We start from the raw sequence: 266,107 nt of genomic DNA, 5'->3' as shown, positions 1-266,107 counted from the left end.
ACTGTGACCTCAGCACGGTTCCGCATCACTCCTGCGCTTTCATTCCAAGCAAAGGAAGCGGACACCTCCTAGATCCAAATTCTAAGAGACCGACACAGGGGTCACCCAGTGGGGTTATTGGAAGTAAGATAACAGAGAAATTAAGGTGATTCTTGTGCAGCCATCTCGGGTCACCCTCTTGCTCAGGCGCCACACGATTGCACCCAGGAGATGTTGCCTCCACCTTGAAGGCTGGAAGGATTTGAGCCTCAGAATTTGATCTTCCAAACAATTAGCAAGCATTTGGATGAGCCAGCCCTCTGGTTTTACGAGGACAGACACCTCCTGCTTGGGAAGCAGCGAAGGCAGAATAGCTCTGGCCGTGGGCCGCAGCACTCCACTGCCAGGCGCCGCTCAAACTCCTGGGCTGCATTTCCTCCTGGGCTCCCACGCACGCTCTGGCTCTCCTGCAGCTTTCTGCAGGTTTTGTGGCTTCCTGCTGGAGAGCTCCTCACGTTCTTCTGCAGCTGTGCCCCGACATCATTACTGCCACCTCTGGTACCGCACCAAGAGATGCCTCAGAGTGCATCAGCCTGGACTTCCTGCTCCCATCAGCAGCTGCTCCCACGCCGACCTTCATTCACAGTGCGATCCTGGCCACTTGCAGCACGAGCTGCCCTGCAAGGCAGAGAAAGGAAACGTGGGATTAGCACAAACACGGAAGCCCAAGGCTGTGTCACCACCTCCTATTGCAGTCTTGCAGTCAGTCTTACAGTCTTGCAGTCAGTCTTGCAGTCAGCTGCAACTGCAGCCTTTGTCTGAATAAAAACAGGCACCTCAAATTAAGTGGGACCTCTGAACTGAATAATTGCCACAATCAGAAATAGGCACTGAAATCGCTTGCTGGAGTTCAAATTTGAATTCTTGTGCCTTTTGGAAAATATGGACTTGGAATTGAGGGATACAAGAAAAATGGCATCTTCTTCACTGTAGGCGGTAAGGGTTGGAAGTCGGACTCTAACAAGAGGAAGTTTTCCTTTTCCTTGTAAGGCACAAAGCGATGGGATGATTTCCCATGCCTGCAGAAAGCCTGATCTGCTGTGCCACAGGCGGCTGAGTGAACCAAAAGCTGTGCTGCCCATTCAGAAGCACGTGGGGCACAGGCAAGGGGGGGGTTACACAGCGGCACATGGGATGTGAACGTTCCTTGGGCACCTTTTCCCCATCAGGAGGGAAATCCCTTTTCTCTGCCATGCCGTATCCCTACCTGCTCCGCAAGGCTGTGTGACAGTCAGCACAGAAACGACGCAAACGTTCCTTTGTCATCACGGCGGTTTTCAACAGATCCACATGATGAGACTTCAGTTTGCTGTGCGGGCTCCTGGCTGACACCGCCATTTCCAAGCCATTGCTTCCTGGGGGCAAATAAAGGAAAACACTTGAATGAAATTTCATGCAGAGATTGCACATCTCACCAATCTTTTACACAAACCAGAGTGACAAAACAGGAGATGTGTGCAGCGGCATCAACGTCCCAGCTGATGAAGGAACGTAGAGACAAATATCAAACTTCAGAACATTGTTCTAACACAACGAGGGAAGCTTTTTTTACAAAATATTAAAAGCAAACAAACAAACAAGCCCTCAGTCCCTTCTTGGGTGCCAGGGTCCCACGCAGAATGCTGTGTCCCCCTTGGAATGTTGGGTTCTCTCCCTGTGTTCCTGAGTTCTTGGGGCACTCCATGAGCTCCATGTTCCACCTACCACCCTTCTGAAGACCATTTGATATCTTTACTCAGCGCTGCCCCTCTTCCCTTACTCATCCCAAGGGCTACTCACCCACCTCCAGACCCCAGAACTGTGCACCCAATCCCATTCCCATCCTCCACTCGCAGTGCTTTGTCCCCCTGTTCTCAAGATGGACACAGATCCCACAGAGCTGTTCCTGCAGCTCTGTCGCCGCAGTCGCTGTCACAGCACTGTCACCACTGAAGGCCACGTGCACCCCCAATAGCAGCACCATCCTTTGCTGTCCCCCCTTTGCTCCGTGCACACTCGGCCCCCTGACATCAGCAGGAGCAGGGGGACAGAGCACCCAGCCTCCTGGAGGGGTGGCATCAGCAGGTCAGTGCAGTGGGGACACTTCCGTGGTGTTGGAAATGAGGCACTTGGAGTGCACATGGGACAGGGAAATCTCAGGATCCCTGAGTTCACAACTCCAATATGGGGTCGTGGGGTTGTAGATGGGATGGGGAGATCCCGGACACCCCTGTTATGGGAACCGAGGACTAGAAATACGACGGGGATCTCCCAGACTGCTGGTTCCACCACTGCTATGGGGACCGGGGATGGAAATGGGATGGGATGATCCCAGACACCTGGTCTAAGTTTTTCTAAGTTTTTAGATAGTCTTCACCATTAGAAGTCATCACCAGAATAAGAAAAACCATTCAGCGTGTTAGACATTTTTTATTGTCTTGGCCAGTACAGTAAAGGCTGGAGTTAAAAGAAATACCAAATCTCAAGGAGGAAGGATCTTGCACTTGCTTACTTCTTGGCTCCCCGACTCAGTGATCTTTGCCTTCCTCTGCTATGCTGGAGAAAGGTGAGATCTAAGCAGCAGCAGACGTTATGATACAAGGTGCACTCAGAATGGGACTGTTGTATGGCCGGGCTTCTGGCCATTCTTACCTCCTGCTGTTTTCCTGTGATGCTGGGCTACGTGCAGGTCTTATGATCCCAGCGTTTTCTAGTCCCTGCAGCATTCTAGAGATTTCCTCTTGCCCCCTGGGAGTCTATCCTATATGTTTAGTATTAGTAATGTGGCACAGATTTGGCAAGGAATAGGCTCCAGTTTTGCACGGCCTCTTAATATCACCTGCGCCACCCAGTACTAATACATCTTCCTCTCAGTCTGAACTCTCCTACGGTCATCGGGAGAGTCAGACCCAACCTATGCCCCGTATGTACTCTGGGACTGTACAGCAGACACCTTATTATACGCCCAGGGAGGGAGATGCCCAGCCCCCAACTTCAACCATGTCTGGGTTACAGGGACGGTCTTTCCCCAACCCCACCAATCGTCATTCTATCTCCTTGGAATTTGGTTGGATCACCATAAGCAATTGATGTTTCTGCACCCACAGGTTGGTTTTCCCCTCTCCTGGCAGGTCAAGACACACTGCAACCTTTTGCAGATTATACCTTTATCTTTCCGACCCTCAGTCAAACCTCCAGCATCAGTTAATGCTCTCCTCCCTCTGCCCACTTACACCAGTTATCACAAACCAAATCCTCAGGGAATGTAGGCTTTGGGTGGATCTCACATCTTGGTAATGGTGTGGTGGCTCTCTTTGTCATCCTGCTGACTCCACCAATTTGGCATCACAGGAAATGACAACTGCATTTCACTTGGTTCTACTGAGAAGCCACGCAAGAGTTACTGATAATTTAATGATACTGATAATTTTTAGCTCAGTCTAACATTATAACAGCACTTAATCATTAAACGGTGAGTTCAGTCATGTGATTTAATGAAATAAATGATAATTAAACAGAGGCCTGAGTACAGATTCAGAGATGGCGAGATCCAACTCACTAACGGGATACCCTACGTCTATGTACAGATATGGACAGAAAAGGACAGACAGAAATATGTGGATCAAGTAAAGTAACAAAAGCCCTTGTGCAACAAATGCGTATAATTACAGGGCATAAACAAGTAGGGAGGTGGAGTAAGAAGAGTGAGCTGGCCTCTGCTCACGGTTTCCCTCGCCTTGAATGTAGAGCAGGCATTCACCAAGCACTGCCATTCCTCAGCAGATGACAACTGAGGCTGACTCGAGTGGCAGGACTTTGCCCCGGCTTCCATTGATCGACAGCCCCGAGGACTCGGTCGTCCCTGAGAGGCGTCCCGACCCAGGTTGGGCCAGGTGCTTGTACAGAGCAGCTCCATGCATGGTGCCACCTTCTGCTGCTTAGCACCAGCGGCACAAACGCCAGCACGTGCTGGCCTCACCAATTCCGTGCTGCCCCCTTGGCCAGGATCCAGTGGAACGGGTGCACGGCCCCTGAACTCTGAGCAGCAGGGAAATCAGGAGAACAGAATGCAGGCGCTGCTGATTTTGACCAGTTTGCTTTCAGACTCACTGCACAGTTTCAGGAAAAGTGTCCCCACAGTACAAGAAAAAAAAGGAACAAGGTTGGTTGAAAAGGAATAGGGTTGGTTTTAATTGTTTTTTGTTGTTGTTTGTTTTAAAATATACAATCAGACTATGGTGTTACACTGTCAATGATGTCAGACAGTTCCTGAAGGAGCTCGTCCGTATCCTTCTCAGTATCCATGTCAATTTCTCCTTCTAACTCATCTCCAATGATTTCCATCATTAATGTCTCGATGTCCTCATCCTCGGAGATGAGCGCTTTCTCTGCCTCTGTGCAGCTCAGCTGCTGCATCTGATGTGCTGCTTGTGAGGCACAAGGCACAGAGTCTGCCACGGAGTCTGCCTGGCTTCCCAGAAGCAGTTCCAGACTGGGGAGAACAAGGAAGAGAACAATCAGCACCTGACATTTCTAACTGCAGGTACGCTTTCAGCTACCAGCTCTGAGATCTGTGGTTAACCCCTCCCACACCTCACGCTCGCATAGGGATGGCAATTCAGTTAACCTGAGGCTGCCTTGAGAGTGCAAGATACCAGCAGGCACATGTGTCACAGTGGGAATTGATGTGTACAGACAGAGCAGTTTGAGTCCAGCCAACAGGGGCCAGGTTTTGTAGCAGAAGCACACTGCCAGCCTCATTATTTGACTGTAAATGCGTGAAGAAGTCATCCTCTGCATAAAGCTGTTTACTGACTGAGTTCCTTGTCCCCATGGCATACTCAGCAGAGATTCTGAGCGAGCAATTTAAGTTATTGCAGATGACCTCTTTGTTTGTTGGATTATGCCACGGTACATCTCAAACACCCCATTTGTCCCCTGATGTGAAAGAACTTATGTCCAATGTAAAAATGGCACTGACAAAGAACAAGTTGTGGTCATCACCTGCTAGGAGGTGTTTCAACTGCAGGAATGGTCACCAGGCTGTCCCCAGGCAGGGCTGGAACGATGGCCTAGGAAGAAACAAGACAGTGTGTATGAAGCATGGCTCAAAGCTTCCTAAGTAGCTTCTTTTCCCAGAGAAGCTGTGGATGCCCCATCCCTGGAGGCATTCAAGGCCAGGCTGGATGGGTTTCAGGCTGTCAGATCTCGTGGCTGGCAGCCCTGGCCACAGCAGGACAGCTGGAATACCGGATGATCTTTGAGGACTGCTCCTCCCTCCCCTGGGCACTGCTGAGCCTGAACCCAAACACAGAAGCTCGGGGCTCCTGAAGAAAGCGTCCTCTTGAAGGTTACAGTGACCTTGGGTGCTTTTAACAGCGCAGCATTCGTGGACAAAATCCTTCACACCCCAGAGCAATCTGAGAATTGTAGAATCACAGAGTCTTACATAATCCTTGCTCTACATCTACCCAAAATAGAGGTCTTCCACAAGTACCCTGTGAGACATCTGCTGCCTTCAAAGGAAACAGCAGACCTGTAGAACATTTGCAATGTCCACCTTGACTTCAAGTGCAGTGTAAACCTTCTGTATGCACTGCTGCTGTTGCTGCTGCTCTTACCATAGGCAGTTTTCTGGCTGGGGGCTCATCGGTGTCCTCAGCAGCAGACGGTTCCATGTCCGCTGCTTTCCGCTTCAGTGTCTGCTTCCTGGGGAAGGTGGATTTCCAATCAACAGACCTGAGGTACACCTTGCGTCCAGCTGCAGTAAAAGGAAGAGGTTGCTGATAAGGTCTTGCTGTGCCTCAAGACAAACCCCCGTTCTCTTATCATTCCCACAACCCAACCCACAACAAAGCTAAATACATTTGGCCAGCGGAATTACATTGCCATGTCCAGGATTCTCAGCAATGTTTTGCACACAGCCATCTCTACCAACAGCGCATCGAAAGGAAGAAAGAAACCCACGAGCTGCACTCAGCAATAGTCCAGGGCAAGGAAAACTCTGACACACAACAATGCTGAGTGGCAGCATCACTGTGCTGAGGCACAGCAACAAGCTCCTGGTGCTCACCCTTGACTCTCTTCTTGAGAGGCAACTCGCTTGCTTTGCCCTTCTCCTCACATCGCTTGCGCTTTTGCGCAGCCGGGCCATGGGAGGAAGATGGGATGTCACCTGCAGAGAACAGTCCAGGAGAGAACAATCAGAACATGGGAGTAGAAAGGCAGCACCTCAAACCCAGATGCCTGTTCAGTATCTGTACCTCTCTCTGCTGCCTTCTCAACCTCTGTCTGGCTCTCCAGACTTTGTGCAGGGCCGCTGGTCAGAGGAAGGCTCGTGTCAGCTTCTGGCAGAAAGGAGACAAGAAATAATTGAAGAGCATCTCTTTGGAGGAAGGTTTCAGCACACCAAGCCACAAGCTTCCAATTTTCAAGCATAGTTTCTTGCATTGGCCTTTCCCCTGCTCAAATGTTGTGCCGTTTCTGCAGTCGGCACAGACCTGCAATGCATTGACCTCTCTCCAGAAAACACCCACCCCTATTCTGACAGCCAAAACACAAACCAATATTTCACTTATCACCACTCTTCCCTGCGCTCCCCAATGAATGGTTACCTGACATCCTGCACCTGCTCAGAACTAATATTCATCATTAAGTCTGTCATGCTTCGTGCCATCAGGAACTCACCGTCACTTGGTGGTACAGTCGTTGCCTTCCCACTGCGTTCCTTCAAGTGAAGGAAAGGGCAGTGGGCTTTCTGACAGCCTCCCGGCTGATTCTCCCAGTAGCAGGGAATCTCACTGCGCTTCTTCTGAAGAGAGAGAGAAAGGAAGGGTCATGGAAACAGGCAGAGGAGGTTTGCAGAGAGATGCAGCGCTGCAGGTCGTGCCTGAGGGAAGTGGAGAGCTCATCTTTAGGCAAGCACTCACATCAATTTTTGTGTGTCTGAGCCTGCAGTCGCTGCTGGAACAGCGACCCTGCATCCACAGCTTGCAGACCTCTTCACTCCCCAGAGCCGCTTCGCAGTGGCGGAAGGGACAGCTGTCTCCCTGCAAGCAAAAGGAACATAAGAGCACAGCCTGAAAGACGTCCGTGCTGTCGGCCCAGGTTGGTAGCAGGGAGCGCACAATCCCACTGCTGATGAAGGCAACGCATCGCCAGCAGGTCTCCCCCTGCTCCAGCCCTTCCTCTTCAAAGTGAGGAAAGGAAGAAAATCCAGGCAAAAGACTCCCAACCATACCTTAAAGCAGACAGAGTTGAAATAGAAGTGGCAGTCGACTCCTTTCTGAGGCATGGGGAACTTCTTGGAGCAAGGTTGGGCTGTCTCCAAAGGAATTCCCCGCTCTTGGAAAGAGGCGGCTGCACTCTGGGACTGCTTGGACCCAAGATCACCTTTCAGAGTGGAACCCTAAGGAAAGAGTCAACAAGGGAAGAACCATGAGGAATAAGCATTTTCCCAGCTTTCTTCGTTTATGTGACTCTCAAGGAGTCTCAGAAGCAGCAGGTTGCAAGAACTGTGCCAAGTCTAGATCCAACTTGTGTCTAACTGCCACGACTTCTCCCAGCAAGCACTGTCCTCCATCTCACCACCAGTTATACACCTAGCAGCACGCGTTTTGCGTTCCTGACATGAAAATGACTCCCTTCATCTTCTCCTCTTGCTGCAGCTGCAATGGATGCACTGCTACGACTCCCACGTTTGACAAACCTACAGTTCTGGCTTACCAGGCACAGCTGCAGTCCCTCTCCCTTCCAGCTCACACTCCAGCCCAATGGCTGAGCAGCACCGTCAGCGACAGCGGGCAGCACCCGTCAGCCACCACCACTCTCACTGCCAGCCGGGACGAGAGCTTACGCAGCGTGTCCACACTGCTGTGCAGCGCTCACGGCTGTGGCACTCACTGGTGGCAGCCACGGCCCCAGCACAGTGCTTGTGATGTCACCGTGCTTGTGATGTCACCGGACAGTGCATGTCCCCAGCTGAGCACCCGGCTCTCCACCGTGACTTCAGTGGGGTTTTGTTAAAAATGTGCTGGATACGGCACAGCCAGCGCTCCGTGGGTCATTAAAGCACAAGTTGCACTGCGTCAAGTCTGTGCTCTTCTTCCTTTGCCCTGTCTGAGGTGAAGGCTGGGGCCCAGCAGCAATTTTGTAGTGGCAAAGCTGTGTGGCAATGGTCACAGCTTGACTTGAGACAGTGATTGAGCACCTGGTGGGAAGGCAGGGCAGCTCAGGTGCACACAAACCCTTCCCAGACATCACTGAAGGGTTGGCAGTGGAGGCAAGGGTGTCTGAGTGGAGATCCCTGCTACCTGAGGCCTTCCAAGGCTCAGCAGCTTTTTTCCTTTCTTTCTGTGTCCACAGCTGCTGCACTTGGGCAAATCCTCCCTTGCTGCAGCCTAGGACTTTGCCACCCTGTTGTTACTGCTGCACTTTGCATTGCACTGTAGCGTTACACAGGGGAGTGACGGCAATTCGTCATCCTCACCCAAACGTGTGCCACAATCTCTCAGAGAATCCATTTCCCCTGGAAACAGCCATTGGGAAGGGCCTCGTTTGAGCTGGGAACTCCTCCCCAGCCCAGCTTTTCTGCTGAGACTCCTTCCAGCCACCACGCAGCACCAAGCCCAGCTCACCTCTTGGTCCAGGTCAGTCCAGGCTGTGCCCAGGTCACACACACGCCGCAGCGGTGCTTCTGACGGGCTCTCAAGGATGATCCTTGCCACAAAACGCTCAGAGCTCAGTCTCTGTGTGCCACTCGCTCACTAGAGCACCAGCTCTGCTCGCCACGGAGGGCCAAGCCCTGCCACCCCAGCAACGACTGTGACCTCAGCACGGTTCCGCATCACTCCTGCGCTTTCATTCCAAGCAAAGGAAGCGGACACCTCCTAGATCCAAATTCTAAGAGACCGACACAGGGGTCACCCAGTGGGGTTATTGGAAGTAAGGTAACAGAGAAATTAAGGTGATTCTTGTGCAGCCATCTCGGGTCACCCTCTTGCTCAGGCGCCACACGATTGCACCCAGGAGATGTTGCCTCCACCTTGAAGGCTGGAAGGATTTGAGCCTCAGAATTTGATCTTCCAAACAATTAGCAAGCATTTGGATGAGCCAGCCCTCTGGTTTTACGAGGACAGACACCTCCTGCTTGGGAAGCAGCGAAGGCAGAATAGCTCTGGCCGTGGGCCGCAGCACTCCACTGCCAGGCGCCGCTCAAACTCCTGGGCTGCATTTCCTCCTGGGCTCCCACGCACGCTCTGGCTCTCCTGCAGCTTTCTGCAGGTTTTGTGGCTTCCTGCTGGAGAGCTCCTCACGTTCTTCTGCAGCTGTGCCCCGACATCATTACTGCCACCTCTGGTACCGCACCAAGAGATGCCTCAGAGTGCATCAGCCTGGACTTCCTGCTCCCATCAGCAGCTGCTCCCACGCCGACCTTCATTCACAGTGCGATCCTGGCCACTTGCAGCACGAGCTGCCCTGCAAGGCAGAGAAAGGAAACGTGGGATTAGCACAAACACGGAAGCCCAAGGCTGTGTCACCACCTCCTATTGCAGTCTTGCAGTCAGTCTTGCAGTCTTGCAGTCAGTCTTGCAGTCAGCTGCAACTGCAGCCTTTGTCTGAATAAAAACAGGCACCTCAAATTAAGTGGGACCTCTGAACTGAATAATTGCCACAATCAGAAATAGGCACTGAAATCGCTTGCTGGAGTTCAAATTTGAATTCTTGTGCCTTTTGGAAAATATGGACTTGGAATTGAGGGATACAAGAAAAATGGCATCTTCTTCACTGTAGGCGGTAAGGGTTGGAAGTCGGACTCTAACAAGAGGAAGTTTTCCTTTTCCTTGTAAGGCACAAAGCGATGGGATGATTTCCCATGCCTGCAGAAAGCCTGATCTGCTGTGCCACAGGCGGCTGAGTGAACCAAAAGCTGTGCTGCCCATTCAGAAGCACGTGGGGCACAGGCAAGGGGGGGGTTACACAGCGGCACATGGGATGTGAACGTTCCTTGGGCACCTTTTCCCCATCAGGAGGGAAATCCCTTTTCTCTGCCATGCCGTATCCCTACCTGCTCCGCAAGGCTGTGTGACAGTCAGCACAGAAACGACGCAAACGTTCCTTTGTCATCACGGCGGTTTTCAACAGATCCACATGATGAGACTTCAGTTTGCTGTGCGGGCTCCTGGCTGACACCGCCATTTCCAAGCCATTGCTTCCTGGGGGCAAATAAAGGAAAACACTTGAATGAAATTTCATGCAGAGATTGCACATCTCACCAATCTTTTACACAAACCAGAGTGACAAAACAGGAGATGTGTGCAGCGGCATCAACGTCCCAGCTGATGAAGGAACGTAGAGACAAATATCAAACTTCAGAACATTGTTCTAACACAACGAGGGAAGCTTTTTTTACAAAATATTAAAAGCAAACAAACAAACAAGCCCTCAGTCCCTTCTTGGGTGCCAGGGTCCCACGCAGAATGCTGTGTCCCCCTTGGAATGTTGGGTTCTCTCCCTGTGTTCCTGAGTTCTTGGGGCACTCCATGAGCTCCATGTTCCACCTACCACCCTTCTGAAGACCATTTGATATCTTTACTCAGCGCTGCCCCTCTTCCCTTACTCATCCCAAGGGCTACTCACCCACCTCCAGACCCCAGAACTGTGCACCCAATCCCATTCCCATCCTCCACTCGCAGTGCTTTGTCCCCCTGTTCTCAAGATGGACACAGATCCCACAGAGCTGTTCCTGCAGCTCTGTCGCCGCAGTCGCTGTCACAGCACTGTCACCACTGAAGGCCACGTGCACCCCCAATAGCAGCACCATCCTTTGCTGTCCCCCCTTTGCTCCGTGCACACTCGGCCCCCTGACATCAGCAGGAGCAGGGGGACAGAGCACCCAGCCTCCTGGAGGGGTGGCATCAGCAGGTCAGTGCAGTGGGGACACTTCCGTGGTGTTGGAAATGAGGCACTTGGAGTGCACATGGGACAGGGAAATCTCAGGATCCCTGAGTTCACAACTCCAATATGGGGTCGTGGGGTTGTAGATGGGATGGGGAGATCCCGGACACCCCTGTTATGGGAACCGAGGACTAGAAATACGACGGGGATCTCCCAGACTGCTGGTTCCACCACTGCTATGGGGACCGGGGATGGAAATGGGATGGGATGATCCCAGACACCTGGTCTAAGTTTTTCTAAGTTTTTAGATAGTCTTCACCATTAGAAGTCATCACCAGAATAAGAAAAACCATTCAGCGTGTTAGACATTTTTTATTGTCTTGGCCAGTACAGTAAAGGCTGGAGTTAAAAGAAATACCAAATCTCAAGGAGGAAGGATCTTGCACTTGCTTACTTCTTGGCTCCCCGACTCAGTGATCTTTGCCTTCCTCTGCTATGCTGGAGAAAGGTGAGATCTAAGCAGCAGCAGACGTTATGATACAAGGTGCACTCAGAATGGGACTGTTGTATGGCCGGGCTTCTGGCCATTCTTACCTCCTGCTGTTTTCCTGTGATGCTGGGCTACGTGCAGGTCTTATGATCCCAGCGTTTTCTAGTCCCTGCAGCATTCTAGAGATTTCCTCTTGCCCCCTGGGAGTCTATCCTATATGTTTAGTATTAGTAATGTGGCACAGATTTGGCAAGGAATAGGCTCCAGTTTTGCACGGCCTCTTAATATCACCTGCGCCACCCAGTACTAATACATCTTCCTCTCAGTCTGAACTCTCCTACGGTCATCGGGAGAGTCAGACCCAACCTGTGCCCCGTATGTACTCTGGGACTGTACAGCAGACACCTTATTATACGCCCAGGGAGGGAGATGCCCAGCCCCCAACTTCAACCATGTCTGGGTTACAGGGACGGTCTTTCCCCAACCCCACCAATCGTCATTCTATCTCCTTGGAATTTGGTTGGATCACCATAAGCAATTGATGTTTCTGCACCCACAGGTTGGTTTTCCCCTCTCCTGGCAGGTCAAGACACACTGCAACCTTTTGCAGATTATACCTTTATCTTTCCGACCCTCAGTCAAACCTCCAGCATCAGTTAATGCTCTCCTCCCTCTGCCCACTTACACCAGTTATCACAAACCAAATCCTCAGGGAATGTAGGCTTTGGGTGGATCTCACATCTTGGTAATGGTGTGGTGGCTCTCTTTGTCATCCTGCTGACTCCACCAATTTGGCATCACAGGAAATGACAACTGCATTTCACTTGGTTCTACTGAGAAGCCACGCAAGAGTTACTGATAATTTAATGATACTGATAATTTTTAGCTCAGTCTAACATTATAACAGCACTTAATCATTAAACGGTGAGTTCGGTCATGTGATTTAATGAAATAAATGATAATTAAACAGAGGCCTGAGTACAGATTCAGAGATGGCGAGATCCAACTCACTAACGGGATACCCTACGTCTATGTACAGATATGGACAGAAAAGGACAGACAGAAATATGTGGATCAAGTAAAGTAACAAAAGCCCTTGTGCAACAAATGCGTATAATTACAGGGCATAAACAAGTAGGGAGGTGGAGTAAGAAGAGTGAGCTGGCCTCTGCTCACGGTTTCCCTCGCCTTGAATGTAGAGCAGGCATTCACCAAGCACTGCCATTCCTCAGCAGATGACAACTGAGGCTGACTCGAGTGGCAGGACTTTGCCCCGGCTTCCATTGATCGACAGCCCCGAGGATTCGGTCGTCCCTGAAAGGCGTCCCGACCCAGGTTGGGCCAGGTGCTTGTACAGAGCAGCTCCATGCATGGTGCCACCTTCTGCTGCTTAGCACCAGCGGCACAAACGCCAGCACTTGCTGGCCTCACCAATTCCGTGCTGCCCCCTTGGCCAGGATCCAGTGGAACGGGTGCACGGCCCCTGAACTCTGAGCAGCAGGGAAATCAGGAGAACAGAATGCAGGCGCTGCTGATTTTGACCAGTTTGCTTTCAGACTCACTGCACAGTTTCAGGAAAAGTGTCCCCACAGTACAAGAAAAAAAAGGAACAAGGTTGGTTGAAAAGGAATAGGGTTGGTTTTAATTGTTTTTTGTTGTTGTTTGTTTTAAAATATACAATCAGACTATGGTGTTACACTGTCAATGATGTCAGACAGTTCCTGAAGGAGCTCGTCCGTATCCTTCTCAGTATCCATGTCAATTTCTCCTTCTAACTCATCTCCAATGATTTCCATCATTAATGTCTCGATGTCCTCATCCTCGGAGATGAGCGCTTTCTCTGCCTCTGTGCAGCTCAGCTGCTGCATCTGATGTGCTGCTTGTGAGGCACAAGGCACAGAGTCTGCCACGGAGTCTGCCTGGCTTCCCAGAAGCAGTTCCAGACTGGGGAGAACAAGGAAGAGAACAATCAGCACCTGACATTTCTAACTGCAGGTACGCTTTCAGCTACCAGCTGTGATCTGTGGTTAACCCCTCCCGCACCTCACGCTCGCATAGGGATGGCGATTCAGTTAACCTGAGGCTGCCTTGAGAGTGCAAGATACCAGCAGGCACATGTGTCACAGTGGGAATTGATGTGTACAGACAGAGCAGTTTGAGTCCAGCCAACAGGGGCCAGGTTTTGTAGCAGAAGCACACTGCCAGCCTCATTATTTGACTGTAAATGCGTGAAGAAGTCATCCTCTGCATAAAGCTGTTTACTGACTGAGTTCCTTGTCCCCATGGCATACTCAGCAGAGATTCTGAGCGAGCAATTTAAGTTATTGCAGATGACCTCTTTGTTTGTTGGATTATGCCACGGTACATCTCAAACACCCCATTTGTCCCCTGATGTGAAAGAACTTATGTCCAATGTAAAAATGGCACTGACAAAGAACAAGTTGTGGTCATCACCTGCTAGGAGGTGTTTCAACTGCAGGAATGGTCACCAGGCTGTCCCCAGGCAGGGCTGGAACGATGGCCTAGGAAGAAACAAGACAGTGTGTATGAAGCATGGCTCAAAGCTTCCTAAGTAGCTTCTTTTCCCAGAGAAGCTGTGGATGCCCCATCCCTGGAGGCATTCAAGGCCAGGCTGGATGGGTTTCAGGCTGTCAGATCTCGTGGCTGGCAGCCCTGGCCACAGCAGGACAGCTGGAACACCGGATGATCTTTGAGGACTGCTCCTCCCTCCCCTGGGCACTGCTGAGCCTGAACCCAAACACAGAAGCTCGGGGCTCCTGAAGAAAGCGTTCTCTTGAAGGTTACAGTGACCTTGGGTGCTTTTAACAGCGCAGCATTCGTGGACAAAATCCTTCACACCCCAGAGCAATCTGAGAATTGTAGAATCACAGAGTCTTACATAATCCTTGCTCTACATCTACCCAAAATAGAGGTCTTCCACAAGTACCCTGTGAGACATCTGCTGCCTTCAAAGGAAACAGCAGACCTGTAGAACATTTGCAATGTCCACCTTGACTTCAAGTGCAGTGTAAACCTTCTGTATGCACTGCTGCTGTTGCTGCTGCTCTTACCATAGGCAGTTTTCTGGCTGGGGGCTCATCGGTGTCCTCAGCAGCAGACGGTTCCATGTCCGCTGCTTTCCGCTTCAGTGTCTGCTTCCTGGGGAAGGTGGATTTCCAATCAACAGACCTGAGGTACACCTTGCGTCCAGCTGCAGTAAAAGGAAGAGGTTGCTGATAAGGTCTTGCTGTGCCTCAAGACAAACCCCCGTTCTCTTATCATTCCCACAACCCAACCCACAACAAAGCTAAATACATTTGGCCAGCGGAATTACATTGCCATGTCCAGGATTCTCAGCAATGTTTTGCACACAGCCATCTCTACCAACAGCGCATCGAAAGGAAGAAAGAAACCCACGAGCTGCACTCAGCAATAGTCCAGGGCAAGGAAAACTCTGACACACAACAATGCTGAGTGGCAGCATCACTGTGCTGAGGCACAGCAACAAGCTCCTGGTGCTCACCCTTGACTCTCTTCTTGAGAGGCAACTCGCTTGCTTTGCCCTTCTCCTCACATCGCTTGCGCTTTTGCGCAGCCGGGCCATGGGAGGAAGATGGGATGTCACCTGCAGAGAACAGTCCAGGAGAGAACAATCAGAACATGGGAGTAGAAAGGCAGCACCTCAAACCCAGATGCCTGTTCAGTATCTGTACCTCTCTCTGCTGCCTTCTCAACCTCTGTCTGGCTCTCCAGACTTTGTGCAGGGCCGCTGGTCAGAGGAAGGCTCGTGTCAGCTTCTGGCAGAAAGGAGACAAGAAATAATTGAAGAGCATCTCTTTGGAGGAAGGTTTCAGCACACCAAGCCACAAGCTTCCAATTTTCAAGCATAGTTTCTTGCATTGGCCTTTCCCCTGCTCAAATCTTGTGCCGTTTCTGCAGTCGGCACAGACCTGCAATGCATTGACCTCTCTCCAGAAAACACCCACCCCTATTCTGACAGCCAAAACACAAACCAATATTTCACTTATCACCACTCTTCCCTGCGCTCCCCAATGAATGGTTACCTGACATCCTGCACCTGCTCAGAACTAATATTCATCATTAAGTCTGTCATGCTTCGTGCCATCAGGAACTCACCGTCACTTGGTGGTACAGTCGTTGCCTTCCCACTGCGTTCCTTCAAGTGAAGGAAAGGGCAGTGGGCTTTCTGACAGCCTCCCGGCTGATTCTCCCAGTAGCAGGGAATCTCACTGCGCTTCTTCTGAAGAGAGAGAGAAAGGAAGGGTCATGGAAACAGGCAGAGGAGGTTTGCAGAGAGATGCAGCGCTGCAGGTCGTGCCTGAGGGAAGTGGAGAGCTCATCTTTAGGCAAGCACTCACATCAATTTTTGTGTGTCTGAGCCTGCAGTCGCTGCTGGAACAGCGACCCTGCATCCACAGCTTGCAGACCTCTTCACTCCCCAGAGCCGCTTCGCAGTGGCGGAAGGGACAGCTGTCTCCCTGCAAGCAAAAGGAACATAAGAGCACAGCCTGAAAGACGTCCGTGCTGTCGGCCCAGGTTGGTAGCAGGGAGCGCACAATCCCACTGCTGATGAAGGCAACGCATCGCCAGCAGGTCTCCCCCTGCTCCAGCCCTTCCTCTTCAAAGTGAGGAAAGGAAGAAAATCCAGGCAAAAGACTCCCAACCATACCTTAAAGCAGACAGAGTTGAAATAGAAGTGGCAGTCGACTCCTTTCTGAGGCATGGGGAACTTCTTGGAGCAAGGTTGGGCTGTCTCCAAAGGAATTCCCCGCTCTTGGAAAGAGGCGGCTGCACTCTGGGACTGCTTGGACCCAAGATCACCTTTCAGAGTGGAACCCTAAGGAAAGAGTCAACAAGGGAAGAACCATGAGGAATAAGCATTTTCCCAGCTTTCTTCGTTTATGTGACTCTCAAGGAGTCTCAGAAGCAGCAGGTTGCAAGAACTGTGCCAAGTCTAGATCCAACTTGTGTCTAACTGCCACGACTTCTCCCAGCAAGCACTGTCCTCCATCTCACCACCAGTTATACACCTAGCAGCACGCGTTTTGCGTTCCTGACATGAAAATGACTCCCTTCATCTTCTCCTCTTGCTGCAGCTGCAATGGATGCACTGCTACGACTCCCACGTTTGACAAACCTACAGTTCTGGCTTACCAGGCACAGCTGCAGTCCCTCTCCCTTCCAGCTCACACTCCAGCCCAATGGCTGAGCAGCACCGTCAGCGACAGCGGGCAGCACCCGTCAGCCACCACCACTCTCACTGCCAGCCGGGACGAGAGCTTACGCAGCGTGTCCACACTGCTGCGCAACGCTCACGGCTGTGGCACTCACTGGTGGCAGCCACGGCCCCAGCACAGTGCTTGTGATGTCACCGTGCTTGTGATGTCACCGGACAGTGCATGTCCCCAGCTGAGCACCCGGCTCTCCACCGTGACTTCAGTGGGGTTTTGTTAAAAATGTACTGGATACGGCACAGCCAGCGCTCCGTGGGTCATTAAAGCACAAGTTGCACTGCGTCAAGTCTGTGCTCTTCTTCCTTTGCCCTGTCTGAGGTGAAGGCTGGGGCCCAGCAGCAATTTTGTAGTGGCAAAGCTGTGTGGCAATGGTCACAGCTTGACTTGAGACAGTGATTGAGCACCTGGTGGGAAGGCAGGGCAGCTCAGGTGCACACAAACTCTTCCCAGTCATCACTGAAGGGTTGGCAGTGGAGGCAAGAGTGTCTGAGTGGAGATCCCTGCTACCTGAGGCCTTCCAAGGCTCAGCAGCTTTTTTCCTTTCTTTCTGTGTCCACAGCTGCTGCACTTGGGCAAATCCTCCCTTGCTGCAGCCTAGGACTTTGCCACCCTGTTGTTACTGCTGCACTTTGCATTGCACTGTAGCGTTACACAGGGGAGTGACGGCAGTTCGTCATCCTCACCCAAACGTGTGCCACAATCTCTCAGAGAATCCATTTCCCCTGGAAACAGCCATTGGGAAGGGCCTCGTTTGAGCTGGGAACTCCTCCGCAGCCCAGCTTTTCTGCTGAGACTCCTTCCAGCCACCACGCAGCACCAAGCCCAGCTCACCTCTTGGTCCAGGTCAGTCCAGGCTGTGCCCAGGTCACACACACACCGCAGCGGTGCTTCTGACGGGCTCTCAAGGATGATCCTTGCCACAGAACGCTCAGAGCTCAGTCTCTGTGTGCCACTCGCTCACTAGAGCACCAGCTCTGCTCGCCACGGAGGGCCAAGCCCTGCCACCCCAGCAACGACTGTGACCTCAGCACGGTTCCGCATCACTCCTGCGCTTTCATTCCAAGCAAAGGAAGCGGACACCTCCTAGATCCAAATTCTAAGAGACCGACACAGGGATCACCCAGTGGGGTTATTGGAAGTAAGGTAACAGAGAAATTAAGGTGATTCTTGTGCAGCCATCTCGGGTCACCCTCTTGCTCAGGCGCCACACGATTGCACCCAGGAGATGTTGCCTCCACCTTGAAGGCTGGAAGGATTTGAGCCTCAGAATTTGATCTTCCAAACAATTAGCAAGCATTTGGATGAGCCAGCCCTCTGGTTTTACGAGGACAGACACCTCCTGCTTGGGAAGCAGCGAAGGCAGAATAGCTCTGGCCGTGGGCCGCAGCACTCCACTGCCAGGCGCCGCTCAAACTCCTGGGCTGCATTTCCTCCTGGGCTCCCACGCACGCTCTGGCTCTCCTGCAGCTTTCTGCAGGTTTTGTGGCTTCCTGCTGGAGAGCTCCTCACGTTCTTCTGCAGCTGTGCCCCGACATCATTACTGCCACCTCTGGTACCGCACCAAGAGATGCCTCAGAGTGCATCAGCCTGGACTTCCTGCTCCCATCAGCAGCTGCTCCCACGCCGACCTTCATTCACAGTGCGATCCTGGCCACTTGCAGCACGAGCTGCCCTGCAAGGCAGAGAAAGGAAACGTGGGATTAGCACAAACACGGAAGCCCAAGGCTGTGTCACCACCTCCTATTGCAGTCTTGCAGAGTCAGCTGCAACTGCAGCCTTTGTCTGAATAAACAGGCACCTCAAATTAAGTGGGACCTCTGAACTGAATAATTGCCACAATCAGAAATAGGCACTGAAATCGCTTGCTGGAGTTCAAATTTGAATTCTTGTGCCTTTTGGAAAATATGGACTTGGAATTGAGGGATACAAGAAAAATGGCATCTTCTTCACTGTAGGCGGTAAGGGTTGGAAGTCGGACTCTAACAAGAGGAAGTTTTCCTTTTCCTTGTAAGGCACAAAGCGATGGGATGATTTCCCATGCCTGCAGAAAGCCTGATCTGCTGTGCCACAGGCGGCTGAGTGAACCAAAAGCTGTGCTGCCCATTCAGAAGCACGTGGGGCACGGGCAAGGGGGGAGTTACACAGCGGCACATGGGATGTGAACGTTCCTTGGGCACCTTTTCCCCATCAGGAGGGAAATCCCTTTTCTCTGCCATGCCGTATCCCTACCTGCTCCGCAAGGCTGTGTGACAGTCAGCACAGAAACAACGCAAACGTTCCTTTGTCATTACGGCGGTTTTCAACAGATCCACATGATGAGACTTCAGTTTGCTGTGCGGGCTCCTGGCTGACACCGCCATTTCCAAGCCATTGCTTCCTGGGGGCAAATAAAGGAAAACACTTGAATGAAATTTCATGCAGAGATTGCACATCTCACCAATCTTTTACACAAACCAGAGTGACAAAACAGGAGATGTGTGCAGCGGCATCAACGTCCCAGCTGATGAAGGAACGTAGAGACAAATATCAAACTTCAGAACATTGTTCTAACACAACGAGGGAAGCTTTTTTTACAAAATATTAAAAGCAAACAAACAAACAAGCCCTCAGTCCCTTCTTGGGTCCCACGCAGAATGCTGTGTCCCCCTTGGAATGTTGGGTTCTCTCCCTGTGTTCCTGAGTTCTTGGGGCACTCCATGAGCTCCATGTTCCACCTACCACCCTTCTGAAGACCATTTGATATCTTTACTCAGCGCTGCCCCTCTTCCCTTACTCATCCCAAGGGCTACTCACCCACCTCCAGACCCCAGAACTGTGCACCCAATCCCATTCCCATCCTCCACTCGCAGTGCTTTGTCCCCCTGTTCTCAAGATGGACACAGATCCCACAGAGCTGTTCCTGCAGCTCTGTCGCCGCAGTCGCTGTCACAGCACTGTCACCACTGAAGGCCACGTGCACCCCCAATAGCAGCACCATCCTTTGCTGTCCCCCCTTTGCTCCGTGCACACTCGGCCCCCTGACATCAGCAGGAGCAGGGGGACAGAGCACCCAGCCTCCTGGAGGGGTGGCATCAGCAGGTCAGTGCAGTGGGGACACTTCCGTGGTGTTGGAAATGAGGCACTTGGAGTGCACATGGGACAGGGAAATCTCAGGATCCCTGAGTTCACAACTCCAATATGGGGTCGTGGGGTTGTAGATGGGATGGGGAGATCCCGGACACCCCTGTTATGGGAACCGAGGACTAGAAATATGACGGGGATCTCCCAGACTGCTGGTTCCACCACTGCTATGGGGACCGGGGATGGAAATGGGATGGGATGATCCCAGACACCTGGTCTAAGTTTTTCTAAGTTTTTAGATAGTCTTCACCATTAGAAGTCATCACCAGAATAAGAAAAACCATTCAGCGTGTTAGACATTTTTTATTGTCTTGGCCAGTATAGTAAAGGCTGGAGTTAAAAGAAATACCAAATCTCAAGGAGGAAGGATCTTGCACTTGCTTACTTCTTGGCTCCCCGACTCAGTGATCTTTGCCTTCCTCTGCTATGCTGGAGAAAGGTGAGATCTAAGCAGCAGCAGACGTTATGATACAAGGTGCACTCAGAATGGGACTGTTGTATGGCCGGGCTTCTGGCCATTCTTACCTCCTGCTGTTTTCCTGTGATGCTGGGCTACGTGCAGGTCTTATGATCCCAGCGTTTTCTAGTCCCTGCAGCATTCTAGAGATTTCCTCTTGCCCCCTGGGAGTCTATCCTATATGTTTAGTATTAGTAATGTGGCACAGATTTGGCAAGGAATAGGCTCCAGTTTTGCACGGCCTCTTAATATCACCTGCGCCACCCAGTACTAATACATCTTCCTCTCAGTCTGAACTCTCCTACGGTCATCGGGAGAGTCAGACCCAACCTATGCCCCGTATGTACTCTGGGACTGTACAGCAGACACCTTATTATATGCCCAGGGAGGGAGATGCCCAGCCCCCAACTTCAACCATGTCTGGGTTACAGGGACGGTCTTTCCCCAACCCCACCAATCGTCATTCTATCTCCTTGGAATTTGGTTGGATCACCATAAGCAATTGATGTTTCTGCACCCACAGGTTGGTTTTCCCCTCTCCTGGCAGGTCAAGACACACTGCAACCTTTTGCAGATTATACCTTTATCTTTCCGACCCTCAGTCAAACCTCCAGCATCAGTTAATGCTCTCCTCCCTCTGCCCACTTACACCAGTTATCACAAACCAAATCCTCAGGGAATGTAGGCTTTGGGTGGATCTCACATCTTGGTAATGGTGTGGTGGCTCTCTTTGTCATCCTGCTGACTCCACCAATTTGGCATCACAGGAAATGACAACCGCATTTCACTTGGTTCTACTGAGAAGCCACGCAAGAGTTACTGATAATTTAATGATACTGATAATTTTTAGCTCAGTCTAACATTATAACAGCACTTAATCATTAAACGGTGAGTTCAGTCATGTGATTTAATGAAATAAATGATAATTAAACAGAGGCCTGAGTACAGATTCAGAGATGGCGAGATCCAACTCACTAACGGGATACCCTACGTCTATGTACAGATATGGACAGAAAAGGACAGACAGAAATATGTGGATCAAGTAAAGTAACAAAAGCCCTTGTGCAACAAATGCGTATAATTACAGGGCATAAACAAGTAGGGAGGTGGAGTAAGAAGAGTGAGCTGGCCTCTGCTCACGGTTTCCCTCGCCTTGAATGTAGAGCAGGCATTCACCAAGCACTGCCATTCCTCAGCAGATGACAACTGAGGTTGACTCGAGTGGCAGGACTTTGCCCCGGCTTCCATTGATCGACAGCCCCGAGGACTCGGTCGTCCCTGAGAGGCGTCCCGACCCAGGTTGGGCCAGGGGCTTGTACAGAGCAGCTCCATGCATGGTGCCACCTTCTGCTGCTTAGCACCAGCGGCACAAACGCCAGCACGTGCTGGCCTCACCAATTCCGTGCTGCCCCCTTGGCCAGGATCCAGTGGAACGGGTGCACGGCCCCTGAACTCTGAGCAGCAGGGAAATCAGGAGAACAGAATGCAGGCGCTGCTGATTTTGACCAGTTTGCTTTCAGACTCACTGCACAGTTTCAGGAAAAGTGTCCCCACAGTACAAGAAAAAAAAGGAACAAGGTTGGTTGAAAAGGAATAGGGTTGGTTTTAATTGTTTTTTGTTGTTGTTTGTTTTAAAATATACAATCAGACTATGGTGTTACACTGTCAATGATGTCAGACAGTTCCTGAAGGAGCTCGTCCGTATCCTTCTCAGTATCCATGTCAATTTCTCCTTCTAACTCATCTCCAATGATTTCCATCATTAATGTCTCGATGTCCTCATCCTCGGAGATGAGCGCTTTCTCTGCCTCTGTGCAGCTCAGCTGCTGCATCTGATGTGCTGCTTGTGAGGCACAAGGCACAGAGTCTGCCACGGAGTCTGCCTGGCTTCCCAGAAGCAGTTCCAGACTGGGGAGAACAAGGAAGAGAACAATCAGCACCTGACATTTCTAACTGCAGGTACGCTTTCAGCTACCAGCTGTGATCTGTGGTTAACCCCTCCCGCACCTCACGCTCGCATAGGGATGGCGATTCAGTTAACCTGAGGCTGCCTTGAGAGTGCAAGATACCAGCAGGCACATGTGTCACAGTGGGAATTGATGTGTACAGATAGAGCAGTTTGAGTCCAGCCAACAGGGGCCAGGTTTTGTAGCAGAAGCACACTGCCAGCCTCATTATTTGACTGTAAATGCGTGAAGAAGTCATCCTCTGCATAAAGCTGTTTACTGACTGAGTTCCTTGTCCCCATGGCATACTCAGCAGAGATTCTGAGCGAGCAATTTAAGTTATTGCAGATGACCTCTTTGTTTGTTGGATTATGCCACGGTACATCTCAAACACCCCATTTGTCCCCTGATGTGAAAGAACTTATGTCCTATGTAAAAATGGCACTGACAAAGAACAAGTTGTGGTCATCACCTGCTAGGAGGTGTTTCAACTGCAGGAATGGTCACCAGGCTGTCCCCAGGCAGGGCTGGAACGATGGCCTAGGAAGAAACAAGACAGTGTGTATGAAGCATGGCTCAAAGCTTCCTAAGTAGCTTCTTTTCCCAGAGAAGCTGTGGATGCCCCATCCCTGGAGGCATTCAAGGCCAGGCTGGATGGGTTTCAGGCTGTCAGATCTCGTGGCTGGCAGCCCTGGCCACAGCAGGACAGCTGGAATACCGGATGATCTTTGAGGACTGCTCCTCCCTCCCCTGGGCACTGCTGAGCCTGAACCCAAACACAGAAGCTCGGGGCTCCTGAAGAAAGCGTTCTCTTGAAGGTTACAGTGACCTTGGGTGCTTTTAACAGCGCAGCATTCGTGGACAAAATCCTTCACACCACAGAGCAATCTGAGAATTGTAGAATCACAGAGTCTTACATAATCCTTGCTCTACATCTACCCAAAATAGAGGTCTTCCACAAGTACCCTGTGAGACATCTGCTGCCTTCAAAGGAAACAGCAGACCTGTAGAACATTTGAAATGTCCACCTTGACTTCAAGTGCAGTGTAAACCTTCCGTATGCACTGCTGCTGTTGCTGCTGCTCTTACCATAGGCAGTTTTCTGGCTGTGGGCTCATCGGTGTCCTCAGCAGCAGACGGTTCCATGTCCGCTGCTTTCCGCTTCAGTGTCTGCTTCCTGGGGAAGGTGGATTTCCAATCAACAGACCTGAGGTACACCTTGTGTCCAGCTGCAGTAAAAGGAAGAGGTTGCTGATAAGGTCTTGCTGTGCCTCAAGACAAACCCCCGTTCTCTTATCATTCCCACAACCCAACCCACAACAAAGCTAAATACATTTGGCCAGCAGAATTACATTGCCATGTCCAGGATTCTCAGCAGTGTTTTCCACACAGCCATCTCTACCAACAGCGCATCGAAAGGAACAAAGAAACCCACAAGCTGCACTCAGCAATAGTCCAGGGCAAGGAAAACTCTGACACACAACAATGCTGAGTGGCAGCATCACTGTGCTGAGGCACAGCAACAAGCTCCTGGTGCTCACCCTTGACTCTCTTCTTGAGAGGCAACTCGCTTGCTTTGCCCTTCTCCTCACATCGCTTGCGCTTTTGCGCAGCCGGGCCATGGGAGGAAGATGGGATGTCACCTGCAGAGAACAGTCCAGGAGAGAACAATCAGAACACGGGAGTAGAAAGGCAGCACCTCAAACCCAGATGCCTGTTCAGTATCTGTACCTCTCTCTGCTGCCTTCTCAACCTCTGTCTGGCTCTCCAGACTTTCTGCAGGGCCGCTGGTCAGAGGAAGGCTCGTGTCAGCTTCTGGCAGAAAGGAGACAAGAAATAATTGAAGAGCATCTCTTTGGAGGAAGGTTTCAGCACACCAAGCCACAAGCTTCCAATTTTCAAGCATAGTTTCTTGCATTGGCCTTTCCCCTGCTCAAATGTTGTGCCATTTCTGCAGTCGGCACAGACCTGCAATGCATTGACCTCTCTCCAGAAAACACCCACCCCTATTCTGACAGCCAAAACACAAACCAATATTTCACTTATCACCACTCTTCCCTGCGCTCCCCAATGAATGGTTACCTGACATCCTGCACCTGCTCAGAACTAATATTCATCATTAAGTCTGTCATGCTTCGTGCCATCAGGAACTCACCGTCACTTGGTGGTACAGTCGGTGCCTTCCCACTGCGTTCCTTCAAGTGAAGGAAAGGGCAGTGGGCTTTCTGACAGCCTCCCGGCTGATTCTCCCAGTAGCAGGGAATCTCACTGCGCTTCTTCTGAAGAGAGAGAGAAAGGAAGGGTCATGGAAACAGGCAGAGGAGGTTTGCAGAGAGATGCAGCGCTGCAGGTCGTGCCTGAGGGAAGTGGAGAGCTCATCTTTAGGCAAGCACTCACATCAATTTTTGTGTGTCTGAGCCTGCAGTCGCTGCTGGAACAGCGACCCTGCATCCACAGCTTGCAGACCTCTTCACTCCCCAGAGCCGCTTCGCAGTGGCGGAAGGGACAGCTGTCTCCCTGCAAGCAAAAGGAACATAAGAGCACAGCCTGAAAGGCGTCCGTGCTGTCGGCCCAGGTTGGTAGCAGGGAGCGCACAATCCCACTGCTGATGAAGGCAACGCATCGCCAGCAGGTCTCCCCCTGCTCCAGCCCTTCCTCTTCAAAGTGAGGAAAGGAAGAAAATCCAGGCAAAAGACTCCCAACCATACCTTAAAGCAGACAGAGTTGAAATAGAAGTGGCAGTCGACTCCTTTCTGAGGCATGGGGAACTTCTTAGAGCAAGGTTGGGCTGTCTCCAAAGGAATTCCCCGCTCTTGGAAAGAGGCGGCTGCACTCTGGGACTGCTTGGACCCAAGATCACCTTTCAGAGTGGAACCCTAAGGAAAGAGTCAACAAGGGAAGAACCATGAGGAATAAGCATTTTCCCAGCTTTCTTCGTTTATGTGACTCTCAAGGAGTCTCAGAAGCAGCAGGTTGCAAGAACTGTGCCAAGTCTAGATCCAACTTGTGTCTAACTGCCACGACTTCTCCCAGCAAGCACTGTCCTCCATCTCACCACCAGTTATACACCTAGCAGCACGCGTTTTGCGTTCCTGACATGAAAATGACTCCCTTCATCTTCTCCTCTTGCTGCAGCTGCAATGGATGCACTGCTACGACTCCCACGTTTGACAAACCTACAGTTCTGGCTTACCAGGCACAGCTGCAGTCCCTCTCCCTTCCAGCTCACACTCCAGCCCAATGGCTGAGCAGCACCGTCAGCGACAGCGGGCAGCACCCGTCAGCCACCACCACTCTCACTGCCAGCCGGGACGAGAGCTTACGCAGCGTGTCCACACTGCTGCGCAGCGCTCACGGCTGTGGCACTCACTGGTGGCAGCCACGGCCCCAGCACAGTGCTTGTGATGTCACCGTGCTTGTGATGTCACCGGACAGTGCATGTCCCCAGCTGAGCACCCGGCTCTCCACCGTGACTTCAGTGGGGTTTTGTTAAAAATGTACTGGATACGGCACAGCCAGCGCTCCGTGGGTCATTAAAGCACAAGTTGCACTGCGTCAAGTCTGTGCTCTTCTTCCTTTGCCCTGTCTGAGGTGAAGGCTGGGGCCCAGCAGCAATTTTGTAGTGGCAAAGCTGTGTGGCAATGGTCACAGCTTGACTTGAGACAGTGATTGAGCACCTGGTGGGAAGGCAGGGCAGCTCAGGTGCACACAAACTCTTCCCAGTCATCACTGAAGGGTTGGCAGTGGAGGCAAGAGTGTCTGAGTGGAGATCCCTGCTACCTGAGGCCTTCCAAGGCTCAGCAGCTTTTTTCCTTTCTTTCTGTGTCCACAGCTGCTGCACTTGGGCAAATCCTCCCTTGCTGCAGCCTCGGACTTTGCCACCCTGTTGTTACTGCTGCACTTTGCATTGCACTGTAGCGTTACACAGGGGAGTGACGGCAGTTCGTCATCCTCACCCAAACGTGTGCCACAATCTCTCAGAGAATCCATTTCCCCTGGAAACAGCCATTGGGAAGGGCCTCGTTTGAGCTGGGAACTCCTCCGCAGCCCAGCTTTTCTGCTGAGACTCCTTCCAGCCACCACGCAGCACCAAGCCCAGCTCACCTCTTGGTCCAGGTCAGTCCAGGCTGTGCCCAGGTCACACACACACCGCAGCGGTGCTTCTGACGGGCTCTCAAGGATGATCCTTGCCACAGAACGCTCAGAGCTCAGTCTCTGTGTGCCACTCGCTCACTAGAGCACCAGCTCTGCTCGCCACGGAGGGCCAAGCCCTGCCACCCCAGCAACGACTGTGACCTCAGCACGGTTCCGCATCACTCCTGCGCTTTCATTCCAAGCAAAGGAAGCGGACACCTCCTAGATCCAAATTCTAAGAGACCGACACAGGGGTCACCCAGTGGGGTTATTGGAAGTAAGGTAACAGAGAAATTAAGGTGATTCTTGTGCAGCCATCTCGGGTCACCCTCTTGCTCAGGCGCCACACGATTGCACCCAGGAGATGTTGCCTCCACCTTGAAGGCTGGAAGGATTTGAGCCTCAGAATTTGATCTTCCAAACAATTAGCAAGCATTTGGATGAGCCAGCCCTCTGGTTTTACGAGGACAGACACCTCCTGCTTGGGAAGCAGCGAAGGCAGAATAGCTCTGGCCGTGGGCCGCAGCACTCCACTGCCAGGCGCCGCTCAAACTCCTGGGCTGCATTTCCTCCTGGGCTCCCACGCACGCTCTGGCTCTCCTGCAGCTTTCTGCAGGTTTTGTGGCTTCCTGCTGGAGAGCTCCTCACGTTCTTCTGCAGCTGTGCCCCGACATCATTACTGCCACCTCTGGTACCGCACCAAGAGATGCCTCAGAGTGCATCAGCCTGGACTTCCTGCTCCCATCAGCAGCTGCTCCCACGCCGACCTTCATTCACAGTGCGATCCTGGCCACTTGCAGCACGAGCTGCCCTGCAAGGCAGAGAAAGGAAACGTGGGATTAGCACAAACACGGAAGCCCAAGGCTGTGTCACCACCTCCTATTGCAGTCTTGCAGAGTCAGCTGCAACTGCAGCCTTTGTCTGAATAAACAGGCACCTCAAATTAAGTGGGACCTCTGAACTGAATAATTGCCACAATCAGAAATAGGCACTGAAATCGCTTGCTGGAGTTCAAATTTGAATTCTTGTGCCTTTTGGAAAATATGGACTTGGAATTGAGGGATACAAGAAAAATGGCATCTTCTTCACTGTAGGCGGTAAGGGTTGGAAGTCGGACTCTAACAAGAGGAAGTTTTCCTTTTCCTTGTAAGGCACAAAGCGATGGGATGATTTCCCATGCCTGCAGAAAGCCTGATCTGCTGTGCCACAGGCGGCTGAGTGAACCAAAAGCTGTGCTGCCCATTCAGAAGCACGTGGGGCACGGGCAAGGGGGGAGTTACACAGCGGCACATGGGATGTGAACGTTCCTTGGGCACCTTTTCCCCATCAGGAGGGAAATCCCTTTTCTCTGCCATGCCGTATCCCTACCTGCTCCGCAAGGCTGTGTGACAGTCAGCACAGAAACGACGCAAACGTTCCTTTGTCATTACGGCGGTTTTCAACAGATCCACATGATGAGACTTCAGTTTGCAGTGCGGGCTCCTGGCTGACACCGCCATTTCCAAGCCATTGCTTCCTGGGGGCAAATAAAGGAAAACACTTGAATGAAATTTCATGCAGAGATTGCACATCTCACCAATCTTTTACACAAACCAGAGTGACAAAACAGGAGATGTGTGCAGCGGCATCAACGTCCCAGCTGATGAAGGAACGTAGAGACAAATATCAAACTTCAGAACATTGTTCTAACACAACGAGGGAAGCTTTTTTTACAAAATATTAAAAGCAAACAAACAAACAAGCCCTCAGTCCCTTCTTGGGTGCCAGGGTCCCACGCAGAATGCTGTGTCCCCCTTGGAATGTTGGGTTCTCTCCCTGTGTTCCTGAGTTCTTGGGGCACTCCATGAGCTCCATGTTCCACCTACCACCCTTCTGAAGACCATTTGATATCTTTACTCAGCGCTGCCCCTCTTCCCTTACTCATCCCAAGGGCTACTCACCCACCTCCAGACCCCAGAACTGTGCACCCAATCCCATTCCCATCCTCCACTCGCAGTGCTTTGTCCCCCTGTTCTCAAGATGGACACAGATCCCACAGAGCTGTTCCTGCAGCTCTGTCGCCGCAGTCGCTGTCACAGCACTGTCACCACTGAAGGCCACGTGCACCCCCAATAGCAGCACCATCCTTTGCTGTCCCCCCTTTGCTCCGTGCACACTCGGCCCCCTGACATCAGCAGGAGCAGGGGGACAGAGCACCCAGCCTCCTGGAGGGGTGGCATCAGCAGGTCAGTGCAGTGGGGACACTTCCGTGGTGTTGGAAATGAGGCACTTGGAGTGCACATGGGACAGGGAAATCTCAGGATCCCTGAGTTCACAACTCCAATATGGGGTCGTGGGGTTGTAGATGGGATGGGGAGATCCCGGACACCCCTGTTATGGGAACCGAGGACTAGAAATATGACGGGGATCTCCCAGACTGCTGGTTCCACCACTGCTATGGGGACCGGGGATGGAAATGGGATGGGATGATCCCAGACACCTGGTCTAAGTTTTTCTAAGTTTTTAGATAGTCTTCACCATTAGAAGTCATCACCAGAATAAGAAAAACCATTCAGCGTGTTAGACATTTTTTATTGTCTTGGCCAGTATAGTAAAGGCTGGAGTTAAAAGAAATACCAAATCTCAAGGAGGAAGGATCTTGCACTTGCTTACTTCTTGGCTCCCCGACTCAGTGATCTTTGCCTTCCTCTGCTATGCTGGAGAAAGGTGAGATCTAAGCAGCAGCAGACGTTATGATACAAGGTGCACTCAGAATGGGACTGTTGTATGGCCGGGCTTCTGGCCATTCTTACCTCCTGCTGTTTTCCTGTGATGCTGGGCTACGTGCAGGTCTTATGATCCCAGCGTTTTCTAGTCCCTGCAGCATTCTAGAGATTTCCTCTTGCCCCCTGGGAGTCTATCCTATATGTTTAGTATTAGTAATGTGGCACAGATTTGGCAAGGAATAGGCTCCAGTTTTGCACGGCCTCTTAATATCACCTGCGCCACCCAGTACTAATACATCTTCCTCTCAGTCTGAACTCTCCTACGGTCATCGGGAGAGTCAGACCCAACCTATGCCCCGTATGTACTCTGGGACTGTACAGCAGACACCTTATTATACGCCCAGGGAGGGAGATGCCCAGCCCCCAACTTCAACCATGTCTGGGTTACAGGGACGGTCTTTCCCCAACCCCACCAATCGTCATTCTATCTCCTTGGAATTTGGTTGGATCACCATAAGCAATTGATGTTTCTGCACCCACAGGTTGGTTTTCCCCTCTCCTGGCAGGTCAAGACACACTGCAACCTTTTGCAGATTATACCTTTATCTTTCCGACCCTCAGTCAAACCTCCAGCATCAGTTAATGCTCTCCTCCCTCTGCCCACTTACACCAGTTATCACAAACCAAATCCTCAGGGAATGTAGGCTTTGGGTGGATCTCACATCTTGGTAATGGTGTGGTGGCTCTCTTTGTCATCCTGCTGACTCCACCAATTTGGCATCACAGGAAATGACAACCGCATTTCACTTGGTTCTACTGAGAAGCCACGCAAGAGTTACTGATAATTTAATGATACTGATAATTTTTAGCTCAGTCTAACATTATAACAGCACTTAATCATTAAACGGTGAGTTCAGTCATGTGATTTAATGAAATAAATGATAATTAAACAGAGGCCTGAGTACAGATTCAGAGATGGCGAGATCCAACTCACTAACGGGATACCCTACGTCTATGTACAGATATGGACAGAAAAGGACAGACAGAAATATGTGGATCAAGTAAAGTAACAAAAGCCCTTGTGCAACAAATGCGTATAATTACAGGGCATAAACAAGTAGGGAGGTGGAGTAAGAAGAGTGAGCTGGCCTCTGCTCACGGTTTCCCTCGCCTTGAATGTAGAGCAGGCATTCACCAAGCACTGCCATTCCTCAGCAGATGACAACTGAGGCTGACTCGAGTGGCAGGACTTTGCCCCGGCTTCCATTGATCGACAGCCCCGAGGACTCGGTCGTCCCTGAGAGGCGTCCCGACCCAGGTTGGGCCAGGGGCTTGTACAGAGCAGCTCCATGCATGGTGCCACCTTCTGCTGCTTAGCACCAGCGGCACAAACGCCAGCACGTGCTGGCCTCACCAATTCCGTGCTGCCCCCTTGGCCAGGATCCAGTGGAACGGGTGCACGGCCCCTGAACTCTGAGCAGCAGGGAAATCAGGAGAACAGAATGCAGGCGCTGCTGATTTTGACCAGTTTGCTTTCAGACTCACTGCACAGTTTCAGGAAAAGTGTCCCCACAGTACAAGAAAAAAAAGGAACAAGGTTGGTTGAAAAGGAATAGGGTTGGTTTTAATTGTTTTTTGTTGTTGTTTGTTTTAAAATATACAATCAGACTATGGTGTTACACTGTCAATGATGTCAGACAGTTCCTGAAGGAGCTCGTCCGTATCCTTCTCAGTATCCATGTCAATTTCTCCTTCTAACCACATGAGAGTGGGATTGAGCGCACCCTCAGCAGTTTTACAGCTGGTACCAAGCTGAGTGGTGCAATGAGCCGCTAGAGGGAAGGGATGCCATCCAGAGGGACCTGGACAGGCTTGAGAGGTGGGCCCATGCCAACCTGGTGGAGTTCAACGAGGCCAAGTGCAAGGTCCTCCTGAGAGCCTGGATCAGGTCCTCCACTGATGTACCTGGATGCAGCAGAGTCATGATTGTTCCCCTCTACTCTGCCCTTCTATGGCACCATCTGGAATATGCCAGCCAGGGGGGCCGGAGCACAACAAAAGCAGGAGTTTTGTGAGAACTCACTGTACACTAATAAAAAGACAGTGGAACATAAGAGAGAAATGCAGATTGTGCTTGAGCCTGCTTCTGCTGCTGTTCCCTGTGAGTGACAAGACCCAGAGCGTGGCACAGGTATGGATTTCAGCCCTGACCATTTGTGTGGGCAGGGGCGTGCTGACCCCACACAGCTCTGGGCATCAAGGGCCAGGGATGCAGGCAATTGGCCCCCGGGGATGTCTGTCCCCTTGGGGTGCCACTGCCTGAGTCCCTGAAGCCGGGGCACGGCTCCCCTTCCTTCCTCATGCCACGTCCATCACGGCTGGCCTCCTCCCTCAGTGCAGATGAAGGAACCCTGGCCCTGCAGCCTGGGTTCAGAGCTCTGCCACCTGGAGCCTGAGCATGGAGGAGCTGTGAGACACCCAGCTGAGTGTCGTCCTGGGGAAGCCCACAGAAGGGTTACTGCTTCTATGTCCCCGCTTTGCCCTTCCAACCCAGTTCACACTCTGTCCCCCTGAGCAACTTCCTGTAATGCACCCTGACTAAGAGGCAGCGGACATCAGGCCTCCTTCCACATGCTGTGGTGCCTTCTGCCAGCTTCTGCTGCTCCACAGGCCTTGGTAGAAACCTTCACAGTCATCTCAAAGATCCTGAAGCAGAAAGACATCAAGCACAAGGCTGAGACACACCAGAACTGGAAGATCAGGGTGTGTTGCTAGGGAAAAGACCACATCCCCAGGCCCTGGCTGGATGAGTCTGCCACACATGGCCAGGCTGTGGGCTGTGCAGCTGTGCCTGGCTGTGCAGTCCCAGCTCAGAGCCCGCTGCCTGCAGCAGCATCCTTGCTACCTTTCCTCCTGCACAGCCTTGGGAGCTCTCCTGCAGTCCCTTCTGCCATTCCCGGCCCCAATAGGCTGAAGGAGACCCTGGCCCTAAGGGGGCCTGAGCACCCTGGGATCCCTCTGCCTGCAGCTCTCTCTGAATGTCGGAAGCAGGAGCCAAAGGCTCAGGAGGCCGTTGAAGAACAGCACCATGAACCTGCATGACACTGAGCAGACACAGCTGCCTTGCTTCTGTCCTGCCTCCCCCCTCACCTCCACCCTTTCCTTCAGTCACTGCCTATCAGGCCATGCACATTTGATGTCTTACAATTAATTCACATTTTGAGGTTTACTCTTTCTTCCCTCCCTTTTCAGCACCAACTCGCAAACTATCAGGGATGCAGACTGGAAGCATATTTCACTGCCAAGCCCTCAGGAAAAGGCACTGTGCAGGACCAGCACTGGTGAGGGCAGTGGGAGGGCAGTGACAAAGGCATGCCCATTGCCTCCTCAGCTTACCCTGTGTTTGGAGGGCTCTGGGGTCTCACAGAGCACAGTCCCAGCTGTGCTGCCAGGGGTAAGCTTTACCAGCTGAGTTAGAAGATAAAGTGGCAAAGCTGTCACTGCACAAAGAAGTTGGAAATGCTGTTGATATACTTCACCAGCTGAGAAATTGCTTGAGTTCAAGGTGGCTGCCCAGCACTAACATGAAATATGATGTTGCAAGGTGATGACGGTAAGGAAAAATGGACAGGCATAAAAATACTTCAGGTGTCTTGTTGGCTAAAGGCAACCCACGGCGTGTGACCCAGTGAGATACTGCTGAGAGTGCAAGTACGGAGCTAAGTGAACCGGAGATCTGTGATTATGTCTGTCTTCTATCCAATAAGATACTTCATGTGGTAGAATGGGTATGGACTTCATCACAGTCAGAAGAGGAAAAGAGATGTAGAACTGAAGAACTGCCTCAAATCCCAACTAGTTGTAATGCTCACAGGACAGGAAGCAGAACGGTTCAGACAGAAGGAGATGGAAGAGAGCTCTTTTTCCATCATTGCCTCAAGAAAGAAAAATTAATGCTTGATAAGAAATATAAATTACATAGAAATTGACAAATAAGATGGAGATTCTGAACCATCCTTGGATACCATCGTTGAAGAAAATATTGAATCTAGAGGGCCTGTGCTGGGTTTTTCTGTTTTGAAGCACAGCTCATAAATATCTGAAGTGCAGGAGGCAAGTGGATGGGGCCAGGCTCTGTTCAGTGGTGCCCAGACAGGACAAGGGCAACAGGCACAAACTGGAACATAGGAAGTTCCATACAAACTTGAGGAAACATTTCTTTCCTCTGAGAGAGACAGCCCCAGAGCAATCTGCACAGAGAGGTGCTGGGCTCTCCTCCTCTGGAGATATTCAAAACCCACCTGGATCTTTCTTTCTGTAGGGAACTGCTTTAGCAGGGAGTTGGGTTGACAACCCCCAGAGTTTGTCCAGCCCCTTCAGGTCTGTGACTCTGTGGACTGCTAATTAATTCATAAGGTCTGTCCCAAGTTCTGACTTATAACATATCTGTGGTTTTAATATTGTTTCCTACCTCTTAGGCCTGTTACTTTCTGCCAAATTCCACTCATCCTGATTTGAGCTGGTAGGAGTTCAGTTGTTCTCCCTTGCTTCTTCCCTGTCTTTTCCCTTTTTCCTTTCTTCCTTTTCACTTCTTCCTTTTCCTTTCCACTTTCTTTTTCTCCCTTTTCCTTTTCCCTGCCTGGTTCCTGTATCTGTACATCCATAACTGTACCATCCTTACACTTTGCTTTTACTGTATGTTTATTCCAAAGCTGCGCAGCTTTTGTTATTTCATGGAGCTCTCGGAAGTCCTGGCTACAGTCCTGCCATAAAAACCTACATAGATCATTCTAAATCAGTTTTACAGAAAACTTGTTGAAAGTATTATCAATTTCTTCCCCATGCCCTTGAAGCCCTTGTGCCAGTTTTCCCAATCTCAACACTTCAGTGTTCTCCCTTAAAACAGGTCTGTGCTGGTCTGCCTTGCCCCCTGTTTATCTGGACTTCTTATCACCAAGGCTTCAGTCTCAGGGGGTCTTCAAGTCTCACAGACAGACTTTAAGTGTAATGCACGACGAATTAAAGCATGTGTTATTGTTTGCATTTTGTTTCCACTTTGATTCATTTACATGCAACATTTTCAGACTGTTGAATGATTCTGATGGTCTCAGGGTAATGTCTGTTATACTTCATTATGCAGTGGGCTGTATTTATTCTGAAAACAAAGGGAACAGGAGCGTTAATGGGTAATCCTTTAGTGTATTTTGCTGCATGCTTGCCATGCTTTGCTTGCTGACTAGCAGGCCTTCTCTGAGGCCCACTGGGTCTGGGTTATGTTCTGCTGCTGAGCTCCAAAACATCTCTTCTGCTACCCATGGCTCTGCCACCCACCACTGTGCACTGATCATCTCAGAGCATGAGGAGGCTGAAGGGAGGGGATCCCCAGTGCATGCAATAAGCAGGCAGAGGAGAGGGCTCTGCAGTGCAGGAAAACCCACACTCCTGTGTATTTGCTGTCTGTTGTGACTGAGGGATGAGCTCTTCTTCTGTTTTTTGCTGTCCTGCTATCCACGAGAGAGCTCCTTTGCATAATTAATGATGTGGCCTCTTCTAACATTACTGTTCCATTTGCTAATGCTCTTTTCAGCTTGCTCAGAAATGCTCTCCCACAGGTTCACGACAGACCTTAAAAATCCGCACTGGATTTCACGTGATGCTAAACTAAGGAGAGCTGTTAGCAAATTGTCACGGAGGCAGAATTTCCCCTTTTTACAGAACCACTAATAATGGCAACCTCCTTCAATACTGTTCTGCAGTCGTTATTGCTGAGCATTTGTCTGTCACCCTGTGTTTGTAAGATTGGTGAATCTGTGACAGGTGCGGATGGGGCTGGGTGTAGGATCTGGGTCTATAAATAAAAGAATGATCATCTAACTGAAGGCAATTAGCTGTCTTTTTCAGCAGGATCGTAGCACTTGAGCAAGCTGTCTTCTGTAGGGAGGAGGATGGAATCGATCACTTCAGGGATGCCTGCTGGACATTTTGAGATTACAGTCAAGAAGTGTGGGTAATACCATGAACTCATTAGATCATGCGGTTTAGTGGGGTTTAATTGGTGCTACTCTCATTATTAGTTTTTTTCTATGTAGATAGGCAGAACACAAGAAAACTTTACAGTCGCCTTTTGTGTCCTCTCTTGACTACATGAAAACAGAATACTTGATGTAAGGAGGAGCGAGCCAGAACACACTGCAGCATGAACCTTCTCTCCATTGTTCCACTCTTTTTGCATGATCTTGTGTTTGTATTGTTAATACTTTTAATGCCATCAGGAAGGCAATTAAGCATGCTTTGCTAGTGTGCTACTTTTTGTTTATATTGTTTCCCACACAACACAATGGGAATGGAGGCCAATCCCTTGGGCCAAATTTCTTCCATTTTATATGTCTCAGAGGGACTTTTGCATTCACATACACACCTGTGACATCATCTGCACAATGCTCTGAGTGGAGCTGCCTCATGATTAACAGTGATCCATTACATAATTAAGTACAATCTCAGATTAAATAATTATTTGACTGTCAATTCTCCCTTTCCATGAGATGAGCCTTAAATGTGTCTCTTTAAAGTTGTTGTGCACTGAATCTACGATATGCTAGCAATGTAGTTAGGTATAATGACATCACATAGAATGGAATATTTACAAGACTTAAGACCATTAATCAAGGGTGAGATGTGATTGCGATTAAGCTTCTAGGATAGGTTTAAACTCTTCTAGCTTTGTGTAACACGGAGTCTTTAGGATAACAATAACGACCTTGGAATTACACTCATCTTTGAGCTCTAAATCAATTTAATGTCAGGAGCCTTTCCACAGATCAGCCCCTGGTGTTCCTATCCTGCCAGGTTAAACTCCGTGCAGGAATTGGATGTGGACAGGAGGTGGCTTTCTGCTGCTGCCGCTGTGCTCAAATTCCGCACCTTAAGATCGCCTGAGTCTGAGATCTCGCAGAGCCCCCCGACGTTTCTCTGCAGCGGTTTTCTGCTGCTATTACACTGCACGGAATAGCTGGGACCTATCCAAGCACGGCGTGCTGCCACTTCCCTCGCACCGGTAACTCTATTATACTCAGGAAGTGCCGATGTGCTGAAGGCAGCCTGTCTGCCTCGCCAGGGCTTACACAGATCAGATGCAGACTGCGGATCTGCTTTCAGCCCTCAAGAGCTCCTCTGCCCCCATCCTGCTCTAGCACTCCTCCATGTTGCTCTCTGTGGGTTCACTCAGTACCTGTGCCTCCGTTAGAGAGACAATGTCCAAAAGAATGCATAAGACCTAAATAGTATCTGTGAAGTGGACATCACTGAATTACTGCTGTTAATCTTTGGTCTCACACATTCTGAATATAGCTATTTCGTGCCTCGTCACTGACATGCGCATCGCTATAATCCCACTCCGTTCTGTATTAATTCCACTCGCAGGATATATTATTACCACAGATCTCTGCCTTAGCATGTAGCTTCCTTTGTCATACGGAAGAATTCCCAACCGCCTCTGTGTTGGCACTGTTTTTTCTAGTTTTTTCTTTTTCCTAGACCATAGGTTATTCTGGATGGGGCCATTTGTTATTGCTCTGCCTTTGTCTGCACAGAGCTTATGTGCTGCTCTCGTGACTCAGACTTGGAGTTTTTGATGTTACTTTAGCATGAAAACACATTTGCAACTAACGCTAAAAACTCTGTTTAAGTTATGAGAATTTCATCCACCCTGTGTATTGCATGGGCCATAGCAACCTTTTCTGTTAGTTCTGGGGACAATTCTCTCGTTACACCTAACAGGGATGACTGTTTCTCATTTGTGAAAATAAGCAAATCCATTTTTTTTTTAATTTTTCCCAAATGGGACCTCTTCAGATTGCCAAAACTATTCAGAGGATTAAATATTGGAAAGGCAGCTGGACATGTACAAATAAAAATTAATGACTGCAGACAGATGCTGAAAAGTATTGCTTGCCTGTGAAAACAAATTTGTTAAATTACTTTATTAGATGTATTGCAAAATGGATTTCAGTGGTGTCAAAAATAGGCATGTCTTTTTTTTCTCCATTCTTTTTTCCCCATTTTTTTTTCCCAGCACTTATGGCCTTCAGTAATAATGCAAAGCCTGACAATCTATTCCTGATTTTAAGCTGTTAGTTTATGTAGTTGTTTGTCTGATCTCTTCTTTTCACCACCCAAATTGAAAATGCTTCTTTGTAGTGAATGGGCTATGAAGTTCTCTTAACCTCTCTTTGGACAATTTCCTTTTTATTTTTTTAGAGCATTAGGGACACTGAGAACCTGGAGTGTGTCCAGAGAGGGGCAGTGAAGCTCTAAAGGGTCTGGAACACAGTGGGGTCTTATGGGGAGTGACTGAGGAAATGAGATGGTTCAGTCTGCAGAAGAGGAGGCTTAGGAGGGACCTCACTGCTCCCTACAGCTCCTGAAAGGAAGCTGCAATAAGGTGGGAGTTGGCCTCTTCTCCCAGGTAGCAACAATAGGATGAAAGGGAATGGCCGTAAGTTAGCTCTTCTGAAAGAGAGGTGATGCAGTTGCACAGGGAGGTGGTGGAGTCACTGTCCCTGAAGGTGCTCAGGAAGCGTGGAGATGTGGCACTGAGGGATGTGGTTGGTGGGCATGGTGGGGTGGGTTGTGGTTGGACTGGATGATATTAGTGCTCTTTTCAAACCCTAACAATCCTATGATTGTAAGACATGGTTTGTGGGCACAGTGAGGGTGGGTTTGTGGTTGGACTCAAGGATCCTTGGGTCCTTTCTGACCTCAGTGATTTTACAATTCTAACAAATGCTAATTAATTCTTGAGGAAAAACTCTACAAATATATATGTTTCAAGAATCTCAAAACTTCAACTGTCCATGCATTGCAGTTTTAAGTGTCTAAGCGTAAATTCCAAGAAAAAAAAAAAAAGTAAGAAATCAGGATTTGGATGAATGCCATCTAATGCTCCTCTGGAGCTTCCTGACTGTTAATACTCTGCAATTAACACAAATGAGCGTGACCACTATGAAGTCCTGCATCGCCTCACTAGATTCAGTCTGAAGTAGGGCCCCAATAATGAAAAAAAAAAAGCATCTCCTATTATCCAAAATCTTACTACAAGAACAGTTTGGCCATTCTCCCACACCAACAAGTTCTAAGGGTCCGTTCTGCACATCAGAAATAAACACAGGTGAAAGTTGATTGAGTACCAGAGGGCCAGAAGAATTCCTATGACTCTGTTCTTGCTTTTGTGGGCGTAAGTCAAATATCCTACTTGGGACAGGCTGGCTGTGGTAATTACACGTGTCAAGGATTTAATGTGCTTATTTGCCTTTTCTTTGTCAAGAACCATGACAGTATGTCCCTCTTACTTCAGACTCTCTCTACTTCCTCAGCTAAGCACATGAAAAGCAATATCTCTCACACGTAGGTTATTCACAAGGATAGTTTGCGAAAGGGCATCAAGATGAATAAGGATGTAATGTCATCGCAGCAGAGAGAACAGGTGAATGCTGATACCATGTGCGTTTTGGAGCATTATTTCCCATTTCAATCCCCTTGTTAGATTCTGTTAAGATGTATTACGTAACTGGGTACCACATACTTTAATGATATGAGCTGTGGATGCTGGAGTCCGGTGTATTTCTCTGAGTGTGCTCCTGCTTATGGAAATCTGTTGATGAAGCTGTATGGCTGCAGTGCTGCTTTCAAGGGCTCAGGTGCCAGATTTTTTAGCACTTAGGACAGCCAGTCTTCCCTCTGTTTTTCTCTTGATTCATCCCTGTCTGAATAGGGCCCTTGACCCTTTCACTGTAGAAACCACAGCCACTTCACCTTGAAGGAATAATTACCTTAATTGAAAAAACCATTACATATGGATGCACAGGAGTGCCCTGATTTTCCTAGACCCTGGGCAGAAACATGCAGGTCTGAAAGTGTTTGGTGGTTGGCACTAGTAACTGGGTTGCAAAATTAGGTTCTAACTCCTGACTCCACCCTCTTCCAGAAATACACCTCCGAGATCAGGCCTCAGACTGAGCAATAGCTGTTTTGGATGATGCTCCTTGCCTTTTTGTGAGATGATGGAGTATTTAAAGGTGTACATGGGGAAGAAATGACTTGTTTGCGACCTTCATAGCGTGCACTTTGAAAGCCTTCCCAGTCTGTGGCTTGTTAGGGTGTGCAGGCCTGGTACGGCTCTGTGCCGTGGAGCGCTCAGCTGTGGGTTGGGTTCAGGATGCTGAGAACAGAGTTTGGATTTGTGAAGAGCTGAAGGGACCAAAATGTTGAGCCAAATTTGCCGTGGCCACGTCCTGGTGCCAGGAAAGGTGTTCCCGCAGCGGCAGCGCGGATTTCTGATACGGGCAGCAGCGCCTCGTGCGCCCGGGGGCTGTGGGGCTCCGTGCGGTGAGGGGCTGAGGGCACAGCACGGCACGGAGGAGCGGGGCGGCCCCGAGCTGCGCTGGGGACAGGCGGACAGGAGGCTTCGTGGCGGCTGCGGCTCCTCACAGAGAGCGGAGGGGCAGCGGCACAGCCCGCCGGAGCAGCGCGGATCCGCGGCTGGGGAGGGCGGGGGGGTGCGGGAAATGCTCCGCCGGGTTTGGGCAGTGCCGTGAGGGGCCGCGGTCGGCTTTGAGGGTCCTCGTGGGCCCCTCCAGCTCGGCACGCTTCGGGCTTCCATGAGCCTGGGACTCCCGCCCACAACCTCAGCGCGGCTCGGGACGCACGGAAGGCGCCAGAACGGGGAGCGCAAACCCCGCCCCGCACGGTCGCAGCTCCGCGGCCCTCAGCGCCGGGCTCGGTGACGGGGCGGGGCCGCGAGCCTCATTGGCTCCCGGCGACGGCGGCGGGGCGGAGCCCGGCGGGGGTCTCGGAGGCGAAGCGGAGCGGAGCGGATCGTTGCGGGGCGCAGCGCAGCGCTGTGAGGCCGGCAGGATGCTGGAGATCCAGCTGGACGATGGCGGCGTGGGGGGGTACCCGGGCGACGACTATTGCTCGGGTTCGGTGATGTCGGAGCGGGTGTCGGGCCTGGCCAACAGCATCTACCGCGAGTTCGAGCGGCTCATCCACTGCTATGACGAGGAGGTGGTGAAGGAGCTGATGCCGCTGGTGGTGACGGTGCTGGAGAACCTGGACTCGGTGCTGACCGATAACCAGGAGCACGAGGTGGAGCTGGAGCTGCTGCGGGAGGACAACGAGCAGCTCCTCACGCAGTACGAGCGGGAGAAGGCGCTGCGCAAGCAGGCCGAGGAGGTGAGCCGGCCCGAGGGCCGCCGGCCCCGGCCTCCATCTTGTGCGCGGCGCCGAGCCGGGCGATGCGATGCGCTGCGCTGCGATGCGCTGCGCTGCGATACAGGCGGGGGGGGGGCCGCGCGTCCCCGGGGCGGCGAGAGCCGGCGGCCGCCCCGAAGGTGCCGCGCATCGCAGGCCGCGCTCCCCGCCCCGCTCCCGTCCGCTGCTCCCCGGCCCGGGGCGGCCGATGGGGGACGGCCGCGGGGGTCGGCGCGCTCCGGTTCTCCCGCATCGGCGGGCGCGGCGCGCCTGAAAGGGAATGGGAATAACCCCGCGTGGCTGCGGTGCCACGGGTTCGAATAGCAGCAGCAAGCGATGACTTGAAAAGTCCTGCTGGTTTCTGGTTTGAAACGCGACCCTTAAATTGTTAATTTCTTCCCTGTGCTTCTCCCCCGTAGAAATGGTGGCCCGTCTCATTTCAGTAGGCTGCACGCAGGCAGACGCCGCTGTTCGGAGCCCCCTGCCAGGTCAGCGGGTCCCGGGGCTCGCGGCGCTGCGCCGGGCTCCGTGCGGGCTGTGGGAGCGCGGCCCGGGGGGGCGGCCGGCCTCAGGTCAGCGCCTCGGGCGGGGACAAAGGAGAGGAGGTGACGTGCGCCGCTCTCTCCCTGTACGCCCGATTCTGCTGAAAGCACGAGCATCTTGGCTGTAGGCGAGGCCTGCCAGCCCTGGCCTCCAGAAGCTGCGGTCTGTGCACTGAGCTAAAAGCATTGATGGTGCTGGAAGTCCACCGCCCACCACGTCATCCTCATTTCTTTACAAAACTACTGAAAAAGGAATATATATTTGCTGTGTTTTAAGTTAGGAAAGAGGATTTCGGTTTCAGGAGTCTTGCTAAGAGTCAGGTTTTGATTTGCTTAAATGTAGTAAATGAAATATCTTCGAAACTCCAGGGCAGCGTAAAGCAATGTGCAGTATTTTAATGGAGGTGTTCTGGTTGCTGAATAATGATGTGCAGGAATCTTGCTAGCTGGATGCTGAGGAGGACTTGAGCCCAGGATGCTTATTGTCCATTACTAATACTGAGAGCCATAACCAGGCCTTAAGTTTTAAGTATGTGTTAATAAATCTTACAGCTGATCTTTTCAAATTCTCATGAAGGCATGTGGGGATTGAAAAATGATCCCCAGTGTGCAGGATTTCATTCTATAGAGCCAGTATTCTGTAGCTTCTGAGAATTAAATACGTGGAAATGTGCTATTCATGGGGTGGAATGGGACTTGAGGTGTGGAGTGGAACAGCCCGATGGAATGAGCTTGCATCTTTGGACTTGCATCTTTCTGCTCTCGGCTTAGCAGGTACAGGGTGTGCTTCTTTCGAGTGTGCCTGTTCCTGGAAGCAGATGTGGTGACAGTACTTACATCCCCTGCAGGGACACTCGGGGTCCACAGCAGAGTGCTGTTGGCAGAGATGTAAAAAGCACTCTGTCATCCTCAGGCGCATCTGAGCTGAATGGGCAAAAAAAGTATCTGCAGAGAGCCTTGTTAGCAGAAAGGAATAGATAATGTGCTTCTTATGAGAACAAATGAGTTTTGTCCCTCTACATAGCCTCTGTTATCAGCTCATGTATGTAAAATGCAGCTATTACTTCCCTTCGCACTTGCCTGCACCTGTAAGCCTCTTACTGTGCAGTAGATTAACTTTTATGGAAGTGAAAATCTCTGCATGTTACAGAGAATTCTGCTGTTCATCAGCTAATAGTAAGCAGAGAAATGCTTTCCCCGTCAGAGTGTGCCTTGCAGTTCTGTAGCAGGGAAAAACCCATCTCCGTCCCTGTGCAGCATTCAGTGCTGTGTGCTTTGCCTGTGCAGCTCCTGGGTCTGCAGCTTCCAGTGCCACCTTCACTGGAGGATCCTCCTCTGGGAGCGAGGTTTAATCCCTCACTCTTGATTTCTCTGCATGTATCATTCAGCAACATTTCAACAACTAAAGTAACACTGGGATGCTGGGAGTTGATCAAAAAGTAATTTGTTCTTCTATTGCAATATCATGTCGAAAGAGCTGGGCTTCTAATTACACTGTTAGTTCATTGATTTTAAGTGAAATAAAACCAGAAGTGGATGTTGTTCTGTGGCATAAAAATTGAGTGTCGTATCCTCTTGTTACCGCTACTGCAGAACCACCCAATCTTGCTTTTACATAAGTGTGTAGGGACTGTGCATATAGCTGTGTCCTGTTAAATTTGGGCTGTTTGCACAGCCTTCGTTTCCCTTCCACTGAGCTCTGAAGGAATGATTTCTGTCTCGGCTTTCTTCTTCTTCCATGTGTTTCCCCAAGATGGTTGTATACGATATCTTTTAAAACAAACTGCCAAAAGCAAAGCTTTTCTAGACATTTTGACTGCAGAGTGACTCAATATTTTCCACTTGCCCTAAAATAGGGCAGCAGAAGCATCTGGACAAGAGCATTGAAATCAGAAGTTCCTTGAAATGAAGCAGTGCTGTCAGTCTGTGATTGCAGGGCTTAGAACATAACATTTCTTTTCCTTGACCTCCAAACTACTGAAGGATGTGGAACGGCATCGGATTTTTGGTATTTTTGTGTTCTTCCATCTGCTTTGTATTGTGTGAGTGTAGGATAATGGCTGATCATATGGCACATTTGCAGAACTGCAGCACAAGCTGTCCAGAGAACTGGGGGTGCCCAAGGGCAGGCTGGATAGGGCCCTGCTCTATGGGTGGGACTGGGTGCTCCTAATGTTCTCTTCCAGCCCAAACCAGTCGATGATTATGTATTTGTTTATCTTGAGATTAAGTTCCTGTGGATGCTTTCAGGCTCATGCCCCCAGTAACTTAGGAAGGCAATAACCACTCTCAGGATGCGAGAAACACTCAGAATCAATGATTTTTTGTCAGGCAAAGATCTTTGTGAAGGAGGAAATGTATTCATTATTGCATTAATGGGGCACAGCCCTTTATGGCAAGGGAGGAATTGTGCAACTTATCACAGAAATTCACTCCGTTAAATACTCTCACTCCATCACCTCTCCTGTCGCTCACTGGTTGACCGTATCAAGCTCACAGTCTTTCTGATGTGATTGCTAAAATATTTTTCCATATCAATTTATCATCCACCTGTTCTTTCATCTTTCAGTGGGGAACAAGCAAACAATGCATTCTAGACCCCCTCCATTTTTCAAAGGTGACTGGAGGGCAGTGCATATTGGGCCCACCTGCACTTCTTCATTTATCAAGGGGACAGGAGGACAATGCATGCTAGATTCGCCCTCTCTGTTACCTTGTCCTGGTCTAGGTATTCTGGCAACCAAGCTACTTGGAAGGCTTACTCTACCCTGCACTAAGCTATGTCCCAATGATTCGTTGTGAACAACAATCCCTGCAGCCATTTTGTAAGAAAGTTTAGCAAAAGTCTGTATCTTAGTTAGCATTGTTCTACTGCAAAACACAGTTTACTTCTCACAAGGAGATGTTTTGCCGTTGGACGGGACCAGCACTAAGGTCACAGGCACCAACTTAAAGAAGCATGTTTACTTAAGTTTAAAGCAGCGAAATAATCAACTCTTTACAAGGGTAGATAATGGCAGAACAAGGGGAAATGGTTTTAAGTTGAAGGAGGGAAGGTTTAGGTTGGATGTCAGGGGAAATTCTTTACAGAGGGAGTGGTGAGGTGCTGAAGCAGCTGCTCAGAGAGGCTGTGGATGCCCTGTCCATGGAGGTGTTTGAAAACAGGCTGGATGTGGCCCTGGGCAGCCTGGTCTGGTATTAAATGTGGAGGTTGGTGGCCCTACATACGGTGGGGGGGTTGGAATTCAGAGCTTTATGATCCTTGAGGTCCCTTCCAACTCAAGCTGTCTGTGATAAGTGAGATGATACAGCAAGAATAATACAGAGGGAGGCAATGCATGTAGCCATTACTGCGTGAGGATAGCAATAGTGATAAAGAAAGATGCGTCACCAATTGCCTGAATATTTCACCATCATCCAGATCTCCAGTTGCTGGGAGCCCCAGTTGCAGTGACGGCTTGGAGAGCCCTTCCCTGTAGCTGGGGGGCCCTATGCAGTACATCTGCTCATAGATGAAGTCTCCAGTTTTGCTAACGGAGAATCCAGCTGTTATATTGTTGAATAAAGAAATTTATATGACAGGCAGAAACATAGAATCACAGAATGGCTTGAGATGGAAGGGACACCAAGGGTTATCAAGTTCCAACTGCCCCTGCCACGGGCAGGGCCACCAACCTCCACATCTGGTACTGGACCAGGTTGCCCAGGGCTCCATCCAGCCTGGTCTCGAACACCTCCAGCAAAGGGGCATCCACAGCCTCTCTTGGAACATTTGGTTTCATTCTCTCTTGGATTCTACCTCAAACCCAGCTAGAGCTCAAGGAGGAGCCAAGGAAGTTTGTGTACTAGTAGGCCTTGACACAACAATTCTAAACGAGGAAAGGTTAATATATCTTCATAACGCTTTTCTAAGCTACATCTCTTGCTAATGAGAGGTTTTGTCCAAGATATTTTACTAATTACCCTAAGTATTTGTCCAAGTTATTTTGCTAATTAGCATATATATTTGGCTCATGGTCAGATACTGATGATGCTGAGTTGTGAGATTAATCTAGAAGTCAATTTTGGTTCAAGGCCTGCTGTTCAGGCCTTAGTACTTCAGGAGAGCGGAAAGGAATGGTATCACTTTTTGGTGGCAATCAGAAGGCCTGGTGGAGAAAGGTCTGGTGAGGGCCCTGCCTGTGGAGCAGGCTGCAGGGCACCTGCATGACCCTGGGCTCATGGCATGGCACCAGCCTGTGCCTGCTGCCTGCTCGGTGTGCTCAGAGCTCTGACAGGTGAGCAGGGACCATGGGTGTGCTAGCAGAAATCCCCACGGAAAACCGAATTTATTTTGTCCAATGTTAACAATTTTTGATTTATGTAAACCTGGATTCTTCTTTGCTTGCCAGGAAAGTGTGGTGTGCTCAAAGTACTGGCTTCCACAGGGGTTGTTGGGACCCCAGCTGTTAGGTGAGCACGAGTGTATGTGCAGGTGGAAGCTCCCACAGGCCGTGTGGCCTTGGGGCTGCTGGTTTGTGGGGCACAGAGGGCCGGCGAGGGGCTCTGCCAGGTTGGGCTGGCTCCAGCTGTCGTGTGGCATGCACAGTGCTCTGCTGCCTCTTCACCTCCAGCACATGGTGGCTGACCGGATCCAGTGGGCTGACAGCAAAGCGGTGTTTTGTCCAGTGGGTGGTTTGCAGCATCAGTTGATACTCAGTAGAGTTTTTTAAAACAAATGTTAACTTAATATGCACATTGATACAGTACAAAAAGAAGTACCTGGTGCTGTTTAGTAGATCTGGCTCCCTAATAAAAGGCTTTTACAGTTAATGCTCTGTACGGGGCACCTGGTGCCACCTCCTTTGGAAAACAGTAGAAGAAATAGAAATCGAGGGCTCTGTAAATGTGGGGGCAGGCTGTACGTGACCCTTCTGCTCACAGCAGGGGTCTGATTCCAGGCCACAGCTGTGGGCACTGCCTGTGTTCAGCTGCAGGAGCATGGAGCCAGGCACTGGTGCAGTGCTGCAGTTGGCAGCGGCTGCTGTGGGAGTCAAAGCCCTGTCTGGTCTACCTGGCATCTGCAGGTGCTTGGATGGAGTGGTATGTGGGTGTCATCCTTTCCCCTTCAAAAGTGCTGTCATGTTGCTGTGGCCGTTGGTTCATCTTTATGGCTTGCTATCTGCGTTGTTGTTGTGCAGTAAAAGCACTTTTGCTTGCTAGCTGGAGATGCTTCCAGTGTTTTGTTTGAAAATCAGTGGTCAGCACTTTGGCAAAAAGTGGTCCTTGGCGAGATGCAGGCTGTAGTTGCCACAGGTTTCTGTGTGGCTTGAGGTCATTGAAGAACTGTTCAGCTGGGTGGCAAGTTCACTAGCTTGTGTCTGCATCTTTATGTCTGCTACATAAAGGCTTATGAGAGAACTGCCCTCAGCCCAGCATAAAGGGTGCTTTAAGCACAGTCCCTCCCTCCTAGGTTGATTCCCTTACCAAGGTGATGGAAGAGAGCTCTGTACACAGCCATCTGCTGTTCTCTGCTGTGAATGCTTTCCCTGCTCTGCCTTGTATGCTGGAACAGTGGCAGTCTGGGAGGGCACTGTCTGTTGCCCCACCCTGAAATCCAAACTCCAAATGAGCTGATGGATGGGAGCTGATGGATGGGAGCCTCAGGAGCTTCATGGCGACCTCATAGCGTCGGAGGAGGGGAAGCATTCAGGAATAGCAGATGCAGATGAGGGCTTTGCTTATCATGTGGGTCCTTTCCACTGTGTTGGCAAATGTGGAGTGCAGGCTGACTTCACAACTGTCCATGTATGAGACCTGTCTTTGTGTTCTTTAGATGCTGCTCTTCCATTCCTGATGCCTGAGGGTAGTGTCAGGTTTTGCTAAAATAATGAGCAGCAGAATTTGTAATTATTGGAGGATTCTTCCAATTTAATGAGAAAATGCTTTCGCTGTTGTCTTAATTTACAAAAGCTGTCGATCCTGAAGAAACTGGATTCTCTTTTTTTCTTGAAGAATACTGTAATATTGCAATGATATTTTTCTAATAAGCCTGCAGTTATTAGGTGTTGTATTTCTGATGCCTGCCTCCTTACTCACGGTATGGTGAGATATCCATTTAATTGTTCAGACTTGAGAGGCAGTGCAAGTGAGCAGAGGGATCACCTGCATGGTGGTGGGACAGCATTTCGGTCACAGGGCACTGATTGTCATGTCTCATATTTCTGTTGTATCTTTTGTCAGGGATAGAACTTGAATGTGATTCATGGTATTGCGAATGATGATTAAAACAGAATGTTAAGGGTACTAAAAACTGACTCCATTTATTAAAAAGGTTGAAACAGCAATGTTTCTGGAGAACCCTGTTTCAAATTCATAGCTACGTAGGCAAGCACTGGTTCTAACAGTTTGAATTTTCTCCTTTCTTAGCTAGCAAGTTCACTTTGCCATTTATCTTCATCAGCAGTCAGACCATCGCCACTGATTTGGCCTTCACTCCACTTGTCCACTCTGGGAAAGTCAGAAATCTTTTTTTCAGAGCATTCAGAGCATGTCTTTACTTACAGAAAATGCAGCAATGAAACCAAATAGGGTTACAAGCTGGAGATTTGACTTTCCATTACCCGTGTTCTGCTACAGCCCTGGGATCAAAGGTAAAGCAAATAATAATGATAGAAATATTTCATTCCTTCCCCTGAAGATGAACAAGGAGCATTCACTGGGAAATAAGTAAATGGCATTTTGTATGTTTTATTGTGAGGCCAGAAGACTGCCTCTTCAAGCTTAAGGACTATTCACTGCTGTTTTCTGCTGCTTTTTTCCCCCAAATGTCTTCCCTCAATGCTATGAGGGAAGCTCCCACCTGCAGAAGCTGAGGAGTGGGCCACTTCTCCTTCTCCCACAGGATGGTTTTAGTGAAAGCAGTCAGCTTTTTTATTTGCTTTCTTAGTATTTATTTTTTCTTAGTTTTTATTTGCTTTCTTAGTAGTGCACCACTTGCTCTGAAGAAGTGGTTGCATGGAAGGCTGTGTGTCTGGGCTGAGGAGTGACCCAAATGCCAGCTGATGGCAGAGCAGCCCCTTAGCAAATACAGAACATGTTGGTCCCTCCTGTGACCCCATTTCCCATGGGATCCTTCTTTTCCCCCAGAGGGTGGTGAGGCACTGGAACAGGTTGCCCAAGGAGGCTGTGGATGCCCCAGCCCTGCAGGCATTCAAGGCCAGGCTGGATGTGGCTCTGGGCAGCCTGGGCTGCTGGTTGGCGACCTGCACACAGCAGGGGGTTGGAACTGGATGAGCTTTGTGCTCCTTTGCAACCCAGGGCATTCTGTGATTCTGCAATTCTGTGATTGGTGGCAGACCTCTTGGCTCTGGCTTTGCAATGCATGACAGTGCAGGAGGGAGATGTGCCATTCTGTTGGGGACAAGCCAGGCTGGTCTGACACAGGGGTACAGAGGGCTTAACTGTAGCAATTTCCCAACAGAGATATTCAAGTAAATACAGTCAGAACTTAACTACAAATTAGATAATTTATTCTGCAGTCTTTTGGGAGAGAGCAGTGCGTGCTTGGAGGTGCGCACATAGAAGGATTGTTCTGAAGTCTGTGGGTGGTTGTTTCAATATTACATTTGATGAGCTCTGTAAATATCAAGTGGATCAAATGCTGATTTAAGAAGTAAAAAGCAAGACATAACGCTTTGGGGTTAGGTGGAGGAAAAACACTCTTGGAAACACTGAAGCAGCATGTCCTTCCCTCATCACTCTTGATTTTTTCCCCTCTAAAATGTTTCTGTGCAGAATGTGTCTGCTGAGCAGAAATTACAGATTTGTTTAATGTATTAGAGATGTTCAGATCTGGCAGACAGTTGTTGGAAAAGTATTTGCTCAATTACAATTAGTTATTGTAAAGGTTTCTGATGGATTATATGAATTCTACACTGATTTGATGAAGTACATTTGAAGTCTCTTCATTTCACAAGTTTTATCCATCTTATGAAAATTAGCAGACTGGTTTGTGGTGGCCTCATGTACCATATATATATATCTAAGTTCATTATGAGGCATCAGGCTCTTAAAATGTAATGCCTGTCTGGGCCCTATGGTAAGTTCATTCATTCCCAGTAATGTTAGGGGAAAAAGTCTGTATCCAAACATGGATTCTTCATGCTTAGGTTCTTCATCTTCTTTATGTCACTTAAGCTTATGACGCTTATTAATATTCATAAGCAGCGCATGTTATTAAAAAATACCTTTAAAGTAAAGCTGTTTTGAGCAAGCAATATGATTTTTTTTTTTATTTAAAGATCAATTTGAGGTAATGTGGATGACTGCTGATGATGATCTGGGCTGATGGTCAGGTCTCCTCGTAGCACATTTACCAGCAGCAGTCAGTCTGTAATCCCTGTGCATGCCACGGTGAAATTGAGCAGTCTGCTTTGCAGTCGTTGGCTTGGGTGACTCTGCTGGAGGATTTCTCAAGGATGTTTTTGGGACATGCAAAATACCCTGCTAGATATATGGACTTGTTTTTTGGGTTTCAAGAGGTGCAGTTGTAAGGGGAAAGCTGAGAAGATGTGGTGTATGGGAAATGTTGAGTCATTGGCCTGAACCACTGATGGAGCACCTGGGAAAAGGACCTGGCCAGCCCTGGCAGCACAGGTGAATGCAATTCAGCTGTGTGAGCAGAAGGGGTGGAGCCTGGCTGCACCTCTCTTAGACCTCATTTATGGGGTTAATTGCCACTAGGAAAGGATTTCTTTTCTGGAGATCCGTTCTTGGTGGAGCTTTCTTTTGTGAACCTGGAGTCTTTTGGTGTGGGTAAACAATCTTCTTCCTTTATGACTCCTTTCTATTGTGCTGGTTTTTCTGTCATCGCACCATTGTTGTAATGCTCTTCCTATTGTCTTGATCTGTCCAATTGCTACAATCTGGGAATATTCAATTGCTGCTATTGCAAATAAAATAACCACAACGTCTTTAATTTCAAGAAAAATCCCGCTATCTGTCTTCACAGAGCTGCAGTCGCACAGGTGGCAGCTTTCTGAGGGATGTGGGTTTGTACCCCACAGAGGCACGTGTGGTCCTCCTGCCCCTGTCCTGAAGGGAGGGTGAGGATGGAGAGGAGTTGCCTTGCATCCCCTTTGCAGCTCATACCTCAGCACTGAGGCCATTGCTGTGGGTGCAGCCTGTGGAAGGCTGGTGGCTGTCTCCCTCCTCACCCACTTCCCCTGATTCTGAGGGCTCTGCTCAAAGCAAGATGTCATCTTCATCTGGGCCTGGCGAAGTCAGCATTATGCTTCTTTTTTGCTCCTGTTCTAATTGGGGTTTGGCCGTCCCCACCTCAGCGTGCTGCTCTGTGAGACAAATGCTGGATGCTTGGTGCTGGAGCAAAGTGCACATCTGCAGGATGACAGGAGCTCAGTGTCAGAGCTGCACTGCTGCCCCCCCTCTGCCTGCATTGCTTGTCAGACGTGAGCCAAGTTCCTTCCTGGAGGTAATGATACATCAGACTTCTGTCTTCAATTAGGATTTACAATAAACTAATCTGTAAGTGATTGGATTTTTTTCCCACTGTATGCCACTCAGGGGCACGTTTCCTTTTTGCTTCCTCTTTCAGAGAGCTAACACTTAATGATTTTTGGAATTTGGTAGTTAAGTGGGCTGAAAAGATTCACATGCAATGCATTTCTGAAGAGCACGCTCAAAAGAAACGTACAGTATTGCATGACACATTTGGAACTCTGTTGTGGAAAGGTACCTTCCCTTTCCCACTGCAGGGAGAGGTGTCATTTTGAGATATTTCATGGTTCTTCTTCACCCATCAGTTAGAGCTTAGGGGAAAAAAAAAAAAAATAATGATTTGGTGGAACTAAAACTGAATCATTTTTGTCTACTTGGTTGTTTCTTGATGTAAATTAGATTATGTCTTGCAAAAGCAGGACATAAGGAGCATCCAAGCTCAGCATGTCACAGCAAACCTGTGAGAATGATGGGAAGCACGCGTACATGCAGACGTGCAGATGTGTGTGCAGATGTGGCCGTGTGCAAGACATGGAGGCAGCGAGGTGCTGGTGCTGACAGGGCACTGCTCCTGCACCTGGCCCTGGCCCTTCCCTCTTTAGTTTGGCGCTGCAATTTGGGAAATAGGGCTCTGTTTTCAGGAGGAATTGTAATGGTTTGAGGAATGAATATGCAGAGTTTGTGGTATTTGTTGTAGAGCTGCCTCTGGTGATAAAACTAAGGATTCTGTTTCTCTCAGCATCTTATTTGGTGCATATCATCTCCTCTGATGTTACTTAGGGAAACCATATAGGCTGTTTCAGAGCTAACTTAAAGCAAGAAGGTTCAGAACTAAGATATTATCAAGGAACAGATACATTTAAGTAGCTTTTTTCTTGGCAAATATGAAGGAGTTTTGTGTTTTGTGGTGATGCAGTGATGCTCAGTGTTGGTGTGTGCCTGGCGCCATGCTCACGATCAACTTGTACCAGAGCCCCCAGGTCTCCTTTCTGGGGCATTCCCCAGCATTCAGCTCCCACTCTGCACAGAGCTGGCGCTGCCCTGTCCCAATGCAGAATATAGCACTTCTCTTGCTAAACCTCATGTGGCTGCTGATGCACATCCCTCTAATTTGTCAAGATCTCGCTGCAAGGCCTCTCTACCCTCAAGGGAATCAACAGCTCCCACTAATTTAGTAACATCTGCAGCTTATGTATAAGACCTTGCATAGTAATTTTTCCTCTGTAACTGTTTTGTCTCTGGTGTTAGGAAGACACCCACTTGTACAGGAGCATAGCACTGGAAGGGACTTGCTGACTCAACATGTCCAGTCTCAGTATTGCAGGCAATTGCATTACATAAGCTGTTTCATAAATTTATCAAGCTTTGTCTTAAAACCTTTAGTTAAATCTCTTGCTTCTACTCTTCTAAAAGCAACTGCCTTCTGAATTCCACTTGTTTGTTTTTTTTTTTTTTTTTTAACTTGCCACCTCTTTTTACTGGTTTGTTCTTGTGCCAGCATTGTCTTTTGCTCTAAGTAACTTCTGCCCCCATCAAATATTTATGCCTTTGATGTATTAATAGAAACCAATCCAGCCTTTGGTCTCCATTGGCTTGGCAGTGCAAGCCAAGCTCTGCTTGCTGCCCGCTGGAGAAGGGGCAGTTTGGAGTGCCACAGGGAGGTATTTGTGCAGCTGCCTGCTGACACAGTCAGCCTCAGCTTCCCTCATCCCTGTGTGATTTGGTGACACTTTACCATGCTTGGCTTGATCCTCCCTGAGCATTGCAGCCGCCTGCTGCAGTAGCAGGTGGCTTTCCTGGAAGGCTTTAGCAGTGTGGTAGCATGAATGGATGTACTGGAGTGTTGCATTGTTCAAAATCACAATGGTAGGATTTATCACGGGTGATCACTGCCTGTTCACCTGTGTAACATCCTGCTGGCTGGAGGTGGCAGCACATCTGTCTCCCTCGTCACTGTGTTGCAGTGGCCTGGGGCACATAATTGCTCTGTGCTCAGCTCTTTTCTCTCAAGACTTCTCACTGCAGTCAAAATGTTTGCCATTATGTGCATGCCCTTGCTTAGTCCCAGTACCTCTCTGGCCATCAGCATCACTTAGTTCCTCCTGTGTGATGTTTTGATTCTCTTCATGAGTGGCATCTCCCAGTCTTGTGTCATCTGCTGCACTTGACTAGCACCTCCTGTCTTGTCAGCCCCACTTACAAGGCTGTCTGTGCTGCCTCTGTGTTCCTCTACAGCACTGAGAGCAGAGCTGTGTCAGGGCTGGGGGTTGGGAAGAGCCCCTCTGTCTGCCTGGCTCTGTTGTAGCACCAGGCCTGCTTTGTGGAGAGCATCTGAAAAGCAGAACTATCTCATTCTTGAAAAGAAGGCTCAGATCCCTTGGAATAGGAGTTTGGGGGATAGTTCTGTTGATATATGCCAAAATAACAGAATTTCATTTTACAGAAGCATTCAAATATCAATATACAACTATAAAGTAGCTAACGTGTAAAAGATGTATCTGTGAATCCTTGAAATTAGCAACAGAAGCAAAAGCCTTTAAGTGCAGCAGTTGTGAAGAAAAGCTTATTTAACTATGATTGTGTGCTTTTGTGCAGATGGAAATGTTTCTTCAGAAGAGTGTTCCTCTTTGAGGATAGCAAAGATCTGAGCATCGGTGCAGCTCAGAGCATAGTACTGTGTCCTGCTGGGCAAGTAAATTCTGCAGTTAGCTTAAAATATGATTAAAATGGCTTTACAGTGTATCAGAAAAAAATGGGGAGGGGTTGTTCTCAATGCTCTTATGGTGATTTAGCTGTTTTACTAATGGCCTTTTTCACTGTCAGCTTCACTCGAAGTCAGAGACCTCAGCCGAGTCTGTGTTCAATGTTTTAGTGTTTTAAATTTGTGTAAGGATCTTCACGTGAATTGGTGTTCTGTGTCATGAATATTCAATACAGAAACATTCATACAGTCGTGGAATCATGAGTACAAAACAGTTGCTGGTCCCAAGGCTGGTGTGTGCCATAAGGTGTATTGTGGAACTGCTTTGAAGTTCAGGCAAAGCTCAGCAATGAAAATTTGTGAGAGTTCTGTACTGTGGCTGTTCCAACTGGAGCTTCTTACCTGTGGGATACAGCAAAACATGGGGAACCCAAGCAGAGCATAAGGAGAGGTTTGAGAATGCCTTTGTTCTTTGCCAAGTCCTGGTGTGTAAGTACAGGATAGATTTCTTAGCAACCGTGAAATTTGTGATGATGAAGTGATTACCTGAGAATTTCAAGAAGCGTAGGGTAGGCGAGTTCGGAATTGCTGATTGCTTCATTTCAGAGTTGCAGCTGAACTTTTTTCTCCAACAGATTATTTGCTACCAGAAGTTGTCTGTCTGCGGTTTCCATTGGTAACCTTACAGGAGTGTAATAGTTTGGGGGCTGATGGTTGGGTGTTTCTGTTTGTGTGAAAGTAAGTATATAAAAACTGTCCATGTTCTGATAGAAACTAGGAATGTTTTTACACAGCGGAGTCGAATTAACACTCCAGAAATGATATATACAAGATTCAGTTTCTTAATCACACCCTTTTGTTTTGCTATATAAGTAACTTAATTTTATACACATTCTATGTAAAATAGAGATCTGAACATCTATTTGTAGTGTGGAGTTGTTAACTATTTGTTGATTTTTTTTTTTTTTACAGAGCTCTGTAAGAGAAGTAACTGAACCAATGGAGTTGAATTCAGAAAGTGAGAAGTAGGATTCTTTTTATCTTGATGATGGAAACTGGAAGTTTTTTCCTGACCAAGCCTGTTGTTTATGGCCACATCTATGAGAAGTGGCTTACTTTGAACCATCCTCTTTCTAAATGTTAAAGTGGAAAGGTGTAGCTTTACTTTATTGAAGCTTTGACTTTGCTGTTTGACTTGAAATTGCCTGTAGAGTTGCTGCAGTAGGAAGCTGTGCCTTGCTGTTTGAATGTCAAATGCCATGCTGTAGGCAGCTGCCTCACAAGAAAGTAATCCTCCCTTTTTGAGCCTCGCATTGAGTGAACTGGGTTCTGTTAGGAGAGCAGAGCAATGACTTCACCTTGGGTAGCACCTTACTAGTCCTCCCCCCCCCGTGAGTATAACGGCACTAGAAACTTAGTGTGGAACAGGTGAGAAGTCAGATAGCTGAGAATTGGCCTGTTTCTGTGTCTGGCTTCTGTATGGGAACTGCTAAGTCATGGCCTGAACCTCTGATTAATCACCTGAGGTGAGCCATGAGTCAGCCAGAGGAGCACAGGTGAAGGCAATTCACCTGTGCTGCTGGAAGGGGTGGAGCCAGGCTCCAGCCCTCCTGGACCTATTTAAGAGCTGGCTACCAGAGGGGAAGGATCTCTTCTGGAGATCCCCTCTTTTGGTATCTTCTAGTGAGCTCAACCCAAGGGTAAGCTCTTCCACTTATTCTCTTTTGTGATCCTTGTTTGCTTTGCCTTACTCTTTTGATTATATTGCGATTATAACATCTTAGATATCTATTGATTATACACAATTATATTGTGATTATAACATCTTGGTTATACAGGCTTCCTAAGACAGAATACTGTCAACATGACTTCCCAAATTGCCAGTTAATCACTGCCCCAAATTGTGAGTTGAAGGCTACATTGCCTCCCTAGCCCATAGGCTTCCTGCAGGTGTGGAGCGCGGTGTGAGTCCTCACTGCCCTGCAGACAGCCCCCCCTCACAGGCAGCTGTGTCAGTCTCCAGCTGTGTCCAGCTCTGTGTCCGTCTCCAGCTGTTCTGCAGGGCACTGCAGCACTGCTCTCTGCCCAGCATGAGGGTGACGCTGGCTGAGCTGCTGCTGTTCCTGTTGGCGTCTGCTGCATGCTGCCAGCCAGCCCAGATTAAGGCCTTGTAATAAGATTTCCGCATATATGCATATCTAGCTCACTCTGCTTGGTTTATTGTTAATATGATATGATGATTTCTGACTGCGTGCTACTATTTTTAGTCATTTTCTTCCTCTGAAAGCCAGAAATGCAGGAAGCTAAGCAATCTCCAGTGTAACACTGCTTTTCAGAGGAATACTCATTCTTTCACTTAAGATGATTTTATGCTGGATGTTTGTTGTTTAATGATGAGCGTGTGAGTTATGTTGGTTGTTGTATCCTGAGTTGTTAGAGACCAGTTATCCTGCTTGAAATACAGGGAGAGACTCTAGCAAGATTAATGTTTCAGCTTTCTTAATAACTGTTTAAAAGTATCTGGTTCTTGTAACTGTTGAAAAATTATCCTTTGAAAGCTAGTGTAAGGGTTCTGGAAAAAATAGTAATGCTGTGGTCAGCTTTGCTACACAGAACAGCTGAGAGTGGGCTGTTCTTCCAGTTCACCCATCTATTTTATTGTAATGGGATTAAAAAAAGCAATATTTTCCCTTAAACATTGGAATTATCTGTTACATTTAATTTGTTTTCTAAAAATCTTTGCTACATCTCCATAAAAATAAAGACAGGAGCTGTGAAATAATTGAGGTGTTGGTCTGAACTGAGCTTCTTGCAGTGAGGTAACTGAAGAAAATGAACCAGAGCATCTGCCTCCGCACATGAGATACCTCTTGATCTGCAGGGCATCTCAGAGCATGAAGTTAAGCCCATATTTCCTAACCAGCACTGTGGTTTTTTCTCTTGGCAGTGGTGAAGTGAAAGAAGGCAGTCAGCAAATGCAGCACTCACTGCTCTCTGTGAGTTCTCCTGGTCTTACCAGGGGTTGCCCCAACCCAAATGCAACACCGCACATTTGGCTTTGTTGAACCTCATTATGTTCATCTGGCCCCACTTCTCAGGCCTGTCCAGGTCCCTCTGTTTTATCAACAGCCTTTATCCAATATAATGGTATCAGCAAACTTGCTGAGGGTGCACTTGAAACCCTTGTCTGTCATTGATAAAGATTGGAACAGCACTGAGTTCAAGAGAGACTCCTGAGGGATGCCACTTGTAATGTCTTCCACCTGGACATAGAGTCATTGGCCACAACCCTCTGGCTGTGACCATCCAGGCAATCCTTTATCTGTTGAATAGTCTACCTTTCAGATCTGTATTCCTCCACCTTAGAGGTAAGGATGTGATGTGATACCATGCCAGAGGCCTTGCAGAAGTCCAGGTAGATCATTTGCTCTTCCATCTGGTGATGCCATCAGTCCATTGTGGAAGTCCACCAGATTGGCCAGGCACGATCTGCCCTTGGTGAAGCCTTACAAAGCCTTACTGATTTTTAGTTCAGCATCAAGAGAGGTGTTCAGCTTCATCTTTCTGCATCCGATTGCAGCATCTAGATAGGATTGACAGTGCACAGTGTTAAAGGAAAAAGAGTAAAATAAACCAGAGTAAAACAGAGGGATCGTTTTCCTGTGATGCCTGCTTTATTTGTGAATGTACACATGGAAAAAAGATGACTTTTGAATCCGTGTCTCCTCTGCCTGTTCATTTTCAGAGGGCTTAGAAAGGGTGAAATCTTTATCTTTTTTGAGTTAGTGAGAACTTTCCCACAGCTCCAGTACAAGCAGGGTTGTACGCTACATGTTCATGTAGTCCAGCATTAAATGGGGAGATTGGTGGCCCTGCATGTGGCAGGAGGGTTGGAGATTCATGATTCTTGAGGTCCCTTACATCCCTGGCCATTCTGTGTAATGAAAGAAATGGAAAACGTGAAATGAATGTGAATTCCCTGAGCTGCATTCACTCAACAGTATGTTTTAAAGCTAAGTACGACTGCCTCAGTGCCAGGTGATAAAAAATAACCAAAATTCACTATTCCTGAGTTGGAGGAGACCCACAGGGATCATCAACTTGCTGTCATCAAACCCCCAGCTCCTCTTCTGTGGGGCTGCTTGTCTCCCAGTCTGTGCACAGAGCCAGGGCTGCCCTGTCCCAGTGCAGATTCTGGTGCTTGGCTCTTGTTAGACTTCATGGTGTTGGTGATTGTTCATCCCTCTAGTTTTTCACCATCTCCCTGAGAGACCACTCCTCCCAAATTTAGGAATCTCCTGGACTGTTTGTATCAGCTGTGTGGTATTGTCAGTTAACATCTGGTGAGTTGAAATCACCCGTAAGGACCGGGGTGGCTGATCTACAGGGCTCTCTTTGTTCCTTGAAGAACAATTCCTCTGTGTCCCTGTGCTTTCTGGGTGGCCGCTCCACAGCTCCCACTTTATTCTTGTCTTGACTTTCTGATGCATGGGGAGATGCTGGCTGAGAGATTCTGATGCAGGAACAGCTAAAAAGTGTTTTGGAGCCAGACAGAGTAAGGAGCCTTTGGTCCTTGTGCCCAAGAGCTGGTGTTCGATCTCTGTAGGAGACAGAGCAGGATATGCTGCAGTATGCTTACCTGAGATGTTCTTCTTCCCTGAGAGCACTTAGAGTGGCATTAATTTTTAATATTGCTGTCTCTGTTTCTTCTCCAAGTGGTTAGCTGATTTCTAGTTTTCTGTTTCTTTGATTACTTTGAGATTGCAAGACAGACAGGAACTGAGTAAGAAGAGTCTTACTGTGGGACATTTAATCTTTCAGTCATTTTCTCTAAACTAAACCCAAGCAGCGGTAGCAAATCCAGGAATCCTATTAAAGTTGACCTACATAGTGGGAATAAAATTGGTCTCATGCCTTCTTTTGCTTCGAATGTTTTCCTTAATGCCAGTTAATGTTTCTGGCTACTATAAGCATAATTCCTGCCTGGCTGGGTGGCACATTCCTGGGTGAGGAACTGAGGAAAGCTGGGCCCCTCGAACCAAGAAAGCTGTGTGGGAGTGAAAGCCAGGCAAGTGAGATGCGACAGGGATTTAGCAGTTGGCTGTAATTAGAAGTTTGTCAACAGAGCATTAGTGTGGAGCACTTCCAGCAAATCCCTGAGAGGAGGCAGAGGAAAACACTTCTTTTCTTAGTATGGCTTCAACCAGTCCAAACCAAATTAAATGGCCTCTTTAAGTCTGTTGTTCAGTGTGGCTATCTTGGTTAGAACTTTTTTTTTCTTCCTTTTTTTAGTCAGAGTTGAATGATACAGTTATTCTGGAAACCATATCACAGAATGGCCCTGGTTGGAAGGAACCTCCAGGATCATAAAGCTGATAAATCTGAATTCCACGCTCCCCCCAACGCCCTCTGCATGCAGGGCCACCAACGTCCACATTTCACAGCAGCCCAGGCTGCCCAGGGCCCCATCCAACCTGGCCTTGAACACCTCCAGGGATGGACGGGGCATCACAGCCTCTCTGGGCAGCTGTTCCAGCACCTCACCACTCTCTCTGTAAAGAACTTCCCCTGACATCCAACCTAAATCTTCACTCCCTCAACTTCAAACCATTTCCCCTTGTCCTGCTGTTATCCACCCTTTCAAAGAGTTGCCTCCCCTCCTGTCTGTAGGCTCCCTTTAGGTACTGCAGGCTGCAATGAGGTTACCCCGCAGCCTTCTTTGCTCCATGCTGAACAAGCCCAGGTCCCTCAGCCTGTCATCATAGGTGCACCAGTCCTGCAATATCTTTGTGGCTCTCCTCTGGACCCTGTCCAGCAGCTCTCTGTCTTTCTTGTACTGGGGGCCCAGACGTGGATACATTATTGGGGAATAGGAATTTCAAGAATAAGTCTGCCTTTCTCAGAGTCCATAAAATGGTTTGCTGGTTGTCGGTTAGTGACTGCGTGGTTTTTAAGTTGAATTGACATTTCAGAGAAAAAAAAATCTAAAATTTTTTACAGACTCAAAATTTAATGAAAAAAGGGGTATCGTGATACATCAGGGCAGAATGGAAAAGAAAGTTGAAGTCTCTGTAAGGATTAAAAGCACAGAGTGCAGGAGAATGAGGCATAGCCAAAATGCGTGTATGCTTTTCTGTAGATGCAGGTTTGTAGGAATAAGAAGTGTTTCATTGTTGAGGTGAATTTACTGATGTCCAGAGAAGGCTGGCTGGGATTTCCTTCCTGCGAGGTCTCATCAGCCACTGCTTCCTTTCTGCACTGATTGAGGCGTAACTCAGCTTACAGAACTGAGAGAGTAAGACTCAAGTTTTTTTCAGCAACTCAGGAGTTTAGAAGTGCAGTCCTTACAGAATCATCTCTTTCAAAGTTACTCTGTTTTTTGTCGTGTAACTCTCTATCCCTTATTTGATGTATGCCTTTTCCCTAACCTCTGGTTGAAGATCTGGGAAGTGGAATGCAAAGGTGACTGTTAGGTCTGATGGTTGTGGATAGGTTTTCCGCAAGGCTTGTCTGTTTCCTGCAAAACTTAGGTGCAACATCATTTATAGTGGAGGTTTTCTGATGTCCGAAGGAGATTTCTGACATAGGCACTTCTAAATGCATGACTGTAGGCACAACATTTGTCTTTTCTGACATAAAACTAACAGGAGTCCAAATTCAGCTGAGCATGACCAATAAAGATGTTGCTGAAGATGATAGAATCATATTGGTTTACATAATTTGCTTTGGACAATAACTTATATCTTAATGATACACAGAATACACCTTTTACTTTGTTTTATAAGATACTATTTCTAGCTTGATTAAAGGCCGTTATACTACTTAAGGCACATGGAGATTCTCATCTCTTGCTTCTTGTGTGCGTATGTATCCACACAACATGGGAGGAGAGGAGAGGAAAAGTCATATAGCACGAACACTTTATGTTTGTTCCTCATCCTTGCTTCCTTCTCTGGCTTTTTCCTGTCCAGAAGTTTATAGAGTTTGAAGATGCACTGGAACAGGAGAAGAAGGAGCTACAAATCCAAGTGGAACACCTTGAATTTCAGACTCGACAGTTGGAGCTGAAGACCAAAAACTATGCAGATCAGAGTAAGCAAAGTTGTGCACCAGTTATGATTATATAGTTTGCTTTCCGTGAGTATATACTTGCAGATATTTTTCATGTGCTCTTTTTTTTGTCATTTGTTTTAATGTAATTTATGCAAAGCCTTAAATCTTTGGCTGTCCCTTTCTTTGGTACAAAATTCTGAGCCATCTACAGGGTGAATGTGTCCACACAGTTTAGTACAGGTTTCGTTGTTTCTCTTGCATGGAGCATGCCTAATCTTCCCAGCTGTAAGGTCTGTACCATTGCTGAAGGTTTTGATATCTGATTTTTAGTTTCTCCTTGTACCTGAAAAGAACCTCCTATGTTTTTCATCATATAAATGAATGCATTTTGTTGGTTAAGGTTCCCATCACGTTCTAACACTCCTTCTACTAAAACAGCCAGAGTCACCAGCCCCAAAGGATAATTTAAATTGTTGTCAAACCACCACACTTAAGAGGCACCAGGCTCAGGAGTTCTGTTTTTACACTTGTCTTGCACCACCATGAAGTGACTTTGTAATGAAAACCACATTATAGTGCATGATTGTGTTCCTTTTTGTTCAGTAGGTAGGAATTCATTTTCAGCACAGCATACCTATTTTGTGGTACAAGTTTTGAGATTTCTCTAGATTCTTTGAGGGTCTTAATCTGTATGTTAGCTAATGGTTGGAATCTTTTTTTTGGCAGTTTCACGGCTGGAAGAGCGTGAATCAGAAATGAAGAAAGAGTACAATGCTTTACATCAGCGTCACACAGAGGTAAGCTTTTATCTGATACCTTCCAAATAAACAAACCCTTAGTTTACTCATAAAATCATGTCTGAGGATTCAGTTTTGTCATCCTGGCAGTGACTAGAGCTTCTGAACTTTGAGAACATCAAAATTATCTGAAGGGAGGGTGCAAGGAGGATGAAGCCATGCTCTTTTCAATGGTGCCCATTGCCAGTCAGAGGGCACAGAAGGTTCTGTCTCAATGTCAAATAGCACTTCTCTGTGTTCAGGTGGCTGGGTGCTGGCACAGGTTGTGTAAGGAGATTGTGGAATCTCCTTAACTGGGGATGTTCACAAACCATCTGGGCATGGTCCTTTGTGACCTGCCTTGGGTGGCCCTGCGTAAATAGGAGCATTGGACAAGATGACCTCCACAGGTCCCTTCTAACCTCACTGGTCAGTAATTCTGTGAACAGAGCTCTCCTCCCTCACCTTCCACAACTAACCAGCCTCATGGAGACCTATATAAATGTTGGATATGCTTTTTCATGGCTTAAGGTTAAGCTTAAGCCATTTCTGACACGGCTTTGTGACAGATTTTCTGTCAGACTTGTCCATTCACTTACGTCATCAGTTAAAAAAAAAAAAAAAAGCAGCAAAGATGAGTGTTTTTTTATATGTATATATATTTTTAAGAAAAAGGAAAATTGGAAATGAATCTGGAAAACAATATTCAAAAAGCAGGAATCACAGAATATCTCAAGTTGGAAGGGACACATAACCCATAGAGTCTTTTCAGTTTGGCTCATGTATGTTTTCTTCTTCACAGATGATTCAGACCTATGTGGAACACATCGAACGATCCAAAATGCAGCAGGTTGGGGGAAATAATCAAACTGAGGGCAGTGTACCTGGGAGAAGGTAGGACCATAACCTCTCCATATAATGTTTGCCATCCAGGAACTTATAAAATGAGTGCATATTTGTGAGAGAAAGAAACCAGACAAAGGATCTTTCCTTGTGGGCATGGATTATACCTGAAGCTCTTTGTAATGTGTTGATGATGATTTATAGGTAAGTTCTCTAAGGTTTGACAGAGAGGAGTTTTGTGTGTTCTGTTACAAAGCTTAGACTTTATGGTGCTGCTGCAGGTGGGGTCTTCTGGAAAGCGATGTTTGTGTTCTCAGGTGGCATGTAAAAGACTTATCTATAAAATGGATGGAGATGGAAGAAGGTGTTCACTTGTGTGTGTGTGTCTCTGTGTATGTGTGATGGCCAGCAAAACTGGAGTAGTTAAATGCATTAGCCTTTATATAACTCCTTCCCCAGTTTCTTCAAGAGAAGATTTCTCTGAGTCAGTCACTCAGTAGACCTACTTATGCCCAAGAAAGTGATTTTTTTTCCCTCTGTTTTCATAGCACCAAACTGGTAAGAACCAGCCTCTGTTTAAAAGAATGGCAGTAGTACGAAATGAAATTCAGTGTATAAAAACACTATTTTTTGGAGCCTTACACTAAATTTAAAGCACAAAAATTCCAATTGCAATCATTTCATTACAGATACATTATATGGACCAATAATATTGCCCGTAGGCTGTGAAAGAAAAAAAAAAGTGGTGTTCCATAAATACTGGTCAGAGAAGTAATAAATCAAATAAAGCATCGTATAAATCTATTTGTACTGAGTACAATCTATTAAGCCACTGAGACGTATAAAAAGATTATTTCAAATGAAGAAACAAAAAAAGAAATATGTTTAGAAAAAAGGAAGAATAAGGATATTTTAGTACCCTATGTTTAGATCTGTAACATTTAAATACTAAGGAGTCCACTGGGTTTGGGATAAAGAAAGCAGAAGGAAGTGTCAGGTCTTGAAATAAGAAATTTAAGTTCTCTGGAAGCTGTGGCTTCCTTTTTCTGGATTGGAGTGCCTGGGAAGAAGTTCAGATTGTGAAAGTTTTGACCGTGTATTGTAAAACAGAAAAGGAGAGAGCAAGAGAGACACAAACTCCTACCCCCAGGAGGGAGGCTTGAAGGATGTGGAGAGGGAGAAGTAGAAAACACGAGTTTTCAGAAGAGCGTGGGACTTCTGCCTGATTCCATACAGACATGGTATTCCTTCCCCAGCCAGTGCTTTGCATTCTGCCAGAGCTTCGTGATGTGAGAGGAGGGTGGGAGGGTCAGCCTCTGGTTCTGTACTGGTGGCATACTGGTGTGCACACAGGGCTGGTGTACAGGGGAACAGGAGCTTTGTTCACAGCTGTTGGTAATGTAACATCGTAGTGTTAGAAGGAAGGGAGGATGCTGAAGGAAAATGGGCTCGGTAACTGCAGAGCATCCATGTTTGTGACTTCTGCTGAGCTGTGTGCTTCTGCTGTCAGATGACTTTGTACACCCATGGTAGAGGGGAAACAAGATAGACTGGGTCTTGGTCATCCAACTCACTTCTCCAACCTACCTGAAAGGTGTGGATGTTTGTAGGAAGAATAGCTGTGCTGATGTGTGCATTTATCTCTTGTTGCCGTCTCCATGTCTCAGCTGGGAATGGGGGGAACTGTGAGCTGCCTGCTGAGCAGGCAGGGTGCAGCATAGCTGGAAACGAAGTGTCAGTGTGTGCTCCTGTTTCTTTCATTCTGCAGGGAGCAGCTGAGCTCTCCTGCCACGGGAAATATTCAGCAACATTTTAGGGGCAGCAATGTAGCAGTTTTAAGCAGTTGCATCCTAATCTCAAGAGTCAGAAAGGCTTATCTAGGTTTTCTCCCACATACACTCCCTGATGGACAGTACGAATCTGTATCAGATCTAAAAGGAACTGGAACAAGAGCATTGTGATCTGAGCTGAGCTCTTTGTGTGGCCATAGAAATCCCAAGCCATATAAATTCCAAATTTCAGAGCTGGTGATCCTCTGTGGATCTACCTTTCCAACATGAACAGTTGCACTTAAGTCAGAAGCAGCTGCTGTGTGACACATGCTCCTTCAGAGTTTAACAAATAAAAAATAAAATCAAAGAGCAAAGTTGTGTTCATTTACTATTTTATTGCATCCCATAATAGTAAAAGATACTTGTAACCTTAGGTACAATACCAGCATACGGCTGGAAGATAGTAGTGTAAGAAGGATCCTTGTACACTGAATTGATTGACAAGACATTTATCATCTCATAGGGAGGAGAAGCCACAGTTAATTTATACTTCTTCTGTTGGCTGAGTAGTCCTTTCAGAAAAGAGCATCTTAATGTATTTGTTTTAGAGAGGAATAACTGAAGGTTGTGGTACTTGTAAAGTGGGCTGAATAGTAAGTTCTCAGTGCTGTTTTCTGCAAAACAGTTAATTAATGTCGGGTCAGAGTGGCTAGAAGAATAAAACTGATTACACACTACAGTGTATTGAAACCTATCCAGGGAAGAAAGAGCAGAAGCTAGATGGTGGCCTCTCTAGGCAAACAGGGGCAACACGATGGGTATGGAAAGAGAAGATATGGTGTGAAAAGAACCAGTAGGTTATAGGTTGTTCTTAGGATTGCGAGAGCACATGTTCCTGACAGCTCCATCAACAGGCTGTTTCTGTTTTCCTTCTCCTCTGTCCCAAATTGATCCTACTCACAGCTGTAATGGGTGGAGTGTGTTCAGCTTGTTTCCCTCCCCAGTTATCCTTCTGTAAATAAGGACGTATCTGTGCAATTACTTGGATGGTAAACTATGAAAGTGCTACAGGCAAAAGCAGGCTTGGCCTCCTTCTCTGCTTGACATATGCACCTGCCAAATTTGGAAAGGACTGCTTGAAATTGGTTCTGATGAGTTTTCCCTAATTGTGAAAAAAGCTAAAATTAATGGTGGCTTTTTGTTACCGTTCAGTGAAAGAAATACACAGTGAGAAATGTTTACTGGTTGTATCTGTAAGACCACCATTCTCTGATGTGAAGGACAAAACTTTCACTGAGGATTGTCTCTGTGATGGAAGAGCGCTTTTACATGTGACATATTGCTAGTTCCTGGAAGAATGCAAAAATAGAGGAGCTCTCTATGTCTGTCACAGCCCCTGCCAGGCCTCCATCTGAGTCTGTAGGAACAACAACTGGAAAGTGGGTCATCTTCCTTCATTTCAAGCTTTGTGCTGTTCGTGTGTGCTGTGTTTGTGTATGCTTGTGCCTTTGAGGGATGTGTGTTCTTGTGTCTCTGCACAGCTGTGTGAGTTGGTATGCTGATGTGTTTTGGGGAGGGATATGGCTGTAATCTCTCACTGTCTTCCTAGGTGTTTGTGAGTGCATTTGGTTGCTTTCACCTGTGGATGTGCTTGGGTGTGTTTTGTGTGGTAGTCTATGTAGGTACATGTTTGCATAAGGACATAAATACACCAAGGATGCTTGCTTATCACTTGAGAAAAGATAGTGCAAGAAATGCTGGGTATGTGTGTGTCTACTGCCATCTGAGCAGGGGGATGAGTATAGTGCACACCTTCATGTGGTAAGAATAAAAATGCATGCACATGCTTTCTCTGATAGGGCTGCACGTTTGCATGACCTTCATTCTCTAATTGTTGTTGTTGTTTTGTTTTTTTTTGTCCTGCTTTTTGTGCAATTGCTGCTCTGTTTTGGCTGTTACGTTTGTCGCTGCAGTCATCGCCAGTCATGGAGGAAAAGGTAAATCCTACTGCTGCATCTTAACTTTGTTAATCGTAGTTTCGGAGTTTGCTGTTGGGTGGCCATGGTGTGATGCTGAAAGGCCTGTTTGCCCTCTTTGTGTACTGACATCTGCATTAGACTCACACACAGCACGCTTCCCTTGGCTGGTGCAGAGGGAGCCAGCAAGCTGCTAAATCAGGAAGGATGTGTGCACTCAAAGGCAGAAAGTGCAGGTCCCAAACCAGGATCATCCCTGTGTAATTGGACTTTTGCACTTCACTTCCCAGAATATTTTAAAAAGTTGTCTTTTCTCCCTTTAATTAGAATCGTGGAATCACCAAGGTTGGAAAAAACCTCCAATCATCCAATCCAGCTATCCACCTATCACCAATATTTCCCTTCTAAACCACAACCCTGCTTACTGCATCTACACGTTTCTTGAACACTTCCTATAGGAATACAAAATAGGCATATTTTCTAGGCAGGGAAGGGAATGCATGTCACCAGTAACTGTCAGGAAGCACATCTGACTTTGGGTGAGGCAGAGTTCTGCACACCCAGCCTACAAAGAGGGCAGTCACCATCTTGCAATGATGGCAAACACAGTAGTTCTGTTACATTTTCTAAGCTTTAGGCTGTTACGGGAGGAGCGTTCTGATCCAGGTTTTGGCTGCTGCAAGCCACTACAGAGGCTTTTGCTGTTTTCTTCGCAACACACAGTAGAAATAACCAAGTGCTCAGGGTCCCTCTGGACCAGAAGGACGTGGGTGTACGAAAGTCACTCCAAAGGGCTGTAGTCAGCACTGAAAATTTCTGCCAACCCTGAGGATATTCTGAACTGCTTTGAGGACTGGTAACACCAACATCAAGACTGCAAAACTGAAGTTAGTTTTCCTGCAGTTTTTGCTCTTCCCTGGGAGATGCAGAAGAGGCTGGAAAGTATTTTCAGAGAAACACAGTGTGGAAATTTTCAATGCAGCTTTCCTTGCAGTCTACATCAAAATACTTCCCTGAAGATCCTACAGTTTCTGATGTTACTTCATACTCCTCTTCTTTGTTAGCACAGATGATAAAGTTCATGTAGTCTGTGTACATTCAGTGGGGATCTGACAAATTACCTGAAGAGGAAGTATGATTTAACATCAGAGTCAGCATGTGTTTGGGATGGCCCCATTTCTCCTGAGTTTCTGCATGTTAGGCCATACTAATTAGGCCATAATCTCAGAAGTGTTTATAGTATACTGTCAGATAATTCGACACCTGTTCTGCAGAAATAAATTATTTTTAAGAATATTTTAGAGCTATAGGAACTTTTCTCAAGCTGTAATGCAGCTGTGAAGTGTGATGTCCCTAGGGCCATCATTTTCGTAGCTATGTGCTGCTTTTGTAAGAGGATTATTTACGAAATTTCTCTGTGTGAATCTTTAGGATTTTCAGGAGAAGATTTTAATGGGGATTCTTAAGAAAAGTTTCCCAAGTCTCCCTGCTGGACCACAGTGAAAATTCCTTTTTGCCTCTCCTGCTTTTCCCAGATGGGCCACAGCAAGCAGTCACTCCAAGCAGGAGCCACACTGGCATAGCAGTGCAGCGTGCCGTGTCAGCTGGGCAGTGCTCAGAACAGAAAGGCTGAACATTTGTCTATTCTGTTAGACATTTTGCTTTTGCTTTGTAAATGAACTGTTTTCTGCCCCTGTGTCAGTGTGTTTGAGTTGGTCTTGGGGTGGCCTTAGGTGCAGCTGCAGTTGTTTTCACCCATGGTCACAGACCACAGAATCACAGAACATTTGGATTGAAGGGACCTCTGGAGGCCACCTGGTCCCACTCTGTGATGGTGGTAGCTAAGGTGAATTTTAGCAAAATGATTGCTATGTCCCTTAGCAGCACTGAACTGGGCTGGCATGGAGCCTGGTGGAGAGGGAAGCAGATCAGTGTTGTGCATGGAGATGCCCACTGCTACCCTGTTTCTGGAGTGTTCATGCTGACAAGCCACTTCCTTTCTTTGAATTTCCACCTCCACTGCTTGCTCTATATTTTCTCCCACTGGAACTTGGTCCCAAAATCTGTGCCAGCTTACATATTCAGTATCAAACCCACAGCTCGCTGGTCACCTGCACTTGCCAGAAAAAGAGTGGTGAAGAAAATGTATTTATTTATGAGTTTGTTTAAATTCTGAATTTTGATTGACTGTAGTTAGATATGGAGAGTCGATCATGGAATGCAAGTATTACTTCTTTTGCTTAGTATTGGAAATGATCCCAAACCCACTGATTGCTGCTGTTGGTGCAAACCAGGTTTGGGGTGGAATGTACAAAAGTGGCATGTAGGTGACTCAGTTCAGCCTCTTTCTTCATTCAGTGATGACCATTTTGTTGTGGGATTGTCTGCTGTGGCTTGTTTTCCCACAGTACATCCGTTTCTCAAAGGACACATTGGTTTAAATTGGCTCAGTTCATTGCACTTCTGCATTTCCTTGAAACATTGCATGGAGGTGGTGATGTCAGTTGTGCCTGTTTTGGTCTCTTCACCCCTTCTGACTTTCTAGGAATATGCTTGGCTCTACCCGTAGACACCCTGGATCTGAACAAGCAGCACCGTGGAGCTGTGGGTTTGGGAGTCCACCCAGCTGCTAATTTGGGAGAAGAAGTGCAATTCAATTTCTAATAACTAATATTTCGCATGAGCTAGTGTGCTGTTTCTTTTGTGTATGAACCTTGTAAACAGCTAACAGATTGGCTTTTCCTCTCTCTCTGTTTCTCTGTTTAGCAGGAAGGAACGTCCTAACTCTCTGAATGTCTTCCCCCTCGCGGATGGCATGGTACGTGGGCAGATAGGGGCCAAGATCGTCCCAACACTGGACCACTGGCACCTGAGTGACCTCGGCCAGCTGCAGTCCAACTCCAGCTACAAGGTTTTATAGACCATCTCGGAGCAAGGGTTTCCCACTCTGCAACTGTCAATAGCATCCCATGTTTTCATTAAGGTGGAGATTAACCTGTATCCATAACCCTTTGCAGCCTCTTCCTGCTGTGCGTTTTCTCCTGTGATGGCTGTGCTGAGGAGGGAGGATGTCCATCACAGATCTGGCATATGGTGCAGGAGGGATTTATACAGATCCTCATGTTTGCTACCTCCTTGTCTCAGTGTTAATCTCCTTTATTTGGCTGGCCCCAGGTTGAAAGGAGTGTGTGGAGGCAGCTAGAAATATAGGGAAGATAAAATCTTCAACTTTTTTAGCTTATTTGTGAGAGGAAATGATGGAGCCTGCCTCCTCTCTTCCCCTCAGTAATAACAAGGCTTTTGCTCCTCACCTGGGGCCAGGCATTAGGGTTATACTTGCTCTTCAGCAGTTGTTCTTTTTGTCTTACCACTCTTCTGGCCTTCCTATTTTCAGTTATAAGGAGTACTAAACCTCTCTGACTGCCCAAGTCCTGCACTGTGCTTAAAGCTCTTCACTTCCTCACACGTCTGGTCTGCAGCTCTATTCTTGCATTGTCTACATCCAATTCAGTGCACTGCCTTCTGCACTGGGGCTTGCCAGAATTTGGTGTGGTCATGGTAGCCACACCAAAGCAACTGGATAGTTGTGCCTCTTGCTTCAGGTGCTCTGCTCTGCCATTTGGAGACTGCTTTGAGCCCAAAGACCCAGAGGTTGTGCTCTTAGTTGACAGATTTGTGCATTTATTAACATTTTATGCCATACATGGTGAGCCATATTTCCCACATGCTGTACCTGTAGACTTCTCAAAGTCTTTGCTCAGAATCCTACTGAATTCCTCTTCAAGCAGAGTTTCCCAGGTGCCTGGTGGCAGGCCTGACAGCCAGTGATGCATCCACCCAGCATGGCTTGCAGTATGTCCTCCCTGCAAAGCTTCTGGTCTGCTTTAAAAATACCTTATAAAGGGCTAGTCAGATCCTACACCAATTTCTGGAAAGCTTTACTGCAATTAGGGAAGAGCAAAGCCACAGACAGTAGGATGAGGATGTGAAGGTGTGGTTTCAGGTAGACTAGGGTGTGCCAGCACGTTGCTGTAGGTATGCACACAGCAACCAAGATGTACAGAGACTTACTTCTGCAAATAACTTATTGCTCTGGATCTCCCAACTGAGCTGTACACTATCGTATGGATGTGCTCTCAAGCTCTCTACTGGTCAGGCACATGTGGCAGGTGTAAGCCTCAGGGGAGCTGTAAGGAAGTTGAGGTCAAATCCACCTCCCAGACTTCTGAAGGTGTAATTCTTTCAGATGTATCACTGCAGAGCTTCTGGAAGGTTTTCAGTGAGAGTTGAGTGGAGCTCATCAGTAACTCAGGATCTGCATTACAGGAGAATACAACAGGAATCCAGATAAATTCTAAGCTTCGGTTTCCAAGCTGGGATAATGGAGAGTTACTGACTTGATAACTTTGTAATTTATTATTGGTGGTGTCAGGCAAAAAGCCCATTTCTGGTAAAAAGAGAACATTGTGCAGAGGTAGTTCTGTGCTCCTCTACATGTATTTGATGGGTAGTTCTGGGGTTGGTGTTGATGCTTGTTAGGAAAATGCAGAAGGGGGAAACACACTGTGGAGGTCAGCTGATAGTGTGCAGATAGAGCTTGGGCTATGGAAGATTTGGATAGCTAGCGTGTTATGGTGGATTTCCTAAGAGTATGGAACAAACCTATGAATAATTAAAAGGACTGATTAGCTGACTTGCTGGATTTGCAATTTGGAATGGAAAATTTTCCTCTTGCAAGCTACTTATGTACTCTCTCTGACTAAATAGCATTTCTCAGCTCTTATGCATGACTGAAATCTCAGCAGTGGTGGTGCTCGTGCACTCCTTGCTTTTTCTTTATCTGCTCTGATGTTTCATTGGCAATGACTGCAAACACATAACTTACTTTCCCAATATTTTTATCTTGACCTTTCTCTCTAGTTTTCCTCCTTCATGGGGCCATATGTTAGTTATGTTTTAATTGTCCTTGTATACTTATTATGACTATTTTCTATTTAAGTTGCTGTCTTTGTTATTTTATTTTTACATTCAGTTGCACATTTATTTTACATAATAATTTGGAGATGAAAGTCCTTAACGTTTTTGTTTTTATGTACTATGCTTTCAGTGTTATAACCATACAATTGTGACTACTCATGGTGACATATGACTGCTATGAATGTTGAGCCTTTGCAATGCATTTTGGAGGTCACTGCTACACATTTGATGTTTAGGAGGTTGACAGGTATGGCTGTAGGTAAGTGGTGGTTGTGGAGAGTATTCTTTGGGTGAGCTGTGGGCTATGCAGTGTGCCTCCCAGACTGCAGAGGAAAGCTGTACAAAAGGACAGTAGAAGGAAGTTTAATAGAGATTCTGGACTGTGAAGAAGAGTGCTTTGGTAGTGTTTACATTTGAGAGGAATTTCTCCAGGGCAGGCTGGTAGACTTAATAAAGGATGCTTTCTAGATGACTGTAAACTACAGATATATATAGTGAGTGTAATTACATGTGTAATTACTCCCTGATGTGCTCTGGGTGAAAGAAAGATAATGTCAATTAACAAGAAGCTGTGGGATGTCTTCTCAATACAAGTATGTATCACTCTGTAGACACTGATAATGTAGAACTTGTAAATGACATCTAGATCCCAAGTGCAAGAAACTTCGTGTGTACACATGTAGTGTACCCATCTGCATGTCTCTTCTGCAGTGCTAAAATCCTCATGGACTTGTTATGCTTACATGTTGTGGGTACAAGAAGAAGCTTTGAATCTGTTCATCCAACAGAAGTTCCTTTTGGTTGGGGGAAGAGGTTTTATGATTGCACTTTACACTTGGTGTTCTTTGTCCCTTTGTATGACAGAAAGCACAGCAGATAAATTGCAGCTGAAGTGTTAGAAGGTTTACTGGATCACATTCACAAAAACTGAATAAAGCTATTAAAAAAGTAACTCATGAAACAATCTGAAGTGGAGGTGAGAAGTGTGGTTTCCACATGTATTCACAGTAAAGTGTTTCTATCCCAGTTTTGCTTGTAAAATCAGCAAACGTGCAGGGAAGCAATTGGAACTTCCAAGTAGGAATATGGGGGCTATTTGGACTGGCAGTGCAGAAACCAAACAAATCATTGACTTTTTTTGAATGGTCAAATATTAAAAATAAATCTTAACTTTTTATGTAAATGCACAGATGCAATATAAAGCCTTTGACTTCTGCAGTACAATGTACTGCAGGGTATTTTAAGATAGGCATAGAGGCCAGTCTAATTAAAGGAATGTGTTAATTAGATTCCAGATTTAAAAAAAAAAAAAAAAAAAGGCTGCAAAGGGTTAATATATTTCAGTCTTTTCTATCATCCCATTTTGAATTGCTTTGTTATGTTGTGCAGTTAATATTACAACAGTAGAGCAAGCCTTAGAAATCGGTGAAGTGAACCAGCATCACAGCTCCGAGGATGGGAGGCCCTGAAGCAGCTGCTGAGCAGTCTGAGTCTTTGCAGCAGTTGCACAGGAGGGGAGAGGCAAGCAATAACAGTTATAGCTGAGTCTGGGTGTGCAGCTGCTGAATGTCACTGCACCCAATTGCAACTCATTAGCACGTATAACTCTCCAAATTCATTTTGCCATCTCCCTGCCGGCAGCAATTAGAGTGGGCTGCCATGAAGAAAGGAGAGATCTCATTTGGTCCTGGGAATGATTACTGCATCGGTCAAGGCGTTAATTGGCTGACTTTGAAGTGGTGCCACTTTAATGGACAAAGAAGGGCTGCAGTATAAAATCCTCACAGAGCCTTACAAGGCTCCTATGCTTTTCAAGAGGTGTTATGACAAGAAATGGGGCTGTAATGTCTGTAAAGCTGGACCTCATTTGTGCACATTTCACAATGGAAGTCTGTCGCCTATGTTAATTTGTCAGCTTCTTATTTTTGAGTTTCTGGGTCTTGCCTAATCAATCTGGGGAGACCATGCCTCTTTCTGCTGTGTTGTCAAGCCAGATCCATGCCTGGCTAGCTTCTGCATAACATCATGTGGGGACATAGGTCTTCCCCCACTAGCAAAATCAGACCATTCGTTTGCTAGCCACTTTGCTTCTGCAGTTTGGTGTCAAAAATACGCTGCTGTTCTCTCACCACAAGGGATTCTCATCCTGGTTATGTCAGTGGCTTACTGTAATGACAGCTTCTGGATCCTCTAAGAGCTCATGTCTTTCCCAAGCAATGCCCATCTTACCTTCCAGTCTTGGGAAGTGCTGTCCTGGCTTACTGCAAGTGCCAAAGCCTTTCAGCTTCTGCTGTAGTCAGTGGCAATTGGAGGTGCTTTTCACTTATGAAAAGGCCTTCTTCCTTGAGGTGCATGATGAAGAGGTCACATAGTGATGTGACTTATGAAGATAAGTCTTCATAGTACAAGAAGAAGGATGTCGATCCTTTCACAGGTAGGATTTGCTTGCTGAGTTCAGCATGAGAACTCACTGCTACGTTCTGGTTGCAGTGCCATGTGTCGCCAGTGAATGCTGGGCATTTAGTCGGTACAGTGAGCAAGGCTCATTTTGCTTAATGCTTTAAGGCAGCCATATACCAACAAATCAGAGATCAACTGAAATAAATAGCTCTGCTTTTCCCTTTTTGTTCTTTTCCTACCCTGGAATCGCCGTAGTGTCCCCAGGATGAAATGTCTGAATCTGGGCAGTCCTCAGCAGCTGCCACGCCGAGCACCACCGGAACCAAGTCCAACACTCCCACATCATCTGTGCCCTCTGCTGCTGTCACGCCCCTGAACGAGAGCATCCAACCCATCAGTGAATACAATGGCACAACCAAGAGCAACAAGAGGACACGAGAAAAGCGCAACAGCCGGAACATGGAAGTGCAGGTCACACAGGAGATGAGGAATGTCAGCATAGGTATGGGAGCTGGAGCATGCGTTCTTGATCAGGGAATTAATTTCCTTCGCAGTGCTTGTGTCCTTCTGTAACAGGAGAAGGCTGGGAGACTGATACGTAATCAGCTTCTATCCCAAATAGAATTAAGTGTGAGCTTTTTTCTGAGTAGCAAACTTTGTTAAAAAGTCAGTAATGTGAATGGTTTCCCAGGTATGCAGGATGGCAGTAGATATTGAGTCCATTTCCCTGCAGGTGCGTTCATCCATGTCATAGAACCCCTGTCATGAACGAGAAAGCCCCATACTGGAGCTTTTGGGAAGCAGTTTCTGGGCCTCATTAATATGCTAGTTAAAAACTTTGTTAACTTTTTTTCTCTGGATTTATTCTGAAGTATTTTATACCCAGATCATAATTGTCAGTTTGGTTAAATAATTATTTTCCCTCCCGTGTGTTACTCCACACCCAGATGTATGTTAAAAGAATAGTTATATCCTCATCCAGCTGTTTTTCTAAGCTAAATAAGCTGTTTTCTCTTTAGTCTGTTTCTCATTTGAGAAATCTTTGGAAAGTTACAGTTGTTTTTTTTCCACTCCCCAGAGTCTTGTAGCAGATTGAATTAATGATGTCTGGTGAGGAAAGCCATCACCTAAGGCTTTAGTTTGCTGAAAGAAAGAAAAGAATGCAAGAACACGAGAAAAGCCACTTTCAGTGCAGTTTAATATAGCAGTACCAATGTAGTGTGTGTCAGCAGCTCTCAGGCTGTATTGTATTTAGACTTGTGGCAGCCTTCAGAAATGAGAAGTGGTGTGTTTCTTACATGTCATTAACTTAAATTCAAAAAGGACTGTAAAACTCAACGAAGACCATAAGGAAAAAAGTCTGTTTAGGAGCATGTGAATGAGCACAGGTTTCCAAGGACCATCAGAACCAGAACCTTTTCCTCTGTAATACAGAAGAAATGCCTGTGTTAACATTCAGCAGCTGATTCCTAACAAATTAAGACTACAAAACAAGATGTAACATCTTCTGTTGTAGCATTTGAATAAAGAGTCACAACTGAGTCCCATTCTGTATTTTTATTAGCAGCTGGGGGCTCCCAACTTCGTGGATTTCAGTCTGCCAGAAACCAGTACAGTTCTCTGTAAGGGCATGTGGCTTCTGCATAGATCACTGAAATTGTTATTTCGTGTGTATCCTGGCCAAGGCAAGTCAATGGGCATTAGTGAGAGAAATTGAACGTGGATGTCTGTGGTGGCTGAGACCAGAAGTTAGAGCTGACAAGAATAAGCTATACTGTGCATGCAAGAAAAGGGGAATTGCTTTAGTAGGTCCAGTGATGATTCTGGATTTGCTTCAGTCATAAGTTTGTCCTACAGTATTTCTCAGAGTTCAGTAATTCAGATGTACTATAAATAAGTATCCTCATTTTACATTTGCTTCTGAGGAGACTGTTTACCATCAGTAGCTCTCTTTCAATTCTGAAGGAAATGCCCATGTGAAAATTTAAGTTTTCCTGGTGAAATGATCATAGTGTGCAATCTGCTCCAGGCAGATAGTTGTGTCTTATGTGCTCTGCTGTTCAGCTGTCTCTCGTGTAATGCAGAACACATCTCTGCTGTGGAGAAACTCAGGTACTTGAATTGTAATTGCACAATTCTATGCATCTGTTATTAAAATGTCTGTTACTGATACAAATGTCTTAAAGAGGAACCTACAGAAATTATATTCCAAGGTATTTGCTGCAAAGTTTTTCAGGTTGAAAAGAGGAGTTTGTATGAGCTAGAGAACTGCTGTGTATGGATGCCTCCTTTGGCAACAGATACACATCAAGCTTTGTCTTCAGCATGGTATTGCTTGCCAGCTAGCCCGCAGTGCCAGCCTAAATGGGGGAATGAACGCTCTTGTTGTTGTGAGCTTTGTGTATTTGGGTTCCAAGGCAGTTTGGAAAGGACAAAAATGCCACCTCTAACACATTCAGCAGACTAACATAGTATACAGATGACGTCCTTAATCCTTCAAGCATTTTGTGTGTGAACAGACAGTGTGTTTATGTTGCTTGCCTCAGCTTTTGAGCACTTTGGTTTCTAATACACATAAATTGACATGAGGGGGAAGTCCCTTATTTTCTTCCTCAAATATTGCCCTCAGGCTATAAATTATACAGAAACCAGACTGGATTGAATGCATTGTACAATGCAGTTTCTAAGTGAAATTTCACCATAGTGGATATGTAAGCTCCTTGTAGAGTTGAGAAATTGTGTTGACTAATTGCTTGTATTTAAATGAGCCAGTGCCGGTTCACAGCTAGAATAATCTCTGTGAAGTGATGTGATTTTGGCTAAATATGCACCGCGACTGAAGAATTTTTACTGACAAGTTAAAAGATTATATGGAAGTTATTCTAATGGATGAAGTATTTCTGGTTGTTATGTTCTAATGAAGATCTAGGCCAGCTGTGTTGGTGGCACTGTGGTATTGCAGGGAGCATGCTTATGGTCTGTCTGCCCTAAAGATATGAAGGTATCTTTCCAGCACAGGTGCATTTGTGACTCTAGGTGATCTGCTGCTGTTTCTATTTTAACAACTGTACACAGCACCGTGACGTTCTCAAGCCATGGTATTTGAAGCTGCAGAAGTGGCTTTAAGGAGCAGTGTTACCATAGATCATGTGTTGTCTCACCTAGGTATGGGAAGCAGTGATGAGTGGTCCGATGTTCAGGACATCATAGACTCCACTCCTGAGCTGGATATGTGTCAAGATCCCCGCCTGGAACGCCCTGGGAACAGGTATTGTTGTGACTTTCTGCTCTTGGCCCTCTGTCTTGTTTCTGTGAGGAGTGGAGTGGATACCGTGGTTCAGAGTTCAAGATGCAGCTGTTTCAAAAAATGCATGTATCCTGGCTAATGCAAAAATGAGGGCGTGTTGGCCTTCTTTGAGTTCTCCAGGGAAGGCACGTATCAGCTGGTAATCTGGAAGGATCTGTGCAGCTGGCCCAGGTCCAGGCTGCTTTGAGACAGGTTGTCTTACTGGATCAGGGAGTGCAAAGAAACGTAGCGTTTCTAAACAAAAGGTTTAAGTTAAGCATAGGGAATACGGGCTTAAGTTTTCAAGGAGAGGAAAAAGATGTGTTTGTCTAATGAGATCAGTTCTGAATGCAGTTTAAAGCCTCAAGACTTCTAATTTTGTGTGGTATTCTTTAAGTGTTGGAAGAGCAGACAGAAGCAGAGCTGCTATGCATGGGAGGACAAACAAACAACCCCAATGGGCAGTGCTCATCGTAAGCAGGGTGCAGGAGTGTAGTAGGGTGCTGGTAAGAGGCTCCATCAGCACTCCCAGATAAGGAGAGGATGCATTAGGTGCAGAGAATACTCAGAAGCAGCAGACAGAGCTGAGGACAAGTACTCTATAGCGTAGCTCAGATAAGGACTGAAGACACAGGCCTGAGGTTTAAGGGACGCCTTGGACCAGCAGGATGAGAGTGTTCAGGTGTGAAGTGGTCAGTCAAAGCAGTCAAGACCTCTGAGTTAGTGAACCAATATGTTGACGTGGTTCCTGCCTAGCACCTGGCACTCCGCTCCCTAAAGGCTATTTAATTTTGGCTCCATGTGTATCTGTGAAACATATATTAGGCTAGAATTATTAGTCTAGATTCCTTGATCCATTTTTACCAAGGTCTAGCAATGTTGTAGGTTTTTTTTACTCTTTTTTTTACTGTCTGGTGGGTAACTTGACAATATGTCAGCAAAAAGGTATGCAGAAAATAATACTCTGACAAAGCTACAGCAAGATTTCCTCACAGACCAAATGTGAACTGGATTGCATTTATTGGGCACTCTCCTCTAGTCTCTAAGAGCGTATGTGAGCAGCAGTAACAGATGCCTTTCTCAGTTAAACTTCCTTCAGAGTATGTAGGATGTGTGGGCAATTGTTAGCAGTACGACGAATCAAGGTAGCCAGAACAGTGCTGTGTGAGGAAGGCAAAAGTGACTGCTATGGTTAGACTAATAATTGGTTTCAAACTGAAGAAAATATAGGAGTGGAGAGTATTGCTGCATGGGGAGCTCTACAGGCAGTGATCTCTGATCCAGCTGGAGACACTGAAAGCTACAGATGACATGAGATAACTCTGGAGCTGCATCTTTAATAGCAGAATGCTTTTGGGAAAATGTAGTGCTTCAGAAAGTGGAGTGCTGAGGCTGAATGATGCCTTCAGGTCAGACCTTGAATGCTGGTTGCTTGTCGTCAGTTGTGCTGCCTGTTAGCCTGCGTCAGCTGATTAATTCTGATGCAGTTGTGGCACCCAGCTGTATTCCTTAGTGTTCTTAGATACCTGGGTAGCTTTGTAGTTAAGAAAGCTGTTTCTTTCTTTTCTCTGCAATGTGCTGTATTACTCATGTATCAGTGACATCTGTAATCTCCAGGCTCGGTCGCAGTGACTTGATTTACCTAAGGACAAAGCCACAGAGCTTGGGATGTTATCCAGTGGTGCTGGCCTTTCTGCTAGGCTGCTGGAAAGGTTGCACAAGCTGGTTCCTCTTGTACAAGGCATGGCACACAGAAGTGTTTTTGTACCTGCTTCAGTGCTGATTGTTGGAGTAGGCACTGGCAGTCCCACAGGACACCGCTCTCTCTCATGCTATGCCTTCCTGCAGTGGCTGTCTTCTCTTTGAGCCACAAGTCTGTCAAGGCATGCAAGGTGATTCTCCATAGAGAAGATGTGGAAATATGCTTCCACATGATGTAATTAGATAACATTAACTTTGATTTACCTTTAATGAAGTACATTTTGCTGAGGTATGGAAAAGCATTTGTGTGCACAGATTCACTCAAAGAAGAAACTAAATCTTCAGGCTGACTTACTAGCTGGCAGAGAAAAAGGAAAACCACTGCTGTTTGCAGCATTTGAGTCCTTATCTGATCTTACTGCTATGAGGATTGCTGTTTAAGTTGGTGGGAATGTAGGCATCATTGCACAGTCTTAGGTCTGTGAGTTGAAAGTTTCTATGAAATACTGAGAAGTCATGAGCTGTTAGAAAAGGAGTCAGGTAGGCGAGCTTTGAGGTTATACACGGTAGGTACTGGTACTTGGTGTGGGGATTAAAACATGCTTTTTCCTTTACTTACTAAATTCCCTCAGTCAGTCCATGGCAAGAGGGTGGAATCCACTCCACCTGTTTTGATTGTAATGGTCTGTGATGCTCAGTATTTCAGAGAAATTATGTTCTAGCTTAAATATTGCCAAATAACAAGAATCCTTGCCTTTCCTTCTTCCAACCACAGCCCAACCCAGGGGATTGTGAACAAAGCGTTTGGCATCAACACAGACTCTCTCTATCATGAACTTTCCACAGCAGGATCTGAGGTGATCGGGGATGTTGATGAAGGAGCAGATCTGCTAGGTAAAAACTTGTTGGAACTGTTCTGTTTTCTCTGATGCAATGACAACTCTGTTAAGCTTCTAGAAGCATTTAAATTTGCTCTTTTTTCAGAATTTGGTTGTTTGGCCTTTAAAAAATGGCATGGAATTTGGGATGCACTGTGACTGAAATATATACCTACGGCACAGTAATTCTTACCCAACAATTTAAGTTAATGGCTATGTATTTGGGCTGTCTTTATGTGTCTTTAAGTTATTTTCCTATAGAATTCTCCTACACGAGCAGTTTGAAGATTGCTTCTTCCACTCCTTCCACAAATATTCACTCCAGTAATTCTGCACTCTAGCAGCTTCACTTGGAATAAAGGTTTTATTGGAAGTTTGCAAGAAAACAGCTCCTTTTGTTAAGTATTTTAAAGGAACAATTTTTCTTTGTTCTCGTATGGAAACATCGTAGTCTTCACTGCAGTTTTTACCTTTTTATAGTTGATCCAAGAGAGATTTGCATTTTCCTTTTAGGCTGATTTTGAAGGAGCTTTTTGTATCTGAATTCTGATTATATTCTGTGTTCCTGATGACTTTGAAGCAGTCAGAGAAGCGGCTTTGTGTCAGGTAGCAGTCTGAGCCCTTGCCATGCTTTCTGGTGTTGCACTCTGAGTATGCAAACCTTAATTCGTGGCAGAATTTAAGCTTGTTCTGAAGGCCTGCTTAATATTTTCAGGGAAATATGAATGGTATTTGAATATCCTGATAACACAAGCTACTGACAAAGTTTATAACTGTGTAGCTCACTGTCAGTTTTACTGCTTGATTTAAAAACTGTAGAAAATACGAGGACTCCTACAAGTATTCCTGTTAAGACATTGAGCAGCAAGAGATCTGATGTGAAAGTGAAAATTTCTGGTGGTTACTGGCATAAGAGCTGCATTTGGATAATCTTACAAGTTTGGTTCTGGAAACAAAGTTTTTACTGTATATCCAAAAAACTTTTGGATATACATAGGTTGCTCCAGAAATGATGTCTCCTATTTATTTCCACAACAGATACAAAGAACGCAATAGCACTGTTTGATAGGGCAAATTCTCAGCTACAGAACATTATTTTTCTACTCAGTCACTACCATTAGTTATTCATTTTCACCAGCAGTGAACAAGAGCTGCATGGTGTGCTTGTACATATCTGCACCAGTGGAAGTACCTGCTGTCACCACTGCTGAAATGCACCACCCACTCCTCCCTGTGCCAACACCCACTGTTTGGTCTCCATCAACGTTCACAAGTGTTGATGAATGTCATTGGGTCCTTTTTTTTTTTTTTTTTTGCATGGAGAAGTTCAATGACACCTTTGCTTCATCTGTACTTTCTATCAGTTTCAGTTACCATTCTATCAGACTGCTTCTCTGCTGCCATCTGTCACATAGCAAAAAAATTTAATGCAATACAGGTGGGAAGGTTCAACCTCTGATGCATTACCACCAACATTCGCCTCTGACATCATGGGTCAACGTAATAAAATAGGAGACATTACTTTTGGAGCAGCCCTCATATATCTAGAACGTGATCAGCTGAGTCATGTCGCAGAATTGCAGCAGCTTCTCTTTATGAGAATTAAATTAGGGGAATACTTGTATTACCTTTGAATGAGTCTGGTATCAGGAACCTCTGAAGGAGTATGTTTCTGCAGAGGGGACAGATTTTAGCCTATTCACTGAAGATTTAACCATGAAGAAGTGGACTGAAGGCTGTAGAGTAGGTCAGTACATAATTTCTTGCTCTATCTAAGACATAATCTCTGAAATTGATACTGTTGTGGGCAACTGTGTGACTGGAATGTGAAAGAGATCTAGACAGTGATCACAACTCTTGCAATAGCTGTTTGATATAGATGTTTTTTTAGGAACATGATGCTAGCTCTGCAGCATGCAGTGTAACTCTTGTGCATGGAGTGATGACCATTGTCAGAAGTCTTTAAGACATTTATTGTTTGACACCTCTTCCACCATGGTGGAAGAAAAAGTCTACAGAAGAGTAGAGATGAACTTTTGCAGCCTGTGATTGGAGCCAATATGTGCAGATACTGAAAATATCAGAATTAAAAAGAAAAAGCAGGAATTCTAGGTTTGAGAGTAACCTGTATGTTAGCAGTCATTGCAAAAGGGCTTGATCTCCTGCTCCTAGAGAAGGTGGCAGGAGCAACAACACGTGGCTATTAAAGATGTGGGATGAATTTTGTTCAGTCAGCCCCCATGCATTATTGGGAGCTCTCTTTGTGACAGGCTCAAAGAATTAAAAGCAATCAGAATCTTCCCATCTAGCATGTGTTTTATCTTGATCCTCAGGTGCTTCCTTGTCTAGAAGAGCATATGATGTAATACATGGCTTTCTTCCTCTAAATCACATATATCTTCTGTGCCACTTGTTGCTTTTTATCTCTCTTGAAATGGCTGTGGCATCAGGAAGTGAGAGCATCAGAATCGTTCAGGAAATGAAAGACTTGCTGTATGAACTGCTTGGGAAGACCCATTTCCCACTTCAGAGAAGCCTGTCTTCTCTGAATCCACTCCCCAGAACCCAATAGTCTCACCCAGTGACCAGTGAGAAATATGGACTTGTTTTCAAAGCGTACAAGTGTTTAGTTGCCCAGTTTAGATCTTGCAAGTTACATCACCACAGTTCCAGTTAGTCAAAGGTGTTCACCTTTTCCAGTAATCACACAGCCCAGACATCTGTAGACATCTTGAGTTATCTGTTATTTGGCAGTTACCTCTTCTAAGAAAATTATACAGAGACTTTGAACGTAAGTACGGCTCGTGAAGATCGATTTCCTTTCCACCTAAAGCCAAAACTATCAATACGTACATATCAAGTTTTTAAATTTAAGCATAAGGTTATTTCCTTGGGAGGAAATTCTTTACTCAAGGGGTGGTGAGGGTCTGGCACTGCCCATGGCCCTGCATGGGGCTGTGAGAACCTGGTCTGGTGGGACGTGTCCCTGCCTGTGGCAGGAAGGTTGGAACTAGATGGTCTTCAAGATTCCTTTTAACCCAAACCATTCTATGATTCTATGATACATAGAGATAGCTTGTCCTTATACACAGGGATGCCCAAATACACAGGGAAAAAAGGGAGATTGCTTAATCCTTCAATTTGTTTTTGCTTAGGAAATAAAAATCTCTACTCCCCTCTTTGTTAAGCACAGAAAACATCTCCAGCTTACACTGCTGTTGTTAGGTTTCTGGTATTTTGTATCTGTTAGTTTTCCTTTGAACGGTGCACACATTTCAAGCCTTACTGAAGTTGACATTCTTTTTTCTGTTCTTCATTTTTGAAGTATTCTGGACAAAATATGAAAGTGTGAAACACCTAAAATACATTTTAATCAGAGCATTTGAGAGGTTTGTCTGAGTAGCTTAACTATCCATGCGTGAATTAAATGCTTAATGGAAAAGATGTGCACATTTTCTTCCCCCGTCCTAGAGATGTGTATACAGTGTACTATGTGTATACAATACCCTCTACAGTGTCAAAGGGAGTAGTATTAAAGTTATGTCAGTCTGTATGTTTTTAGTCCTGAACGGCTCCTCTTTTTACCAGTTCTTTAGGAATGAAGTAGAAGGATGAATCTGCTAATGGTGAAGAATTCTAAAACTCTTCAGAAAGAATTTCTCTTTGTAGTTTGTGTTCTCAGCTCACTTACAGAAGAGAAGTACATTAAACCTTGGTTATCATCTTCTCAGCAGAGATGCTGTGACATGTAATTTGCCAGTTTTTCTGCACTCTTCTCTGGGATAATTTTCTGATTTGAGAAGAGCAAGAAAAACTTGCAGATGACGGCATGGTGGGCTAGCAGAATAGGAAAGCTTCTTCCAGTTCCTTTTGAGATCTGGATTGTGATTAAATTGGCTAGCTCAGTGAGTTTCGTGACAGAATTGTCAATCAAATTGATTCTTCTGTTGAGTTCTGGCTGCCAGCTCTGTCTTCTTGAAAGTGTTCTTTAACGTGAACATGTGTTGCCAGGATTGTTTAAAGGAAGGAAGGCAAAGAGAGATCTGAGAGCTCATGCTTCTCTGACTGAGAAATGAGATTCAAACTTCTTTTTCTTTGCTTTGAACTATAGAAAGCACTAAGAATGTCTGAAGAATAGATCTCTGAAGAGATCTAAAGAATAGTACTGCCAACATTGGCACAAGAAAATTGGCACTCTTCATTGCATTTTTGAAATATAAAATCTACTTTTCCCCCTTGTTCTAATACTGCTCTACACAAATCATCATAGAATCATAGAATGGCTTGGGATAGAAGGGACTTTAAAGATTATCAGGCTCCAACCCCCATGCCATGGGTAGGGTTGCCACCCATCAGATCAGGCTGCCCTGGACCCATCCAACCTGGCCTTGAATACCTCCAGGGATGGGGCATCCACAGCCTCTCTGGGCAGCTGTGCCATTGCCTCACCACTCTATAAATAATTTTTTCCTAAAATCTAACCTAAAATCTCCCCTCTTTTGGTTCAAAATTATTCCCCCCCTCCCTGTTTTGACACTATCAGAGTTTGTAAAAAGCCATTCCCCTCCTGTTTATAAGCTCCGTTCACATTCAGGGAGGTTACAATGAGGTGTCCTCAAAGCTTTCTCTTCTCCAAGCTAAACAAGCCCAACTCCCTCAGTCTTTTTTCACAGCAGAGCTTCTCCAATCTCCAAGCATTTTTTCTGGCCTGCCCTGGCCCCGCTGCAACAGCTCCCCCCCTTGCTGTGCCAGGCCCCAGGCCTGGATGCAGCACTGCAGCTGGGGGCTCCGAGGGCAGAGCAGAGGGGGACAATCCCCTCGCTGCCCGCTGCCCCCCTCTGCTGCTGCAGCCCAGGATGCAGTCGGCCTTCGGGGCTGTGAGCGCACGCTGCTGCCTCACGTCCAGCTCTTCGTCCACCAGAACCCCCGCGTCCCTCTGCGCAGGGCTGCTCTCCGTGGGTTCTTTTCTCTGCTCTTATCTGGAATTGCCCCAACCCAAGTGCAACACTCCTAGATTCTCATGGCCCCACTTTTCAAGCCTGTCCAGATTCCTCTGGATGACTTCCCTTCCTTCTGTTGTGTCAGCTGTGCTGCTCTGCTTGCTGAGGATGCACTTGATCCCATTATCTATGTCACTGATAACACTGTGAAGGAGTACCCACAATAGGCCTCTGAGGGACACATTTGTCATCTGCCTGCACCTGGACGTAGAGCTGTTGACAGCAACCGTCTGGCTGCGACCATCCAACCAATTCTTTATCCACTGGATGGTCCAGCTTTCAAATTCATAGCTCTCCAAGTTGGAGATACGATTTGGTATATTGGGGCCATGTAAAAATCCTTACACAGGTCCAGGTAGATGACATTAGTTTGTGTAGGATTCTGGAGAAATATGTGGAATGAGAACATTTTCTAGTGTAACTGTTGTAATTCCCTTCTTTCTCACTACAGCCTTTGGAATATTCTCACCATCTAGTTGGCTGCTTTCCTGCCTGTTTTCTTATTAATTGCATTTCTTACCAGCTGCTCATGGGTAGTTCCCCCTTTTTCTCATATCCCCTTTCCTGATATTCATTATCCCAGTACTCTGGACATGGGGGAGGACTAACAGTTGGGTTATGGGCACTAGGAAGTCCTTTCTTTTAGAGTTAGGATGCCCACCTGTGTTTGCTATGGAGGTTAAAATCTCACTTCATGTAACCGGTGTTTTATGGTGCAGACAGCAGGTTTTACATTAGTGGTAAGTTCATGCATACAAATACTGTTTTTCTATACAGAAGTTGAAATGAAATTATCAAACTGAGTCCTGGCACTGCTGTAGGGAAAAAGATGTTGTAAAATGCAACTGTCTTTTGCATTCTGGGGGTAGCTGAAGCATGTGGTTGCAGTTATAACACGGGTTACCTCCCCTTGATTTCTTTTGTCCTGTATGTGGAGTCGTGCCTCCTACAGTCATGGCAGTTCCCGTCCTTACTATTTCATGCCTTTTGACATTGAAATGGCTGAATCATTGTTAATTTATTTTTTTTAAAACAAAATTTTAATTTGGTTGGTTTCAGTCACTGATCGATCCTTTTTTCACTTCCTTTTTTCCCTTGTCTCTCTGTGCTTCGCTGGACATGGCCCATAGGGGAGTTCTCAGGTGTGTATCTCTCCTCTGCTCAGTTTCCTTTCTTGTTTGTTTTTACCTCGTTGAGACTGAATGACATGGTATACACGTGTGATACTCCCCTGCTCTTGTCCAATCACGGTTGGCTTTGCTGACTTTCTCCCACCTTTGCCTTGCTTGGTTCCTTGCACTGGCGGGTCCCTGGGCAGTAGGACATCCCTGCTTTGTGTTCATGTGTCTGCTGCTTTTTGATCCACTTTTTGTGTAGCTTTCTGCAGGTTTGCTCCCTTATATTGCACTGGTCCGTCTCTCAAGGTCTCAAGAAAACCACACTGCACCTTTCCTTTGCTTTGGGATGCAAAGTGCCTTTTTTTAGGGCAAGTGCTGTGCTCTGATCAGAGCTCAGCTGAGCACAGAATTAAGTTAGTTTATCACTTTCCTTCAAGTGAACAAGGCTTTGAGGAGTCCCTCTGCTCACATGATGCCCACTATGAGTTTCTTAATGCATACAGACCCTCTTCTGCCACAGCTGCAGTGGAAATAAAGACTTTCTTCTGGGGAAGAGAGTGGCAGAGCCACAGACTTTTTTAAAGTTTTGTCTTTTTGATAGGAGTTTGAAGTGCTACCTCTGTTGCCTTTCATGCCATACAAAGGTCAGCAGGCCCTAAATTGCAGAATTTCCACCTTTCTATTAAATACACTTGGGTGCTGATAAAAAATCAGATGAGATCAAGGCAATCTCTCTTGATTTCAGTGCAAACTGAATGAAGTTCAACCTGTAATAAGGGTAGGTGACTTGGGTTGATACGGTACAAAATCTGTAGCGTAATACTGTGCAGTGATGAGCTCTGTCACATTCCTCTACACAGCACCTCCTGATGCTGGGTCTGTAAGGTTACAAAAGGAGCAATGGCATCATCCTTTCTCTTAGTTCAGATTGTTTGTACTGTTACTGTAAGCCACTTTTTCATGTTTTTTTTTTTTTTTTCTCAGAAACTCTCCCACTGAAGTGGCACTGGAATTTATCTCAGTAGTAAAGTGGATTTGGGTCTGTGCAAAAAGGCCAGATAACAGCTTTGATATCCCACTCCTTTTGTTTTTTCTCCTGCCCCTGTCCTTTTTTCACCCTATTCATTACGTCTGTTCAATTGCCGTTGTGGCGGGGTTGGAAAGCACAAAGATACTCAGTCCAGGGTAAATGATGAAGATGGAAGAAAAAAATGAGTTCATCTTGAACTTGTCCTGAACTTTCAGGCATAAATCTCCATCAGGCCAGGCTGCAGCTAAACCAGATGTATGTTAGTTTATGCTGAGCATCACATATACTGGCACCACACACGTTTGCACATGCTGATGAGCTGCTCTGTTTGCTATTTACAGATTGGTACTTAATGGCTGCTTTTTTCTCTTCCTTTTTTCCCCTTTGCCCCCCTATCTTTCTGTTCCCTTTCTCGTATGGGATGGTCCTCATAGTACGGGATGATTTCTTTGGTAAGGCGAAGGCCTTTTTTCTTTTTTTTCTTTTTTTTCCCTCTTTTAACCATGCATTTTTTATTTTAGAATTTCTTTCATCCACTCAACATCTCCCCCATATGTCTTGCATTACCTTGGTTTGTGGGGTTCTTTTTTGTTGGTTTTCTTTTTTGTGTGTGATGGTCACCTCTCTCTCCAAGAAGCAGGATGCAGCTGGTCCATAGTTGTGATCTGGGAATTCTCTTCTTTCCCTTGATATAGTTGATTATCCACTTTGATGCTTCACACTATTTGCCTGGCTATAGGAGGCGCACAGTGATGAATGGCTCCCTCCTTTGTTCCACACCACAAAGAGTAAAGAATTCTCCTTTTAGTCACTCCACAGTGCCTTTTTTTCTTTCTCATGAGTGGGGCTTTGTCATTACAGCTTGCCCGAGATTATCTCATAGTGTCTCACTCTATGGCTGTAGGATGGCTTCATCCATTTCTTCATTGAAAGATCAGTCCCTCAGAGCTCCCACTGGTTAAAGCATCGGGCTGGGACTGGGCCACACACTAATTAGGCAGTTCTGGGGTAACAGCTGACCCTCTGCACCACAGTTCCTTTCTCTCCCAGAGGCAGACTTACTAGTGTTATCTTGCTTGTAGATGAGAAGGCAAACTGTTATTGACCATCCCACCAACAACAGAAAAACCAAGCCATGAGGATGACGATGTCCCTCAGCACTCACAGAATCCTTGTGCCATTTTAATGTCTTACTAGTTAAATATGTATTTGATCTTTTGTAGAATCATTCAAAAGGAACAAGAGAAGTATTTAATAAACTGATGTCTGTATTGTATTGTATGACCTCTGGATTTTAGCAACAACGTATATGCCATGGAAGAAAAGGGCATTAGCTCATCCACCTTACTAAGCCAAAAGTACACTTCAGTTTTCACATTTTTGTTTGCAGTATTCCTTGACACACAAAGAATACATTGCCTGAAACATCAAAGTGATTAATTATCTTTCTACTGATTTAAAAAACAAACAAAAACCGAAACAAACAAAGAAAAACTTGAAAATGCTGCTTCTTATTCCTTCCTGCTGGGAATCTGCTTTTGCCATCATAACTTCATGCCATCTAACTGTGGGAAGAGGATTTATTTTGTTGGAGTGTTGTGATGTGTGCTCACTTCTTGTATGCCGTCATGTTTCTCTAACTTCCATTAACTTAAAGTTTATTTTGTTTTTATTTTATTGTGAATATTAATCAGCAAATAACAATTGTGGAAAATGTTGATGCCTTTGCTGTAAAGGGATAGGTAGTTCGAGGGCAGGACGAGGAGCACTTCAGCACAAACACTGACGGTTGTGATGCCTTTTTGTTCCCTGGGGTCTGTGTTGAGAAACTAGCTGCAACACTCAGCACTGTCCCTTGAAAAAACAGTACCCTCTGTATCTATTTGTAAAATAGAAGCAGATCCTGGGATCCAGCAAGTTCCTGGCAGCAGGGAGCACTTCTCCTGTGCGTTTGGTCCCTAAATTCCTTTCAGTTCATTTTTACTAAATTCAATCTGTACACTTTGCATGCACTCTGAAAGATTTGGAGCTACCTGACCTGTGTGCTGCAGCCCTCGTGTGTTTTACCCAAAGTGCAGTATGTCTGATCTAGGTGCTTTTTTGGGAGTGATCCTTAAGTCATGGGCCTGAGACTTCAAACTGTAAACCCCTGTGAAAGAAAATTGTTCAAGGTAAATAGTAGAGCATTGGACAGTCTGAAGTCCTTTTAATACTGCCACGGTGGAAGGTTGGTAATAGGAAGCCTTTCAAGTGGATGAATCTGGCTGTAGGGAAGCCTAACAAAATGATTTCTCTTCCTCAAGCATGAGTCAGTCAGTGCCACGCAAGCTCCGTACCCTAAGGAGAACAGATGAAAACTGCTTGACTCTTTTTGTTTTTTCAGGAATGGGCAAAGAAGTGGGCAATCTGCTGTTGGAGAACTCACAGCTACTGGAGACCAAGTAAGAAACTGTTGTGTGCTCTGAACCGCCTGCCTGGTTATATCATTGAGATGCCATCACAAATAAGGTTGTGGCTAGAACTCCAGCCTCACTGTGGCTTGTTGGTGTATCTGGCAGGCTCTCTTGAATACTTGTTATGCTTTGAAATGTAGAAGAGAAACTCCCCTCCTGAGCAGTTTTCCTGATGGGCTCTGATCCCACCTGAAATCAGTGGTAGGCTTTTCTTTCATTAACTTCAGCAGGAGTCTGAGTGGGTCTGTGTCACTTTGAAGTTTTTATTTGCAAGATTTACTAATTGAAAATAAACTTGTATTACTGTTGAGAAGAATTTTCAAAGATTTCATAGCTGATAAAGAAAAGCGAGGCAATGTAATTTGCTTATCCTTTGGGAAAGACTGGCAAGCTAGGAATGGCTAAGCAGCCATAAAGAGGAAGGAGAAGTAATCCTAAGGGTGGTAACTGTAGAAGTTAGGATGGGAAGCTGCTCATTTTAAAGATTTTAAGATACTTCAGAAGTGGTTGGGAATGCTGAAGTATGTCACCATCATCTCCAGCTATCAACAACTACAAATAACGTAGGTTCTGAAAGGTATGTTTCAGCACTTAATTCTCTTTAAATAGATTTCAATTTCGTGCAGCTGTTAAGTTGCCCTGTATGTGCTTTCTGCATCCTTTATGAAGCACCTGAGGTTGTTCTGTCAGTCAGAAAGCAGAACTGGACGGACCTCATCCTGACCTGTTACATTCTTCTGCAAGATGTGCTTTTTCATGACTTATAGTCTGAACTTATTTCAGTATGCTCATTTCAGATTTCCTTGTGATGCCTGTGAGTTTAGTTTCAGGTTTCTCTTATGGACAGCTTATGGCATTTTTGCTTATTGTCCCTTTCGCACCTTTAAGAAATGCTTTGAACGTTGTGAAGAATGATTTGATTGCCAAGGTGGACCAATTGTCTGGAGAACAAGAAGTACTGAAGGGAGAGCTTGAGGCAACAAAGCAAGCCAAAACCAAAATGGAAACCAGAGTGAAGGAGCTGGAGGAAGAGCTGAAAAGGTGAGTGGTTCCCATGCTGTGTCAGGGATCTGGGAGAACCTGAGTGATGAACTCACAGCCTCTGTGAGAGGACCTGAGAGTGAAACTTGTGCCAGTCAGCTTTTCTGCATTTCATTCATGGGCATTAGTGTTAGAATTCAGAGGTAGCTTACAGAGCATTTCAAGGCTGATAGTATGTGGCTGAGATATTCCTGGTGTTCTTAGATTGCTTTTCTTAGTTTGAAATGAATTTTTTGAACCTTAGAAAATCTACAGAATTTTCCCCTCCAATATTAGGGGTCCATCACAGTGGTTGCAAATCTAGGCTTCCCAGAGTGAAGTTGTCAGCATTTCAGTTTGCAATTTAAAACAAACAAACAGCAAAGGAATTTCTGAACCAGTAGTTTTGAAGAAAACTGTCAGGAACTTGATCCTGTTGGAGGCCAAGATTGTGCTGAGAGGCATGAATGCCCATTCATTTAATGAAAGAATGAGTGCAGATTCTCACAAACAGTGTTTAAATGTCAGTATTGTTAATTGTCTCATTGTTCACATTAAGAATGAGAAGAGGGAAAGGAGATTCAGAGGTGGCATTTGGACAGATTCCATTTCTTATTTTTCCACTCAAACTAGAGAAACCTAAACCTGAATGCCTACAAAGCCTGGGAAGTTTTCACTTCCATAAAGCTACAGATGCCCCATTGATCTCCAGGCTACATAACTGCATTTTAACTAGCTGTACCAGCTGCACTGTGACACTCAGATTCAGAGGACAGTGTTTATTTTGCATCTTGAATCTGGAAAGTTGCCTCTGTTCTTTTTAAATTCTTGAGCACAGAGTCTCTGACAGCAGCACAGTCTGGTTTCTTCAGTGTTCAGAATGTCTGAAGTGAAGGTGATCTCACCAGCAGTGGAAATAGATCTGATTTTTTGAAAATGCCTTTTTGAGTCTCCTGATGTGTTATATAATACATAAAATACGGTGTGCAGCATGGATGCGGACTTTTAACTGTCCACTGTGCTTTACTAGGAAATAAGGATGGCTTTTTTTTTTTCCTTGCTAATAGAAGTGCATGTGATTCAAATGGGACTGACCCTCATTATGAGGCTTAAGTAAATTAAAAGTATTCAGATAAATACTTTAAATTTGTATTTATTTACATTTGGGATTCATTTCTTTGCTGTGATGGCAAACTGCCCTTCATATTGGAGGCTTTTTTACTACACTGGAAAGAGAAGCAGCCCAGAAGAACTTAAACCAACATTAATTGCTGGTAACAGCTCACTTTTTACGTTGTTAAGATCTCAACAAACATTTGAGTATAAAATATGGCTTTGAAACAGGTCTGTCCCAGTGGTCCATATTTTGGAGCCCGATGCTTAAATCATGTTTTCCAAAGAGAGGGGATGATGTCAGTGAAGCTGTTCTCAGAAAGGTTGCAAGAGTGAGGAAGAATAGCTCAGAAGCACCTTGTAATTTGTTAGTGTTACTCACAGTTGGAGAACAGTTTCTTTCTGATGCAGTCAGCCCACCAGGTGCAGTCACAGTATCACTTGCTGGTTCGATGCATTTCTTCCTGTTTCCTAGAGTGAAATCTGAAGCGATTGTTGCCCGACGAGAGCCCAAAGAAGAGGTGGAGGATGTAAGCAGCTATCTCTGTACAGAATTGGTATATTACATTACTAAAATGCCTGCGGGGAAAGGGGGTTTATATGCTCATACTGTAATAATTGATGTAAGGTTCTTGAGATGCACACTGATCTGTCTTTCGTAGAGTCACCAAGGTTGGAAAAGACCTCCAAGATCATCCAGTCCAACCGCCCACCTACCACTAATATTTCTCCCTAAACCATGTCCCTTACTGCGATATCTAAACGTTTCTAGAATGTTTCTTTGTTTAGGACGAGAGCAGATCTGCTGAATTGCAAGTTGTTGTCATGTAATTACCTTTGCATATAACTTGCAAACTATAGTTTGGCAAAGAGCAGCAGCTGACAGAGTGACAACGCAGTGCACAGTGTGGTTTAAAACGCCGGTGTTAGAGCTGTGCTCAACTCAGCACCTTTCCATTTTACCTGCTTTTCCTCAGTTTTGAATGCCAGACAGCATAGTGTGTGGTGAGCTTTCTCACAGGATCTAGTGATGGTCAGGCTTCCCCAGAAGAGTTAATCTCGTGTTGGCAGTGAAGCTGTAAACCATGAGGACTTTGTGCAGTGAAACTCAGGTTTTACAGCCAGCTTTTCAGCAGAAACTACCTTCTTTTCATAGTTCTGTAAGCTCCAATCTTGCAGTGTTATTTTTTGTCCTGTTTACTTTTACATAAGCCTGTACTTGTTACAGAGTACAGGCAGAGAAGGCTCGGTGCTCTCTTCCTGTTTTGGCTGAGTTTGAGGCTTTGCAGCAGAGTGCACCATAGTCAAAAATAAAGCAAACCAGAGAGTAAGAGAATTTCCTCTGTAAATGTCTCCTCTGCTAGGGTAGGAGATCAGAACCATGGAACTGTGTAATGGCTTTGGTTGGAAGGCATGTTAAAGATCATCTAGTTCCAACCTCCCTGTGCTTGCCAACCACTAAATCAGGCTGTAGGTCAGGTTGCCCAGGGCCCTGTGCAACTTCACCTTAAAGATAAATTGGATACATTTCTTTTTAATATAACTCTGTTCTTCCTTTGTAAAAAGTATAGAACTAAGTTCAGTTCTAGCCTAATTCTCCTGATTCAACTGAGGTGAAATTACTCTGGTTAGAATGTAGGTAGATAGGAAAATTTTCAGGTTGTGCTTGTGAAGTGCTGCAGCCATGTTTGCTTTCTTTGGGAAGCCAGATTTTGTCACCAGGAAGGAGAAAGTCGTTCTTTAGTTTCATGTGCCCTCTGCCTTTATCAGTGCATGCTAACAGAATGCCTTCTGCCTAGCCCTCCAGAGGGGAGAGATAACATTATCTTCTGCTCTCTGCTGCTTGTCGCTGAATTTGCTACTGAATGTTTTTCACTAAAACTTTGGTTTCCAAACTTTATGGGCCAATGGACTGCTGTCAGTTCTCAAAAGCTCTTGCAGATTACCAAAGCGCCTCCATGGCAATGTTCCCTGGGTAAGGTCTTCAATTTGGTGGTGATTCTAGTTCTGTTTTCCCTGGGTTTTCAGAACCCAGATGTCCATGGGCCATAGTTTGGAAATCATTTGTCTGGAGTTAGTGCCTCATTCGGGAAAGGTGTGGGATGGGGAGGGGTGTAATCAAGCAGAAAAGGAAGAGCACTAACCGGTATGTCTTTCTGTCTCCTGACTTGCCCTGTACTAACATCAATCCCCTTCCATCTTTTGTTGGCTGAAGCAGTGCTCCTCCCCTCTGCAGGACAACATTCCCATAGCTCAGCGCCGGCGCTTCACCCGTGTAGAAATGGCCCGGGTTCTGATGGAGCGCAATCAATACAAAGAGAGGTTGATGGAGCTCCAGGAGGCTGTCAGGTGGACTGAAATGATCAGGTGAGGATGGATGTTGGTGCAGCATCCCTTCAGGACAGAGCCTGCTCACGCTGCACCTTTTGCTTTTAGCCTTAATGCCCTTCATAAGATACGGAAGATGTGCTGAATGTTTTCCAAACTAGATTCTTCTCATACCTAATACTTTCTCTCTTATTGCTGATCCTGGGCTGCAAATCAAGAGTTACCGTTATTATTTGGAGACACTGGGCAGCTGTTTCTCTTGATAGTTTCTTGTGCTACTTAAGCTCAGAAAAGCTGTCAGGAAAAGGTTTGCTTCTAATTAGTTCCTTTGGCGGTGGCTTTCAAGGACTGTAATGCTGGAGTTTGGGTTAGGATTAGAGTTTATAATTACCAGACTGATACTGTGGCAGTGATACTGTGAAAGGGAGTTGATAAAGCACCGATCTGAGAACATTTATTTGCACTTCATGTTAACACTGAAATATAAAGCAATTGGATATCCCTTCATTAAAATGACTGTGTGTCATTTGCTCTGTGTTAAAATGAATTCTGAGTTGTGACATGGCTTCCTTGGTGCAAATTGCCTGCTGATTGGTTGAATTTTAGGCTGTTTGGCAGAAATTTTGATAAAAGATTCTGAAATTAAAATGACTCTTTTGTATTTGTTCTTAGAGCTTCCCGTGAGCACCCGTCCGTCCAGGAGAAGAAGAAGTCCACCATTTGGCAGTTGTAAGTTCTTTGGTGAACTATGTGAGATGAAGAAAAGGGGAAATGTTGCCATTTCTACTTCTACAGCAGCTTAGTAGACTCCTGCTCTCATATTAATGAGAAGTCAGTTGAAACTCTTGTTAGCTGAACCCTTTTGCCTGCAAGGGCTTTCTTTGTCCTTAGCGAAATTAAGATCAAATCTGAACATCCCTCTCAATTATGCTTCACAAGCTGAAAAGGGTTCTGCTTGACCTGGGATGGAAACATACGTACACTCAGAATCTTTTTTAATAAAGGAGGTTTTTCAGAAGGCACCTGTTTTTTAAAGCTAAAAACACCTTATGTCGATCAAACAAAAGTAGGGCAGTTTTCATGAAGAGCTTAAAGCAGCTGTTGGCACCTCTGTTGTGTGTCTGTGGTATGTTGTGTCCCTGGGCTCCTTTTCTCACATTGGCCTTTTCCTGTCCTTAGCTTCAGCCGTCTGTTCAGTTCCTCCTCAAGTCCCCCACCAGCAAAGAGGACCTACCCATCTGTGAACATCCACTACAAGTCTCCAACCACAGCAGGGTTCAGCCAGCGACGCAGTCACACCATGTGCCAGATCTCCTCTGGCAGCCGCACCCTGGAGTTCTTCCCTGAGGAGTGAGTTAACGTGCTGTGTCCCAAGCCAGGTCCCCCAACTTTTTCTTCAAACAAGCTGTTTTCCACTGGAAAAAAAACCACGCACATTTGTGTGTGGCGTTAACTCATTGATTACTGCGTGGATAGGCTCAGCAAAGTGGCAGCAGTTTTGTTCTCTGAAAGTACGACTGCTGTGATTTTCTGGGCTCTGATGGTTCATATCAGCAGAGACCACTTTTGGCCTCAGGGTTTGCCTCAGCCCTGGTTGTGCCCTGCTGTTTGCACATCATGTGAGAAAATGAAGCAGGGCTTCTGTGGTAGTGTGTGGCAGCACTGGGCAATGGGCTGGGGACAGTCTTGCCCAACCCCATCAGCCAACACGTCAAGTGAAGACAAGTTCTCTCAACAGCACATTTCTTTTTCAATATTTGGTTTTCATTTTCCTTTAAAAGAGCCTCTAAATGCTGCTACTGCAGCACTTTCTCTCTGTCCTTTATTTCTCTGACATGAGGGGAAAAAAATCTTCACTTCTGTACATAATTTCAGGATGGATATGTTCTACAACTACAAGGTGGTACAGTTTTGTATGTGCTGTGTTTGTGTGGAAGGGCTTTGGAGAATGTGATGATAAACTACAACATGTAGTGTCTGCAGTATGAAGTTTTGACTGGAAAGCCAGTAAACCAGCTGTACACAGATTTTCTGTAGGTAAAAAATATCTTTAGGAGGGTGAATTTGTATTTTATAAATGCCCACTGCTTTTCTTCCATTCTAGCTACCATACTGCAGCCGTTGTGTGGTTTCTGAGGGCATTTTAATACTACATGAAGTGCTGTGGCTAACAGCTGCTAGAAGCTGTTTTCTCCTCCTCTCTCCAAGGGAAGAAGCATGTGCTGGGAAATGTTTTGTCTTAGGAGTTTAAGTATATTTTTAAAGCTTGAAATTACATTTTAAGTATAATAATTGAAGTATAGTTGAGCTATGATTTTTGAAGTATAATAAGTTTGATGGGATTTATTTTAAGAATGTGTGTCATTCCGTGTGTGGAGTTTGGCCTGGATCTTTTTGCTGCTGTTGTTCATACCTTGGAATGATTATTTAAAAACCTATTGAAAGCTGGAACTGATACTCCAACAAATCTTGTTTATATGAAAACACATCCTAAGAGCTGACTGATGTTTTGTCTTACCTTTGCCAAAACTGAATTCATTGTGTTGAAACCAGCAGTTTCAAAAGCAATTAGTGCATATATTTTCCCTGTCAGCAAAGTTTAAAATGGACGTAAAAATAAATAGTTGAATATAATGGAGGAGGGAAGAGATCAAAACACATTCCTCATGGAGACATTAGGTTAGGAAACTGAAACAGCTATGCAGAAATGCTTAGAATCTCATAGCTAGTCATATGGAAGGTGGATGCTGCGTCCAAAGGGCTCATGGAACATTGGAGATGATCACAGTTTGGTCTGGTGCATCTTTCAGGTTACAAGGCATTGGAGATTAGGGCTGCTGAGGGCTGTCTGCTTCAAAACAGTTTTTCTCTCATTTCCTGTATCTCCTTCTCTCCCTGTGCAAAGACGGACCGAAGCTGCTTTGCACTCTTAGACTTTTTGCCTGAATTTGTACTGCCCTGTTAAGGGACAGCTGCCTGTGTTCTTAACCCTAGGCTGAGAAGTAACGCTGTTGCTTCTCTCCTCAGTGACTGCACGTCCTCGGCACGCCGCGAGCAGAAGCGGGAGCAGTACCGCCAGGTCCGGGAGCACGTGCGGAACGATGATGGGCGGCTGCAGGCCTGCGGCTGGAGCCTCCCTGCCAAGTACAAGCAGGTAGGTACCATGTCCAGAGAGACAGGGGGTGCAGACTTCATCCCTCGCACTGAAACTCTGAAGACCTGGCTCTCACTCTGGTAACCTTAGCCATAATTGTTAAATATTCCAGTTGAGGTATTGTGTATGTGGTAATTTTCTGTGTGATAATTGCAAGCACAGAGTAAATGAATTTTTTTCTGTATCTCCACCAAAGTCAACAGGAGATAATTTTACTTTTTGAAGGTACTGAAAGAACCTAGGCTAGAACTACAGCAGCTGCTCTTTGTCCAAAGTCCAATCCTTGTTTTCATTTCCTTCGTTACTGAGTTTCAACATCAGCTATTTTATTTATGAGAACTCTACTGATTGTTCAGTTTAAAAGCCAAATGCAGTACAGTTTGTTCCCCATTCTCTTCTTTAGTAAAACAAACAAAAAACAGTCATCAGCCTCATTTGTTGGCCTGTGGCTCGTATAACTCTGATCAGAAATCACCTGAGAAGAGTGCGGTGGAATTGAATGCATTTCAGGCTACGATGGAAAAGAATGCCAGTGTTCTGCCTCTGCACAGGGAGTGAACTCCAACAAAACCTTTGTCTTTCATCAGCACAGTGTACAGCTTTGGCTGGCCGTACCTGGGACACTGTACCATGGGGAGAGAGATGGTCTCTCAAGTTCCCATCCCTGTGGGGAGGGACGTTTTCATACATGATGTCAGATGAAGCAACGGCTGCTATTGGCAAGCACCTCTGAAGCAGAAGCTTGGTCTGCCCTGTTGGTCAGAGCTCTGACAGTGCCACGGCCTGGTGTTTATGCCCTGGTACTGTCTTTTCTGTTTTCTCTTTCCCACAGCTGAGCCCCAATGGTGGTCAGGAAGATACTCGCATGAAAAATGTCCCTGTGCCTGTATATTGTCGCCCACTTGTAGAGAAGGACCCAACCATGAAGGTATGTTGCATGACATTTCAGTACAGAAAGGGGCATGGAATAAGCAGAATTTATTTGCAAACTATGCAATTTTTATGACAGTCTGCATTTTTTTTCGTTTCAAATGTTATCTTCTGCTTCTTTTTTGGAAATAGTAGTTTCTAGCATATGTGGGGAAAAGTACCTGTCGTACATAATTATCAGTTGATTCTCAGTGCCAGGTCCCACATCTGTCTTACTTTTTGGGGTTTTTTTTTTGAGGCATCTCTTCCATAATATCAACAATTTAATACTTAGGAATAAGGCTTTTGGTAAGTCTCATACACGTATAATACAAAGCAATGTAAAAATTCATGAAAAGGGGCAGGTGAAAACAAAAACACATTTCATCACCCTTCCTTTGAGTTCCACCACTGATCAGGAATCACTGATTACAGGCCAAAATTAGCTAAGGGAGTCTTCTGGGAAGCTGTATCTATCAATACTGCAACATTTTTAGTAGAATGGCAATTAAGAATAAATGATCCTCTTTCTGTATGTAGCACATCTGTCTGCTGTAACTAGTTGTTTCCAAATAAGCAGTCTGTCATTAACTTCACCAAGATTTTGAGCTGATTTTTAGACATCAAGCTTTGGTTGAGTTCAGTGCTTCTTACTGTACCCCAAACTAGTTAGAAACAGCTGCCATGTCCTGCTTGCTTTGCTGCGCTACCTTAGGAACACCAGGGTCAGATGGGGGATGTTTCAGAAGCCTGTTTCAGTTATGTGCCTGATTTTTATATTTATTTTCTTTAAACATTAGTCACGTCTGTTAAAAATCATAATGGTTTTCACAAGGTTGCAGAGATCCTTTTTCTTATCTCCATTTAGTCTGACTGGGTCTCCTAGCAGAAATCAGCAATCACCTGTTGTTTTTTCCACCTCGGTGTTTCAGGTGTTGGGTATGTGTGCTAAGCAGCATGGGCTTACAATTCCATTTCTGTTGTTTAGCTCTGGTGTGCAGCTGGAGTCAATCTCACTGGATGGAGACCATTGGAGCAGGAGGCTGGGAATGGGCAGAAACTGGATCCTGGAAGAGATCCTCTCACCTGCGATCGGGAAGTGGAGGGTGAGAACAACAAAAGTAACCATACATCTCCTGAAAAGAAAAAGGTCAGATTTTTTTTTTTTTCTTCAGTGTTATTTCTCATTCCATCTGCTACATTCCTTGTCTCTCTGACTGTCTTTGCATTATGTAATGCTCTGGGTGAAGTCTTGTACTGTCGCTACTGCTGTAGTCATTCAGAGGCATTGGCTATTTGGGGAAGTTTGGGGTTCTCTTACAAACTCTTGTGAAATTTATTTATATATAATAATAATAATAAAATCATAAATCATTTGGGGTGGAATTTTCGACTGTCAGTTTTTGGAACGTTTGGAATTTTGAAAAAAATTCTAATAGTGATAGATAAGGACTGATGAAGTTGCTAGGAAGACTAGAGAGTCCTCATCTCTATAAATGAAAAAAGAAAACCATGCAAAACCAAACAGCAAAGAATGCTTCAAGAAGAACTTAGACATAGCAAAGTTCGTGAGTTCATTTGGTTCATAAATTGAAGTTCTTGAGATTTTATTACAGCTCTGTTTTTTCAAATGTTGTTTTAAGTGTTTTTTAAGACCTACTTACAGAGTACAGATATTTATACAGATACAACAGATACAACATTTTCTCCTTTCTGGTTTGTGGACTTTGTCACAGCTGTCTCTCACTGTGTGTGATCAGATTGCTTATGCTGACAGCTTGAGCACATCCCAGCTTCATGGTATTCTGTCTAAAGTGAATGTTCAGTGATATTAGTCAGATAGCTCAGAAATTAATGGCTGAGTTCCCCTAGCCCTAGGAGCCATACAGGCTTTTGGCTGCTCTTCCAGATATAAGTGCAGCAATGTGAAGAAAAGTTGCATTGCTTCTGTTGCACCAGCTAGGAGGAGAGTGGGATCTTTGGAACTGGTGTTGTGATCTTTGCCAAGCAGGAATATGCTCGGTCTGATCTGAGGGGAGCACTGATTCTGCCTGTGTTTGCTCTCCTGAAGGCAAAGGAGTTCCATGAAATGGATGCCACGTCCAGTCGTGTCTGGATCCTCACCAGTACCCTGTCAACAAGTAAAGTTGTAATCATTGATGCCAATCAGCCTGGCACAGTGGTGGACCAGTTCACTGTCTGCAATGCTCATGTGCTCTGCATCTCCAGCATCCCTGGTAAGTAATGTTCCACTACTGGCTATGGTCTGCACAAGGTCACAACTTGCTCAGCTAAGGAGTGACAAGTGTAGCATCTTCACTTCAGAGTTGGCCTTTGGAAGCTGCTGCATTCTGTAATTGTCCCTCAAAAGCATAACTCCAGAGCTTGCCTTCTTCTAAGTGGAATCTTGTGGAGATTCTTCACTTCTGAGCATTTAGTAAGTGATTCCTTTGGCATGCAAAGGATGACTCTTGGGGAGAAGAGTGAGCCTTGCTCAGGTTTGGAGAGCTCTGTAGCTGGTGTGATAGTTGACATTGGAATGAGGGGATTCACTACAGTGTTGGCTGGTGCTGTGGTCCCTCCCTGGGGCTTGTGAACCCTGAGTACCAGCATCCAACCATACGGTGACCTCAGGACTACTGGGATGCGTAGGTTGGCAGTGACTGCTAGATTTATGGGAGAATCTGTTCTTTGCCCTTCAGCGGCCAGTGAGAGTGATTATCCTCCAGGAGAGATCTTTCTGGAGGGCGATGTAAATCCTGAAGAGTCGTCTGGAACAGATGGTGTCTTGGCAGGAATCACTCTGGTGGGCTGTGCAACTCGCTGCAATGTGCCACGAAGCAACTGTTCCTCGCGTGGTGACACACCTGTGCTGGACAAAGGACAGAGTGAGTTTTGGATATAAAGCCTAATGGCAGCCTTTAATAGCTAGTTCCATGTGACCTTATGGTCTTACAGCTGCATCCTTCTCCCCTGGCTTAACTGTTCCAGAGATTTCAAGACGTTTCTTAATGCAGTACATGATATCCAAAGCCATTTGGTACTTTTTCCTTTAGAGCCATCCTTTTCTGAGTGATCCACAGCCTAGCTGTGGGGTTAGGTTAACAGAATATTTTGAGCAAGTGACATTAACTCTCCTAAATCCTGTTCTAGTTGCTTTTTCCTCTCAACCATGTCTTCTAGTCATGTAAGCTTATATGATAGTGTAATAAAGCTCTTGCTGATTATGTACTGCTGATTACATACTACTGATTACCCACTACTGTGGGTAGCCTTGGAGAACTCTTGATATTCTATTAAACTCGGGTGGTGCCTCGCTGGAAAACTGCCTCTATTTTCCTCCCAGAGCAGCAGACGCTCTGGAGGAGCTTCTGTCTGCGATGCAGTCTTTGGGTTTGATTATAATTTACAAATAAGGATGAAGTGAAAGAAATGAAAACAGGATTTCTTTCTGGCTAGCTTTCAGCCTGGTCCCTCTGCTCTTTGTGCACCTCACACTGTTCTTTGTCACCTAGGTGAAGTGGCTGCTGTCTGCAATGGGAAGATCAACCAATCTCAGTCTACAGAGGAAGCAACAGAAGCTACAGAGGTGCCAGAGAATGGTACAAGTGATACAGAGCCCATTCAAGCCCGTTCTGGACCCCTCACAGAGCATGTATTTACGGACCCAGTCCCTGCACAGGCACCTCTTCGTCAGAACGGGTAGGCTGTCTGGGGCCAACGTGTCCCTTCAGTTACTACCAGGTCTGTTTTCATAAGCTGCTTATGAGAACAAGCCTGATCTTCTCATAAAGTGTCAAACTTTTTTCAGTTTTGTGTCCAGGTAGTATTTCAGATGGAATGATGAGGGGAGGAAGAAATAAAATAAATGCAGTTCAGGCAGCAGCAGATTGTGTCAGCTGTTGAAGAGCAATTATTTGATCTCTTGATGATAATTTAGACAGATCTTCCAGGCACTTAATGTTCTTACCAAAGGGGCTTTTGATCCATGTGTGATAATTTGTTTATTCCAGCAGTAACTCTGGATGTCTGTAAAGATAATGAAGAAAGCATAGTCAGTGCCCCAGAATTCTTAATGTGCCTAATACGATGGTTTGAGGGTTCTGAGTGGTTTCTGTTGGAGCTGGAAATGAACACAAATTGTTGGAGAAAATTACTTCCAAACACTAAGTTAATTTTGTTGGCCATAAAGTAACGGCTGTTTGTTTTGGCAGGGGATGGGAAAGGAAATTTTGAATATTAGGGAGTCAAGGAACTGAAAAACACTGAGGGGAGGGATGTGTTGTGTGTGTACAAGTGCCTTTATCTGCTTGTGCAGTGCCAGCCTGTGAGTGCAGGTGAGCATTCTGTGCATTACAGTTAAAGGCCTCTAACCACCTTCCTTTGCCCTTTAAGAGAGAATGGGCAGCTGAAAACAGAGTCAAGCACAGCACTGCCAGATCAGGAGCTGAATGGAGATGCTGCTGGGACATGCACCAGTGCTGCACCCACCATGTGGCTGGGAGCACAGAATGGCTGGTAGGTTCCCCTTAGGCAGATTCTCTGCCTCGGTTGTCCTCTGGCCTCCACTTTTCATGTCCTTACACACCTAGTTTGCTTTTTGTTTCTAAAGTAGGTATTCATTACTGTTTCTGAGTCCTCAGCTCATAATGGGCGCTGTAACTTCACCTAACTGTGCACACTCCTGTCCTACCAGAAGAAATAATTCAGGCCTGGTTAGTGTGAAGATGAGTGGCCTTGCTGCTAACCCTCCCTGATTTGTCCTTTATCCCAGGCTTTACGTGCACTCTGCTGTATCTAACTGGAAGAAGTGTCTGCACTCGATAAAGCTAAAGGACTCCGTGCTGAGTCTAGTGTAAGTACACACACCAAGGGACACTGAAGGAGGATGCTCAGTGCCTAAGCAGTGTCTTCATTGGGGGTGGTAGTTCTTTGTCAGTCATCTTTTTTCTTACTCTTAAGTGCATTGATTTATCAGGAAAGTTTTCCTGGGCTTCCTGCTGAGTCACTTTCCTGTACAGTTGCACACGTGAGCCAATACAATGAATAAGGAAGGTACTACAATGTATTTATAGTATCAGGTGGAAACAAGTGGGAAGGAGAAGAGGAAGACTTGAGAAGGGTAGTAAATAGGGTGGAATTTGTTGAAATTGATGGAGTTGATAGTGTGAAGAGAAGTTAAACTCAGCAGGAAATTGTTTGATGATTTGACTACACACAAGGTAGGAGATTGGACTCTGAGCCCTTATAGGCCGTGCCAGCAAGTCTAAAACTGAATGGAAATTCTAGGGAAAACATAAGAATGGTTTGCCTGGATATTGGAAAGGATCTGTTAAGTCCTTTGTTTCCACAGAGTTTTTTTTAATGGTTTTTATTGTCCTGTGATTTCAGGCATGTGAAGGGAAGGGTCCTTGTTGCTCTGGCAGATGGAACACTGGCCATATTCCACCGAGGAGAAGGTAAGGATTAGTGTAATAAAATTAAAACAAGCTGGTCAAGACTGTGGCAGTTATTTAAATAGTATTCCAAGTCAAGAAAGAAAAAGTGCTAGATTGCCAGAGTACAAACGCTTGGTTAAAATGCATAGCTTTTATATACCTTTAATACACCCCTGATCCAGAAACATCTCCAGACATCTCCATGTAAGTTGGAGCATATTCCAACATTGTTTGCTGAGGTTTTCTGAAGAGAAGAAAGAAAGTGTAAATATGATATGTAGTATAGGGGGAAGGAATGCAGCGTGCCTAGGAGCACATACACTGTGCAGTTGCTTGAAGCATGTTTGATGAGATGAATGCATTTGGGCCATAACCAGTATTACTGGGCATTCACAAATCAGCTGTACAGTTTGTGTGAAGGGAGCTCCCAGCAGCTCCTGGAGGCAGTGCCTGAGCAGATCATCTGTGCAGTGCAGGGCAGTTAGAGCCTGTGTCAGTAGTGGAATTGGTCTCTGTGGATGCAGAAGGATGGAGCTAGGATTTTCTGGAAGCCTGAAAGTCCCAAATAGATGGAGCTTTCACACTGCACCTGGCCAGTTCTTCTTGTGATAAAGAAAAGATGTCTGAGTAAAAATATCTTGAAATGAGAGGACTAGGGCACGTACTAAGGCATGTCAGTTTGTGCCTTATTTTTTTGAATTCTGTGTTTCTTGTCCTCTTCGCTGTTGTAGATTTTGTTTCCCTATAATTTCAGCAGTTCCTGAGCTGTGCTCATACAACTCAGAGGAATTTGCAAATTGTGAATAATATTTGCTTATAAAGAATTTATTTATCAGGTGTTCATTGGGTAACAGTTTATCAACCAGATATTCTGGTTTTGTGCAATGTAATTTTCGATTCAGGCTTTTTCATGAACGTGAGCCTGACCATTGACACACTCTGAATGTTCCCATCAGAAATATGGTAATGCTCCATCACCTAGAGGCAAAACACACAACCTACCTGATGAGTTAGAAAGTAAGAACAAGAGAACAGGTATCTGATTCCTTATCCTGGATTTGACACTCCACAGAAATCGTGTTACCTGTGTGTGCAGTGGGACAGCCTCACCATGAAGAACTGTGTGCTCCATTTCCTTTAAGTTTCCACAGAGTCTTGTTAGTTTGTCTGTCTTCTTCCCCTTCTGATTTTGTTGTACTTGTTAAGGAAGACTGTTCATTTCATTACCATAAAAGGATCTGTAAATTAGCCTGAGCTGGAGAGCTTTTAGCCTACCAAAGTAAGCTTTGTCATGTGCCTGCTAACTGTAAGGCTGTGTCTGAAGCAGTAACATGTGCTGATGGGAGTTCACAGACATAAGCAAGATCAGCTTTTAAGGATCAGCTAGGCTTGTATACCTAGATATAAATGGAATGATAGAAATGTATCTTTCTGCACTTGTTTTTCACCCCAGATCGTCAGTGGGATCTCAGTAATTACCACCTAATGGACCTTGGTCACACTCACCATTCTATCCGCTGCATGGCTGTTGTGTATGACAGAGTCTGGTGTGGCTACAAGAACAAAATCCATGTTATTCAACCTAAGACAATGCAGATTGAGGTAAGAGAGGAAATGTGTGCACGTATGCATACAGATACTTGTATCTATTCTTCTCTGTTTTCTGCTGCAGAGCGGGGAAGCACAGAACTTTCTTGTCGGTATTGACTGCAACGAAAACTATCAGACTGCCAGTTGGGGTTATCTTCAGACCCAGTCTGCCAGGGAGGTGTTTATTCCTTCCTCCTTCGGCAGAGATTAAGTCTTGCAAAAAGCCTGAAATGAGCATTGTCTTTGCCTTTGTTAGTGAGACCCTGGGCTCACATGCTGTACAAACATGCCTGTGCATTACAGCTGCAGTCTAAGACTTCTCCATCTGTAGGCATTGTGGCATGAAGGAAGAACAAGTCAGCAAGCCCAAGTGGTTCCACTTGCCTAATTAAAAAAAATAAATACTCAGACCCTTTTGGTTGAAAGATTTGTTTCGTACAGTGGAGTTCATGCAACCGTGCTTAACAGTGTGCGCAATAATTTACCTGTAGAGAGAAGTGTTGAAGCTACAGTTCACATCAGTGAGTGAAGGCAGCTTGCTGATATTCAGGATTTCTCTTGGAGCTGCTGGTGTCTAAATGATTTTGCTCCCAAAGTGGCATGCAAAGACTGTCATATTCTCTGTGGAGCCACAGCTCTGCCCACGAAACTCGTTTGATAGAGCATCATCTGTACCCTATATTGAACTTCTGAGGTCATGTGGCATTTTGTCCGAGGCCTTTGAAACCCAAACAAGCAATCCCTGTTAAGGAAAATATATAGAATATATGAATAGGTATAAGAACATACGTATAGATAATTGGAAAAGCTTTTGTGAACTTGCGTTGCTCTACTTATGTGTCAATTCAGAAGTCCTTTGATGCCCACCCTCGGCGTGAGAGCCAGGTGCGACAGCTGGCGTGGATTGGAGATGGAGTGTGGGTTTCCATCCGCCTGGATTCCACCCTGAGGCTTTACCATGCCCACAGCCATCAACATCTGCAGGACGTTGACATTGAGCCTTATGTCAGCAAGATGCTAGGTGAGGCAGTAGGGATCGCCTCTCAATGGTCTGTTGCTTACTGAGATCAGCGAGAAATGAAAAATCGTTAGCAGACATTGCCCAAAAGTCATACAGATTGCTGATGCTCCCATTCCCATGCGTGCTTACAGGTACTGGAAAATTGGGCTTCTCATTTGTACGGATTACAGCCCTGCTCATTGCTGGCAATCGTCTCTGGGTAGGAACAGGGAACGGCGTTGTCATCTCCATCCCACTGACTGAGAGTAAGTGACATTTATCAGAGACTTTTCTGTGCCCCCCTGAAAAGAGCAGTGCTTTGGTGAATTGGTGATTTCTGGCAGATGGCTTTGGTGGGCCAATACTTTCTGGATATTTTTACTCTGAACTTGACAAAGTGTTCTGAGAGAAGAGTGCTGAGTGTGAATGACCCAGGCCTCGATTTAACTCTTCCTTAGTTATGTAATTAAGTGTTCAGCTGAATGGATTTAACCTGTTTAAAGCCAAATAGTGATTTATTATTGTTCATTTTCAATTCAGTTGAAGGCATGTTTCTCTTGGGCACCATTGTCGTCTCTCCTCTCTGTACAGCCTTCTCTTTTGAGGGTGACCTTGACAGAGCAGACTGATGTGAACTGATTCTGTACCTACTGGGAAGCCGGAGAAACAGAGTTGGGAATTGTAGCAAGTCTCCAAAAGGGGGAGGCTGTGGGATGAGAAGTCACCAGGAAGATCTCCCTGGAAATTTTTATCTGGTGTGGAGATGCTCAGATGTCTATGAGAATATTTTGCAGAAATTGACCTTAGAAAAAGCTTCATTTTCTCAAATTAGAGTTCAGTTTTTATTAGTCAAGTAGAAATCAGCATCCTAAGACAAGTCCAGTAGCAGCAGTTGTTGAAAGGCACACCTCCAGCACTGGAAATTTAATTGAAGCTCTCAGTAAGCCTGTTCTGTACCTGCCAGTCATCATCAGATTTTTCGTGGTGGAAGGTCTGTTTCAAAATATAACAAGGAGTAGGACTTGAGGCTGACTGCAGCTCCTTTCAGTGGAAAGCAGCGATACGTATGTGTTCTCATCAGTGCTGACAGGAAAGCTGAGAAACAAATGGCTCTTGGGTAAAAGGGGCAAACCTGTTGCAGCCCTTCTGGAAGTCAGAGTTGAAGTTGTTTCCTCTAAGGCTACTGGAGCTGAACCCCCCTTGGGACTGATGCTGTTGTCATAATTCCAGTTTCAGCTTGTTCCCTGCTATAAACCAGTTGCATTATCTTTTGGTGTTTCTTTAAAAATGTGATAAGCTGTAAACCTTCACTAGAAACTTTAGCAATAGATCTTTGTGACCAAGCACCTTCATCTGTCTCAGATACTTCGTTTGTCTTTGTGAGATAATAGTAAAATGAGCAAGAACAGTGTTGGTATAAACGAATTGAGCCCGTAGCTCATGTGGTTTCTCCAAATATATACATTTCTGTTGCTACCTGAATTTTCTCCCAGTAATCACCTTTTTCTTCTCTCCCATCCTTCCTGTCTCTTCCCGTGCCCCTTTGTGTTCCCACTCCTTGCCTCTACCTAGCTGTAGTCCTCCACCGAGGCCAACTCCTTGGGCTCCGGGGTAAGTCCATTGCCTCCTTCCTTCAGCTTTCACTTCTGCAGCTGCTCACCTTTGCAGTCACTTTCCTACCCTTCCATCCTGCCATTCAGCTCTCCCCATCCATTTTTCCTCATCTCTTTCATTTTAAGTCAGTCAAGTGAGAAAAGTGTCTGGAGACAATAATGTGAAAATGATCATTTCCTACGGTCTGAAACATTTTCATCCATCTCATCAGCCACCCCTCTGCTTTTTGTGTCAAGTACCTTACTGTATAGTACTATACAGTACTGCCTTTCTGGTAGGCCAGGTCTGAGTTGGAGACTGTGAGGATTTATTCATTCAGCTCCAAAAGCAGGAGCACACTGTTCTTCTGAGGTCATCCTTGGTCATCTTTGGTTTTCCGAGGCTGCGTCTCAAATCAGTTTCCAGGCCAGTGGTAGGAAGGGCTGTGACACCTGCCAGCTGCAGGAAGTCAGCCAACACTTAAAAGAAGAACTTGGATGAATACTGAGAATTGTTTGTTTGTGTCACTTAAAGCAAGGTCTGAGCTCGCTGTTCAGATTTATACTTGCCTCAGCCTTTTTGGAGACAGAAAGTGTTTTTTCTCATTGTAAGATGTTCCTGTCCAGAAACATTACTGGTGCATCTCTCTTCCTTTTAAAGCCTCTGGTAGTGGGCACTGTGAGAAGCCAGATGCTGAGCTGGAAGAGCCTTGTCTACTGGGCCTCAGCCAGTTCTGTCTGCCCTCAGTAAACCAAAGCACAGAGGTGCAGAAAGCAAAGCTTTCATCTCAGGGATCTTCCCCCAGCACACACTGATTCTCATTCCTCCATCCAAATATTTGTACTTACCCCAGCGTCCCATTGCAAATGTGCTAGGTAAGAACCTCCTTTGTTCCTGAGCCTCTTAATAACTTAATAACTGGAAACCAGCCTAAGCCAACATACAGAGCTACAGATAGTAAGTAAGCAGTTCATTTTGCTCTGTAAGTAAACAGGAAGTGAATACTTTCTGATTTTAGTACGGTTTGTTTTACTGATGCAGAAGGAAAGCATTTCCTGTCCTCATCTCTGAGAACTGCTTTCATCCCTGGTGAATGGAAGCTTTCCCACTTCAAAAGCACAGGCCTGAAAGATGCATGCCTCTGAGCTCACCTTGAGGTCCTTGAGCGCTGTGGATGTTGGACATCTTTTGATGTTCATTGTTTGAGTAGCTGATCTTCTAAATCAAGGACTAAGGAAGGCGCTGGCTCCACTGCTCTGACACTTGCTGGGCTGAGAGGCCTTTGCCAGACACAGAGGCTGCAGAAAGCAGCTTGGCGTGAGCAAAGGACTTGATTTGGAAGCAACTTCAGTTCCCAAAATAGCAGTAGTTCTCCAGGTCTGGTATGGGAGACTAGAGCCTTGATTGTGTCTCAGTTATAGTGGATACATTTGCCTACATTGCCAAGTCCCAAAGGCTGATCACTAGGACAGTAAGTGACTTCTGAAGGCTGGACAGGGTTGTTCCTGGAGAAGAGACCTTTAGTGGTGCGCCCCAGAGGCCTTGTCTTGTGTGCCCTAGAGTCGCTCTTGTCCACCACCACCAGGGAAGTGTGCATCATTAACAGCCAAATGAAAAAAAGTAGTTTGTTACTGTGAGTGGATTTAATCAGCCTAACAGAGAGGGACCGTATAACCTGCTATAGTCCTACATTACAGGGATGGGATGCCATCTAGGGGACCCAGACAGGCTGAGCAGTGCACTCAGGAGAACCTCATGAGGTTCAACAAGTCTGAGTGCAAAAGGTCTGCACCTGGGTCCAGGCAACATCCACTACCAATACAAGCTGGGGGATGAAAGGATGGAGCACAGCTGTGCTGAAAAGGACCTGGGGGTACTGGTGGGTGGCAGCAGGACATGAACCAGCACTATGCTCTCACAGTCCAGAAAGCCAACCGTATCCTGGGCTGCATCCAAAGCTGTGTGGCCAGCAAGTCAAGGGAGCTCAGCGCTGTGAGAACTCATGCGGAGCTCTGCATCCCGATGGGGAGTCCTCAGTACAGAGAGACATGGACCTGTTAGAGCACATCAGAAATGATCCAAGAGATGGAACACCTCTCCTGTAAAGACAGGCTGAGAGCTGGGGCTGTGCAGCATGGACAAGAGAAGGCTGTGAGGTGACCTGAGAGTGGCCTTCACTACTGAGAGTATCTGAAGGGGAGCTACAGGAAGGAAGGGGACAGACTCTTTAGCAGGGTCTGTGGTGATAGAGCAAGGGGAAATGGTTTCAAGCTCAAAGAGGGTAGATTTAAGTTGGGTAAAAGGAAAAAGTATTTTTAGTGATGATGGTGAGGCACTGAACGGATTGCCCAGAGATGTGGTGGATTCCCCATCTCTGGAGATTTGCAAGACCAGGCTGGATCATGCCCTGGACAACCTGATCTAACTGTGTTGTCCTTGTGCATTGCAGGGGAGTTGGATGAGATGACCTTTTAAATTTCCCTTTCAACTCTAAGGATCCTATGAATATAACCCTTACATAATTCTGGGCTCAGTTCTAGGGCCTGTTCTATTCAATATTTTATCAGTGGTCTGGTTATAGGACTGAAGTGCATCCTCAGCACGTGATGGCACTCGGCTAGGAGGTGCTTTTGACTCCTCAGAGGGTTGAGAAACCTTGCTTAGGCTCCAGATAGATAGAGCATTGGGCAAGGAGCAACAGCATGAAGTTCAGCAAAAGAAAATGCTGTGTTCTGTACCCAGGATGGAGCAATGCTGGACACAAGCAGAGCATGGGAGATAAGTAGCTGAAGAGCAGCTCAGCAAAAAGGGATCTAAGTGGTGACAGCAGGCTCAGTGGGAGCCAACAGGGTGCCTTGGCACTAAGAGAGCAAACTGCATTTTGGAGTCTGTTGGGTCACAGCATGGCTGGCAGGTCAAAAGAGGTGATTCTCCTGCTGTACTTAGTATTGGTGTGGCCTCACCTTGAATATTTGGTGTAGTTCTGGGCTTCACAATATAAAAAGGATGGTGCTTGAAAGCATTCAGATGAGGGCAACAAAGCTGGTAATGGAACTGGGAGCCATGTCTTTGAGGAGAGGCTGAGGGCAACCTGGAGAACAGGAGGCTGGGGGTGACCTCTCTGCTCTGCACTCCCTGAGCAGGGGAAGCAAGGGAGGTGCTGTGCTCTGTGCTTGGAAGCCAAGGACAGCATGTGTGGGAGCAGCCCAGAGCTGTGCCAGGGAAGTTCAGACTGGGAATCAGGAAGAATCTCTTTACCATGAGGGTAGGGCAGCACTGGAACTTCCTAGAGAGGCAAGTGCTGCCGCATGCCTGTCTGTTCATGAGATGTTGGACTGTGTATTGAGATGCCCTCAATGAAATGCTTTAAGTTTTGATTAGCCCCGAAGCAGACAGTTGGAGTAGGTGATCTTTGAAGGTCCACCCAACTGAACCATTTTATTCTATAAGATCTTTTAAGAGATTTGAATCCATAAAGGTTTTCCTTCACGGCTCAAGAGTTTTTTTTTTTGATTGTGCCCCTCCTGTAAATGGGGCCAAAACTATGACTAACAATGTTCCTTCTCCTGTCCATAGCCAACAAGACCTCACCCACCTCCGGAGAGGGCAGCCGCTCTGGCGGGGTCATCCACGTGTATGGTGATGACAACAGTGACAAATCTGCCAGCAGTTTTATTCCCTACTGCTCCATGGCTCAGGCACAGCTCTGTTTCCATGGTCACCGTGATGCTGTCAAGTTCTTTGTCTCTGTGCCTGGTAAGGATGAGCACAGCCCTTCCTTATGAGGGTCTGTTAGCACTGTCCATTCTGAGGCAGGAGCTTAGGTTGACCTGCAGCAGAAGTCTGCCAGTTTCTGGCACTTGGAGATCCTGTGACTCAGACACTGGTAGCTCAAACTGCAGTGTCTTTGAGATTTCACCAGCAGAAGGAACTGGCCTGCTCAGTCGTGTTTGTCTCTCAGAGTGCCTGAGGGCTGAGCAGTGGCACTGATGGCACCTCTGTCCTGTCCCAGGCAACGTCCTAGCAACTTTGAATGGGAGCGTGTTGGACAGCCCCTCGGAGAACCCCAGCACAGCAGCCACAGAGACCGAGGGGCAGAAGCTGAAGAATGTCCTGGTGCTGAGTGGAGGAGAAGGGTACATTGATTTCCGGATCGGTGAGTGCCTGCAGTGGGGGGTGTGGAATTAGAAGGGGTGCAAGGGAACGATTTGTGATGGAGAGGGATCACTGCTGTGGGAAAAGAAATCTGAAAAGCAAGGCTGTTTTTCTCCTACCTCCCGCTGTGGTGGCAGATAGCAAGTATTTTCCTTCCACAGCACGAAGCTGCCAAACCTTCCCCCTGCCTGTGCCTGCAGTGCTGTGCAGTCAGCATTAATGGCCTTGGAAAAATAAAAACATCTGTGCCATTGGCTGCAAACGCTGCTGTCCCACTGGAGTCACCTGTGCTGTTCTGAGGCACTCTGTAACATTGGCTTCCCCAAATGGGAGATGGTTTTCCCTTTAGCTGGAGACAGTTTGTTCCATTCATAGAAGCCTAGTTCAGAAAAGCACCATGCTGTTATTTCTCCAGGCATGCAGGGAGGTCTCGGCTCCTGCTGCCTGTCGTCAGACTGCGAAGACTGTAGCACAAATATTCACCTCCTCTGAACGATTTCAGGGCAGTGTAGCTTGGGATTTTCTTTCCAGCCTTTTTTACTCTGCTTTCTGTCTTCAGGGGATGGAGAAGATGATGAGACAGAGGAGAATGCAGGAGATGCCACCCAGGTGAAGCCAGTACTTTCTAAGGCAGAAAGGAGCCACATTATTGTGTGGCAGGTATCCTATATCCCAGAGTGAGAATTTCTCCTTTCCTACCAATGTAAGTGTCCCTGTTCCCACCTGAATGCCACGATGTACATACAGAACGCCTGCATTATACCTACTGCTGGAAACCGACCCCAGACAACTGCAGCGGCTCCTGCCTCAGACTGTGACCCCTTTGTAACCTCTGAACTTGCAGCTTTCATCTTGGGCCCATGAGCTTTCTGCGTGGTTGGATTATTGTTCTGCTCTGGAGCTGGCGTCTACAAGGAGAGAAATGGCAGCGCGTTGATAAAAGTGAAGCTTGGAGCCAGAGCTGTGCAAAAGCTTTGCCTGGGGCTGGGGAGCTGGACAGGTGGTGGGTCTGGTTCTCCAGCAGGATGCCTTGCTCCCACCTGCATGAGAAGTAGTGCAGCACCCTGGCATCCCCGCCAAAGCAGCGATGGAGGATCACAACTCCTACAGCACCCCAGAAGAAATCCTTCCTTGTTCACCAGTGGACTTTCCACCTTATCCACTATGTGCACCTGAGCATAGAATAATATCCCACAGACTGACAGCAGCCAGGTCCAAGGAGCCTTCAATAGAAAGGAATGTCGAGGTTGGGAAGCGCTTTTGCTGTTTGGCTGGAGAAGGTGGCAGGGCTGTTAGTGGGGGGAACACATCCTCCACACTTGCAGATGGAAAGTCTCCCTCCTCTTCTGCTGCTTTTATCATAGCAGTAGTGTGCTGGGTGACCGCATGTGTCCAGAGGGGATTGTTTGGTAGCCTCAGGTGGGTGACAGATGGTTGATTGTGGAGGCCGTGGGGCCTTTCAAAACTATTAACAAAGAAGTACTGGAACCCTGTTATTTTAAAGGGGGAAAAGGCAGTGATATTTTAACTCCCTTCTCTGAAAAAAAAAAAAAAAAGTCAAGCAGGAAAGAATTGAGTTCATTCGTTTTGTGAGCCTGAAAGCTTTAGGAGAAAGTTATCTCTACATAGGATTTACTGGCTTTTAAAATAGAGGCAGTGGCAGATAATGTTCGTCTGCTGTGAATTCTGTGAATTGAGGCCAGATCTCCCAGCTCCTTTTACTCAGCATCACAAGCACTGATTGAATTGGTTAGTGAGTGGTTTGAAAAGCTGGATCTCTGTTACTCCTCTAAAGAATGACAGCCTCTGAGAGAAATTCTGACTGTGCTCCTTGTGCAAGCTGTGTGTCCTGCTTGTAGGAGAAGCAGCTGAAAATGCAGCCAGGGAGAACAGTTTTAAGCTCCATATTGAAAGTGTGGCAGCTTCAGATGTAGAGGCAGTGGTTTGTTTTCCCCTTCTGACAGTTGCAGCAGTTTCTTTCTCTACAAAGAAGAGCTGTTAGCAATGAATTTAGAAGATCCTGGTGGCTGTCTTGTTGGTTTCCTGAGCTGTGCAGCACTGTGGATCTCCCAAGGATGTCCACCTCCATCTCTGGGGAACAAGACCTGTGCTGCTTGTCATGGTCCAGGCTGCTCCCACGCCTTGTGGTCTGCAGCTGTTTGTGTGCTGCAGGAACACAGCATTCACTGGGGAAGTTTTAACACCTGTCCTCATTCAGCAACCCTGAAATGGTCTTTGGATGCTCAGTTCAGAAAAGGCTGGGGCACACAGTTCCCATCCAGGGAGGCAAGAAGACATAAGCAGGGTGCAGAGGCCTCAGCCATCAAAGTATGGGGCCATGGTGCTGCCCACACTGCCTGAGCAGCTGGTGACGTGAGGACCCACACTGCTCCTTGCAGAGGTAGGAAGCTAGCTGGGCTGTATCTTCAAGCCAGGATCTGTGGCTTGCATTTGGCTGACTCTGCAAGCAGCCGTTCATGTAGAGGAGAATATTTGAGAGGAGACATCTCACCTGGGGCAGTGCTCACTCATCCCCAGAATGCTTTCTGCTAGAACAGGCTCTCTGGGTCACGGCACAGGGTGCAGTAACAGATGTTGAGACAGCAGATTCCACAGATATCTAACAGTTAGAGCCAGGAAAATGGCATACTTTGGTGTCATTTAAAGGCAAATGCAATTCTTTAGGCATGTCAAACCTTCAGCGTAAAAATACAGGATTGCAACGTTCTTACCTCTTACAATTTGTTCTCTATCTGGTTTTAGCAGTAAAAGTGACAATATTCAGTCTTCTGTCACCCACTGGTCCATGGCAACATGAGGAAACCACTCTTGGGCCTCTGCCAGCAGGTTCCTTCCCAGTTTGGTGCTTGGTTTCCTCCAGAAGAAGCACACGTGTCGGAGGGGTGGCTCCAGCTCAGCCTCTGCTATCAGCTCCTGTTGGGATGTGGTGGCTGCTGGGCAGCAAGGTGAGAACTGACTGGCTTCAACACACTTCCCTGTCATATCTCCACTGTGATGTATGTAAAGTATCTTGTATGTTACAAAAGGATTTTAAAAAGTGTCTTAAGGCCTGTAAACTCCGCTGTTTGGTCTGAAGATGGCATTCTGTAAAGAGACCGCTGTATGAATACGTTCCCATGCTTTTTTCCCTACGCTATCAAACAACAAACCATATCTGTTCTGTATGTAATAAATGTGTTAACATCAGCAAGTGCCAGTAGGTCTTGTTGCTGGAAAGGTCACTGGGATTTCCGCTCAGCCTTTAGGAACATCACGAGTTAAAATGGTGGGAATGGCTCCCGTTCAGCAGCTAGCAAGAAATGAGATGCGTGTTCCTCACTGTCTGAGGAGATGCTGGTCCTGCAAGACACGTGCCTTCGAAGCCAGTGCACATTGTGGCTTCTCTCAGTGTCAGAAATAAAAGACAGAGCCTCCAGCTGCAGTCTGTCCACATGTGTCCTTATGGACCCCCTTCAGACAAGCTGTGGGGAATCTTCCATCAGTTCTGTGCTGATACCATGTGGTCGTTGACAGTGCAATAGGAATGGTGACATTCAACACTTGATAAGGCAAGTTCAGCTGTTCCTCCCAGTCCCAGCAGTATTTAGATAAGCTCATATTTATTTTGTAGAATTGAATTCATTCAAGGGGTTCGTACAGCAGTAATAGATAAGAGACAGAAAAGGAGTGAAAATTACTAAGATTATGATACTGACTCAGTCAATTACCAGCTGTCAGTCTTTATGTTGAACTGCATTGAGCAGCTACTGCTGTCTTCCTAGACAACTTTAATTGCATGATGAGCTGCTTCCTCATTAGCTGCATTGCCTGCATCCTAAGAGCATGCATGTAAAATTGCAAATAGCAGCAGTGACACAAGTAGTTTGGTACAGCACTCTGAGAACAGAGCACTTGGCTCATGCACTTGGTGCTAACTGCTGTGCTCACTGTAGCTTAAATAGGCCATCCCCATCTGCTGCCCTTACAGACCTGGGGGAGAGCCCACAGCATTATGGAAAAAAGTGGCCAAACCTTGCAGGTCTGAAGTGACTTCTGTAGTGTGCTGGGAGCTGTAAACCAGCTCTGGGAGAGGAACCTGGAGCAGGAGATCTGGCTGCCCAGGAGCTGTGTGCTCTAAGCAGAAAGGTGATGAAGCAGAAGGGTTCCTCAAGGACACCCTGCCAGGGGTCAGCCGGCAGCCCTGTAGACCTGCCCTGCAGCTCCTGCAGGAGCCATACAGGAGGCCTGAGCCCCTCATCTCAGGAGCTGTGTCCACAACGTGGCAGGGCATGGGGCCACCAAGCAGTGATCCTGGGCTGCCGGCAGAACCTCAAAAGCCAGGTTTGGAAGCAGGTCCCATCCCATCTGTTTCTGCTCCTGCCCAGGCTCCCCGTCCATGCCCTGGGCCTGACCCATTTCTTGCTTTGTCTCTGGCTGTTGGTGGATGCTCTGCTGCTGCAGGCTGCCTGGAGGAGGGCACCACAAGTGCTGGCTGCACAGCCAGGTCACACAGGGCTGAGGATAGGATTGCTCCTTCTGAACCCAGAGCTACTTTCTTTCCCCATCCCACTCCTCCCTTCTCCTCCTTCCTCGGTGCTGTGCTGTTTCTGTAGCACCTCCATCATGACTAAGGATGAGCTGCAGCTGGACGTCTCAGCCCATGGCAGCATTAATGCATTATCAGCACTCTGGACTTGCCTCCTATGGATGCTCCCACTGCTTCAAAGCCCTTCTGAACCCTACAGCCTTCCACTGCACAGGAGCAAGAGCCCAGTGCTTCCCAACTATTATAGCTTATAGGACCAGCCGTTAACCCACATGAAAGCCCTCATCCATGTTAAGCCTTCATGAGCCTTTGGTGAGGAAACCTGTGAAGGACAGGTAGCTGTTGACCTGTTTGCTCTGTCTGCTGACAGCCTTTCTGGCAGCTGCAGCCAAACTACCTTGTGTCATCGAGGTCTGCCATGCAGTCAGAGGGCACAGAGTCACATTTTTGCTTTCCTTCAGTAAATCCCTTTGGGCAACTTGTGATTTTAGGATGCCGCTGCAAATGCAACAGCAATTCTCAGACAGAAGTGCCAAATGCTGAACTGCAAGGAGCTGAACAGCTCTTGTGACTCCTCCACGCACAACCAAACTGGAACCCCTCACCACAATGGTTCCTGACACTGCACCGAAGCCACAACCATTGGGAGAAGAAATGAAAACGTAAGCTCTGCACTAAGAAGATGCATTTTTGTAACTTTCACCACAGTGTGCTGCACCAGAACAAGTGATATTTCACAACTGGCTTCAAATAGTAACAGCTAATCCTGTATACCTTCCGTGATCAGAATTAAAATGATTCCTCTCATCTCCTGACAGCCATTGCTGGGAATCATGCTCAGAATCCAGAGTTCAGCTGTGTTCCTGCCATGCTGTTCATTGCAGCTTTATGTCAGTAAACGAGATGAGACTGCACTGGTAAGAGGAATGTGATGCTCTACCTGTATTGCAAAGGCTAAGTTTGGACCCCCAGCAAACCATCATGCTGAGCTCCAGGCACTGAATAAATAAACCACCCCCCAAAGAACAGATTTTCTTAGAAATATGCTGTGGAAATAAGAAATCATTTATTTTGGCTCTGTGAAATAATGTCATACTTAACTTAGTAATTTTTCCATGATGTAGAACTTACTTAAACTGCTTCAGAAATGTTCTTTAAAAACTCCTAGATTCTCAGGCTGTAAATGAAACTGTGCTCCCAAGCACTGTAGCTGGATGACAGAAGCTCTAAGTTCAGAGAATATACAGTGAATCTGAGACCAAAGTTATGAGGGGGAAAAAAATAAAATCCAAATGCATCTTCATCTCTAATTTCAGATGAGATTACCATACAGTCCAGGGGAGAAAACAAGGTCAACTGGATATCAACTGGACACTCTGTACCACAGTAGGCAAGGGGGGGCTTCAGTAAGGTGATGTTCTGCCAATACGTAGCAAGAGCGTGTGGGAAGCTCAGGACACAGAGCAGGACGTTACAAGGATGTCCCTGTAGCATTTTTCTTTGCAGCCTTAAGGTGAAAGGTCCTCTGCAGGTCAATCATTGGCTCCTCTGTGATCTCTTTCCCCTCTTTCTGCCACTGAGCGAGGATCATGGCTCGGAGCAAAGGCGGGTATGGGAGGTACCGACAGCTCTCCTCTGGCACGGGGGTAAATTTCTTGAAGGCCTCCTCCTCGTGCTTGGGCACCATTCGCCAGTCATGATACATGACTTTGTCAATCTCTCTGTCTTCTTCTTCAGTTTTACCTGATAAAAGATGAACGTTAGCAGACAATGCTCTCAGCAACAGATTCTCTCCAGACACTGTAGCAAGTGTCAGCTCTCCTGTGCCACAGATACTGAAAGAAGCAACAGTAAAGGAAATTTTCAAAAGATCATATGATATCCTCACTGCTATACTATGGGATCCCACTTCAGTCCTTGGAAATCTGACCAGGAACAGACTGAAAAGACACGTGCTAGCTGCTCCATACTGTGCAGAGGTCATGACTTGTCATGCAAGGAGTCACCTCTCCCTCTGCCTTAGTTTCCATGGCAAAGAACGAGAGCAATGCATCTCCACACCGTGAAGTTCAATGACAAAAATATCCAATAACTTTAAAAACTTTGAATGAGAAGTGTTTCAAAAACTCTAATAGACCAGATTTATAAACCTAGTGTGAAGCAGCTTAAAAATTGGAAAATTCAAACATGCAACTCTAAGAGTTACTTTACAGTCCCATCCAGAAGCCACCCCACCACCACTGCTGCTCCACCGATGACTCTACCTGGCACATCCCTCGTGCTCAGCACACGCTTTGCATTCCAGGTCTACAAGCAGCCCATCACCTCAGCCCTGAGCGCAGGGCCCGAGCTCCGCGTTACGGCTTCCCCATAACGTCCCTTACGGAGGCGTTCCGGGAGCGCCGGACCGCGGCATTTGGTACCAATGGCCGGGAGCCGCTTTGCTCAGCCCCCGCCCCTCCCGGGAGGCCTTACCTCGGAACGTCAGCCGGCCCCAGGCCCTGCCGTGGTCCATGCCCTGCAGTGAAGATCACGGAGGCTCAGGGCCGCAACGGCGCGGCTCCCCGCAGCCCCGCAGCCCCCCGCCCCGCGCCGTCGTTACCTCGGCCGTGTAGTCTGCGCGGACCTTGGTGATGACCCAGTAGCAGGGCTCATCGTGCGCCCACAGCCAGGACTTGCGGGTGACCACGCGGCCCACACCGAACAGCGGCAGGCGGCACAGCAGCGAGAACAGCCGCTGCTCACGCCGCACGTCCTCCCAGGCCAGCACCGGCAGCCGCTTCTGCGTCAGCGGCCGTCTCATGGTCTCGTAGTCCAGAGCGAAGCGCTGTGAATCCCGCGGCCGCTCCTTCAGCGCTCGATACTCGCGCACCTTTTTGGCCATGGCGGCGATCGGGCGGTACAGCTTCTTGCGGGCCATGGCGCCGACTGGAAGCCGCCTCAGGCCCCGCCCCCGGAAGTAGGACTGCCCCCGCTCCAGTCCACTACCTCCCCCCGCAGCTTCCGGCGCTCCCCGGAAGTCGCCCCGGCTCCAGGCCCCGTCCCCGGAAGCAGGCCCCGCCCCGCCCGCAGGAAATCACCCACCGCGATGTTCCGCGGCGCCCTTTAGTCAGGCGTACAGACGCCAGCTTTTGTCAGCCAGCAGGCGGGAGCGATATGTGTAGGACAGGGAGCAGAGGAGGGGGGCACAGAATAGATGCAGTAAAACTCAGTTTTAAGTGTCGTTAATGCCTTTAGAACATCCAATGCTGTCCTCACGTGCTGCATCTCCTGCAAGGAGCGCGGAGCTGGAACGGGGCAGACATGTCCGCTTAAATCCACAAATGCCACTTTGGAATGAGATACTCAGCCTCAGTCCACCCAGCAATGGAAGCGGCTTTAAGCCAAAACAGGGGCAGTCAGGTCCCATGACGGATTTTCTCTGAAGGGCGGTGAGGCGCCGGCGCTCACAGAGCAGCAGCCGCCCCAACCCAGGCGGTACCCGAAGGCGACGGGCGCCGCAGCGGCAGCCACACCCCGGGGGAGCGGCGCTGACAGCCCTCCCGCCCACGTGACCGCGCCTGGCCAATCAGCGCCGCCGCGGCCCTCGGCCCCGCGGGGGGTGCCGTCCTGTCCCGGCAGGCCTTGCGCGGCGGCGGCGGTGTCGGTAAGATGGCGGCCGTGAGTCTGAGGCTCGGAGATCTGGTGTGGTGAGTGCGGTGCGGGCCGGCGGCGGGGCGGCGGGGCACGGCTCGGCTCTGGCGTGCGGGCGGAGAAAGCGCCTTCTGTGGTGCCCGGGGGGAGCGGCGCCGAGGCTCCGCCCGGAGCGGCGCAGAGGCAGGCGGGCGGGGCGGCGGCGGGGCTGCGCCCGGTTCGGCCGAGCGCGGCGGCGGGGCCGGGCCGGGCGGTGCCGCCCCGGGGCCATGGAGAGACCGAGGCCCTGCGGCGGGGAGGGAGCGGTTGGGGACGGGTTCGGGAGGGTGGGTGCTGAGTTTCGCCGTTCCTCTTCACGCCGCCCCGGGGGATGGCGGCGGTGACGGCTGCCGGGCTCGGCGTCGAGGGGAGAGGGGCTCGGGGCGGAGCGGGGGAGCGGGACCGAGGGGCGGTCATTGGCTGGCTCGGCTGGAAATGCGGTCTCCTCTCGAGAGGAGCAAGAAGGAAAATAAGTAAGCGAGTGAGGCGCTGAACGAGTGCGTCAGCCAAGCAGCACAATAACATGGGAAAGCACCTTTTTGTTTTTTTTGCAGGTTAGGATGTTCTCCTTGAAGCTCACAGAAGCTCCTTCCCTTTGTCACTCCAGTTTTACCTTCCAGTAGTCGGAGAGCTGTGGTTTTGTATTTCCCGATCGGGAGAACTGAAGGGATTCCTTCGAGGCCTGTAAGCACTGATCTCCAAGTGCTTGGAGAGGCTCTCTTGAGGCTCTGCTTCACCGGACAGGTTAGGGCTTCCTGTAGGGCTCACAAGAAATAGCTAAGCACCACCACACAGGTCTGTGCGTTTGTCTGAGGTAAAAAGAAAGGCGTGCTCCTGGCTGTGTGACAGCTGCAACTTCTCATCTGAGAAATGGACAGTGCTGTGAAGCTGTTTAAAAGTAAATAAAGCTTTCTTTCAGCATCATTTGCTTCAAACAGGCATTTGGGCAGTGCGGTGCGCTTGGTGTTGGAATGCAGATCATCCTGCTTTAGTTTTGTACGTGACAGACTAGACAGCTACCATCCCTGGCACCATTGCGGAAGATCTATAGCAGTGAGACAGTAACACACAGAAAGCTTGAAGCATCTTGTTCAGCACAGGGATGGAAGCGTGAGTTATGAGTTGTGAGCTTGGTTAAAGCTCTTGGCAGTAGCTCTGCCTGATCATCGCTACAGAATCTTCTGGGTAACATTCCCAACTCAGGAGGGGCTGGAATGCCTCTTGTTTGGAGTTTTTTGCTTAGGAGTTGGCAGGCTCTACAGATTCTCTCTTGCTTTCTTGCAAGGCACCAACCAAATGACTTCTGTGAGAGTACTGCAGTTTCTGTAGGTGGGAAGGGTAAGGTAGCAATAAAGCTGGCATGTTGTGATCTAAGGCCAATGTCTCTTCTATTCCTCTGTGGAAAAAATAGTTTTATTCAATTCCTGTAATTGAAACATGCACAAGTGTAGGAAGTAAACTTTTCTGCCTTTCTTCTGGCTCGTTTCTGTGTTTAGCACACCACCACGTGTGGTGGCAAGCATCTGAAGAATGTGACAGTGGAACACCTAGTGCAGGGGTCCTGCCAGTTAGTGCTTCCCTGTGAGAACTTCTAAGAATCTCAGCTGTCTGAGCTGCAAATCCATCCCTTCTGTGCTTACCAGCCTGCTCTGTCCTGATGGGTGTAACTTACCAACCTAATCTTTGGTTTGGTTGCCTGCATCGCTGCTTATCCCAGTTCCTTGTGAGAGAATATCCAATCTTACAAGAGCAATAAAAGCTGTAGCATCCAGTCTTCCAGGCAGTAGCTGTGCTGCTGCCGGTGTTCTTCTGACTTAAATTCTGATCGTGCAGCCAGTTCATGCAGGCTTTGAGGAGGCTCAGTTCAGGTGCAGGTATCGACCAGTAGCAGTGTGCCGAGTGCTCACGCCTTGCCTCTTACGGTAGGTTTTGACTATCAGTTGTATTTCTCTCAGTATGAAAAACATGGCGTAATAGAAAGAGGGAGAATTGGGATGCTGTGGGTTTGTGTTTTTTTTTTTCCCCCCCCCCATCTCTGTTCCTGCTGCCTAATTCTTCCATTTCTCCCTAGGGGGAAGCTGGGTCGGTACCCACCATGGCCAGGAAAGGTGAGTTGGGTTTTTTGTTGTTGTTTTCTTGGTGGTTTTGTTTTTCCCTCTGCACAGACAAACCTTTACCTGAAAGCTTTTCAGTTAAAGATTAGGATTAGTTTTTGCTTTACTTTTTTTTATATACCATCCACATGGATCTGAACTGTGAACCAATGGGGTTTTAATTGATGCAGAAGATCACCCTGTCACTGAGCTGTTAGCTCAGGTGTGATGAAAAGCTGCATCCAGCACTGGAACTGATTGTTTTCCCCAGACCAACCCCTGTCAGCTTCTAGGAAGCATTCCTCTTCCATAGTTACTTGGTTAAAATAATAGAAATAAAGAATCTGCCTTCAAGATACTGTTTTAGAGCAGTGCTATTTAAGTAATAATTACAGACGTTGAGTGTGGTTGTTTTTATTTTCTGTTTTTTTTTGCTGATGAAAGTCCAAAAAGATTTTAAAATGGCACTTTTTTATAATTATCATTTCCAATGAAGGACTTTGTTTTTATTTTTGGTGTATATACGAGGTGTGAGGGTGCTCACACAAAAGCACGCCGCAGAGGAAAATGCAGTTAATGCAGCTGATGGCCATAAGCGTTCGGTTTCACTCCTGTCTTTGGATCAGGTTAAGTCCAGGCTCCCCTGTGGTGTCACCTATGTAACAGTGGCTGCTTTTCTCTTCAGCAGCACTTCACGCTTTACTCGCAGAGTAGTTTGCTTATTAAGAGCATAAAATATGAATCCTGAAGGTAGCAAAGAGGAACAAGTTCCCTTAAGTGCCATTTGGACTGATGAAGTTAGAGAGCTTCCTGACTTACCTGCTGGGAACAGCCTTGCTGGGAATTGGTGCCAATGTGTAACTGGCATTTGGGGTTTTGTTCACTCTGCTGCTCATATCTAAGGGTATGTGTGAGAATACACAGTTAACTGTAACAGATTGAAGTTGTGTTCGTAGTTAGGATTAAAAATAACTGAAAGTCTGCAAAAATTCTAATGGCAGGTAATGAAATCAAAGTATGATCTTTCATTATGTACTTTAACTGTCACTTTTAATTGCCTTCAGATTGTTAATCCACCTAAAGATCTGAAGAAACCTCGTGGAAAAAAGTGCTTCTTTGTGAAGTTTTTTGGAACAGAAGATCAGTATGTACTGCTTGTTCTCATCCCATGAAAATCCTGCTCCACGTAACACGGTTTCTTTTTCTTTTAATGGAAGAAAGGTTTCCCAGCGCAGCAAAGCGTGGCTTTGTGAGAGTTTCATTGATCTACATGCAAAGAAATCCATCTATCAGTGCATGCTGCAGCCACTTGTGGGTGTGTGAAGGCTGCGAAGACTTCTGTACTCGATACGTTGGGGTTTTAGTTGATGATGGGAGGTTGGGAAGTTCTTGGTAATCTGCCATTTTTAGGGGAGCAGGTGTGATGTGACTGGGTGAGGTTTTGGCATGACGCTGTTTGAGCAAGGTGCAGCTAAGGGCATTCATGTACTGCCATGAAGAATAGCGTGGCTTTGTGCTTGCCACTCCTGATCAGAATGTATTTTCATGCCTGATGACTGGAAACGTTGTTGCTGTGCCTTAGGAAGACTCTGCAGCATTGGACTTTTGTAGGCTCCCTTTTTGCACAGCTGAATTTGTTGATTCCAAACATACCTGCACAATGAAATTTACAATTCAGAGTAAAAAAAACCTGAAAACCTGCCTTTTGTGAAGCTGGAAATTATTTTGCTGGTTTTCACTTTTCCTCTTTGTTGCTACGTGGCATTAAGTCACATAATAAGAGTCTTTAAGTCATGCAATCCTACAATTATTTTAGAAAACACCTTATTTTTAGTGGGAACAGAAGTAATGAATTGAGACCAATTAATGAATGTTTCTTAAGGAAGCTGTTTTCAATTGAAAAGATGCTAAGCAAAAATAATTTTAAAATATCAGTTGTCCATTTCAGGGCCAGGCTGGATGTGGCTCTGGGCAGCCTGGGCTCTGGTTGGTGACCCTGCACACAGCAGGGGGTTGGAGCGAGATGAGCGCTGTGGGCCTTTGCAACCCAGGCCGTTCTATGATTCTGTGATTAAGAATTGAAATCTGTACTTGATGGAGCAGAAATGAGTGCTGCACACAAGTAGGAAGGTTTGCTGGATCTGTAGTAATGTAAGATAGGTGAATGTTGATTTGAAATCATATAGTCATATATTGATGTTTTTTTTTCTTATTAACTAACTCAAGCTCTCAAAGCTCTTTACAGAAAACTTTACAGAAAGGGTAACAACCCCCAGGCTCCCCAGGGAGGTGGTTGAATCACCATCCCTGAGTGTGTTTAAAAGCCACTGGGATGTGGTGCTCAGGGGTGTGATTTAGGAGTGGGCTGTTAGAGCGAGGCTGTATGGTTGGGTTGTGGCTGGACTCGATGATCTTGAAGGTCTTTTCCAACCTGAACAATTCTTTGAACCTAAGTTGAGGAAATTGTTTCTATCCTGTTAGCTTACTCTTGATTCTTGCATGTTGTGTTTTTGGATCAACCACAGGGATGTTCTGCATTAAGAAAAGTTTGGAGAAAGCGGCTGTACGTCTTAAGGTTGTGTCACTGAGATGAGCAGTTTGGTTGCAGGTGAAGAGTTCAGACATACAAGCAGCTGGGGTTTACTCTGTGTTTCTAGATTGTGGCTGGGGAAGAGGCAGCCGTGTCACGCAGTGCTGCTGAATGCACACACCAGCAGGGCTGCCCCTCGCCTGCCTGCTGCTTGTGGGATTTAATCAGTTCCTGCTCCATGATTACTACTTGCTTTGACTTGCGTGCCCTGTCTGAAAATTGATTACAAATAAATACTGTCTTTTTTGCTGCCCCTAAAATAATGTTTTTAGACAGGAGAGAGAGAATCTTGTGTACCTGGGGGTTATGCTGGTGTTAGAACCATGAGAAAATCCTTATCTTTGAGCAGAGTCACACAGACTTTAAATCGTTTCACTTAAAATGTCGATGTTGGGGGGAAAATTCCTTTTATTTTGTGTAAGTAAACTAATGTGTTTTACAATACTTTTTTTTTAAGGTCTATGTAAACAGGGAGTGGAAATACCAAACTGACAAAAAATCACTACGTAATGAGCAGAATTAGAAATGGGAGGATGCAGAGCTCCTGTCACTGGCTGTAGCCCATGGTCTGATGAGCACACAGGCTTGTGCTGGTATTCCTGTTTTCCTGCATTTACATCTTTCTGCCCTTCCCAAGTTTGGAAGGTGATACTAACGTAGCATTGATCAAATTTCATGGATCTTCTGTCAGTGCCTTGCTGTGCCAAGGTTTAACAGGTGGCTGTTTGGGCACGAGCCCTTCACTCTTTGTCACCTTACAGGTGAAGGCGGTGCTTGGCGGTGGGTAGAGTCACTGGGTTGCCAGCCAGTTTGTCAGTGATAGGTAATCTCAGAGCATGGATGGTCTGTTTTCTTCTGAGGAATTCCGAAACGCCACCATTTCAGGCTGGGGAAAGGCTTTTTCCTTCTGACTAGCATGGTTCCAGTCTCCCCTACCAAAGATTAAGGAGAAAGCTGCTTAACAGTGAGAACTGATTTGCAGCGTGACTGCACATGTGAGCGGAGTGGTTGAGTGAATGAAAATGTTCTGTTTGGCAGTGCTTTTGCTGCAGTGTATAGATAGGAGCTGGTTATTTTTGAAATCCTGAGTGATTTGGGGTACAACTGTCAAGAAAATGCACTGCTTTAGCTGTAACCTTGGCCGTGGTACGTGCATGAGGTGTACATGCTAATTTTACTGGGCTCAGTTTAGTGGTGAAAGGAATACGTTACCTGGAAGGCTCTGTGCAGCTGTGGTGAGAGACACAAAAAGGAGAGTAGAGGGCAGTCAGACTGCTCTGTAAGTGTGGGCTTTTGAGAGTTCCTGCTGAGCTCAGAGTTCTGTGTTTGCTCTGTTGGTAGAGTTGCTCTGTTGTGTTCAGGCTGGTAGATTTTCTAGAAGAGAACTATTTTTACCCATGGAAAAGGAATTTGTGTTTTGGTTTCAAGTGTGACATGTGCTCCTGTACTGTATGGCAGAGCAGGCCAGCTGGGTGTTCACAGCAGTAACGTAATGTCCGTGTCCTATTCTGACTGACTTCCTTTGTTGTGGTGCACAACGCTCATGAAATGCCTCTATTCACTTACTCTCCAATAGTGAGATTTTCTGAGTCTGTCTGGGACTTACCTTCCTGAGTATCTGTCCTCAGGCTGACTTCACATTAAAATGATTCTTCATCCAAAATCGATAACAGCTGGTATTTCCAGCCCACAGAAGTGACAAGTGTGCAACAACATTCAGTTACTGGAATTTAAACCTTCCTAAATTGCAATGGAACTTTGACCTCTTATCAGCATTTCTAGCTGTATTTCTTAGTCTGGAAAATAAAAGGGGCTTTTCCAAGCTACAGTCTTGTCACATGAAATATTGGTTCAGCATTCTAGTAATCGAGGGCAGCGGTGTAAGGACTTAGAGGTTGGTATGCGTGCTTCTTTCTTGCTGTTAGTTGGTAGGATGACCAGGCTGGCAGGCTCGTAGTCTGCTAATGTTCCGTAAATTCCCAGTGCATTCCGTCCAGGTGCAAATATTCTTAGGTTTCATGGCCTGTTTGGAAACCGTTTGACCTTTTCTAAGCTAACAACTGGAAGCAGCAGGAAGTCTTGCAGGCTGTGGGCGCACACACACACACACACACACACACACACACACACTCACATTGTAGAAATGCTGTGATAGCTGTATAGTCTTGTAAGTCATGTATCAGAGTCTTAATAGGAAACTGGAGCAGCCCACTCTTATCAGAGCACCTTTTTGAAGCATCAGTACAAAAGTAAACAGTCTCACTAGAAGTGCTGGGGTAAGGGGTCACTTCCTGTCTGTTACATCAAAGAAAAATGGGAGGAAGCTTGCAGTCCAAGGTAAATAGAGTCATCTGCAGCCTATTTGCGTTAGGCCCAACAACTTCAGCACAGACTTCTGTCTTCCCATCCTCCATATGCTGCTGTGATGCCAACACGTTTGCTCTTACGCCACTGTTCTCTCTGTCTTTTTAGGGAGAGATAAATTATTGGATGTAGTCTTTACAAAGCATTCTTTGAGATCCTGACATCAGAAGACACTTGGAGTTTGTCAAGTGTTGGATGTGACGCTTTGGGAATCTAAGAGCCAGAGGTTATCATAGAATCATAGAATGGTTTGGGTTGGAAGGGACCTTTCAGACCATCTCGTCCCAACCCCCTGCTGCAGGCAGGGACACCTCCCATAGCCCAGGTTGCTTACAGCCCCGTCCAGCCTGGCCTTGAGTGCTTCCAGGCAGGGGGCATCTACAGCCACACCCTGTGCCAGTCTCTCACCACATTCAAAGTAAATAATTTCTTCCTAATATCCAATCTAAATCTCCCCTCTTCCAGTTTAAAACCACTTCCCCTTGTCCTGTTGCTACCTGCCCTTATAACAATTCTTTCCTCAGCTTTCCTGTAGGCACCTTCAGGTCTGGGATGGGCTATAAGTTCTCCCCGGAGCCTTCTCTTCTCCAGGCTGAGCAGCCCCAGCTCTCTCAGTCTGTCTTTGTAGGGGAGGTGCTCCATCCTCTGATCATCTTTGTGCTCTCCTCTGGACCTGCTCCAACAGCTCCACGTCTTTGTTTTGGGAGCTCCAGAATGGGACACAGTACTCCAGGTGGGGTCTCACAATATCAGAGGGGCAGAGTCACCTCCTTTGTCCGGCTGGTCACACTTCTCTTGATGCAGCCCAGGGTATGTTTGGCATTTTGGGCTGCAGGCACACATTGCCAGCTCACGTTGAGTCTTTCATCCTCTGACACCTCCAAGTCTTTCTCCTCAGGGCTGCTCTCAAGCCGTTCTCCACTATAGGCTGGGCAAACAGAGGGTTAGTTTGCTGCTGTTTTCAGCTGGCGTAGCCCATACAGAGCTCCATGTTGCTCTAGGCAGGCTGCTGTGTGCCAGAGCCAGCTGGACTGTTGTTGGACATCTCTCAGCAGAGTGCCATAACTGAACATTACTGTAGTCAGAACTTTTTGGCCCTTTGCTGCTGGTATCTCTGAAGGTCTGCTGTACATTTTTCATTATTACACACTTCTCTCAGCATTGGCCTGCTGCTTGTTCTTTTGCTAAATGCTCCTTCCTTTCAGTTGTATGATTTAATGTAAATGAGATCATTTTTGTGCTCCTTTTAAGTTTCCTTTAAAAACTGGATGTGATAAATCAGAGAGCTCAGCTGTGTGATTTTACTCGTCATGATGCCAGTTCTGATGAGAAAGGGCAGCATTCCATTTTCACGTCACAAAATCCATCTTGATTTTCTCCATCTGGCTTCTTGTGTGCTAGCTAACACTGGCTACTTCCAAACCCAGGCTGTTCTCTTGTGATTTTTGAAGCTGGCTGTGTTAGCACTTAGTGTGGGCCTCTCAACTGGCACAGCGTAAGCTTTGCAAACTTTCCCATGCTCCAGTAAGTAAAAGAAATTTGGAGGTAGTGCCACCATTGAGCAGAGCTAACTGTAAGTTCTGCCAAATGTGGGTACATGGGGCACTTCTGCCACTTCCATCTCTCCAATTGTTCAGGCTGTCTTTAGGAAGTGGTGTCTTCAGACTGGAAAATGGCTAAAAGCAGCATGCTTTCAGGCCTTGTTACCTGTACTGAATCTGTTCCCTCTTTCTTTCTTCTATGCCACCATTCTCCATGCTGCTCTTGGTCACATTCACACTTAGCTCTGCTTCACCGTCAACAATTTTAAGTTTTGTTTGTTGTTCGTGACTAGAATGTGGATTTTTATAAGGGTTTTTCTAGGAATGCTATTTTGGAAGGGATGAGAAAGGGCATGGAGAAATTAGCAGAGAAGACCATTACCAAAATGTAGATTTTTAACACCTTTTTCACTTTGTATTTAACCCATTCTTTCTGAGTATTGGATGACTGTGCCACAGTATGAATACAGTCTCATCTTAAAATGTGACAGCTTTAGTGATGTGATGTCACTGATGTTTTCCTTTTTTAGGATGTTCATTCGTTGCTGAGTTGTAGTTCCTTTTATATGTTGCATCCTGGAGACCTCTTCTATAAATAATAGCTGTGAGGTCATTGCTTAACAAAAACAAGAGATCCTTTGCAGAAACGTGAATGAACATGCTTGGTGGAGAATGGTTTAGTTTTCAGGTGTCTGAAACACACAAATGCTTTATGGATGGACATGCAGTGTCAGAAGACTCATTGTACCTTGCAGAAGGGCCTCCAAGTAGGTGGCACACCAAGGATAAACTGGAAGAGGCCCCTTCTGTTTATCTTCCTGTGAGGCAGCACTGAAGGCTGTTTCTTACTTGTGAGTTTGCCTCTGAGATCTTGGGTGATTGCAAGTGCTGAAATGCACCTTGTAAGCCAGGGAGCAGAGAGCTTTGTGCTTCAGGCTTTCTCCATTCCAGTGGAAAAAGTAGTGGGGGGAAAAAAAAGTAATAAGCTTGTGCAGTGGAAAGGAGTAGTGTGTGCAGATAGAAACATAAGAGAATGTCTTGGAAGAAGAGGTGCTTCCTATTCTGTAATTCGAATCTGGGAACAACATTTCACGTGCCTTCTTACAGCGTACTGGCAAATTTTATTTCCTTTGTATACACATGGGATGACTTAGTGTGGGTTGATGTTGCGTAGTACCCAGGTATGCTTTGTCCCTGAGAGTCACAGAAAAGGCCTTTGCATCTCAGTGGATGTTAGGATATGTCACTGTGAAGCTCGGGCACGTAGGAGGAGTTCCCTGAGTAGCTGCTGACTGCAGTCTCCAGTCTGAAAACAACAATTTGACTTTCTATAGCATATTAAGTCGGTTATTACAAAGATGATGTAAACTAAGCAGAAAGATTCAGCTTGGTGTGCAAGAGAATACTGAGTTCTGCTTCCAGGCAATGACAGAATTGTGGTGTAGGCTGTATGTCACTGTGGGAAGGATAGCATCTACTTCTACTTGATGCTACTTCTGCAGTCAACTCCATCAGGGGACCTTACCCCTCCCCACATGGGACACAAAAAGTTTCAGTCTATCTTCAGCGAGCTGATTTCTAACTGGAAATAGTGGTTACTAGAGCACAGTGTGTTTGAGCAAGGGATTGATGACTTTTAACAGCACTATGAACGGGTTAATACTACCAAATATGGTGGCATGTGATTGTGGATGTTCCTCCTGGTGGTACAGGAGAGGTCACTGGTCAGCCTTTGTTCTGAACAGGTACCCTTGATCACATCTAAGGGCTGGTCTGCTGATAGAGTGTCAGTAGTGCTTAGAGGGGAGTAATGCTAGCAGAATGTGATGTGTAATGTGAGGGAGAAACCAAGTGAAAGTGCCAGAAAAAAGTTCTCAGTGAATGCAGGCGTTGCAGTCATTCATGCTGTGGAAAGCTTGTCGTTGATTGCTCTGGACAAGAAATGTGTCACTATTTCTAGGAGTTAGGTGGTTGAGGAAGCTGCTGTTGGAGAATATAACTGATTTTTTTTTTTCTTTTTTTTTTTATTTCAAGTGCTTGGATCAAGGTGGAACAGCTGAAGCCTTATCACCTGCACAAAGAAGAAATGATAAAGATTAACAAGGGTAAGCGCTTCCAGCAAGCCGTGGATGCCGTGGAGGAGTTTCTTAGAAAAACCAAAGGCAAGGACCAGGTGAGTGAGTGGTTTCTTCTTTACCGTGTGCATAAAAACAAGTCTTCAAGTGAATGATGGTGAAACACGTTTTTGTTTGAAAGGAGTTGATTATTTCTGGCAATTTGTTGGGGAGGATTTTGTTTTCATTTTTGTCTTTTTCCCCCCAATTTTAAATTGTTATTGTTTCCTAACCTCTCCTCTTCCCTGTTCAGTCTTGTCTGATGAGGGGTGAAAGACTTGTTACACTGATGGAGACACAGAAGAGGCTAATTGATCTGCTTATGATGAATTTATAAATCAGTCTTAACCTTGGACGTGGATGATAGTACCAATCTTACTGTTAGTGGAAGTGCATACGTGTGCATGCGCTCCCACTGGGTCTTCAGATGTCCTGTGCTGCTACTCAGTGACTCAAAGTGAGTGTTTTTACAGGTCAGCTAACAAGGAACTTCACTCACCGACTTCAGGGGGCTAGCAGTCTAGTTTTCATGTTCCCATGCTGTTGGTTTGCCTAGTAAACAGCATGGGGTCCTTCGCATCCTTGGTTTTGCATGAAAGTCATTCTAGCTCTTCTCTTCTTTCCTTACCGTCTTCTATTCTGTAATCTCTCAGGCATCTTCCCATAACTCCAGTGAAGAGAAGAATCGGCGTAATTCCAGCGAAGAAAGAGGCAAGCAATCTGCTGGCGAAGAGAAACGCAAAGCCAGTTTGTCCGAAGGGAAGTTGAAGAAGGGCACAGGGGAAGGAAAAAAGAGGGTCTCTTCTGTATCGTCAGAGAGAGGATCAAAGTCACCTTTGAAAAGAGCCCAGGATCAGAGCCCCCGAAAGCGGGGGCGTCCACCCAAGGATGAGAAGGTTTGTGTTGTGCATGTCCGCCAGTGCCCTCTGTGGACTTTGCAGGTGGACTTAGGGATGACTGGCACCTTAGCTAACAGGCCAGTGTGAAGAGTATCAGTTCAGTACCAGATTATTTTTTTTTAAGCTCTTCCATGTTGCTTCTTCTAGACCAGCTGGCTGTCAGATACCTTTGACAAGCACGTTGTTGATTCTTCACGTGCATTTTTAGCAGTTAGTTGCTTTGAGTGGCTCTGGTCATCTCTCTGAGAGGGCTTTGAGAGCTGTCTCATGAGACTCCACCTTCCATCTTACCACCCTTCAAATTCAGTTGATGCAGGAAGGATTAGTGAGGAGGTGTGGCTCTTCATCTGATTTCCGACTTTTCCCTTCTCATCTCATCTGCTTTGTGTGATCAAGCGATTTATAGTCTCTTCACTTCACCCTCCGTGCTTACTGAGGGTGGGATGTTCTTAAGGACTAAGGTGTGAAGAAGAAATTTGTGTAGCGTGGGAATAATGCACCTGAAGAACTAGTTGTATTCATTTCCATTTCTGTGCTATGGAATATGTTTCCATTCTCCATTATAAAGGTCCAGCACTGGAGCATCATTATTTTATCCTCGTTACTTCCCTTGTTTACTTCTGAGTGTCATGACAGAAGCAGTAGCCAGCAATATTTTGTCTACTGTCATGCAGAGTACTCATCTTTATTTATTGTGGAGCTCCCTGTTGTGGTCCAGATCTTTCTTGTCCAGATGGATAGAAATTTCAGTGGATTACTACAATGCACGTTCTTCACTGGAGACTACACCTGAAGACTGTTGGGAGGCTTCAGCTGATGCTACAGCAGTGTGCTTGCTCACCGCTGCTTCAAAGGGACTGTGCTGCTCTGTGCCTCGCAGCCTTTGCTTTCAGTGTTTCAGGATCCAGTTCAAAATAGTTGGTTTCCATCTCCTGAATTGTTACAGGATTGGCCTTAACAGGTTGAACAGCAAACTCTTGATGCCTTGGTGGTGAAAATGAAGCTGGTCGTAAGAGATGCTGGCTTTTTTTTTTTTTTTTTTTTTAAGCCAGTTTCTGTTAAATCACATCATGTGAGCCCATCAGTTTCTCCTTTTGAGGGAATTGGAAGAAGGGGAAGTTGGATCATACAGGTGAATTGCTGTTAATTGTAAATCTTTTGACTTGACTGCAGAAGAACACTTTATGAGCACCTTAGCTTACCCTTCTGAGATGTTGCTATAATCACATCGTATCTTTGAATGTATCTGTTCTGATGAAGCCCTGGACCATTTTTTCCCTAACATAAAATGCTTTTTTTTTGTCTTTGAGGTAAATTCAGTCCAAGCTAATCAAAATGAATGGTGGGGGAATTCCAGTAGTGCTGGCACACTGCATGCTTAGTTTTTATTCTGTGAGCTGCCTTGGGGTAATAGAGAGAGCTTTGAGTGACTGAATTATGGCGCTAGAAACTTTTACTGGGAAACTGCAAGTGGAGTGGCTTCCATCAGCTTGCCACAGAGAGATTGCCAGCGAGGGGATGAAAGCCTTGCTGCAGACTGAAAGTAAGCTGGTTGGTGTAGGAAAGTAACTGTGCAAGTTTTGAAGGGCAGTGTACTGATAATTAGAGGAATTGCTGTGAAGTCCGGCAGCACTGCCACAACACTTTTTCAGTCCATGACACAAATTTGAAACCATACATTCTGCTTACCTGGGTCTCATGACTTCCCAGAATTATTAGTGCTAGGGGAAAGAAAATGTTTGTCCCTGTTCTGAGTTACTGCAATGTTGGTATTTGGGATGTATTTTTTCTTTTTTTGGCTCATTTGCTTTGTTCAGTCACAGTTCAGCTACCTTTCCAAGCACTCAGGATGCATAAAATTCAAGGATCCAGTTTTTACTGAGGTGTGGTCTGTCTAGAAATGTCCTGTAGGCATACATGTTCATTCAAATACTCTCATTTTTGAGTTTATGTGGATATTTTCAAAGGACCAATGTGACTACTTATGTATCAGAGCAGATTTCGTCCTTGCTTTGCCAGTTGAAGCAGCTATGTGGTCTTCAAAAAGAGAATTCTAGTGTATAGTGGCACTTTAAGGTTAGAGGCTGATGTCTAAGTTGTCCTTGCTATCAGATGAAACGTTTGTATCAGTGTCAGTTACCTCCAGCAGCCTTGTTCTTCCTTGCTTTGTAAACAGCACTCATCTCTGGTGGTTCTTTGTGGACACTGAGGCACACTGTGCATTTGCAGGAAGTGCATTTCATTTCTGAATCTTCATCTCAGGAAGGTTACACAATATATAGAAGCTCTGCATGTTCTCTTCATAAATCATAAAGACCTATGTTTTAATCTTTACCTGTGGAAATAAGGATGAACAGATCAAAATTTAACAACAGTAAAATAATGGTGCTTTAAGTGTCATCGTGACATGTTAAGGGATGGGAACAGTCCATGTATGATTTCCAGTTTCATGCATTCTGGAAACTACAGCAGGTGTGGCTGTGTGAGGTGCACACTTAGAAGGTTTTCCTGCTAACAGGTAGGCTGCTGCCTTTTTTTTTTAACAACAGTGGAGGATGAGGAACAGCTCAAACCTTGTCTGACTGCAGTGATGTTCTTTACCCATTTGTTCAGATTTTTGCATCCGCCAGAGGGAAATGCTGGATCAAGTGTGTTCATTTGTTTCTCTGCTCATTGCATGATTACACAAGTGTGATAATTCCTGTTACAGCTTCTGGAAAAACCATTCTTCGTATGTAACTGGTTGAATTTTGTTGTTGACAGTTCTTGGTTTTTTTTGTTCTTGTTTTTTTTTTCCACTTTGCATCACCTGTGTTGATAATACACCTCGTGCTTGAAATATGACCACTTGTGGAAAGGCATGCATAGTGCTTTTCAAAACTGTGTGTGTGCTCTTGCAATCATTTTGCTGTTACCAGCCACTTAGTCAGTTTGTAAGCTCTTTCCTGATCTCCTTTGTATCTTCTCAGGATCTCACAATTCCAGAGTCAAGTACAGTGAAAAGAGTGATGACTGGAACAGTGGCTGGATTTAAATGGCCACCAAGCGTCAGTGAGGTGAGATACCCTGGGCTGGCTTTACAGCATGGTTCTACAAACTTAGTTCCTAGCTGAAGATGATGTAGAACCTTTTGTTTCCAATTTGAAATGGTGGAGTTCTCTCTTCTGCTTAAGGTGCTTTCTTTGTCATTCTGTGGTATAACAAAGCTGGGCAATACCTTTGGGCAGCTAGGAAGTATGTTGGAAAGTGAGATTTTTGTCCTTATGGAGCAGTCTGCAAATTCACACCTAACTGTGCTACGTGTTTTTGCACTTCTGATTTCAAAAATATTTCTGTGACTGGCTTTGCAGAACTGGAAGAGAAGACTTGGATAGGCTCTCCGTGTCTGCATAATGTGATATTGGATGGTTTACTGCAGTTTTCTTCATAATCAGCTTTCATTTTGTACTTAAATAATTAAATGATCAAGCAGAGTAAGAAGAGTGCAACTCTAGGCTAGTGCTTAGAGTGTTCATTGGAGAGATGAATGCTCCAGCTGCCCATCATGTGACTGCTAAGATTAATGTTCAGCCACTACCCACCATGAGTATGTTTTAAGGAATTCCTTGGAAGCTGGAAAGTGTTTTTATGTCATTAGGAGAAGGAGGTGGGATCTGGGACTACAGATAAGGAGAGGCTACTTCTTCCCTTGTTAATCCTGCTGATAGTTTCGTTTTGATTTTCCTGCAGATATTGAGAAATAAGGGATTTGACTTGAATGGCTTTGCTTTTGCAAATGAAACACAACGTAAACTGCTATATTGAAACAAACTGCTTGGTCCAGCTGTCATGCATTAAATATTTCCCACCTGAAGTTATTACCGTGCTGCTCGGGAGAACAGGGAATAGTGATGTGGTTGCTCAGTGACGCTCTGGGAATGTTTCTGAGTCTGTACTTTTTCTCTGTAGCCTGTGAAGGACAGTGACCCACACTTTCATCACTTCCTGCTGAGCCAGACGGAGAAGGTGAGGATTGGGCAGACAGGATAATTCTGCTGATCGCTCTAGCTTGGCATCCTGCCCTATGCTGGGATGAAGGTCTAAATACAAGGAGATACATAACCAGCTCTGAAACTGCGTTCCTTGGGGCCTAGTAGCAATGAGACTCTCATGTGCAATCTGACCATTTGGTTACTTCCCGGCATTTAGGTTTAAGGTGATTTGGCAGTGAGGACAACAAATAGTTCTAGATATCAAAGATGACCTGGCACCAGGATTCGGCAGACTTGTTCTGTTAAATTCTGCAGATTAAATATGAGGGCTAGAAGGTGATGTAATTGCAGCCCTGTTCTTTGTTTGACGGTTATCCGTCCAATTTCTTCATCTGTATGAATTTGTTAATTAACTGAATATGGCAAGGAAACTGTCCCTGACTAGAAAAGCTCCATGTAAAATGTAGCCAACTTTAGAGTCAGAAACCATGCAGGATTTTATATTCAGCCTGTGAATGTCAGGAGGAAAACAAAATATCAAATTGAATGAAAAACAGTTCATATCCGGCTGAGGATCCGTGCAGAGACAGATTAAGAGCAGCTCAGAATAAGCAGCCTGAGCAGGAGCAGCCTTCACCACGCTGTTGTAAGCCACGTGCTGCCTTAGGTTAACAAAAACGCTTTGCCTCAGCACTCCAGTGACATAATGAGCACCGGTATGGTGCTCTGTAGCAGGCTGTAGAGATCTGTGTTTCAGATATGAGAGTGGGGATATGCTGTATCCTCATCGCTGGAGTGCCTGCCATGTGAGCTACAGAAAGGATTTTGTAGTCCCTGCATCAGAAAACAGTCTGAATTGTTGGAGTAGGGTAGGAAGGGAGGAACTCGTATGTTACAATAGGGTTTTATTTTCTCTGGTTGAGGGAAGCCTGAGAGCTTTCCTGTGCTGCAGATGGTGTGTGGGTGAGCTGCCTGGTTTCTTTGTAGCGAGGATACGGTCTGTTTGCTCAGCAGAGCAGATCAGCACTGTCCTTCCCCTGAATGCTTTGTTTTATCCGTACAGCCAGCTGTCTGCTATCAAGCCATCACAAAGAAGCTGAAGGTTTGTGAAGAGGTGAGACAGATGTTTGCTTTGATGGATTTTCTGTATTATCACGAAGACTGGCAGTTCCTCCAGAGCTGTATGGTCCTTTTTTTTCTTTCTTCAGGAAACAGGATCCACCTCCATCCAGGCAGCAGACAGCACGGCAGTCAATGGCAGTATCACACCCACAGACAAAAAGTAAGATCTCCAACGCACTTCAGCCATTTCCCTTCTTTTTCTCCTTTCCATCTCATACATGCAGCCATTATCCAGCTTGTCACTGAGAATAAATAAACCTAACATTTCTCTCTAGAGATCTCCTCTGTCCTTGTGTGAAACACTCATTTGGGTGGAGGTGGGAGGGAGGCAGCTAAAAGCAAAACAGGAGTTTAGAACAAGGTCTGCCCTGGATGTACTTGCATCTCGGTGCTCTCCTGCAGTTGCCCTTTTCCTGCAGGGCACGTTGCAGAACATGAAGAAGCAGTCTTTCTGAATGCCATGTGGGGCAGGATGATAAAAGGATATCTTTCTCCAGTGGTGCATGGCAGTTAACTAGGGCTGTGTTATTGCTGCCCTGAGCGCGTAGAAGGCGAGCGGAAGAGGGAGGCTCCCAGCACAGGAGCTTTGCTATGCAGCACGTGAGCTTTCTGGTTTCTTCTAACGTCCCCGTTCTCCTTTCTGGAGTGAGACGAGCCTCACTTGAGCTTCCTGTTTCACTCTGTAACTTCCGCTGTGTTCAAATTGCACTCAGGCCTTGCTGTTTGCTGTTTGCCGTTGGGTCATTTCTCATGGGATATCAATTCTCAGCTGTACTCAGGGGGAACCAAAATAACGATGAAGCTGTTCAGGTAAAACAGTCTCTCAGGAAAGCATGGCACAGAGCTGGGTTGGGAGAGGGAGAGAGAGAAGGTCTGTTTCAGAGCTTTGTAAATAGATGGACATTAAGCTGTTGAAGGAGCCTGTGGTGACTCGTGATCTGTCTGAATTAGTCTGCTCTAACAAAAATAATGGCTGGGAGAGTAGAGGTGACTTGAGAAAGCCATAGTGCAATGTAGCATGGCTAGTTATGAAGAATTACCTTTTGGGGATTGTGAGGCTGAGGTTACATCAGACATGTAAGTGAACGATTCAGAAATTCCTACTGAGATTGTGGCTGGGTATGAAGCTTGCTGCAGCAGAGACTGCCAGAGAGTTCCAATTACAGGTAATTATGGAGATGAAACTTGTTAGTTTTGTTGTCTTTTTCTTGAAATGAGGGGAGCAAAGTTCTCCCCATCTTAGGAGAGGGAAGGCAGCAGTTACCTGGGATTATTCTCATGTTGACCTGTACAGGACTACTACTACTTTTTTTGTTGAATTGCAGCTGTGGAGAGGTGTTAGGCCTTTGGTCTGTGTGTGATGCATAGTACAGTAGTTCTTTCTGAGTTTTACTGAAGTAAAGGTAGTAATGTATCATTCAGTAGTATAAACAAGTCATTGTATGCATGACTTGGTTCAAAAATCAGAAAGCAAATTAGAGAAGCACCTGCTGATGTGCAGTTGACCTCTTTTTCTTCAGTACAGCAATGGCTAGTAACGGAAAGTACAAGAGCAGCAAATTTAATCAAAAGAAAACCAATGAAGAACCAACAGCCCCTCAACCTTTAGCATTCAGCTACTTTTCTGAAGCAGACTTAAGTCTTTCTAGAGGAAATCGTTGGCGATGCTTAGTATGCAAAACAAACACTGGCTTGCTGTTAAAGCACAGTGTCTTCCCAATTTGGAAGTCCTGTTCTGGCTGTGGCTGTGTTGTAGTCTGGTTTTTGCTGGTTGTGTTCCAGGTTTTGCTCTTGATCGCTTCCAGGATCAAGGGAAGCTGACAACAATTTCTTATCTGTTACATAATCCCTTCCTTGCATTAATGCTTCTCCCTTCCCTTTAGGATAGGATTTCTGGGACTTGGTCTGATGGGAAGTGGCATCGTCTCCAACTTACTGAAGATGGGTCATACTGTCACTGTCTGGAACCGGACTGCTGAGAAGGTAGGCATGTACCTTAGATATAGACAGTACTTTCCTTTTTTAAACATGTTCCTACTACCTCTGATCACCAATCGCTGGTGCCTGGCAGAGGATGCTCAAGAAACACAGGTATGTTTGCCACCTTGTTTTATTATTATTTCCTGAGTGCTTGTGGCCACTTCATACTAGAAGCTGTGAATGGTTCCTACCGTGTTGCTGTTTTGATGTTAGAAGTTGCAGCTTTGTGTCCCTGTTGAGGACTGCAACATAAAGTTCTCCCTGGGCATATTCCTGATTCAGGTAGCTAAGTAATTGTGTTTTGGAGCTTGACAAAAGGACCATATGCTGGGAAGTTGAGCCCAGGAGTGGTGTGGTGAGATTCTCCTCTTGACCACAGCTTCATCTACATGTCCATTGTGCTGTTTACAGTGGCTGAAGATTGTGTGGCAAACATGCTGTGTCATGACATGAGACCAGGTTAAGAATATTCCTTTTCAGTGTTGAAATGGAGCTAAATGGCTACACAGTTGTGTTCTAGCAACTGTAGTGGAGGAGAAAACATGCACGTGTCAACTGTATTGTAAAATAGCAAAGGGTTTTTTAAGGATGTTTTCTAACTACAAAACAAGGGGTAGGGTGGGAAGGAACTAAGAATTTGAAACAGCAGCCCTTTAAAGCCTGCGTCAGTCTCAGCTGCGCATATCCTGTTTACTGTTCAGCAACGGGTTCTGTTTACCAGTTCTTTTGCGCTCTCTCCTAAAAACTGCAACATTCAATCTCTTACAATTTATCACCTAAGCCTTCTCTCTTGTGCATTTGTTTTGAAGCTCTTCTCTTGAGGGTTCAGGAAAGCTGCAGAGGAGCCCCTTGGGTGTAGGAGATGAACCAACAAAACCCAACCTGAATTTACTGAATAATTAACACGCTTGACTCATGCTGAGTCTGGCAGTAAAGTTTGTTTCATCAAAATGCTAGGGAACCCATTTGGTTTGTACTTAATTTTACTTACGTTTCAATTTGTGACTTTTGCAGTGTGATTTGTTCATCCAGGAAGGGGCACGGCTGGGAAGAACCCCTGCTGAAGTTGTCTCCACCTGTGACATCACCTTTGCCTGTGTATCAGATCCAAAAGCAGCAAAGGATGTAAGGATTAGCTCTTGTTCTTCCTTCACCGCTGAGTGCTAGTTCTGATTCCTACTGGTGAAGGTAGCCTGGGTTATTGCAGGTGCTGGGCAGGACAAATAAGTCACATTGTTTCCCAACAAAGTCATACTTACCTCCCTCCCATTTACTGGCAGAAAGATAATCCATGGGGGTTGGGTTTTGATATCGTTTTAGAAGACTGCCACTGCAGTGCCAGGCTTTCTTGGACTTGGAGGGTTTGAGTTTCTTTGCAGACACCCTATTGCTTTACCGCTCTTCTGTTCCTCACAGCTGGTGCTTGGTCCGAGTGGAGTGTTGCAGGGCATTCGACCAGGGAAGTGCTATGTGGATATGTCCACTGTGGATGCAGATACAGTCACAGAATTGGCCCAGGTAATCAGCTGGTCCTACAACACTTGTGACTCAGCAGCATTACTGCAATACTTGTTTCAGGCTTTAAGCTATTGATGATACAGATGTTTTGTAAGATTTCTTGACTTCTTCTAGAGGAGACTCAAGTCTCAAGCAGGTGAGACAGAATGAATTGCCACATCTTGACCAGTGAACAGAGCTGGATAAGATGTACTCTACGACAGCAGCAAAGCCTCTGGAGTTGTCAGGGCTGTCAGGTGGTACCAATGTGAACTGCCTGCTGAGTTTTTAACCCTTTGGAAGTATTTACTTAGTATAGATTTGGTACAGATTTGGTATTCTGTAGCAAACTGGAGGAGGAATGCAGTCTGGATGTGTAAGTGTCCTTAAACTGATAATAATCTTACTTTAAGTGCCTCGGTTATGGGGAAAAAGTGCCTTAATATTTCACTCTAAAAATTTTTAAAGGGAGGATTGACGTAGAAGTGTTTTGATTTACTTCTGGCATGGCATTTTTTATTTCTTCCTTGACGTCTTGATGATTATCCTCAGCCCTTAAATGAGTGTGTTTTATTGCAGAAAGAAGGGAAGATAGCATTGGTCAAGTTTTAAGCAGAGATGCTGTAGTAATGCATAACACAGGAATTTGGAAAGTGCATAATCACACACATTAGTAAATGTCTGGCCAAGGGGTTCTGTCAGAGGCCTTTCATCTTTGGGGAAGAGGGGTTAAATACAAAGCAAATAATCTGAGAGTGCTATGCTGTACACGAAGCACTGTTTCTTGGCCATTACAGGATGCCATGGCAGAAGCACATAAGCTCAGCTGCTTAAAATATTCACCATTAAGATAAGAAGTGTTGCTGAGAATGAAGGCAACTTTTGTGCTCAGGCACACCTTTCAGTGTCATGCATCATGCTAGATGTATTGCAGTGCTTCCCTCTCCTGTTTTTGTGTCTAAGCTGTTTGTGCTTTAAAATTCTGTCCTCAGACAGTGCTCAATGCCTGCTGTTTGTGCACTGCTAACCAGAGATACTATTTTTCCAGGTGATAGTGTCCCGGGGTGGTCGCTTTTTGGAAGCACCAGTCTCAGGAAATCAGCAGCTATCAAATGATGGGATGCTTGTGATCCTGGCAGCTGGTGACAGGGGTTTATATGAGGACTGCAGTAGCTGTTTCCAAGCGATGGGGAAGACCTCTTTTTTTCTAGGTAACTGAAACACCAAGGGCCTGATAGCAGATTCTTAGTCAGTGCAAGGACTGGGATATTCAGGAGGGAGTCTGAGAGGCATATGTATCATCTCTGTAGGCTGCTGACAAGAGGGACTGGCTGCTTTCTGTCTCCACAGGCAGCATGGGAAACCAGCCTGCTCCTCTGGAATTCTGCCAGCTTCAGAGCCTTCAGACTAAGTTTTCTTTTTTGAACATTGTCTCATTTTGGAGAATCTGTGGTGCTTTTTATTTTTAAATGATACTTTAATTTCTCCCATTGTTCAAGTGCATGGGAAACAGCTAAGTTTTCCAGAGCCTGTAAGGAGAAGGTGTAAAGTGTTTGGGATCAGTATGGAAAGTGTAGTAGTGTTAACTACTAGGGTGGGGGAGCAAGGCTGCTGCATCTGTTCTGGAGGAATGTTCAGTGCTGTGTTTTGTTCCAGGTGAAGTAGGCAATGCTGCCAAGATGATGCTGATTGTGAACATGGTCCAAGGCAGCTTCATGGCTACAATAGCAGAAGGACTGACTTTGGCTCAAGTGACTGGTCAGTCCCAACAGACCCTTCTGGATATCCTCAATCAGGGACAACTCGCCAGCATCTTCCTGGACCAGAAGTGCCAAAGTAAAGTTCTCTTTGTTGTTTTATTATAGGATGTTTGTCACAGTCTGTCAGTTTCAGTTAATGATGGAAAGGAGGAAGTCATCCCAGCTTCATCAGCCTAGGGTTCTGAGTGCTTTAAGCATTCTGAAAATGAAGAGCTGAGTTTTATTCATTAACCTTTATAGACAGAAGCTCTGAGAATACATCTCATGCTGTGCGTTGTCTACAGCCTGCTCAGGTCTTGAGTTGACAGCGATGATTTCATTGGGATGGGGTAATAAGTGAAATGGAGGGCAAGCTGCTTAGAAATCTGAGCTCACTTTGTCAGTGGGCAGAAGTGATATTATCTGCTGTGGTGGGATGAGGATACAAAGCAGAGAAAAAGAGCTAAAAGCAGTGTTCCTGGTGATCACCATGGTAAAGGGAAGTTAGGTGTTGAATTGCATGACCTTGCAGTGTGATAGGCTTGATTTACTTTTGTCATGCTTATTTTTTCCTTGCATTCCTCTCAACAGATATCTTGCAAGGAAACTTTAAACCTGATTTTTACCTGAAATACATACAGAAGGATCTTAGATTAGCTATTGCACTGGGTGATTCTGTCAACCATCCAACTCCTATGGCAGCTGCTGCCAACGAGGTGAGTGCTGTTACTCAGTGTTTGTTCAGTAGGCGGAGTTAGAGCTGTTTGTCACCAAGGGACAAAATCTGAGAGTTATGTGCTGTCTGAGAGAAAGGAGCAACAATTGAAGTATATTCTGAGTGGGATGGAATGTAATTTCATTTGATGGTAGAAGCTCTTAAAGTGTTACATCAGTGAAAACAGATGACCTAAAGAAAACCTGGAGTGTTCTGATCTGTCCTGCTGTATTTACTTGAAGCTCTGCAGTTTTCTGGTTTGAAGTGATCAGGAAAGCAATTTTTCTGCTAGGGAAAGGCTTTCTGTAAGAGCAGGCACTGATCCTTTTCTATTTCTCTTCTGTAGGTCTATAAACGAGCAAAAGCGTTGGACCAATCAGACAACGACATGTCTGCAGTGTACAGGGCCTACATCCACTAGGCTGCACCATTCTTACTGTTAATACTATGATTATTGATTAATATTATTATGATACTGGGTTTTAACTCTGGACCAGTCCATCTCTGTCTCTCCATTTCCTTTTATACACAGACTTTGAGATCTGCCGTGGAGGCAGCTGCTGCGGTCAGCCTTCCCCTGGTGGCAGAAGGGGGGGAGGAGGGGGCTCGGATTGTTGCAGTCTAATTAGAAAATCCATGCCATGCACTGACAGTCATGGAACAGAACAGTGGCGGCTTGTTCAGAAGCTCTGAGGCAACTCTGCCAGAAATCTGCTGCTTGGCTGCTTTTATTTTCTTCTTTGTATGCTTGTCCAAGATGCTGTTTCTAACGATCCCCTTTCTCCTTTGCTGTGAAATAATGCGTGTGTTGGACTTTTTGCATCAAGGGGAACAGGTGACTACATCCCATCTACCTGTGAATATCTGTAAAGTCCTTGGTCCCAAGTAAGGTGAGGAGCATTCCTGTTTGTCACCCACTGTTTGAGAACAAAGCACCTCCCGTGGAGGAGAATGACAGTTCCAGAAGGTAATGGGGTTGCATGCAACACTGTCTTGATTCTGTTTCTTTTTAAACTTCCACCTCCCCAGCACCTTGATGGAGGAATTCCTCATATTGTTGAGAACAGATTGCATCCAAGTCTTCCCCTGTACAGACAACTCTAGCATAGGGAACACAAACCTTACTGAAAATGGGAGAATACCAGTGTAGGTAAGTGTGGCCTCCTAAAAGGCTAATGGCAGCTGCCCACCCCACAAACAGCATGGGAGCTTCACACAGATTTGCATAAAAGCTGCAAGATAAACATTCAGCTTAAAACTTAGCCAGAGGTGTTTAATTTGGTGAAGGAACAAACTTTAGGGGGTTGCTCCTGGCCTTAGTTTGTGTTGCTTTACTATTTGCTTTCTTTTTTTTTACCCTAGAGTCAATAATTACAAAGGCGTCTTGGATTGTAGCAGAGTCACAAGCAGAGTGATGAGTCTGAAAGGTGTGAGGGGAATGATCATGGTGCCAAGAGATGGATGCTCCTGAGCTCCTTCCCGTGCTATCTCTGGCCTTTTCATGGTCATTTTATCTGTTAACCTGATTGCCCATCTTCAAAGGTGGGGGATAATTACCTACCTCACAGGGATATTTTGTGTAATGATTAGTGATCTTTGTACGTGTCAAACTTTCCACAAGTATTCTTAGTGTTACTACTGTGAGTACAGCACTAGCACAGCATGAGAATATTCCCTGTACTTGTGACTCTGCTTGTGGCCAGGTACCAACTTCTAGGAAGACTGGTGGATATAATGGGAGGCTAATACTGCTGCTGAGCTGTAGTCTAAACATGTGGGACTTGAACTGCAGAGGCCAAAGCTGAAGAGCAGAGATGATCTTCGTTGGTAGCAGAGCAACCCAGAGTCCAAAGGATGCCTGTCTGTAAAAAAATGCACAGCGCGTGTTTGTTTATTTTTAACCTCTCAGTGTTAGCCTTTTAGGAGGATTCTTCCATTTTAGATTCGAGAGTTAGTAAAATGCCAGTAAGAAATGTTATTAGTCAAAGTCGCTGCACAGTGGCACAATCTCCTCCCTTCGACTGGGATTCTGAAAGGAAAGGAAGCAAATTAAAGTTAGACCACGCTGCTCTAAATCCTTGAGGTCTGCCCCTCTCACCATCTTATTTTTCTAGGAACTTAATGGCTATTTATGGAAATTCTCCTGTGGCTTAGGATTTCTTACCAATCCTGCTATCTGCAGCAAGTGTATATGGTTCAGGGGCACCTTGTTAAGAAACAGAGGAAGTTATCAGGTTCTTTGTTGTGAGATGTGACATCTAACATCTAATGCTATAAATGTTACTTGAGTGAATATTTCTCCTACTGCAGTCACTGTTACATGTGGGCTAATACTGTGTTACGCATTGTGTCCTGTGGCGAACATCTAGTAATAGATCTGTTAGGCATTTCTTTGCCCATTTGTCAGTGGTATCTCTGAGCAGTATTAGTTATGCATACATGTTTCTTTGGCAATACAGCTGTCATCCTGCATGTAGATATTCATATTAAAGGCACATATAAATACCCAGGAAAAGCACCCATCGGCCTGCTTCCAACCTTTACACATTTCCCATCTCACAGAGCTGTTAGCATCAGCAGACCTTGATTAAACACACTGCAGTTAGGAAATCACGTATTCAGGGCATCTGCGGATAACTGTGTTTTGTGGGCAGGGGATAAGCCCACGTGTCTTGCAGCTTGAGGTGTGTTTGGGAAATAAGGGAATGGGAGGTGCTGTCCCAGACCCATTGAGCACAGAACTGTTGCAGGTCAGTGCAGCAGTCTCTTGGAGTGTATTGAAGAATGGGTCGGAGTGGGTGTCATCAAGGAGGGGGTGTTATCATCTCTTTTTACTCCACGGTGCTTCTGCTAACTGGGAATGCAAGAGGAGCTCTCAAGTCTCACGACGTGCATTGCAAAGTGAATTCAGAGAGCCATCCGTGTGAGAGGGATCCCAAGGCGCCTCGGAGCTGCAGGTCTCATTTCCCAGAAATGCTGCCTTTCTCAGAGCAGAGGTGGTTCTTCCTGTGGGTGCTGCCAGCTGTTCCTGCAGCCTCTGTGGTGGGGAGGCGGGCGCAGGCTCTGCGTGGGGCAGGGAGCTTGGGAGTGGATGCAGAGAAAGGAAGAGGGGTTAAATGGTGGAAAGTGGGCTGTTGGCAGATGCTGCGTGAGGCTGACCGTCAGCTTCGCTTGGGTTCTTTTATTTATGTCTGTCGCCTCCGAAGGTGGGTCTTGCTCTGTTCCTAGGCCTGAGGTCCGGGGAGGGGGGAGCTGTGGATTGAGAGATGCTCTGATAAAACTGGCTAGTCAGTGTTGTCTTAATATTGTTGACAATTCTGTAAAGTTCCTTTTTACGATGATTTGTTTTAGCAAATTGCGTTTTTTTTGACTCCCTCCTTTTTAAAGAGACAATGTGACACTTGTGAGAAGCTTGTAAGAAAAGCAGTTTCTTTTCTTCTCAATGATAGATCCTATCGTTAATTAAGGTTGTGAATTTTTATTTTTTGCCTTGTTTTTAATTAACATTTGTCATTCAGAATAGGATGTGTGAAGATGTTTAAATGGCAAGTCAAAAAGATTTTTTGTGCAATTAACAAAGCTACTGGCAAAAAGAATAAAACCTTTCTTGGTAACACGACGTTGTTGTGGCCGTTTCTGCAGGCTATCTCACTGCTACGTCAGCGCTGAAGGAGGGGGAGCGCTGCTCCCGTCCGTAATGCTGTAAGGCGGCTGCAGGACAGCAGAGCCCGGCAGGCGCCATGGCCCCGCCCCGCCCTTCTTCCCGCGTCACCGCCGCGCCTCAGTCCAGCGGAGGGCGGGACTAGGAGAGGGACGGCAGCCAATAAGAGAGGAAAAGAGCTGGGGGCGTGATGGCAGCCAATAGGGGAGGGAGGAAGCGGTGTTCCTTGCGGGGCGATAGCCAATAGGGAGTGTGGGGCGGAAGTGGACGCTGATCGACAGCCAATAGAGCGTGGCGTGGGCAGGGCTGGAGGCGGGGTAGACAGCCAATGGGGGAGTTTGGGGCGGGGCTGGTGGTAGGATGGCGGCGGCCATGGTGAGCTCGGCGGAGCGAGCGGTGCTGGTGAGTGCGGGCGGGGACTCGGAGCCGCCGTGATGACCGAATGCACCGGCGGCGGGGCGGCACTGCGGGTGAAGCCGCGGGGCTTCGTCCCTTCCCGTCCTGCCCCGGCGGCGCCCCCTTCGAAGCGCTTTAACGGGGCCGAGCTGCCCCTGGGCGGGCGCGGTACAATCCCGTGTGAGAGCCGCTGCCGTGCGCGTGTCCGAGCTGCCGGGGTGGCTGCTGGGGGTCCCTGCCCTCGAGGACCCCGAGGACAGAGGTCGCTGCAGAGGCGGAGGTGCCCGCTCCGACGGCACGGAGTCCTGAGTCCGTTGTGCCCCTGTGTTATCGCTGCACTCCTTGATAAAGAGTCCCTCTCAGCTTTCTTTTAGGCCTCCTTTAGGCACAGGAAAGCTCCATGGAGCGTTCTCCAGGCTGGACGGCCCCAAATCTCTCAGCCTGCCCGTATCGTGTAACGGCCATAGGATGAGAGGGAGCGGCCACGGGTTGCACCAGGGGGAGTTCAGGTTGGAGAACAGGCAAAGCTTCTCAGAAGGGGTGCTGAGGCACTGCGATGGGCTGCACGGGGAGCTGGGGGTCACTGCAGTCACCGTGCATGGAGGTGTTGAAGAACTGCGGATGTGGCAGTGACTGGCACGGTGTGCTGTGTTGGTGGATGGTGGGACGGGATGAGCTTGGAGGTCTTTTCTGACCTTGATTCTGTGATTCTTAGTGGTGTGATTATTGGTGCAGTGATTTGTGCAAATTCTGTTTTATTAAAGTCAGGGCGGGAATGTGGAGAATTGAGTTGTCTGGGATGGAGCAGAGAACAAGGCCACAAGGCCTCTGAACACATCCAGCAGAAAAATGATCTTTCTTCTCCTAATAACGTGATGCAAAGATAACACACGTTGCATTCTATTTACAGCTTAAATCATTTTCTTATGTCAGTTACGTTTATTTCTAGTGTTTGGCAAATAGTTCTAATGCTTCTGCTGCTGTCTTTCCGCAATGTAGGAAGAAGAGTTTAAATGGCTGTTACAGGAAGAGGTCCATGCTGTTTTGAAACAGCTGCAGGATATTTTGAAGGTAAGGGCAATGTGTTTCATGCACCTCTGTGCTGAGAGTTTGCCTGTTTGCTGTTTGCTGGGAGGAGAAATCTCAGTAGGGAGTGTACAGAAAGAGCCATCAACTGTTTGTTGTGCTGTCCCAAGGGTTTGCCAGCTGTCTGGTTTTGAACACTTGCAGTGAAGCTGTGCTCTCTGAGGATGTTCCATTCTTGACATGGAGCATCCTCCATGCTCCATGCTCTGGAGGGACGTGTGGAAGCAGCCAGGTGTGTGTCCCAGGCTATTTTTGGGGCATGAATGTTTTCAGAACAGAGAATCTGAATCTTCCAAGAAATCTGCCATGTGAGGGCAGGAAGCAGTACGCTTGCCTTCAGCTAGCAAGCTACTGCTCATGCAGTAACTTGCACGCATGCCCTCCCCCCCCCCCATTTGAGCCCACTTTTCCCCCAACATACCACTTCTCTGCATCACCTGCTCAGGTGGGGGTAGTGGGTGGTGCAAGAGCAGGGACAAATATGAGGGGATGATGGGAAGAAGATGCCCAAGGAGGAAGGATTGTAGCTCTGACGTGGCATATGGCCCAATAGGGGTGAAGATGACCTCCAGTTTCTGTATATATTGTACTGCTTTTGAAGAATGTCTTAGTTTTAAAGATGAGGTATGGCTGCAGGACAGTCAGTGGCCAGTATAACCAGTCAGAAGGGCTGATCCTTGGGGGTGCTGTGGGAGAGCCCTGCAGGCATGACTGTGAAGCTGCATGAAGTGGCTCTCTGACAGTGGACAGCTCTGCTCTGTTGTGACTCTGGGGTGAGCCGTGGCATGCTGGTGCCCATACAAGAGTCAGGGGATGTCTCTGTTCTCTTGTGATCACTGGGCAGGGTGCTGGAGGCTCACAGAAGTGACTGCACAGGTCCAGGCCTCTTGTTGGCATTGTTCTGCCTCTCCCTGTGCCCAGGCTGAGGCGTGCCAGGCCTGGGGGCTCCAGCACTCACTGCTCTCTCTCTGGGGCAGGAGGCCTCCCACAGGTTCGCCCTGCCAGCGGGGGGCTCGGAAGGAGCAGCCAAGCAGGAGAGCTTCGTGCTGAGTGTGGCAGGGTAAGTGGTGTTGCTGCTGGGGCCGCGATTCCCCCCTTGTGGGGCCATTTTCTGTGCTTTGGTGGTGAAGGAATGCTGCCTCCCAGATGTCTTTGGGAACGGTTCCCGTGGCACTGCTGAAATAAAGGGGCCTCATTCCGTATGGGATTTTGCCTTATGGAAAAACAAATTCTTATGGCAGGTTACTTTAGCAGTTTGTCTGTATTCATGTTTCAGGGGCTGTTTTGACTGGACTTTTGCAGCTTCCTACTGTCTCTGTAATACAGTCATTGATCCCTGACCACGTGCTGGTGTACTGCATCTGTGCACTGCTGTCAGCAGTTCTTGCCAAGGGACATTTGATTCTGGGATCTGTGAGCTTAACCTACAAGACCTGCTCTGACTCTGACCTTGGATAAATCTTAAGCATTGTTGTAATTTCCCTAAGATAACAATGCTAAATCTCCTTGACACAGAACAAACAGAGCTTTGTATGTGGTCCTTCAGAAGTGTAGTTCTGAAATAGCTGTCCATTTTTTGATCTACAGCATAGTCCTCTGTCTGAATGTCTGTGCCTTGGCAGGGTTACAAGCCATGGGCATAGCAGAGTGCCTTGCTGCTTAGAGGCAGCATAGCGAGCGCCAAAGAAGGGTGCAGCATTCCTGTCTTGTTTTTGAAAATCACAGTCTTCAAATCTTACAGCATTAAAATGAGCCTAGCTTTTATTCCTCGTTTTTCCGAGGTGGATCTTAAAAAGTGCAAATCTGAAGCACCTTACTATGTAAGGTATGGGAAAGTGAGTTTTACAGCCCAGGCACCTCAACCCTCCCCCACTGTTTGCTGGGGGTGTGAGCCATCTTGCAGGACCTTTGAACGGGCATGGGGTATGCTTTTTTTGTTTGTAACAGCAGCCAGAGTGTTGATAGGTGACACATGAAATAAACCCTGTTTGGAACAGAACGTGATGTTTTAGGTAGGGCAGGCAGGGTGTGGTGGTGCACAGTGTATGGCAGAACACCAAGAACTAGGGATTTGGATGTGTTTGTAGAGTCCACCTGACCCCCAGAGGGAGGGGAGCGTGGCTGGCTGCATGGCCTGGGGAGGAACAGTGCTTGCTGGCAGTGTGTGTGGGTGTCTGTTGTCTCCTATGACCTGTGTTACCCAGATTTTCTTCTCATTCTTTTCATTTCAGCATGGACCAGGTAAAAGGTGTGTTGACACTGCAAGGAGATGCCTTGTGTCAAGCTGTAAGTATATCCGTACTTTGTACCATAAAGAGATGTGGGAGAGGTCTTCGTTGCTATGCTTTAAAAGGGATCAATAAGTATTTCTTGTCTTCCTTAATAGGCCTTAAATCCTTAATGTTTCAAGGACTGTTGAAATTTTTCAAGATCCAGCATTTTGAGCGCTCCCCCTCCATGGCATACCACTGCACTCTTGATGCCATTTGAACTGGCAGTGGATAAGAGATGTCTTTGGTTGTAGTTTAGACCATATAGACCCTTAGACTTGGACTTTTTGCAAAAGTTTTACCTCTTTGGCTTCAAGAAAGAAGCATAATTGATGGAGGTTATGTTGGTAGTCATACCAGCTGGCACTGAAATTCCTATGGTGCAGTCAGCTTTTATGGGGATTCTCTGCCTTTACTACTTGCATTGTTGTAATTTCAAGCTCTCTTGAGAGAAGACTTTGGAGATGAGATGGTGCTTCCTGCCTGGTTCTTGGTATGCTAAATTCCCTTCAGCTTATCTGTGGTTTTAACATCTTCTTGGAAAAGGACTGATGTTCTGACCATGGTGGAATGGCTTTTAGCAGCTTGCCAAGATGGTGTGAGAGGCAGAATGGATTGGCAGCCTCTATGTTCTGCATGTGGGGATTGCTTGCTCTGATGTGTTGGCTTCTTTCTTCAAGGACCTTAATTTGAAAATGCCCAGAAGTAATCAGCTCCTGCATTTTGCATTCCGGGAAGACAAGCAGTGGAAACTGCAGCAGGTACTGTTCACTTTGTAAGTTTACCCCTCTGCAGCATCTGCTGCCTCATTTCTTTCAGTAAGGACTATTCCATCCTAAGTTGTGGTAAAAGCTAAGGGAGGAAACATACGTTTAAATTGAATTATGGCTCTAGGAAAGCAAGAAGTGAATTCTGCTTGTTCCTGAAACACCACCAATCTGAAGGCTGTTTATATAGAGCTCATAATCCTTTAAAAGGAGTGTTTAGAGTGTATGTGCAGCATGTAACTGGATCTAAAGGCCAGGCAAGCAGGACAGAGAGCAGCTTCAAAGGTTTTGAGCTGGTTCAGTCACTTGCTTTCAGTGTCTTACAGAAGCATTTTTTAATGCTAAGAGCAGCTGTCGCTGCACTGTGCCCTTGTAGCATAGCTGAGTTCCCTCAGTTAAGGATTTCAGTACTGAATCTCTTACCCCATTTTACTGAGAGATACTTGATTTCAGAACCTCATCTAGAGCCTGGTCTTGAAAGTGTGGTTTCCCACAGTTATTTGTCATAGCTGAAGGTTGAAGAAGGCTGTCTGCTGTGTACCTTCCTGTGCCATGGCTTGGATGTTTCTACATGGTTGGTGTATTTGGTCCTGGAGTGCAGTTTGCAATGACTGTTTGGGCAACAGAGTGAAATCTTTATAAAAATCTAGAAAATTGTGTGCTCGAGTTGTTGATGCTGAATTGAGCCGTGCTTTGCTTTGTGTTTCAGCCAGTCAGGATTGTAGATAAACTGTGCTTTACACGAAGCTTTGGTGCTAACACTGCGCAGTCTGTCCTGTTCTGTGGCTGTCTTTGAGATGGGCTTCTGCCAGCTGCCAGCTTTATTCACTTGGAAAAATTATGCTGAACTGTTGTTAAGATGTGGAATGTGGATGTGGAATGCTTCAGTGTAGAAGCATTTACTGTAATTATTTGGAGATCTTTGTCCTGTCTGGGCGAAAATTGAGGATCTTGAAGTGTTGTATTTCCCTTAGCATGTGGTGCCAGTTGGAGTCTTGTTTTTCTGTGCAAAGTGGGGTAAAGCCATGGGTAAGAAATAGCAGCTTAGGTCTGGTTTTGAGGAACACAAACACATGCAAAGAATTTGACTAGAAACGAGAGCAAAATCAAGGGGAAATAGAAATAAAGCAAGTCCCTGTGATGGCATTATTGGTATTGCTGAGTTTGTTGGTGCTGCCAGGAGCTGTGTTGTTTGCACAGAAGCACTTGGGAGACGCAAAGGCTGGAAGTGGTGGCGTTTTAGAGATGTCATAGTTCAAAGGCCTACAGAATCTCTGTACAAACTGTCAGTGGATTTTATAATATTACCTTTCTGTAACCTCCAATGCTTTGTGCTACTTAAGAGCAAGACTCTGATCCGTGAGCCCAGGATAAGAAGGAACCAGTGCCTGGATCTACACCAGGGAGGCCTCTACAAATTTGAGCTTGGAACTGGTGGTACTGAGGAGTAGCACAGATGTATCAAGCAACAAATATCCCAAACTTATTTCATCTATCTCCAAGCAGCCACATTTTCATGCGGACTTGTCTGCTTTCATTTCATTTATTGTTCCTTCTGAGTTACCCGTCAGTTCTTTTGTGCTCTCTGGAACTAAATACAAATCACTTTTTCCCAGAACTGTATTCCTCCTCCTCTGGTTTGTCTTTGCACCCATGAAAACACTGGGTACACCTAATGAGCTTGCTCTGATAGTTGTCTCCCAGCTGCAAGCAGCCTTACATGAGAGAAATTTGGGCTAGCTGTCTCCTGTGTTTGGTTAAGTTCCACACAAGCAGCACAATGGCATTTTCTTGAGGCTGGAAATAACCTTCAGCCCCCAGTGACTACAGGGCATTTGTCATTTGTTTTAGATCTAAGGAAGAAATCATTATTCGTGATGGTAGACTGAACTACCATATGCTGTCAGCAGTGAGAATTCGTGCTTGAATGGTTGTGATCAGAGTGTCTGATGTCACTCTTCCTTTGGGACAGCAGCAGTATTTTTACTGAGAGTTCATGGTGTAGCTATTGCACTGTTTAGTATGTCCAGTGAACAATATAGTAATGTATCTGGACAGCAATGGCAGATTTGTGTTGGCAAGTATCTGGTAGTAACAGGAAAATGGCCTTAACATGTAAGAAGTCACCATTTTCTTAGATGACTCCCAATGAGATGGGGAAATGTGTTTTCTTTTGTATATTACAGAGAGTGCTTCTTTAATGCTGCTACATTTGTACCCTTGCAGATCCAGGATGCTAGAAACCATGTTAACCAAGCAATTTACCTGCTTATGAACAGAGATGTAAACTACCACTTCAAGACAGGCTCAGAGGTTCTCAAGGTGAGGAGAAAAGCACTCCAGCTGAGTTGGAGAATGCATGTTTCTCATGTTTCTTTCCTCTGTTTGCTTTTTTTTTGGGTGGGAGGGGGGGAATCTTATTGCACATTACTGTCTTGTCTCTTCATACTGGAAGTGTCAAGGAGTGTCTGTGTGACCTCATTTGATATGAATCTATTACCAGTCTAGCATCAGTAATGAGGTTATAAGTCACACTGAATGCTGATCTGAGCAGTCAGTGCCTGTTGCACAGCAGTGGTGTTGTGAGAGAGCCTCTCTTGGGTGATGTAATTATCACAGAATCACAGTTCTTGGATGGGACTTCTGGAGATCTCCCAACCCCCATCTAAAACATGTTCTCTACAGCAGGTTGCACAGGAAAGTGTCCAGGTGGGTTTTGAATATTAGAATATCTCCAGAGAAGGAGACTCCATGGCATCTTTGGATAATTTGTTTCAGGGCTGTGTTATCCTCTAAAGAAGTAGATCAATCATGCTCTTCCCTGTCGGTCAGTGCTCTTGAGGAGAGGAGAAGAAGCAATGCAGTTGTAGCAAATAAAAGGTAACAGGATTTACAGATGATTTGAAAATGGCTTCTCCAGTTGCTGCTAGCGATACCTGTGTGATACAGACCAGCTGCTGTGTGGGATACAGCCCAGCCTGGACATGCTCTCTGGACCAGAGGTTGGGCTTCACTCAGTAGAACTCAGAACAGTATCAAACATTTCAGCTAAATTTCTTTAGTTGCCATATGTATGCACAAGGGCTGCTGATAGGGAAGATACAGTTTTATTATCAATATCCTTTTTAATTTTGATTGGAAGGAGAGGGGAGAAATTAGTCAAGATTTTAAATACCTTCATTTTAGCAGCTGTAACTTTGCAACAGACAAATGTTGCTTCCCACTTCCCTGAAAAAGGAAGTCTGCCTGAACAGAGCCTTTGAACTGTGGTGTTTTAGGCAGAATTGGACCCACAATGAGCTGGTTCTATAGTGCTGTAGCTCTTATAGGGTTATGAATGGGTCAGGAGACATTCAGTACTTCTTGTGCTCATGAAGTGGCCAATAGGGAAACTGGAACATGGGTTGCTGTTTTTCTTGAATACCTGCTCTTCGGAAGAGTTTATGATGAACTGTGGATGCTTCTGTGACATCAGTAATTGATCTCATCTTCCCTACTTGTTCTTGTAATGAATAGTTATCTCTTCAGTCTTTGTCATTAAACACTTATTTCTCATAGCACTTCCAAGGATGGGGCACGCACAGCTTCTCTGGGCAGCCTCTTCTGGTGCCTTGCCACTTTCATAGCATTGAATTTATCCTGGATATCTAACCTAGATCTACCCACCTTTAGTTTAAAGCCATTACCCTTTGTGCTATTGCTGCACTCCTTGATAAAGAGTTCCTCTCCAGCTTTCTTCTAGGCCTCCTTTAGGCACAGGGAAGCTGCTATATGGGCTCCCTGGAGCGTTCTCTAGGCTGAACAGCCTCAACTCTCTCAGCCTGCCTTCATTGGAGAGGTGCTCCAGCCCTCTGAGCTTCCTCCTATGGACCAGATCCATATTCTTCCTTGGGTGCCCCAGAGCACCAGCTCAAGTTCAATTTTTTTGTCTACCAATAATGCCAGGCCCTTCTCCACAGGATTGCTCTCAATGCACTCCTTGCCTAGTCTGCATTCCTGTTTGGGATTGCTCTGACCTGGGTTCAGGACTTTGCACTTTGTCTTGTGTCACCTCAGTCAAGACAAGGAGGGGTAGAACAAGTTTCCTTTCTTTGTTGTTCTTGTATACTTGTTAGTTTTCACAACTCTAGCCAAGTTCTCCTCCAGCTGTGCCTTGCCTTTCCTGATCTCCTCCCAGCACTTATGCATCTTTAAGCATGGTGCTGTATCACTGTATGAGTCTTGCTTTACGATTTCAACCAGTGCCAAAGCCTCGTATTTGTTGCTGATTGATTGGTATTTGTGAGGAAATGGGAATTGTCATCCTGTTGCCATGAGTTTATAAGAGATCACAACATCTCCTTTTCCAGCAGCCTGTATCCAGTCACGTTCTTTTGTCTGCTAGTCCTTGTGGGAGCCACATCTTCCCAAGTCCCTGAATTCCTGAGTGGAAGAGGGTGGTTGTAACACTGGCAGAATCCTACAGCCTTTTGCAGCACGTTCTCAAGAGCTGTTCCTGGCTTTCCACTCAGCACTGTACTGTCATTTTCCAGCTTATGGATGCTGTGATGTTACAGCTCTCAAGAGCACGGAATCGACTCACCACTCCAGCCACTCTGACTCTACCAGAAATTGCCTCCAGTGGTCTCACAGTAAGTATGTGGTAGTCTAAATCTTCGGTAGTCTAAATACTTTGGTAGTGTGCAGTGGTCAGGATATTGTGCTGCATTTTGGTGGGAATGGATTTCTGAAGCCTCTCCTGGGCAGGGAGAGAAAGGGGGAGAGAGAAAGTAAGTGCAAACCCTGAGCTCTTAATTCTTGTCTGTTCTGTATCCCTTGGGGTGTGAGGACTCTGGTTGTCAGGGAGAAGTTGTGTTCCCTGTCCAGGAAGGTTGTCCAGGGATGATTTCTTCTTATGAATACTATTCCATCCGCTTTTGGCATCAGCACTCATGCCCACACCATCTGATCAACTGCAGCAGGAGGAGCAGCCATTACATGCATGCTGCTCAGTCTGTTTCTTTTGTCACATCCCACACTATGGGCTGCTTGCTGTACAGCTTAGAAAAGGTAGTGATTTTGTAGCATTAGAAATAATGGACTGTTCACTGATTAAAAAAACAACTTATTTTCTCACTAGAAAATGTTCAGCCCTGCTCTTCCTCCAGACATCCTTGTGAATTTCTATATAAACCTGAATAAGCTGTGCCTGACTGTCTACCAACTCCATGTGCTACAGCCCAGCACGACCAAGGTGATGTCTGCCATTTCTTGAGCCTTGTTTATTTACCTCTCCTTCCCTCCTACTGTGAGGAGATCACACTGTTACAGAGTGCACTGTTACAAGCATAAGATAATGTATAAATCGTGGTGACTGGTATTGTGTCTGTATGTAGGTCTACTACAGCCAAAACACTGGCTCTAAACCTAGCTCATGGCATGGCTCTTTAGCCAAGAGAAAAATAACAGTGCTCTGGAGAAAGTCATAATTATTTTTGCCAGTGTTTTATCTTGCAATATAGTTGGATAACTTTTACATAGTTCTAGAAGGGCATAGTTATAGTATTACATTTTATACTGAAGTCACATCTTAGGTTTTCTGAATGGGGTTTTGGTGGTTACTTTTCTGCTTTACATAGTACACTTGGGTCAGCTTGATGTCCCATAAAAACAGAATTAAACTCTTACAGTTAATGAAATATAGTCCCTCCTTAAGGATATTTTTCCTAAAATCAGTTTTCTGCTCTTCTACTAGATATTCTGTTCAGTGGGAACTTATTCTATGATTGTATAATCTGGAGCTAAATTGGACTCAGCCACTGTGTAGAATGTTTTTCTGAAGGAGCAAAATGGGATCAAATGGCATGGATTCAATATGAACAAAGTATTCAGATGTATACAGCAGGTGTTTTTTTTTGTCAAGCTACTAATTTGCACATCTTATAGGTCTTCAAAGTATTTTACTGCCTCAAAATCCTAATTGCCTTTGCCTTCTCTTAGAACTTCAAGCCTGCTGGAGGATCCATCCTGCACAACCCTGGAGCCATGTTGTAAGTACAGTTGCTACAAGGCTGTGTAACAGTGATAGGAGGATGCAGAGGGTAAGGTCCAAATGGATCAGATGCTCTCATCGGATTGTTTAAATGGAAAAACTAAACTGAGCAGTTTGCTGTGGCTGTACCTGTAATTGCACAGCTACCTGCAATAGTGTTTCTTTAATGACTGTGAGAAGGGCTTTTTGGGATTCAGCTTACCCACAGAATGTCACGAGTTTGGCAAGAGATTGGAGTCATTAGCCACCAGAACATCAGACTGTTGGTATGGCCTCCTGCATTTCCTGCAGTGCCCCTCTCTGGAAAGTGATAATGTTTCTACCTGAACCCTACTGAATTGTGCTAAATTCTGAGTCCTGCTGGAGGTAGACTGAGAGTTTGTGTTCTGTAACTTTGCCAGGTGCTGTTTTAAATGAAGAGGTCATTCTGACTCCTTCTGTGAGAATGGAGGACAGTTTTGTGTTCTGTGCTGCTGTGTGTGAAGCTGTGCTCTTCTTTTACCCTATCCAGTGAGTTCGGCAACCAGCGGTATGAAGTCAGCCATGTCCATAAAATGGAGTCCGTTGTCCCATGGTTAAATGATGCCCTTGTCTTCTTCACAGTTTCACTGCAGCTTTGCCAGCAACTGAAGGACAAGGTAATGGCCTTAGAGAAGGAGCTTTGTTTTATAACTCTGAATTTCGAGGGAACCTCAGATATCCTAAAAATCTGACGAGATATTTTGTACAGCTGGTACACAGACTGAAAACAAGCAGTGAGTCAGCGCTCTGGAGCCTAGGAGCTGGCTGTCGCTGGCGAGCAGACAGCCATCTGGGGGGAATGTAGCGTGGCAGATGTTTGCTGAGCTAGATGGAAAGGAACAGGTCAAAGTTTTTGTTAGTCGTGAGGTGGATGTTAAGAAATGCCAGTGTCCTGGGGAGGAGATGTGGAGACCTATCCAGAAAGCTGGTTTCCAGTAAAACAAAGTTCACTTTCAGCTCTGCAACTGACCTGGCTGCTACCTTGGCAAATAACAGTGTGCTCTAAGCCTCTTCAGTGACAACAGCAGCAAATCTGTCTTTCTGCAGCACAGTGCTAGATAATACTGTAAAACTCAATCTTTTCACACTTATCATAAGCTCATTCTTCTAAGGTCGAGAGATTCCAGGAGCTTAACTGCTTTCTCTCTTGCTTTCCAGATTTCAGTTTTCTCCAGTTACTGGAACTACAAGCCATATTAATTCCCTGTGGACCTTCCGAACCCTTAAAACACTTCCAGTGTCTCCCTGTTTGTTTTCTGTGTGCCAGTTGAGTCCAGGTCAGCCTGTGAGGAGTGCTGTGATTCGTTTACCACCTCATGGTCCTCTTCAGGGTAGGGTCAATGGACCTGGAGGCACATGTCTGGTAGCCTTGTCTGGGAATAATGCATGAGCAGGGCACCAAGCAATACTGTGTGGTTGGTGGGAGCTTCCACCTGTCTTCATTGTGTGGTTTATGCTTTGCCAACCTCTGATAAACATCAGTCCCTTACAAGGGATGGGGAGCTGTGGATCAACCACGTTCAGTAACAGTATTTGCACACAGTGCTATCACTAACTGCTGGACTGTGAGCTGGTTGGGAAGGGGTGAAATTAGACTCATCTAACACACCACCAAAAGTGCATGGCATGTTGGTCCAGCTGCAGTTATGACTAGTTCAGCTTTTCTCTCCAATCTGTTCTGGCCATACCCGTGTTACTGATTCCCCTTTGAAGATATTGTTACTTGCTACTATTTGAGCTTTTTTTCCTTGGCATCAATGTGATCATCTGTATTATTTATTTTTCCTAAACCCCAGTCCAGCCACTTGGTTTTTTTCCAGGTGTGGTATCTCATTTTCATTGCCAGCTTTTGGAGCTGCCTTGGTACCTTGAACACAGCTGTGCAGTCTCACATCCTGTCATTAAACTCAAAGTGAGTACCATGTTGTTACTATGATTTGCTGCCTATTTATGATTGCTACATTATGTAACTCAGCCATCTAACCATTGGTAACTGTGAAATAAAGATCCTCAGACATACCATGCTCCTGTGGGTTGTCTTTGCTGCGAACAAAGATTGCCAAAGGTTCTGTGCTCTTTTTCAAGTGAGTGCTTTAGTTGTGCATGCTGTATTACTGCCTGGAGAATGGAGCCTAAGAGCCTATAGTTCTTAGCCAGTGCCATCTGACCTGAGTGTTATTTAAAGCCCTTCTCCAAACTTCCCTTGACAGTCATGTTTTGAAGTGGCTGTATGTACTGTGACTGGATTGAGTTGGCTCTTGGAGCTGACTGGCTATGTTGGAGAAGCATTGCCTATCTCCTGCTTGGCAGCTACTCACCCTGTCCAGCCTGTGTTTCTGATGGGTTTCATCACTGGAGGACCTTACCCAGGAGCCTAGATGTGTGCTGAGGTAAGCAGAGCAGGCTACGGTACATCAGGGCCATTGAAGGCTGTCTTGACAGGATGCAGGATTTTGTTCCTTTCCAAGTGGTATCGAGCTCTCTGCTCTAAAAGGAGAGATCACAGAATGGCTAAGGTTGAAAGGGAATGTAGGCGATCTGGTCCAACTCTCCTGCTCAAGCAAAGCCACTTAGAGTCAGTTGCTCAGATGGTTTATGAGCAACTCCGAGAATGGAGACTAGAGATAAGTCACTTTGATTTTTTTTTCTTCTCTTTGGATCTCTGCTCTGGGCGTATGTGTTCTCTCCCTTTTGTCTGTAAGCTCCCTTTCTGTTCCATAATGAGACCCTTGGGATCCTGGAGTGAGTTTGTGCCCCTTGTCTGAGGACTTGGCACCAGGGCTGTGCTTTGCCTAACATGTTAATATTGCAGGTTGCAGGCATTAGCACTTCCTATACATGAATATCAGGCTGTGACTGATTAATGTATGTGTCAGTAGTGAAAGGTGGCAAGTAGAGAGGCCTGGGTGAGCTAATTCAATTGCAGATACAAGGGTAATTGACTGGAGCTAGTAATGTAACTAGTTGTGGTCATGACCCTGGGTATGCATTTACCAGTCCTTGCTCTGTTCCGGACTATTTTCTGCTTAGAGAGTGGCTATACATGTGTGCTCACCACTAACAGCTTCTCAAATTAGAGTATTTCTATAGTTAATCTCTCTGGAGCTGTCTGAACTTCTCTTTAAACCTCTGTGTGTGTGGATGGAGAATTCTCTTTTATTTCACTCTACTGCGTGCAGTGCTGTCAGTGTTGCTACATCCTCTCCAACGGTGATTCCTGCTGTCAGGGATACAACACTCGATCTGTGTTTGTTTCCTGCCAGTGAAAACAGTCTCCTGTTCTGAAGGGTAGGAGTGTGCAGAGTGAATAGCTGTCCTCCTTCCAACTCTGATGCAGTGACTGTGCTGTGAGAGCTGCTAGGCAGCAGGGTGGCTCCTATACAGAGGACACTGCCTTGTTTAATGATCCAGAAGAGCAAGATAGGAGCAAGGTAAGTGAAATTCAACAGGCACAATACCCTGGGCTTATGTCCCATGGTTTGAAAGATAGAACAAGGATCTACCAATTACGGTCTTTACAGCTTATTCCTTTTCCACTCTAGCCCTCTGAGGGCAGAGGAAAAAGTTAGAAAGGTTTTGCAGCTCAGTGAGGTTGGTATGGCACAGCTAACAGCAGCATCCCTCTCTTTGCAAGTGCAAATGTAGGCTGGGCCACAGTTTTAGCAAGTTCTTGTCAGCACAAGGTGTGTGCCACAGTACTGGCAGCTTCTGAATGGTACACACGTCATGAGTGTTGCTGTGCAGCTTAGGCAGGGTGAAGTAACCAGGCTGTCAGCCCTCTCCTGTGAAAAGTTTCTGTGGCCTTCTGGTTGTTTTTTTTTTAGCTTCCTTTTGAGAAGCTGTGGCTCTCATGAGCAAAACCTTTCGTGATGGCACCTTTTTTTTTCCATTTTGCCAGGGGATATGTAGTTAATCTACATTTTTTTCTGATGGAGATAGAAGCATGCTGCTTATATTCTGTGGCTGCTTGCTTTTGAGGGGGTCTAGCAGCTGAGTTGTTGCCTGGATGCTGCTGATGCTGAAGCTAAAGAAGACACTGATCCTTGGGCCTTGGCTGTTGAAGCTCTAAGTGCTATTGGAGAAGGAGCTAGAGTTGCCTAAACTAAAACGAAAAATTCACAGCATCACAGAACTGTAGGGGTTGGAAGAGACCTCTGAAGATCATCTATCTAGTCCACCCCCATCCTGCCAAAGCAGGTTCCCTAGAGTGGGCTGCACAGGAAAGAATCCAGCTGGATTTTGAATATCTGCAGAGGAGACCGCAACCTCTCTGGGCAGTCTGTTCCACAGCTCTGTCACCCTCAAAGTAAATAAGGTTCCACTTCATGCCCATTGTACCTTGTCCTTTCGCCAGGCAATCCTGAAAAGATCCTGACTGCTTGCAGTGCAGCTTGTAACAGCAGCACTGCAGCAGGCTGATGGTAGAGCAGAAACGCAGACTATAAGTAATTAAGAAAGTTTATTTGACATCTGTCTCAGTCTAAGCAGCTATTTCTGTCTTGCCTACTGAGCAGTGACACACAACAAGCAGGCTCCCTTGGTGCCCTCAGCACCATCTCAGCTCTGAGCAGAGATGGTCAAGGCTGACCAGGTGCAATCATGGTTTTCTGGAGCTGTTCATGAAACTTGTGGAAGTATCTGATGCCTGCCTGCTCAGGCATTGCTGTGAGCTGCTCAGAATGCTGCCTAACATCCCTGGTTTCCCATTAGAAAGCCCTGTGCCACTGCTCCCATACACAAGCACATCCTTGGCTGCATTTTAAAATGTCTTCTGTTCTCAGTTCAGAAGTGGACCTTTCTTGTTCTGCATGTGCACTGGCAGAAAGGGTCGCTGCCCATCTTGGGATCACGCTTTACAGGTATACAGAATATCACCAAAAAGTAAAGGTGTTTTTCTATACCAATCCACCAGGGACTGCAGGGTGCTTAGTTAAGGGCATGATGCTTTTCAAATGGAAAGCAGTGCTAATCTTTAGCATGAAGAACAAACCTTTTCTGCCTGTAGCCTGTCTCCTGGATGCAGGAGGTTCCACATTCACCCCAGAAGTGCAGCAGTAAGGTGATGCAAGTCTAGCATGGAAGGACTTGAGAGCTTTGGTCACAACAACCCCAGGCAACCCTACAGGCTTGGGGAGGAGTGGCTGGAAAGCTGCCTGATGGAAAGGGACCTTGGTGTGCTGATGGACAGTCAGCTGAATGTGAGCCAGTGGTGTGCACAGGTGGCCAAGAAGGCCAATGGCATCCTGGCTCGGATCAGGAGTGATGCGGTGAGCAGGACCAGGGCAGTCATCCTGCCCTGTACTCAGCACTGGTGAGGCCTCACCTCGAGTGCTGTGTTCAGTTTTGGGCACCTCAGTACAGAAAGGGCACGGAGGTGCTGGAGCAGGTCCAAAGAAGGGCAACAAGGCTGTGAAGGGCTTGGAGAATATGGCCTATGAGGAGTCTCTTCTCACTGGTGACAGGATGAGGGGAAGTGGCCTCAAGTTTCACTGGGGAGGTTTAGGTTGGATATCAGAAAAAACTTTACAGAAAGGGTGGTTAGCACTGGAACGGGCTGCCAGGGAGGTGTTTAAAATCTGTTTGGATGTGATGCTCAGGGATGTGATTTAGGGGTGGGTTGTGAGAGTTAGGGTGTATGGTTGGGTTGTGGTTGGATTTGATGATCTTGAAGGGTCTTCTCCAAACTAAGCAATTCTGTGATCGTGCAGACATCATTCCTGCTGCTGTTGTTCCACCTGCAGCCCTCAGCAGCATCTGCTCACACCTGCCTGGCTCAAAAACTTAGCCTGTAAATGTAGAAATGCCCTTTGAGAGCCCAGTTGCCTTGAGTAGAGCAATCCCTGAGCAGGGCAAGGTGAGAAAAGGCCAAACCCAGCCAGCAGGGTAGTGCCTGCTTTTAGCAGTTTGAGTCTGTAGCATGAGCAGCTGAAGCCAAGTTCCACCAATGTAGCCCAGAGCATCAGGGACTGAGATGGAGTGCCCAGTGACATGGGACTGGATTGCAACTAACATCACTGTAAGAGGAAATAAAGCAGTCTGGGTCCATGGTGAGGTGGGTGGAGAGCTCTGTGTTTGCCTGCACAGACTGTGCTGCACAGACATCCTGCTGAGTTGGGGTGCCATTTGGGTTTTCTAGTATGAGTTTGAATTACTGGTAGCATTATGCATCTGTCCGGGCTCAGGGGCAGGTTGCAGGCACAGCCCCAGCTGGCTGGGGATTCTTCTGTCCATTCTTCTGTAGGGTCAGAGAGCAGCACCCACAGGAAAGGCAGTAATTTATTTTCCCTCTTCCTGAAAATGGTTTTGGCCTTTTCTGCTGCTCCATGTTGTTATTAACAGGTGCCAAACTAATTTGGCAATTCAGATCACGGTGCTGGACTTCATTGAGGCAGTAACAACCTATTCCTTATGAGAACCTGAAGCATATTTCTGAGAAGCACAGCTGTCCTGAGGGAATGCTGCTTGCAGATAGGAAAATCTTAATGCTGAGAGGCACTTTCCATTCTCACACCAAAAAAAAAACCAAAAAAGAAAAAAATCACATAGCAGAAGTAGTTTGCTGGAATGAGCCATCTTGGTTTGGGCAAGGGTAGGACTGGATGAGTTGCATGGGCAAAGATGTGAGTTTAAGCCAAGATGAGCTGTCCTGGGATAATGTGAGCATAGACAAAGTTTTGATTCTAGTTTACAAGGTGGTAGTAACTGTCATAAACTTAATTAATGGCGTTGAGAGTGGTTTTGGCTTCATTCTTTGGTTGTGTGGCCCAGCCTGCTGGAGGTAGATGGCACATCTGTTCTCAGGAGGGCACTGTGGGGCCACAGGATGGCTTTCAGTTCAGAAGCCGAGCTTAGGGTCAGGACAGTTCTGCTCACAGTGTTGCAGAAATACGCACAGGATGATGCTTCACAGCAGCATGTGCTGGTCCAGTGCCAAAGAGAAAAGGCACCCAAGGGCTCTGCCTGCTGTGCTGTTCTGTCACCTGTCATCTGTGCCTCCTCGAGACGAGCCCTGATCCCTAGGGGCCAGGACAGGGATTTTGCTCACTCATACTTCAGGCTTGACTGTGCTCATGTTATCTGAAATGACAGCAGGCAAGTTGATTTGACAGGTTTGTACTCCGTGAAGTCACAGTCAAGCGGTGTTTCATGCCTGTCTGGTCCATCTCCCTGATGCTGTGTGGAAGGAGGGAGGAGGTTTGCTGGAGGTTGCTGCTGGGCTGCAGAGAGCCTCCCACCTCTGAACACAACTCGCTCGGACAGAGCTTGTGCCCAGCTTGTGAGGTGTTTGCTCCAGCAGAACTATTGCTTCTGGTGTCCCGTGTTTCGGCAGCCTGCCTGCTGTTCCCAGGATGGGGCATAAGTCCCCCTGTAAGTCCCCTGTTATTGGGTACCATTACTGAAGCTATTTTAAGAGAGAAACTGAATCACTATGAAGTTTATTGCTGCCTATGTGGAGCAGGGAGTCTCAGACCTCAGAGCTGTGAGATTTTTTTTGCTATTAAATGCTTAGAAAGGATTGCTGGTTGGTGCTGCTGCTGCCCTCACACTATCAGGCAGAAGAAGCTGAGTGTTGTGGCCAAGGCTGGGTATAGATACGATGCTGAGTCCTTGAAAGCTTGGGCAGTCCTCTGGGTCCTGAAAAAAGGCAGCAGTGCACTGCTCCATGAGGAGCCACTTGCAAATGCTCCTTCCTGACAGCCTTAGCCTGCAGGGAGGCCACAGGGAATGGGAGTGCTTCAAAGCCAGGTACCCTGCACTTTTTGTGCAGAGACTCACTGAACGCACCTCATTGCTGAACACACCTCATTTATTGATCTTCCAATTGATACCCAGATTGCTGATTGCTGCTCTCTTCTGCAGGTCCTCCCAGATATACTGGTCCAAAATATGGTGGGCTGTCATGCCCTGGAGACGTCGTCCAGTTCCCCCTCAGATTTGGACAGCAAGAGGAAGCTTTCTGGTTGGCCTTGGCTACACAATGAGAACTCAGTTTGCTGTGCTACCTCCAATCTGCTATGCTGATGCCTTTCCCCATCAGAAAAGCAAGAGCAAAGCTTTGCCTGTGCAACATTTTCTTTGTTGTGTGCTCACAGGGTGGTACCAGCAGGTCCCTGCTGCAGGCTGACACCAGGCTAGAAGGACACCATCACACCACTGAGAGAGAGATGGGGTGTCCAGCTGAAACCTTGCTGTGTCCAGCTTGGGTAAGATCTGGGGAGAAATTGTGTCTCAGCAAGAACTTCCATGGTGTCGATACAACTCTTGCTGCATAGAGCAGCCATTCCTCACAGACTGTCATGGCTAAGCATGTGCTGCACAGATGTGCTGCACTTCTCTGTGCACGCAGACCTGTTCCTTGGTTGTCCTCTCAATGGTTTGTTGCACACATGCATCATGCTGGGAGCACTGAGGTGTGCAGAAGAACACAGGCATCCATGCAGTGTATCCGAGGGGGAGGCAGTTCTTTTTGCTGGAAATCTCTCAAGAAATTGGAATTGTTTGTCCTGACTGCTGTGAATAGCTAAGAGTACAATGTCTCCCTGCTTCTCATCACTTACAGTCTAATTAGAGCCCAATTCCACTGCCATTCAAACTGAGCTGTCAGCTCAGGCAAATGAATGTTTTACCTCTAAGCTTCTTATCAGCAGAGTCTGTAATTCACCTGGAAGATATTCATGTGTGCCAATTCACTGCCTGAGGAATGGAATGACGTTTGTCTCATTGCTGGGCTGCTGATTATGAGAGCTGGGATAAGGGCAGTGGCAGCAGGGAAGGCAAATACATTTGCCCACTTGGCTGGCTAGAAGCCTGAGTGGTTTACAGGCAGATGAAAGGTTACACAGGGAGACTGAATGGGACACTGAAAGCTTGGTAACACAGGGAGACACAGGGAGTCTGAAAGCTTGAATGGGCAAAGAGACAATCTGATGCATTTATTTGTTGAGTGATTAGGTAGATATAAATGGACACGAGCGAGACCTCAGTTAAGCAGCTGATGAAAATTGTTTTGTTGTCTGGCAAATGGCCCTGGGAACAAAAATGATTTGTGCTCCAAAAGGAAACATGGACTCCAAAATGTTGGAGCTGGTGCAGGAGGCACTCCTTGGCACCTGAGCTGTAAAATCACTCGGCATCTTGATGGATCTCCTCAGTCTGCTCTCTCCTCCCTGTGTTCCTGTTGCTGGTCCAGCTGTCACTTTGTCACAGATTTGCCATCTTCCCCACTGCGTGTTGGGACTGGGACTCCCTCTTTGCTGGACATCCCCAGGAGAGCATGGAGTACTTTTGGCAGCTGCAGTCACAGGGTGTTGGGAAGTGTAAGGCAGATGCAAGAGCAGTTTCTCCTTTTTTTTAAGTAGATCATCAGGTTCTGTACTTTGCAGTGGTGTGGGCAATGCTGCTCAGGTTATCAGTGTGGTCAGCCATTTCCCTGATGCTGTGTGGAAGGAGGGAGGAGGTTTGCTGGAGGTTGCTGCTGGGCTGGTTTTGGGGTCAAATCCTGCATAGGGAGTCAGGCCATAAGTGAAGAAAACAGGAAGGGAATGTAAACTTGCATATGAATGCATGAAAAGGGCCACAGAGCCACTCGGTGCCTTTCTGTTCAGGTTATCTGCCCACCAGATGTTATTCCTAGACCTAAGCATGCTCCAGAGAGCCTGGTGGTCTGACAGCAGATCCTGCTCCCCTGCAAGCCTACAGTGGCATGAACTCCTACAAGGACCATCACTGAGGCTGATTGAGCTTTCCTCTGAGAAAGCTTTGGACGTGAACTTGAGCACTTCCACGGGCAGGGTGGAGGATTTGCTGCCAATTATAATGACTGTCACCTTGCCAGAGAGAAGAAATGCACCCATTCTAAGTCAGAACACGTGCAACTTCTGTTTTCCAGCTAGATCTGAGATTCCAACCTGCAAATGGGGCTTCTCTGTTTTTGCTAGCACAAAGAGGCGGTGCATGTCTGGACTGAATGCCAAATACCTGCTTCTTTCCAGCCTGCCAAGTGAGCGGGGAGAAGAAGGGTCTCCATCACAAGCAGTATTCACTCATTCTCACTGATTCTCCCTTTCTAGTGATGATCTGTGGCACAGTCATTTTAATGGGGTTTTAACCCATGTCTTGTGCATTATTCTGATTTTGTATTGTTCTGGCCTTTTAATCAAGCACTCAGGCATGGGACAGTGCCAATCAAAGGGGGTTATAGAAAATAGCTTTCATCAAGGTCACTTGATATTTTTCAGTACAGGATATTTCATGTCAGAAGACATCTGTAAAAGCTCTGTTCTACCATTGTGTGGCAGTAATCAATGAATCTTATTTTAGTTTTTCCATCATTCTGCTGATGCCTGTCTAAAAGCATAGCTGGACTGTAGAATCATCAAATCATTCAGATTGGAAAAGACCTCTAAGATCATCTCATCCAACCATCCACATACCACCAATACTGCCCACTAAACCACATCCGTGAGTACCACATCCACATGGTTCTTGAACACCTCTGGGGAGGATGACTGCATTACCTCCCTGGGCAGCTTGTGCCAATGCTTGAGCACTCTTTTGGAGTGGAAATTTTTCTTAATATCCAACCTAAACATCCTCTGGAACAATTTAAAGCCATTCCCTCTCATCTTATTGCTGTTACCCTGGAGTAGAGGCTATCCTCCACCTTGCCACAACCTCCTTTCTGAGACTTATAGAGGCAATAAGGTCTCTCTGAGCTTTCTCTTTCCAGCTGCTCCTCCTGAATGGACTGTGTGCCTGTGCTGTGTGTGGCTTGTCTCCAGTACTAGTGCTGAGGTAGTGTTGGCATGTGGGCATTGCTGGAAGGAGGTCCCAGTGGACCTGATTAGGGACAGCTCTGTGCAGAGAATGGGACGAGCTGCGTTGGGTTGGCTTGTGGACAAGCTGGTGCCTATTGGCACTGGGTTGTGGTGAAAACAGAGGTTCCCATCCCAAGGAGTATTGGTGCTGCTTGGAAAGGAAATGTTTTGTGCTGAGAAAGTCAAGGGGATACTGCTGTTTAAGCCTGGTCTCAGGCTGGTCCCCTGGCCTGTCTGCCTGGGGACAGCAGGCTTTGATCCAGCACTTAGAGGAGTGAAGAAGGCTCCTCCTGTCAAAGGGAAGAGGCAAACCTACAAAGAAGTATTTAATGCACCTGAGTTCCTGATAACTCTCCAGTCAATGTAGCAGCTAACCTGAGGAGAGTCTGGAGTCCCTGATGGGATGGCTCTGAAAGTGTGAGGGCTGCAGAAGAGTGGGAGCTGCCTTTGGCATGCGGCTTTTCCCTAGAGAGAAAGGAACTGAGGCAAAACCAAGGACTGGTGCTGTAGGGAGCAGCAGGAGGTGCGACTTTTGTATAAGTACATCAGCATCAGCCCTCAGATTGGGCTCTGAAGCTGTCAGAGTGACCATAGATCTTTGGGGCAGTAGACGTTTTGTGTCAGGAAGTGGAGCAGCACTTCTGAACGCCCAAAACATCCCCCCCAAAAAGGGATTTTGAGCATGCAGTCTTGAAGTCTAGAGCTTCCTTGCCTCTGAGCATTGCCAGCTGTGATGTGTGAGGGTGGTGAGGCACTGGAACAGGTTGCCCAGGAGGCTGTGGATGCCTCATCCCTGGAAGCATTCAAGGCCAGGCTGGATGTGGCTCTGGGCAGCCTGGGCTGCTGGTTGGTGACCCTGCACACAGCAGAGGGTTGGAACTGGATGAGCTGTGGTCTTTTTCAACACAGGCCATTGTATGATTCTATGATGGAAACTGCTCCTTCTCCACGCCAGACTCTGTGCCCAGTGGCAGCAGTTCTTGCTGGTGCCAGTGCTTACAGGAGAGAGTCAGATTGTTTTAACTGTGCATTTAGCTCTACTCCAGCTTGAAAATTATCACCTTTAAAGTAAGCTTAAACTAAGATCAGGGCTGTTCTAGATTTAGCTACTGGCTTGGGCAGTTGCCAGCTGGGAGCCATTAGCAGGAGCAGGAAGGACGGTGTGGGCAGGAAGCTGCACAGGACACCACACCAGGATTTTGTTGTCTACCACAAAGCCAGGTCGAACACTTCATTAGAAGCAAACTGTGCCATGTTCTAATATTAGCAAATGTGCAAACAGCTTGCTCTGTCCGTTGCTGCTGTGCAGGCTGTGCCTTTGGCTCAGGCATCCAGTGCTTGTATACATTTAAACATCCCTTGAAATACGTGTCTTTATCTGTGAGGGCCCAATACAAGGAGAATCCTGCCCAGCAAGTTGGATAGTACACAAAGGACTCTGCTTGGATCCTTTTATTGATGCAGTAGTCCAAGCTGTTATTTCAGATGGCCACAGTCCAGAAGGAATGAATGTCAGGGCTGTAGGGCTAGGAAGGTTGTTGTGGCTCAGTCTTTCTGGGAGAGCTGTGTCTAGAGGCCCCAGCATGAGCAATGAGCTTAATTATTGCTGACAGGTCCCAAATTAACCTGCGGCTGCTGAGATGAAGAGAAGCACCTGTAGGTTGAGGAGTTTTATCTTCTGTGCTGATACCAGGCAACAGAAAAAGAAATGGAGGATGTGTGTTGAGCTCTCACATGCTCATTTGATGGTATAGGAGATGAAGTTAAAATCGGTGACTGAAGGTTTCACTGAGCTATAGGGCAGAGCACCAGGCAGGCAGTGACCACAGTGCACTGGCGTATAGGGGCTATGGCTGATTGTGAGGAAGGAGAAAAGGGACTTGTGCTGAGCAAGATGCACCTTGGGCAAAAATTTACAGCTCTAGATCTTGAAAGAATTTACCATTTGCTTCCACAGCTATAGATCCCCACTTCAGTGTCTCTGGTACCTTCAGATTAACCTGAGGAGCTGCCTGCTGCAGCGTATCCTGCTGCAGGCACCCATGTGTGCTTATGGCACCTTATGGGCAGTAGAAAGGGCATGTGAGAAGAGATGTCAATACCACTCACTACATGGGACCAGAAAGCTGTGACTTCAACACAGTAATGTGTGTGGCAGGCGTATGGGCCCTGAAACTAAAATTGCCTCTTCTACCCAACTGCACCTAAGAGAAGAAATTATATGTCCATCCAGAAGCATCAAGCTGAATAATAATCCTGCTATCCCCAGCACAGCTTCTTTTTCTATTGCTTTTCATTCATTCAAATGAAATTATTACTCTCTGAAAGTTGAACACTCTTGGTCAGTGGGGAAGGATGAACTTGGTGTAAGAGCAGATGGAACCATTTATTTCTGCTTGGGTTGGTACTCATTTCTCTGAAGGCATCTGGAAGTATTTTGACACCTGCCCTGATGCACACACCATGTTGTAATAATATCAAGCCATGCTCCAGACTCTCTAATCACAGTGTTTATGTAACTGGCACGCTGGGAGGATGCAGAAGCAGACATGGGAGCTCCCAGGAACTCAGACAGGCCATACAGAAGACAGGCTCCATGTCCAAGGGTGCAGTCTGCCTGCTCATGTCTTTATTGATCCCAGCTTTAATCGCCAGGACTTGCATTTCCTCCTTGTCTATTCCCTCTGTGCTTATTAAAGGCACTGCTGAGGTTCTTGTACAAACCACTCAGCTAAACGGTGGTGGGCATCTCTGCCAATATACTCAAATTAGTACTGGTCTCTGTCTGACATTAGGAGAGAGAGGTATAATTAAGATAATTACAAGCAATTCAGTAGCGGACAGGGAGAGCAAACTGTCTTTCACATGAGAAAAACACACCATGTTAGCGACTCTGCCCAAACCATCACAGCACAGTGAAAAATTGGAGATCTCCAGCTGGCCCACTGGTGTCTGATCCCCAGCGCAGCCCAAAGGTGACCCCAGGGATTGGGTACGCTCCCAGCACACCCCATGGGGTGGGTGACACGGTGGCTCCTTGCCAGATATGGGGTTGTGTTCATCTGTCTGTGTGCCTGGGTAAGTGAACAACACTTCTCCTAAGCCCCTGAGTGGGTGCTGGTCCTCACTGCAACACAGGGAAGCAGCTGGGAATTGTGGTTGTTGTATTTGACTTGAACGACCCTGGTGTGCCTTGTGGCTCTCAGGGTGGGACAGGTAAATGCTTCAGGACTCACACCCACTTCTTTCCCCTACTACAGGCATCCTCAAAGCAGTCTGTACTGCATCCTGCCTGGCTAGACAGCAAAGCTCAGCTCCTCCGGAGAGCTCTAAAGCAGGAGACAGAAATGCCTGGTGCGCTGCACAGTTCTGCATTCTCTCTTTTGTGTGTTTCCCACCTGTTCCTCTGTTCAGGTCTGCTGTGACATCCTCTCTAGGTCAGGATGGAAGAAACAATCTGTGTCTTAAATCACACTTAGACCTCTGTGTCAAGCAGACATTGCCTGGGACAGAGAAGGGGTTTCACATCAACATTTTTGCTGCTGCATCTGTACTGGAAGGACCTTCTTCAAGGCTGCTGTGTGTCATCTGCAGGCACCTCTGGTGTTTGGAGCAGTTCCTCCGCCTTGGGGGTTCCACTATCAGCCATGGGTTGCCAGGCTGGAGTAGCAGAGCAGGCACATCGAAATACACCCAACCATACATCCTTATTACTTGAATTGAAGGCATAGACATGGATTCTCATCATCACAGCCCTGCAAGAAGGGAAAGGCTGGAGTTGCTGGTGTCACTAGCTGGAAAATCTCTGAGACAGAAGGGAGCAGCATGCTCTCTCCTGAGGAGTGAATTGCTCTCTGTCAGTTGTTTGATGAGAGTCAGGACCCTTGTCACCAAACCACACTGGTGTATGGCCCATGCCATCCCTGCCATGCACTTCTGCAGGTTGTCGTGTCCTCCCCAGCACAGTGCAGCAGGAAGCCCTGCAGCTCAAAAGTCACTGGTGATGTTGTTTTGTGCCTGGTTTGTTCCATGGAAGTGGTTGTGTGCTTGGGCACATAGATGTGGAAATGATTTTGACTGAATGCATGAGTCGAGGACGTCCCCACGTATAAACAGGCAGATACTGAGACTCAGAAAGAAGGGGGCTGCAGGAAAAGTGGGATGTGTAGTATTCAATTCTTATGTCAGAGTAGAGAATGCAGGAGCCTAAAAACAATCCAACTGGTGTGGGAAGACTGATCGAACCAACTGACTTTCTGCTTCTCCCCTCTTTATCCTCTTGAAGCTTGAGTCTCTGTTTAGGGCTATGGGCTTCAATTTACTGGGGGACAGATTAGGCACTAAGAAAAATGTGATGGAAAGCTGGAGGGGCTCTGTGTGCGAAGATGTTGAGAACAGTCACCAATGGCCCCAGCATGGGCACTGGGACCTCTCCACAGCTTTGTTTCCTGTGGTTCTGGTTGCAGCTCAGATGCACTGAGTCACATTCCAGTATTAATTGGTCCAAATGAGAAACTAGGTGGGCTCTGTTCTGACCAGCTTGTTTGTTTTCCATTCTATGGGCATCAATTATCAATTTGACAGGGTGTTCTTACAGAGGGGCAAGGTGCTGGGTTCTCTGCTTTCTCATGTTTTGCTCTGGGGTACCATGTTCAGGGGCTTCCCTTCATTGGAGGCTTCCCCAGCTCTTCCTTGTGGCTTTGGGCAAGTGTGTGGTTTGAACTGTGTCAGGATTCCCAAAACAGAGGTGCTTCTTAAAGTTCTGTTCAATTCAGCTGTTCTGCCTGTTCTTATCAATTTTAGAAAGGAAAATAAGTGAAAATCAGTCAAAGCAAATAGCCAAACATAAAGCAACTCCTGGATTGTACAGAGTGTTCTCCACCATTAGGAATAGTCTCTTAAATCTCAGAGCTCGTTACTTTCCTGATTTATTCTCCTTCCTAATCAGTTTCTGTCCCTTTTTGTCTTTGGTGGCTATTAATGAGTTTTTCCATTTCCTTTGTCTGGATGTGCTGCTGATTGTGTTACTGCAGTTCAAGAAACAATATGAATTGAGCTGGGTGTGCAAGGTGGGCAGCAGGAGACCATTAGCACCCACCATTGATCTCTGTCTAAATGTTAATATGGTCACCTTTCTGTATGTCTTTTTCAAGAGGGAGCTGAACTAGGATTCTGACCAAAACCAGTTCTTAGGGAGGTGAATCCTGTCTTAGAATATTGGCTTTGTTCTGTGATTCAAGAGGAGCTGAGAGCAGCAGTGAGTGGGAAGGGCTCTCAGCCCCGCTTAGGCAGTTCCCAGCCAGGATATGAATAGGGGGGAAGCCCCTGGGGGCAACAAGTAGCCAGAAATGCCACTGCTGAGGAAGCTGACAGTTGCAGTGGATATTGTTTGAGAGCAGACTGAGGAAGATGGCTGGGTCCTTTGCTTGGCAGTGCAGCCAGGAGGAGCAACACAGGTATTACAGGTGGTCCTTGGCTGTGGAGCCCTGGCTGGGGGTGGAAGGGGCTGTGCTCAGGAGCTTTGGCAGAACTGTGAGGCTGTTTCTCAGTAAATTAAGATTACTGGTCTTCTAGCACCACTAGTTTGGGAACAGAGGCAGGAGAGAGATGTGAGAGTTACTATGGGGACACTTTTCTCAGGCACAAAGCAGCAGGTTGCAAGGGGCTCCCAGCCACTCCTGCTGTCTGTGGTCTTGCAGCCCTTGCTTGACGTGGCAGAAGTGAAAACCCTGGGAATGCTGTGCTGCAAAGCAGTGCTCACACTGCCCAAGTTCTTATGCTCACATGTAGCTATGCAGTAAGAGAGCCAGGTAAGACATGCAGCAAAAGAAACAACCCATTCCTCCTTCTGGGTCTTTGTCTGGTTTGTTTCTAATTGCTGAGTTCATAAGTGCCTGATGGCTAGCAGTCAAGTCTGCTAATTGCAGGGCTTGCCTGACTGCAATTTCTCAGTACATAGGGCTTGAATTCATCCATTCTGCAGAAAAAAAGGTGAACAGCAAACTATGACAGCAATCCTGATGGTAGTATGTTCACCAGATTCCCCTCTCTGTGCTGAGACAGATCCCTCATTTGACCATACCTTTCCCTGCACAGAGTAAAAGCAGCTGTTTTTTTTTCCAGGAGTGTATGAAGAAGGAAAGGTATAGCAAGAATAGGGGAATGGCAGACATTCTGGGGGTACAGCTGTCTGTCCAGCACTGAGGCTTTGCAGAAGGAGCAATAGGTGATACCTACAGAATACCTGTGGGTTTTCAGCTCTGATGAAAATCTCAGTGTTTGGGCAAATTTGCTTGTGCAACTTCTGCTAGCAGGACAGCAGATCTATGCTTCTCATGCACCCAAGGGATGTGGAACAGTTCTCTCTGACACGTCCAGAGCTTCCTGAGAGCTGTGTGAACAGAGGATGTGGGAAACTGGGTCTTCTGTCCCCCCAAACCAAACACCAAGGGATGGCCTGTGCTGGCTTGTGTGGGAAGTAGGTCTTAACTACCCCTCTTTAATAAGAGATTTCAAGGCTCTGTGTGCTGTGCTGGCCACCAGGCTCTGTCACTTCAGCCTACAGCCACTTACTCTGCTTACTCACCTCCCTGCTCCTGCTGGCCAAGCTATTTCTGATACAACCCAGGATGCTGTTGGCCTTCTTGGCTACCTGGGCACAGTGCTGGCTACTTTTCAGCCATCTGCCTACCAACAGCCCCAGGTCCTTTTCTGCTAGGTAACTTTCCAGCTACTCTTCCCAGTCCATATATATACAAGTGGCTTTACTCTTCCATCAGCTCCTTCAGCACTCTTGGGTGGATCCCAACTGGTCCCATAGATCTGTGTGTCCAGTGGTGTGGTATGCTGTTAAATACTGTTTCCCTTGGATTGTAAGGAATTCATTCTGTTCCTTGCCTTTGTCTTCCAGTTCAGTGGGTTGAGTACCCCAAGAAAAATCAGTCTTACTGATAGTAACTGAGGTAAAGAAGGCATTCAGTACCTCAGCCTTTTCCTCACTTGACTTCTTCCTTGTCAGTTCATGTTTCAGCACAGGGGCAGCCTGGTCTGGTGCCTTCAGAATTTCATCACTGAAGAAAATCCTTCTAGGACTCCTTTGCCCTGTAGAACTTCCTCACAAAGGTTTCTGCCATCCAGGTCTCTAAACAGGCCAAAATCTGTCCTCCCCGAAGTCTGAAGTAGGACAGTTCTACCAACTGTCCTCCTTGCCACCCCCAAGGATGGAGAACTCCATCATCTCATTATCACTGTGCCTCCAACCATCACATCACCCACAACATCTCCCTCTTAACAAACAACAGGCACTTTCCCTAGTCAGTTCTCTGACTACCTGTGTCAGGAAATCATGTTAGATGGGAAGGTGCTGCCTTTGCCTTCCTGAGATCTTGGGACTGAGCAGGAGCTTACCAGCAGTGCTGGAGGTACCCAGCCTAGGTACACTGAGCTTTTGAAACCCCTGCCTGTGGCTCTTTCTCACAGCTGCATCTGGCAGCAGAGTTTTTTATGTGATGGATAACACAGCTAGTGGCATCTGCTAATGCATTTCTGGATCTGGGTTTTCTTCTAGGAACAAAGACTCTTTCCCATGTCACTCTGTAGCTGAGCTGCATGGGGAGTGAAGGATTTCTGCTAGCTTTTGTTTAGGGGAGGCAGGAAAGTATCTATCTTCTGCAAAACAAACCATGTAAATTTGATGGGGAAACTTAATATTGTTAAAATCTTTGTGCTTCTTTTGGTGGAAAAACAAAACTAAAACATAAACAACACAGTTGCTTTAGATTTAGATTCCTGCTGGTTTGAGCATGCCAGGAGCTTTCCAACAGGACTAATGAGCAATGATAGATGTGCCACAGCTTGATTAGTTCTTGTCTGGTGGCTTCTGCACAGACAATTATTTTTGCCCAGGAAAAGGCTGCTGGTGAGAACGCCCTAGCAGTAATGTTGCTAAAGATCTTTGCTATCAATCTGATTCAAGCAGAAGAAAATCGACCCTGAATTCCTTATTGATGAAGGTGAGGCAAAGAAAGTGCTTCCTGTTGGGACGGGGCAGCTGGAGGCTGTGCAGTTAGCTGCAGAACTGTGCAGAGGGACTTCAGCAATACTAATGAAGGATGGGATGCAGAGGGTCCACCTTGGAGCTTTATTCTGAAAAACTCATATCTGTTCATGACCCGAGCTAGAAACAGCAGTCCTTGGTCATCAGCCAAAGGAGAGGGTGCACTCTGCATGAGTTACACTGGTTATCTGTGGTGTAGGCACCATAGGTGATATCATGTAAAAAGCCTATCTGGAGCCTCAAAGAAAAATCACCTCCAGCCAAAAAGACCTTTACAGTTGGTCAGACCAGAAGGACAGAGTTGCTGAAAATGAAAATGAATAAAAAAATAAAGAAAAAAGTCCTGTGTTGTTGGCAAGGGCACAGCAGGAGTCAAGAACCAGGCTGGATGATTCCTTCTCCCTGAGCCAAGGGTTTCCTCTGCCTGGTTTGTTCTTGAGCTGTCTGGTTCTGTTCATGCACCAGGGATGCATCACTGCCAGAGGTGGGAACTATAAACTTTGGAGTATCTACTGTTCTGTTGTTTTATGAGAGCTGTCTGTGTATTTCTGGGCTGCAGAGAGCTCTCTGCCGTTTGTTTCAGCTGCCTAGCACAGGCACCAGGGGGTTCTTTCCATGGCAGAAACCAAACCATAAAGCAGTTTGTTTATGGCAATCACCATTAGCTGAATTTACTACTGCTGCCAAGAGTAAACCTGGAGAGTCATGTATTGGTTTCAAACAGGCTGGAAATTGTTCTCCAGCTTGTTAAGTCCAACTCTTGTGAATGAAGAGAAGTTGCCCTGGTGGTAGAGAAGTGGGAAGGATTGGAGAATAGTATGTTCTTTAGAGAGGACAAAATAAGGCAATTGGGTGTAGGAGTCCAGACTGTATCTAAGAAGCTTCCTTAAGAATCAGGATGAGGAGTCATCAGAGAAGTGCTTCACTAATGGAAGTGCTCAGCATCTTCTGGGCAAGCTGCTGCTCTGGAAGCCCTTCTTAGCAAGCCAGCAACTGCAGCTCTGCAGAGAGTCTCCCCTTGAATTCTTGCTGCCCAGCTCTGGTTGGAGTGTAGAGTCTTTGGGACAGGAACCATTACCTCTGCACTGGGTTCTGCATGCTGTGCACGTGTGGTGAGGGGCCATACCTGGGGTTTTCAAGATGACCTGCAGTGGAACTGGTAGCAGTGCTGGACAAGTAGCAGGGCTTTGCCAGTGGGACTGAGAATGCATCAAGCTGGTTTGGAGGTCCAGTTATGTTTTGCTCCATACGGGATCCAGTCTTAGAACTGGAAGGAAAGTATACATTGCTCCTGTGTTTGTCCAGCTCTATAGGACTGCAATCACTTGTTGAAAAGGCAAGAGAGCCTCTGAGTTAATGGGGAGAGTTGGCTGGACTGCACTGAACACAGCAAGGAGGTAATGGTAAATTATCCTCAGTCTTGGGTGCAAGTCTCTGGTGTGGGGTCTGTTGTGTTTGCAGGTTTTCTCAGACCTGTTTTTCAGATCAAACTCAGTCGGCTGGAGAGGCTTTCTCCATCTCCAGTAATTTAGTAACAGCAGGAAGGCATCTACTAACATCTAATCAGCCTCAGAAAAGGAGATGAGAGTTTTCGTCCCTGAAGCTACAGGATTGCATGTTTGGCACTCAGCATGCCTTGAAGACAACCATCTGCTGCACTGTGGAGAGAGAGCATCCCTTTTGCAAAGACTCAGCTATGCAGGCGGGACAAACCATAACTGAACTACCCAGCTCACTCTGAGCACTGGCTGCTTGACTGCCCACAGGGCAGCCAGAGAGCGATGGATGGGCAAAGCTGCTTTTATATGTTGTAGATTCTGAGCTGTGGCTGATGGAGCTCAGTTATCTTCTGAGAAAAATAACATCTGTGTTGCGGAGTGATTGATCTGACATGAAGAGATGTGCATGAAGAGATGTGAAGAGTGTGATGAGATGAAGAGATGTGCAGATGTAAGGGAAAGCCTGTACATCTCTGGGCAGTGACTCTTTGCATGTGTGGTTTCCTAGGCAGGAGTTTGATGGCTTGAGGTGAGGGAGAGCATGTGACCATAGGACCATATGTTGATGCAGCAAGGTGATGATGGTGACCTCTTGGCAAACCCTGGACCAACCCCATCCAGAAACTCTTCCTCTGAACCTCCTCCTGCCTGGGCCTGGTCTGAGGATGAACGGAGAGGCTCAGTGATCATGTCAGTAAGCACGGCTGTGGTGTGGGAGTGGGGATGCGAGGCAGGGTTTGGCTCAGTAGAAATTGCTGGATAGTAATTTTTGTAGTGCACTGATTTATACCAGTTAAGAAAAAGGCCACAGTGAAGTGTAGGTAGTCCATTTCAATCCCAGATCACCATCAGAAGCCCCTCTATTGCCTGGATTAGGGAAGTACATTTATTTACTCTGGGTCAGAAAAACATCTCCCTAGTATTTACAGCAGCAACATCGCACACATACAGACAACCCACAGCCCACACCACAGGAAAGGACTTGGCCACCAGGAGAGCAGTGCAGCCAGTACAGAAGCCACCACTGTAACCATCCACAGGCAATGCTGGTTGCTCTCTGTCCCTCCTTTGTTCACCTGGCCCTGCTCACGCTGCCTGTCTCCCTTGCCACTCCATAAGAAACACTTTGTCCAGATCAGACAACAGGAAGCAAGAAGGGACCATCTGGCAGCAAACAAATGTGTCCAATGTAGTGGGGCTGCTAAGCAGAGGACTTAGAAGGATGAGAGTCAACAGAAGAGCTGAAGCATTAGTCCTTGAACTGCAGGTGGGCTGTGGATCAGGAGCAAGTGTGGGTCCATTCCTTCCCTTGTACACAAGATGTGGGGAGGTGGCTTAGGAGGACAATTGGTACCCAGAAGGAAGAGGAACAGCAAGGCTAGAAGCGGGATATAGCAAGGTTTCTGTCTTGCCTTTCCTAGCATCCTGTCTCATTCAATGGGAGAGAGTGACCTGAGGCAGATGGCACAGCTGGGCTGGTAGATGGTGTGGAGCTACTAAGAAAGGTGAAGATGCTTGGAAGAACCAGAGGGAACTGCCAGGGAGTCTGGGTTCAGCTCACACCTGTTATTTTCTTCATGCACCTGGGACACTTCAGTGGAGCCTGCCTCAAAGCCAGGCACAATGTGAGTAGCGTGTAACACATGCACCTTGTTGCGGTGCTTTTTCCTCAGGAGACAGCTGAAGACTTTTTTGAAGCCCTTACGGAAATGCTTGGATACCAGGGCATAGACGATGGGGTTGAGGCAGGAGTTGGCATAGGCCATGCAGTGGGAAAGCAGACGGAAGGCATAGGTGGCCTGGTTGAAAGGGAAATCTCCATAGAGGTATCGGAGGATGACTACGTGGTAGGGTAGCCAGCACAGGCAAAAAAGGATGGTTACGATGATGATCATTTTAGTTACCTTCCGCTTGGCCTTCTTGGACTCTGACATGTCCTCCAAGGGTTCCACTGCTGTCCACAGGTACTTGATGGTCCTGGTGTAGGAGAGGCTGATGACCAGAACTGGGATGACATAGCCAAAGGCAAACGTGCTGGTGTCCATGACCTTGCGTCTCCACTCCTCCCAGCCAGGCATGCAGATGTAGCTGGACTCCCACTCAATCAGGTCATAGTAGCTCAGGTAGGGCCCAGCAAAGATCACAGAGAGACCCCAGATCACAGCCATGGCAGCCACCGCGTTGTAGGGGGTTCGCAGCTCCCGGGAGCGCAGCGGATAGCGGATGGCCAGGTACCTGCAGGAGAGAGCAAAGCAACTGGAGCTAAGATTTCAGCCAAGCCTGGCCACACAAACACCAGGAACAAGAGGGCTTCCTTCATTCTCCTGAAGATCCCTGGGTGGCCCTACATGGTATCTCATGGCCCCTTAGAAATATGGTCCTGCGTAAAACAGCTGTTCTCTTTGTAGTAAGGATGTGTCTCCTCTCATAGATGTGGGCTGGCTGACTCATCTGCATATGATGGGGTGGGTTATATGCTTGATCTAGAAAGAAATAGGGCTGTGGAGACCATACAGATATTCACTCCTTGGTGGAATTTGTCTAGCAGTTCCAAGATCAGAGGAAGCTTCACTTGGTGATGGATGCAGTGCTGGCTCCTGCCCAGTCAGGGCCCATTTTCAGCCCTCTCTGGCTTTCACAGATTCGACTGGCAAGGGAAAGATTGGCTCCCTCTAGCTAAGGTTGTCTGCCTCCACCTGAGTACCAAAAGGGCCAGGCAGTCTTTGGGAACCTGTCTCTTCCATCAGCAGTGGCCAATGTGACGGCCAGCTTTGCTTATCCACCTCCAGGCAACACTGCAGGACAAAGCTGGCAGAACTGCCTTTGGTGTGGTCTATGCTGTTGCACACATTAGGTAGGAGAGGGAACAAGCAGCCAATGGGAATCTCTTTTCCCATGTTTGCTTTGCACTCCTGCAAAGTAGATGTTAGAAAGAAGGTGGCTTGGTGCTGATGGGTAAGGGACAGAGAAGTGTTGTCAGCACAAACAGGAGCACAACCACTGCAGTCTCCACCTGCCAGCACCCAGGGAAGGACATCCATGTGATGCACTGTCAGGCCAGCAGAGCAGGTTGAATAAAACAGGCAGTTGGTCAAAAGGGTCACACATGTGCCAAAACTCTTGTTGCTTGCTGGTCCTTTCATCCTGAAAGCTCCAAGCAGCTGTGTAGGAGTCATGCAACGTTATGCTGAAATGCAGATGCTGCACAACAGCACAAAAGTGCCACCAGAAAGGGAAAGGACACATGCACAAATGCCCTGCCAACACGTCTTTTGGGCGGGTGTTTTTGAGATTGTGCCCCAATTCTGAGCAGGCGGGAGCAGCAGACTGCAGACAGGTGATGTAGGTACAGGAAAGCAGGAGGCTGAAATGCTGCCGTAAGAGTTGTCCATCTGTCATGGTTGTCAGTGCTGGCCTGAGCTGCTGGCTGGTGTTGGTCAGGAGGTTCACAGGCCTTGGCTGAGGGGTGCCCAGCACAGAGAATGTGTAGACAAGGTGGAGCATGAGAAATCTCAGATTTCTTGTGACAACAGCTAGAGTACATAAGCACTAGAAACCAGAGGAGTGTGATGTTTTTGTTGGGAATCCTGCACCATCACCCCATCTGGGATGCTAGCCTCTTGGAGTAGAACAACTGCCTGATACCAGGGCCCTGCAAGCATCACCCGAGAGCAGGATGAAGTGGAAGGAGACTGGAGGAATAGACCGACCACGCTGCTCACTGGGACTTCATCCATCCCAGAGGTTCCCTATTATTGGGACCTGGGAGCACAGGTGCTGAAGTGTCCTTCTGCCTGCAGCCTTGTGATCCTCTTTACTGCAGAGGGCTGTTTGACCCTGTCCTGTCTTAGTACCCTTGGAAGCAAGCACAAAGAGCAAGATGGGCCAGGGCACATACTGTGTATGGCAAGTGAGGCTGTCTTACCCCAGCATGGAGCTCCTCCTCATCCACACCACCAGGGCAGACTCAGTCAGTAGTGGGGCAGCTGACAGCAGTCACCCTGAGGGAGAACTAGGCAGTGTCCTTGGGAACAATTTAGATGCCATCAATAAGGCCAGAGCAGCCTAGGCAGTTTTCCAGGAAGAAACATGCCTCGTGGCATGGCTGCCCTCCTGCATATGTGCTGTGGGACACTTTTCCCAGAAGGGCTGGGAAAGGTGAGGCAGCAAGAACTGTTAGGTGACAGGTTTTGTGCTGGGCTGGCAGCTGCAGGAGAATGAGCGATCCCTCTTGTGCATTTATGTGGCATCCCCCACCGTGCCCTCGGTTCACCTTGCTGTCCCCACATGAAACTTTTCTGCAGTAGTGGCTTGGGGATAGACATTACCTCACAGTGTCACCTCTGATCTGGAGCTAGGTGATGAGCAGTGGGTGTTTCTGGCAGAGGGTGGAGCTGAGTTTCTCAAGCGCCCTAACCTGTCTGGGAAGCACAGACAGGAGCAGCACTGGCTCTGCACTCAGGAGAGCTGGAAGTGCTGCTTGGGGTTGTTAGAGGATGGGAAACCCAGTCCCCAAACTGCCTTTGGGACAGACCATTGCCACTGCGGTTTGAGTGACTCGCCCAAAGGTGATAGGCCATGACCTTCCCACGCTCTCACTCTACCCAGCTTCTCCTGACTGTCCTCCTTCCCCAGCCCCAGTGCATCGTCAGGCCGTTACCTGTCCACAGAGACGGCAGCCAGTGTGAAGCTGCTGGCGTACATGGTGAGGTAGATGAAAAAGTGGACAGCCTTGCAGATGAAGGAGCCGAAGACCCAGCCCTCAAGGGAGTAGATGGTGGCCTGGAAAGGCACGCAGAAGACAATGAAGAAGAAGTCAGCCAGGCTGAGGTTGAGGATGAAGAGGTTGGTAGTGTTGTGGCCCATTTGCCTATTGCGCAGCAGCACTGCCAGCACCAGGCTGTTGCCAACTGTGCCCAGGAGGAAGATGAGGGAGAAGACCACAGGGACAATGACACTAGCAGGGCTGAACTGGTAACTGTCAGAGGAATTCCAGTACCCAGCCAAGCTGGTGAAGTCCTCGTGCTCCATCGTTCTGTGCCGTGGTGAGGTGCTGGAGCCTGTGGCAACACAGGGAGAGAGGTGAGAGACTGGAGAAGTGCTTCTTGGCCTGTTAGGTTGGCTGATGGATCTGTTGGCTGGCAGGACACAGACAGCTCCGCTCTCAGCTCTGAGACACACATGCATTTCAGCAGGTTCTTCTGGTCACTGCTGGCCTGTAGGATAGGTGTGGGTAAGGTGGGAGTAAAGGGTTCTGTGCTGCCCCATTCTGGCCCTGGAAGGAATCCATACCCCAGGCTCAGATGTCACCTTGGACCGATGATGCTGGAAGTGAGACCTGGGGGAGTGGATAGCATCTGTCCCCATGGGTAGCACAGCCTTCACTAGTGTGGGAGAAGGGAGACAGAATTTTCACCTCCCAGCTGGTCCAGCTGATGGAAGGAGGGGTGTGAGGTTTGTTCCCAGCAGTGGGGCTTCAACCTCAAACCAACCAGCTGGACAATCTGAGGTGTTTGCTCCACCAATACCGACATACAGTTTTATAGTTTCTGTTTCAGTCCTTTCAGTACCTGCTCCTAGAACAAGCATCACACACTAGATACAGGCTGGAAATGCTTTTGGCAGTGACAGCTACTACCCAGTTCCATGTTGTGCTCAAGTGATGAATTTTTTGGGGAGGGCAACTCTGATGGAACACTCTACGCTTTGCTTTCAGTGATCCAGAAACATATTCCTTCTCTCTGCCTCACAGGGCAGCTCTCCCCTAGAACTGAGCTTTCTGCATCAGTCCCCTGCCATCAAAACAAGCATTTGGATTGCAAGCTGAAGATGAGGTTGCATGGCGAAACTCTAGTTTTCCATCACAGGCACAGCATGTTTTTTTCGTTCTGGAGCTGGAAGAATATATTTTATATCAATCTATCTATGTTCAAAGGCATAGTTTCCCTTGAATAAACTGGAGGACTGGAGTCCTTTTCCCTCTGCAGTGTTTGTACGGGTGTACTGTTGTTACTACTGTGTGGTCCAAGACTGGCTTACCACAAGTATGGAGATCATGGAATCTCTGCAATTAATCAAGCTCTAGCTTGTGCATTCTGATTCAGGTTTGGGAATTGGCCTGGGAGCACAGGCAGTGCGAGTGACTGAAGCAGAAGTGCTGCAAGAGGCATGTGACTGTGGGTCTGCAGGTGCTCCAGGTATCGGTGCAGATTTGGGGATGTCACTGCTTGGAGTCACTGCAAGCCCTGTTCAACACAACCACTGCTGCAATCAAGAAAGTGTTAAAGGCACGTAAAGGCTACAAAGCAGGATGCAGTCCTTGGCCTCCCGTGGACTTCCCAGCAGCTGCTAGGAGTCAAATGCTCCTCCTAGAGTGACAGCCTCTCCTACATCAGGGAAGGAAGCTATCACTACACTCTGGAGACCAGGTCATTGCCCTTCATTTGTAGACATGCAGATTTCTCCCTTGGACACTTACCAGTCCTGAAGCAGAGGGGTCCTCAAGGCTGAATGTGAATTTGCTTTGTGTCGGGTGCAGCACAGAAACTTGATCTCTGGCTGAGCCTCTTCTCCTTCCCAGAAACCTTGAGGTTTGTAGATGTGGAATGGCCTATTTACGCTGCCTGTATGGCAGAGGGATTAACTGAATCCTCCAGAAAAGTGGGCTGACCAGCACTGAGGTGCAAGCTATTTATCTTTGGTAGATGGTAGATGTGATCTCAGCTCTGCATTGGTGTGTGAACACCACCAATTAAAATGGCAGTGTCAGTTCTCAGTATAGCCAAAAGTCCACCCTACAGCCACACCGGAACTGAACACCCCACACTGTATGAATGTATGGGAAGCAGGGGAGCTCACCCAGACCCACCAGGGAGTCTGGTCCCAGTATCTGGCTGAGGGACCAGGGCTGTTGTTACCTAACACCCTTGGGACCAGAGAGCTTCCCTGTGTGCAGCGGAATGTGCTCAGGCTGTTATGGGTGTTGTATTCCTACTGCTACTTGACTGCACTGGCTTAGGCTCAGTGCTATACCCTTGCATACTCTGAGGTCCTTTCATAGTCTGAGAAAGCCAGAAACCAGCTTCGTATTAACATCTACACAGACTGTGCCTGTGCTGCCTGGTAGGGTGACTGCTGTCCCCTCCGCACCATCCTGCTCATCACCAGATGCTCTTCCTTTGCTCTCTCTCTCTTGGAAGGCAGATAAGTCACAGTCAGCCCTCTTCAAAGGCTGATCTAAAGAGAACAAAAAGATGGGGAATACCTCCGTGCCTCTCTGCAAATCAAAGAAGGTAACCTTGCAAACATCCCCTCACTGCTGTGATCTGCTGTGGGATCACTTCAGAGTGCTGGCACGTCACAGAGCCTGGTTACAGTCTGCATCTGACATCCGTTGATGTGCATGTGAGAAGTTCATGCTTCACTTGGCAAAAATTGGTTCTGACAGTCAGGGAGCTACTTCTGTTACAATTTATCACTCAGCTACAAGCATAATTCTTAATCCTATTGGAAAAGGAATTCAGGGAGCTTGGAATGCTCTTAGCAGGGACGGTGGGTGACCAGGAGCATGGTGACTAGCAGGAGGTGGTGGCAGGCTGCTAAGTGCCTGGCTGTGTGTCTTTCCCACAGCTTCAGGGTTGCCCACAATTCATGACCTGTCTGTATAAAGCCCAGCAGTGCTTTGTTTCCCCTTTCCATAGGGGAGCTGGGAACGTAAAGTGGTGGCTTAGTAGCTATCAGAGCACTCATTGATGGAGCAGAGAAATGAATATATACGTCTTCTCCGCTAGTTCTGAAGCCCCGCTCTGTGTGCAGTCCTGCCTGCAGAGGCAGGACAGCAATAGCAACAGCACAGAGTGACAGCAGCACTACCCCTTCCAAGTGTGTGTGTAAGCAGTACACAGCCTCAAGGAGTGACTCAGAGCACCTCTGGTGCAGTGGGATACTCCCAGTCCCAGTTCATCATCTTCCCAGGCAGCCAGCAGGAACCCGAGGGTCTGCTCTAATGTCCCTTGGAAGCATTTTGCAACCGTTTGACACCCTACCATTTTGTGAATGGGTTTATGGCAATGCTCTTGAGTTTCATTTGGTTCCGAACAGTCTTTGCTATCAGAGAATGTGAGAGGGACAGATACCGTGAACAGAAAGAATAAGGAGACTATGGGCAATGGGGTTCCTCTTCCACATCTGCTGCTCAGGGCTGGCAGGGGCAAAGGTGCTGTGACAGGGAGAGGTAAAGTTGCCAGGGATGGATGAGATCTGAATCGGTGGCAAAGCTGGAACGGCAAACCAGGAGACACAGGACGGGCAGGGCTCAGGGCTGCGGGCAGCTTCAGGACCGGCACTGACCGTCGGTGGGGCGGCAGCGCGTTCCGGCGGGGACTCGGGACGGCACGGCCAGATCCTGCAGCGAGGGAACGGCAAGGAGAGCGGGAGGAGACGGGGGAGGTGATGGGATGGGGGCTGCGGACCCTCCCTTCGTGTTCTGGACAGACGGGAGCAAACGGAGGAGAGGAGGAGCAGGCGGTTCGAGCTCTCTTTTTTCAATGGGCTGCTCATTCTGCTGCTGTCACTGTTGTTCCCAGCAAAGAGTGCCTCCGTTTCCCCATCTGTGCAGATACCTCGTTTGTTCTGCCGGGGGACAAACTCGGTGCTCAGCCTGGGAACCGCAGCCGCTCCAAAGCATCCGGCAGGCACCGAGCCGGGGCGGGCAGCCGGGTTCTCCCCGGGGCTCCTGCAGCGGGCACGGTCGGGTCTGGGGCTGCGGGTCTGCACCGGGAGCCGCTCCCTCCCCTCGCCGCCCACCCCGCTCCCGGTCGCTTGGCCCGGACGGGCTGCTCGCACCGGCGGCACCCGGGAATTCGGGAGCCCCGTTCCCGCCGGCAGGATCCTACCTGCCACGGTCCGCTGCCGCCTCCGCTCCGCTCCGCTGCCCCGCTTCCCGCTCCGCCCCGGCCCCGCCGCACACCTTTATGGATGCACGCACCCCGGCACACGCTCACACGCTCCACCGTGCAGCGCCGGCATTTGTGGGCACCCCGCACCGAGCACACAGCGCCCGCCCCGCGGCGCACACTACGTGGAGATGTGGCACTTGAAGACACGACTTAACGGCACTGTGGGGATGGGCTGGTGGTTGGGTTTGGTGATCTTGGGGGTGTTTTCCAACCATAACGATTCTATAACTCGATGTGATTCTACTAAATCCAACAGCGAGCTCATGCCTCTTGGCACTGACAGTGGGCACAGCTGCATGCATCTCAATCACACACAGCACGAAGCCCTGTAGGTGTGCAACAACCAACACTACACCACCCATGAATTGTTTCTGGTGTCCTCCAGCCACAGACATGCAATAAACACAGAGCCCACCTCAGGGCCCCCAGCCCAGGCGGGCACCAGGGGCACCCAGGGACCCTGAGCAGCAGTTGGAGCCCCCAGCAGCTCCCCTCAGCCCTGAGCCTGGCCCAGCAGGCAATGTCTGCCTGGCTTTCAGGGAGGCACAAGGTCCACAGGGCCCTTGGAGAAAAGCAGCAGCAGGATGACATCAGGGATGCCCAGCTGCCCCCCAGCCCCTCTGTTTGGGTGGGGGCACTTTAAGTATCTTGGATGTGTTTCTGTTCCCCACTGTGTGGCTGCCCTGTGCCTCTCCCCAGCTCTTTCTGTGGGTCCGGTGTCAGGGCAACCCTCGCTATCAGTACAAACTGGGGGGGTGAAAGGATTGAAGACAGCCCTCCTGAAAGGAACCTGGGGTACTGGTGGGTGGCCAGCTGGACATGGCAAACAGTAGTGTGTCCACAGAGACAAGAAAGCCAACCATATCCTAAGCTGCATCCAAAGTAACATGGCCAGCAGGGTGAAGGGGTAATCCTGCCCCTCTGCTCCGCATTGGAGGAGAGTCCATCATCTGGAGGAGTGCATCCAGATGTGAAGTCCTCAGTACAAGAAAGACATGGACCTGTTGGAGTGTGTCCAGAGCAGAGCCATAGAAATGATCCAAGGGATGGAACACCTCCCTATGAGGACAGGCTGAGAGTTGGAGCTGTTCAACCTGGAGAAAGCTCTGGGGAGACATGAGAATGTCCTTTCTGTATCTAAAAGGGAGCTTTAAGAAAGAAGGAGACAGACTCTTTAGCAGGGTGTGCTGTGATAGGACAAGGGAAATGGTTTCAAACCAAAAGAGGGGAGATTTAGACTGGATAGAAGGAAGAATTTTTTTACATGTTGCCCAGAGATGGGGTGGGTGCCGTATCCCTGGAAACACTCAAAATCAGACTGGATGGGGCTCGGAGAAATCTGATTGAATTCTAAGTGTCCCTGTCCAGTGCAAGGAAGTTGAATTAGATCACCTGTAAGTGTCCCTTCTAACTCAAGCAATTCTATTACTCTTGCCCTGGGCTGCCCCTGCCCTGGGTGTACCTCAGGACACATTGAGCAGAGCTGTGCAATGCTTCCCCCAACCCACTGCACTATGGAGTGCTGTGTGCAGCTGCAGGGCAGGGAAGGATGGGGCCCCCAGGCCCCTGCTCCACAGGGTGGGAAGGAAGGGCCCAGGCCCACATGCCCCCTGCAGCCCTCCTCCAGACCCACTGTGCTGTACATGCTCACCTCACTGCTCCTCACCCTTTCCTCCTCCCACAGCTGCCGCGCCATGAAGCAACACAATGCAGAGATAAATTAGAGGACTTGAAGCTGGAAAATGCCTGCTGGGAGGGGCCTGAACTCTATCGTCACACAGACACCCGTGGGCTTCTGCAGAGAAACGATGCCATCACTATCAGGGAAGGCTAAGCAGGCACCTGTGCAGCACACAGTGACAGCAGCCCCATATCCCTGGCTCTGGGATGTGGTACAGGTCGGTGCCCATCCTGCTGAGCTCTGTCTGCTGCAGATGGGGTCAGAAGTGAGGTGCTGGGGCCTCAGGAGCATGGCTGGTGGTGCTGGAGAGCTCATGCTGGAGAGGTCAGGCCCTGCCGTGGCTGCAGGCTCTCATGGCAGCAGGTCCATGTGTGTGCAAGGAGGCAAGGTGCCATGGAGTCCTGTGCAGGAGCCCCATTTTGGAGTCATCTCCTGTGCTGCTCTGCAGGACCTCCTCCACTCAGCGTGCCAGCCTGCTGTAAAGGGACTGTACCTTTCTTGTTAGGGGTCTGGAGTGTGCTGGAGGGCTCTGAGGAGTACTGTGGGGCTCTGTAATGGTCACAGAGATATACAGGGGGGACACTGCACCTCCGGGAGGTACCGGGAGCTCACTGGGGTTCTGGGGGATCTGTAAGGCTCCACACTCCTCTGTTCTGCCTCAATTACTTCTTTTCCTCTTTCTCTCTCTGATTCTCAGCCCTGCTTTCTCTTCTCTTTCCTCAATTTCACTGTCCCTAATACTTCTCTGTCTATCAGTGTACTACACCCCATCCCTGCTCTCTTGGTGTCCTGTTCCCTGTGTTTCTCTGCTCATCTCTATCCTCCTTGCCTTTCTTAGTGTATTTCTTTCTCTCTCTGCTCCTAATGCTTCTTTCTCTGTCTTAGCTATTTAACTTCCCTCTTTTTCTCTGCCTGTCCCCACATCTTGCTTCTGCTTTCTATTTTTTCCGTCCTTCTTGTCTAAGTCCAACACTTTTCTGTCAGATCTGTCTTGCTTCCTGCCTTGTCTCTTCTCTCTTTCCTTCCTGTCCCTTTGTGTCCCACCACCCCTCCATCTCACGTCCTCTCCCTCCTCTCCATCTTTGCAGCCTTTCTTTCTGTTTCTGTCTCAACCTCTCCTGCTTTGTGTTTCTATGGATGCAGTTGCCCCTTACCCTTATCATTCCTCCAGATTTTTCCCATCTCGATCTCTGCCTTGCTGCCACCACATTTGTTTCTCCTGCACTGCTGCCCTCCTCTTCCCTTCGCTCCTCTCTCTGTCCTGTTCCCTTCCTCGCCTGCTGTCTGCCCCTATCCATGTCCGCTCTCTGTATTACTCCTTTTTTCTTTCTTCCCCCTTCTCCGCCCCCAGCTCACAACGCGCTCCCCCGTGCAGTGAATGGAGCCGCAGCTTCCCCTGGGACAGAGGCGGCCTAAAGGCTCACAGAGCGTGCCGCCGCCCGGCCCTCTGCTGCCACCCACAGGCCAATGTCAGTACTGCGGCAGCTCGCAGCGCGCAAGCGCAGTGGCGCTGACCCGTCGACTTCGACAGCGATACCTTTGTGAGCATGCGCAATAGCGCTAATGTGGACTGCATGGCTCCCCCGGCGGACATGCGCAATAGCGGCCTGAGGAGCATGCGCAGTAGTTCAGTGACGGTGTGCGCAGGGGACTTTTTCGGCAGCGAGCTCGGACGCGGCCACGCCGGCGGACATGCGCAGTGTGGGCAGATTTGAACGGTTTCAGACAGCGTGGGAACATTTAAAATGTCCCAGGATAGAATTAGGAATAGGGAAGCTGGCTAGGGTTATCATTAAAGTTTGGATTTGTTTTAGGTTTAACGCTGGGAGTTCGGTTTAGTGGTTAGGGTGAATGCCATTAGAGCTAATGTTAGTGTTAGGGTCATAGAGTTGTCACAGAAACCTCAGAGACCTAGAGCTGGCATGAGGTTGTTAGAGAGCCTGAGGGTCATCACAGAGTCATCCTAGAGTCTTATATTATGAATATAATGTCCTCACAGAGGCATCCTGGAGTTGTCCTAGTCATCACAAATATATCATAAAGTCATCATGTAGACCTCAGAGAGTAATATAGTAGTCAGAGTCATCATAGAGGTGTCATAGATTTGTCATAGGGTTGTCACAGAATCACGGAGTGGCCATAGAGTCATCACAGAGGATACAAAGATGCAATCCATGCCAGCAGAGATGAGATCAGGAAAGCACACATGGAACTGAGCTAGGTAAAGGATGTGAAAAACAACAAAAAGAGATTCTACAGGTAAACTGGTCAGAAGTGACAGACCAGGGAGTGTACTCCCCTCTGACAGATGAAAATGAAGAACTGACTCCAATAGATATAGAGAAGACTAAGGTACTCAGTGAGTTCTTTGCCTCAATCTTCACTGGCAGTCAGGCTTCTCATGCCTCTTATATCCCTGAACCTTTAGGTGGGGCTCAGGAGAGCAAAATCCTTCCAACAATAAGAGCAGAGCAAGTCCAAGACAACCTCATGAAGCTGAATGTGTACAAGTTTATGGGGCTGGGTGACATGCATCCCAGGATCCCAAAGGAATTGGCTTTGTGGTTGCCAAGCCTGTCATTTTTGGAAAGTCATGGTTGTTAGGCAAAGTCCCCAGTGATTGGAAAAAGGGAACTATCACTCCTGTTTTTAAGAAAGGAGAAAGGAAGACCTAGGGAACTGCAGGCTGATGAGCATCTTGTCTGTGCCTGGGAAAGCCATGGAGCAGGTCTTTCCAGAGGAGATGTTAAGGCACATGCAAGACTAGGAAGAGATCTGAAATAGCCAGCATGGCTTCACCAAGGGCAGATGGCACCTGACCCATCTGATGGCCTTCTACAATGGAGTGACAGCATCGGTGGGCAAAAGGGCAACTAATGTATCTACCTAGCCTTGTGCAAGGCCTTTGACATGGTCCTGCACCACATCCTTATCTCTGAATTGTAGAGATGTGGATCTGAAGGCTGGACTGCTGGAGTCATCATAGAGTTGTAAAAAAATCAAGGTGTCTTCACAGAGTAATCAGAAAGACATCATAAGGTTAAAGATTCGTTATAGAGTCGTAGCATCACAGGGACATCAGTGACTTGTCAAATTCCTCATCACAGTGTCATTGAGTGGTCATAGAGTAGTCTTAGTGTCATCATAAAGACATCACAGAAGTGTCATAGAGTCAACATAGAGTCATAGAATCATCACAGAGTCATAATAGAGTTGTCATAGCTTTGAAGATTCATACTAGAGACACTATAGAATCCTATAAATATCACAGACTCAAAGAATCGTAAGAGTCAAAGAGTTGTCATAGAGCCTTAGGGAAATTTTACACCATGTACTGATGTTAACAACTTGTCCAGAACTAAAAGAAACCAAATTGCAGTGAAGTCCAATGATTGTGGTAGAACTGAGCATCATTACTCAGTCAGATGGGACTTATTCTGCTGTTCTGGACAAACTGGTCGCCTTTAACTCTGAACAAGGATGCTTTGAAATTCTTTTCAACCATTCTAAATACACTGCTCATGGAGTTTGAATCCTCAGAAAGCCTTCCTGTTATTATAACATCTAAGCATTATTGTTTTTCAGTTAGTTAACGAAAATGTCTAAAACAAATTTAATATTTCGTAGAGCTATTTAATTTGTAAAATCTGCTTCTTTTGTTTAAACTAATGAAGTCAAATTTATGCTCATAGAAACAATATGATTAGATGAAGGAGCATTTCATTTCCCTGTACATAATCACAGTGAAATCTGATATAGGTTCATCTGTAGTCTCAGTGTAAGAAAATACTGTCAGATTGTATTGCCATGGGTCTGTGATGGTCCAATAATTGGTAGTTACTTACATAGCTAGAATGGGGTCAGATTTTTCAAAGTTACATTTAAAAAATGAATTAAAAGACAAAGAGGTACCAGGAAAAAACGAAAACAAAAAAACTCAAATTAAGTTATTCCAAAATTTAAATTGATTCTGTTTCTAATCTGATTATCCTACTTCTTAGAGCAGTCTTAATTTCAGGGTGCACTGCCAAGAACTACTTTTCTAATCAGTGGATACTGATGTTTGGATACTGGTATTTGTTAGACAAAGTTAAGTTTCCACATGCTCTTGAGGATGAGGAATTATTGTTTCAAGATCATGAAATGTAAAGTAATGAGTCAGAAGAGTAGAAGTTTTTACATCTAAAAGAGAGAGATGGATTTAGGGAACTCTCAGTAATCACTAACTGGATGAATAATGTTGAAAAGAAAGACTGTAATAACACACTTTTTTACAGTCTAATTGCTTTCAAAGCACTGGAAATCCACATTTCTAGGCCAGGTGCTGGATAAATTTCTGCATAGGAAAAAAGAATTTGGCATTGAGAAACGGAGCTGACCAAATACTCCTCAAGTCTTTGGTTCAGTGGTAAACCAAGCCAGATCACAGCAGCTATTCGTGAACATCAACAACTTTCTTTTATTTCTTTCCAGTAAAATGAAAAGGTAAATGACTTCAGCTGATTTAAAACTGAAATATTCAACTCGGAATAGAAAACAGCAGAATTCTTTAGGTCAAAGAATATATTTAGAGTTGATAAGATTGCTTTCTTAAACCTATACAAAAGTTCAATAAGCTACTTTCATTTTTAAAATGAAAAAAAAAATCAAATGTTTTGATTTCAACAATATCACAATGTAATGCTTCATTAAAAGACTGCTGTAAATGCAAAACTGTGATCATTTGGAGTGATTTCTTTTTTTCCCTTCAGATTCAATTAAGATCCAAATTAAGTGTTCAATCTTACTTTTAGTGAAATTCCTTTAGAAGTTAATTACCAGCCTACACTTAGGCATGACAACTGTATCTCCTATTCCTATTTTGCAGAGAACTCAAAATCCTAACAGAATAAAATGAACTTGCTGAGGAACAAAAAAAGAAAGTCAAAAACTACAAGCTTACCCAGATGATGATATCTCATCAAACCAGAAATATTCACCTTCATCTCCACAAGTCTTATTCCCAGATGCATGAAGATAACCACACAGTTTTGGCAGCTTTTCCTACGAAGTCCCAACAGCAGCAAGAAATATCCCAGAAATCACAGTGAGGAATCCTTCGTATTTCGGACGTCAGTGGAAGGATCTGACAAAATCTGCTGAGACAAAGACCTGGCCTTGAATGAAATTAAACCAACCAGCTGCTGGACGCTGTTGCTCTGCCACATCCACATCAGACACTAATGGTGAGTTTTAGTTTGTGTCTTAAATCTAATATTTGAATTGGAAGGCTGAATTGCATCCCTGCCTGATCTTTTCAACAATGAATCCTTCTCACATAAATTTGCTTACAGCCACTGCATTTATAAATTGCGCTTTATTTATATGTACAGGGTGATTATAAAGACTCATGTAAGATATTAACATAATAATTGGTTTTACTCCAACAGTCTGGAGAGCCTTACAAATAACTAAAAACAAGCTCAATTACTGCTCTGTTTTTCATGATGGCTCTATTCCAATGTTTGTACTGAAAAGTAGATGAAGTTGTAGATCACTTATTAAATACTTCTGTTCAGTGGAATGGCTAAAATAGCAAACCAAAAGTTACAGAAATCACCATGCATCAAATCTGCAGTGTGAAGTTCAGAACACATTCTGGAAATGAGTTAGGGACTTCTTAGACAGCAAACTACACATGAACTTCATAATGCAAAAAGAGCTATACAGGCACACTATTTGTGTGTGTTCGGGGGGTGGGGGGGGTTCAGATTGGATATCAGGAAAAAAATATTTTAAAAAATAGGTAAAAAATAGGAAAAAATGGGGGTGCTTATCTTCTGAAAGAGTGCTCAGATGCTGGAATGGGCTGCCCAGGGAGGTGGTAGAGTCACCATCCCTGGAGATGTTCAAGAAATGCATTGGTGTGGTACAAAGGGACATGGTTTTGGTGGGCAGTATTGGTGGTAGGTGGATGGTTGGACTCGATGATCTTGGAGGTCTTTTCCAACCTTGGTGATTCTGCGAGTCTATGATTCTGTTCTATTCTCTCTATGTATAACATAGATGCACGCAGTACATTTATAGGTCTGTAATATTAAGCATAGTTTCTACAACTATCAGCTTATCATTGCCTATGATAGCATCATCCATGAAAGGATTATTTCTCAGTACTACAATTAATCTCAGTTCTCACTGTATTTACCTCAGGGAGGTTCTTGAAACAAAAGATGAGGTCTTACGCTCATACCAAATTCAAAAGTCTATTTCAAGATTATCTGTAGTATAAAAACATGCTACTTGTGCTATTTAGCATTCTTATACTATGTATAAGAACATTATTCCCTGTTTAGAAGCATCCAAAAAATTCCCTTTTGAACTCTCCATTGGAAATTCTTTCCCTGGGTTGTGCTTGGCAGGCTAGAGACACCACCAAAAGAAGGGCAGCCTACGCACGGTTCTCACCCGACCTCCATACATGTGGATTTTGAATCCTGCAGAAATAAAACTGCTAGTCTCCCACATGTAGCAGTGCATTTTCAGTGCTTGTGCTGCCACTGTCCCAAACCACAAGAAAATGGATATAACCAGTGAAGAGGAAAAATAAAGAGAAAACATATTTGCTGTCCCAAGTTGAAACTGAAGCTTTCTCTTTTTCTTAACTAAAAGCTAAAAAGAGAGAAACAAATAGTTTAAAATTACTGGTTGCTTGTTTGACTTGTCTGTAGTCCTTAGAACAACTGCACTGCCTACTCTAAACACAATTGAAACAGAATAAAGGGCTACTTATCTTCTGAAGCAGAAGCTTCGGACCACACAGTCTCAAGAACACAACAGCTTCTCCCTTATGGTCCATTTCTGCTTCCTTGACATCTTTGCAGAAGTTCAGCAATATATGCACAGAGGGACTGACAGCATTAACGCCAGGGGGAGCGTGATTTACAGCCTCAGCAGAGCAATGCACATCTGTAATCCTAACAGAGACCATACAGCCTGAAGTCACTGTGTCCCTTCCATAGGCTTTGGATGAGAGGCTGAACTCTCATGAAAGAAAGTAACAGGAAAAATGCATTTGATGCAGAATACCTTTTCAGACACAGCTATTACTTTTTTCTAATGTCTCTGAAAATAATGGCAAATTGAAGCTGGGCTACAGTGGGGCTAGAGAAGAGACCTGAGAGGGAAGGCTAGTCTATAAAAAGTTATGTTTTTCAGTTAGAATGATATAAACCATTCGTGATTCAAACTCTGTGGCTCCAAAAGAGAGCCACAAGCTGGAGGTATGTATTTTGCTTTCACCTGCTTGTAGTTGCAAACCCAGACCTCTAAAATCATTCTGCATAGAAATTTCTTGGTAATTCTCTGATCCTGGGAAGAGAAGGAGAATTCAGCAAACCATCTACCCTGAACATGAGGCAGAAAACTATAATGAATATCAACAGTAAGAGGTTCATAGAATCATAGAATGCCCTGGGTTCAAAAGGACCACAGTGCTCATCTACTTCAACCCTTTGCTATGCGCCGGGTCGCCAGCCACCAGGCCAGGCTGCCCAGAGCCACATCCAGCCTGATTGCTGCAGTGTTCACACCAGGGCACCAGGGCACCTCACTGGCTGCAGCAGAATGGATGACCTGCCAATATGTTTGACTATGATCCTGTCCTATTCATGCAAAAAACTGAGTACTAGTTCACAGCAAAGCACCAGCTCCTAGAATCAGCTGAGTCAGGAATCACAGTAGATGATATTTTCAGCACTAAACCCTGTGGCAAACTATTCTAATCAGCCAGCTGCTAATTGCAGTGCCAAGGATTGTTTCTAGGGTTTCTGAATTCCAGTTTATACACTTGCTTAACTTGCTTACTTTTACATACATGTGCTTGTAATTATGCCTTTTGCCTCTGCTTGAGTGTGCAATAGTAAAACGTTTGTTTGAAGCAAAGCAGAAAAATTTAGAAGAGTCAGAGAAAATGTATGACTTTTAAGGGAAACAGAACTGTATACAGTTAAGAGCTTGTGGCAGTGATATGTGGCATGCTGAAACAAGTGCATCTAAGAAAGCAATGACTGCTTGTACGATTATGTATTCTGTGCTTCTAAAATACTGAAATACTGAAAAGTGCTCTGAAATCTTTGTGAAATACTAAGGAGCATTAAGCAATGAAATGACTGTCAGCAAAGAAAATGTATTTATTGACAATTGCTTTCATTTCAGCTGTTGCTGGTACAGAAATTGTTTCATTGACATAACCAAAACGTTTAATCTCAAGAAATAAAAATGCTTTATTTTCTCAAAATTAGCATTCTCCAGATCTCACTCTAGAATGGAATTCCAAGCAGGGAGCCAGCTGGAAAAGACGTTATCTCATGCCCAAAGATACTGCTGTTTTCTAGCAATTTGCTCTTAATTAAGTGGTCTGCTGAAGGCTGGGGACGTTTTGTCAATTAATGAAAATTCGTGCCAGAAAGGGAAATCTTAGGAGAGGGAGAGGGAGAGGGAGAGGAGAGGGAGAGGGAGAGGGAGAGGGAGAGGGAGAGGGAGAGGAGAGGAGAGGAGAGGAGAGGAGAGGAGAGGAGAGGAGAGGAGAGGAGAGGAGAGGAGAGGAGAGGAGAGGAGAGGAGAGGAGAGGAGAGGAGAGGAGAGGAGAGGAGAGGAGAGGAGAGGAGAGGAGAGGAGAGGAGAGGAGAGGAGAGGAGAGGGAGGGGATGTAGCCTCTTCATGCAGCAGTTGGCTACTGTGGCAAAGAACTGTGGTTTAGTCTACAGATTGGGTCACTTGCCAAACAGCAAACTTTATTTTAAAGAGCATCAGAAGTGGTACAGGAGTTTTGCCTCTTGTGTGTGAAGATCAGAACAGAGGATGAGCAACAAAGCCACTCTCTGTATTAAATGACATTTGTGGATAAAGCATGGTAGAGGCTGGCAGTACTTGTCATCAATACATAACATATGAACATAGGTTTAGGAAGGTCTTTTGGTATCAGCAGAGGAGTCTTTCCATCTTCAGTAAATGTTAGAAGGGCTGCATTCAGTTTAAAGCATGCTGCATTTAAGGACAGTGTATGTAAGCAACTGAAATCCACACCTGCCTCTTTCTACAGCTTGGAGCTAAACCATCTGTATAATAGAATCATAGAATCCTAGAATGGCCTGGGTTGAAAAAGACCACAACGATCATCTAGTTTCAACCCCTGCTATGTGCAGGTTGCCAACCAGCAACCCAGAGCCACATCCAGCCTGGCCTTGAATGCTTCCAGAGATGGGGCATCCACAGCCTCCTTGGGCAACCTGTTCCAGTGCCTCACCACCCTCTGAGTGAAAAACTTCCTCCTATCACAGTCCTTTCGTGATCTTGGATGTTATTTATAAGAGATGGGTCACCAGCTAAGTTCTGGTGAACTTTTGGATAGTAAGAACTAGAATGGAATTGTATAATTGGTTTGTTCTCCCAGCAGTGCATCAGGACCTGAACCTGTAGTGCTGACATTAGAAGTTTTTGCAAACAGATGCAAACATCACACTTTGGCATTATGTACAAGTTTTGATCCTCAGGCATTTAACAAAAGCAGACCAGGCAGATTTTAACAGAGAAGTATAGCATTAATGGAACAACAGGAGGTCTGTTAAATTCCACACAGTGCTACACCCGTCCCCACTCTTTGGCTCTTAATTCATTCCTCTTTATCTTCCCAGTGACTGTCTTTGGAAGCTCCCGGACAAATTCCACCTACATAAAAAGACAGAAAATGATGTAGCATGATCTCTGCAGAGCAGCTTTTCCAAGTCTCTCAACATACATGGAAAACAAGGAGATCTCCCATCAGTAAACACATCTTGCCTATAGGATTAAGTCCAAGCCAAATAAAGGCAGCACAGTGTGCATCTTCTGAAGATTTCTTTGGCTTCCTAGATGGTCAAACACCAGGGGAAGCTGCCTTCTTTGACTGGGCATTGTAACTAAAGGATGAAGACTAATGCTACCTGAGAACAGAGATGAATAATGACAAAATGAAGAGAAGAGGGATGATCTTGGCATAAAGTAATGGTCCTTAGTTTCTACAAGTTCTACATATGTAAACTAAAGCTTGCTGGTAGCATTTTTCCTATAATGTTGATATTTATGAGAAACACCAAGCATATCATCACTGTTTCTTTCAGGTGAACAGTGAAGATCTAAATAATAATTTTCCTAAGATTTATGAAAGGATGTTCTGGTTTAGTTTCTCCAGAAACCATTTACCTTCCTGGGATATTTGTACGGAGCAGTAGTTTTCTTGACATGCTCCTGCAAGTCGCGGGTTAAGCTTTCATAATCACTGGATGAAAAGGCATCAGACAGGACCACAAATGCTTTCACAATCTAGAAGACAAGGTCAGTAAGAGTGATCTGACACTGTTAGTTTTTAAGAACTGATACATTAGCTACCGGTGAGCAGTTATGACATGATATGAGCTTGGAGTCATGACATGCAAGAAGGAATAAGAGAGAAACCAGAGCAGCATATGAAATGGTTGTGCCCAATTTCTGCACACTGTTAAGCTGAGGGGAAAGTTGAAAGCATAGTTTTCCTGCCCCTGTTACAGGAAAAGAGCATTTGCTCATTGACCTCACAGGGGGTCAAGAAGAAGGGGTAACAAGAATTGTCTTTGCAGAGCCTGCTGAACATTTTATCTCTCTCTGAAGTTTGCCTTACAGCTATACACTACTCAGTAAAAAAGGAACTTATTTATATACTTAAACAAACGTATGGCTTCTGCCACCACTGTGCAGCATCATTACCTCTCCTCTGAGTTGATCTGGACTGCTGACAACAGCTGTTTCTGCTACTGCTGGGTGTTCTAACAGAACACTCTCTACCTCAAAAGGCCCAATGCGATACCTGGATAAGGGAAGAACAACAAGGGATTTGATTTTGTGAGCTGGAAAACCGGTACCAAACCAGCACTGAAATAACGTTTCCTTGGCTATGATATCCTTCAATTTCGGTTTAAACTGGATCTAGATTAAAATCCCTCCTATGCCAGTGGAAAACAGGCAGGTTGTGCTGTGCTCATGTGCTGAAAGAGATGAGTTACAGGGGAATCTGATACAGATACATGAGGAAGTTGATAATACCGCAGGTCTAAGAAAAACTATGAATAAAAGCGAGCATTCATAAGGTGAGAAGTAATGCATTTCACCTTAAGGACCATTGTGTCACAATCACGGCAGTAGCATTGCATAACAGCAGGTTTAGAAGAGAAGCACACAAACTGACCCTGAAGAAATGATGATATCGTCGTCTCTTCCAATAAACCAAAAATATCCGTCTTCATCCATAATCCCTTTGTCCCCTGTGATGTAAAAATCCCCACGCTCGCTTTCTGTAGTTTTCTTAGGGTTATCCTTGAAGTGGATTACAAATAGTAATTTAAATTTTAAGAATGCATCAGCTATACATTATAACACACATAATGTTAAATTAATTGGAATTTTTTTTTTGTCAATACTCTTCAAGAATTATATTGATATTGATATAAAATACAATAAAATAGGCTTAAAAAAAACCATTCTGACTCTTGAAAAGAAACTAACTTAATCTTTGATAAATTCTTCTCTTCACCTCTCTAACATTCACCAATCCAAGCAAGTGAATCGTTCATGTTTTCTCTACATTTCTTGATCTTTTAGTCAGTCCTTAACATAAATATTTAATGAGCTTTTCAGATAGCATATGGTGCACATATGGTACTTCCCAGTGAGGTCACTGTCTGTAATAAGGATGGTAGGGAAATGTTTTAGGCTGCTTTTTCAGATCCATGTTTTAATGTTCTTGAACAAAAATCTGAATCAAATAATTGGGATGAAATGTCTGGATCACATTTTTCCGCTTGGAGATTCATGATCCTTGAGGTCTCTTCCAACCCTGGCCACTCTATTATTAAGTGCATCTTAGAGTCATAGAATCATTCATGTTGGAAAACACCTCCAAGATAACCAGCCTCAACCCATCCCAAAATGCCCTCTAGCCATGTCCCCAAGTGCCACATCTCCACATTTCTTGTACATCTCCAGGGGCAGCGACTCCACCAGCTCCCTGTGCCAATGCATCACCACTCCTTCTGAAAAGGAATTTCGGAGATCCAGAATATCCAACCTTAAGGGGAAGAATAGCTTCCCATTAGGTCCCAGTCTGCACAGGGCATCTAAGGAGTTCATTCTGAGATTACCTCTACCAAAATATATTGCTTCTGCAGTTCAGGACTCAAAAAATGGGCCAGCAAGCCTGAAAATTGGTGAAAAACACAGGGCCTCTTTAATCCCTAAGGAATTTGAGATATTCTGAGGAGATTGCTGTTGGAGGAATAAAATACTTACTACATATTCAGTGAATAAACCAAGTGGTCTTATGGGTTTGCTTCTGATAGCAATATCCCCCTGTTGTCCAGGAGGCAGAATATTATTATCTTTGTCTACAACCTAGAATGAAAAACAACATGTACTTCAGTAAAAGCAAAATAAAATAAGAACACCCATCCCCTACCTATGGAAAAGTCTAAAAAGCAGTCAATAAACCTGAACATCAAATGGGGGAGTGGCCTTTCCCATTGATCCGCGTTTGATCTTCATTCCTTTAGAAACAGAGCAGATTATTCCCTGTAAAAATAAAAATTAAAATAAGAGTTTGCCATAGAAAACCACTACATTCACATTCAATTCATTGCATGTATTTTCTAGAATGAAGCCAAAGGAATTAAGATTCAGAAGATCCTGTTTCTGTAAAGTAGGAATGAGCAAGATGAAGAAATACTTGGAAAGAATACAATTGCATTAACTACAAAGAATTTATGTCCTCTACTAGCCCATCTTTGTTAGCTTTTACTCCCTCCTGCCACTGTCATTTGGCATCTGCTTAAGGACATTAAAGAAAATATTAGAGCACATCCCCCTCCCAACAATCCCCATTTCCAAGAGGTTCTGTGAGGAGAGCCATGCACAGGTGCTTTTTCAGAGGTGATCAGCAGAGGTTACTGAAACGTTCACAGAAACGTGAAAGAAGAAATAGGCTGTTATTGAAAATAAGCACTAATGTTTCATTAAGCAAAAGGGAATAACAAAGATTTAACAGAATATTGACACTACCGCTTCGGTTTGGCCATATACTTCATTGATGTCCAGCCCTGTCTTGTTTTTCCACTGGTCAAAGATTTCTGGGTTCAACGCCTCCCCTCCGCTCATGCAGTACTTCAGGTTCCTGAATTTGTAACTTCCCAGAGGGTCAAAAAGCAAAGAGAAACACTTAAGTCTATTGCATAAGACAAGGATTAGCAAAATGCTGTAAAATAATCCTGGAGTTCTGTAACTCGGAAAGTTCTTCCCATGAAGTAGGAAAACCAGAGGATTCCTGATTCTTTGGTTCCCAATAAAGCAAGGATATCAGTTTTTGCTCAGTGTTACACACAAGTAGAGTTAAACACACATGAAAAACAAAGTAAAAGTTTTGCTGAAATCAGCTGGGATTTAAGCACCGGCTTGTAATTAACCAGGGACCAATTTGCTGAGCCAGGGGCACGACTGCCAACCCTCTGCAGCAGGCCAAGGGAGAAAGTACAGGAGAGGAGCAACCAGCAGCAACAGTTTGTTCATCAGTGAAAAACTGAAGCAGAAGGTCTGTCAGTCCCAGCAGTTATGCTAATGCTATCCAAGGGTGACTGTGCTTCCCAGAGCATGGACAGTTAACTTGGTGATTGGAATTAGAATTTCCCAGGTGTTTAGTTTTATACCCTCTGGGATTTGCTTAGAAGTTCAGTAATGAAAAGCCTCAAATGACTGGTGGAAATATCAAGCTTCTCTACAATCAGCAAAACTCACAAATCTTGTATAACTGTCTCTTCATAAGGGATATTTTAGACTGAATTATGACCCTATGTTGGGTAAAAAGCTGGACTGGGAAATTGCTAACGTTTAGTTAGGGCAGATAATATCTCTTGACGTACCTGGAGAGATCAGTTTGCACCAGCATGCGGTACATAGTGGGAGCACTAATCATGACGTCAATGGGGAATCTGCAGAGAGTCTAGTGAGTGAAGCAACAAGACAACAGGTGAAACTCAGACAACAAAAGCTGTCTTCTCGATGTACAGAGCACGGGGGTGTAGGGGTCAAAGGTGGCTCTCCCGTTATGTAGAAGCAGAATGTATGTATATAACCCTCCTACACTTGGCATAACAGGTGAAGAATCACAGTGTTTGGAAAAAATCCCATTCTTTCTTGTCTGCATGAAACCCAGACTGCATAGACAGCTCAGAGCATGGACAGAATAAGCCTGTCTGCATTATGGAGAATGGTTTGGGTTGGAAGGGACCTTTCAGACCATCTCGTTCCAACCTCCTGCTGTAGGCAGGGACACCTCCCATAGCCCATGTTGCTCACAGTCCCATCCAGCCTGGCCTCAAGTGCTTCCAGGGAGGGGGAGGGGGCATCCACAACCTTGCTGGGCAACCTGTGCCAGTCTCTCACTGCCCTCACAGTAAAGAATTTCTTCCTAATATCTAGTCTAAATCTACCCTCTTTCAGTTTAAAGGCATTTCTCCTCATCCTTTTGCTACCTGCCCTTATAAAAATTCCTTCTCCAGCTTTCCTGTAGGCCCCTTCAGGTCCTGGAAGGGCTGTAACATCCCCCTGGCGCTTTCTCTTCAGGCTGAAGAGCCCCAGCTCTTTCAGTCTGTCTTCATAGGGGAGGTGCTCCATCCTCTGATCATCTTCTCTGGACCTGCTCTAACAGCTCCATGTCCTTCTTGTGTTGGGGGCCCCAGAACTGGACACAGGACTCCAGGTGGGGTTCACTTTCATCTTGGCCACCACAGGCAGAAAATAATTTTCAGTTTGCATAAATATCAGCTAATATTATCCCCTATGACTACTGGAACAAAGACATGTGATAAGTACTGCTTCTGGGATGATTTTCCCATGTGCTTACCAGCTATGAGCAAAATGTATCAAAGTATCTTGGGACGGACCCCTTCTGTGTACATTAAAAAAGTGAGTAGGACTTTATGGAAGGATACATCTTGAATGAAACAGTGGGCATAACAGTCATTAAATCTTTCTATGCAGTTAGAAATTATTTTCTGCTCCTTTTCTGCAGATCTACACACATCCATAAGTTTTTCTTACGTTTAGGATAACTGATGGTTCAATCTGTGGGAGCTGGTGGACAAAAACACACGATCCCAAAGCCCAGGCATCAAATACAGATATCACTGAAGTTACTATCCAGCCTGTGTCTGTAACGCTCCACACTGTGTCTGATGGAGTTGCATACAAGGAGGACCTAGAAGCAGGAAAAAGAATTAAAAAAATAAAAAGGAAATGATAACTTTGGTTTAATTAAAAGAAGAAAAAAAAAAAAAAGCAAAAGGAAAGCAAATGAAACCAAAGGGTCACTGTTCCCCACTCCTTTCGTAAAAAAAACCCAAATATCCAGCAACCAGCAACGCCAATAGAAAACAAAAATCAAATCCAAGATGGCTAATGAGATGTGTGGGCTCTGGGCGCTCTCAGTAAGTTCATTTGTTCATCCTACCTCAGGAATGGAAGGACCTCTAAGGTTTAAGTATTTGTACAAATAAACACATATATGGTAAAGATAGGAGGTCATTCATAACATAGGATTCAATAAAGGAAAGAATTGCAATAAAGTGACTTTTCTTGGGGAGGAAGGTAGGGCTGAAGCAGAAGCGTGTTGATTCTCTGTTGAACACCAGGTATTTCACTTCATGTCTGCTGAGGGATCAGGCTGATCTGTACAGCCAGCATCAGCTCTCACTCTGTTCATCTACACACATGACATAATTTTTGCAGCACAAACATCGTGATATCCTTGGTTTTGCACTCTAAAATATTCCCAGCTTGTGTCTGTCCTTTGAACCACTCTAAAGAAAGACTGGAAGATAGTCATTGGAAAATGGAAACTCTGGGGCTGATCCTACTTACATGGAAATCTGTCAGAGTTTCTAACCTGACTTCTGGGGGAGGAGGACTGTAGCCTTACATCTGAGTAACTCAGGAACTTTCCATCAGTTGTACTGTGCAGCTGTGCAGCTCCAATTAACAACCAGGCTCGAGCCTTTCATACCTTTCATATAACAGGGGTCTAAAACCAAGGCTGCCCTGGGAATGTTCGGTCATCTTTGGAGAACCTGTGGTTCCACTGGTAAAGTAGATAATCATCGAATCTTGAATCCTTGTTTTGACACAGGAATGTTCAGCAGGCTGGGTTCTGTAAGGCACAGAATGCAATTGGTGACTTCAGTGATTACATGGGTTTCAGAATGTAAGCTTTGCAGAAGCCTTTCACCATCGCACCAGCACTTTCCTCCATGACAAGATTCCACTTAAGAAGGACAGGGTAGAAACTTCCTGGAATAAATCTGAAGACTCTTGGTAAACAACTGCTCTCAGCAAACTCTGATGTGGAAACAGTAATCAGGCAGTCATGAATTTGCGCCACTAAAGCTTAGTGTTGGCGTTTGATGGATATTCACAGTTGATGAATACTTGTAAATGAGCATTTGTGGAGAACAGGTCTGCTTTCTGCATCGTGACTGTAATGCTGCTCATACATACTCACTTGTACAGTTCATTGAAGTTCAGCCATCCCTCCCTACTGTCTTTGGACACCATCAGCTTGGTTTTAAGATACTGGCACTCAGATGCAACTGAGTCTATGGCAGGAGCCAGAGTGTCGGTGGTGATGATGCACTTGGCCTTTGAAGCCTGGAGTCGATATAATATGTCTTTGGCTGATAATTGGGATGTTCCTGGAATTAAGACAATTCCTGGAAGAGCAATATGGGTAATTTAGGATAACAGTTTTTACATCTGATCTTTTCCTAAGAGTCTAAACTAGCAACTATTCCCAAACTGACCTCTGGATGGATTTGCCCTGACATTCCCAAGTCAGTTAATGTTGGAGTAATGCAGCTGCTGTGCCCTCCTGTAAGAAATCAGAGGTGGACCTCTCTGGTGACTCCTCAGCTCTCCATGCCCCTAGGCCACCTGCTCTACGGCACCTACTGCAAATCCTTCAGGGCAGTAATTGGTAGCTAGGCAACTCACTTGATTATTAATTTACATTACTTCTCCTTTATAAAGGATTCTGTATCCTCTGAAACGATTTGCATTAAATACCAGTTTTACTGATCTCAGATATGCTCACTTACCTGCTCGCATGCAAGCCACATTCACCAGCCACCACTCCGGGATTCGTGGCAGAACCACAATCACTCTGTCTCCTTTTTGCAGTCCACATACTTTGGTCAACATGTTGGCCACTTTCCGAGAAAGGAATCCCAGCTCCTCAAAGCTCCATTTTACTTCTTCTCCACTACCACTTACCCACCAAAAAGCAGAGTTTGTTGGTCTTTTTCCAGCCTAAAAACCACAAGGATTCCAAAGAAACCCCAATTTCTTCTTAAAGACTTCATAATTATAAAAGCACAAGTATCTGCAAGTTGTGGAGGATTCAGGTGTTTTCGAACTTGCATATGAGCCATTATTTTCCTTTGTCCTTAGGGAGTGCAAGACTCTCTATGAATCATAGTCAGATATTCCTAACAAATTGCCCTTTTCTAACCTGAGGTGTTCACCATTCTGTGCATCTCCAGACTCAAGTCATCTGAATTCTATTCCTGTTTAAGCTTAGAGCATTATTTCTCTTAAGAAGGTAATGGGCAACATGAAATACTTCACCTAACAATTGTGATATTCTGAATGGAGTTGTGGAATACTAACAAACAGAAGCTACCCGGGCAGAGGGGAAAATAAATCAGGAGAATGCAGTAACCCAGGACAAGCCTGAGAGCTCAGGGAGAGGGAGTGAACAAAGCAAGAGGTCGTCAGCGACACGACATCTGGACAAATGCAGCCTCTGCTTTGGAGCAAGCCAATTGCACACTTGTGGAAGAAAATTCCTTGGCATGCAGTATTATTGCTATGCTACTCTTGTTTTTATGATGTAACAGCTAATATTATGGCATGCAGAAGAAATAAGCACAACCAATCCAAGGATAGATCAGGGTCATGAGGGTCTTATCATTGCTTTTTCCACCTACACATGGAGCACCAAGGATCAGAGACACTTGTAATAAATGAAGCAAAAAGAATAAGATCCCACATCATTTCCTGATGCATATTGTTTTTAGCAACTGATTATTTTTTTAATAAAAAGAAGTTATTACTTTAAATTAATTAAAGGCTCTCATCTGCCCAACAAAAGATCACCTACCTTTTCAATCTCAGCCCATTTGTCCACTACATCACTTGCAAAGTTAAAGTACTTTGGTAATTCCTGTTCACCACGCCTGACAGATTCGTACTGAGAGTGCACATCAGAGACAAGCAGCCTGGGATGCCTATGGAAAGTCCTACAAGGAGGTTTCAGAGTCCACAACGATTTTAGAGTCCGTAATTTACAAATCTTCATGGTAGGATATAAATGGAGATGCTGTAGACTGCGTAAGAAAGTTAATGGCATCATTGCTATTGTTTTTCTGTAACAAAAATAATGAAAAAGAGAAACACTATCTTGAAATTAACCAGACAAAGAAAGATAATTCTATTATAAATTGATTAATTATTAGTTGAATTCACTTAGACTATTCACAGTAAAACTGATGTTTAAATGCAAAGTTCCCCAGCATGCTTTCATGTATTTTGTACCAACAGCTTCTTAAACTACTTACATGATCTTAAACTACTGACATGATCATATTGTCTGTAGCTTGGCTGATCCATACAGATTATAGATTAGTTCTTCAAGGCTGCTAACATCACCGACATGATGGAAGGATCTTTGTTCTTACACCAGAGCACTTGGTATTTGATTTTCTGAGATTCTTCTTGTTTCACATGGAACTGAGGGATGTTTCCAGTTTCCATTTGGTCACTGTAAACGTCCTCCCTCTTCTATCTGTTCTCAACACTAGAATCATAAATGATCTGCAGTCTAATGAATTGCTTCAATTTTATTGCTATTCTTTTTTCTTTTTAATTTTTTTTAAAATTTTTTACCATTACTTTCAGTAACCTAGAAGATTGCTTCAGAATCTTGCCAAACAATGATGGAATGCTGTTTAGAGGTGCCTGTTGAGCATACATGAACACTATCCAACATGGAAAAAAACCTGGTTTGCCTCTGGAAGAGTCTGCAGAAATAGCAGGGGACAAGGCAGTCTATGATGATTCTGAAATCTGTTCCTTTCTATTGATTTTCAGCTGCTAAATATAAATTACTAGTCGTGTTACAAGCTTAGGTGAGTGATTGCTGATATTCAAGTCATTTTCTTTCCTATTCTTACAAAGAATGAAGCCATCAACCAGCTTGGAAAAAATAACAAGAAAGCTTTTGATTAATTTCTGGTCCACATGAAATGTGTGACCTGTGTGAAGCTGCAAAAATAGTGAGTTTTGCCCTTTGTCCCATGTTTTTAAGTTAGTTTTGTATTCAGTTTATATTGTCCCATATCTACAACCATAGCCTCTGAAGTACTGACCACGATTTTCATTAAAAAAAAACATTATTCCTCATGACAAAATAAATATTTTAACAGCAGAATTCTTTCCTTTTTTTTATTAGCAGGAGCTGGTAACAATCACATTTGATCTTCCTGTCAGGAGGGTGAACTCAGATACCTACAGCTTGCATAACTTAATCTTTTCAGTGAGATACGACAGCTCAAGAAACTCTGTGGGCTGGATGCAGAATGCTTCAACATCTTGTTATGATTGTGATCTTTGGTGAAGCAAAGAATCTCATGACGGTATTCAAAATAAACACAAATGTGTTACTGGGTAGGCAGTACAGGAAACTGTCATGCATTTACACAATGCCCGATGGAGTGTTATGCACCGTTGCCACATAAAAACATTCAGTGACCAGTAATGTCGTTCATTATCATTGCTGGGAGATGGTAATACCAGTGGTCTTGAAAAGAATTACCAGTTGTTCACTTCTAACTTGCTGAGTGAACGAAAAATGCAGGAAAATTTTTAACCTGGTGCATTTAACCCATTGCCTTTAACCCAGAGTAATAAGCAAAGAGGCGAGAGTGGTCAAAGAGAAACATGGTCTTGGCATCAGTGACTGGCAGGAAGGGCTGAGATGGGGCTGCAGGCATTCCCCTGACTGGTCCACCTTCAGCTGCAGGTCTGCCTCACCCCAGTGCTATCAGAGAAATAATCCAAGAGGGCATGCATGTCCAATCTTTGGGCTTGCCAGGGCCGCATTGAATGAGGAAGAATTGTCTTGGCCAAAAGTAATGCCTCCAATTTATGTTCATGGAAACTGCAGCAGATACAATGAGCACAGCAACTCTGCTTGATAGAATTACATATTTTTCTCTGTAAACAGGATTGTGTTTTGGCAGTGTATCAGAATGCATACATTTATTTGCCATAACTTGAGATGATGATATATGATTCTGTGTCCTTGCATGCCCTTTTCCAGCATCAGTTGTTAAAACAGTGCTCAACTCAACTAATACATCCATTAAAAATGAATAAAATCAGGTTCACAGCAGTAAGAGGATGTTTCCCCTTGACAGAGACAATCAGGTTCCCAAATGGGTGCTTGAAAGGGAATGGAAAGCAAATCCGATTAAAATCCAGTACGTGCATTCTGATAACTACATATGTACCCCAGAGGGATCATGACAAGCAACAGAAGAGCCATGCTATCCTCTTCAGAATTAGGATTATAGAGGAGAAACTTAGAATCTAGGTGGTAATTGCATTTAAAGTCAAAATCCTATTAACAGGGATGTGATCTATTCTAAAAATCTAAAGAGGTTTTACTTGTGAAATATGGCCTTTTAAATATTTCCTAAATTCTACTTAACAAAAGGATATTAAAGATTTTTTAACATAATATTCTAAGAAATATGTTTTTGTTTTTCTTACTTAAGAAAACCACTTTCAGTGAAAAATAGCAAGCTTTGCATTAAATGTAACTTCTCTTTGAGATATGACCACTATCATTAATGCTGAAAACCAATGGATCTACTTTCAGCCCTGTAACACAAACGCCTAATAATTTAGATTATTCTTTTTAATATCACAGTAAGCTCTAATATCATAGTGTGCTCTAATTCTGTGATTTAGCTAAAATCTGTAGATTTAAGAGCATTGTAAGAGCAAAATACACAGTGGTTAGAGAGGAGACTACAGACATTCAGGAGCACTGTTCAAGTTTGGACAGACTATTCAAAGCTGACAAAGTGAAAGAGACTTTAATTGGAGGATTCCCTGGTGGTCTGACAGAATTTACATTAAGTTTTGAAAATGAAAGAAGAAAATTGACAGAAGGATACAGTAATGAGAAAGTATTTTGAATTGCTACTGGAATCAGAAATCATTTTTCCTGATTAGTACCAATTGCTTCTCCTTGGTGTCGCGTCGTTAGAACTCAAACAACACGTTTCACCAACCTGTTTGCTCTGGGCAGCGTGGATGGGTTGAGCTGCCTGCAGTCGATCCTCTTCACTGGTTCATTCAGCTTGCAAGACACGCTTCCCAAAGGCACTTTGGGAAGACTGGCTGGAGATGTGCAGCTCAGACGTGCTAATTAAGAAGCACTTGGAGTGATGGCCCTTTACCAATTGCTTTTTTCAAAGTAATCAGAGCAGAACATAGAACAAAACTGACCAGGCAGTGTAATAATTTCTAGAGTAACCTTTCTCCTTGTAATCATTTACACCATTGTCAATCAATTTGCACCTTAGCCTAAAGAACTTTGTATATTCTTTTCTTCGATTCTAACCATTTGGGAAGATCATAGGTTCATCAGAGTGAGAGGTAATCACACAATATGTCCTTCTCCTTCCAAACAGAAAGAGTTTGGGAATAAGGAGAATATTTAAAGAGTGAATATCATTCCATCACTGCTTGTACTCATTACAGGGCAGAGATTATTTTTATTAATTTCTCATTTATTTGTAATTGTCAAAATTGCTGTGGTCCTTTATTTTTTTAAAGGAATCTGATGTTTATATTAATTGCAGTAAAAAAAATTAAACTTCCATGCAGTCTTGGATCACTCTCTTCTCTCTCATACCACATTTTTAATTATTTGTGCCTTTTCCCATCTGAATAATTGTGGGTTGATGGTAGAAGTGGTTCTCATATCACACATCCCCAAGTTATATGAGTGGTGCCTCCATTTTTGCCTCCCGCAGCTTGTTCTTCCATACATTCTCTTGGTGCTCTGGTTCATGATAACGTGCCAAGTCCAAACACTGTGCCTTGGCTGACATGGATGATGGAAATTTTCTCTCCTCCATTTTCAGATAATGTTATGCTTTTCCCCACTCTTTGTTTCTTAGAACCTTTCTCTGGATTTTCCCTGTAGCTGTCTTTGGCAGAGACTGAACAAACTCCACCTGAGTGACAAAAAATGCTCGCTTTTAGCCAAACACATTGTGATTAATCTTGGAGATGCAAGGAAAGACACTCTAACATTATGGTGAGGGTAACAGGATGCAAAGCTGCACAGCTTGGAGCTGGGATGGTGAAATTCTTTGCCGCATGTCTTACTTGCTCTGCACTGGCTGTATTTGCTTGCGAGGGCAAGTAAAATGATCCTGGAGAAGAGTCTGCTTCAACTATTAGGAAGGAGAGTCGTGAGTGTTCTCTAGACGTGATGCCAGCAGAAATTTCTGCTTTGTTATGACTGCATCTGAACACAGCTCAGGGAAAGAACTGATAAGGACAGAATGCTTTGTCCATTTGAGTTTCTGTGAAAACCCTGCTATTTCAGGAGCTGGGCTCTGATATTACCATTTCCTCTTTCTTTTTCTTCCCCCCACTCCACAGAAGAACAGCAAATCCAAGGCTTCAGCTGCAACGCATTCTCTAAAATATTTTTATACTGGAAGATTTTGTCAAAAAGTAGTGGAAAAGAAACGGGGCAGGACAAAACCAGTGCAGTGTCTGATGTAATTAGAAGACCTGGCTCTTTATGGCGTACTTACCTTTCTGGGGTACTTGTAAGGAGCAGTCACCTTTTTGACATGTTGCTGAAGATCATGAGTTAGTTTTTCTGGGTTGTGTGATGCAAAAGCAGGAGACAAAACAACGAAGGCTTTGACTACCTGTGCCACAAAAGTGAAAGGACTCTGTTAACTTCTAGATGTGTAATTAAGGGATTGCTAAAACTGAACACCAAAATACAAAAATGTGAGTTTTTTTCTTTAATCTCGCCTGTTCTTGGCTGTTTATTACATCTCAAACGCTATTTCTTAGACAAAAAAATGCCACAATAAATCTGTTTTTCCAAATGAAACCTTGCTACCAGGGAAATGCTGAAAATCACAATCTATTAAGGCACAGTTTTTAATTTTTAATCCATTTTAATTTCAAAATCTTCCCAAAAGAAGTCCACTATATGCAGAGAACTTGATGCTTAGTATCAAATACATTCCTTTCCATGTCTTTACCTCCCCTCGAATTGGATCAGGACTGCTGACAACAGCTGACTCTGAGACTGCTGGGTGTTGTATTAATGCACTTTCGACTTCAAATGGACCAATACGGTACCTAGGAGAAAAGTCCAGATACAAAAGCCACAGCCAACCTGCCATTGCACTGGTTTTTTCAGATCGATTTTTTAAATAAAAACAGATCATTAACAGGTAAACAATGGAATCTAAAAGCAGACGACTTACCCAGCAGAATTAATTATATCATCAGATCTTCCAACAAACCAGACGTATCCTTCTTCATCCATAATCCCTCTGTCCCCAGTGACATAGAAGTTTCCAGTCATGCAGGCAGCAGTTTTCTCTGGATTATCCTGACAACAATCAATAGTAAAACAAAGAATGTGATCAGGACTATTTCTTAAGCAATTCTCATAGCAGTATTTTAATACTATTTTATGAGTTAGGTTTAAAAGAGTCACATTAATTAGCAGTCTTTCATTGGAAGTATGTGAGAAGCAGAAAAGAATATTTGTTTGTCCATGGATTCATGTTCCAACAAAATGCTCATTTATCACAGTATTTTGCTAAAATGTGTAATCCACTCTCTTCAGATAAATGTTTTCTTGTTTTTTTCTTGCAGGGGGGCTCCGCAATGACCTGTCAATAGAAACTTTTTACCTCTATCTTTCAAGACAAAAGCAAAACGAGGTGACCTACAGCAAAAACATCATTAACTATACTGATCTATTGGATGAACGTTATACAAGAAGAAAAAAAAAGTTTGACAACTGAAAACTTGAGTGTTTTTAATCCATAATTAATTTCTGGGAGTTTTTATTAGGGGATGCTACAAATACCCAAATATTATGTGAGTTCAGAAGAGGTTGAAACATATAGCTAGGTTCCTCAAGGCTTATTCAATGTGATGGTCCAAATGCAGCAAAGAAAATCTACTATGGTCAGGTACAGGTGTGGAACAAGCTACTTCTGCTTCATGCTGCAACTTGCAGTTATACACTGCCAGTCTGTTCTTGATCAGATGTACTGATCAGGCTCAAAGCTCTCAAGCCATGTAGAGAGGCCCTGTGAAGATTCTGGATGAAATTCTGCTCCTCAGTAAGTTTGCCCTGGGTCTCTCTTGAGCTTCTCAGCAGGCACAGGCAAGCAGAAGAACTCAAGCTTACCAAGTACTCAGTGAACATACAGAAGGGTCGTGACGGTTGAACTTGGATAGCAATGTTGCCTTCTTCTCCTTTAGGCAGAACAGCCCCATGGTCATCTATGATCTACAGGAAGAACAGAATTACAGAATAACCTGAGTTGTAGGAGACCTCCAAGGATCATCAAGTCCAACTCTTGGCTCACATGATCTGAGAGTGTTGTCCAAATGCTTCTTGAACTCAGGCATCCTTGGGCCATGACCGCTGCCCTGGGGGGATCTATTCCACTGCCCAACTACCAGTGCCCAAAGGGACGTGTCATTACAGCACTGATTAACTTAATGAGATATCTGTGATGTAACAGTGAACAACACGCAGGGACTCAGCATTCTAACACATGTGCCCGCAACCACAGCTGAGCTCAGACACAGTGTATCAACATACCTGCACATTATAAGGTGGAACAGCTTTTCCCAAAGAGCCAGGTTTAATTTTCATTCCTTTCATATTGGCACATATTGTTACCTGCATAATAGATAAATAAATATACACACATATGTATACATATTCATATTTCTGCAGCATTTTGTAGGTTTTATTATGGCCTTGCCTTAGGCATGTTGCCTCTTCATGACTTTGTCATGACCAGGACTGAATGAGGACCAAAGCACCATGGTTCTCCATCACATCAGCGAAGGGTCAACTGTGTGGAATGAGGTTGTTTTTGCCCAGACTGAGCCAGTGGATTATTCTGTAAACACTTGAATTTGCAATCCAGCAGAGACAAAGCAGCAGAGACATCGCATATCTTATTTCAATAATGGGACAATTAATTTGGGACCATCTTGAGGGTAAGTAGAGAGAATGCCTGAAATCTGATTCTTAATATCTTTGTTATGTTTGCCTACAGAGTCAGCAGGAATGTGAACTGATTTAATACTTTCCATCAGAAGCTCAGATGAGCCAAACTGATACTCAGAGCAAATTAATTGTTGTTTTCCCTTCTGAAGCAAAGACGATGAAGGGATCTACTACAAGTTATTTTGCAGGGAGTTTCTTTTTAAAAAAGTTCATTTAAACGATTCTCACTTTTCCACTGATTAATCAAAGCACACTGTGCCTTGGGTGTTGTTACCTTTGGGATGGCATACTGCAGAAATTAATACAAACATACTGTTTCAGTCTGGCCATAGCCTTCATAGATATCCAGTCCTGTCTGGATTTTCCACTTCTCCATCACTTCAGGATTCAGCGGTTCTCCTCCACATACACAGTGTTTCAGAGTCATGAATTTGTAGCTTCAGAAGAATAGCAAATAAAAGAGTTTTCTTAATTTTTGAAAATAGCAGTTGAATGATCTGACCTGGGGAATGTGCCTCAACTTTCAAAGGAAGTATGCCTAACACTTCACAAGCTACTTTGGAAATGACTACAATACTTCTGTCACACTATCCTTGATTGGACTCCAGATTGCTCATGTTACCACTGAGGGGATTTATCTCTGTGTCTGTAGGAGCTGGGTAAGGACAAAAAAAAGTGTTTGAAAATTTTCTTGGAAGAAGAGTAAACAAAAACATTTCCTCAGGAGTAGAACAAGAAAAGAATTATCTGAACAAACACGTCGGTGTTGTTGGAAAGCTGAATTAGATGGCTGTGTCCTGGCAAAATAAGACAAGGAGTATGAAATCTCCTTACAAACCACACTGACTACTCATAAGCTTAAATATTTTACAGTGCAACAGACCAGTGGGAACAGCTGCCAAATAACTGTCAGCATGTCAAAGTCCTCTAAATCTTTATGTCCTCAAGGATACAGCAGTGACTTCATTGTACTCCAGCAGCTCCTTGATCCGGTGCTGTCTGAAATCCTCCTTGACTTAAATTTAACTGTGAGCCATAAGTTTGGTTTGACACCTTAAAAAAATATGCCTAATTTGTATCTAATAATTTTAATCTAATTTCCTATGCGCTCTTTTTTCAGAGATTCCCTTTCTGAAGCCTGAATGGATCAAGGTGTGAATACTTATTCTTTTTTGGAATATAGCCCTCTCTTCTGAGAGCAAGGCTTTCCTTTAGTTAGCTTTTCTTTAACTGAAAAAAAAAACAAACCTAGCATAAGTAACTAAACGGCCAGTGCTGTCATAGCATTATATCCCAGCCCCTGCTACCCCTGCAACACACAGATGTGCAGTACCTGCTCACATCATGTTGGATAAGCATGCGGTAGGCAGTGGGGGCAGTGCAGAAAATAGTGATAGGGTATCTTGAGAGAGTCTAGGAAAAAAAGAAAAAAGGAGGTGATTTTATTGAAAAGAAAAGGTAATGGTGGCTCTGACTTAGTATATATCATCAGATGTTAACATGACTAGAGGGAATGGCCTCAAGCTGTACCAGGGGAGATTTGAGTTGGATATTAAGAAAAATTTCTTCTCCAAAAGAGTGGTCAGGTGCTGGAATGGGCTGCCCAAGGAGGTGTTGAAGTCACTGTCCCTGGAGGTGGAGATGCGGTACTCAGGGACATGGTTTAGTGGGAAATATTAGTGGCAGGTGGATGGTTGGACTGGATGATCTTGGAGGTTTTTTCCAACCTTGGTGATTCTATGATTGTATGACTTCTGTGCTAAAATGTTTGCAAAATGAAACCCATAAACATGTGATATGTTTAACATGGAACAAATTATGAATGAATAAAATACTCTGAGCATAGAGTGGTTGTATCAGTCAGGGCTGATGTTAGAGAAAAAATACAATGCTTTCTGTCCAACAAAAATCATTCATATATGAATGACCACTGAGTGCATCTGGTAGTTCCATGTAGGATCATTTTCTGCTTCCCAAGGTGATTGTCCTAGACCCAGAGTTAAGTGACAGTAGTGAACTGAGATGAAGCTTTTCCAAGTTTATTCTTGGGGCAGTCTGGATCTCCTCTCCTACAAGAGGATGATGTTGCGGAGAAAGTTCTAAATAGCACAAACCCAGTTCAGGCCCATACTCTACTCTGATTACTGACCAATGCCCACCTTCCTCCCAGAGTGCCCAGAAATCCATATTCAAATTTCACTTTAGGCTAAGCATGGGACAGGACAGCAGCGATCTTGTGTTAATTCTGTCCTGCATCTTTCAGCACATCTCTACCCTATAGCCTAACCAGGAAGGCAAACGCTTGCTCCTCTTTTTTACTGTGCACCATAAGGAGGGGTAACTTGTCAGATGTGGGAAGCACCATGCCTGCTGCTGAAGAACGCTGTGTAGGTATGCTCTGGAATCCAGTTTGTTTGTTTCATTTATGCTAGCTGGAAATAAAGCTCACAGCATGAAATGTTATGCTTACTTCTGCAATGACTGTTGGTTTAAACTGTGGCATATTGTGAACAAAAACACAAGATCCACTGATCCATGGTGCAAAAATGCTGCTCCAAGCTGCCTTTACCCAGCCAGTATCAGAGGTATTCCACATTATATCTGAGGGAGTCAAGTTCATCCAGTACCTGATAAAGCAGAGGGGAAACATAAACGGCTCACACAGCATGAAAGACTTGATTTAAGCCCAAGTCACAGCACAATTAAAGGAAAGGACAGGAGGCTTCCATTAAAAAATCTGGTGTCAGCAATTAGGGCTCTTTAGAAAGTTTGTAGGAATTTAAGATTTGAAACATTCTCTTGTTTCCATTCATTTCCTCCCGATTAACATTTCCAGTGTCTGTTTTACCCCTGAACTTCCCAAAACAGCCTTGGAATGTGTTGTGTAATTGGATTCAGAAGAAAAACTGGTCATTTGGAGTGGGCTTTTCTCACCCTGTGGATTGGAGACATCAGCCAAACCACAGGTTACTACTCTAGGAAAATAACCAAGTTAGTTCTGTTGACTCCACGCTATCACCTTTCAACACAGAATGCCTAAGGATATTTATCTTTTATTTTTCACAGAATTTCTCCCTCCATGTTAAGTACAAAGGAGAGTGATGTTCAGTGGAGGTAAATAAGTGTCCAGCTAGATTCCGAATGATCTGTGACTATGATCAGATGCTATGATAAAAGGCTTTTGGTTCTCAAGGAAGGCTTACATAATACTGAAGAACTCAACTTTATCTGGTTTGGCTACAAGGCTATCCTGACTGCTGCTCTGCAATCAGCCCTGTGAGTGATTAAACACTGTGGCTGATGTTTTCAACTGAGTCTACAAAAAACTTTTAATAACCACTGTTTCACCCTGAGAGAAGAAAGAGGAGGAAGAAGATCCCACACTGATGTAATGCCTACATTTAATGCAGTTTTTAGTGTTACATTTTAAAAAATAATAACTCTTTATTGTGAGGGTGACAGAGCCCTGGAACAAGCTGCCTGGAGAGGTGATGGAGTCTCCTTCTCTGGAGATATTCAAAACCCAAGTGGGTGCTTTCCTGTGCAACCTGCTGCAGGGAACTGCTTTAGCAGAAAGTGTTGAACTAGGTGATCTCCAAAAGTCCCTTCCAGCCCCTGTCATTCAGTGATTATGTCACTTAATCCAGACACTGAGAGTATCCAGGAACAATACCTGCTACTGGTTGCAAATCCGATGCCATAACTGCTGTGGGACTGCACCACCATTTTTGGAGAGCCTGTACTTCCACTAGTAAAATAGATGAGCATTGGGTCTTCATTTCTTGTCTTAACACATTTGTGGTCAGCAGATGTCACCCTTCAGAAGAAACAGTACATGATAGTTATTACACGTACATTTTCCAAAAAGGAAACTTAATTTTTTAACATTTAGGAGTTAAGAAGGAAAACAGTTGCACTAAAATATATGATCTCACAAAATAAATAGTTGCATCAGAAGGTACATGTATGAGTTAGAGAGCAGATTTTGATAATCACATTCGTGTTCCATACATCATAATTCTCACAATGTGAAAACCTAGAGCCTATTCCAGTGACTGCCTGCAGATATATTTCAGTGTCTCTGAAAGCTTTTTGTGGAACAGCAGGTAGCTGCAAAGCCAACTTCTGCCTCAACACATGCCATCTCTCACTTTGAAGTCAATGGAAGCCATATTCATTCTATGATGCCAGACAAGGTGCTCTTAGACACACATTATACTACTGAAGTTCAAGATGCTGATGAACTATCCAGACTGCCTGAGCTATCAAGATAGTCAAGGGAAGAAATAGCTGATGCCACGCCAGCTGGGCAACAAGAATTGGCAACAGTTGTGTTATCACAGAATTCAAGAACCATGAGGCTGGGATCTAGTAGAGAAGCACAACATGACTTCAAGATTAGTAGTCTGTGCTCTTATGTTGTGATCACAATTGTCAGCTTCTAAAAAGGTCTCTGCTTCCAAGGTGCTAAGTAAGGAGCAGCTCAAGGATCTGATTCCAGCTCCCAAGAGGTATGCTGGAGGGATATGTACTTAATGTAGTGATAACAGTGAGTTGGCAGAGGGTTGGATAAACATAACTCATCTGTATTTTGGAATGTCAAAACTCAGCAATGTCACCTGACTGACACAGTTTCCTTTATTTCACAGAGATGAAGCTAAGACAACTAGATACTCACGCACAGAGTTCTCTGAGGTTGAGCCACCCATCTCTGCTCCCTTTCGCTACAATTAGTTTTGCTTTCAGAAACTGGCAGTCAGGCAAGATAGATTCCACTGCAGGTGCCAGGGTATCGTTGGTAATGATGCACTTGGCCTTTGAAGCCTGGAGTCGGTATAAAATATCTTTGGCTGTTAACTGGGATGTTCCTGGAATGAAGACAATTCCTGGAAAAAAAGCAACAAAGAATTTGGAAAATGGTCCAATTGTCTTTATGATGTTTGTACAACGTGATAGTGTCAAATAAAGACATTGTTCATTTTAGTAAGGAATAAATATCTCCAACGTGATACAGAGCTCAATAGATTGAGCTCAGGTGGCTTACGCGCATTGCTCAGTCAACATCTCTGTCTAGCTTGGATTAATTTTGTAGCATAAACAAATATGAGTTTGGATAATGGGCAGAATGTGATTGATATCACAGTTTCAGAGGGGGAAAAAAAAAAGAATTTCCTGGATTTCTATACATCCTTTTCCCGAGAATTTCAATAGTCTGAACATACATGATTGATTTCAGTCTTGTTGCACCTTCAGAGGTGCCTACCAAATTTTTCAATTGGGAAACTGAAGAACTGAGCTACATAATACATAATACAGAAAAAAAAAACTTGAATACAAAAGAACTGGGTTCCCTGAGCCTCAGTACCATGTGCAATCTGCAACAGAGCAAACAATACAAAAGTGCTTGTATGTGTCCCTGTTGATGCTGAATTATTCTATCATGGATGTTTTGCAGACTGAAAAGGTGATGGGTCGAATTCTTCTGAAGAATCTGTGGAAATAACAGCAGAGCAGAAAAGTACTGTACTGAATTATTAACTATTATTGTCATTAGAACTGTCCATACTGATAACACGTCTGGTCAAATCTGGCCTCAGATTGTAACCATTCTTCCTCCAATGCCTTCAACTAAGGATGGCATTTAATTGAGCAAAGTCTGTTCAGCATCTAGTTTGCAATGTTATTTAGGCTCCTATGTGGGTACTGCCAACTCTCCTATATAGAAGGAGAATTGTACAGAAAAGAATGGGTAATTCCCACTTACTTTTTCCCTTTCCCCTCGCTCCCCCTTTTTTTTCTTTTTTTTTTTTTTTCAGATTGACAGAGCCATTTTTTCCACATCTGTTTATTTTCTGTATTCTTTCTGTGTCTAAAAGATAAGACAACTCACCTGCCCGGATGCAGGCTATACTCAGCAGCCACCATTCAGGGACGCGAGGCAGAACTGCCAGAACTCTATCTCCTCTCTGCAAACCACATGCCTCAGAAAGTACGTTAGCTGTTTTCCTGGACAGAAATCCCAGCTCTTCAAAGCTCCACTTCACCTCCTCCCCTTCATCATTTACCCACCAAAAAGCTGGATTTGCTGGTCGCCTTCCATCCTAGAACATAGCAATAGAACATATTAAATAAAATGACAAACCTTGAAAGGTTTAGTTTCAATCAAAACTAGCTCCAGACTACACAAACAGTCTTTGGTAATTGATCCCTTGGAGTGATGCCCACATTTCTGACAAAGAAAATACTGTGTTGTAATTTCCAGCTGCTATTATTCAGCATCCATTATGAAAATTGTTCTTTATTGTCTGATATTTGTTTCATTGTCTATAAAATAGAAGAAAATCACCACCTTTTCCAGTTGCAACCACTCATCCAAGACATCACTTGCAAAGTTGAAGTATTTGGGTAGTTCCTTTTCACACCGGTTTACAGAGTCATAATATGAAATAATCTGGGATGTAAGAAGCCTGTTACATCCATGGAAAAGTCTGGAAGGTGACCTCAGAATCTGCAGGCACTGAGGAATCCGGGATATCATAAATGTCCTCATGATAAACGAAGATTTATCGGGCAGTGGGAAAAAAATCCAGATGAACACTTACAGGGATCAGACCTCTGCAATGAAAGAAATTGTGTTTAGAAGCAGCCAGGTATTTGATTTTTTGTCCGTCTTTGATCTGTAATTTTTCAGCTCATGAATGAATCCCGTATCTCTTGACTGTTCTGAGTTTTGGTCGCAGAAATGAAATGGTCTAGTGCTCAAAGTCAGAAAATGCATTGAGCTCAGGACACTTTGTATATTAGATTGATACCAACTATGATATCTATGATACAATTCTATGATTCAGGACAGTGAAATTACGTTATGTCTTACATGCACACTAGGTGGCGATTCTCCACACCAAATAATTCACCTATAAAACTGAGTATCTTTTTCCTTGCGAGTTCTGATTTTGCTGGGGGCATGGAATAAACTCAAACAGTGTGCAGGCAAATATGAAATTCCAAAATCTTCCATTTCTTCTTCCCTTAATCTGAAAGTGCATCACGATTTACACATTGTAAAACATATGAAGAAAATTCCATCACTTCTGTCCTACACAACACACAGGCACATGCAGTTATTTACAGCCCAGCTTGGGAATTCAAAAAAATTGGCTTTTCTTTACTCATAGATGCAGAACCACCTGATTACATTTATGAGCTTAGTCAAGTCCCTAAGGATCTGGTGACCTCGTTAAATCTAAGGGAACCTTAGATTTCATATCATTCTCCTCTTATTCCAGTTTCCCTCCTGGAGATTAGAAGCCCTTTTCAAATTTGTGCTTATTCCCCTGTAGAAGATTTTCAGAAGAGATTTGATCTGATTGCTGTTTGTTTCAGTGGCAGACAGGGAAAAACCAGTTCTATAAGCAGATGCCTTTGTCATCCCACCTGTGCTCTGGGAACCTTAGGTTCGGGTAGCTTACAACAGGGTATGTTCAGATCAAATAGGTCTTGTTCCTTTTCCCCTGTTATTCTGAAAGATGGTTTTTACTCTCTTAGGATAATACTTGCAAGACAGCTTTGGAAAAGAGATGAATAACAGATGTTTTTTCTGTTACTGAAGAGAAAACAACCACAAAGTCAAACAGGAGACTCTTATCTTCCTGCTTTTTTTCTTCCTTCCCTTTAGAACCTGATTGCTGTGTCTGTATTTACGTGTGATCTTATCTTGAAAGCAGCCTGAGTATACAGCTCTCTGATTTCATTAGTCAGCCTGAACAAGTGCTAATCAGACACGTCTCAAGGTGCATTACAACCCAAAGCCTTTGAGATTTACAAGGAAGAGTTCACTTGAAACCAAGCCTTCATCACACCAGGTATGAAAACAACCTAAACTGAAGCAATCTGTCAACTCCAAGAAGTGGAGACTAGCACATCAACCACAGTCAAGATCACCAACCACTTTTGAGAAGTACCCTCCTAATAGTAAATTTTTCATCCTTTAGCTTAAGAGCATGAAAGAGTGAAGCTACACTTTTATCTCTTCAAGAGAAACATTTCTTTCACTGTTAGCTTGGTTCTTCTGAACTGGACAGATCCATCCTCAAGTCATCTCTGTCCTTGCTTTCTGATCAGACCTCTAGAGACATTGCACCTTTGGGTGTTCTCTTTAGGCTACAACTTTCAACATGGTTTAAGGATTGTAAGCGTTCCTACTACCGTTAGAGACTGGCAAATATTTTGGCTTCAGAGTTCACACTTGAAAGCTATCCAACAGTTGAAAGGAAACATTTGGAGCCTTCAGTTACTGTACAGACACTAGCTAACAAATTTGGGTCACAAGCTGTTCACATTGCACGAAATTGTTCTATAGCTGGGAATCAACAGCAATATGCTCTGGTTTAACCTACAAAGTAGGTATCTTTCTTGAGCTACAACATGGTACTTCATCAGAGAGCTTACCCTGAATCAATCTGCAGGATGTAGCTTTGCAAGCACAGCAGACAAACAGGTATTAACCAGAGGAACAGCTATCATCTAGTTTTCCTAGTGCTTGCCCAGGGGGGCTGCGGATGCTCCATTCCTGGAGTTGTTCAAGGTCAGGTTGGATGGGGCTCTGGGCAATCTGATTTAGCACTTGATCAATACCTTGGCATCCCTGCCCATGGCAGGGGATTGATGGTCTTTGAGGTCCCTTCCAAGCAAAGCCATTCTAAAGTTCTATGATTCTATGATCCTATGATTCTAGTTACCTCACTGTTCTCTCTGTAGCTCTGTGCTGGGTTACGGCCACAATAGCGTGTTGTCAAATTGACTTATGCTTCGGAGGCATGTTTCCCCTCCTGTGCTCTCCACCTTCTCTCCAGGGTTCTTATTACTTACAGCAACTGTCTACCTATTATCACCACAGAAATTGTTTTTCCAAACACTGTTAGAGATGGGGAAGTAATTACGTTAACCTTCCAGTGGAAAGGTGCATTTGGCTCCACTGGTGGTAAATTTAACAACCTTATCAGCTTCTAAGTTCGGCTGATAAAACAGCAGCCATCTGAGCAGCAAATACTGCTGCTTAGTGCTCCTTTTCTCCTTTCTTTTTGGTCACCCAATAAAGGCAGGGCAAGATGAAGACGCATCAGTTCTTTCTGCCATTGTTATTTCTCTCAGGTTTCCTGGATGTAGAGAGCATAAGCCCAAATGAAAGAAAGCTAAGGAAAGCCAAACTCCCTAAAATAAGAAAGGAGAACAGCGTACTCTTGCTGAAAAAGAGCAACTTTGACAGAGCATTGAAGGAAACGAAGTACTTGCTGGTGGAGTTCTGTGAGTATCAGCTTTTGTCTGTGTCTTATCCTGCAGCTCTGCAGAGCACGGCTGATGCTGGAGCACGAAGGTATGCCTGTTCTACTGTTGCTTTGTCCTCCGACAGCCCTTCTTCTATGTCCACCATGTCTCTATTTCTGACAATAACTACAATCACTGATTCCTTTTTGGAGTATTTGAGCACTGGCTCACTCCATAAAACTGATACTAAGATAGGTTTACATGTGTGCAGCTCCAACTTTGCATTCTCTGCTTCCACTGCCTAATCTTGCAAGTGTGTTTCACAGCGATGATGAGTGAAACTGTGTTCAAAAATCAGAGAGGGCTTTCCTCTCTCTTACATTTTCATGTACGAGATTTATGCCAGATGGCATCTGTCCTCTGTAAGCGTTTGGGCTTCAGGGAATGGCTCAGTACATTATTTTAGTGCCTGTAACTGCATGATATGGGTTTGCAAGACTCTCCCTGAAATCACTAGATTAGGTGCACTAGATTAGGTGGAGGCAGGCTTGTGGTTTTTCTATTATGTTCCTGCTCATTCCTCATGGGGAGCAACTCATTTTGTGAGTTCAGAGGCCTGGCATTACAAGAAGTAAATAACAAAAGCAAAAGCCAAAGAACAGTCTTGTGAGTGCACCCACCTAAAAGCTCAGACTGCATAACTTCCCCCTCCACATGGGGAGGTTTTTTGAACAGCTTGCTGGTAGCACAAATTATTACTGCCAGAGCAAAACTCCTTCAAGAGGCTGCATGTTGCAGTTCATGCCTGAAAACCTGAGGATGCCATTTCATGTTCAAAAGGTCCTTCTCACTTTCATTGCCAGTGGCCACAATGAAGTGTAGGACTTAAAAAGGGCTATGCAAAAATCACTCATTGTGAAGCTGCAGAAGCCCTATGGATAGCATTGATCTTTCCAATGTGTTTTACTAGCTCGCTTCATACAACCTATCAGCAAGCCCAGTCCCATGGAGCAGTGCTCATCCCACTCCTCTACTTCATCACTGACATTCATGTTGAATTTTAACAAATGTGCTTACGATTCCATGCCTGCATACCTTGTGCTTAGTGCTCTGCTGGACCAGAAATGATCATTCAGACTGCAGCAGGATGGAAATAATGCGTGGAGACACAGCGCATTTCATATTAAACACCATGCACTATGTGGTGCAGAGAGGAGTTACAGCAGAGATAAAGGAGTCCTATAAGAGACTGCAGTGTAAATAAAAATGCTGTAAATCACCAAGTAGAGACAGTTCAACCAAACAAGCAGGGGAAGATACTACTTAAGATAGGAACTTTTTCCTGATAAGCTTTCTACGGGAGTGTCTAACTTAGACAATGGACTTTTCAATCCGTGTAAAACAACAAAAGCTTTGTCTCTGTTCCCTGAGCCTGACATTGCTTCACCCTGCTATCAGTTGTGCTGCACTCACTGAGCTCAGCTTTAAATTACACACTTTGCAGGCTCGCTCTGCTCTGAAGGCAGTAGGCATTAAGCACAAGATGCAAATCCCAGATCTATCCTGAGTTGAAGTTAAAGCAATATCCTAACATTACAGAAGCAGATGTGATGAATTAATGAAACTAAAAATAACTTTGGGTCATACTGAACATTTCATTAATCGTCAAACTGTTACAAAACCTAATATATTTCTTAAACTTTGAGAGCAATCACTTTAGAAATTTATTTTAAAAATTACAAGACGTTTGAAATGTTGAAATTTAGGAAGAATGTGTATGTGTTTTTGTTGTTTGTTGAGGATTTACAGCTACTTGTCAAATTCACCCTGCAGTTGTGAATTGCTTTGGTTCCCTCTGAAGATGTGATACTTGGGTGAAAAAATACTGTATCAGAAAAACCCTATTCAAGCACTATTCTCAGCCTTTTTTAAGAGCTGATTCAAAGCACTGAACATCCGGACTGGGAGGAGTTTGTAGCCAAGCCTCCTTGCTGCTGGCAGAGCTGATCATCACCAATGTTCTGCAACATATTTCAGGATTTCAACCTAATACCAAATGGGAAGAAGATGTGTAAAGTTCCACGAAAAATGAGAGATGGATAAAGAATTGTTCAGAATAGTAGCTCAGAGACTTAGGCACTCACAGCATGTAGGAGACCTAAACCAGGATCTCCTGCTCCTACTTCAGAGAAGTCTTGTCCCTCCATCTGATACTCCACCACTCAAATTTCTTCAGAACCAGAAGACGAACACACCATGTCCTTGCACTCTGCACCTTTGGATAAAGTCAGAAAGGAAGCAGTGCTCCCCTACCACATCTTCACCAGTGAGCCTCACTGCATTCTGGTTTGGATTCAAGGTCACTGCATCTATCTGAAGGGCTTACTATAGACTGCCTTTCTTCCTACAAATCAGAATGACATCTACAGAGACTTGTAAAATCATTCAGACTGAGTTCCTCAGCCAAGACACATTACCTGGAAGTCTTCAGCCTCAGTCCCAGCAGGTCCCTTTGGAGACGATGGTACTAACTAGCCTTTGAGACAGTGAAAATGCATCCTGCCCTGCAGCACTGGCCCAGGATGTGGGAAACATGAGCCTATTCTGGTTCACATCTGGTTCATTTACTAGAATTTGCTTTGCCTTGGAAGGAAAAGGATAAAGATCAGACAAACACAGAGAGACCATAAATAATTTTTTGTGCCCTATTCCTTAAAATAGGCTAAGTAAACAGTGTGAACATGAAACTACTCTGGGAATTGAGGTAATGAGAGACAGAGCAATATTCCCACATAGGAATAGAAATCCAGAACGAATGCAAGACCTGAGATTCTTCTCGACCCTTTCTCAATCATGGCAATGCAGTGAGAGAATGCAAAGGAATCCCATATACCCCAGAAAATGGACATGACCAAGAAGGAGAAAAGTGTAAGCTGCAAATTTGGATTTAATGCTCTAGGATCTGTCTTACATTTGTTTGTATTGAGAAAATCTCAACCCTTTCCCTGCAGTATAACAGTATCTACTTACCAGTGGCAGAATATTCAGTGAAGAAAGGCCTGCTTTGACATCTTCTGCCCAGTGACTCCCAGGCCCTCCTGGTGTCTCCTGCAGTTCCACCCTCACTGTGTCACAGTCAGTGTCTTCCTTCAGGCAAGATTTAATATAAAAACATCTGCTGATTGTCTGCCGTGCAGTGCAGTACCCTAATGAGCCGAGCAAAGTGCACTGGGCAAATTCCCGTTATGGAAACAAAGTAATGATCGAGAAATCCAACATTCTTCTGCCTTCATCCTTATCTGCTTTCTGCAATGAGAAAATAGCTGAAGAGGCAGCACAAAAGAAGTGGGGGAGGGCAGCAGAACAGAGAGGCCAGTTTCAGTTTGCTTTTTTTTTTTTTGGTGAAAAAAACAGTGAACCATGTCTGAAAACAGCACAAGCAGCACGTGGCATTGTGCCCATTCTCTTATCTGAATTATATGTCCTGATTGTGCTAGGGGCACTCAGTTCCAAAGTCCACATGAATGGTCCTCATTCTGCTGCAGTCTGCAGCATTGCCATTAGTGTTAAACTGATCTAAGTGTCACTCAGATGCATGCTAGCATAGAGAACATAGTGCTCCTGCCACCAAGAGATGGTAGATCTTACATGAGTGTTGCTTGCATGGGAGAGTTTTGTTATTTACACTTTGTGTTAACTGAATACAAACCCCTGTGGCGAAGTGCATCGCAGGATATTGTTGCTTTCAAGTTTTATCCTCAAAAACAAGATAATCAACAAAAAAACCCAAGCACTTCAGTGACAATTAAGCACCACAGGGAGGATGAAATGTGTCCACTTATAAACACAAACACTCCAAGTACTACTGCAAACAGCTGCCAACCGTGACCACTTTCAGTCATGTATTAACTTAGTCCCCACAGACTTCTCCAGGCTAAAATCTCCCAGTGTTTCTCCATGTGAGAGGCATTCGAGCTCTCTGATGATTTTCATGGCTGTCCTGCTCTAACAGCTCCATGTCTTTCTGATGCTGGGGACCCCAGTGCTGGATGCAGGACTTCAGGTGGGATCTCACAGGAGTGGAGCAGAACGGGGCAGTCGCATACCTCCATCTGCTGTCACACTTTTGGTGCAATCCTGGCTACAATTGGCTTTCTGGGCTGCAAAAGCACATTACTGGTTTGAATCCCATTTTTCTTCTCCAAGTTCTCTGCAGAGTTGCTCTCAGTCAATTTTTCTTCCAGACGTTGACAACACCGAGGATTGCCTTGACCCAGCGCAGGACCCTGCACTTAGCCTGAGCTTCATGAAGTCCACGTGGGCCTATTTCTAAAGCCTGTCAGGGTCCCTCTGTGCAGCAGTTGTCACTAGTTTTCCTATCTTATTTATCTGGGTGGTAACATTTTCATTGTCTTTTTATAACCTATGGACAAACACACAAGTGGTGGGTTTGTGCACTGCACTGCTGCTTTGCTCTCCAAGCACATTTCCACCCATTAAAAAAAAAAATAAAAGAAACATTTACCTTTTCTAGCAGATCTGTGCATTCAGTGAGCCACCAGATCAGCCATAGGATTCCTGCAGCCTGTGACTGGCAATCAGTGCTGGGCTGATGACATTTAATAGGCAAGATAGCGTGACAAAGACATTCACCTCCTTCCCAAGGCATTAAAGCAGAAGGTGACGTTTCTGAAACAAATGGGAAACTGCTGACTGTGCATATGTGAGAAAGGAGACTTCCATGCAGTGAAGGGAGCATGACTAATTTTAAATCAGTGTGTCAGCTCACTCGTAAAGCCAAAATCCAAAGCACATTCACTCGTGTGCTAGGAGCTGCTTCCAGCTATGCAGAAATCTGCTCACTACATAGAGAATGGGAACAGTTCAAAAACACCCCCAAACATGTATATCTGATAACTAAGCTCCATACAGGAACCTAATGCAGCATGAGGGAGTGTGGGATGTGGGTGCCTTGCTCATGTAGGCTTTGCTGGAAATCTGTCTCAGTCCTTAAGAGTACACTAGCTGAAATAGATTTATTGATTTATTGATTTATTTGTAAAATATGCTTTTAAAAGTGAGCTCAATGAAAGTGCCATGTCCAGGCAGCTACAAGCATCACTGGAATCACTAGGTGATATTCTAGTTCCTGGACAGTCCTATTGATTAGCATCAATCCCTTATCTAGATGCCCTGTTAACTGAACATTAACTGAACATTCTGTAGAAGGGTCCAAACTCTTGAATAATCTTCAGTGTTTGCACAGCAGAAGACCTCAACTGAACTGCAAACTGCAAACATTAAATTAGCTCAGATTCAAAGTACAGAAGTCAACACAGGAGATAATGGGCTGTATTTTGCACAGTAGAATAGAATGGGAACACTTTCAAGGTCACATAAGAAAACGTGCATTTGCAGCAAGATCAATACCTTGCTTTTCTCGCTTCCAGTCTAGTATGTTAAACAGGAGACCATTCTTCTACACAGAAAATTATATATCATTAGTGAAAACTGTAAAAGCAGACTACACAGGAAAGAGGAAAAGTAGGAGTCCTGAAGTGACTTTCTAACCATGTCAGGAACTAACAGCTAAGAAATCAGTTTTTAGCATGACAACAGGCATATTCACAGTGTCTGCAGCAATCAGTATAGACTGCCCAATGAAACTGGAGGCCATTAGCAATTAGGTAAAGGAAAGAGGAACTCATCATACTTCCATGTATTGTCACTTAAAGGAAGCTTTAGGGACATGAGAGAGGTGCACATATCAGCAAAAAGTATCTCTGCCCACATTGCAGTATATAGTAGCTGGCTATATGGTACCATGAAGCAAAGTAGTTGCTTATTCAGGTCATCCATGTGTTCAAAATACAAAATTTCTGGTGCTCTTCCCACTTTTAACATATCTATTTGGCAAGGCTTTGGGTAAAACATACTCTGGCATTCTCTCTAGGACTCTGTGCACTGTGATGAGGTCCAGTTCTTAATCCTTATGCAGCAATACTTCTGGGAAGCAGGTTCCTCACTTCTTGCACCGAACAAAAGTGCTAGTGGCTTGAGTTATAAAAGTGGAAAATATGACAAACCTCCCCCACGCAGCACCTTTCCTCTGGGGAATGAGGGTATATATAACATCTGTTCCTTCTGACCTTTTTAGAGGAAGGTTTTGTTATAGAAGTTCTTAAAATAAAGGAAACTGTAGTCATCAGAAAAAAAAGAGATGCTGTTCTTCAGCACTTGCTGTCTGGGTAAACTTGCTGCAGAAATGGTGTTATGGACTCTCCCCTGCGAATAAGTGTCCTGCAGGCACACTTCACAGAATAGCCATGGCTGTGTGAGAGGGTTCAGGTCATTAGGTGATAAGGGATCATTCTTTAAACAAAATACATCTTTGAAGTTGAAATATTTCACAGAAAAATGGATCCTAAAGTCCCCCAGACAATCTACATATATATGTAATGCCCATATTGCTTATTGATACCTGCATACCTGGGAAGCCTCCAGGCATCTTCAGCTTCTCTGTCTGGAATATACCAACAATTTATTTTGCCCCTTTTTAAGAGAGTTCCACTTCACATGCAACAAGCTTCTGATCTTCCAGATTCCCAACTGTGGTAAAAGATCTGTGCAACCTTATTTTATTAGGGAAAAAAAAAAGTTGCTATATTGAAATTGAATCATAAAATCATAGAATGGCCTGGGTTGCAAAGGAGCACAATGCTCATCCAGTTCCAACCCCTGCTGCGTGCAGGTCACCAACCAGCAGACCAGGCTGCCCAGAGCCACATCCAGCCTGGCCTTGAATGCCTGCAGGGATGGGGCATCCACAGCCTCCTTGGGCAGCCTGTTCCAGTGCCTCATCACCCTCTCAGTGAAATTGTTTCTGGTGTAAACCACTGCCTTGGAATTAGCCAGAAGGTACTGGATCCCTAACCACCACCATGTGACTTCTACTTGTTATTCCAAGTCCAGAGCAACACATCTTAGAAAGTCCAACATCTCTGCCTAATGGATCTGGGCTCACCCTGTCCATATGCAGTCATTACATATCAGCACTCAACAGCACAGCAAACATGCTGTGTTTTAATAAAGACTCCATGCATCTCTAATCATTTTAAGTAATGATATTTCATAAAGGCTCAACAAACATGCTCTCGAGAAACAGCAGTGTTTTTATATGGTAGATATGCCATGTCTCCCATTGACAGAGCAGAACTTCCATTAGTTCTTCTGCAGTTTCTTCTAGAGTGGGTTGAACTCAGCCAAGACAGATAGTACTGTGGTGTTTTTTATGCTGGGAGATGGCATGCTGCAAATTTATGGGGGAAATGTTAGCAAGAGCATCTTTATAAGTACAAGAAAGGAAACTGAAGTTACAATTAAATCTCAGAAAATCTCTGTAAAGTGGCAATGAAATTAGTTGATGAACTACAACTGCCATTGGAGCTAGCCGAGGGTTGGCACATGGCACACACAGACACCTGTTGTTTTAGAACCACTATCAGTCTGTAAGAGCATATTCTCTCCTTCCATATCTTATTTGAAGAAAGTTTCTGAATTACACAAGTTTATCCCAATGAAGTGCTTTCACAACTAGCATCTTACAAAGAGTTTCGATGTGAGTGCAAACTCTATCCTTGAACTCCCTTTAAAATCTTTAGAATCAGGATATTCTGTCGAACTTGCTTTTTTACTCTAAGTCATTTCTTGCCAACAGAAGACTATTGCAGTCCTGCTGATTATTCACTCTGACTTGTCCAAGTACTCATGTAGCCTTGAACAATCAGAATCAACACAAAGAAAGAAGAACTAAAGATAATTTCTCACTTACTTGAGTCATAAATGGCCTTTATCCAACCCCTCCAGCTACTATTTGACATAATAATTTCTGCTGTAAAACTTCACACTGGAGCCTGTGTAACCCATTCTCTTTTGACTGACCCTTTCCAGATGTTTCTTTATCTCAAGCATCTCAGAATGTGTCGAAAGAATTTGCTGAGGCTGCGCGACTGCTTAAGAAAGAAGCTCCAAGAATCCAGTTTGGCAAAATAGATGTCACAGATCAATTTGATTTGAGAAAAGAATTTAATATTCAAGAGTTTCCTACCGTGAAATTTTTTGTGGATGGCATCAGGGAGGCCCCTATAGACTGCAAAGGTAAATTATCTTCTGCACTGTTAATGACAGGATGTGCTGACCTATTTTGCTGCCAAGGATAAAAGTATGGATGCTCAGATACAGTCTATGCAAACTCTTTGTGCCCATGGTGTTAAATGTGCAATTAACTCTGTATCTATACAAGAATTTTGATTTTAATTGGTCTTCTATGTTTATAACTGAATATGCTTCTCTCTACTGAGTTCACACAGCCAAGCTCACAGCTGGCATAATTCTGAGGACATAGAAACACACCCAAAATGACACACGCCCACACACTACAAACAAACAAAAAAAATCCCCATAAATAAAAGTTACACCAAACAAGAATTGGATCCCAAACCCGCTTGTTTGCACTTCTGCTGGCTCACTGCAACTTACACAGGTACTGTCCCTGCAGCAGGATGCATTTAACAGCAAATTCTGAACAAAGCTGAAGAAAAGAATTTGACAGTGCAGCCATGAGAGGGAGCTCATACATGGCTCAGAAAAGAAATTATGGAATAATTTCAAATCTTTTGGGGATAGTTATTCAGCAAAAACAACAATATTGCAATAGTACGAATGAGCAATCCTTGGAAATCCAGGCCTTCTTAGAGTTTTTCTTGCAACAAAAGTGCAGACAAGTAATTCCTTCTCCTCTCCTCTCCTCTCCTCTCCTCTCCTCTCCTCTCCTCTCCTCTCCTCTCCTCTCCTCTCCTCTCCTCTCCTCTCCTCTCCTCTCCTCTCCTCTCCTCTCCTCTCCTCTCCTCTCCTCTCCTCTCCTCTCCTCTCCTCTCCTCCCCTTCCCCTTCCCCTTCCCCTTCCCCTTCCCGTATCCCTTTAGTTTTTCTTCCTAAAAATGGCTAGTTCTATAGAGTTAGCAACGTCATGACTTGCCTAAGCCTCCATTTGTGCTCTGAGAAAATACACTTAAGTCACAAGTTTAAAAAATGATTGTGAAGTTTGTTTCTGAGCCTGTACACAACGGAGTGCTCAGATTTCTTCAACTCCTGAGCCCCTGTGGCTGCTCTGCTGAAAGCTGACCTGGAGTATTTTTAGTAACTTGCTTCTCCTTGTACATCAGCTATTGAATTTCATATCCACGTTCCCATAATCTACACTTGTGCAAACAGCTCCTGCACAAATGCCACTGAAATCACAGTTTGCCATAGACAACTTGTATTAGAGGTGCTGATACATGAGAGTGAAAGCTCCGACTTGAGTTTCTAGGGCTGACTTGGAAACATTTTTTAAACTGGTAAACTAACTTGTCAAGCGTGCTTGAGAGAGCCAGAGAACACAGAGCACGGCAACACGAGATGCACACAGCCATCCTTCAGCCCAGAGCTGCTGTTTAAGAGACACCTCCCAGCAGGACACAAGGAGTTAGCAAACTGCTTCTCCCCTGCAATCTGCATAATGCAGTGCTGACTGTTCTGAGACATACACTGCTAATAATGACTTAAATCACGCTTTGTTGATTTGCTTGTACAATTGCTAGTGAAAGCTTACCTAGCCAGTATAACTATAAACACTGGGAATCCTCAAGCAAATCCTAGGCATTGCAGAAATCGTTATTTACATCTCCAAGGCCAGAATTTGCCTAGAAGAAACAACTGCACAGGCCGTGTAGAACAGCGGCAGGAATACTCTGCATATGAAAAGCCTGCTGAGAGGTTATTTAGCTGACAGAAAGCTGCAAGAGCCCAGCTCTGCGTGTGGATAGAAGCCAAGCCCTGTGTGGCCACTAGGCAGTGCTCTGTGCTTTGCTCTGCAGCCTGCACACCTTAACAGCCGATGTCTGCCGGCTTGGCCTTAAAAAAATCCAATGACAACAAAAAAACCCCATCACCACCACCAACAAAAACCCCATATTTTAAACTAGTTGCAGTGCAGCCTGCTGCAAAATGACTTGATGGCAGTAAAATGGTATGACTCAATTTTGACCTTGCCGTATTGTTAAAATACCCAGCTCTAGGACTTGCATCTTTGATTATCCACTTGTACAGCACATCTCGATTCTGGCACTTTGCAGCATAACACATGCAGACATTGTCACGTACAGTTTTCATTAACCCTTTGCTGGACTTTTGTTCCAATCCAAAAAGGATGCCAGGCTCCCATAGATGAAGGGGTTATTTTATGGCTGAGAGCCTCAATTTATGGCTCCATTTCCTTAGAAAACACAATAACTACAAACTATTTTAAAAGAGATTTAGGATTTCTAAAACTCCTGAAAACCTGAGAAGAATTTACCAAATAAATGGACTGAGTATGAACTTATGAACACAGCAATGTTAATTTAGAACCCCAAAGATGGAATGCTGCCAAATTTAAGGACAACTTTGACATTTTTCAGCTTTGTTCCTCATATCTAAGACAAAGTGAAGCTGCAGTACCACTGGGGAGTTTCATCATGTCTCTGTACCTATTAGATCCTTTCTGCAGCAGCAAAGGAACAATTTTGACACCTAACTCAATTGAATAGCCAATCCAATAAAATCTGCAATTGGTTTGAAGACATTTTGGATTAAACCTCAGGTCGATAGCTCTTTATAGCTTATTATGATTTTGATTCACTTGTGGGCACATGAAACTCTGCAGAACAGGTTTTCTAGTTGTCTGATTTGTCTCATCTCTACACTCAAGCAATTAACTGGATGCAGTTGTGTGCAGAGGCCCCACAAAACACTGCTCATCACTGCTGATCTTCTAGAGCTGGCAGTAATTACAGTGGTGATGGGACCCTGAAGTTGGGTTTGAATCAGCATCGACCTCAGTCCTAAGGAGTCTAAGTTCAGCATCCTTCCCATCTTCCACTGCTTCTGTCTTGATTGCTCAGAAATGCCTCATTCATTTTGAAGCTCACTTTAATTCTTTTTTTTTCCTGCCACAGGAGTCAGACAGGCTTCAGCTTTTATCACATGGCTCAAAAGACGAACAGGACCCAGCACAGTTTTAATCAACTCCACCGATCAGGTCGAAGCCATCATAAATGCTGACGATTTGGCAGTGATTGGCTTTTTTAAGGTAATTCACTGGAGAGCTCAGAAGGCTGGTTTCCCTTCTGATCTGTTAGGGTTATGTTGTTTTCCACTGCCACCAAATCTCACACATCCATAAAGCCCAGAACTTCCTGAAAGACTTTTTGTACCCTCCAGCCTCCTCCCTGGCAGGGCAGGGCAGCACAAGAAGCATAAAGTGCTCAACATTGCGGAAGCACTGCTTTGCAAAAACGAAAGCAGTGGGGTACTATCACCACCATCATCAAAAACCCAAAACACAACAGTGTGAGCCTCTACAAAGAAAATTAAACTCTGTGCCAGTCAAAACCACAACAACTAATCACAGCATTTCTATTCAAAGATGGTGTAAAGCACAGATGTGAATATTTGGCAAGGAGAAGGAAAGCTCCTTTCATGCTCAAATCCCTAGAAAAGGTGATAAATACCATCAAATGTGCCGGAATGCCTTTTACTTGTCTTTCCATTTGAGGAGTAGAAAAGAGCTCCATCGGTAACTCATTAGCAGTTTATTTAACTTCTGCCAGCTAGGAAATCTGCAGGGAATAGGAAGTCAAATTATTGCACTGTGTATGATCCAACTCATGCAGTCCTTTCTCAGGTAAAATCCTACTGCTTTCCAAAGTAGAATAAGGTCCTCAGGATTTGGGACTGAACGATGCAGAGCAATAGCCAAATAGTGTAATGTAAATATGAGCTGTCAAAGCACTCAGAGGTCAGTACAAAAGGGGTAGGTTTTTTAATTCTGCTTTTTCATTGTGTCCTTGAAACCTTCACTATCTGAAACATTCAATGCTCTAAAGAGACTTTTATTCTGGTAACTTTCTGCCTAGTTCAAGGCACGATGTCTGGACTCATACCTGTACTGATAAGGTCCCAAATGTGCTGGCTACAGCAGACAGACCATGTTTTATGGCTGAGGAAAGTAGGATTCATTACCAAATTGCCCAGAGTAACAGAGGTGGTGAACACAAATGGCATAATAGGAGAAACTGTGAAAATGCTCACAAAGCCCAGAATTTGCTTTGCAGCAATCTGCTCACAGCCATGTATGGAGAAGGGCAGTTTTCCAGTGCTGGATCAGACTGAGATGCTTTTGGTATGGCAGTGATGCTGGAGAGTCTCCTGCAAAAGGCTGATAGCAGATAGTGCCTGCAGATGTGTCTGACTGGACTCCACAATTTACCTGAAAAAACAGTAGATGAGCACTATCATGAGTGAGGCCATGTCAGAAATGCTGGGGGTAGAAACTAATGCAGTGGTGTCCAAGTAAATAAAGAGCTGCATTTGGCCTTCTGTTACTCACAGATTGCTCACAGATGTGAGTGCCAAAATGTGTTGGGAGATCTCAGCATATAAATTGCTATTAATCCAGCGTGAAATAATTGTCTGATTAAATCATACCCGAAAGAGCTGCTGCCTTTCATCGTACTTATTGACTACTAGTTCGAGGGTGGACAGAACGGTGACTGTTTGACAGATGTAGGAGTCAAGATGCCTGCTTTGAGGAGCACTCAGTCAAAGCCCCAGACACATCCATCAGGTCCTCCTGCAAGCAGGCAGCCCTCCCTTCTTGTCCATGCAGCTCTTTGTGCAGCTGTGCAGCAGAGCTGGAGCAGGGGAGCAGCTGCTAGCTCGATCCTTCCCCGTCTGGAGAAGTCTTGGCAGAGTGTGGCAATACCAGGGGAGTGCAGGGCAGAGATGAGATGAGTGCAGGAAGGAGATGGGGAGCTGTTCAGAAACCATATTGCCCAGCCCAGACAACACTAGCCAGAACAGTGAACACAGCAGTGCTGTCACAGCACTCCTATGATTTCCTCTATTCTAAAGATTTCCCTGTGAATGTAATTGTGGCAAGCTCATTTTTGCACTCACCTATACCTCACAAGCCTTTCAGGGCCCACATCACTTGCAGCTCTCACTCCTACACATCCTGTCAGGATCCTGGACACAGCTCTTAATGAATACTCTTTCTGGGATTAGGAACTTCACAAAGACAGCGTGGAAGTTTTCCGTGAGACTGCAAAAGATGTGCCAGAGATGCCTTTTGGGATGACAAGCAGCGAGGACATCTGTGCCCATTATGGCATCCAAACTAACACTCTGGTTGTGTTTAAGAAGGTAGGAGTGTAAGCCTAGCAAGGTAAGGTGCAACAGGCTGCTGTGGCAGCTTCAGGACATGGAAAAAGGCAGTGTGGCATTTTTTCAGGTTATATCCCTACCTGAAATTCAAGTAGTTTATCACAAAAAATATTGCATTTGCAGACAAGAAAGATAAGGAAGAGGCAGACAACAACCTCTGGATGTTTTCCATCTGTCTGCTCACACTTCAGGATCCTGGTTTATACTTGAAGTCATTTTATTAGGTGTTCTAATTCACCTATCACCCATGCACACCATGAACTGAACATGGTAATGTTCAGAGAGTTCTGCTGACTCTTCCCTTTTCCTTCAAGCAGGTATCTTTTCTTCCAGCCCACATCAGAAGTGGCCAACAAGATCAAATATACAGTAACAGCATCAAGCTTTAGGCCTCAAAGTAGCCAGACCAAAAACGGGGGTAGAAGAGATCTGCTAGTTTATTAACGAGCAAATTAAAACTGTCACCTCTATCCTGGATTCTAGCTATAATCTTCTGTAATCCATGGCATTCATTTTACAAGCAATGGAATTTCACTCACTGAGGATCAGAAAACAGTAAGGGCAACATTTTAGCTTAAAGACAGTGCTTTTGTTCCTATAGTTGATAAAACCAACAACCTCAAATCTCACTATTTATCTAAGGGAAAACCTGCGCATAATGAAGTGCTTGAAGATGGCAGACAGAACAAACTGGACCTCACAAGGATAATCAAAACCTTTACCTTGGATTTGGTCACTGAATATAATCTTGAGGTATGTGTATTTTTTCACTGTGTTAACAAAAGCCACGGGAGAAGGACAGCCAGTAACATTTCACATCAACCTCTGAGAAATCTCCCTACGTTTCTTAGGTTTTAGGCTATCAGATTGATACAGGCAACATGTTATGAAACTGCTTGCATGTCTTGACAAGTTATTACCTGGAACAGAAGAGAGTATTTGGCTAACATATTTCATGTGCTATTTCCCACTTACTGCAGGCTATCATTCGTGGCACCTCTTATAATACTGTGAAAAAATGGGAAGGAAGTGGGAAGGGAGGAAACCCTACCCACCAGATATAAAGTCTATGTGTTAAGAATTCAGGGATGAGGGAACAGTTGCCTTTCTTCCTAACAACTGCTGTCACTGTGAGCTCTGCTGGCAAATACCATCTGCAGAGGAATGCATACAGAAAAGAAGGAGCTGATCAGCTTCTTAGTGTTTGAGAATGTTGTTTGACTAGGCTAGCCCTAATCATATCTAGGAACCCCAGTAAAATCCAACAGGCAGCTCTTGGTCAAATCCAGACCAGAGGGTGCATCCCTCTTAGCAAGGTGATGTTTCCTGAGGGGACAGGGAAGGGCTGGCCAAGCAGTGAGCCCACCTGAACATGCAGACACCACCGACCTGCAGAGAAGGCACAAACCTCAGGCTTCTGAGGCAGCTCAGAGGGTTGGAGGTTGGAAGGTCAGTTTCCACCCTGTCTCCAGCCCTTCCATTCCCATGCATCAACCCTGGCCTCTGGGCCAAGAGAAATTAGAAACACTGGAACAGCCATTGCTAGAGGAGGAAGAGGAGACAAGGCGTGGAAGTGCTTGCATGGGAGGGTACTCCATTAACTCTGATCATGGTGTGGAATGAGAAAGTTCTGTGCAAAGGAGGAGATGTAGGCTGCTGATGGCATGCAGAAGTGAGGGAAGTGTCCCAGTTGGCTCTAGATGCTGCACCTCGGCCTCCTTAGGTAACACTGCCTTTTACTTTCAGCACATCTTTAGCACTAATTCTTCAGCATGTGTTACACAGGAGGACAGAGGCTCCCTTCTGACTGTAAAATCCATGAATACCAATGAGGTTCTTACTGAAATATAGAAAATATTCAGGAGCTACTGATTCTTCTCACTTTATCTTCTCTAAAACAATGAAAGCAATCTCAGGGTTATGGAAATTATTGGGAATAGAGCCTCGAGAAGTAAAATTTGCAATATCAGAACTGAATGACACTGATACTCTGAGCCTCTGATTCCCTGCTCTACTTAAGAGGAATGGAACAGATGTTGAGTGTTGTTTTCCAGACATCTGTGAAGATTTTTGATGTCCCTGTTGAAAACCACATCCTGCTGTTCATCCCAACGAACTCAAAGACATTCAGCACAACTTATGAAAACTACAAGTCTGCTGCTGCAGAATTTAGGGGGAAGGTTTGTAATATTGAATCCTACAACACAAACACAAATGCTAAAAGATCAGTGGAAAAACACCATTGGTGTTTGCAAAAGTACACTGATGCCACTCTGTCTTTAGGTCTACTAAGCCCTTTAGAAACCATTTCAGCAACTATTTTTCAGCTTGGGCCCTTAATAGAATTATCTGAGAAATTCAAAGAATAAATGTCACTTCAAAACGATTCTTCAAAACAGAAAGATCACAGAAACCAACACTAATTCCAGCTGCTCCCACTCAACTGGCTTCTGATTTTACATATACAACTTTCTCGGAGCAATTTCCAACCAAAGCTGGCTTTAGCAAGCTTCTGGCAATTTCTGCCTGCACCCAGAAATGGCTGAAAGATCTCAGGGCATTGCCTGCAGCAAGAGCTGGTTCCAGCTCCAAAGCCTGAGAAACACTGCAAGGCATCTGCATGGCTTTGTCTGCAGTGCACAAGTGTTTGCATATGTATATTTACAGATAAGAGCAGTCTTACACAGAGGTATTTCAGTTTCTATTGCCAGCCAGCCTGGTGCTACTTCTGCTTTAACTGTGCTAAAGATTGAAGAAGTATAAATTGCCTTGTAATAGAAGAGCGCACATGAGTATTCAAAAAGACATATGCATGACATGTGTTCCAGCAATTCTGTCCTGTGAAGACCTATTAAGAACTTTAAGGGGTAATTTAGAAGTGTTTCTAAAATAAGTGGTAGCAAACCAGTGTCAAAAGGCAGAAGGGAAATTTCCATTCATTTTGGCTGTTTTGCCATTTCTTAACTTGGATCAAGGTACGAAAATGTTCACAGAGCTGCTGGCTTTTGGGCTGAGACCAAAAAAGGGTTCTACAAAATTGCTTTCATTTAAGGTTAGGTCCGAACCCACTGCCAAGCTGCACTTCTCTAAAATGGCTAAAAGAAAGCTGTAAGACTCAACCAGATGTTTGGCTCTCTTTATTATCAGATAATGTTTGTGGTGGTGAATACTAATGAAACAAGAAATGGACGCATTTTTGAGTATTTTCGCATCAGGGATGTTGATGTTCCTGCTGTTAGAATCCTAAATCTGACAAGCCAAGCAAAGTACAAAATGCCTGCAGATGAGGTGACTACGGAGAACATAAGACATTTTTGCCAGAGCTACCTGGATGGAAAAGCAAAGGTACGTCCATCACTAATGAGATGCCCCTCTGCTACACCAACTAAAACAGATTTGCAAAGTTAGTATTAGAACAGTGTGCTTTTCTGATTATCAACTGATTAACTTACTCTTGCCCTAGTGCATTCACTGATAATTACTGAAAGAACATTCCTCCGTATTTAAAACAGAGGGGGATTACAAAGCTCTCCTGTTCTCCTACCTGAAAAATGGGCAAATTATTTAGGATGCAATTTTTCAGTTGATGCAAGCTGATGTTTTAGTGCTTTAAGACTCCCTGTGCTTCCATCTTTCCAGTAATCGTGGAGAAATCTGTTCTCTTGGTTGGGAGAAATGAAATTTCACTAATGATTGCAAAGGAATTTGAAGTTCAGCAAATAGAAAATTGTCAATTTCACAGTAAAACAGAATTTAGCAGAGTCTAGCAGAGTGAATTTTGACAGGATGAATCACTCCCAGTGGTAAACACAGTATTTTTTGTCATAATGAAGCATCATCCTCCATACTCACATGGAAAATACATGAAAACATTTTCCTTCTTTAGTGCTCTTCAGGGTTATTTATTTTCATTTTCATCACAAGGAGTGATGAAGTGAGTAAAGTCAGAGTAAATTGACTTCAAAAATTTGAGCAGTAGATCCTATTTTCAATCTTGAGGCAGGTAGAGGGACAGAAGAGCTGCAGAAATCTCCTCCACAAAGAGCTGCTTTTGTGGCAAACGCATGCTATGGAACAGCTCCTAAGAGGAGAGTGTGACATTCTTCTAATTGGTCTAAAAGAAAAGAAATTGCCAGGCTATATGCTGGAAATTGTAGGAGTCACGTGGAGGCTGTGATCAGCAGCAGAAGAAAAATATAGGCAATACTCACAGTTTTATGTGTTTTACTTAATTTTCAGAGCCCTCAATAGAATCATAGAATCATAAAATGGACTAGGTTGAAAAGGACCATTATGATCACTTAGTTTTAATGTCAATAAGGGGTAAGCTTTTCAGCATTCTAGCCAATGAACGGTGGGCAGCAAGCATCCAGGATAACATAGTACAATACAGATATGTTCCCAAAAGTGATTTGCAGACTGTCTGTATTCAAGAGAGGGACACATAATTCTGCCTGCCAACTATACAGGGGTGTGAGATACCAGTTCCCTGCTGAGGGCAGAGCAGAGAGTAGCATGAGAAGGCAAGAGAGGATTTAGAGATAGCAAAAAAATAGCATTAGGTGGAAGAGGACAGCAAGCAGAGGGTGATCCCACTTGTCTCACAATAACTTGATCTGGAGTATAGTTCCTCAATGCTCCCTGCACTTTCACAGCAGTGTTTGTTTCTGCTTAGTTACATCTCTCTAGTGAAGAAATTGCCAAAGACTGGGACAAGAGGCCTGTCAAAGTGCTCGTTGGGAAGAATTTCAACAGGATTGTCTTCAATAGGACCATGAGTGTGTTTGTCATGTTTTGTAAGTGTCATTGTATTCAGACTACTTTAATGTGATCCATTGGAAATGAAAAAAGAAAGCTCATTCTTACATACCAAACTGGTCTTTGCACTTTACAGAAGTCATGCTGAGCAAATCTGTGATGTCTGATGAAAGCACTTAAAAAATTTTGTCCTATGAAAATGCTGCACTACCTTTGGTGACTTAGAGTGGCAATGAGAAACATTCAGTCCCTTCAATAAGGTTTTGTCAAAGCAATTTCAAATCTCTGCCTGGAAGGAAAGGGACACTAGGATCTCATGCTGTACAATGGAACATTATAATATTCTGTACAGTATGAGTCTGGCTGTCTTCCAAGGAGAGAAGGGAGTTAAGTAAGGTTGTCTGGATGCAATGCTGTAGTATTGCATCCCAAAGAGCTGTAGTTTAGCAAATCTAACTCCTTTCCCTTCTCTGTCTGCACGTAAAGTGGCATTCCTTGTCAACCTTTCTCTGCAGGAAACTGCTGCCCTACCCTATACCAGCCAGCAGAGATTACACTGCCTTAATTTGTTCAGTAGAGCAAACATACAGCATTAGTATAAATACAACATTCAGCATAATACTAGCAAATTCTTAACGGTAGCACAATCATGCAATCCTTTTAATTCCATCTAATCTGATCATGACCACTCTTCTCTTGATGGAAAATCTGTGGCTATTTAAGAGCATTCTCAGCAGTATGCCTTTTTGTTAACCTGTTAAATGTGCACTGCTTGGAGACAAAGCACCACCATACCTCAATCTCCTCCTTTTCAGTACAACTATAGCATAGTTTATGGACACATTTAATTTTAATATGTCTGGAGACATTTTAATATGTGTAAAGCATTTTGTGCCTCTGGCAAGTACCTCATCATGGGAACAATGTGTTTCTTGGGTTGCACTGGTTATCTGCCATGCTTCTCCAGCAAAGTGCTGGCAAGTGCTGTGTGTTACAGTAATAAGGATCTAAGAAGCAGTGCTGCTGCCTTAGAGATAGTGATAGTAATAACCTTAGGTTGGTTATCACTACATGAAGACTTATGGAAAATGGATGGTTTCAAGTAGAAAGGGACCACAAGAGAAATCATAAAACCCCATTAACTTTCACAGAATTAGCAGATTCCACTCAGCAAACCAGGACATGCTCTTACAGCAGACTGCATGCTTTTACATTTGCAGATGCCCCTTGGTCCTATGATTGCAGAAAACTTCTGCCAATCTGGGATGAGCTAGGAGAGAAATATCAAAGCCACAAGGACGTAATCATTGCAAAGATAGATGTCACAGCAAACGATGTCCTGTCAGTTGTGATGGATCGCTATCCCTTCTTCAGACTCTTCCCTGCTGGACCCGATATCCAGGTGAGAAACTTGAGGGGATGGCACAGCTGCATGCTGATGGGGGACTGTGTGTGCATGTCAGATGGAAGCACATCCTTTAAGCAAGGCTTTGCTCTTTATCTACTCAACACTGAGCTCATTATGAACAAGAATCTGAATTAAAGGGGAAACTCTTCCACTGTCTCTGAAACGTGAAGCTGTAGCAAGAGCCTTTGCTCTATTCGCCATCTGGGACCTCACTGCTGCCTTATTCTCTGCTGTTTAGCAGCCTCCCATCTGGGTTCTATCAACAGCCTCACCTCAGAGCAAACTCCTCATCATGAGAGCCAGACTCCTCGTCACTACAGGCCTTTCTTCAAACCACGGCAAGAGGCAGACAGTCACAGAACAACTCTGAAGCAGCTATGACTAGGCTGTAAAATACTGCTATCACTTGTCACATCCTCTAAATTTTCACAACATTCAGCTCTCAAGACTTACTCCTGTGCAGTTCTGCCAGTAATTTTATTTCATTCAGTCTCAGTAGGGAAGAAATATTTGTTGTCAAGACTAATGATCTTCAGAATATGCTACCTAATGCCATGTTACAGAATAATCAGAAAATGCTACAGCTGAAAGAAAGAAAAATATTAGACAAGTAGTTATATTCCTCCATCTACATATACAATCTCATTAAAAATAAAATACATCTGAAGCCAAAATAAATTAAATTCTGAGATACCGCTATAATTAAGACATTACTAAGCTTTTCATTTTTCTTTTTAGTCCCAAACTTAAATTAAATTTGAAGACATTTGCTCATGTTCTCATTTAATCTTTTAGGGAGATATTTTGCTCTCAGATGTGCATGCCCATCTTCTAATGAATTGAACTATAGTCCTGCACACTCACATTGTGCTTTGTCTTTAAACAGGAGAGCAGAAATCCATGAAATTCTCATAATAAATGCCAGATTGTAAAAAAATCAGTAATATCTTTCAGTAGCCATTAAGGGATTGTTTCAGACTTAAAATACTAAGTTTGTTTCTTGCTTGTGCACCATGTTTTTATGCCAGGTCCCTTGGTACTGGAGATGTTAGCCTGTACTTGATGGGCAATGCAGGTGTCCTGCAGCTTCCTGCAGTGGCTGACCCACGTCCCAGCCTTCCTTCTTAGTGCAGTGAAAGGACAGCTGGCCACAGACCATCATAAATAACCGGAGACACACTCAAGCCATTAATACACAGTCACTGCAACAGCCTCAGCCATTTTCTACCCAACCAGCAGTTATACCAGGAATTCTTCCAAGTACATTTACACCTTTTTAGAAGTTAACCAAAGAAAGGGTGCAGTTATACCCCAACTTGCCAATACACAGAGCATGACATACTGTATAGGCACTACCCCACCTTCACAGTCCCTGCTTCTTATTCTGCCAATGAAAAGCTAACAGAAAAGTCTTGGAGACAAAGAGGAATGTGCAGAAGGAAGAGGAACAAGACATATCTACAGGCCAGCATCACCACCTGGTACAGCCCTGATTTCACACAAACATAGTGCTGGAAACAAACACGAGTCTTCTAACGGCCCCTGTTGATCCTCCATGTTGTTTAAAGACTAAGGATGAATTGAAAGCTAGTGTGGAAGCAGGTAGCATTCTAAAGATGGAATAGCTATCCTAAGACTCTAGAAAGCACTCAAATATAAATAAAGGAGTTTGAGCCAGCTCATGATAAGCCAATGGAAATGTGGCTAATATAACATGACTCATAGCTGTTTTCTAGATTGGGTTATCATGTTCTCTACTTAAAGAACACATTCTTACACAGACTCTTCCATGCACTCTGGCCTGATGAGATCACACTCCCCTCCTACAGACAGGAGCATCTGCTTGGTCTGCAGGGCATGAACTGTCTGCTTTCCAGTCACACTCCATCTATGCAATCTAAGAAGTCAGCTTTTTCTGAAGCTAAAGATGAGTGACCCTCTTGCTCACAATGGATGCAAACTTGGTGGTTTATTTCATTTTTTTAATAATTAATTTATTTTTAAACCTGAAGTCACTTAGTGTGGAGTTAAGTGGGGCTACATGAGCTCAGACACCTCCATCTGTAGCTGGACACTTAAGCACGGATCCAGTTTTCCAAACCACCAGCTCTGTGTTCCTATGTTATTTTTTCATTCTCACTGTTTAATAACCATTGATTTCAGCATAAGGATGCACTGCTAGATGGCTATTGATAAGACAAAAAAAAACCTTCTGATGTCAAAAGCAAAAATCAACTCTCAGTGAGACAGAAAAGTTTCCTCCTCCCCCAAAGAACAATTAAATCCGGCATGTAGCTCTATTCCAAGAACAGCTATAGTCAGAGCTGGAGGAACAAGAGAGTGGAATGACTGTGTGGAGGAAAGAGTGACCAGGCATCATCTGTGAGATGAACAACTCATCCATTGCGTCATCAAGTCCAAATGTGAGAGAAAAACATGCATTTTTTCAGGCAGATTTTAAGGTTATTTGATTTATTTCTATGGATTAAGTAAGAAAAATAACATTGACATACACTTACGCACTGATTGCTCTAATGAGAAATGTTGACACATATCCTCAGTAACCAGAGCAAGGATCAACTGCTTCTCTGGTTTTACAGGTCTTTGGTCTGAGAAATTTCTATTTCAGCCATTAGAGTGGAGCAGGACTCATCTGAGAATATTAATTGCCTCTGGAGGAATCAAATAATATTACTCAAGAAAGTTAATTTTGCAAAGAAAAGATGCCTTCAAGGTTGCAACATCTTTTATTACAAGAGAATACCTTACTGCATGGGGAATATTAAACCCATGTATACATCTAGTGAATTCACCAGGGAATGGAGGTCTTCTGTTTATAGTCCCTTGAACTCAAATCAGGCATAACAGCATCTGGTATAAAGTAATACAGCATTGTTGGTCTCTGTGAGAAGCTAGATTACCTCAGGTGAGAAAAGGCGTTTGCCTAAGTCTAAATAGACTCTGGTTGACAGCAGACAATTCCTGAAGTGGCACGCATGGGCTTCTACAAATTTTCACTGAAGGATTTGTGCAAGATCCTTTCAGACTTCCAGAGGGCGCTTGGAAGTGATAGTATTTGGGAAAAAAAACACCAAACCCAACGTCTTTAAAAGAGAGTATGATGCTCAGACTCATTCAGAGAATTGTAAAGACCTAAATTGAAAGTGCATCTCACTAAACTTATTAAGAAAATCTCTCATGAGCCCCCAACTGAAAGTGAAGTGTAAGAAAAATAATGTAACTGCTCCCCTTCCTGCTGCTCTTATTGAATATTCAAGCTGGGGAATGTGGATTTTAACAACGTTTCTGGATTTTGAATTTCCATAAAAATGTTCAGACAGCTTAGAATATCACAGCTGGACCTGCAAAATACTCTGCTCCCCAGATATCTTGCAAACGTTTAACTGCTGCAATTCTACCTTCACTTTTTAAACTAAGAGCAAAAGTCTAGAGCGCGGGCAATCTAAAACATGGACATCCTTCAGCTAATTATGCTGCTATTTCCAGCACTTTGTGTACAGAGTTAAAGACTTTCCTAATCTTCAAACTCTTTCTAGGAGGTGCCCTATGCTGGGGAGCACAACTTGGAGGCATTTTCAGAATTCTTAGAAGAACAAATCAAGATGAGAGCAGAAACAAGAGAAAAGGTAGGCATCTGACCCAGACAATGACTGATCTGCTGTGCAATCCAAGGCATGTTTGTACCTTATATAGGCACACCTGAATCGGCAATAGCATAGACCACAAGTGTGGGCTTCAGCCACTGCTTGGATGGTTCTTACCAGCTCACCAGCTTGGCATGACCACATTAACTGCAGTCATACCACCACCAGGCTGGCACACACCCACTCACATCCTTGTTTTCGTCACACAGAAATCTCTTCTCCCACTCCTCATATCACCACTGAGCCCCTATGTTAATGTGGTACTGCAAAAAGAAACTTGTGCCTTGACAAGTGTAACCAAAACCTTGTCAGGATTTTAGCTGGAAAAAAGCCTTTGCTAAATTCATTTCAGCTACAGCCAGACTGGTTCAAATATTCATACTTACCTCATCCTTCTGCATGCAGTGTAGTTCCCCTTCTTCATAAAGCAATGGCACAATTGAGAGCTGACTGTCCCTCATATTGACAATCTAGTTATGTCAATTTTCTGATTCCTCATCTCTCTCTCACCCACTGTAAGTCAAACCAGATAAGCATTAGCTGTCTCATTCAATGTAAAAATTGATTCACTCCTGACTTCACTGCTGAAATAAGTAGTTACAAATGGAGAGAGATGACTAAATAGTGTTACCAAACAGAGGTCTGCACTGAAGGGTCAGACCTGTGACTGACTAGTCACTGTACACCTCTGTTTTCCAATACCTGGAGCCTACATTTGGCGTCTGCCCCTGCTGCATGTACCTCAGTGCTGAGTCTGCAACAGATCCCTTGAACCCCATACGTACCATCTTGAGGAGCCATTCTGTCATCCCTTCTTCATCCTTTGTTTTGCATTAAACCATAAGTGCCTACTTGGGAAACATTATCCATAAAATAAAATAAAACCATCCTTTGTGCAGTAAAATAGGTAACTATCTGACATTTGTTCATCTGTTCAAAATTCTCCATCCTGATGTGCTCCAAGTTTTCCCAGAAGAAAGCAGTTGTAGACCTTTTGCAGTACAGTGCTTGATGTAAAGTCCCCTGTAAGCATATTGATTTCAGCAAGAGCGTGTTAATAGGGTAAGAAGTAGAGCTTATGAATACCCTGACTTCAGGGTATTCATAAACAGGATAAATAAGTATCACAGAATCATGGGGTTGGAAGGGACCTCAAGGACCATGAATCTCTAACACCCCTGCCACATGCAGGGCCTCCAACCTCCATATTTAATACCAGCCCAGGCTGCCCAGGGCCCCATCCAACCTGGCATTGAACACCTCCAGGGATGGACGGGGCATCCACAGCCTCTCTGGGCAGCTGTTCCAGCACCTCATTGCTCTACTAGCACAGAAATTCCCCCTGACATCCAACCTCAATCTGCCCTCCCTCAACTTCAAAACATTTCCCCTTGTCCTGCTGTTATCTCCCCTTTCCAAGAGCTGACTCCCCTCCTGTCTGTAGGCTCCCTTTAGGTACTGCAGGCTGCAATGAGGTCACCCCACAGCCTTCTTTTCTCCAGGCTGAACAAGCCCAGCTCCCTCAGCCTGTCTTTGTAGTGGAGGTGCTGCAGCCCCCTGATCATCTCTGTGGCTCCTCTGGATCCTCTCCAACAGCTCCCTGTCTTTCTTGTACTGGGGGCTCCAGACCTGGACACAGTAGGTGATTTCTTCTGTAACTGCCTATAAAATATTCCTCCATTCTCATTATCTTACCAACCATGGGGTCCAAGCTCTCATCAAAGCTCCATTCAAAACCTCATCTATGCTTCGCCATAACCCAGTGCAAGGGCATGCAAACAGAACATGTTTTATCAACAGCAGCTCTACTTCTTACCCTATTAACCACTACTTCTTACCCCATTAACGTGCTCTTGCTGAAATCAATTTGTTATACATTGATTTTTTTTTTGTTTTTGAAAGAAAAGGGTTACTAGGAGCAACTCTCTTAGTGAACATGAATAGTAAGCAGCTTTGCTCTTGCATTTGGTTTTTTAAAAGGGTCCTTCAAGAATGAAAGAGGGTCTCAGCCAGAAAGAGACTGTAATAACTGAGAAAGAAGAACTTTAATAGTACGGAGAGAAAAATCCTGAGGATTGTGGAGAATATGTCCTGGAAGGAACTCATTGTGAGAGTGAATCAACTCAAGTGAGCACAGAACTGAAAAACAAACAAACAAATAAATAAATAAAAGTAAAGAATTCAGCATCAATTGCTCATTGTGTGACCTCTATTCTGAATTCAGTTTTATTTGTAGTTTTACCAGGATCAGTTGTCAGGGTTCTTAAAATATTGTCGATTTTGCCTGAATAATTCTTTCATTATCAAACCATTGCTCTTCTTTAGAAAAGTATAAGTGCCACGGTAAACCAATCAAGATGCAATGCTATTCATTTTGATCAAAAAGTGCAACGAGTTTGCAATCAGTTCCTCTCCAGTGTAGCCCTTGGCAGCCCTATTGTTTCCAAGGGAGATCAACTGATCACTAGGGAGTGATCAGTTCCAAGGGAGTAACTGCAGCTAGGGGCTGTGCCCAAAGTGGCACCAAGGGGTGGTCTGTGATCATTTCACTATTTGTCAAGCAGCAGAAAACACAGAAGTTATGATATAATATAATTGCAGTAAGAGAAATACTGTACCTAATACCCGAAGTCAGTGTTATGACTCATATTTCAGTTCTGGTAGGTCTCCTAAGCACCCCATACGTGTGACAGTGCTGGACAATGACAGTTTCTTTCTGCAGAGTTTAAACAAAGTAGAAATAAATATGAAAACTTGAAAACTTTTTTTAAGAGAATTAGAAATCACATACTAAGCATTCATTTCAATAATGGACTTCCCAAGTCTTTGTTCCCAACTGGTTAATGTCAATAAGCTGCATATGTATGCAGAGGAACAGAGGTGAAAACGTATAAAATGACTGCAGTGTGAAGAACACAGCACTGAAAGAGCAGTGGAGATCTCCTACTTCTGCCCTCTTGTGAAAATCAACAAGAAATGGACAATTTTGAGCTGTTGGACCTTTCACGTTTTGCAGCTATTTGCTAGAAAGAACAGTTCAGAACCAATGGTTTGTTTGCCAGCCAGGCTGCAAAGTGTAATTCAACAGACACACTTAGGGATGGAAGATAATATGTCAACTCCTTTTTACCTCACAGATCTTGCAAATAGATAGCACTTCACATGCAGTGCTGTCATCTCATGGCTGCTTTGGCCTTTGGTGATGAAGCGTTAATAACAAGGAGACAAAGCAAAGCAGTTTGTGTGATGCCTCACCGGCACATTTAATCTCTGCTGGGGATAATCTTCACTTGGACTGCAATTAAATCCTCATAATCTGCCACTTTTAGATGTATGTTTTTATGCAATATCACACAGAGGATCTGCCTGGGCTTTTTGTAGGTCTTGGACCTACTTTCTTGAGCAGCTGATGGGTGCTGTTCCTCATGGCTGAGAAGATGCATCTAAGTCACTCAGACTCCCAAGGTATTTAGCACGTATTCACCTCACCCTGCCTATACAACGGGAGACAGAAAATGGTCACCATGACTGACAGTGTTCTTTACCACCTCAGCGCTGCACTTTAGGAGCTGAAGTTGACCCTTCTAAACTTCACTGGAAGCACAGGAGGGGTTCAAGGTCCTTGCACTGTCCTGGTTCTGTTCCCAAAGTCAGTCCTATAACCCAGCCAGCTGGATGGTAAACTGCAAACACGGTAAGAGCCACATCATTTGTATTTCCTACTTTCCTAAGTTTCATATGTATGTATATATACACATACATGTATACATGTACATACATATTAGAGAAGATTCAAATACCCAAATTACTTTTTGCTCCCAATTCTTTGGCAAAATATTTTGTTCCTCGCATTTCAAAATCCACTGAATTTAGCAATTCTAAAATTGGAAACTGTAGCTTAAGTCACGATAGCAGAACTGAGAGAAGCAGTCCACTCCTTCACTTCTAATTGCAAATCACAGCTGAGCTATTATTTAAAGCAAAATTCTTCCCTAAAGATGCCAAGTGCTATTTAAACCTCTTGATTTTAGGGCAGAGCAAGATTTTGATAGAGCTGCGACACAGCACATGTCTAACCAAAGTCTCACTCAGCAGCAACAGCAGAAGACAGGATCTCAAATAGAGGGATGCTGGGTTTGGAGAGATTAGCCTTAGTTGCTGGCAGTGGAAACTCCCATCCCAGCTGGACAGTGAGGGATGCAGTTAACAGTAATTGCTTCTCTGCACCATTATTAAGAGCTTTTATTTACCAATATCACAGAAGAGTTTCTAGCTCCAAAGTATGCCAAAGGGTTTTTTTTTATTATTATTACACACAATTGAAGAAGTCAGTTCTCTGTTGGACATCAAACCAGTTGTCTGCCAGTGGGTCCTTGCACAAAGTAAACCTGCTCACTGCTGGACGCCGGGTTTCATTTAACTTTGGGCATTCATTAACAAACAGAGGCACTCACGTGATACCCTGGGAGATCAGATTAGAGAGTGAATGAGAGGAAACGAATCCAGAAGAGGGAAGTGCCAGCATGCTTTCCCTTTGCTGCACTCAACATGATGAAATTTGAATGGCAAGCAGTGTCACCAATGCGTTTTGAATGACTATTAAACACAGAAGCTATAATCTTTTAATTAGTTTCTCCATAGAAAAACACAACAAGCAATGTTCTGCACATTATCTGACAGATGGGTTAGCATTCAAGATAATGAAAAAAAAATTAATTTTCACTGCTCCTACCCCCTGTATATGAGGCTCAATCCTGAAGCTGCTATCTATCCTATTATAAGGTGCAAGATGACAGATTAATGAAAACATGTGCCACCTCAGCAAATGATGTTCTCATTTCTATCCCAACCACTCTAATATGTTGTGCAAAGGCAAGAGGCCAAGTGCACGCTGGCCTTGCCCTGATACATGGAGAGAATTACAAATCTATAAAGCATCTGGTAAAAGTCTGCCTTTAAGACAAGTTCTGTGGTGTGAACTGAACCCAAAATTTAAAGCCAGGTTCAACTGATCCAATAACTCGCTTTCCCTCCCATGCCAACTTCTGTCAGATTGATCAACCAAACCCATAAGTGCCTCTGAGGTTCCTCAACAATCACAAGCAGGAATGAGCCCTAAAAGCTGGAAGCTGAATCACTTTCTCAAGCTTTACAAAGTCAAATGCTGTTTTGCATAATGTCCAAACATTAGAGAACTTCATTATAACCAAGGTCAGATAGTCTAAAAATTATTTAAATCCAGGCAAAAAAAAAAAAAAAAGAAAAAAAAGAAAAAAAGATGTTTATTAATTGAATGACAGTAAATGAGTATCAGTGAGCACACCAATATCACCGGTTTTTAATCGTATGAATGACGTCCCCATGCACATAAATAAGCCCAATCAATTAAGTTTGATATGACTAAGTAAAAAGATATCTGTGTGCACCAACTATGGAGATCATTTAGTCTGCAGAGCCAAGATGGTTTGGTTACTAATATGGAGCAGAAGAAACACTCTCAGCCAAGAATCTTACTTCAAAAAGCACTCAAAAGCAATGTGAAGCATAGCAAAGCTTTATGAAAAAAAAAAGTTGGAGGTTTTGTGAACTACCTCCCAGTAATTCTGACTTTTTAAAACACCAAATATCTGCCTATTTTGCCTTAAAATACAAGTTTTGAGCACCTTGAGGATAGCAGTTCATCTCATTAAGCTCTCTTCTTAAATCCCGGGGAAGAAAAACATGGTTCAGAATTGATAATCATTCATAAATGCTCATATGCACATGAAAATCGCAATAATTCTTCTTGTCTTTGCAACAGCTTCATCCTAGCTTAATTCCCCTGGAGTTATTTTCAGCCAGCATAGCATAAGGACAGAAGCAGTACCACAGTACATTAGAAGAGGTTAATACAAATGCACAACAGATGCACTGATTGCTCAAAAAGCCCCGACTGTGGTAGTTGCACAGTTTTTTGGTATAAACCAAAAGGTCTGAGTTGGGGGCCAAAACTTTGGCTTTGATAGAAATACTTAGGTTATATCCTTGAAATCTGATGTGACGATGAAAAAGAGGTGCTAAGGTCAGCACTTCAGGAATTTGGTTCAATGACTGGAATTGCCAAACTTCGTATATTTGGAAGCCTTTACCTTTGCCTTGCCTTTCTCTCACCTTTACTCCAGATAACAAAGAGGGGAGATAGCTCCAAGCATACAATGCCTATGTACAGAGATATTATTGAAAATGGACAATCACCACTTTACTAAAAATGTGCTGTTGTGCTAACTCAAGTGGAGTTTGGCTGACGAAAATTACTAGTTCAAAAGTTCATGACTGAAAACAATGCTTGGATATGATCAACTGATAACTGGGGGTAGGAGATAGTGTGACAGATGGATTTGGGAGATGCTTCAACTCCATCTGTCCCCTGGGCTTGTGGGACACCATTGAGTCTGTGTACCCACAGTGCCACACAGCCTTCAGGTCCCTCACACAAGTTTGTGTTCCATTTTGAGAGTTTCCATGTAGACTTTACTGCTCAGCAATTTACATACCAGGCAGTGCGTATACAATCAAAGAATCATTTGCTACCCTTCGCCAGCAAGTAAAACTCTGCTGTGCTTCATTTAACCTCCCCTGGGCAAATGTGTGTTACCAGCAACTGCCACCAGTGAATAATAAATATTAACAAAACATTTAATTGGAATCTATTGAAAAGCACTTTCACCAGCACGGCTGGCAAAAGTCCCCTTGAACAAATGTTGTCTCCTTGCCAAGTACAACACAGGTAGAATCATAATTAGTCACAGGCTACAGAACATACATGTGTAAACAACACTGCTCAAGCATGATCTTTGCAAAGCCTGAATTTGATAGATTACAGTAATCTGGGTTCTAACTAACTTCCCTGGCCTTGTTTTTGAACAGGTGCTGATTATTTCTCTATACATACCTCTAGTCTAAGCTGTTTTACTCTTACAATCTTTGATAATTTACCATGTAATCCTTTATTAAGACTCATCAAAGGAAGAGATTTGGACACTACGCTGTACCCAATTAGCAATCTTTACTGTAGATCTCTCTTCATCCATTTGAAACCCTTGCACTAAGATGCTGGCTGGCATAAGAATTTGTTAGGACATTTCTTCTGAGAGCACATCCCTGTGGAGGTGTGAAGGATGTGCTCTCTCAGCAACCAAAGGACATCACAGAGGGTGAGGAAGATGACTTTTTTTTGAATAGTCGTAGGTGAAAGTGAACTACAAGCTGTGATGCTTGAAAAGAAAATCAATTTGGATAAACTAATGTCTTTATTTTGAAATCCATTTCCTTTTGTGACCTGAAACCTTATCTTCAGCTATTGTGGTGATCAAATCTTGGCTTACAAAATCTCATTCTCACTGGAAGCATCCAAAGCACTTTTCCAAATCTGTTTATTGTTTTACAATCTGGTTCTTAGTAACGTATCTGAGCCTAGCACAACAACATTTCAGTCATCCAGTCAGAGGTGAGAAATAAGGTGTATGACTTCAGGGAAAAAACACTGAGTGGTAAACAACAGAAACTGAAAGCAATCACTGAGCACAAGGTTTGAAAGGGTGAGAAAAGCTAACAAGGCAGAGCTCAGGTGTATGAGCTGGCAAGTAGAATGGAAACAAGAATAATCATAACTTCCCAGGACACCAATGCAGCATGTTTCTTCATTAGCAATGCCCAAAGCACTTAGCAATGCTCAAAGCACAACTGACCACTCCATTAATGACACCTGCTGGTGAACTGTAAGGTTGTGTTGATTCCCTGGGGAACTCCCTGACATGGGGACAGAGCATGGAGCACCACAGGGTCAAATATCACCACCCTCGGAAAGGAAAAGACCTTGTGGGCTGCACCTGTCAGGACCCCATCCACATTTTCTCATTAAAAAAAAATGTTCATCAGAAATCTACTAGATCATTCATATCCATATGTAACACTTACAAAGCTCTAGTGCTTCTGGAAAGATCAGGTGAGCACCAAGTACATTTTCTCATATATAGTGTTAACCAGAGACTTCTCCAGCTGACAGAGCTATTCAGAAAAGGGGTAACTTTGGCCTGTTGGAAGTGGCCTAACAAATCATCTCTCTTTTTTTCTCTCCAGACCAAAATAAGAAGGCAAAAAAACCTTAAAAGTACAAATAAACTAAGATTTTTGAAATCAGGAAAAACTCTGGACCAGGGAAGTTAAAATGAATATATTGCAACCTCATTCCAGAGCTTTAATATGTCAAACTCATATCGCAACAATGCATAAAAACCATACTAATGCCTTCCTCAACAGTATCAAAACTTAGATCTGTAGAATTGAACAAAAATGGCTGAAACTGAACATGTGAAGATGTAATACATGGAATGTGCCAACCAACAGAAATGTTGAACAGAACTCAGCTTGCAAAAGCAACATCTGTTTGCTGCAACAGTTAGAGGTGCCATGTTAGGATGCATTGTGATGCTCCAATATAGCACTGCTATGCCTGTTGTGAAGCCAGACATCAATTCAAAGAGCACATTTTCCTGGAAATACCCTGCATGCTAGCGATGATTACACACAAGGTAAAGTTGAATCAGTGTTCTGGGAAAACAAGCTGACATACTTGATATCCTAAGATAGCTTTCTGATCATACAAAACCAGCTATTACGCATAGTCTTGATTTTCAACCTTCTTAATATCCCAATGGCTTATTCCTTCAAGATGTGTAATTCTTCTGGATGATTTCCAAGACCTTCATAGTTCTTCTTCACCCTGTCTTCAATACCGTTATTCTTTCTAGCACCTCTTGAGCACCCAGGCTCTAGTTTCTTTGATTCTCTGTTCATACAGATCACTCAAGATGTTATCTTCACATTTATTTCTCAGGTCAAAACCTGAAGGACAATGCACTAGTGCCCACAGAAAAGTGATCTTCAGAGACACTTTAAGGAGCAAAGTTCATGACTGCTGAAGATGAATTTATTGTAGGTGGTGATAAACAAGCCTAAAGGAGCAAAAACAAACAAACAACAAAAACAGCAAAAACAAACAATGGATTTTGTTAGAAGTGCACTTCTTGAAAACTAGCTGAAAAAGTAAGAATTTGTCCCCCATTGATAACCTGATTGACTTGCAGCATTGAAATACCAGGTACATTCATTATGAAGCTCGAATCTTCCCTTCACCACAACTGTCAATTTAATGTCATGCATGTGCAGCCCCATGCCAACCTCTCCTTGCCTTAATGAAGTCAGGCTACCCATCTGGCACCACCGCACATGTAGAGCTGTGCTTGCCAAGAAAAATAAGCAGACTCAGCCAAAAGCTGAGATCCACTTTGCGAGAAATGCAGCTTTTATTTGCTCTTTACAGTTTTGTCTGTATGTAGGAAGCATCTCTGGACTTGCTGGAGCCTTCAGGATCAGCAGTGGTTCCAGCTGCCAGTTCTTTTCCATCTTATTGATTTAATGATTCTAATGCTCGTATAGAAGAACTCTGATGACAACAGCAAGTGGGTCAGGCACATGTTCTTCAGCTGATGAAGCTAAGCTGATTGATGTAAGTTGAGAACCAGATAATTATCTGCACCTAATTCAATTTGATATTGTCCCAATTCAAATTCCAATTTTCATTTGTTCATGAACATGATTTGCTACTAAACAGACTCAATTAAAAGTTGCTCAAGTGCAGCTTTGGACCAACTTTTCCAAGTAGTGAGTACATTTTTGACTAGAGAAGTCAATTTTCTCCCTTTCCCTGAGAAGGAAAAAATAGTTGTGTTAGTTTTACAGTTGCTCTCTGTCGTGGAAACGAAGGACAGAGTTTATGTTTTTCCTGCACAAAACTGCCTTTTTTTTTTTTTTTTTTTTTTGTACACAAACACCACTAATTACCTTTCCTTCATGTCTGAATGTCAGAAAATTATCTATATTTAGCAGACTGAATGTAACACAAGGAGAAGGATAAAACTTCTGAGCAAGACACAACAAACATCTTGGTCAGAAGAATCCAGCATTTTTGAAGCCTATTATATCAATTCATATGCTTATAGGAGAGAATGAATTTGATTCGAATTCATGCCATCCTTTCAATCTCACAGGTTTTCATCATGTCTCCCTTAGAGGAGAACATGGAATACTTGTGCTCTGTGCAAATTACTCCTCCTGGTAATACTTTTCTACCTTGCCCTCAAGCATGACAGATAACAAATGACACAATCTCTTAGCATCATAATTCCTCACACCACAAAAACCAACCAACCACAACAGCAACAACAACAACAAAAATACAGAGGGAAGGGCAGAACATATCCAGAAAATACAGAAGATATTTATGAGATGAAGAGATACCACAGGACTGGTGGGAAGGCAAGGCACTAACTAAATATGAGACTCCAAAAAAGAAGAGTACCTGAAGAAGTCTGTAGGACAGGTTATGAAAATATCATGAGAGGTAATATGTGCATGAAGTTTTACACGAGAAGAAAAGCTTTGCTGATAGCTGCTTCTGTATCCAGTTCTAAACACGCAGTGATACCATCTCACACACAGAGAACCAATCATAAGTGCCAGTCACACCCTATATTCTGAGTAGAGCCTTTGTATGGAATTGGGTTTGACATCAAGGCTGTGCTTTGGGGAACAGTTTTAGTGCAGTTTTATCAAACCCTAGAAGACTGATAGACAATGGAGACTTTTTTTCCATCATGAAGTTTCTGTTGAGTTTCTGCAGTGCACACCATGGATATTTTCTACCAGATTGTGCTGGGTTATTTTTTCCAAATACATCAGCATTCATGTTGTCAGGAAGCAGATTTGAGTGCAGCTGTGAGGTGGTACATCTCATGCCTCCACTCGCCTCATCTCGAGCAACAGGAGAACAGCTCTCACTCCCATTCTAAAAGCTGCCAAGTAAGTTTTGGTTACAAATACTGTAACTATCCACTTTGAAACAGGATAATTACCAGCACTTCTAATTTAAGATGATTACAAAGTCCTGTAGTTGCCTATCTGAAATAACCTTTGCATCAAAATAAGATGTGGCCTGTGCTTCCTCTTTTGTGTTGCACAGTCATGTAGGTTCAGAGCAAAACAAAAATATTTCACCTTTAGCTAGCGATACCAAAGGCAGTGACACACCAACAGGATCATATCCCTTATGAAGCTTTTTTACTTGGGAAACTAGCCCACGTGCATTAATCTGGGTAACATAAGCTGTACCTACAAGGAAAGTTTGCCAAACTGGTCACAATTGTGTATATTGTAGTAAAAATATTCGAAGACTTTGTCTAGCAGACTGTATAACCCTCCATTAAAATTGTTCATGTTTTGTTTCTAACTTTTTCACATATTTAATCACTTATTTACTCCACAAGTGAGTCTGATGGTAAAGTTGTTGACCCCATAGCTCCTTTGCCAATGCCATTTCAGTGAATACCTTCTTTCAGCATGGCCCACACCAACTTCTGAGACAACAGAACTCACAGCACTGCTAGCTTATGGGGTCTTGGTACCCAAGTCCCAACCCCAGGGAGACGTCCTTGAATGAACAACTCCAAGTGAGCAATAGATGCACCAGGATGGTCATTCCAGCTAGTATGTGAATAATATATCGGTTATGCATCAAACACAAGAGGTACCCAATTCTCATTCTGCCTGCTGGCATGCACTTCAGGATTACCATAACATTAGCAGAGTAAGAGCAAAATCAGAACAGATACTACAGAAATCACCAGCTACATAAACAAAGCTTTGAATGCAGGATCCAAGCCTATTTTCACAGATTTATGGCCACTGCTTTGAGGAATAGAGCATCTGAGAACTGGGAGCATCTCATCCTTACTCCCCCTCATAGTAGTTTCTACTGTCTTGAGGCAGCCTGATTGCAGAACCTGCCCATGTGTGTCCACAGTTATTCCTTCAGTTTCCACATAATTTCTCCCCTTGCTTCAGTGTAGCAACAAGAAGAGACAGTGACTGCTCCAACCCTGCAGTAAAGCAAGGTGCCAGGGAGCAGAGATCGAGGAAAGTCCAAGAGGTGCTATCAGGGCAGCAGGGACCCAGCATCTCTTGGCTGGGAAAGCAAGGGGCTCTTCACCACACACTGCTCCAGCACCCAGCTTCTGTGCCAGCCTGAGCTAGCAGCAGCCCTTGTGCCTTAAATCACAGAACCCCAGAATGGCTTAATGCCCACGCAATTCCAACCCTTCCAGCCCTCTGCCATGGGCTGGTTGCCCCCCCACCCCCCTGCTCAGGCTGCCCAGGGCTTCATGCATGGCCTTGGGCACCACCATAGATGGGGGCAGCAGTGCCAGAGCCTCACTGCCCTCTGGATGCAGAACTTCTCCCTTACATTTAACCTAAATCTTGCTCAACCTTGTTAAGTTTACATGGGGCCACTTCTCAAGATTATCCGAAAATGCAGCACTTGGCCCCAAGTAGCCACTGTGTTACAGCAAGGGGTGAAGTGTCTGTCAGAGCAGTTAAGCAAATTATGAGGAAATTCAAACCAGCGTTCAAGACAACATCTTCAGCATAAATTCCTGCTACTGAATTTTGCAGCTGACCCCTAAAATCTGTCATGTTTTGAAGAACTTATAGAGATCTTATTCCTGATGTATCTGTCCCTTTCTGGAGCAAAAGGTTTAGTGTCACAAACCCAAGTGCTGGCTGTATTTTCCACCTTGTGTCAGGCATGCTCACTGCAGCCAGGATTTCCTTGCCAGAACTGATTAAGAGAAGTAAGAGCAATATGAGAAGATAGCCATGAGCAAATTATTTTACAAGCAAGGAGCACAACAGGTCTGTGACTAATTAAGAGCATGTATTGATGGTCTTTCAACAGCCCTTTTGGTTGGTGTAGGTTTTCAGATGAACACTGTAGGACATAGGATGCACAGACAAGCTACACAAATGTGATTATGGAACAATGCAGGTCAAGGACACTGTATTCTCTATATTTAACAGGGATAATGATGATTTTATCAGTTCTTACACTAGCTATCGTGAACATTAACTGCTGATCCTAAGAAGCCCAGCACAAACACAACAAAGACCAAAACCAGAACCCCTTTTCTCCACCAATGTTACCACAGGACCAGACATAGTGTCTTACCAGCCAAAATGGCTATCATATAAAAGACAGAACCAGCTTTCATTTTAATGGGTAACAGAAGAGCCAGAAAGTTGCAATGCTTTTCCAAGTTAAGATGAAAAACTCCCTGGAAGGGTGCACGTATGTGTGTGCTTAAATATGAAGAGGCTGTTAGCCTAAAGGATGAACCGCACAAATTCCACAAGTTGGCAGAAGATTTACAGAGGCAAAGCTGCCAATTTACGGAGATCACCTCCTGAGGCATTCAGTCTACAGCAGTTATAATTCCTGAAGTCGTGTGTGGGAGTGCTATCAGAAGGAACTGTCACTGGGAGTAAAGAAACAAAACACAAGAAATTATATCTGAATATCCAGGTCTGCTGGTGGTAGATGTCTCTGGTGGTCATTCCAGAAGAAATGATGGTACTCAAAATGTTACAGTAAATGCTGATAATAACAGCAACAAGATACAAATCTTTCACCTTCTGAGGCCCGTGGTACGGCTGACAGTGTTACATGATGATATAATCCCCCCTTCCCCTTGAAAGGGGAGCTGAGCACAATAGAATTTCATGCTGGCTTTTGGAGGAGAGCCATGGTGAGCCTGGTGGGCTGTGAAGACCCTTGCTGAGGTCAGAGCAGTTTTTGCAGAATGTCACTCCGCAGCTGCAATCATTTTCACTTCCCAATTTCTTTCCAATAACCTTCATGAGCAGCACACAATAGAACACAGATGGGTTTCAAAAGATAAAACATCAGCAGAGCCCAGAGAGACACACTGCTGCTGCTCAGAAACAGAAGCAGATTCTGCTGTTCCAGTTCAAGCAGTTCCTGCCTTTGGCCCATAGTTGACCCAGGGCAGGGAACAAATCTCTGCAAACCTGTGGCCACATACTACCTTGCACGTGTGGATGGAAAACACTAAAGGACTGAACTGAACCTTTTGCTGGATGGCAATGAACACAGGTTTTCCAGGAGCAAATGCTTCTCCCTCCAACTGTCCCTTAGGCAAGTACAGCAAAAGCCCTCCCTAAGTTTTGTCAGCCCCCTCAGCTGCTCCCAGATGAGCAGAAAAGCCCGTGATTTAAGGTACCTGCAAATCTTTGGAGCAGCATATGAAGAGGTACCTATCAACATCAAGTACTCAGAGAAGCTCAGCTATCAGAGGCACGCAGTATGTTCCCAGGCATTTTATACATCAGACTTCTGCAAGCGCTAGGAGAGAAAATTTATGTTTAACCTCTCATTTCCTTTATCTGCCCATCAATATAGTCTGCTGGTTAGCAAATGGGTAATACAACCAGGGGAATGGCCACTGTCAGTTTCAGCCAAATTATGCAGGAAGAACAGTCTGCATTTTCCTGATCTGAGGTGGGAGAAAATCTGGAATGACAGATTTGTCTCAGTCAGGTGCTCCAGGGGCACTTCTCTTACATGAACCTAGATGTGCCCCTGCGAGAATGAGGGGGCACAGATGGAGTAGCTGTAGACAAACAGATATGATCACTAGTAGCTTTTAGAGATAGGTTTTCTGGCTCAGTATGAACTCCCACGGAGGCTGAATTACATGACATGAACGGTTACAAGCAACATTATCAGAAACAACTCCCATCAAACTGTAATGGTGGTATTCTTAGACAAGCAGAGGGCTCCTCTCCCTCCCCTTCCTGTATCACCTCAGGTTGCAATTCTACAATTTAACAGATGGTGCTTGGAGAAGTAGCAGTTTTCACTTAAAACAGTTCCTGACAATTCCCGACATGCTCTCATTAAGAGCATGTTTATATTCACAGTGGGATGGAAACCCCTTCATCTGGCTGGTTAATGCACTACAGGGACCTGTAACGATCAGAAAAATCAGTGCAGTGGAATGATGACACAGGAGGTGCAAAGACAAAGGGACTAGAGCAAAGGAAAGGTGTTACAATGGGAAAGTGCTCACCCATCACTGAACATCTCAGCTCCCAGGGGAAAACTCCACCAAAGAGGGACCTCTAGAAGGAAATCCTTCCCCAGTGGCAGTCAGCCCTTAAAGGAGGTCTAAGAGAGGTGCAGCCAGGCTCCACCTCTTCCAGTCACACAGCTGAATTGCATTCACCTGTGCTGCCAGGGCTGACCAGGTCCTTTCCCCAGGTCTCAGTCAGTGGTTCAGGCTGGGACTCAGCAGTTACCATACAAGACCTTTCTCAATCATGGCTGCACTTTTTCCTGTTCAAATCTCCTTCCCGTAGCAGATTTTCCATTACCAGCCTGTTAGCAGTGGTATGTATCAAAATAATATGATGTGCTTGCCCAGATGGGCTCGTGTGAGATTTCTGTCAATGTTCCCCATGGCTTTTTGTGGACTTAAGCATTGCAGTCACAGGAGGAGATGTTACTCTGCTGCCATATATATGCATCTTCAGGTAGGATACAAACTGGGAAGCACTGAATCAGATCAACAATAAGAAACAACAATTTCCAAGTTCAGCTTGGACAGTTGGAGTGTTTAGAGCTCTTGTAAACTTTGTGTACATCTACAAACGAAACCATGTACACTGCAGAAATGTCTGAGCTAGCAGATATCACTCAAGGGATAAAGCCAGAAGGTAAATAACTACATTAGAATGGTGCTTTGCCCAAAATTATCAAGCTCTGCTTATTGCTAGCAGCTTTACTTTACCATAGGGATCATTTCCAGCTGGAGCCAATAGAGGTGAGCAAATATTTTCCTTCTGCAATGCTTTGGAAAATCCTGTAGATATGCTGAAAAAGAAAGTTTTCCAACTCAGGGGTCCATCAAATAGAGGCATGCAGATCACCCTCATCAGAAGAGGATCACACTGAGCTGTTTGCCCCAAGTGATGCTGCAAAACCTTCAGGGTTACAGAAGATAGAGGTTTGGGCTGAGCAACTGAAAAGCCCTAAAGTTCAGGTGCAGGCTTGTTCAGTGAATGCCTCTAAGTCTGGCCAGAACAGGGATGTGCTTTCAGTCAGTTTTCAATTTGCTCTCGTACTCTGGAAATTGTGGAATGCCTTGTGGAATGAACAAACAAATAAAAAAACAACAAAAAGACAGCAGTTGGGGCAATAGCAAGCACAGATACAGGTTGGGTGGAGAATGGCTTTAGAGCAGCCCTGAGGAGGAGGATTTGGGGGTGTCAGAGGATGAAAGACTCAGCATGAATCAGCAATGTGTGCTTGCAGCCCAGAAGGTCAAATATATCCTGAGCTGCCTAAAGAGAAGTGTGACCGGCAGGGAGAGGGAGGTGATTCTGTCCCTCTGCTCTGCTCTCATGACAGCCAGCCCGGAGCACTGTGTCCAGTTCTGGACAATAAGGACATAGGGCTGTTGGAGCAGGTCCAGAAGAGAGAACTAAGATTATCAGAAGGATGAAGCACCTTCCCTGTGAGGAAAGGCTGAGAGAGCTGGGGCTCTTTATCCTGGAGAAGAGTAGGCTCTGACGGGAACTTATCACCCTTCCAGGACCTGAAGAGGCTTACAGGAAAGCTGGGGAGGGACTGTTTATAAGGGTATGACAACAGGATGAGGTGAAACTGTTTTAAACTGGAAGAGGGTAGCTTTAGACTAGATATCAGGAAGAAATTCTTTAATGTGAGTGTGGTGAGATACTGGCACAGATTGCCTTGTGAGGCTGTGGATGCCTCCTGCCTGGAAGCACTTGCGGCCAGGCTGGATGGGGCTGTGAGCAACCTGGGCTATGGGAAGTGTCCCTGCCTGCAGCAGGGGGTTGGGACAAGATGCTCTGAAAGGTTCTCTCTAACCCAAACTGTTATGTAACTCTATGATTCCATGACTTACCCTAAAGTATGATGGCTAATCTTTGCTGGCCCATGGGCAGTAGTACTGAGCCAGTAAGTGACAAATCACAGCTGCACATGACATGCTTTCTCTGCCTTCTAACCTAGGCAGAGGCACCAGCAGCAGCTTCCTAAGGCCGTAGACAGCAGCTGACATCAGGAGACTGGGAAAACAATTAGTTGGGAGCTGGAAGGAAGACTGCAGCTGTGTTTGGTGCAAACCCGTTGACAAACGTTCTCCAGCCAGGTGTGATCCAACACTAGAAATATACACGTTCATGGTTTTATATGCGAGAGTCAAGGGCAGGATGGCTAAGCTCAATTTTTGCTCTGGATCGCATCTGCACCCTGTTACTGATGCAGAATACATTTACAAGGAAATCTTGATGATACTGCAAGTAGCTCTTTTATACCACTGTAATTCACTGAGGAGGAGGAGGATCATCTGTAAAGGAGTCAGCCAGGGACAAAGTATTTTTCAATAAGTAGTTATGGAAAATGAACTGTAGCTCAGGATGGGAAAAAAAATAAAACCCTCCAGAAGTGTGAATCTGTGCTCTGGTTCCTGCTGCCTTTCCTGCCTCATTCCCAAGGCACACAGCAGCCAGGATGGCAGCCCTGCCTCTTCCAACCAGAAAATAAGCCTCCAGGTAAGAAGTCACAGTGGTGCAACTGAGTACACTGTCAGAATTGATTCCTCCCACCCCCTATGTTGACTTCTTGACGATTCATTTAGTGCCTATGACTGTTGCAGCAGAATTACTGAGTGTATTCTCTTTTGATCTAAACACCTCGACATAATGGTGAGTTTAGACTACTTGGTGGGAGAAGAAAAAAAGAGCAGCAAATAATTTCATTCTTACGAAAGAATCTATTTGCTGGAGAAGAGAGCTGGAAAATTACTGCTGTCGTACTGTTCTGTTTGAATAATTTTCTGTAGGAGAATTTTAAATGCCTTTGTGTCTGCAAGGGGCAGCTTCTCCTTTTCCCAGATGGGTATTATGGTACGAGGCACTGATACAATTTGGAAGATGTACTATTGACTGTCGTGAAATGATACTGAAAATGATGAAATCAATTTAATTCTCTAATGGCCCAAAGAAAGGAGGGAAAACTTTATGTGTGTTGTTTGACCTGCCTTATGAGAGGCTGAAAATCCTGTTCTCAGTAATCAGGAGATGGATCTCATATTTTACAAGTTTGTTGTTTGGGGGTTTTTATTTTGGTTTGTTTTTGATTCAGAAGCTGAAGAGGGAAGAACTGAACCACAATTTCTAATTCTAGATCCTTCCACTATTCCTCAGAATGAGCAGAGAACACAGCTTCTGTTCCAAATCCTGAAGTGCTTCAAGCCTTCACATAGCCTAGTGGCCATCAATACCTTCCTGGTTGGATTAGAAGGATGGCTTGCTGGGTATGGGACTACGATTCAGGAGATTTGCATTCAGTTCTCATTGTTACTACAGGTTTCTTCAGCAGATCATTTAACTTCATTAGGGCTTTCTCTGCTCTAAGCGTCTTGTAGTCATTTATACTGTCAATTCCCCATGAACAGGCCCACATAATACTGTGAGCTCCTAACAGCTAACAGTGCAGAACTGGGCAAGGCTGGGCTCCCCTGCAGTACTGCATTACAAACAGTAAGATATCAAGCACACTCCTCTCAGCCAGTGCACCCTGACTGAGCATTGCTCCCACAGTTTCATGGGTTGAACAAGCAGTGAAATTCTCTGAAAGAAACATCAGGCTTGCAGCTTTAGGAATATCCTTTTTGCACAAACCATGCAAAGGAAAAGCCCAGGACCTGATACAACCTCACTGGTTCAGGTCTGCCTTCCCTCTATCCATCAAATGCTCCCTTTATTACAAGCCTCCAGGACAAACAGTGCCTCAACATTTTTGATTAAATGCTTTTCAAGCTCAAAGGCCCTAGCAAGCAAGTGAGTTTGGTCTGTGATATTGCACTAATATGACAAGAATGATTGATTGAAGCAAACCTTTTCCCCTTTCACTCCACAGCTACTTCCACAAGTATTTTGATTCTGGCAAGAAGTATGACATTATTGATTTGCTTCTGCACTGCTTGGTCTGGAGCCTCATCTGCAAAAGCATTATTCTTTATTGCTTCAATAATTTCACTGAGTGCAGAGAACTCCACTGTATTTTTTTTACTTAGCGTTTAGTGATTCTTTAAATTTTTTATGTGCTCTGAAGCTGAAAATCAGCCATTTGCAGAAACGCACTGGAAAGCAACCAGAAATCCAGATGTCTCCATAGACATGGGACCACTTACACTTGCTGATCCAGAGTTCTGACTGGGACACTGATAGCACACTGCCTTTATGTAAAATTGTAAGGAGAAATGGGCAGGGAAAGGTTCTGAACTTGGGCCAGCACCACATCCTGTGCCCAAATGGCTCCTGGTCAGCAGGAGAATAGAGGCAGATGCAAGCAAGGGGTCTGTAAAAGCATGCTCATTTTTACCTTTTGTCCTTCCAAAGCCCTCTATTTGAGGTGCTGTTGAACACAAAGGAAATTCCAGACCATTGGAGGATCGAAGGGTACATTGTGCATGTGTGTTTTGAGGTTTACAACTCTGGATCTGCCCATGTAGCCTGTGAATATGTGGGAGACACACTCAGAATCCAGGATTTGCACTTTGACACAATACTGTGCTTAGTTTGCCTCCTTTGATTTCCTACATTGAGCTAAAACGTCTCAAGAGAAAAAAAGACTGCAACTGATGCACTGATAGCAGAAGGTGGCAAAAAGGGCATCACTTCTTCAGTTAGATAGAGTAGCTCAGGACAACAGTGCCATACAAACCCTCCTAAACACATCTGCTCTTTGAGAGCTGAATTTGTGTGTCAGCTACATGTTGTAACCCAGCTTACAGCTTACAGCCTGGGGGCCAAAACGATTACAGTAAGACAGAAAACCTCCCACTCTCATTAGAGATGTGAATGAGCCGTGATCTTTGCATCATGTAACATTTTTCAGTTTCCAGGACACTGCAGTGTATGGAGTTATTTAGCAGCCTGAAAAGGTCACATCTACTTTCTTCCCACTGCTGTTTACAGAGCACAGTAGGCATCAAATACAAGAGGTCATGTATTTTCATTCTGGAGACTTCAGGGCAAATGAGGATGTAGAAAAAACACGCTTGCAAAATAACACAACTGTGAATGGGGCAAGCAGACAGCCAACATATCCTCTTCCATTGGTCTTCAGGGGAACACTGGCAATTTTCTGCATCTGAAGAATTAGACTCAAGCCTTGAATATGGAGCTGAGAACAAATCCCTAAACTAAGATTTCATCCTACACAACACCTGCCCGGAAGCTGCTTTGTACTTCAATCTTTGCTTTGTGACCTCAGAAATTAACAACCTCATATTAAATGTCAGGCAATGGGTTTGTAAATCCTAAACCCCAAAGCTTCTCTTTATCAAGATGCTAACTTGTCTGTTTTGGTCAGCAAAGGGTATTCTTAAGAGAAAGTTTCTTATCACCCTGAGGTATGGCACTGTGACACTTTAAAGATGTACAGGCTTATAACAGATTGTCTGGTAATTTTCCCGTGCAGAAGATATATGTCAGTGTTTAGAGGAAGGAGAACACTATAAGAAGTGCAATGCTGGAAGCATATATCGAACCCCTTTTCATGTTTTATCTCTCTCGTTTTCTCCAAGCAGTTGAATGATCCGATACAACACAGCTGATCTTTTCCAGTCATTGCTACCCTGCAATGCATTTCCACAAGGGTGGAGGCAGAATGCAGTTTTGATGACCAACCCTACCCACATCTGGGAATATTTCATTAACTGCCTCCTTCCCTATTTCAAAAATAAGAGAATTTTTCCAAGCCATGGAAATTGCATCCCAAATCTTCAAGCAAGCAACTGTCCCATGAAGGTAAAGAGTTGATCCTGCTTGAGTGCGCAGAGCCAGGGCTGCCAATATAGCTATGCTCCCCCAGAGCAGCTCTGCTGAACCTCTGATTACAAACACATCCATAGATATGCTACTGAAACGTTCAGGGCACTGCCACGGGCAAAGTTCATTTGTCTGAGGGAGAACTGAATCACAGAGTCACAGGATGGCCAGGGTTGGAAGGGACCTCAAGGATCATGGATCTTCAACACCTCTGTCACATGCAGGGCCACCAACCTCCCCATTTAATACCAGACCAGGCTGCCCGGAGCCCCATCCAACCTGGCCTTGAACACCTCCACGGATGGACGGGGCATCACAGCCTCTCTGGGCAGCTGTTCCAGCACCTCACTGGATCAAACCCACTGAAGTCCATGGAATTCTATCTATACATCAGTCAAAAATTCTGCTCAAAATTAATCTTGCCATGCCTTCAGAGATTGTCCCATGGATTTTAAGTATATTTCTTTGATTGTGCATTTGTTGACCTTATTTAAGAGACTTTTCAGTAGATCTAATGTGCACATCTGTTCCATGCAACAACAAGGCAATTACAAAAGCAATTAAAATGATACTCCAGCATTTAGAAATGACAGTTTCTTGCAGGTGACATCTGTTCTGCCACTCTGCCAATTCCACAGCAAGCTTCATAGCACACTACAGGGAAGGTCACAAGTCACTGTAGTTACTTCTACGATGAATAAAGTGTCACAGAGCCATGCCCAGGCAGAGGGCAGGCCCACCTTACCTGAAGCAGTGCAAGCTCCATGCAGTGCCC

At 45.3% G+C, this 266,107-nt stretch overlaps 8 protein-coding genes and 1 long non-coding RNA gene across 58 annotated transcripts; 4 read left to right on the top strand and 5 right to left on the bottom strand.

Moving 5' to 3' along the window:
• The first annotated feature begins 39,840 nt into the window (after positions 1–39,840).
• Positions 39,841–113,779, top strand: MAPK8IP3 (mitogen-activated protein kinase 8 interacting protein 3). 30 transcript variants are annotated; one of them, XM_048961365.1, is made up of 33 exons: positions 39,841–40,250; positions 59,981–60,101; positions 60,789–60,859; positions 61,641–61,732; positions 65,427–65,450; positions 68,199–68,247; positions 73,062–73,308; positions 75,972–76,074; positions 78,569–78,687; positions 84,802–84,813; positions 86,254–86,271; positions 88,203–88,260; positions 89,161–89,313; positions 90,881–90,962; positions 92,621–92,772; positions 93,406–93,462; positions 93,913–94,083; positions 95,761–95,887; positions 96,720–96,815; positions 97,785–97,946; positions 98,868–99,033; positions 99,499–99,684; positions 100,312–100,498; positions 101,192–101,314; positions 101,571–101,651; positions 102,188–102,255; positions 103,688–103,836; positions 104,674–104,845; positions 104,977–105,090; positions 106,397–106,435; positions 109,994–110,173; positions 110,430–110,573; positions 111,132–113,779. In XM_048961365.1, exons 1-33 carry the CDS (start codon positions 39,933–39,935, stop codon positions 111,251–111,253), a joined length of 3,963 nt encoding a protein of 1,320 aa, XP_048817322.1. In that variant the 5' UTR covers positions 39,841–39,932; the 3' UTR covers positions 111,254–113,779. The 30 variants fall into 30 exon arrangements, with proteins under 30 accessions (XP_048817322.1, XP_048817302.1, XP_048817323.1 ...); XM_048961345.1 differs by having other exon boundaries at positions 68,199–68,340; XM_048961366.1 differs by having other exon boundaries at positions 68,196–68,247; positions 92,642–92,772.
• A 2,383-nt stretch (positions 113,780–116,162) lies between these two features.
• On the bottom strand, positions 116,163–118,089 carry MRPS34 (mitochondrial ribosomal protein S34). The gene is made up of 3 exons (XM_048961583.1): positions 117,721–118,089; positions 117,594–117,636; positions 116,163–116,861 (listed from the first exon to the last, which is right to left on the bottom strand). The coding sequence occupies exons 1-3, from the start codon at positions 118,036–118,038 to the stop codon at positions 116,590–116,592; spliced, it is 633 nt and encodes a 210-aa protein (XP_048817540.1). The 5' UTR covers positions 118,039–118,089; the 3' UTR covers positions 116,163–116,589.
• Positions 118,090–118,709: 620 nt separating this feature from the next.
• On the top strand, positions 118,710–145,034 carry GLYR1 (glyoxylate reductase 1 homolog). Of its 5 annotated transcripts, none has more exons than XM_048961581.1 (17): positions 118,710–118,807; positions 119,345–119,474; positions 120,862–120,898; positions 121,948–122,027; positions 129,413–129,551; positions 130,146–130,388; positions 133,361–133,447; positions 134,340–134,396; positions 135,426–135,476; positions 135,571–135,644; positions 137,368–137,467; positions 138,479–138,589; positions 138,881–138,982; positions 140,010–140,172; positions 140,618–140,797; positions 141,292–141,416; positions 141,762–145,034. In XM_048961581.1, the coding sequence occupies exons 5-17, from the start codon at positions 129,465–129,467 to the stop codon at positions 141,834–141,836; spliced, it is 1,455 nt and encodes a 484-aa protein (XP_048817538.1). In that variant the 5' UTR covers positions 118,710–118,807; positions 119,345–119,474; positions 120,862–120,898; positions 121,948–122,027; positions 129,413–129,464; the 3' UTR covers positions 141,837–145,034. The 5 variants fall into 5 exon arrangements, with proteins under 5 accessions (XP_048817538.1, XP_048817537.1, XP_048817535.1 ...); XM_048961580.1 differs by having other exon boundaries at positions 119,345–119,534; XM_048961578.1 differs by lacking the exon at positions 119,345–119,474 and having other exon boundaries at positions 118,713–118,807.
• Positions 145,035–145,384: 350 nt separating this feature from the next.
• Positions 145,385–175,433, top strand: ROGDI (rogdi atypical leucine zipper). Of its 9 annotated transcripts, none has more exons than XR_007380128.1 (13): positions 145,385–145,478; positions 146,472–146,543; positions 147,536–147,618; positions 148,790–148,844; positions 149,509–149,589; positions 151,822–151,917; positions 154,128–154,226; positions 154,715–154,828; positions 155,575–155,624; positions 156,138–156,264; positions 156,806–156,924; positions 157,468–157,559; positions 163,508–175,433. XR_007380128.1 is itself a non-coding variant. In XM_048962366.1 (11 exons), exons 1-11 carry the CDS (start codon positions 145,437–145,439, stop codon positions 156,845–156,847), a joined length of 861 nt encoding a protein of 286 aa, XP_048818323.1. In that variant the 5' UTR covers positions 145,385–145,436; the 3' UTR covers positions 156,848–157,818. The 9 variants fall into 9 exon arrangements, 1 of the variants encoding a protein (XP_048818323.1); XR_007380127.1 differs by having other exon boundaries at positions 156,806–156,978; XR_007380123.1 differs by adding an exon at positions 157,858–158,037 and having other exon boundaries at positions 156,806–157,559.
• A 105-nt stretch (positions 175,434–175,538) lies between these two features.
• On the bottom strand, positions 175,539–195,229 carry LOC125700975 (galanin receptor 2b-like). 5 transcript variants are annotated; one of them, XM_048962361.1, is made up of 4 exons: positions 191,600–195,229; positions 182,498–182,642; positions 180,680–181,235; positions 175,539–178,254 (listed from the first exon to the last, which is right to left on the bottom strand). In XM_048962361.1, the coding sequence occupies exons 3-4, from the start codon at positions 181,204–181,206 to the stop codon at positions 177,516–177,518; spliced, it is 1,266 nt and encodes a 421-aa protein (XP_048818318.1). In that variant the 5' UTR covers positions 181,207–181,235; positions 182,498–182,642; positions 191,600–195,229; the 3' UTR covers positions 175,539–177,515. The 5 variants fall into 5 exon arrangements, with proteins under 5 accessions (XP_048818318.1, XP_048818317.1, XP_048818320.1 ...); XM_048962360.1 differs by lacking the exon at positions 182,498–182,642; XM_048962363.1 differs by lacking the exon at positions 182,498–182,642 and having other exon boundaries at positions 180,680–181,079.
• Positions 195,230–195,270: 41 nt separating this feature from the next.
• On the bottom strand, positions 195,271–208,212 carry LOC125700972 (acyl-coenzyme A synthetase ACSM4, mitochondrial-like). 2 transcript variants are annotated; one of them, XM_048962353.1, is made up of 14 exons: positions 208,104–208,212; positions 204,905–205,169; positions 203,841–204,051; positions 203,249–203,456; positions 202,754–202,897; positions 201,793–201,949; positions 200,613–200,692; positions 199,759–199,882; positions 199,192–199,272; positions 198,994–199,095; positions 197,894–198,021; positions 197,416–197,515; positions 196,876–196,995; positions 195,271–196,362 (listed from the first exon to the last, which is right to left on the bottom strand). In XM_048962353.1, exons 2-14 carry the CDS (start codon positions 205,154–205,156, stop codon positions 196,276–196,278), a joined length of 1,794 nt encoding a protein of 597 aa, XP_048818310.1. In that variant the 5' UTR covers positions 205,157–205,169; positions 208,104–208,212; the 3' UTR covers positions 195,271–196,275. The 2 variants fall into 2 exon arrangements, with proteins under 2 accessions (XP_048818310.1, XP_048818311.1); XM_048962354.1 differs by having other exon boundaries at positions 204,905–205,130.
• Positions 205,216–226,017, bottom strand: LOC125700973 (acyl-coenzyme A synthetase ACSM3, mitochondrial-like). Of its 4 annotated transcripts, XM_048962356.1 has the most exons (17): positions 225,906–226,017; positions 224,411–224,686; positions 223,858–224,023; positions 218,466–218,731; positions 218,007–218,217; positions 216,795–217,002; positions 215,790–215,933; positions 214,587–214,743; positions 213,450–213,529; positions 212,430–212,553; positions 211,700–211,780; positions 211,280–211,381; positions 210,339–210,466; positions 210,111–210,210; positions 209,646–209,765; positions 208,104–209,054; positions 205,216–205,600 (listed from the first exon to the last, which is right to left on the bottom strand). In XM_048962356.1, exons 4-16 carry the CDS (start codon positions 218,664–218,666, stop codon positions 208,968–208,970), a joined length of 1,743 nt encoding a protein of 580 aa, XP_048818313.1. In that variant the 5' UTR covers positions 218,667–218,731; positions 223,858–224,023; positions 224,411–224,686; positions 225,906–226,017; the 3' UTR covers positions 205,216–205,600; positions 208,104–208,967. The 4 variants fall into 4 exon arrangements, with proteins under 4 accessions (XP_048818313.1, XP_048818314.1, XP_048818315.1 ...); XM_048962357.1 differs by lacking the exon at positions 223,858–224,023; XM_048962358.1 differs by lacking the exon at positions 225,906–226,017 and having other exon boundaries at positions 224,411–224,733.
• PDILT (protein disulfide isomerase like, testis expressed) lies at positions 223,637–246,595 on the top strand. The gene is made up of 11 exons (XM_048962200.1): positions 223,637–223,706; positions 229,349–229,537; positions 232,416–232,549; positions 234,526–234,663; positions 235,327–235,437; positions 236,739–236,864; positions 237,832–238,029; positions 239,360–239,480; positions 240,663–240,844; positions 244,408–244,497; positions 246,496–246,595. The coding sequence occupies exons 1-11, from the start codon at positions 223,637–223,639 to the stop codon at positions 246,562–246,564; spliced, it is 1,428 nt and encodes a 475-aa protein (XP_048818157.1). The 3' UTR covers positions 246,565–246,595.
• Positions 246,596–252,712: 6,117 nt separating this feature from the next.
• Positions 252,713–259,623, bottom strand: LOC125700693 (uncharacterized). The gene is made up of 2 exons (XR_007380021.1): positions 259,539–259,623; positions 252,713–253,508 (listed from the first exon to the last, which is right to left on the bottom strand). It is a non-coding gene; the product is annotated as an uncharacterized LOC125700693 (long non-coding RNA).
• Positions 259,624–266,107: the final 6,484 nt, after the last annotated feature.

The sequence above is a fragment of the Lagopus muta genome, chromosome 15, assembly GCF_023343835.1.
Source record: "Lagopus muta isolate bLagMut1 chromosome 15, bLagMut1 primary, whole genome shotgun sequence".
Classification (NCBI taxonomy): domain Eukaryota; kingdom Metazoa; phylum Chordata; class Aves; order Galliformes; family Phasianidae; genus Lagopus; species Lagopus muta.
Note: the sequence above shows the minus strand (reverse complement) of the source record. Positions and strands in the feature narration are given on the sequence as shown.

Excerpts from the sequence above, each read along its gene's own strand:
- MAPK8IP3 (XM_048961343.1), top strand. The coding sequence starts at position 39,933 with ATGCTGGAGATCCAGCTGGACGATGGCGGCGTGGGGGGGTACCCGGGC. Across the intron at positions 95,888-96,719 it reads TCCCTGCCAAGTACAAGCAG|CTGAGCCCCAATGGTGGTCA; the intron begins GTAGGTACCATG and ends TCTTTCCCACAG. Across the intron at positions 110,174-110,429 it reads GTTCTTTGTCTCTGTGCCTG|GCAACGTCCTAGCAACTTTG; the intron begins GTAAGGATGAGC and ends GTCCTGTCCCAG.
- LOC125700973 (XM_048962356.1), bottom strand. The coding sequence starts at position 218,666 with ATGAGGACATTTATGATATCCCGGATTCCTCAGTGCCTGCAGATTCTG. Across the intron at positions 218,218-218,465 it reads AGTGGTTGCAACTGGAAAAG|GATGGAAGGCGACCAGCAAA; the intron begins GTGGTGATTTTC and ends GCTATGTTCTAG. Across the intron at positions 210,467-211,279 it reads GTATGTTCACTGAGTACTTG|GATAATCCAGAGAAAACTGC; the intron begins GTAAGCTTGAGT and ends GATTGTTGTCAG.
- LOC125700972 (XM_048962353.1), bottom strand. The coding sequence starts at position 205,156 with ATGATGCCATTAACTTTCTTACGCAGTCTACAGCATCTCCATTTATAT. Across the intron at positions 197,516-197,893 it reads GATATCATCATTTCTTCAGG|GTATCGCATTGGGCCTTTTG; the intron begins GTCAGTTTGTGT and ends TCCCTTATCCAG. Across the intron at positions 196,363-196,875 it reads CGTACAAATATCCCAGGAAG|GTGGAATTTGTCCGGGAGCT; the intron begins GTAAATGGTTTC and ends CTTTTTATGTAG.
- ROGDI (XM_048962366.1), top strand. The coding sequence starts at position 145,437 with ATGGCGGCGGCCATGGTGAGCTCGGCGGAGCGAGCGGTGCTG. Across the intron at positions 146,544-147,535 it reads AGCTGCAGGATATTTTGAAG|GAGGCCTCCCACAGGTTCGC; the intron begins GTAAGGGCAATG and ends TCTCTGGGGCAG. Across the intron at positions 151,918-154,127 it reads CAGGCTCAGAGGTTCTCAAG|CTTATGGATGCTGTGATGTT; the intron begins GTGAGGAGAAAA and ends GTCATTTTCCAG.
- PDILT (XM_048962200.1), top strand. The coding sequence starts at position 223,637 with ATGTCCTTGCACTCTGCACCTTTGGATAAAGTCAGAAAGGAAGCAGTG. Across the intron at positions 223,707-229,348 it reads CCCCTACCACATCTTCACCA|CATCTCAGAATGTGTCGAAA; the intron begins GTGAGCCTCACT and ends CTTTATCTCAAG. Across the intron at positions 235,438-236,738 it reads TCACTGAATATAATCTTGAG|ACATCTGTGAAGATTTTTGA; the intron begins GTATGTGTATTT and ends GTTGTTTTCCAG.
- LOC125700975 (XM_048962361.1), bottom strand. The coding sequence starts at position 181,206 with ATGCATGTGTGTCTCAGAGCTGAGAGCGGAGCTGTCTGTGTCCTGCCA. Across the intron at positions 178,255-180,679 it reads GCTGCCGTCTCTGTGGACAG|GTACCTGGCCATCCGCTATC; the intron begins GTAACGGCCTGA and ends TCTCTCCTGCAG.
- GLYR1 (XM_048961578.1), top strand. The coding sequence starts at position 118,770 with ATGGCGGCCGTGAGTCTGAGGCTCGGAGATCTGGTGTG. Across the intron at positions 135,645-137,367 it reads ATCACACCCACAGACAAAAA|GATAGGATTTCTGGGACTTG; the intron begins GTAAGATCTCCA and ends CCTTCCCTTTAG. Across the intron at positions 140,173-140,617 it reads GAAGACCTCTTTTTTTCTAG|GTGAAGTAGGCAATGCTGCC; the intron begins GTAACTGAAACA and ends GTTTTGTTCCAG.
- MRPS34 (XM_048961583.1), bottom strand. The coding sequence starts at position 118,038 with ATGGCCCGCAAGAAGCTGTACCGCCCGATCGCCGCCATGGCCAAAAAG. Across the intron at positions 117,637-117,720 it reads GCGCAGACTACACGGCCGAG|GGCATGGACCACGGCAGGGC; the intron begins GTAACGACGGCG and ends TCTTCACTGCAG. Across the intron at positions 116,862-117,593 it reads GGGCCGGCTGACGTTCCGAG|GTAAAACTGAAGAAGAAGAC; the intron begins GTAAGGCCTCCC and ends ATCTTTTATCAG.